Source organism: Eubalaena glacialis, chromosome 9 (genome assembly GCF_028564815.1).
Source record: "Eubalaena glacialis isolate mEubGla1 chromosome 9, mEubGla1.1.hap2.+ XY, whole genome shotgun sequence".
NCBI lineage: Eukaryota > Metazoa > Chordata > Mammalia > Artiodactyla > Balaenidae > Eubalaena > Eubalaena glacialis.
The window spans coordinates 46,125,470-46,413,827 of NC_083724.1; the positions used below are offsets into that span (position 1 = coordinate 46,125,470).

Genomic DNA, 288,358 nt, shown 5'->3' on the forward strand with positions numbered 1-288,358 from the left:
GGGTCTTCGTTTCTGTGTGAGGGCTTTCTCTAGTTGCGACGAGCGGGGGCCACTCTTCATTGCGGTGAGCGGGCCTCTCACTATTGCGGCCTCTCCTGTTGAGGAGCACAGGCTCCAGACGCGCAGGCTCAGTAGTTGTGGCTCACGGGCCTAGTTGCTCCGCGGCATGTGGGATCTTCCCAGACCAGGGCTCGAACCCGTGTCCCCTGCATTGGCAGGCAGATTCTCAACCACTGCACCACCAGGGAAGCCCTACTCTTTCTTCTTGGTGCAAAGAAATAGAGTTATTTCTGCTTTTTTTTTTTATGCAGTTAGTAACTTCTTTTTTTTTTTAATTTTATTTATTTTTGGCTGCATTGGGTTTTCGTTGCTGCGAGTGGGCTTTCTCTAATTGCGGCGAGTGCGGCGAGTGAGGGCTACTCTTTGTTGTGGTGCATGGGATCCTCATTGCAATGGCTTCTCTTGTTGTGGAGCACGGGCTGTAGGTGCGGGGGCTTCAGTAGCTGTAGCACGCAGGCTCTAGAGTGCAGACTCAGTAGTTGTGGCGCACAGGCTTAGTTGCTCTGCGGCATATGGGATCTTTCCGGACCAGGGCTTGAACCCATGTCCCCTGCATTGGCAGGCGGATTCTTAACCACTGCACCACCAGGGAAGTCCCAGAAATAGAGTTATTTATTGCTCATTTTTCTCCCCCTGGGCTGTCCAGAGAGGCTGGGAAGTATTACTGTGCAAATCCCCCAACAACCCTCAGCCCTATCCAAATAAATGAAAATGAACCAAAACCAAATCCAAGCTTCTAACAATTTTCTTTAGGAGAAGGGTGCATATATTAGAAACTATTCTTTAGTAGTCTCCCATAACTGGGACTCATCAAGATGTTCACATATAGGGAATTACCTGCTGGTCCAGTGGTTAAGACTATGTGCTTTCACTGTGAGGGCATGGGTTCAATCCCTGGTTGGGGAACTAAGACCCTGCAAGCCATGCGACACAGCAAAAAACAAAAACAAAAACAAACAAAAAAGATCTTCACATATAAAAAAAAATGTTCTCATACCCATTTTTCTCTGCTGAAAAATCAGCTGTTTCCCTCCATTTTGAAATCATTAGGTTGACTTTAAAAGTTAGTGTCTTAAAACCATGTTAGATCAGGAATAAAACATTCACAATGTTCAGGGTAAAAACGAAGATCTGATAAAGAAGAAAACATAGGAGAAAAGAATGGGAAGAGGGAGAAAGGGATCAGGGAGGGCAAACAAGTAAGAAAATCTGTTTATGTTGATGAGTGTTACCAATGGTGCCCCAGGTACGGTTTCACTTTTGATTGTCCCTCCTCCCTCTATAAACTCAAACTCCTTGCAGACTGGACAATGTTGTATTCATCTTTGTTTCCCCAGCACCCAGCAGGATGCCTGACAAACAGTCTGTGTTCAGGAAATATTTGTTGGCTTGAATTAAACCACACTAGACTACTAATGAACACCCTAAAATTTAAATTTCATTGCTAGCCACTTGGCAAAGGTATATTTGTGGCCAGGAGATTTTTTTACGCAAGCTTTCAAGTTGTGTGAGGTGCCTGTGAAAGATACAGATTCCTGGGCCCCACCCCAGAAATTCTGATACAGATGGTCTAGGTGGGGTGGGTGGGGGCTAGGGAATCTGCACTTTTAACAAATGCCTCAGGTGTTTCTGATACAGCCTGGGAACCAAAGGCAGCTTGCAAACTAGCACACCAGATACCTTAAGCCCTGGAATTGTCCTGATATTTTAGACTCTCTGCTTGGAAGCTTGATCTGAAAAGAATACATGACCATCCTAACATGTAAATTTACCAAAGAGTTTAAACTGGAAGTTGGTAATTACAGTGCACCAACACTCTTAAGAATCTTGCGTTCCAAACGTCTAGTCTTCTTGGTGGGTCTGCAGATTTCTGAGAGCTCCCAGTCTCTAGTGCTGTGACAGACCTAACAGGGGAGATGTATGGAGAAACACCAATCAAGAGGTGCTTACTTGCCTTAGGGGGGGCTTCTGAATCTGTTAACTGCTCACAAATCACTAACATTTTGAGGGAGCTGGGTCAAGGAGAATGAGATTAAATGCATTAATAGAAAAACAAACAACGACAAAATGTTAATACATATATGAGATGTTCAAGTTTTCTAACAAAGAAAAATTAAAACCACATTAAGAAATCAGGCTGAAAAAAGTGTCAGCAAATGTGAGCTCACTGGGCAGAAGTCCAGAATGGACTAAAAGGATAGGTGGTCCTAATTTGAAGTCAGTTAGGGATGAATGGCTAGCATTGTTAATTACAACACTTGTAATAAGTGAGCATCACCTCTGCCAACATACTGGGATTCACCCATAGTAACTGACCACAGCCTTAATCAAGACCGACTAGCTAGAGCAGCCCACCGAAAATAACAGAAATCACAAAGCTTTTGATCGTATTTTATGGATTTCAGTATAGCCTCTGAGGAAAGGGGATTTATTCGCTATCCTTCCCACTGTGTAGATAAACCCAGGTCCAGAGGGGTCACCTAACACCCAGTAACTCCCAGGTAGTAAACTGCTGGTTGTTAGGTTAAACCTCCTGTGTCCTCCCCGCACCACACTGACTCAACAATAACAGTACAATTAAATACATCTGTGATGATGATGAAAATCCCATTTGACCCTTCCTCTACTCTTTGATCCAGGTAAGGTCGGAATCACCTCCTTTCTACACGGGAGGTAACTGAGGCCAAAAGGTATTGTGACAAATCTGTAGGGCTGTAAAAAGCAGCGTGCGGAGGTGGAGCCCAGATCTGACTCCACAAGTCAGAAGCTCAGACAAGGCTTTGGCGGAGGGCCTGCAAGTCCAGGATGACAGCTAGCTCTGCGGAGGAGCGCTTACAGGTATGGTGGGCTGCCAGCCGGCGGGGCAAAGCGTCTCAGGCGGTTTACCAGATCTGAGCGAAGGGCCCTGGGTGCTTTAGGTGGGGCCAGGCCACAAGATATCTAACTAGGATCTGGCATAGCTGGGATTTACGAAATACCTGCGCTCAAGTCCTGTGGTCTCCACGCGGGTCTGATTAACATATCTGAGGGTTCGGCTACCGTAGGACACTTACTTAAGGGCACGCCCCACAGCCCGGTTGCCGGAGCTGGAATGGGGCCAGCACGGAGGTGGTATCCGAGCGGAAACCTAACGGGGCGGGGGATTCTGCTTAGGGCGGTGGGGACACGTCCCGGGAGAGGAGGCAGCTCTGTGGTTCCGCTCCGGGTCGGTGGCGGAAGAGACCGGACGTGGCGTGAGTCGGCTGCGGATAGGAGAGAAGGCTCGGTCCGGAGCGGAGGGCCACATCTGGGCGGCGGAGATCTAGGGGACGGGACGTCGGCTCGGCTCTCGGTGGCGGCGGGAGAAGTGCCCAGGCCGCTCTGGGCGCCTCTGCGCGCCGCGCCCCGGACTCCCGGAGCGATGAGAGTGCAGGTCAAGGTAAACGCCGGTGTCCCAACCACCTTCCCCCGCCTCCCCCGCCTCCGCTCCACCCTCTACCTCCAGCCACCAGGACTCGCCGCCTCGAAGCCTTAAGTCCCAAGCGCGATGGGAAGTTCTGGGGAGCTTGGGGAGTTAGGGAGAGGAGTGGAGGCCCTGGTCATGCCTTGGTCTCTTGTAAGGCTGCCAAACCTCAAACTGCCTGTCACTTAACCTATTTTTTGGACTGGCACACGTGGTGTGTGAATAAGTACCATTTATGGTGCACATTTTATTTCTTGCATTTCGGCATAGTCTGGTTGTTGGTACTTTCTTTGGAGCCAGATCACCTGAATTAGCCTCCTTGCTCCACCACTAGCTACCATCTTGAGCAAGTTACTGAACCTCTGTGCTTTGGCTTCCTCATCTGGAAAATGGGATAATAGTTATAATTTGAACATTAAATGAGATGCTATATATGCAGTGCACTTAGAATAATGCGTAACATATTTAGCAGATTGCAAAAGTTTGGTCGTTATTATTTCATCCAGGCAATAATCCTATGAGATCTAAGTATCACCACCCACCCACTCCCACCCCACCGGTTAACAGGAAAGGAAAATGAAGCTGAGGGAGAAGAACGGAGTTAGGATTGGAACCCAGGCAAGTGCTTTAAAACACTAAGAATATGGATATCGTACACAGGATTTTGAGCATTTGTTCCTAGGGAGAGGGTGGTTCATTATTAACTACCAATGTGGGAACTGAGTTCTTCAGTTTCTTTTTCCCTGTGTACAAATTTTGGTGTTTCATTTTTCATTTGCTTTGGATTCTTCCATAACTGATAAAGCATTAGATACTCTGGCCTGACTGACACCTGGGTTTGGTGAGAATCTGGCTGTTTCTTAGGTATCCCTCACCACCACCACCACGGGGTCGGGGGGTTGAAAATCATTTGAGATGGAACCCAGCAGGAACCTACTTTTGGGGACCAAAATTGGGGATTAGTACCCTCAGAAAGTATTAAACTTGCTTTAATAGACAAGGGTGTGAATAACATGTTGAGTTGATTGTACCCCAGAGGAGAGGGAAAGACCCAGGCAGAATATTGGTGATTTGCCACAAATTTTGGTCTTATCTTGCCCATTTACAATTCTCTATCATAGCTAAGTTTTTTTGGCAGGACTTCTATGACAAAACTCAAGCATTTGGTAAATATTGGACCTGAAATATGTCTTGCCTCTTTTTCTTTCGCCCTGGGTTTTTTATCATGGGTTTTCCGTATAGGCTGGAAAGCCCAACCATTTTCAGAATGATTCCCTTCACACTTCTGATAGAATCATCCAGTATTGGAACCGAAAGTGGCCATCCTACCTGTAACTGTTATTTCTTTGTGTCACATCAGAAATCTACACAGCAACTATTTTCCTGTTTAAAAAAAACATGGTTAGGTAAGGTATTGTGATGTGGGTCTCAGTTGTGATTTTTCTCTTCTTTACTTCTTAGTTTGACTGAAGTTGTATATACACATAGTTCAGAGACAAATAATTCCATAAGATTCATTACTAAAAACAGCAGAACCTCTATCATTTTCTTCTTTTCAGAAAGAGCAGTCATGTTCATCTCTTTTAGCTGGCTGGTACTTCCCTGTGTCTCTAAATAATGCTTATATTGCTCCCTCTTGATTTTTCAGGTTTAGTCATCATGTACTGACTTTCCAGCGTGGAATATGAGTATTTAGCTTTCTTTTGCGTTCCTTCACCTGCCACTCACATGCATCCTTCCTGTTCCTTCCATCTGTCTTCAGAATGTAGCTAACTCATAATTTTTATTTAGGTCAATATTTAGTTCAGTCAACATTACTATGCCTTCCTATCCACTATTAAGAACCGGATTATGTACTACATGATTACTTTCCCTTCCTTACTATTGTTTTCCCCTAGAGCTGTCTTTCTGTGTGTGTTTGCAGAATTTTCTATGGAGTTTTCACTAATTTAACCACAGGTTCTTTGCCAGTTGTCTAAATCTTCTCTCAAGATCTTCCAGTGCAACAGCTATTTCAGTCAATTTTATCTTGTTGAATACTGCTCTTTGACCTGCTTTGCCTGTCCAGAATGGTAGCCCTTGATGTTGGATACACAGCTGTTACTTCTCTTTTTACCATCATTTTGGAGATTCCCTTTGCCTCTCTCTTATGCTGGATCCTGTTTCTTGTATCCCATGTATTCTTCTTTCTTGATTATTTCCCATTGATTTGGTGGAGCACATTTTCCAGTAGGTCTCTGAGAAAGTGTACATGTAAGGTAAACTGAATCAACATATTCTTTAAAAAAAATTTTTTTTTATTTTATATTGGAGTATAGCCGATTAACAATGTTGTGATAGTTTCAGGTGCACAGCAAAGCGACTCAGCCATACATATACATGTATCCATTCCCCCCCAAACTCCGCTCCCATCCAGGCTGCCACATAACATTGAGCAGAGTTACCTGTGCTATATGTCATGAGAATGAATCAATGTATTCTTATGACATATTATCCTTCCAGATTTTTTTTCCTTAAAAATGTTCCACTAACAATACAAAAATAAGTTCTTTTGGTAAATAATTAAAACACTACAAATAGAAATTCAAACAGAAAGTTCCCTTTCTATCCTTTGTCCTCATTGCCCTTCAGTCCAGAGGTACTCAAACCATTGGGTTTGTAGCATATTATTTAGGTATATTATTATATACGTATGTATTTATTGTTTTGATTTGTGCATTTGCTTTTACATAAAGGGAATTATACTGTTTATTGATATGCAACCTGATTCCTTTAAAAATAGTTCTTGGACATCTTTCCATGTCAATACATATTGATCCTTTCTTGGCTCATATGTTCAGATGAGCTGGATCAATCAAGATCAAGCATATAGCATTTTCTGAGCAATCATTCTTCTAGATTCACTCAGCCAACAAATATTTACTGAGTGTCAACTGTATGCTAAGTCCTGTTCCCAGGACCTGGGAATATACAGTTAACAAAACTTTTATTTTTGAGGTAAAGAGGGATAGTGAGATGGTTCTAGATGATGGAATTGAGCTCAGCTGCAGCTTTAGTTAGCTTGTTTTTCCTCTCCTGGAGTACAAACATCATTCAATCAAGTCTGTCTGTCTGTCTGTCTCTTCCTCTGTATAAAATCGTGACCATTACAAATTGAACTCCATAACTTGTGTACCACCAGAGCAACAGAATCATATCCCTGAGATATAGAAATAGATTTTATGAATAAACAAATGTGATATATACATACAATGGAATATTATTCAGCCTTAAAAAGGAAGGAAATCCTGTTACATGCAACATCATGGATAAACCTTGAGGACATTATGCAAAATGAAATGGCTGGTCATGAAAAGACAGATATTGAATGGTTCTATTTATATGAGGTGTCTAAAGTAGTTCAATGCACAGAAAGGAAAAGTAGAATGTTGGTTGCTAGAGCCTGAGCAGACATGGAAATGAGAAGTTGTTTAATGGGTATAAAGTTCCATTTTTGCAAGATGAAAAAGTTCTGGAGATGATTGCACAAAAATATAAATATAGTTAGTAATACTAAAATGCACACTATAAAATGGCTAAGATAGTAAATTGTACATGATGTGTATTTTACCACAATTTAAAAAAAGTAAGAAAATTTTGACACAAATTCCACAGTGGGATATGTCCTATACTTTGAATTCATGATTGAACCTGCTTTCAGCTGGGTTCAGCTTTTGCCTGAAATCATGGCTTTTCCAGGGCTTGGGGAGTGGGTAACAATGCACTGCCCTGGAAACTCTTCTGATGGACTTGGCACCAGAACCTTTAGCATGTCCCCTTGTTGGGGACAGCCCAATGCTGCTTTTCCTTTTTCCACGAGTGTTGGCATTTCCATATCTCTGGGGAAAAGGTTCCTAAGTTGTTTATAGCACAGATAAACTTTGAGACTATTTCAGAGTTACACAATTGGGAGCAGTGAGAAGTGGTCATTTTGTTTGCCTTAGAGGTTTCATTCTTTCTCAGGCTTTGTAAGCATGTGCCTCTGCAAGAACCTCTTGGTCTGTTTTGATTGGAAAAGACGACTTTTACTCCATGGCACAGACAGGTGCCTTCCCTAGCCCTGGTTTTCCTGCATTTTCCCAGCTGGCATTTGCTTTCCAGCCCTGGCCTGATGTGCAATGATCCTCTGCCATTTGCTGGCTCTGGATCTTGAAGCACTCCAAGATCGGATAAGGGTCAGATATCCCGGGATTGCAAATATGCTATGAGTTTTGATTGGAGAGATCAGCCTGGTGAATTGGGTTGTTCTTTATTCTTCCACCTCTCCCAACTATATGTGGGCATCATATAGAATTTCTTTCCAGGCAGACTCAAAGCCCAGTGGGGTGAATGACTATGAGCAACCAAAGTTCTCTCCTCACTTAGCCTATTGTGCACTCAGAGCTTCTTGTAAATAGTCATTTTTGACATGAGCAAACCACCTGGCCCAGGGGAAGAACCATTCCTGTTTATTAGGAACTTGTGCTTTCTGTAGCAGGGCTACTGGTAACCTTGGAGAAAACACACTCTTGGGAGTCTTTCCCTGTCCTGAGAGTTTAACATTCTCTTTATCTTCCTTGGGCTATGGGCCAGAAGGACCGCTCAGGTTGCCCACACAAACCAGAGAGATTTAAGTCCAGGAAAAATTTGCTTGTGATTAGAAGGTCATAGAGCCTGAAAATCATATGCCATTTTGGAATGTCTAGCAAGTTCTTTCCTTTCTCACTAATTTCCCTCAGTTGCTGCCGAAAAAGGAACAGGATATGGTAATTGTAGACTCTCTAGAAATATCAGCAGGGAGGCCAGAAGAGTAATGAAAGAAACCAAGAGTCAGAAAAAGTAGTTTTACTGCTGATTGCAAACTCTCCTGGCCTCGGGCAAGTTAGGTTGGTTTCCTTATCTATAAAGCAAATGGCACTATTTGCCGGCCACTTCTTTCTAAGGGCTCTAAATGTGCTTTGAGTTAGAAATTCCTTTGACAATCTGATAAAAGCAACAGATAATCGACTCAAAAACTCAAAGTAGAGTGGAAACCTGACCTGCTGGGCACTCAGGCTTACTGGTCAGTGTAAGCTCTGTCTAAAAATGGCTGCCCACCCTTGGCCTTAGCAGATTGTTGCAAAGTTGGAATGCAAGCCTAGTATTGCCAGATTCTGGTTATTTATTTATTTATTTATTTTTAAATTAAAAAAAATTTTTTTTTAACTTTCCTTGTTGAGGAAAATGCAGATGTATAGATTCTTTCTTGAATGTGAAACCCCTGGGTTTTTACATTTTACTAGTTGCTTCAAAGATTTTTGAAAACACTTTTATGGACTGAACAAAACACATTTGTGGCCTGCTTTCTGCCTGTGGGCAGAAGTATATCTGTATTTCGTTTTCTACTATGGTTAAACCCAAATTATTTATGGGTTTATTTTTGGGCTTTTCTCTCTTTCTTTCTGTCTGTGCCACTCCCCCCTTAAAATTTTTTTAGCGGGTTTACTGAGATATATTCTCATATCATATAATTTACCCGCTTAAAGTATACAATTTCATGACTTTATTATCTTTACAGATTTGTGCATCCATCACCACAGTCAATTTTAGAACTTACTCATCATCCCTCACACTCCTTAGCTCTTAATCCCTAATCCCTCCCTCTCCACTAGCCCTAGGCAACCACTGATGTACTTTCTGCCTCTATAGATTTGCCTATTCTGGGCATTTTATGTAAATAGACTCATACAATATGTATGCCTTTGTGACTGATTTCTTTCACTTAGCATAACATTTTCAAGTACTGGTATGTGTTATAGCATGTATCAGTACTTCATTCCTTTGTATTGCTGAATAATATTCCATTGTGTGGGTACCTCACATCTTATTTGTCCGTTCATCAGTTGATGGATATTTTTGTTGTTTTTGCTTCTTTGTCTGTACTGCTATGAACATTTGTGTACAGGTTTTTGTGTGGACATATGTTTTCATTTCTCTTGGGTAGACACCTAGAAATGGACTTGCTGGATCATATGGTAATTCTATGTTTAGCCTTTTGAGGGACCTCCAGACTGTTTTCCACAGCAGCTGCACCATTTTACATTCCCACCAGCAATCTACGAGAGTTCCAATTTCTCCCCATTCTAGCCAATACTTTGTATTGTCTGAACTTTTGATTATAGCCATCCTAGTAGGTGTGAAGAGGTATCTCATTGTGGTTTAGATTTGCATCTAAATGATTAATGACTAATGATGTTGAGAATCTTTTCCTGTGTTCACTGGTCATTTGTATACCTTCTTTGGAGAAGAGTGTATTCAGACCCTTTGTGTGGCACTTATTTTTGATCCAGCTCTTGAGATTTTCTTATGAGAAATGCCCATCTTCATATCCACACAAAAGTTGTTATACAGTTTCTAGGGATTCCTGACCCTCTTGATATCTCTCTATGGGTCTGAGGATACCCACAGAGGATGTGGTATAAAGTGGAGATTTTTCTGGGCACTTCATATCCTTGATCTCACTCATTATTATCTATTAAGGACCTCATGGGATTTGTATGAGGATCAGATGTTCAGGAATGTGATTTGTAAACCCTAAAACACTATTCAGCTTCAAGGATTAATACAGGTGCAAATTCTGGGGGTAAATGATGGTGAAATGAAGTTGTTAAGGGCATGAACTTGAATCTGACTGCCTATGTTTGAATCCTAGTGTTATTTTTATGAGCTATTGTGTTCTTGGAAAAATTACTCAACCTCTCTGACTCCGAGTCCTCATTTGTAAAACGGAGATAATAACTGCACCTACTTCCCACATGCTCTTGGGCAGAGTTAGTATAAACAATGTGCTTTGCGTTGGGCAGGTGGGTGCATAGAAAGTGCTGAATGAATTCTTAAGTTGCTACTGTGGACTAAATGTTTGTGCCCCCCAAAGTTCATATGTTGAAGTTCCAATCTACAATGTGATGCTATTTGGAGGTGAAACCTTTGGGAGGTAATTAGGTCTTGAGAGAGGAGCCTTCATGAATGGGATTAGTGTCCTTATAAGAAGAAACACAGAGAGATGAGTGCTGTCTGCTATGTGGAGATACAGTAGGAAGGTGGCCTTTGTAAACCAGGAAGAGGGTTCTCACCAGAACTCAACCATGAGGGCACCCTGATCTTGGACTTCCAGCCTCTAGAACGTTGAGAAATAAATGTTTGTGGTGTAAGCCACCCAGCCAATGGTATTCTGTTACAGTAACCCAACTGACTAAGCTACCCACTATTTATATTATCTTATAGAACAGAACAGGTTATTAGCTTATAGTGGAGCAGGTTGGTCTTTGCATGTGAAAACAGCTTTCATCTTTCTGGAAAAAATAGTTTTCCTCTACTGATCTTTTAAAGAGCCAAGAGTTTTTTTGTAAAATGAATCTGTAATCTTAGGAAAGAGAATTTTCCTCCCAGAAGGATTTAAGTCCAGAGGGTACTTTACAGATCCTTAGCCTGGATCAGTTAATCCTGTCTAACCTTTGTTACCACTGTTAGTGTCTGCTTTAAAGTGATTTAAAACAAACAAACAAAAAACAAACCCGCCAATCTTTGTCCTTATCTGGCCTAGAGAAACTCAGGTTCCAAGTAGGCAGTTTTGCTCTGTGATCAGGTCAAGTGAGTAGATATTGTTGGATTAAAACAAAGAGGGTCCAAAGTCTTAAGATTTAAACGCTTTATAGTATTAGCTAGAGTCTTTAGGGCAGTCTTTTTTTTTTTTTTTTTTTTTGGCTACGCCACACGGCTTGTAGGATCTTAGTTCCCCAACCAGGGATTGAACCCAGACCCTATCGGCAGTGAGAGCGTGGAGTCTTAACCACTGGACCGCCAGGGAATTCCCTAAGACAGCCTTAAGAAAGGCAAACTAGGAGGGAGTCAGTGAATTGACATAAGTCTTTACAGATTGGATCTTTGTTCTTGGATGAAATAAAGAGGCAAGCCTCTCCGGCTCATGTTTTGGTTTCTTGAGCTGCTTACAGATGCTACCTTTTTTTTTTTTGGCCACACTGCATGGCCTGTGGGATCTTAGTTCCCTCACCAGGGATCGAACCTACGTCTCCTGCATTGGAAGTGTGGAGTCTTAACCACTGGACCGCTAGGGAAGTCCCTTACAGCCACTACCTTTGAAAGAGAAACCACATTTTGAGAAACAACTCTTTCAGTGGAGACATTTCAGATGGAAAGTGCATCTTGCTGGCTGGTGTTTGGGTTCAGCAAATACTGAGTGTGAAAAGCAGGGTGATAGATGAAGGAATAGGAGCCATTTACCCAGAGGAGGACCTCTGAAGCCCTTCTCTGTGGGGTCTCCTTGATGTCAGAGTCTTTCATTTCAGTTCAAATGAAGGGAAGAGCTCTGTAAGGTTCAGGCCAGGAGAGAGTTTCTGAGAATTATTGGAATCCCAATATTTTGTCAGTTTTATTCTCTGACCCACAGATAATGATTTGTGTGTCTGGGTGTGGCGTGTGGATTTTGTTAAAGAAATTTTTTTCATGACATTGTTAAAATAGCAAGGAAGACCAGTCAAGAAAAAATGACTGCAATGTGGGTTTTGCAGGAGGGAAGAGAGATCAGGCTCAACTCCAAATACGAGGAAAGTGGAGATTTATTGCCAAGGAGCAGGATGGGGTCAGTGGATGGAAAAGGGTCAAGAGGAAACATCAAGGCTAGGGGGATTCTTGCTAAACCAACTCAACAGGATTCTTGCTGAAGGTGGGCCAGAGTAGAGTGATCAGATAGCAAGCATGGGAGATTTTTGCTAAATTAACTCAGCAGGATTCTTGATAAAAATGGACTAAGTGGGCCAAGGACAGAGCCCAAGTTTGGGTCCTAGTTAGAAAGAGGACTCAAGTCAGAAAGAGCCTGACTCAAGTTTGGTCAGGGGAGAGAGTCTTCCTCAGTTTGCAGCTGGAGGTGACTAAGGTAGAACATTCTTCTTTATAATACAATCAATCACAAAATAGGTGAGCATTTGAGCAACACATTCTTTAAAGAAAAAAGCTGCTTTTCTTTTGTTTAATCACTCTTTTAGAATTGCCTTTTTAGGTCATTTCATGGTCTCTTCCTTATGGATAGAGTATATTTCTTCTCTTTTTAAAATAGCAGAAGAAATTAAATGCAGAAGAAATGTCTTAATAATCAAAACCCAGTGAAAATGAAAACCTGTTGTGTCGTTTGGCTTCTCAATGACTTAGAGAAAGGCATTGTGCAGTAGCTATGTTCCCTTTTCCTTCCTGAATTGCATCAAAAGTACAGTCAGTTTCTAAACAACAACACTGGAACTTTGAAAATCAAGTATAACAGCCAGAAACAGAAGTTGGGAAATTTTTTCCTAGCAAATGAGATTTCATATCTGCCAACAACTGTTACAGAATTCTTGGTACCCCACTGACAGACTTCTGATTCTCAACTTACTGGACTACCCTCATTCCATTAAAACATCTTTTTCCTCCTTGAATTTTAGGGGAATTGTTTGTTCTGGATGTGATTTTTTTTTTTTTTTTTTTGAGACAAAGAAAAAAAACCAACCTGATCTGTACCCTACCCTAAATCTCTCAGCTTAAATTAAGATAAAAATCTTTACGATTTCTATCTTTTAAATTAAGTTGAACATCTCAAAGATATTTTTTTAAAAATTAAGTTAAAAAATCCTAAAGATGAAGGTTAAAATCTTATATTAAGATACAAGATTTAGGGGAGGGAATATTCTTAGTTGATAACCGGCAGAAAACTCTTGGAAAAGAATTTATCAAAATTGCATCCTGTGGAAACAAGTGTGTGATATCCTCAAAGATGATCCTTGATTTAATATATTTAGGGAAACAATGGATAGTTTATCTGTTCTGGAGAGTCATAATACTTCCATGTGCTTGTATGAGCAGAAAACATTTTCTTCTTTCTTATCTGTTGTACTGGTGGCTTTTATACCATTTGCAAAATTCCCTATTAAGAAAAAGTTACTGGGGCCTGGCTTACATGTTCCATGAATGATAAGAGTACAGGCTTAGAGTAAAAGAACTAAGAGTGGCAGTTTAACAATTATAACATTATAGCAAATCTGTTTTGTTTGTTTTTTGCTATGTAGCAATTAGGCACACAGTTGTAAAATGTTTACCTAAAGTAATTATAATTAATTTTTTTAATGGAAGTGGAGTACCTAAGTGTAGCTAAAGGAATGCTCATGAAAATTTACAGCTGCACAACTGGACGGCTGGAAATTATTTTAACAACCCCTGGGGTGAATTAGCCAGGAAGAACAGTATTTCTCCAGTTTGCTGATAGAGATTTCTTACAGACTAGAGAAGAAAACACACTTACCTTGCTCTTGCTCCCCGCTTCCTTTCCTTTCTCTATACATTGCCCTGACTGCCCATTAATCTCCAATTACATTTACTCTTATTTTTTACTGTAAATTCCTATTCCCTCAGTTTAGTTGTCTGCAGACCCTCATAACCTGGGGCACACATTTTTTGGTTAGTATATGAGGGACATTCCTGGAATATTGTGTGGCAGTTTCTCCATAGGGTGATCAGTGGGATACTATTGGTGTTCCCTGTCTATCTTTTAAGTTTGGTGGATCCTCTACGGAGAGAGCATTTCATGTGCTTTGTGGATCATAGAATACATACTGTACTGTACTGATGTTGTACTGTAGAGAGCTGGTAATAGAAAGGGGCACTGTGACTGCACGTGTATCTCCTGCCTTCCTTTCTCTCTGGTTAAGATGAGCAAAGGAGAATGCTGAGATTTGCAGCCATCAGAGCTAAATGGTCTATGACTTTATATAGAACATTGATTATAGGGTCTGGGGCAAAATTACCAAGAAGGGAAAGTTTGCCACTCCACTCCTTGCGTCTGTCAGAAGAGGAAGCATTTTCTTCAAGGCTGAGCCTTCCTCCTTGGCTATTCATACCATTTTTTCCCCCTGCTCCCCACCCCCAAAGTCTCAAGTCATCTTTACTCTCTCTTGCATCTTCACTCTCTTTTATCTACATACAAGGTTGAAACTTTCTTAACATAAGATAAACTTTCTTTCAACTTTGCCTGTTGAACATAGTGTAAAAGAATGCTGGTGCTGGTATTTGATAGAAACTGCTCCTCCTCTGTAGAGGTGATAATCACTGTATTTATCTCACAGTTGTGAATATTACTTTAGCTAGCGCGTAAAGCATTTAGCCCAGCCCTTGGCATATATGAAAGTCTACGTTAACGTTGGCTTTTGCTTTACTTTGTTGATCTAGTGGCTGTTTTTATTTCTTTCTCCCAAGGATATCTTACACTAGCTCTCTTCTCTGTTTTACAACCTATTTCCTGACTCTCTCTCAATCTATTTGTTTGTCATGGACAAAAATTGTCCTCCTTACTTTGTTTTCAATATTAAACACTTCTCAGTTTTTCTTTGAAACTACCTATTTTTGTAATAATGCAAACATTTTTATTAAAGAGAAAAACTTTCTCCCTTCTTATCTTCAGGTATCATGTTACCATCCTGATTAGTAACTCTCTGTTTTTATTCCCTGAACTCTTCTACGCGCTGTGCTTAGATGCTCCCAGAGGTTCCTGGCTCTTTTACCTTCTCTGTTCTCTGCTCCCCAGTGACTTTGTGGCTTTTGCCATACCTTAACATCGTTGTCCTCTGAATCCTCCCCCAGGCCTAAATCTCTGCATTTCTAACCACCACCGAATTTCATCAACCACCTTTCAAAACCTTTGTCATCTTTCAAGGACTTTCCTAAGTTTTGTGTCCTCCATGAAGACTCCCCAAATACTGGCAGACAGAAGGTATTTCTACTTCCAAGGAGTCCCACAGCTTGCTCTTGTGCCATACTTGGTATCTATTAGTAAACATAGTTTCTTCTCTTTTGGTGTTGGTCTTTGGGACACAATTTTATTTATTTATTTTTATTACAATCATATGATATGCCCATCAAAGTATTTTGAATGAATGAATGAATGAAGCTATTATTCTTGGCGGTATCAAATTTTTTTTTTTTTTTAAAGTAGAGGGAAGGATTATTTATTTATTTAATTATTTATTTTTGGCTGTGTTGGGTCTTCGTTTCGTGGGAGGGCTTTCTCTAGTTGCGGCAAGCGGGGGCCACTCTTCATCGCGGTGCGCGGGCCTTTCACTATCGCGGCCTCTCTTGTTGCAGGGCACAGGCTCCAGACGCGCAGGCTCAGTAGTTGTGGCTCACGGGCCTAGTTGCTTCGCGGCACGTGGGATCTTCCCAGACCAGGGCTCAAACCCGTGTCCCCTGCATTGGCAGGCGGATTCTCAACCACTGTGCCACCAGGGAAGCCCGATATCAATGTTTTAAAGGAAGAATGGGTAAACTGATAGACTATATGCTGCCTATGGGTTCTGGAGGGCTGATAACCACACTCATCATGCTTCAATGATATCTTTGGGAGGAGGGATGTGGTAGGTACTAAAGTCAGCTGTTAAATTAAAAATGAATGCAGTCAGAATTATCCTTCAAAAGTCCCTTACATTGCTTAGAAAGAGAAGTACGTGAAGATTTGGTCTCTGATTGCTTTTTCTCTATGTTGGAACTTTCTTCAGTTGAGCACCAGATTAAATAGGGGATGTTGAAATACTACAGCGCAATCATTGAGATGAGATAGGCAGACTTAAGACATGCATGTGGGACCCGAGACCAACCAGGAAACAGTAGGTCCTGTCTCTCACTCACACTCAACCCTAGTGCCTATGAGGTCACTTTGGGGCAGTGGTCTTTCATGTGTGGTATCCCCGGGGACTCCTTGGGATCTTTGAGACCCTTTCAAAGGTCCTCAAAATCAAAATTATTACTTTTTAAAAAATATTTATTTATTTTTGGCTGTGCTGGGTCTTAGTTGCGGCACGCAGGATCTTTGTTGCAGCATGCAGACTTCTTAGTTGTGTCACGCAGACTCAGTTGCAGCATGTGGACTCTTAGTTGCGGCATGCATGCGGGATCTAGTTCCCCGACCAGGGATCAAACCCAGGCCCCCTGCCTTGGGAGTGCGGAGACTTACCCACTGGACCACCAGCAAAGTCCCAAAATTATTATTATTGGGTTTTTTTGGCTGCATTGGGTCCTCGTTGCTGTGCGTGGGCTTTCTCTGGTTGCGGCGAGCGGGGACTACTCTTCGTTGCCGTGCGAGGGCTTCTCATTGCAGTGGCTTCTCTTGTTGAGGAGCACAGCCTCTAGAAACGCAGGCTCAGTAGTTGTGGCTCGCGGGCTCTAGAGCGCAGGCTCATAGCTGTGGCTCACGGGCTTAGTTGCTCCGCGGCATGTGGGATCTTCCTGGACCAGGGATCGAACCTGTGTCCCCTGCACTGGCAGGTGGATTCTTAACAACTGTGCCACCAGGGAAGTCCCCCAAAATTATTTTTATAATGGTACATTATTTCCCTGTTTTACTCATTCTATCATGAGCATACAGTGGAGTTTTCCTGAGGTTACATGACAAATCCATAATATCTAAAAAGGCTATTAAAATACGATTTCCTTTTTCCAACTCCACGTCTATGTGAGGCCAATTCTTTTTATATACTTCAACCAAAAACACTTTGTAACAGATTGAATGCAGAAGCAGATATGAGAATCCAGCTGTCTTAAGCCAGACAAAAATACAATGCTCTTCTCATAAACCGTTTAAAAATATTTTTCATGAAAAATATGTTTTTTATTTTAACATGTAATAGGTTTACCATAATTATTTTAAAATTATCTAATGGGTAAATACTTTAAAAAGTCCCAGTTCTAATTTTGAATATGTAAATATTGGTAGCTATACTCTATAAGTGAAAGCTTTCTGGAGGTCCTTGGTAAATTTAATGACTGTGAAGGAGTCCTAAACCCCAAAAGTTTGAGAACTGCTGCTCTTGGGTATACTATACTCCTGAATGTGGAATGGCATTGATATTGCCCATACTTCAACCTTTTATATCTTCTTCTCACCTTTCTTCTTCTAGTCCTCTTTCATTCTTTTTTATTTTCCACTTTTTAAAAATTGAAGTATAGTTAGTTTACAATGCTGTATTAGTTTCAAGTGTACAGCAAAGTGATTCAGCTATATATATATATATACACACACACACACACACACACACACACACACATATACATATATGCATGTATTCTTTTTCAGATTCTTTTCCATTATAGATTATTACAAGATATTGAGTACAGTTCCCTGTGCTATATAGTAGGTCCTTGTTATTTACCTATTTTATATATAGTAGTGTGTGTCTGTTAATCCCAAACTCCTAATTTATCCCTACCCACCTCTCCCCACCCCCCCGCTATCCCCTTTGGTAACCGTAAGTTTGTTTTCTATGCCTTTTAGTCTATTTATATTTTGTAAAAAAATTCATTTGTATCTTTTTTAGATTCTCCATATAAGTGATATCATATAATATTTGTCTTTGTCTGACTGACTTCACTCAATATGATAAGCCCTCTCTCAGTCTTTTAGCAAAGATTTTGAATTTGTCCAAGTTAAATATGTGGTATGTGTCTGCATGGAATTTCAAGAAGCATTGTTCTTTCTGCTGTGTTACACTTAGAAAATGAAACAAGTAATCTTCATTGTATAAATAAACCTTACTGTGGATGACATAAATGAAATTGCCTTTAACCTGTAATTCCTAATAAAGGCTTTATTGTCTCAGGGGATGGTGGGTTTTCTAAAAGTCAGTTATTTGAGTATAGCTCCACTAATAGTGAAGCTTCACTCCAAGAAATTGTTTTTTAGACTATGTAGTTCACTTGGATGTAGTCCTAGTAAAGTTTTGGATAATTTAACAAGATATTTGTAGCATAAATGAAGACCATCTGTGTACTTGGATAACATATTTGTGGATATTTTGCTGGGTGGAAATTGGAAATTGAGTATATCTAACTTGGAAACCTTAATAGATTAGAGTGGTTATACAACAAATAGGCCCAGCATTCAGTTAAACTCTGTATTTCACTTTCCACGGGCAGTTGTAAAGAACACCCATAAGGGAAACCTCCCATTTCCTTTTCCCTTCTTATCAAAATGATTTCACATGATCTGAAATTATAAGCATCTTGTTTGCAAGTTTAATTCCCTAGGATACTGAATAAGGCTGAAGCATGTGTGACAAACAGAGGAAAGGATGTCTTCTCATTGCCATTTGAAATTGTGATTTTGGACTAACATAAAGAGGGCTTCCACCAATCTGGGGAGTTGAGGGATGGGGTATGACATTTTAGTTTGAACTTTTATGATATGCTCTACTAGGTAGGTCACTGTTGAGTTCTTCTAATTCCCCATTAGACTCTGTGGAGAATTCATAAATGTTTTACTCATGTACTCATGAGTTTATATAATCTAAACAGTCATTCTGAAGTTCTAAATGCTTTTGCTCAACAAGGCAGTATATGAAAATTTCATATAAATTTCTCACCTAAACAGGAGGAGTGGCATTTTAGGGAATTGTGAGTTATTTAGTTGACATTCTATTAAAGATGTTACAAAAGAAAAAAAAAAAGAAAAAAGAAAAAAGAAATCATTACCAGCAAATAGTGCTTACCTCTAACTACCCAAAGAGAAGGAAACATGTAAGGTTATTTTGTGTTCTTTATGAAGTACTCCTAAATGCTGCCTTCTGGAAAGATTATTTACTGGAAAACCAGTGAGGTCAACTTGTGGCAGTGTTGGCGAGCCAGATCCTTGGGTTTGGGTTATTTTAGGTTTGGATGCCCTTTGCCTGAGACTCTTAATCTTGAATCAAGTGAGTCCCCCAAGGTATCCCTCAGATTGTGGACAAAACCCTGTAGGAGACCCTGAGCTGAGTCTTTGAAGTATACAGGCTGGCTTTGCACTGATGAATTTCCCCAGCCAACAGATCGTGCGCTGTGGAAATCCATCTGCCTGGCACTCAGTTTGAAGAGGTCCTTGCTCCAAGGGAGGGACTGTATAGAGAAAATAAAAAATGTCAGTCTGGAGTCTGAAAATATTTTCTCTATTTGATCCATCCTGGTGCTTCCCTGCATGCTATAGATTCCATGATAAATAAACTAATGCTTATCTTGAAGTAGATTACAATAATGTTAAGAAAAAACAACTGAATAGGTGCAGTTAAGCATTGTGAGTGCTGCGATGTATATAAGATAGAGTGGGGGCTATAAAAAGGAAGTAGTTTCACCTGGAAAAGTATTTTTTAAATGTTAGATTTTTTTAAGTATGAAAAAGTTTTAAAAAAGAAAATAAATTACTTGTTAGCTCTGTGCCCTTCAACCCCCAATCACACAGTCCCCTGTTAAAAAAAAATCCATGAACATTTAGAAGGATTTTTTTTTTTTTTTTTTTAATCAAGGAATGCCTGTAAGACTATTCCTTCTCAGAGATTCCCCTGAGAAAGACTCTGTTATCTGGAAACCCTAAAAAGCCCTAGTGTAGAAATACTTTCAGTGACATCAGGAATTAATTCATGTATAGCTACCATTAGAGGATTAGTCTTTGGACATTTCTTTGCTATTCCCCCGTCCTGGGCTTGTATGTAAAATCTGATTATATTTTAGGGTAAGGCAAACTGTTTGTGCCCACACAGCCTGAGACCAACACTATTTCCCTTCTTTATCCTCTGCCTTTCCCTTCCCCAGATAACAACCACAGTTAAAACACAACTCTCCTGCCCCAGTATATAAAAAACACCCAGTCTATAAAGACTGACATGATAATTGCAGAAATGACATATTCTCTGCCGTCAACGACAATGTGCTGCTCCAAGTGGCAAACACATGTTGAGTGTTTGGCCTCAATAGATTTGGGCTATTGAATCAGAGCTAACAAACATATGGTTCCTAATAGTTCTCTGTTGAACTGAACACGGGGGGACCTCTTCCATATGTGCTGAAGAGTATATTGCAAAGGCTACTATTATGAGGTAGAGGGAAAAAGTAAAGTTCTAAATTGAGAATTGTTTGAAACACTTGCAAATTAAGCCTGCTTTTCTTTTCCTGTAGTTTTGAGATAAGATATGGGAGTTGCAGGAGGAAAGTTTCCATGTTCTTGTTATGGCACAGGTTTCCTGTTTACACCCTTGGAGAGAAAATTGTATACATGGATTCTTGAAGTTCTATTTTAAGTGTGTTCATTTTGTTGCTCATTCAACAATCATTGGGTTGGGCCCTGGGGCAACAGAAATGACTGGCATGGGGCCTGTAGGAGCTGGAGTCTAGTGGGGGAAAATGAACCCATAAAAGTCATTCGTTTGTAATATGAGAGGTTCTAGGAGGGAGATTTGGAGGTCAGGAAGTATTTTTCTACGAAAAAAATACATCAAAGTTAAGTTCCCATGCTACCAACCAAAAAGCTAATTTTTACCTTTGATATTACCAATAATAATAACTAAGCTTTACTGAGCCCGAGTAAGTCCCAGGGAGAAATCTAAGCCTTAATTCCTTTCAGTAGCCCAATGAGGTATTACTGTTATTATTATCTCCTTTTTAATAGATGGGAAAACAGGCCTGAAGAAAGTAATTTGCCCACATAGTTCTACTAGACTCAGCTGTCTAGCCTTTTAAAAGAAGGGAGTGGTTGAGCATAGCTTGCTTAATTTGTATACATAGGCTCCTAAATTAGGGACCCTTTTTGGAGCTGTTTTTTAAAAATTAATTAATTAATTATGGCTGCGCCGGGTCTTAGTTGTGGCATGCGGACTCTTAGTTGCAGCACGCATGCAGGATCTGGTTCCCTAACCAGGGATTGAACCTGGGCCCCCTGCATTGCGAGTGTGGAGTCTTACCCACTGGACCACCGTGGAAGTCCCTGGAGCCACTTTTAATAGGTAAATGTTACACATGAAGTTTAGTGATATCAATTTGTTATCCGTTTCCTTCTTTTTATTCTAAGTTCCTTCAGAGTAAGAACTTTGTCTTATTTGCCATAGAATTCCCAGCATGCCATATGGAGGCCTATTTTAAAATATTTGTTGAATGAATTCAGATATTTTGAAATTCAGCCAATGGTAAGCCATGCTTATACAATGTGTATCAAATTGTCACCCTAAATAAAGAGGTAAACTGAGGCAAGCTTGAATGATCAGAAATTGAGTTTATTCAGGAATAGCAGAGGAATTGCAATTTGGGAAATGCATGCTGTAGCAAGCTACAGGCGAGTCTGTTGAGGGTTTGGGGCAGGGAGTGCAAAGAGGGGGACGTCCAGCCAGTGTCTAAGCAGTAAATTCATTGTCTTGAGGATGGAGAGAGATTCTTGGCATATGGTTATTGGTCAGGAAATAAGTCTCGTCTTCTGTGAATCAGGCATTTATGGGAAATCAGTTTCTCAGTTAAGTTCCCTTCTGAGGGCACATGTGTGATATTCTCCATTCCATATCCTCCAGATTAGTTTTAGATTGAACTCTTTTACAGAATCTTGCTGAGGTTACATCTCTCCTCTGACACTCTTTCCAGCTTCCTGTCAAATCTTAGCCAAAGTGGGACTTTATAAGTGAGAATTCTGAAGTTTGAGAGCTTAATATTCACTCTGTAGGGTTATGGTACAAGATTTAAAAGTGACTTTTGGCAGAATTAAGAGAATGCTTCCACTATATCTTTACTTCCTTGGTAGAGTTTGTGCATTTAGGGATCTTTCACTTAAAATGAAATTGTGGACCAATTAACTTTGTGAATATTTTTGTGTTCACATTGGCTTATTGGTGTCTATGTTGTCTGTAATAGAAGCCAATAAATGCTTAGGGGTTTGGGGCTGGTCTTGGCATTTTAATTAGGGTCTATTATATTTAAGTGTATCTTGCCTACCTGGACTACTGTTGTTATACTGTGTTCTCATTTAATGAGACTATGAAAATAATGACATTTTTCTATTCAGTCCCAGAAATCCTGGATTGAAGGAGTGTTCGACAAGAGAGAATGTAACAAAATCATACCCAGCTCAAAAGACCCTCACAGGTACAATTTTTAATTACATTTTTCTTTTTAAAGCAACAGTACTTGGAGGACTGTTTACTGAAATTTAGAGATATGACTTGTTTACCCTGATGGAGCCACTGTTAATATTGTGGTAGATTTCACTCTGCTGTTTTATCTTTGATGCTCCTGTTCCTCTTCCTGGAAGGATAGATACCAGGGAAATATCTAGTGCTACATCCATTCCACCGGGTTTGGATAACAAATTTACAACTTTTGAGTATTGAATATTCAAAATAGTGTGACTTCCTTATCCCCAAGTGTCTGTGAATATAGTAACTGGGATATTTCAGGACTCCATGCTCAGATTATGCAAACAGTTAATTTTTTCCTCCTGCAGGCTTTTTGCTTGAGCAGATAATGGGCAGCAGAATGGAATGATTTGAGTTTGATTATTCTGAGTTCTTGACAACCCTTTGGAAGTTCTACTTGCAGAACAAAGTTCAAAACAGCAGCCAGTGAAAGATAGAGGAAGAGAGGTCTATGGAAAATTCCCCAGGGTAATCAGGTCCATGAAATTAAGATTGGGTAGCATTGCCCTGGGGGAAAAGAATTAAAAGGAAAGGAAAATAGGAGAGCAGTATTTTAATTAGGGGGACCACTCTATTTTTAGATTCTGCTGAGCATTTGGCCTTACATTCATTTGAAGTTTAGAAATCACAGCTGTATGCTCATGAAAGGTAGCATGGTGAGGCCACTGAAATTCTAGTTCTTTGGGGATGATGACTAAAATAGTGTTCTTTGCCTTTGTTAAATATTTACTAGTCCCACCCTCTTTGAGTTACCTGTGGCTTGTAAGCCCCGTGATTGGAAATCCTCATTTTACCTGCTTATAAAATGTTTACAGAATAAAAAGGCAGGGTAACCTTGTTTTTTCCCTTCATCTTTTATGAGATTTTGTAATATGATAGTGGCTGCAGTAGAAGGCACATTGAGCTCAATGGCTTCCACTGCTCTGTAAATGGAAAATCATCTTCACAGTCACCTTGAACCTCATGAAAAGTGGTAAACTATAGGTCATTAGCCCACAGACTCAAGAAGCGTATCAGTGATCATAATTCCATGAATGGTCGAAGATATACTACTTTTTAATGGGAAAAAATCAGTCTCTCTTATTTTGTGATTGTAAAAAATGGATGGATGACTATGGCTATTCCTTCCATGCCAGCCTTTTTCTTAGATCCTAGTAAGATTCTCAAAACTGTGGCTTTCTTGCAGTTTTCTTCCTTATGGTGCACAGCAAAAGAGTGGTAGTTCACTATTTTAAATTAAGATAAAGGTTTGTCTTTTACTGATTCTTTTTGTAGCTCCTAATAAGAAACAAATCTGATAGACTTGATTACAACGTCTTTTTCTTTCTCATTTGAAACTTGCTGAAGTGAAGCTTCTGAGAAAAAAGATTTCTAAAATGCTGGGGACAGGAAGAAGTGAAAGGCCTGAATATTCATCTCTGAATAATTTAGAATGATTGATTCTATGAACACTACCTTTTCTTCCATTATTTTACCTAGATTTCTTTTCTAGTTAAAACTTATTCACACTTAAAATATGATCATTGATGATCATAATGCTAACTCCCAAATCCAGAAGGCTTTTTTGAATCATAAAAAAGATATTAATAAAGATAATTATTATAATCATACCAACTGTTCCTCAGTTTGATAGTGTTTTAGGGTTTTAAAATTGTGTACGTATGTTTTCTTACTTAATTCTCAAGAATTCTGTGTTATCTTCATAGTGTAATAATAATAGCCACCATTATTATATATCCTGCAATGTACCAGATACTATAAGACAGTTTACATATATTATCACCCTTAATCCTTTTAATAACTGTATGGGTCAGATATTATTTTCAGATGTGAAAACTGGGGCTTAGAGGAATTGTTAAATCATTGAGATTTAAATCCAGGTATTTTGGTTCCAAACTCAGTATTCTGTTAATTAGATCATAGTTGCTGCAGTGTAATTATATATGGTAAATGACATATGGGAATATTTGGGAGATGATGTATGAGTACTCAGTAAACCCTGATTTCCAGATTATGGAAGATTAACAGATATTTACTGTATAAGCATTAAATATGTTTTCAAATATATTAATAAACTAACTGGTTTTATTTCTTTAATTTAGATGTTCTGCAGGATGCCAGGTTTGTCAGAATTTAATCAGGTAAGACAGATAAACAGTTCTATGTTTATATATTTCTCTAAAGTTGCATCTATATTTTGCATTAATTAACAATCCTTCCTTTTGATGTGCATCTTACATTTCACATGAGGATTTTTCTTAATCTCCTTCAGTATTAAGATTATTTTTTAATTTAATTTAATTTATTTCTTATACAGCAGGTTCTTATTAGTTATCTCTTTTATACATATTAGTGAATACATGTCAATCCCAATCTCCCAATTCATCCCACCACCACCACACCCCCCCCCACCCACTTTCCCCCCTTGGTGTCCATACGTTTGTTCTCTACATCTGTGTCTCTATTTCTGCCCTGCAAACCGGTTCATCTGCACCATTTTTCTAGGTTTCACATATATGCGTTAACATATGATATTTGTTTTTCTCTTTCTGACTTATTTCACTCTGTATGACAGACTCTAGATCCATCCACGTCTCTACAAATGACCCAATTTCATTCCTTTTTATGGCTGAGTAATATTCCATTGTATATATGTACCACATCTTCTTTTTTTTTTTTTAATTTTATTTATTTATTTATTTATTTTTGGCTGTGTTGGGTCTTCGTTTCTGTGTGAGGGCTTTCTCTAATTGCGGACAGCGGGGGCCACTCTTCATCGCGGTGCACGGGCCTCTCACTATCGCAGCCTCTCTTGTTGCGGAGCATGGGCTCCAGATGCGCAGACTCATGGCCCAGCGTAGCTGTGGCTCATGGGCCCAGTTGCTCTGCGGCATGTGGGATCTTCCCAGACCAGGGCTCGAACCCGTGTCCCCTGCATTGGCAGGCAGAGTCTCAACCACTGCACCACCAGGGGAGCCCTACATCTTCTTTATCCATTCATCTGTCGATTGGCATTTAGGTTGCTTCCATGACCTGGCTATTGTAAAAAGAGCTGCAATGAACATTGGGGTGCATGTGTCTTTTTAAATTATGGTTTTCTCTGGGTATTTGCCCAGTAGTGAGATTGCTGGGTCATATGGTAATTCTATTTTTAGTTTTTTAAGGAACCTCCATACTGTTCTCCATAGTGGCTGTATCAATTTACATTCCCACCAACAGTGCAAGAGGGTTCCCTTTTCTCCACACCCTCTCCAGCATTTGTTGTTTCTAGATTTTCTGATGATGCCCATTCTAACTGGTGTGAGGTGATACCTCATTATAGTTTAGATTTGCATTTCTCTAATAATTAGTGATGTTGAGCAGCTTTTCAGGTGCTTCTTGGCCATCTGTATGTCTTCTTTGGAGGAATGTCTATTTAGGTTTTCTGTCCATTTTTTGATTGGGTTGTTTGTTTTTTGAATATTGAGCTGCATGTTTATATATTTTGGAGATTAATCCTTTGTCCATTGATTCATTTGCAAGTATTTTCTCCCATTCTGAGGGTTGTCTTTTCATCTTGTTTGTAGTTTCCTTTGCTTTGCAAAAGCTTTTAAGTTTCATTAGGTCCCATTTGTTTATTTTTGTTTTTATTTCCATTACTCTAGGAGGTGGATCAAAAAAAATCTTGCTGTGATTTATGTCAAAGAGTGTTCTTCCTGTGTTTTCCTCTAAGAGTTTTATACTGTCCAGTCTTACATTTCAGTCTCTAATCCATTTTGAGTTTATTTTTGTATATGGTGTTAGAGAGTGTTCTAATTTCATTCTTTTACATGTAGCTGTCCAGTTTTCTGAGCACCATTTATTGAAGAGACTGTGTTTTCTCCATTGTATATCCTTGCCTCCTCTCTCATAGATTAGTTGACCATAGGTGCATGGGTTTACCTCTGGGCTTTCTATGCTATTCCATTGATCTATACTGTCTTGATTACTATAGCTTTGTAGTATAGTCTGAAGTCAGGGAGTCTGATTCCTCCAACTCCATTTTTTTCCCTCAAGACTGCATTGGCTATTTGGGGTCTTTTGTGTCTCCATACAAATTTTAAGATTTTTTGTTCTAGTTCTGTAAAAAATGCCATTGGTAATTTGATAAGGATTGCACTGAATCTGTAGATTGCTTTGGGTAGTATAGTCATTTTCACAATGTTGATTCTTCCAATCCAAGAACATGGTATGTCTCTCCATCTGTTTGTATCATCTTTAATTTCTTTCATCAGTGTCTTATAGTTTTCTGCATACAGGTCTTTTGTCTCCTTAGGTAGGTTTATTCCTACGTTTTTTATTCTTTTTGTTGCAGTGGTAAATGGGAGTGTTTCCTTAATTTCTCTTTCAGATTTTTCATCATTAGTGTATAGGAATGCAAGAGATTCCTGTGCATTAATTTTGTATCCTGCAACTTTACCAAATTCATTGATTAGCTCTAGTAGTTTTCTGGTGGCATCTTTAGGATTCTCTATGTATAGTATCATGTCCTCTGCAAACAGTGACAGTTTTTCTTCTTCTTTTCCAATTTGTATTCCTTTTATTTCTTTTTCTTCTCTGCTTGCTGTGGCTAGGACTTCCAAAACTATGTTGAATAAGAGTGGCGAGAGTGAACATCCTTGTCTTGTTCCTGATCTTAGAGGAAATGGTTTCAGTTTTCCACCACTGAGGATGATGTTTGCTGTGGGTTTGTCATATATGGCCTTTATTACGTTGAGGGAGGTTCCCTCTATGTCCACTTTCTGGAGAGCTTTTATCATAAATTGGTATTGAATTTTGTCAAAAGCTTTTTCTGCATCTATTGAGATGATCATATGGTTTTTATTCTTCAATTTGTTAATACAGTGTATCACGTTGATTGATTTGAGTATACTGAAGAATCCTTGCATCCCTGGGATAAATCCCACTTGATCATGATGTATAATCCTTTTAATGTGTTGTTGGATTCTGTTTGCTGGTATTTTGTTGAGGATTTTTGCATCTATATTCATCAGTGATATTGGTCTGTAATTTTCTTTTTTTGTAGTATCTTTTTCTGGTTTTGGCATCAGGGTGATGGTGGGCTCATAAAATGCGTTTTGGAGTGTTCCTTCCTCTGCAGTTTTTTGGAAGAGTTTGAGAAGGATAGGTGTTAGCTCTTCTCTAAATATTTGATAGAATTCACCTGTGAAGCCATCTGGTCCTGGGCTTTTGTTTGTTGGAAGACTTTTAATCACAGTTTCAATTTCATTACTTGTGATTGGTCTGTTCATATTTTCTATTTCTTCCTGGTTCAGTCTTGGAAGGTTATACCTTTCTAAGAATTTGTCCATTTCTTCCAGGTTGTCCATTTTATTGGCATAGAGTTGCTTGTGGTAGTCTCTTAGGATGCTTTGTATTACTGTGGTGTCTGTTGTAACTTTTCCTTTTTCATATCTAATTTTATTGATTTGAGTCCTCTCCCTCTTTTTCTTGATGAGTTTGGCTAATGGTTTATCAATTTTGTTTATCTTCTCAAAGAACCAGCTTTTAGTTTTATTGATCATTGCTACTGTTTTCTTTGTTTCTATTTCATTTATTTCTGCTCTGATCTTTATCATTTCCTTCCTTCTACTAAGTTTGGGTTTTGTTTGTTCTTCTTTCTCTAGGTTTTTTCGGTGTAAGTTTAGATTGTTTATTTGAGATTTTTCTTGTTTCTTGAGGTAGGCTTGTATAGCTATAAACTTCCCTCTTAGAACTGCTTTTGCTGCATCCCATAGGTTTTGGATCATCGTGTTTTCGTTGTAATTTGTCTCTAGGTATTTTTTGATTTCCTCTTTGATTTCTTCAGTGATCTCTTGGTTATTTAGTAACATATTGTTTAGCCTCCATGTGTTAGTGTTTTTTATGTTTTTTTCCCTGGAATTGATTTCTAATCTCATAGTGTTGTGGTCAGAAAAGATGCTTTTTATGAGTTCACTTTTTATTAAATTTACTGAGGCTTGATTTGTGACCCAAGATGTGATCTATCCTGGAGGATGTTCCATGTGCATTTGAAAAGAAAGTGTAATCTGCTGTTTTTGGATGAAATGTCCTATAAATATCAATTAAATCTATCTGGTCTATTGTGTCATGTAAAGCTTGTGTTTCCTTATTAATTTTCTGTTTGGATGATCTGTCCATTGGTGTAAGTGAGGCGTTAAAGTTCCCCACTATTATTGTGTTACTGTCGATTTCCTCTTTTAGCGCTGTTAGCAGTTGCCTTATGTATTGAGGTGTCCTGTGTTGGGTGCATATATATTTATAATTGTTATATCTTCTTCCTGGATTAATCCCTTGATCATTATGCAGTGTCCTTCCTTGTCTCTTGTAACATTCTTTATTTTAAAGTCTATTTTATCTGATATGAGTACTGCTACTCCAGCTTTCTTTTGATTTCCATTTGCATGGAATACCTTATTCCATCCCCTCACTTTCAGTCTGTATGTGTCCCTAGGTCTGAAGTGGGTCTCTTGTAGACAGCATACATATGGGTTTTGTTTTTGTATCCATTCAGTGAGCCTGTATCTTTTGGTTGGAGCTTTTAATCCATTCACGTTTAAGGTACTTATTGATATGTGTGTTCCTATTCCCATTTTCTTAATTGTTATGGGTTTGTTTTTGTAGGTCCTTTTCTTCTCTTGTGTTTCCCACTTAGAGAAGTTCCTTTAGCATTTGTTGTAAAGCTGGTTTGGTGGTGCTGAATTCTCTTAGCTTTTGCTTGTCTGTAAAGCTTTTGATTTCTCCGTCAAATCTGAATGAGATCCTTGCCGGGTAGAGTTATCTTGGTTGTAGCTTCTTCCCTTTCATCACTTTAAATATATCATGCCACTTCCTTCTGGCTTGTAGAGTTTTTGCTGAGAAATCAGCTGTTAACCTTGTGGGAGTTCCCTTGTATGTTATTTGTCGTTTTTCCCTTGTTGCTTTCAATAATTTTTCTTTGTCTTTAATTTTTGATTACTTTGATTACTTTAATTTGATTACTATGTGTCTCGGCGTGTTTCTCCTTGGGTTTATCCTTTATGGGACTCTCTGCGCTTCCTGGACTTGGGTGGCTATTTCCTTTCCCATGTTAGGGAAGTTTTTGACTATAATCTCTTCAGATATTTTCTTGGGTCCTTTTTCTCTCTCTTCTCCTCCTGGGACCCCTAATGTGAATGTTGTTCCAGAGGTCTCTTAGGCTGTCTTCATTTCTTTTCATTCTTTTTTCTTTATTCTGTTCCGCGGCAGTGAATTCCACCATTCTGTCTTCCAGGTCACTTATCTGTTCTTCTGCCTCAGTTATTCTGCTATTGATTCCTTCTAGTGTATTTTTCATTTCAGTTTTTGTATTGTTCATCTCTGTTTGTTTGTTTTTTAATTCTTCTAGGTCTTTGTTAAACATTTCTTGTATCTTCTTGATCTTTGCCTCCATTCTTTTTCCAAGGTCCTGGATCATGTTCACTATCATTATTCTGAATTCTTTTTCTGGAAGGTTGCCTATCTCCACTTCATTTAGTTGTTTTTCTGGGGTTTTATCTTGTTTCTTCATCTGGTACATAGCCCTCTGCCTTTTCATCTTGTCTATCTCTATGTGAATGTGGTTTTTGTTCCACAGGCTGCAGGACTGTAGTTCTTATTGCTTCTGCTGTCTGCCTTCTGGTGGATGAGGCTATCTAAGAGGCTTGTGCAAGTTTCCTGATGGGAGGGACTGGTGGTGGGTAGAGCTGGATGTTGCTCTGGTGGGCAGAGTTCAGTAAAACTTTAATCTGCTTGTCTGCTCATGGGTGGGGCTGGGTTCCCTCCCTGTTGGTAAACAATCAAACAGGCCTGAGGTGACCCAACACTGGAGCCTACCTGGCTCTTTGCGGGGGCTAATGGCAGACTCTGGGAGGGCTCACGCCAAGGAGTACTTCCCAGAACTTCTGCTGGCAGTGTCCTTCTCCTCACGGTGAGCCACAACCACCCCCCGCCTCTGCAGGAGACCCTCCAACACTAGCAGGTAGGTCTGGTTCTGTCTCCTATGGGGTCACTGCTCCTTCCCCTGGGTCCTGATGCGCACACTACTTTGTGTGTGCCCTCCAAGAGTGGAGTCTCTGTTTCCCCCAGTCCTGTCGAAGTCCTGCAGTCAAATCCCGCTAGCCTTGAAAGTCTGATTCTCTAGGAATTCCTTCTTACGTTGCCAGACCCCAAGTTTGGGAAGCCTGACGTGGGGCTCCGAACCTTCACTCCAGTGGGTGGACTTCTGTGGTATAAGTGTTCTCCAGTTTGTGAGTCACCCACCCAGCAGTTACGGGATTTGATTTTATTGTGACTGCACCCCTCCTACCATCTCATTGTGGCTTCTCCTTTGTCTTTGGATGTGTGGTATCTTTTTTGGTGAGTTCCAGTGTCTTCCTGTCAATGATTGTTCACAAGATTATTTTTTAAAAATAGTTTTTGAGGTATAATTGACATAAACTGCACATATTTAAAATATACAATTTGATGTTTGTTTTTGTTTACTTTCCTGTTTTAATCATTTTTAAGAGTACAGTTCAGTAGTGTTAAGTATATCCACATTGTTGTGTTATGGATCTCCAGAACTTTTTATCTTGCAAAATTGAATCTGTATACTACATTTTGTTCATACATTCATCTATTGATGAATACATGGGTTGCTTCTACCTCTTGGCTGTTGTGAATAACACTGCTATGAACATGGGTGTGTAAGAGATTTTTAGTGTTTTCTTGAAACATCCCAAAAATGATTCTAATGTGTAGCCAAGGGAGAGAACCAGTGAGAATGTTTTTAAACTTAGAAAACAACCCAGTGTTGGAAATCAAATATAAATCTCAGTGTGAAGTTTTAAAAATTGTTAATATATGTCATCTATACATTACCCTAGGAACATGTAGGAACATTACATCTATTTTCTATTCTGAAATTGTGTGTTTTCTCTTTTGAAATTGGTATTTATCCCAAATTTAAGGTGTTACTGTGGGCGATTGATTAGAGACCATTATGGGATAGATTATGCCTGGACCATCTCAGCTGCCAACGGTAGTGAAAATGAACAATGGTCTGTTGAAAAGCACACAACGAAAAGCTCTACAGATACCTTTGGCACGATTAACTTCCAAGATGGAGAGCACACCCACCACTCTAAGGTTTGCTAATAACCTACATTATTTTGCTGTTTTTGTTTTTTTTTTTTAATATCTTTATTGGAGTATAATTGCTTTACAATGGTGTGTTAGTTTCTGCTTTATAACAAAGTAAATCAACTATACATATACATATATCCCCATATCTCTACCCTCTTGCGTCTCCCTCCCACCCTCCCTATCCCACCCCTCTAGATGGTCACAAAGTACCGAGCTGATCTCCCTGTGCTATGCAGCTGCCTCCCACTAGCTATCTATTTTACATTTGGTAGTGTATATATGTCCACGCCACTCTCTCACTTCGTCTCAGCTTATCCTTCCCCCTCCCTGTGTCCTCAAGTCCATTCTCTACATCCACGTCTTTATTCCTGTCCGGCCCACAGGTTCTTCAGAACTATTTTTTTTTTTTTTTTAGATTCCATATATATGTGTTAGCATACGGTATTTGTTTTTCTTTTTCTGACTTACTTCACTCTGTATGACAGACTCTAGGTCCATCCACCTCACTACAAATAATTCAGTTTTGTTTCTTTTTATGGCAGAGTAATATTCCACTGTATATAAGTGTCACATCTTCTTTATCCATTCATCTGTCAATGGACACTTAGGTTGCTTCCCTGTCCTGGCTATTGTAAATAGAGCTGCAATGAACATTGTGGTACATGACTCTTTATGAATTATGGTTTTCTCAGGGTATATGCCCAGTAGTGGGATTGCTGGGTCGTATGGTAGTTCTATTTTTAGTTTTTTAAGGAACCTCCATACTGTTCTCCATAGTGGCTCTATCAATTTACATTCCCACCAACAGTGCAAGAGAGTTCGCTTTTCTCCACACCCTCTCCAGGATTTATTGTTTGTAGATTTTTTGATGATGGTCATTCTAACTGGTGTGAGGTGATACCTCATTGTAGTTTTGATTTGCATTTCTCTAATGATTAGTGATGTTGAGCATCCTTTCATATGTTTGTTGGCAATCTGTGTATCTTCTTTGGAGAAATATCTATTTAGGTCTTCTACCCATTTTTGGATTGGGTTGTTTTTTTGATATTGAGCTGCATAAGCTGCTTGTAAATTTTGGAGATTAATCCTTTGCCAGTTGCTTCATTTGCAAATATTTTCTCCCATACTGAGGGTTGTCTTTTCGTCTTGTTTATGGTTTCCTTTACTGTGCAAAAGCTTATAAGTTTCATTAGGTGCCATTTGTTTATTTTTGTTTTTATTTGCATTTCTCTGGGAGGTGGGTCAAAAGGATCTTGCTGTGATTTATGTCAAAGTGTTCTGCCAATGTTTTCCTCTAAGAGTTTTATAGTGTCTGGTGTTACATTTAGGTCTTTAATCCATTTTGAGTTTAATTTTGTATATGGTGTTAGGGAGTGTTCTAATTTCATTCTTTTACATGTAGCTGTCCAGTTTTCCCAGCACCACTTATTGAAGAGGATGTCTTTTCTCCATTGTATATTCTTGCCTCCTTTATCAAAAATAAGGTGACCATATGTGCGTGGGTTTATCTCTGGGCTTTGTATCCCATTCCATTGATTTATATTTCTGTTTTTGTGACAGTACAATACTGTCTTGATTACTGTAGCTTTGTAGTATAGTCTGAAGTCTGGGAGCCTGATTCCTCCAGCTCCATTTTCCTTTCTCAAGATTGCTTTGGCTTTTTGGGGTTTTTCTGTTTCCACACAAATTGTGAAATTTTTTGTTCTGTTTCTGTGAAAAATGCCATTGGTAGTTTGATAGGGACTGCACTGAATCTGTAGATTGCTTTGGGTAGTATAGTCATTTTCACAATGTTAATTCTTCCAAGCCAAGAACATGGGATATCTCTCCACCTGTTTGTATCATCTTTAATTTCTTTCATCAGTGTCTTATAGTTTTCTGCATACAGGTCTTTTGTCTCCTTAGGTAGGTTTATTCCTAGGTATTTTATTCTTTTTGTTGCAATGGTAAATGGGCGTGTTTCCTTAATTTCTCTTCCAGATTTTTCATCATTAGTGTATAGGAATGCAAGAGATTTCTTTGTATCCTGCTACTTTACCAAATTCATTGATTAGCTCTAGTGGTTTTCTGGTAGCTTCTTTAGGATTGTCTATTTATAGTATCATGTCATCTGCAAACAGTGACAGCTTTTCCTCTTTTCTGATTTGCATTCCTTTTCTTTCTTTTTCTTCTCTGATTGCAATGGCTAAAACTTCCAACAGTATGTTGAATAATAGTGGTGGGAGTGGACAACCTTGTCTTGTTCCTGATGTTAGAGGAAATGGTTTCAGTTTTTCATCATTGAGAACAATGTTGGCTATGGGTTTGTCATATATGGCCTCTGTTATGTTGAGGTAAGTTCCCTCTGTGCCTACTTTCTGGAGGGTTTTTATTTTAAATGGGTGTTGAATTTTGTTGAAAGCTTTTTCTGCATCTATTGAGATGATCATATGTTTTTTCTCCTTCAATCTGTTAATATGGTGTATCACATTGATTGATTTGCGTATATTGAAGAATTCTTGCCTTCCTGGGATAAATCCCCCTTGATCATGTTGTATGATCCTTTTAATGTGCTGTTGGATTCTGTTTGCTAATATTTTGTTGGGGATTTTTGCACCTTTGTTCATCAGTGATATTGGCCTGTAGTTTTCTGTCTTTGTGACATCTTTGTCTGGTTTTGGTATCAGGGTGATGGTGGCCTTGTAGAATGAGTTTGGTTGTGTTCCTCCCTCTGGTATATTTTGGAAGAGTTTGAGAAGGATAGGTGTTAGCTTTTCTCTAAATGTTTCATAGAATTCACCTGTGAAGCCATCTGGTCCTGGTCTTTTGTTTGTTGGAAGATTTTTAATCACAGTCTCAATTTCAGTGCTTGTGATTGGTCTGTTTATATTTTCTATTTCTTCCTGGTTCAGTCTTGGAAAGTTGTGCTTTTTTAAGAATTTGTCCATTTTATTGGCATATAGTTGCTTGTAGTAATGTCTCATGATCCTTTGTATTTCTGCAGTGTCCATTGTTACTTCTCCTTTTTCATTTCTAATTCTGTCGATTTGAGTCTTCTCCCTTTTTTTCTCGATGAGTCTGGCTAATGGTTTATCAATTTTGTTTTTCTTCTCAAAGAACCAGCTTTTAGTTTTATTGATCTTTGCTATCATTTACTTCATTTCTTTTTCATTTATTTCTGATGTGATCTTTATGATTCCTTTCCTTCTGCTAACTTTGGGTTGTTTTTTTTTTTTTTTCATCTTTCTCTAATTGCTTTAGGTTTAAGGTTAGGTTGTTTGAGATATTTTGTTTCTTAAGGTAGGCTTGTATTGCTATAAAGTTCCCTCTTAGAACTGCTTTTGCTGCATCCCATAGGTTTTGGGTCATCGTGTTTTCATTGTCATTTGTTTCTAGATATTTTTTGATTTCCTCTTTGATTTCTTCAGTGATCGCTTGGTTATTTACTAGTGTATTGTTTAGCCTCCATATGTTTGTGTTTCTTACAGATTTTTTCCTGTAATTGATATCTAGTCTCATAGTGCTGTGTTCGGAAAAGATACTTTATATGATTTTAATTTTCTTAAATTTACCAATGCTTGATTTGTGACCCAAGATATGATCTATCCTGGAGAATGTTCCATGAGCACTTGAGATTAAAGTGTATTCTGTTGTTTTTGGATGGAATTTCCTATAAATATCAATTAAGTCCATGTTGTTTAATGTATCTTTTAAAGCTTGTGTTTCTTTATTTATTTTCATTTTGGATGATCTGTCCTTTGGTGAAAGTGGGGTGTTAAAGTCCCCTACTGTGATTGTGTTACTGTCGATTTCCCCTTTTATGGCTGTTAGCATTCACCTACGTATTAAGGTGCTCCTATGTTGGGTGCATAGATATTTACAATTGTTATATCTTCTTCTTGGATTGATCCCTTAATCATTATGTACTGTCCTTCTTTGTCTCTTATAATAGTCTTTATTTTAAAGTCTATTTTGTCTGATGAGAGAATTTGCTACTCCAGCTTTTTTTTGATTTCCATTTGCCTGGAATATCTTTTTCCATCCTGTCACTTTCAGTCTGTATGTGTCCCTAGGTCTGAAGTAGGTCTCTTGTAGACAGCATATATACAGGTCTTGTTTTTGTATCCATTCATCCAGTCTATGTCTTTTGGTTGGAGCATTTAATCCATTTATATTTAAGGTAGTTATCGCTATGTATGTTCCTGTTACCATTTTCTAAATTGTTTTGGGTTCATTATTGTAGGTCTTTTCCTTCTCTTGTGTTTCCTGCCTAGAGAAATTCCTGTAGCATTTGTTGTAAAGCTGGTTTGGTGGTGCTGAATTCTCTTAGCTTTTGCTTGTCTGTAAAGGTTTTAATTTCTCTGTCAAATCTGAATGAGATCCTTGCTGGTTAGAGTAATCTTGGTTGTAGGTTTTTCCTTTTCATCACTTTAAATATGTCCTGCCACTCCCTTCTGGCTTGCAGAGTTTCTCCTGAAAGATCAGCTGTTAACCTTATGGGGATTCCCTTGTATGTTATTTGTTGTTTTTCCCTTGCTGTTTTTAATATTTTTGTTTGTATTTAATTTTTGATAGTTTGATTAATATGTGTCTTGGCATGTTTCCCCTTGGGTTTATCCTATATGGGACTCTCTGTGCTTCCTGGATTTGATTGACTCTTTCTTTTTCTATATTAGGGAAGTTTTCAACACTAATCTCTTCAAATATTTTCTCAGTCCCTTTCTTTTTCTCTTCTTCTGGGACCCCTATAATTTGAATGTTGGTGAGTTTAATGTTGTCCCAGAGGTCTCTGAGACTGTTCTTAATTCTTCTCATTCTTTTTTGTTTATTCTGCTCTGTGGTAGTTATTTCCACTATTTTATCTTCCAGGTCTCTTATCCGTTCTTATACCTCAGTTATTTTGCTGTTGATTCCTTCTAGAGAATTTTTAATTTCATTTATTGTGTTGTTAATCATTTTTTGTTTGCTCTCTAGTTCTTCTAGGTCCTTGTTAAACGTTTCTTTTATTTTCTCCATTCTATTTCCAAGATTTGGGATCCTCTTTACTATCATTACTCTGTATTCTTTTTCAGTTAGACTGCCTATTTCCTCTTCATTTGTTTGGTCTGGTGGGTTTTTACCTTGCTCCGTCATCTGCTGTGTGTTTCTCTGTATTCTCATTTTGCTTAACTTACTGTGTTTGGGGTCACCTTTTTACAGGCTGTAGGTTCGTAGTTCCTATTGTTTTTGGTGTCCGCCCCCAGTGGCTAAGGTTGGGTCAGTGGGTTGTGTAGGCTTCCTGGTGGAGGGCACTGGTGCCTGTGTTCTGGTGGATGAGGCTGAATCTTGTGTTTCTGGTGGGCAGGACCACGTCCAGTGGTGTGTTTTGGGGTGTCTGTGACTTTATTATGATTTTAGGCAGCGTCTCTGCTAATGGGTGGGGTTGTGTTCCTGTCTTGTTAGTTTTTTCACATAGGGTGTCCAACACTGTAGCTTGCTGGTTGTCGAGTGGAGCTAGGTCTTAGCATTGAGATGCAGATCTCTGGGAGAGCTTTCTCCTTTTGATATTATGTGGAGCTGGGAGGTCTCTGGTGGACCAATGTCCTGAACTCATCCCTCCCACCTCAGAGGCCCAGGCCTGACATCCGGCCCAAGCCCAAAGACCCTGTCAGCCACACCGCTCAGAAATAAAGGGAGAAAGAAAGAAATAAAGAAAAAAAAATAGAATAAAGTTATTAAAATAAAAAATAAAAAAAATATTTAAAATAAAAAAAGTTAAAAATAATAAAAAAATAAAGAACGAAAGAAAGAAGACAGCAACCAAACCAAGAAACAAATCCACCAATGGTAACCAGCACTAAAAACTATACTAAAGGGCTTCCCTGGTGGCGCAGTGGTTAAGAATCCACCTGCCAATGCAAGGGACATGAGTTCGAACCCTGGTCCAGGAAGATCCCACATGCCACGGAGCAACTAAGCCTGTGCACCACAACTACTGAGCCTGCGCTCTAGAGCCCGTGAGCCACAACCACTGAGCCCGCATGCCACAACTACTGCAGCCTGTGCGCCTAGAGCCCATGCTCCACAACAAGAGAAGCCACCGCAATGAGAAGTCCGCACACCGCAACAAAGAGTAGCCCCTGCTGGCCACAACTAGAGAAAGCCTGCGTGCAGCAACGAACACCCAAGGCAGCCAAAAATAAAGAAAAAAAGAAAAAAAAAACTGTACTAAAAAAGAAAAACAAAAATGGACAGACAGAACCCTAGGACAAATGGTAAAAGCAAAGCTATACAGACAAAATCACACAAAGAAGCATACACATACACACTCACAGAAAGAGAAAAAGGAAAAAAAAAATATATCTATATATATATAAAAAAAAGGAAGCAAGCAGCCAAATCAATAAACAAATCTACCATTGATAATAGACTCTAAATACTAAACTAAGATAAACATAAAACCAAAAACAAATTAGATGCAGAAAGCAAATCCCAAGTCTATAGTTGCTCCCAAAGTCCACCGCCTCAATTTTGGGATGATTTGCTGTCTATTCAGGTAGTCCACAGATGCAGGTGCATCAAGTTGATTGTGGAGATTTAATCCACTGCTCCTGAGGCTGCTGGGAGAAATTTCCCTTTCTCTTCTTTGTTTGCACAGCTCCTGGGGCTCAGCTTTGGATTTGGCCTCGCTTCTGTGTGTAGGTCTCCCGAGCGCCTCTGTTCCCGCTCAGACAGTACGGGGTTAAAGTAGCAGCTGATTCGGGCGCTCTGGCTTACTCAGGCCGGGGGGAGGGAGGGGTACGGAATGCGGGGCGAGCCTGCGGCTGCAGAGGCCAGCATGAGGTTGCACCAGCCTGAGGCGCGCCGTGCGTTCTCCTGGGGAAGTTGTCCCTGGATCACGGGACCCTGGCAGTGGCGGGCTGCACAGGCTCCCAGGAGGGGAGGTATAGATAGTGACCTGTGCTTGCACAGAGGCTTCTTGGTGGCTGCAGCAGCAGCCTCAGCGTTTCATGCCCGTCTCTGGGGTCCGTGCTGATAGCCGTGGCTCGCACCTGTCTCTGGAGCTCCTTTAAGCGGTGCTCTGAATCCCCTCTCCTCGCGCACCAGGAAACGAAGAGGCAAGAAAAAGTCTCTTGCCTCTTCGGCAGCTCCAGACTTTTTCCCGGACTCCCTCCCAGCTAGCTGTGGCGCACTAGCCCCTTCAGGCTGTGATCACGCAGCCAACCCCAGTCCTCTCGCTGGGATCCGACCGAATCCGGAGCTTCAGCTCCCAGCCCCGGCCTGCCCCGGCGGGTGAGCAGACAAGCCTCTCGGGCTGGTGAGTGCTGGTCAGCACCGATCCTCTGTGCGGGAATCTCTCCGCTTTGCCCTCCGCACCCCTGTTGCTGCACTCTCCTCCATGGCTTGGAAGCTTCCCCACCGCCACCCCCCGTCTCCGCCCGTGAAGGGGCTTCCTAGTGTGTGGAAACCTTTCCTCCTTCACAGCTCCCTTCCAGAGGTGCAGGTCCCATCCTTATTCTTTTGTCTCTGTTTTTTCTTTTTTCTTTTGCCCTACCCAGGTATGTGGGGAGTTTCTTGCCTTTTGGGAAGTCTGAGGCCTTCTGCCAGCGTTCAGTAGGTGTTCTGTAGGAGTTGTTCCACATGTAGATGTATTTCTGATGTATTTGTGGGGAGGAAGGTGCTCTCCACGTCTTACTCCTCCACCATCTTGAAGGTCTCCTATTTCGCTGATTTTTAACAGAGGCTGTAACCTCCAAATGTATCTCCAAATTGTATTTCTAAGTGTAGATGATCAGATAACCAGGTTTTATTGCAAAGGCGATCCATGTTACTCACCTGTTGACAAAAATGACCTCACTCTTCTTTTTCTTTTATGTCTGAGGGGCATGATACCTTTCCCAGGTGTGGTGTGGCCAGCTCTTTGATTGACTTCTTTCAGCCAGGTTATGCCCTCTGCAGAAGAGAATGGCTTATTGCTCATGAGGCAGTTGCCAAATGGCTTCTCTTTTCTTAAGGAATGTACAAAAGTGACTACCAAAGAACAGACTTCACCTGAATCACGGCCATAGCAATTCCCAGTAACTTAACCTGTGGCTGTTGGTGCCTGCTATGCCCTTGGGAGAGCCTTTTCTCAGGAAGAAAATGGAGAAATTTCTGTACCCCCTGAATGATAGTGCTGGGCTTTACAGGCCAGTTTTTCTCCTGTCCCTAATATAGTAATTTTACATGTGATTCACATAGTATTGACAGGTCAGCTGTCTTTCAGCTGTTTTCTATTGAGCTTGTTAACTGTACACTGCTTTATTAGAGGCAGCTTTCCTTGGGGAAAATACAGGGGGAGCCTACCTCAGGAAAGCTCAGAATCAGTTGTGTCCTGCAGTGCATCATCAGTTAAAAGGATTTGAAAAACTGTTCTTAATAGTGCAATCATAATAAGGTTTCATAATATAATTGTACAGTAATCTACATTTCTGATTACTAATCCACTTGCATCTAACTTTGTGCATTGATTTTTGTTTGTTTGTTTTAGTTGGCAAGAAAACTGTCCTCCAATCCTTTTTGGAAGCTGACTCTCATAGAACTCTTTATGTAATTTTTCACTTAATTGTTCGTCTTCTTCCTTTTGCTTTTATGTTTGTTCATAATCATCTTCACTTACTCATTTTTTTTAATCCATTCAACAGATCTTTATCAGTTGCCCATACTTTGCTATGCCCCAAAGAGAATATGTTCTGTGTACTAACATTGCTTACAGTCTAGTGAGGGAAACAGGAAATAAATATAAAATTACCCCAGACGGTGGGGATGCTAGGAAAGGGGAATACAGGGTTCTTTGAGAGAATGAAAAGGGAACTCCTCCTGTTTTTCTGGGGTGGTGTGCACGTGTCAAGGAAGCCATCTGAGAGTAGGGATGGCTAAGCTGAGATGGGAAAGATGAGTGAGGTGTTTGGTGTCTGGTGAGACAGAAGGGTAAGACGACTGTAGGTGTGAGGAATAGCTTGTGGGAAGGCCAAGGGGGAATATGGTACATTTAGGAAAACTGAAAACATGTTTAGGCAGATCTGATCACTAATACATTTTATGTTTAGCATTAGGCTCCTGTTACATCCTCTGTGCCTGAATGCATTTTATTTGATCTCTCAGAAGAAGCTACCCTTATATTTCAGCCTGGAATTGCACTTCAGGTTTAGGGTGCACAGCAGGAGAGCTTGTGAGAGCTGGTTATTCATCCCCTCTGCTGCATTTCCCTTCCTAGTTGTTATCCCTCCCACCTCCTTCCAAAGAGGTTTGGAGGTGAGTTACGATAAAGGAGGAGGAGGGGAAAGAGAGTCATTAAACCTTAGCACCGTCTTCAGTTGGCCTTTGGAGGAAAAGACTCTAGTGCTGATAATTTAGTTGATCAAGGTGTTTATCCTGAAATCTCAAGGAGAAGTATCTTCTGGGACTAAAAGGACTTATAACTGAAAGGGAGGGCTACCTGGGAGAAAGAACTGAGAGAGAGAGAGAAGGAGAACTAAACCAGAGCTGCCTCCTCTGCCCTTATTCATCATTCGGGGCAACATGAACCCTTTCACAAAGGTCAACTTGTATTTTTCCTACTCTTTGAATATGTGATAAAGCCATGGCAACTCAGTTTTCTCACTTGTAAACTGAATCCTAGTTACCCTTAGATTCTTTCTACTACATCCTGTGATGGCTGCACCATCCTCATGTCAGAAATTCTAATATTTTAATTATGAAATAAAGGGATTATGTTTTAAGAATTTCAAAGATGAAGACAATTGTTTTAAATCACTATCACATTCTGGAGGACAATGTGTAATTGCAATGGATAATTCCTATTTGCATATCTATGGCGATCTCTACCTGTGGTTATTTTTGCTATAGTTTTATAAACTCATGGTTTCTTATGGTCCTTATCCTATAAATCCGACTTATTCTTGCTGTTTGTTGGCTCACACTCATCTCAATATGATTTTACCAGTCTGTATGTGGCTGCATTGGCTGGGAAAAGAAACCCAGCCACACACTATAATCTTGGGCAAAATGCAAAATGATTCTGGAGCTGCCTGATTTCCCTCGTCTTTTCTTTTGGTTACATTGACTCTCTTATGAAAAGTATTTATTTTGGAAAAGAAGTTTTTAGAGAGATGATATATATAGGAAATGGTTAGAATGTAAAATTTAAAATAAATGAACATGCTTCTGGTTCTTAATTTAAATTATGCAAATATGTGAAATGGTCCAGTAAATTAAAAGCCATAGCATTTATGAAAAAACCTCATTTCACTTATTTCTAAAACCTTTTTAAAATGGGTTTGCTGGCGTAGTGATTTTTGCCAGTTTGAAGTATTTCTGCCTTACCTCAGACCTTCTAGAGAACATTGGTGGACTAACCCTGAAAACCAGAGGAAGCCTTCCTATCGTGACTTGTAATTCTCAGAAGGAATTTAAAGGGGGTGTGGGATCTTTTCAAAGTAAATATTTCCATTATATGAAGATGAACTTCTAAAGAGATCCTAGACATTTTCTTTCAAGTTTTGGCATTTCAGTTGCCCTGCTGTGTGCTTACTGCGACGTGGCAGGTATTTTCCACTATTTTATGTATATGTGTATGCATATCTTCCAGTATATTAGAACTTCTTATGACACAAAGTTGGATCATCTGTTACATTTAATGTTGAAAGAGTGGAAGATGGAACTGCCAAAGCTGGTGATCTCTGTCCACGGGGGCATCCAAAACTTCAAGATGCCCTCCAAACTTAAAGAGATCTTCAGCCAAGGTTTGGTCAAAGCTGCAGAGACAACGGGAGCGTGGATAATAACAGAAGGCATTAATACCGGTAAGGCACATTCCCTGTTTCAGTCTTTTTCTCTTTTTTTAATTCCTTCTTTTAATTGTGAATCAGGCAGTATAGCACCTAACCTCTGCTCTGCAGTGCTCCCAAGAGATGTGGTAGTGTGAGAAAGACTGAAAGTGTAGTGACTGGAAAAGAAACCCAAAAGAATCCTAGACCTTTCCTGGAATGTATTTTTACCATTGTTTAAAATATGCTATTTTAATATAACTTTGGGTAAACGTCTGGCAAAGAAAATAGGTTTTCATGAGCTTTGGACTGTGGTGAGGTAGTGTGTGGGCATAGACGTGAGCTAAACTCACCATGGTCAGGTTCTCAGGAATTGGAAATCAGTGACATGTGCAACAACTGCATTGAGTGTATGGGGCATGAGGAGATAATTAACTACATAACTGGCATTTCACTCACTTGTTTCTGTCAATGACTCTTTCATACTTCTTGAAATCTGACGTTCAAGAGCTTCATTTAGTAGCCCCTGAACCTCTAACCGTACTCTTTTGCATCAGTGTTTATGAACTGTATGCATGTTAGAGAATCATCTGGGGGCTTTGCAAAAATACAGATGCACAAGTTCTACCCCAGATTAATTAGAGTTTTTCAGGGTGAAGCTTCTGAAGAGTATCTAATGTGCAGCCAGGGTTGAGGATTACTGACTTCACAAACTCCTCTCTTACTAATCTGTTACTGATATGTTACAGTTCTGACACCAGTTCTCATGTGTGGGTTCTTTCCCAACACACCACAGTTCTCCAGCACCAGCTGAGTGTCTTACAATTCAGCTCAATTCTGAATTACTGTCTACCAGGAAATAGCGTCGGATTCCAAAGGTTAAGGGCTCAGTCCCGCAAGACTGTCCCCACTTCAGATGTCAGTCTCAAGTCCAGGTTGCTACCCGTGCTTCTGACTGGCTGGCTATAAATCAGAGGTTCCCACCATCCCCTCCTTGGGTTTGATGAATTTGCTAGAGCAGCTCACAGAATGCAGGAAACCAGTTTACTCACTAGATTACCAGTTTATTATAAAAGGATGTAACTCAGGAACAGGTAGATTGAAGAGATGCATAGGGCAAGGCATGTGGGAAGGGGCACGGAGCTTTCATGCCCTCCTCCCGTTTCCACGTGTTTACCTACTTGGAAGCTCTCTGCACCCTGTTTTTTTTTTTTTTTTTTTTTTTTATGGAGGCCTCATTACATGGGCACGATTGATTAAGTCATTGGCTATTGATAATTGAACTCAATCTCCAGTTCCTCTCCCCTCCCCAATGGTTGAGGGTTAGACTGGAAGTTCCTACCCTCTAATCACGTGGTTGGTTGGTTCCCTTGGCAACCAGCCCCCATCAGTAGGTCCAAAAGTTGCCTCATTAACATAACAGAAGGCACCTCTGTCACTCTCACCACTTAGGAAATTCCAAGGTTTTAAGGAGCTCTGTGTCAATAACAGACCAAATATATATTATTATAAGTCACAATATCACACCTGTGGCTTTCCATCTTCCCTTTACTTCTCCGTCTTTTGATTTGGGATATCCTAGCCAATGTTTCCTATTAAGTTCTGCCTGACCTTTAGGATCTACATTAGATGGCAACATACCCAGGGAGCATTCTCTATCTCAACTCGCTCTTGTTTCTTAATTTCTATAGCACTTATTGCCTGTAGCACTTGTAGCACGTTTATGTTTTGCCTTACAGGTTAGATTAGGATGAATCTACCTGATTGTGAGGTAGAGGCCAGGGCCTATACATATGTCTAAGAACTGAGCAACAGGTACTAATGTAATGAATAATTTCTTTTGATTAGAAAGGAATGAAGGAAGCAAGTGATTGAAAAAACAAAATAAAAATAAAACCAAGGGATTCATCTTGTCACTAATGGGTAACCTGGTAGTTCCTCTGGTACATTTCATTGAGATAATTACTGTTTCACATTCTTAGAAAAAAGCAAAGGTTGCAGAGTTCTAAGTCCAATGTGTAGTACTTATTTTATTTCCATTAAAAAAAAGAGGGTGGATGGTGAAGTTTTGTAGAGTTCAGAAAAAGGTGAACTTGGGCATGGTTTTTTTCTTTGAATTGTGTTACATGCTTTATTTTACTTATTGCTTTTTTAAGAAAAACATATTTTAGATTAGGGCCAGTTAAAGAACACAAATATAATAGTGTGAAGACTACTGAAATAGTTCATATGAACAAAAGAAATGAGAAATGAGGTATACTTGGAGCTTCCTTAAGCAATAATCAGGGTCTGACCTGATTCAGCCTCAGTTCCTTAGGTCCTGACTGCTCAAGAAGTGGTCCCTGGACCAACAACGTCAGCATCACCTAGGAGCTTGTTGGGAATGCAGATATCGGGCTCCTCAGACCGGTGGGATCAGAATCTGTATTTTGATGACATCCCCAGGTGATTCTTATGCACATTTAAATTTGAGAAGCTTTGCTTACCAGCTTCAACCTATGCTTGAGATGCTTCTCAACTGTAGTTGAACGTTATTTGGCATGACTTTTTTACATTTATTTAAATTGAATGCCAGAAGCCTTTAAGAATCTATTGTGTATAAAGCATTTGGATAGATGCTGTGGATGAAAGATGAGTAAGATATGGACCCCGGGTTTAGTGATGGGGTGGGTGACTGTAACAAACAGAGAGTAAGCAACTAACCAAAAATCGATGCTGAATGGGTCATAGTTGAGATACAAAGAAAGTGTTTGGGAGTAAAAGGAAGAGGAAGAGGACAAAAAATTCCGGTTCCAACTGAGGGAACCTGAGAAGAAAGCTTGGTGAAGGATATAGCACTTAATGTTGGCCTTGAGAGAAGGGTAGGAAAAAGCATTCTAGGCAGAGGTGGCAGTTCAGGGCAAGGTACACAGCTGGAGATTAAGGCATGTGTAGAAAGAGGTGATAAGGCTGCTAGCCGGATGTGCCATGTGGCAGAGGACAGGGACAGCAAGGGAGACTGGAGCCAGATTGGGTGCCATGTTATTTGGGCTGAGGTTTTATTCTCTATGTAGCAAGGAGCCCTCAAAGGATCTTGAACAGAAGAATGAATAGGGAATGATATTGTCAGATCTGGTTTTACAGAGAGTCTTAGCAGATAATATGTATTAAGATCACATGTGGGCTGCTGACAAACGATCACCACCACATGCTGGTAACGCATGCCAAACCTATGGATCTGAATCTCTATTGGTATTGATGTGTGTTCTGTGGTCCAGAACCCCAATTTTAGAAAATGACTGGGAAAAGTGCAAAAGATGGCTGGAGGGGAGGATTCCAGAGAGAAGGAAATGATTTAGGTGCAATGCATTAGATACATGCAATATTCAGGGCTTTGTTGTTTTTTTTTTTCCTGTGCTAATGACACATACAGAGTCAGACTGTACATAGAAAGAGTAAGTGGTGTAATGTAGTGTTTGTGATTAAAAGGCAAATTTTTTTAAAATTAATTTTTATTGGAGTAGAGTCACTTTACAATGTTGTGTTGGTTTCTTGCTGTACAGCAAAGTGAATCAGTCATATGTATACATATATCCACTCTTTTTTAGCTTTCCTTCCCATCTAGGTTGCTACAGAGCATTGAGTAGAGTTCCCTGTGCTATACAGTAGGTTCTCATCAGTTATCTATTTTACACATAGTAGTGTATGTATGTCAGTCCCAATCTCCCAATTCATCCCACCCACCACCTCCCCCCTTGGTAACCATAAGTTTGTTCTCTATGTCTGTGACTCTGTTTCTGCTAAAAGGCAGATTAAGGCAATCTCAAAAGGCTACCTATTGCATAATTCCAACTATATGACATTCTGGAAAAGGCAAAACTATAGAGCTAATAAAAAGATCAGTGGTTATCAAGGATTCGGGGAATGAGGGATGAATAGACAGAGTACAGAGGAATTTTAGGGCAGTGAAACTGTTCTGTATGATGCTGTAATGGTGCATACATGTTATTGTGCATTTGTCCAAACCCATAGAATGTACAACACCAAGAGTGAACTCTAATGTAATGTAAACTGTGGACTTTGGATGATTATGATTTGTCAGTGTAGGTTCATCAGTTGTAACAAATGTTCCCCTTTGGTAGGGGATGTTGACAGTGGGGAGGTTATAAGTGTGTAGGAAAGAGGGTATATGGGAAATCTCTGTACCTTTGGCTCAATTTTGCTGTGAATCTAAAACTGCTCTAAAAAGTAAAGTCTATTTTCGTTCCTTTTTATGGCTGAGTAATATTCCATTGTATATGTGTGCCACATCTTCTTTATCCATTCGAAATTGTGCCATTTGTAGAGACGTGGATGGATCTAGAGACTGTCATACAGAGTGAAGTAAGTCAGAAAGAGAAAAACAAATATCGTATATTAACGCATACATGTGGAACCTAGAAAAATGGTACAGATGAACCAGTTTGCAGGGCAGAAATAGACACAGAAGTAGAGAACAAACGTATAGACACCAAAGGGGGAAAGCGACGGGGGTGGGGGTGGTGGTGTGATGAATTGGGCGATTGGGATTGACATGTATACACTGATGTGTATAAAATAGATAACTAATAAGAACCAGCTGTATAAAAAAATAATAAAATAAAATTAAAAAATAAAATAAAGTCTATTGAAAAAAGAAAAGTCAGATCATGGATTGGAATCCAAACTGTACAAACTACCAGCTCTATAACCTTGGGCAAATTATTTAACTTCCTTGTGCCTCAATTTTTGCCTATAAAATAGACTAAAAAAATTCCTACTTAAAGTGTAAATGCATGTAAAACTTAAAAAAGCACCTGGTGTGTAGTTAAGAGTTCAGTAAGTGTTGGCTATTATTGTTATTATTATTAGTCCCAGAAAGGCAAACATTAATGTATTAGTTCTGGAATATATATGAATATAGAGCTGTTAAATTAATTTGCCTCAATGAAGCAAGGATCTTCAGGATGTTTTACTGGGACAGTCAAGAAGGTTAGAGAAAAAAATACTTAGAACATTCATGATGTCAGGGGTGGGTTTACAGGATGTTCTGGTCAGGCAAGAATAGGGGCAGAACTGAGGTTGTAAGCAGAAATTTCTCAAAGGAAGAGGAGAATTGTTCAGGTAGAAAGGTTAGTGATAGGAGAAGGAGGTGTCAAGAGGGAGTAGAGCAAGTCAAAGTATCAGAAATTAATTCCATTGTGCCAGCAACTTTCCCTGGTAACGGTCTTTTGCATATGCTTGTCTACTTGTCTCTTTCCGGCAGTCGCAGTGTTTTGTATGGTTTGTGAGTTAAAGTTTGACTTCTAAACTGATTGTTCATAGGTGTGTCCAAACATGTTGGGGATGCCCTGAAAGCCCATTCCTCCCAGTCCTTGAGAAAAATCTGGACAGTTGGAATCCCTCCTTGGGGTGTCATTGAGAACCGGAAAGATCTTATTGGAAGAGATGTAAGTAGACAATCCTTTCACAACAAAAGGAGATAAACATGTATCCAGTTGCCGGCTTAGCACTATATCCGGATATCTAGTAGACATCTTGAATGTAATATACCCCAAATAAACTCCTGACTTCCTGCTGCCTCCCTTACCCTATCTTAGAAAGTGACAATCTTGTCCTGCAGTTCTCAAGCCAAAACCCTGAACTTATCCTGGAATGATCTCCGTCTCATGCCTCAAACCCGATCCATCAGTAAATTATCATCTTAGCTTCACTTTAAAAATATATCTGGGGGCTTCGCTGCTAGCGCAGTGGTTAAGAATCCGCCTGCCAATGCAAGGGACACGGGTTCGAACACTGGTCCGGGAGGATCACACATGCCATGGAGCAACTAAGCCCGTGCGCCACAACTACTGAGCCTGCGCTCTAGAGCCCGCGAGCCACAACTACTGAGCCTGTGTGCCACAACTACTGAAGCCCGCGTGCCTAGAGCCCATGCTCCGCAGCAAGAAAAGCCACCACAATGAGAAGCCCGCACACCGCAACGAAGAGTAGCCCTGCTCACCGCAACTAGAGAAAGCCCGCACGCAGCAACGAAGGCCTAACACAGCCAAAAATAAAAATAAATAAAATAAATAAATTTATTTCAAAATATATGTATATCTATCCGGAATCTGACCTCTTTTTATTACCTCCACTGTTACTGAGCAGGTTTAAGCCACTGTTTTCTGTCACCTGGATGATTGTAATAGCCTTCCCTACTCTCATCCATGTCTCTTATTAAGGTCTGATCCCAACACAGTAGCCAGAATGATTCTAAAGGGACGGGCTTGTCTAAGTTTGTTTATAAGACTAATGTATATTTTTGGTAGGTATCTCAAGTATTACAAAAGGTATGAAGAAGAAAGATAACCACTGTTAATATTTTGGTGTGTGTCATTCTAGAATTTTTTTCTATGTATGCGTATGTATGTATAGTAAAAAAAAGTTTGTGTGTTAAAAAAGTAACAACAGAAACCTATTGTTGTGAATCTGTTTTTCAGCTTAACTATTTAACATAATTAATTCTCTATGTCAGTTAATATAGACAAGCTTATGGTTTGTTTTAACTTTCATTTTGGAAAATTTTGAACACATTAAAGAGTAGAGAGATCAGAATAATCATCTCCTTCGTACCCTTCTCCCGGTTTCAACAGTTATGAACTCAGAGCCAATTTTGTTTAGTTTAGTCCCTCATCCATTCTCCATCTCCTCCCTCCATCATTTTGAAGCAAATTCCAGACATCAAATAATTTCAGTGGTAAATATTTTAGTAGTTATTTCTAAAGTATATGGACAATTAAAAAATATAACCACATTGCCATATTTGTACCTAAAAAATTAACAATAATTTATGAATATCATCAAATATCCAGTCTGTGTTAAAGTTTCTGATTGTCTCAATTTTTCAGTTGTTCGATTTCATTATCCAAAAAATTTCCCTACATTGTGATGGGTTGATTTGTCTTCTGTCACTTAGTTATTTTCCTTGAGTCGCTTTTGATCTCTGGATTTTCCCTCCATCTCCTTTTTTGTTTTCTGTTTGTTTGTTTCAATTTATTTGTTGAAGAAACTGGGTCATTCCTAAAGAGTTTCCCACAGTTTGGATTTTGCAGATTTAAGCTCTTGTAGTAGCATTTAGCCTATTTCTCTGTCTTTTGTCTTTCTTGTAAATTGGTAGTTTGATCCAAAGGTATGATCAGATTCAGGTTCTTTTTGTACAGGTTTATGCCCTAGGAGGAGATGTGTCCTTCCCTTGTGACATAACATCCTCTCTGTTTTTATGATGTCATTGCCTAGATTTATTTTTTCAACAGGGTTGCAAAAATGCTAATATTTAATTATAGTGTTCTTTCTTCATTTATTAGCTTAAATACTCTATAAAGAGAAACATTTTCTCCTCAATTGCTTGGTTTACCTTGTGGTACGGTTGTATGGGAAAGGGTAGAATAAATATTTGATTCTTTTTCTTTATTTGCCAGTTTTCAAAGCATTGAGTTGGTTATCTACCATCCCCCAAGGTGAACAGTGAGTTGTTTTTTGGTTTTTTTTTTCTGATTCATGAAGTTAAACATATTTGGTATGTTTTAATCCATTATTCTAATATAGTTATTATTCTTTATCACGCTCATATTGTCCCATTGTGGCTAGTGGAGCCTTTCAAGCTGTCTCCTGAGTCCTTTTAACACAATTCTAGTCATTTATCATTGCTTCCTTGTGTTTTAGTATGAAAAAAAAATGTTCTTGGCTCGTTGTATATAATTTTTGCTCCTAGAGAAATGGCTGGTTGCTTTTAGTGGGAAATAGTATTAAGAGACCACATTCTGAGAGCCAAGGGTGCATTTTTATTTTTCGTGCCTGATAAAGTTCTGTTGTACTAAAGTACTATAATTTATTTAACTATCCCTCTGTATTGTCCATTTATGTTTTCTATTTTTAACTTTTACAAAAAATGATATTAATGTTGTGATAAGACACATATATTTTTGAAACTAGCTGAAAACGCTTACTTCCTTAGAAGTTATTCTCAAAGTAGAATGTTTGGACCAGTTGGTATGTAACTTTTAAAATGTGACTAATTGTCTTCCAGAAAGGTGGTAACAATTTACATTCCTACCAACAGGGTATGAGGGTGCCCATTTCCCTGTACCATTTCCAGCTTCGGGTATTCTGGCTTTTTTTAAACTTTGCCATTCTGATAGGTATAAAATAACACCTAATTTTTCTTATGTACGTTTCTCTGATTACTAGTGAGATTCACATCTTTCCATGTGGTTTTTATGCATTTTTAAGCATAGTTTTTATATTTTGAAAGACCTTTTGTATTATAATTCATTCTATTAACATTTTTGTTTGCCATGTGTGCTGCATTTCCCAGATTTTAATTTATATCATTTATGAACATCTTTCCATGTGTAAAAGATATGTGTTACATCTATCAATTATTTTCTTTTTGGTTTCTGGCCTCAGTGTCATGCTTAGGGATTATAAAGGTAACTTTTAAATACTAATGTTTGTAACGTTTGTAGTGCTTTTTACATCCATTATTTCTTTTTTTTTTAAATTTCTTTCTTTTTTTTTTTTTTTTTTTTTGCCTGTGTTGGGCCTTCGTTGCTGCACGCGGGCTTTCTCTAGTTGTGGCGAGTGGGGGCTACTCTTTGTTGCGGTGCACGGGCTTCTCATTGAGGTGGCTTCTCTTGTGGAGCACGGGCTCTAGGTGTGCGGGCTTCAGTAGTTGTAGCTCACGGGCTCTAGAGCACAGGCTCAATAGTTGTGGTGCACGGGCTTAGTTGCTCCGCGGCATGTGGGATCTTCCCAGACCAGGGCTTAAACCTGTGTCTCCTGCATTGGCAGGCAGATTCTTAACCACTGCGCCACCAGGGAAGCTCTCATTATTTCTTTAAAGCCTCACAGCAATAGGAATTATTATCATCACTTATACATGAGGAAAATAAGCCTGAGAAAGGAAGCAGGTGTTACCCAGAGTTAAAGTTAGAAAGTAGAAGAGCCTAGCCTTAAACTTGGGCTCTTTGACTCCAAACACAGTCGGCCTTCCCTATTTGTGGATTCCACATCTGAGGAGTCAACTGACAGTGGATCCTAAGGATTCAACCGACCGCGGATCCAGGGGATACTGAGGGCTGACTATACTGCGCCATTTTATACAAGGGACTTGAGCATCCGTGGATTGTGGTATCTGCGAGTGGTCCTGGAACTAATCCCCCACAGGTACCAAATGACTGTACTGTTCTCTCCTCTCTAAAAACAAATGAGAATTGGAGTAGCTTATAGAAGAATCAGCAAATATTAATAAAGATCTGGATATTTTTTATTGAATGAATGCATCTCCATTTACTTTTCACTTCATTTGGAATACTAGAAAAAGAAAATCAGTGTCCAAATATTATTCTGGAATAGATCTATTAAAAGGCATAGTTTCTGGATAGTGATGTAGTCTGTGTACCAATGCAGATCCCTGAACTGTTTCTTAATGATCTGAGACAAGGTAAGTACAGAAATTGAAAATAAATGTATGGAACCATTTTTAGCCATGTGACGGTGCTGTGACATCCAAGCATATGGTAAGTGTGCTTATCTTGCTGTGTGTGCGAGTGTTGTTGAACTTGTGAGTCTCATGTAGTACAAGCTGCATACTAGTCATGCGTTAGGGGACTACCTATCTGTCCATAAAAAAATAAGAAATAAGAAATCTCAAATTGATTCTTCATCACTGCAGATAGCTTGAGAAGCACTGCTCTTGGTAGCAAGTACTACTTTTTGACCTGGACAGGAGCTCGGTAGTACACAGACAGGCCTTCGGAGCCGTTGGCCCGGGAAGGATCTCAAGCTCTGACCGTCTCTTGTCCTCGCTGTCTCGCAGGTGGTGTGCCTGTACCAGACTCTGGGCAACCCCCTCAGCAAACTCACCACACTCAACTGCATGCACTCCCACTTCATCCTGTCCGATGATGGCACCGTGGGCAAGTATGGCAATGAGATGAAGCTCAGGAGGAACCTGGAAAAGTACCTCTCTCTGCAGAAAATACACAGCCGTGAGTACTGCAGGGGCTCAACCAACAGGTCCTGGCTGGGGGCCTTGCTGTGGAGCAAGGTGCTCCATTGCCATCTGTACAGGGTAGAGAGGTCCAAGCCGGCCCCTGCCTTAAGTTAACACCTGTGAACCCTCAGTGAGAAGAAAGCAGGATATGACATTGTGGGTGACAGTCAGAAGAGAGGAAGGGATCTTGCGGGACAGCAGAGGGGAGGTGTCAGAGTGGAGACTTTAGCAGAGTCTCTGGGAGTCCTTAGGCTTGGATGGATAAAGGGAGAAAGTAGAGAAAGAATTGATTTGGGAATGTGGATGGCTGAAAAGCCGTAAAGAGACTAGCCTGAGAAGAGAGGGCTATGATCCTTGATAGTCAGGGAAGATGACATTTCTATGTGGGTGGCGTGGCTTCAGTCAGGGAAGGGGTTGAAATCAGGACTTTTAGAAATAAGGACCTTTGAAGGTATGTTGTGACATGCTGGCAGTGGTGCTTTGGTAGTGCCTAAGGAGGAGGAGTGGGGGGCAAAATCAGTGAGTGTCCTTGGGTGGAGAGGTGGGAATCCTTAAAGGGAGGAAGAGGGCTGGATGCTGCCTGGAGAAATGGAGACTGCATCCAGGGCAGCAGAAGGTGGCCCCTGCCTCTTTTGGTGAGTTAAATCTTCCACAGACTACTCCTACCCTTTAAGCGGAGATGCCAGGGAATAGGAAGATTCTCAGGAGGCTCAGTCTTCTTCAACCTCTGACTTTGGGCTGAAAATGCTGAACATCCTTTGAGTTTTTGGCCCAGATTCCCTGAAGCAGCAGATGTAGTGAGGTCAGATGGATCAAAGCTCTATTTACTGCCTGTGACCTTGGGCAATGAAATTAACGTCTGTCAAATTGTTCTCTTAATACAAGACAGAAGAAACTGTCTACCTGTACCTTTTGTTGTGAGAATTAGAGGAGATAAAAAAAATATGTTAGGTGTGCTCAGAATAGTATTGGGTACATAACATGTCCTCAACAAATGTGTTTCTTTCTTTCCTTTTATTCTCCTTTGGTACAGGGGGTCGTCTGCTGGTTGGGGTCGGGGTAGAGAGAGGGACTCTGGGAATTGTTGTGAGTCATTTAGAGCTTAGTGTGAATGAAGTTTGGAGGCTCATTTAGGTCAGGAAGTGGGATAGAGGAGCAGGTATGTGGTCCTCTACAGGGTGGGGGTGGCTAGTGGGGAGGAAGACCCACAGAGGAGCGGAGAAGGAGGGCAGGTCAAAGATTGCCCTGAAGGAGAATCCCTGAAGCGAGGGCCCTGCAGGGCTCTGAAATGTCAGTTACCTAAAATGTCCTGTTGCCTCTGATGACTTGGGCTCACCACCTGTGCTCAGGGATTCTGTGCAGCGCTACGATGTGTGTCCCAGGAGAGCAAAGTCTCTGTCTTTCTTATTTCCTGCTGATTCTCCATTTGTGAAAACAGCCCTGATGAATGAAAACAGCCCCGAGCTTGCATATCGCCATATGCCATTCTACATTTCTACTTTCAAAGTCCTTAAAATTTAGGATTCATTTGGAGAGTTTTGCTGTCCATGGAGAGAGAATGTGGAGTCAATTTCAGTGGACTGGTAATATTTATTATTCTATGGAGAACTGACAGGAAAACAGCAAAAACAATAAACCACTTACACACACGCACGCACATACACACACGCATGCATGCACACACACAAGAAAGAAAGAAAGAAGGAAGGAAGGAAGGAAAGAAGAAAGGAAGAATAAAAGAGAGAAAGGAAAGACAAATGAAAACAGACCCCAACAAGCCCAAAATTCTTAGGTATCAAAACTGATCTTCACACCTCCTGTGCTCACTAGGGAGGCTTTCTGCCATATTTGTATTTGTCTTTGATGTGGTTATAAATATTTTCTTGATTTCTTTCATTTCTTTTCAACCGGGCTTCTTGGAGTCCCTGGCAAATCCTTGATGTTCACAGAAAGCACTTACCAAAAAAAAAAAAGGATGACTTCATAAAGTTGCTGTAGAAATCCCTTTGAAATGTGGCCAATGTCAGTTCCTGTTCTGTAAGCCTCTGAGGATGGAAAGCATAGGATCAGCTCTGTATGTCTTCGTAATCCAAGTCTTGGTGGAGAAGAGAGCCCTTTCCTGGGATGCCTATTCTAAGAGCCTTTCACTGGAGCTGTAATGTTGTATTCCTGCCTAAACTGGGAGCCAGGTGTAGAGGCAGCTCTCTCATGAGATTTGTCAGCAAAGAACTTCACGATTTTTTTAAAACAAATTTAATTAATAGCATCAGTAAGATCCTTTTTGTAGAAAACAATCATAAATATATTTATATTTATTTTTGTGAGGATTAGTTATTGCTTTAAAAAAGATGTATCTAACAGAAATTGAATTATTTTCCCTTCTCCTGCAGAATACCCTTACTGATTTCTTTTTCTGATGATAAAAACGTTACATACTCTCACATTCAGATAAAGAAAGAAAACATAGAAGAGAAGGAAGGGATAGCTTTCTGTAATCTTACTATAAAAAATAACCATTGTTAACTTTTTCACCTGTATGCTTTCAGAAATTTTCTATGTACACACAGAGCAACATTTAAAAATGAACACTGGGATCATATAATATCTTTTGTAGCCTTCCCTCCTCTTCCACTAAACATGGATGTATTTCCATATCAGTAAGCATAATTGAGCACATATTTAATGACTGCATAGTATTTCATTATATAGGATATGAGATTCTCTTTAAAAAGTTTTTTTTCCATCCGTTTCAATAATTCTATAATTAATGACATTTTCATCTAAATTTTCTTCTATTACTTTTATGCCTTAATAAGCCATCGTCACCATTTCATTTAGCTTTTACAGGACAATGTTGTTAAAAGAACCCTATGACTATCAATTGGTGTATCTTTTGTCTGATTTTTAGTGATAAGGAGAAAATAATAAGGAAGTGGAGATATGTGGAAAAGGAAAGAAGTATAATGTCAAAGCCATTAAATAGACTGAGTGAGATATTTGGGTGCCTGCTAAGAGGCCGACCCTTAACATTTGTGGAGTCAGGACAAAGGTTACACATGCAAACCCACATACTATTTGTTTAAATATTTAAAAGCTTTAAATCAAGCTAACCAGCAAAAATAACAAGAGAATAATGTTCAATCCTTTTACTTTTGTATATGTAGCAGGAAGGCCAGGTTTGAGGTCAGAGTCCTGGATTTTTGGGAGTACTAAGCCAGAACGTGGAGATGAAAGAGAACTAGCACCTTGGCCCCTGGCCTACAGGTCACTCTCTGCTTCTCTTCCCACCTTTGGCTCAATCTCGCGATGTCCAGGCTTCACACACGTTGTCACCTGGACACCCCAGCCTATATGTCCAAGCTCTATCCACTTCTCTCCTACTCCCCAAAGCTGCCTCTGACTTTGACAAGTATATTCCTGGGGCAGAGGTTCAAGCAGCCCCTGGAAGCAAGAATTTTGGGGTCTTGGGCAATCTAATAAGTAGGAGAGGGAGCACAGGCTTTCCTTGAACCTTGACCCTATAGACTCCTCACTGTGAGGGGAAGGACATGGCCAGAGGAGGGCGCTGTAGAACATGGGGCCCAGAGTAAAGTCCTCTGTCGCTCAGGTGTGAGCATGGTGTTGCCTGCCAATTTTCCTTCTCTTGGAAAAAAAAAAATTGATTTAAATATATCAATACACATGTGGTGTAAAAATTAAATCAAGTAAGAAATCTATAGAATAAACAGTCAACATTTCCCCAAATCCTCCCCTCTCTTCTTTACTATTAATAATTTGATATATATCCTTCCAGAGTTTTCTGGTTATTTATGTAACATGTTATAGATATGTGCATATGTATATATAAAATATATACCCATATATATGGTTTTAAAATTTTAAATAGGATTTTAAATAGGATCATACTGGGCATATCATTTCTGTAACTTTTGTTCACTTAATATCTTTTTAAAAAGAATGACTCCGTGGTCTTTCCTTCTTTTGTCTTCCTTACTTTAATAAAGTATTATGTAGTCTGATAAGAAAGCCAAATAGTGAAAAATGGAATAAATTGAAATATAAAAGTCTTTGAGGTTTACCCATCCCATCTTGTTCTTAGAAATAACCACTATTCAAAGTTGATTGAACTGGCAAAAGTTTGATCATTTTTGGAGATGAGTGATGGATACATTGGGATCCATTATATCATTCTGTTTTCTTTTAGATATGTTTGAAAATTTCCACGATAAAAAGTTAGTTTCTTGAAGACTACTACTTATTATTATTATTTTTAATTAATTTATTTATTTTTGGCTGTGTTGGGTCTTTGTTTCTGTGCGAGGGCTTTCTCTAGTTGCGGCGAGCAGGGGCCACTCTTCATCGCGGTGCGCGGGCCTCTCACTATCGCGGCCTCTCTTGTTGCGGAGCACAGGCTCCAGACGCGCAGGCTCAGTAGTTGTGGCTCACGGGCCCAGTTGCTCCGCGGCATGTGGGATCTTCCCAGACCAGGGCTTGAACCCGTGTCCCCTGCACTGGCAGGCGGATTCTCAACCGCTGCACCACCAGGGAAGCCCTATTATTATTTTTTAATTACCAAAAGCATTTAGGTAACTTTTTAACTGGGAGAAGATGCTCTCACCATATTTGAGTTACTTTTATTTAAAGTCCAAGCTTCTGGCTTGGCCTTGAACTAAGCAAGCCTGAGTCAAAGAAGAGAGAATGGCTAGTGCAAGTAACAAATACATGTGGTAATTGAAAGACTTGTGTCTGGTAATCAGAATTGCTGATGGGGTTCCTTTGTAACAATTTGATATTGTTTGTCATCTGAAATAGGCTCAAGACAAGGAGTGCCTGTGGTGGGGCTGGTGGTGGAAGGTGGTCCCAATGTCATCCTCTCAGTGTGGGAGACTGTGAAAGACAAAGATCCAGTGGTGGTGTGTGAAGGCACAGGCAGGGCTGCCGACCTCCTGGCCTTCACTCACAAACACTTTGCAGATGAAGGGTGAGTTGTTGAGTCTTCATTTCTGAAAGTATGCTCTTTATTCTTCCATTTTAGTTCTTTAATTTCTGCTTTCATGTAGGCCGGATATCCTTAGAGGACAGAGACTGGAATTCTCTGGATATCTTGGAGGACAGAGGTTGAGACTGGAATTCATTTTTCAGTGGTTTTTGTATTTATTAAGCAACACCAAAATGCCCTCCAGTGATGCAAGTTGCTATTAGCTTAGCTGAAGAATGGCCGGCCACTAACAAGGACCTTGAGCCCTGTCTGAGCTTAGGGAAAAAGCATTTCCAGGGGGAGTGAGGGAGGAGACCACTGTGGCCCCAGATCACCTTTAAATTCAATTGCCGTTAGTAAAAATAGCAGAAATTGGGGAAATCAACATCCTGACATTTTTGTCGCATATGTTGTACTTAGTTGAAGTTTTAACTCTTTCTCCTTTTTAAACAAGATGGTAGTTTTTCTCTATCCATCCCTATACACATTGTGATTCTTCCAATTTCAAAAGCGTGATATTTCTGCCAGGTAAGTAAATACAGTGCGTACAAACTGAAATGTGGACCCCACTCATTTACTTAATAAATATTCATTCACTGCTTATAATTTCTCTCTGACAACTCTTCTCTTACAGTTTCTCTCCCCTTTCAGCCCTGCTTCCACCCTGTACCCCCTTCCTCTTCTATTACACCTGTCTCTTTCGTTTTGCAGTGTCAGATTCTTTGAGAATATTATGCCCGAAATTTCTGGAGATTCACAGACCCTTGGAAATCTATCAGCTCGAGAACCCTGCCCCAAGTGCATTCTTCCCAGGAGCATGGCAGATCAGTCCATTCTCTCTTTCAATTCAGCCTTCTCCTCGTGCTGCTGCTTCGCTTTCCTTCCCGTTTATTTGTCTCTTGGCAGTACTGTCCATAGAAACCTTCTCCATCACATGGGACAGACGCAGCGATGTTGTACTTGTACTGATGTTTCTGGCTTGTCCCCTTCTCTGCACTGTGTCAAGTCACGACCATTTCTCTCTCTCCCAGGACCCTGCGTCCTCAAGTGAAGGAGGAGATCATCTGCATGATTCAGAACACTTTCAACTTTAGTCTTAAACAGTCCAAGCACCTTTTTCAAATTCTGATGGAGTGTATGGTGCACAGGGATTCTGTGAGTATGATGAGTTGATGACTCAACTGACTTAAAAAATGCTAATGTTCAACAATTGTGATATTTATTTTCACAAATTTTTTTTTTTCATTTCTTACTTGATTATATATAGCTCTACAGAACTTGACCTTTAAGTTGAGTAAACTTGACTTCTTGTTTCCTCCCGCCCTCCAACCATGCTTCATATTCCTGACCGTACCTGGGAAAAAGCACTTAGACAATATAACAGTATTAAAGAAAAGTGATTGAATTTAGTGAAAATTACATGTAAATATTTTCAGAGGGTAAAGGAACAGCTCCATGTCTTAAATAAACTCAAGTCTGCTGGCTTAGATGACTCTATCACAGTATCCACAGTATGTCCCATAGGAGATCATTGGGGATGCACTGGACAATGGAAATATGTGAATAAACTCTCAGATGGAAAATAGAGGCCACGAACTTTGGGCTATGAACATAATATAGATTCAGGAAAAGATTTTAGTGTTTTAGGGTACTTTGATCAAAATTTTTATCAGTGATTTGGATAATATGTAGCTGACAGTTACATTAAATATGCGGATATGTCATATCATAGTGATCTTTCCAGAATTTGAAGGCTGGACCAAATCATACAAGATTTTGGTAATATTAAAGCACCTTCCCTCAAAAAAACCAATTGAACAAGTTCAGTCTAGACTAAGCATGGCTAAACAGATGTGAAGAACCCTTTGGGATTTTGGTTGACCTAGTAACAACGAAAATAACAACCATGTCTACAATTAACGGTGTGCTTTCCAATATATTTCTTCACGTGAAATAGCCCCATGAGTGAGTTCAATATGGCAGTGATTGTTTATTTCAGTTTCAGAGATAACGAAGCTGAAGCCTAGAGAATTTAAGTGATTTGCCCAGAGTCATGCAGTTATGAAAGAGTAGAACTAAAACTGGTGCTCAGAGTTGAAATCTTGTGCATCGTCTACTACATTTTATATTCCCCACAATAGTCAGTAGGTTAAGAAAAGGATATATTAAAGGGATCACCCTTATATTTGTCTCCTCCTGTCATCAAGGAGAGTAACCAGGGAGCGGTGTAATAATCAAGAGGGAACTAGAGAAGGCAGCTAAGGGTTTGCATGTTACAGAAAGGTTCTCAACTCCTGCACAGTTGAGGGTTGATTTTATTCATGCACATGGTGGGGGGCTGTTAGGTAGAGGGGCTATTAGCTTGAATTGTAGAAGAATTCTATCTTTATGAGACCTTAGAGATTATTTAGTGGGTTCCTCTCATCTTGTGGGTGAGGAACCTGAGATGCAATGGTTTTAAGATATTTACCCAGGACTGACAAGTTAGTGGCATATCTGGGGCTAGAATTTGCCAATCTTGGCTCTTTTTTGTTGAACAGGTCCCTTTACTATATATTTTCATCTGTAAAGATTGAGATACATTCATTAACAGGAGAAGACCTTTTATAATCATAAATAATGTCCTTATTTGTGTTAAAAAAATCAGTCACGTGCCAGGATGCACTGGAGGCTTTGACGTTGTGAAGGCTTTCTTCACTGTCCATTGTACTTGCTCACTGGGTGCATTGTAATTGCCTCACTTATTTTATGACAAATCCTTGAGGATTCATTTCTCATTAAAAAGCAAAAGTCTCAGTTTCTAAAGCTAGGTGAACAGAAGGATCTCATTTCGTATTCTTTCAAAATGAGGCATGGTTTTCTTTACATGAGGAATTGACACTGAGTTTCTTTCCATTATAGCATGTGAATAGTAAATTAATGTAATAATGTTCTTTCATGCATGTTTCCTCTAAGATACTTGGAATTTTTCAGTTTTTTTTTAATCCCCTGAATGTGTACAATTCGCCTTTACCCTACTTAAAAGTTTTCTCTCTTATCAGTAAAAAAAAAGAATTTTTTTTAACTCTGTGTGATTTTTGACATTAATGATGAATGTTTCGCGTAATTCATTAGCTCCAGAGCAAATTTTGTGGATACTTTTGAAAGCATTTCTTTGCTAGTCCCCAAAATGTATGGCTTTCTGTTTTTCAACTGTTACAGATTACCATTTTTGATGCTGATTCTGAGGAGTCACAGGACCTTGATTTAGCAATCCTAACAGCTCTGCTAAAAGGTGAGTGTCTAAATAAGGTTACAATTGTTCCTCCTTCCCTCTTTTCACATTCTGTGGCACTTTGTGCTTTTTATGTTGATATCGTAAACAGAATATGTGATTCCTTTCTTTTACCCTAGGCACAAATTTATCAGCATCAGAACAATTAAATCTGGCAATGGCTTGGGACAGGATGGACATTGCCAAGAAACACATCCTAATTTATGGACAACATTGGAAGGTATAATGAAGATGAAGTTATTTGGAAGACCTATGTCGTGTGTTGGTTTGTTAGGGAGGGACAAAAGAGAGAATTGGAGGAGAGATAGGTTGCTTTGGGGACGGGTGTGGGGGTAGGGTAGCATCTCTGATGCTGGGTACACACCATCGCTAAGACATTTCTCTCATCTACTTTGCCTCCCTGAAAACATTTTTTCCTCTGGCTCTGCAGCCTAATTGAAGCTTCCCCAAAGGAAGTTGGGGGAAAGACAAATGGGAGGATTTTTTATTTACTTTTTGAATGGGCAGATTTTTATACTGTTATTCAAAACTTAAAGTTTATCTTATTTTTTTGCATTAAAGTGTAATGCATGCTCACAATAAGAATGAGTGAAAACAGAGAAAAGCAGGAAGAAGAAAGATTACTCATAGTGCTAATGCTAATCACCGTTAACATTTCATTTTAAAAAAATTACAGTTGTGACCAGACCATAGGTCTGTTAGTTTGGGGTTGAACTAATTTGTGCACATTGTTTAAAACATCAAGTGGTACTGAAAAGCTACCAAAAAGACAGTAGTTCCCTGCCCTGCTAATCAGTAGAGCCAAGCACTTTTGACATTTTTGGACTGTTCTGACATTTATAAATCTCCATATTTCTAAATAATAAGTCATATTGCTATTTTCTGATTAATTTTAGAGAGCTCTTAACATTTCTGTCTGTGCCGTCCCTGCTGCAATCTGGACTGGTTGTCTGCTATTCCTGGTGCTGAGCTGTCATCCTTCATCATCTTGGAGATTCCCTCCTTTGTTAGAACGCCTATTTTCTGTATCCCCTGTTTTCCTCTTTCTTGGTTTACTCCTTTATTTGATGATGTGTATCTTGCAGTAACTTCCTGAGAAAGGGAGTACGGGAGATAAAAATTTTGAGGCCTTATATGTTTGGATATATTTTAATTCAAGATGGAACTAATTTTCCTAGAAAATTTTGAATGCTTAGCTTCCAGCATCCAGCAGTACTGTTGAGAAGTAAAAATCGTTCTGTTTTCTGATCCTTTGTTTATGACCATTTCTTTCTTCTCTGGGAGTTTAAGAAAATCTTCTCTTGTTCCAGTGTTCTTAGATTTCACAATGATGTGCGTCGTTATGAGTTTTTATATCCATTACACTGGGCGCTTGCTTTCAACTTGGCAATCATGTGTTTCCTTTCTGGGGAGTTTCCTCCCCTGTTTTCTCTGCTCTCATTCAGGAATTTTATCATTTAAATGTTAGACCTATGGACTGCTCCTCTAATCCTATCTTTTCCTCTAATCTTCTATATCTTTGCTTTGGTAGATTTCCTCAAGTTTAATTTTTCACGCCTTGTATGTAGCTTTTTGTTTCTGATAGCATATTATTAATTCCTGAGAGCAAATATGTTGTCTTTTTTTTTTAATTTTTATTTGTTTATTTATTTATTTTCTTTTTGTGGACATATGTTTTTATTTCTCTACAAGTAAATTGCTGGGTCATAGGGAAGGTGTACATGTACCTTTTTTTTTTTTTTGATAGATCTTTATTGGAGTATAATTGCTTCTCAATACTGTGTTAGTTTCTGTTGCACAACAAAGCAAACCAGCCATATGCATATACATGCCCCCATATCCCCTCCCTCTTGAGCCTCCCTCCCACCCTCCCTATCCCGCCCCTCTAGGTGGTCACAAAGCACCGAGCCTATCTCCCTGTGCTACGCTGCTGCTTCCCACCAGCCAACTATTTTACATTCGGTAGTGTATATATGTCGATGCTACTCTCACTTCGCCCCAGCTTTGCCCTCCCACCCTGTGTCCTCAAGTCCATTTTCTATGTCTACCTCTTTATTCCTGCTCTGCAACTAGGTTCATCAGTACCATCGTTTTTTTTTTTTAGATTCCATATATATGCGTTAGCATACGGTATTTATTTTTCTCTTTCTGACTTACTTCACTCTGTATGACAGACCCTAGGTCTTAGCATCCTGAATATAATATCTTCTTTTGTTTTTTTGAAGCTATTAATGATAGTTCTTTTGAAGTTTTCTTCTTCCTGTTTTGTCTGATTCCTCCTAGTTGACGTTTTCTGGTCTGTTTGTCCTGGACTTTTTGTTTAAGTGTGGAGGAAGGAAAGCTCATTAGAAATTCTGAGCCTGTAGATTTGGGCTTCACAGTAGGGTGATCTGGCTGCCCCCATTTGTTGGGGAACCTGAAGTGTTAGCATATTCATATATTTTCTCTTGTGTTCATCACAATATCAGAAAGAAATCCTCCAATCTCCTGCTTAGAAGGTAAAGCCTTGTTCCTATTGTTACGGAAACCAATAGGAGAAGATGAGTGGGAAGGTCCCAATGTTAGCAATTTATGCTGCCAGAATTCTGTGGCATAGATTTTGTTTGGTTCTTGACTTTTTTCCCAGACTTCCATTTTTTGGCTTTTTGGGGACTGCTAAGTCAATTACCATTTGACCATCTGCTTTTCAACTTCTAAAATGTTTCACTCTTGACCTCCTTGTTCTTGTGGATTCATTTCTTTAAAAAAAACACAAAAAGACAAAAAAACCCTTTACTATAATTTTAGTGGGGTTTTAGGTAGGAGTAAAAGTAGATGAGTGTGTTTAATTTGCCATTATACCCAGAAGTCGGGTATAGTTTAAATGGGAACATGCCAAGTTACCAAAAAAGAAAAAGAAAAAGAAGCAGAAGGAAAAGAAGGAAGGGAAAGAAACCTTGGATTTTTATTAGAATTGCATTAAATTCAAACATTAATTTGGGAAGCATTGAGATCTTTACCACAGTCAATCTTCTCATCCAAGAACACATTTATTCAAGAGGTCTTTTATGCCTTCAGTTTACCTTTTGTTATTTCTTCACTTAGGTCCTGAACATTTCTTAGTAAGATTGTATTTTATGATTATTTTGTCTGTATAGTTTTGAGTTCAAATACATATAATTCTTTAGTTATTTCTACTTTCTTGGTTTCTGTATATCTCTTATTTATTTCTGTCCTCTGAAGCCTGGCTCGCTAGAACAAGCAATGTTAGATGCTTTGGTGATGGATCGAGTGGATTTCGTGAAGCTCTTAATAGAATATGGCATGAACCTCCATCGCTTTCTTACCATCTCCCGACTGGAAGAGCTCTATAATACAGTGAGTACTGGAACATTTCATTAGTCACCTCCTTAAGATTTATTTATTAATTAGCTTAACACTTAGCTTAAACTATATCTTGAATGTTCAAGTCTCCTTCAGTGTTCATGTACAAAGATAGCTTATAGAGAGACAGACTTTTCAACCAAAGAAGAGACTTTCTTACCAAATCCATTGTATCCTATAGTCATTTCTGTGTTTCCCATTTTAATTAATTATACAGAATAGAAGCATAAACTAATTTAAGAAAGTAGGATAGTAAGACCATAATTAAAGCCAAAGATGTGAATAAGAACAAATTGCTTTTATTGAGTAATTAGAAGCATTTCAACCTAAGGACACTTAAAATTTTGTTCCTGCAATTTTCCTATGTAAACCTTTTATTGAAACGAGACTGGCTTACTCCTTGTAAAGACACCACTTGCTTAAGCCAAGCACCCTTCTTGAGATGTCCTTCCTTGCCTTTGAATATTACCCTTTCTTTAAAGCCCTGTTCAAGTCCTATCTTCTTGATTATTCCAATTCACATACTATAGTGCCCCTATAATACAGATTATTTGCCACTCTTTTGAACATACCTATCTTCATATTGTTGGTTATTTTTAGTGTAAGTCCCACTCTCTTCTATTAGATTGTAAAAATTCTATGAAGAAAGTACTTTTATTCTTCATTGAATCCCTCAGTAGCTTGAATGAATGTAGTAAGTGTTCAATAAATATTTGTTGATAGAATATAATTGTGTGATGAAATTTATAATTGTGTGATTTATATATAATAAAGGATAGTTACAGATTAGTTAAAATTTATTTCTGCCTCTTGCCACACAAAGTTAATTAAGGCCTTACTTCCTAGATATATACATCTTGCATTGAAAAATATTTCAATCTAATCACATCTTCTCTTGGGAAATACCTTCCTTAGAATTAATTTGGCTTAAGCTTCATTACTAAAGATGTTGAAGAAAGTTTTCAGTATTCTGGATTACTTATGAATTCTGAAATAAAGGTTTTTTATTTCTCCCTAGCACATGGTAATTAAAAGGTAATTAAAATTCTTCCTTTTGTTCTTTATTACAGAAACAAGGACCAACCAATATGCTCTTGCATCATCTTGTCCGAGATGTAAAACAGGTAACCTAATGATGAAGGTGTACAAATTTCTTCTGGTATTGTCTTAGCTTTGTGGTGAAGTGTTACCAGATTTTGCTTTGTAAAATGTAGACTTGGATTTTCTAGCGAATTACCTACCTTCTTTACCTGTGACTCTGAACAATTTCATCACCAAACCACACTCATATTTTTTCTTGATATTTGTGTTTTAAAAGATTTGACCCACCAAGTAAGTGGCATTAGCTAATAATTATTTTCTCTTATAAAACATGAATTGGAGACATAGAAACTTCCAAGCAGAATTTCAGCTTAACATGATACAACAATATTGCCAATGATGATAATAATACCTGCTGAAAATAGAGAAACTTCCTGGTTCTGTTATCTTTATTGAAGGACTGGTATGTGATTCCATTGTTTTTGTTCTTGTTTTGTCTATTGGTGATAACTCTGGGGCTCTCACTTCCTTGGTGAGTCTAAGCATTGTTCTAGGGAACCAGGATGGATCCCCCTGGTCTATACCTTTGCTAATATTTTGCTCATGGTATTCTCATTGAACTTTGAGTTAAGTCAGACTTAAAATCATCTCTGATCCCCCATTAGTTACCAGAACTTTCCAACTTTAACAGACTTTTTTTTGCCTTAATTCTGAAGTCTAATATCTTGATGGAGAGAGTGTGGGCTTTCTGATTATGTTGACTTGGTGGGAGTAAAAGGACTGGAGGAAGACATTTGGTTGGCAGATTAGCAGTAAGCAAAAGTGTCCGTGCCGAAGTAAATTTACTTTGCATTGATTCATGTTGGGTCAAAATGATGTTCCTTAGATTATCTCCTTAAACTCTGATTCTATCATGGTAAACTGAAGAAAAAGGAATGAAATAGTTAGATATGTGTTTAACTAGCAGCAAAATGAGAGCATGATTTGTGTTCCTTGGAAAAAGTGAATTATGAATGTGAAAGAGAAAAATTAAATTATTTGCATTTATTTATATCTGTAACCTTATTTGTTGTTCAAAGCTTTGGGAACATTGTTCACAATCTGTTCATTTCAAAGATCTTGTTCAGCACTCTGTGCCTTTAAAAGTGTGCTATGAATGGCGGTTCGGAAGTAACACTTATGAAGAGGCACTGCGGTGGCCTTTAAGGGGTCAGAGCAGTTTTCATTTGGCCTAAGGCCCATGTGCTTGGAAACCTGCTACTCAGTCCCCTACCAGCCATGACGTTGGTCTTGGCACAGCCTTGTGTTTTGAAATCTCATTTTGCTCTGCGGCTTCATGTTCCTTATTTCTATTGGTTCTACTTCCTTTCCTATTCTTGTTTTGTGTATGATTTGGTCAACATGGTGCAAAGTGTTACAGCCATTTCAATAGAGAAGCTTAAGATTTAACTTAGTGTTACTTTTGGACCCTCCAGCATATCCTCCAGTGATTATACTTTTGTTGTAGTGGTTCTGTCATTTCCAGCTAAAAACAATCTTTTGTACTCTCTTTAAATGTATTTTATTCTAAAGTGTGTATATGCATGAGAGAGAAAAAGAGAGGAAATGAGCTCTTAAAAGCAGACATTCCATGTCTGTGAAACTAAAAACATCTTAAGGCTAAGTATTTTTTCCCATTTGAACAACCAGGTTGTATCAGTAGCTGGCCATATTAAGTGATCAGTTGTTTTTGTTCTTGTTTTAGTTATTAGTGATAACTCAGGGGCTCTTCCTTCATTTGTGAGTCTTAAGCATTGTTCTGGGGCTGAAGAGTGTGAGTCTCCCTCTTTGCAGTTGATTTGGTTATGTTCTAGTGACATGGCAAAAGAGATAGAAAAAAAGAACTGACAGTTACGTGTTACATGTTTTTGTTTCAGCATGCCCTTCTCTCAGGCTACAGAATAACGCTGATTGACATTGGACTGGTGATAGAATACCTTATTGGTAGAGCATATCGCAGCAGCTATACCAGAAAAAATTTCAGAGCCCTCTACAGCAACCTCTACAGAAAACATAAGGTAGCATAATTGAAAAGTTACCTAGTAAAATTAAGGATTCCTAGGAGTTATACTTTTAGAAAAATGGCTTGGGAAGTTTAGATGGGAAGAGCTTCCAAAATGGACATGCTATTTATCGACATTTATTGACTATCTGCTGCATGTAAATTACTGGGCTAAGTGCCGGCATGCTGGCCTGGGATGGACATAAAGATCAGGAGTTTAGAAACTTTTAGAGGAAACAGATTTATGAATAACTAGCCACAATACAAAACAGGATATAATCTGTGCCGTATTGACACAGAAGTATGTGGTGAGAAGGGTTAGAGGGAGAGATGACCGGTTCTTTCCTTATCTTTCTTTTTCTTTTGAAAATACAGAAGTGAAAAGCTTAATAGGATTATATCTATAACTCATAATAGTACATAGCCTGGAGATGACAAACTTGGAACAAGTCTCTAGGGGTTATACTGGAAGATGCATGCAGAATGTACCATGTAAAAATACATATTATACGTATTTTATTTTCCATCGTATTTTTGAAAGTCTAGGAATGTAAAATTAGAGTTGCTGGTTAGTTGATTAGCAGAGAAAACGTTGCTTGTTTCTTAAAATTGCCGGTACCGATCAGTAAACTGAAGAGCCTAGTTCTTATTAGGGGATAATGAAAGTGTTAGAAAAGGTAGTTTGGGGCATTTTTGGCTGAGAGAAGAGCGGGAACAGTTAGAGGCACAGTGCTGTGGACACCAGGGTATGGTTTTGCAGTGACAAGGAGACCTTTGTCACTGGACAAGTGCCAGAAGGTTGTGAGGGATGACACTGGAAAGATACTTTGGGATAAGATCACATGAAAAGTCTAGAATATCAAGCTACTTTTGACCTTTATTTTTAAAGAATGAGGTGAAGTGAAAACCCAACTTGGCTTTAAGGGATGAGAAAACAAAACAGAAAGAAACCCAATTCTCAAAGAGAAAATGTTCTTTATTGGCATTTCACAGGCATAGGGATACACTTGAGGTATCAATGCCTTCATGTAAACAAAATACGCCTTGCTATGAGGTTACCAGTGGCAGGTATAGGACTGACTGTGACCTTGGTGCAGCCCAGTGTGGAACATGCTAGGCAGGTTCCTCTAATGCCCTTTCTGGAAATGGGTAGGAAATTGCCCATTTCTCTAATTATTTTCTAGTGAAGGAGTACGGAGTTTATTGTGTTTCCTCGTAAATTAGATCGTAGCAGTTAACGAATACATGGTTTGGAATCGGAGAGATCTGGGACTGAATCTTAGTTTTTGCTCATTAGTAGCTGTGTAATCTTGAGTGAGAAACTTAACCTCTCTGTGTGTCAGTTTCCTTATCTTTAAAATTGGAATAATAATATAATACCCCTTTCATAAATTTATCAAAAGGATTAAATAAAATAATACCTAGAATACCCAGGAAAACCCATATTCCTGGTACATAGAGGGTATAGAGTAACTTAATACTAATAGTCATTATGATTATTACTAGTGATACTATTAATTCTATATCACAGTAATAATAATAATAATTTGAGTAGCATCTTTAAAAAGTTGGACCCCATTACTTCTACATCTAATTTATATCTGTAAAACACAAACTAAAAATAAATAAATAAAATAAAGTACAAATAAAATAAATAAATAAATATTAATAAATAAGTAAAATAAAGTTCAAAGTTCCCGATACGGTTTGTATTGGGAATTTTATGTCAGTCCCTTTAAGAATGCTCTCGTTTGTTTTTGTTTTTCATTGATGAAAGCTTCATGCTGACAAGCAATTAATTATGTTGTTATTGGGCCTAGCTACTGGAATTCCAGTAGTGATATAACACCTGGAGAAATTCCGTAACTTTCTAACTGAAGCTTAAGCTTGGAGCTGTTTGTGAATGGGAACTTTTTCTTATCAGAACTGTGAATCTTTATTGCCTATTCTGAACTTGTTTCAGGTATAGAACATCAATTGATTCTAATGGAATTTCCACATAGAAAAGGAATGCAGATATATGATAGGGAGCAAAAGAACATGTTCTCTAAGATGTTAGGAAATAAGAGTGTGCTTAGTAAGAAGGGGATCGTGAGAGGCTCTTGTTGGAGGAGTAATTAATTACTAATCTTGGATGAGAGACAGAACCATTGGATAGGACACAATATTATATTTGGTTTTATTGTTGTCTAGAAATAAAATGTTAATTGTTACCACTATAATCATCTTTTTCCCTTTTTGTTTTATTTTAAAAATAAAATAACATATTCCAGCAAGTGACCACTTTTACTCAAAGCTTTCCCCAGCCCCCTCTTCACCGAAGATGCCGCTCAGGAAATAGAAATGAATCTGCAGAAAGCACACTGCATTACCAGTTCATTAGAACTGCCCAACCTTACAAAGTCAAGGTACCAGTTACTTATTTTAGATTTGAAAAGAAAATTGTCCTTAAAGACAGAGATCTTTTCTTCCTTTAAAGTTTGAGAGTGGGGAATACAAATAGAGGGATCATTTACAAGTACTATAAACAGATGGTGCAAGTCAAAAGCATAATACAGGTGTTCTCTAACAATGATGAGCAAACGCCCAGGACAAGCAACTAAATGATTTGCCGGGGCTGGCACCTCAGGCTGCCTTCCTTTTTCCTACCTCTACCATGTCCAGATGTTGACTCAGGAAGGCAGTCCATGGGATGGTACTAAAAAATAGAATCATTAGCCCAACATTGCACCCTCCTCCTCCTTTCCCCAAGGCTAATTGGAGGTGACTGTTTCCTTCTCCTTTCTTTTCTCTGACACTGTCCTCTTGCCTCTTCTTATTTCCCTTTTGAAGCTTTCTAAAAAATAATTTTGGCCTAATGTTACAGTATGACAATGATAATGTATTTATGACTGTGTGTGTGCATGTGTGTGTGTGAGCAGTATTATGCCCCCCTCCCTTTACTACCTCAATTCCACTTTCCTCTGGGGGTGAATGCTTTTGTTTAAGAGTTTCCATATAAATGGTTCCTATGTTGGCTGAAAGAGGTTTGCTTTTTATATCTCTTAGAATGAAAAGATATTTCATAAAATTACCATTGGTCATAATCAATGAACATAAATTCCCTTCATTTATAGAAATAGAGGAAGCTTATTACTATTTTTGCTATGATCTCCTTTAATTAAAAAGAATAAGCTGGGACGAAGTGAGAGAGTGGCATGGACTCATATATACTACCAAATGTAAAATAGATAGCTAGTGGGAAACAGCCGCATAGCACACAGAGATCAGCTCGGTGCTTTGTGAACACCTAGAGGGCTGGGATAGGGAGGGTGGGAGGGAGACGCAAGACGGAGGAGATATGGGGATATATGTATATGTATAGCTGATTCACTTTGTTATAAAGCAGAAACTAACACACCATTGTAAAGCAATTATACTCCAATAAAGATGTTAAAAAAAAAAAAGAATAATTATTGAATCTTGTTATTTGCCAGGCATTATTTTGGGCACTTGGTTGAATTTGAGATGCAGGTGTGTTGGAGAAGATATAATTATGACTGAGAAATGGTCCCACCCTCCCTCCCAAAGTAATAACCACAGTGCAGTATGATGAGCATTGAGAGAGAGATACATACAAAGTGATATAGAAGACTATGGGGGTTAGAGAATGGTTTTTGAGATGAGCTGTAAAAGGTGGGTTTACCAGGTAGAGAATAGTATTTCATTATTACCTATTACCATCACTAGGGGAATATAGTCAGAATAAAGGAAAGCAAAATTAAAACCAATCTATTTGTATGAATGTTGGCAACACTAGTGCCATTTTTCTAAGAGGAAGATAATGAATCTATTTGTAAGGTGAGGTTAGAGTTTTTTTTTTAATAGTTATCGTTTATCTAATATGTTATTTTAGCCCATTTCCTTGAGAAATTGGAAATTGTTGTATAGTTAGTGGCTCTATTCCAAAGGTATAGTGTTTTAAGTTGTGTTAAGTGAACTTAAGGTATCTCAGCCTAGGGACCCTGGAATTATTAGATGCAACAAGAAATGGATTAAAAAAGGCCAAAATTTTGGTTTCTGATTTATAAAGTTCTATTATTATTTCCATCTCTTTTCGGTGATTTAAAAATATTTTTAAGATACCCGATGTGTTTTGTCAGGTAGAACATCATGCATTTGAGTATTTGGACACCCATTCCTATTTTATATTCTAACAGGAAAAGTCTGTAGCCCTTCATAAATCAAGGAAGAAGTCAAAAGAAGAACAATATATATCAGATGACCCTGACTCTACTGGCTTTATTTATCCTTATAATGACCTGCTGGTTTGGGCTGTGCTAATGAAAAGGCAGAAGATGGCCATGTTCTTCTGGCAGCACGGAGAGGAGGCCACAGTCAAGGCAGTCATTGCTTGTATACTCTACAGAGCAATGGCCCGGGAAGCCAAGGAGAGCAACATGGTGGATGATGCCTCAGAAGAGCTGAAAAAGTACTCAAAGTAGGAGTTCTCCCTTTACCTAATATGAACATCGACAGTTCTTAGAATGGTTAGACACATTTATCTCCCTCAGCTTAGAACTTGTAAGATGAGTGGACTTATAGCCGTGTGTTTCATGGACTCTCCCATAGATAAGGGTCTTGAGGTATTTTAAGGACTAAAAGGAAGAGAGGTGGCCTTCAAGTCAGGAGACTCGGGTTCCAGTTCTAGTCCAGCTCTTTACTAATTGTCAAATCACTTGACCAGATTTCGGGACTTTAGTTTCTTAACTATAAAATGTTCAATGAATGATTTTGGAAGTCCCTCCTAACTCTCAAACTCTTTGATACTAAGTTATATTAAAATTTTTTCTTTAAGTACAGCTCAGGCAGGAAAACAAATAAATATATTAGGTATTAAATTACCAGAGAGTGATGGTAGAAGATAGAAGAGTTAGAAATGTTTTGGTTTTTTGATTTACTGAAGCATTATAGTAGTAGGGAAAGAAAGCAAGCTAGAGTTAATAGAAACTAATTTGTCATTTTGATTTAAAAAATTCCAGAGAATGACAGTGTCTACTTTTTAGAGAAAACAACCTCCAAGAAGATCACCTGGGGGTGTCTCCAGGTCTAGTTTCTTACTTAAGTCATCTGTGTATTTTGTAAAATCTTTAAATTTATTTATTTATTTTTTTGGGGGCTGTGTTGGGTCTTTGTTGCTGCGCGCGGGCTTTCTCTAGTTGCGGTGAGCAGGGGCTACTCTTCGTTGTGGTGCATGGGCTCTAGGCGTGCAGGCTTCAGTAGTTGGCATGCGGGCTCAGTAGTTGTGGCGCACGGGCTTAGTTGCTCTGTGGCATGTGCGATCTTCCCGATCCAGGGCTCAAACCTGTTAGAGCCTGCATTGGCAGGCGGATTCTTAACCAATGCGCCACCAGGGAAGTCCCTAAAATCTTTAAGAAAAAAAAGGAGTGGCGGGGGGAGTTTTCACAGTTTTTCCTTAAATGCTAGTTCGGTTTATGAACAATCTTTTCTGTCAAAAAATTCTTTATTAGGTACTATCAGGGAGCCCCACACCAAGCCATACACAGCTTGTTTCGTGGTGTGGATTCGCTTCTCCCCATGGATAGCTCAGGCACTCCTGGTGGAAACCCTCTAGTTCTGTTCTTTTAAGAAAGGGAGAACAATCCATTTCCTGAGCAGCAATCCCTTTAAAACAGCTTCTGCATTTTACTGTTCCCTCTTTTGTCTTGGTCTTTTCTGAGTCTCATATCTAATCTTTTTTAACGCTTCTGGGGCTCTCACCTGCATTTATTTTTGCCACTCACCACTGTGTCATTGCAGACAGTTTGGCCAGCTTGCCCTGGATGTGTTGGAGAAGGCATTCAAACAGAATGAAAGAATGGCCATGAAACTGTTGACCTATGAACTCAAGAACTGGAGCAATTCTACCTGTTTAAAACTGGCTGTTTCTGGAGGGTTGAGGCCCTTTGTTTCACATACTTGTACCCAAATGCTACTGACAGATATGTGGATGGGGCGTCTGAAAATGAGGAAAAACTCTTGGTTGAAGGTATATTTACTTGCTTTATAGAGTTTAACGTTAGTTTAGTCTATACTCTTGAGGTCTATACTCTTGAGTTCATTTTTCCCTTGCTCCAGAAGATTACCTTCAGGAAAACCAGTTAATGTCTTTGATTCTCACAGATGAGCTGAGATCTTCACAGTGGAACCTCTGACAACTACTTTATCTCCCTCTACCAGCATAATTGTGCCAGCTCCATCCGCCACAAAGGCATACTCATGAGAAGGTGGTTAGAAGAAGTTAAAAGCATGTACAAACATAAACAAGATTTCATTATTAGTAAACACCATTGCCTCTGATAATTACAACAGAAGTAAATGAGACTTTTTAGTGAAAATTTTCTCAGCTTAAAAATACTAACTCATGATAAACTAAATAAAATTAGCAATTTCTGTTGTTGTGTTCATCTAATGTGATGTTTCAGGAAATAAATGGCTATTTTATAAAGCTGCCCTCAAACACATTTGTTCACACCACTAACTATCTCTAAATTTTTCTATTCCATTATGGTTTAGCCTCATCTTTCATCTTGAATTATCAAGAGTAATTTAGTTAATTATTAAAGGCATTTAATTTTTGACGTCAAACCTAAGCCTAAAAAGCTCTAGGTTATGGTCATGCTTAAGAGGTACATAGCTTATGAAGCAGAAAAAAAGGGGATGAAGCATGATCATTAAGAGCTACACAAGGTTATAATTTATATTTTAATTTTATTCTTCCTAGAGCTCTTAAAAGTATGATGTGTCCCAAATAGAATGACTGTTTTTAAAAACATTTTTTTGGTGGGCAAACTATAGAAAACACAAACAAATAAAAGATATGACATAAAATATATAAAAGAGCTTGTACATTTTAATTCCACTAATGAGATTGTGGAAACAAGAGAAATGTCAACCAGAAATTATTTCACATAGATTCCTCTTTAACAAAATATTGGAGAAACAACAATTGTTTCTAGAAGAAGTTCTCCTTTGATCTGTTTCGATTTCAGCCTTGGAAATGATGAAGCAGAGATGTAAATGGGTCCACCTCTAGCTACACAAGTGCTGGCAATAAATCTTTTTAAATGTTCAGAGAGTGAGATGGGGGTATAGATAGCTGGGATTTTGAGAAATAATTTTCTCCATGGCTCTGTCCTGTACATACTTTAGTTGAATAGAAATCCTTGTTACTGAGAACTTAATAACTTTTTGCTCCTCATATACTTTATTTTTATATCAACAAAGAGACTTAATTGAAGCAAGACTAAATGTTTTTGCCCCAAAACACAGTGAGTTGCCAAAGAAGACTGATTAGCTACTTAAAATCTTTGAGTTGCAGTAGACCATATTGCTCTCCATGCCTGGATCCTAATTCCTCAGTGCTTGGCTTGTGGGTTTTGGGAACACTTTTGCAAATGTAAAATGTCCTGGTCAGACTAATTCCATGTGGATAAAGACTGGAGGAAGACCTTGTAGAGTTTTATGTGGAAGGGAAAACTCATTTAAGTGCTTCTGGAGAATAGACTCTGACCTATTCCTTGGAAATGGAATATTGATTTCATTGAATACTGTTTCACAAGCCAATTGTTCTGCAGTGGTCAAGGGCAAAAGAATGTGGAGCGTTTTCAGGAAGTGGGTTAGGAATTAATTAGTGTAATATTATCATTGTGCCTGCTAACTATGGTGTTTCCAGACCTGGAAGATTGCGTGTATTTTGGGTTCTACATCCGAAAAGAAAACAAACACACAAACAAACCAATCCTATCAGACTGGGAAAAGTCCAGAGAACCTTCACAGGAAATCAAGCTTTAAAACAAAACAACAAAAGGTCATTTCAGCATAAAAAAGAATGAAGTCGACAAGGACATGACTTCAGTTTCTTTAATCATGAGTGGTATATAGTCTGGGTTAATCTTACCTTTATTCACTGAATCCCAGAATTCTAGACCTAATTTTAGCTCGAAAGAGATAATGTTCACCAAGATGATTGTCACAATATTTAGTAAATCTTCTTAACTCTTTACCCTGAAAGGCCAATACAGGTTGAACATAAAAATTCTTTCGAATAGACTATAAATAAATTCATGAATGTTAGCAATAGAATGAAAAAATCATGGATGTCTAGATTTCTATCTTTGTTGGGTTTTACTGGCAGAGAAAATATATGTGTGATGGGAGATGCATCTAACAGAAGGTGACTTGGTATGTTTTTATATTCTTGATTTTATAATATGAATAAATTTTCATGTGTTTTATATGATAGTAACTACTTAGTGGCTTTAAAGAATTAGTCAAGCAATATGCTCATTGAAAAAGAATACTTCTCACTGCCATGCCTCTGGGTATTATAACATATAACAGTGTGGTATATGTATTTTAAACTTTCAAATGCATATATGTATATGCATCGTATTTTTTAATTTTTAATTTTTTAAATAAAATGGGATTACACTGTGCATATTATTTTATAACTTGCTCTTTTTAGACTTAACAATATAACTTTCATTATATTCAGAATTGCTTTTGTCTTTTCAATGACTGCATAGTACAGTTGTCTCTCAATATCCACAAGGGATTGGTTCCAGGACCCCTCAGGATACCAAAATCCGTGGATGCTCAAATCCCTTATATAAAATGGTGTAGTATTTACATATAACTTTTGCGTCTAGATTACTTATGCTATCTAATACAATATAAATGCTATGTAAATAGGTGCCAATGTATGGGAAATTCAAATTTGCTTTTTGGAACTGTCTGGAATTTTTTTTTTTTTTTAATCCACACTTGGTTGCATCTGTGGATGCAAAACCCACGGATATGAAGGGCTGACTGTATTCCACTGTTAAGTTGTCCCACATCAGCTCTCCCTCTATAGATGGACATTTAGGTTGACACTAATTTTTTGCTATTACAATTAGCCATGCAAAGAACATCCCTATCTACACATGCTTGGATTCATGAGTATTTCTGAGGGAGACACTTCTAGAACTGGAATTCTCGAGTCGGAAAGTATGTATACAATCAGGATATCCACTGAATTGGGGATGGATCTGACATTTTATATACATCCAAATCTTAACTTTATTTGGATCATACTTGCGCCTTGTATAACCCCCACTACTTACTTTGTTTTCTTTTCTTTTAAAGATCATCATCAGTATTCTTTTCCCACCCACCATTTTGACATTGGAATTTAAAAGCAAAGCAGAGATGTCACATGTTCCCCAGTCCCAGGACTCCCAGTTTACGTGGTATAATGGTGACCAGAATGCCAGCGCTCCCAAAGAAAGTGCTTGTCTGGTTAGTGCAATATCATAATGAACTAGGTTCTCATGGCATTGACTGCACGCAAACATACACAGACACAAAGCTTATTTATTTAACAAATTATTTAACAATCTTAATCATATTATAGTAAGGTCAGGTATAGCGTGTATGATAGTTCTAATTAACCCCCATATATTATTAAGCAAAATATCCTGTTTCTGCCAAAATCAAAGACTTTATTATGTCTTGAAAGCTGCTTAACTTTTCATTTTCCTTTGTGACTAGTGGAATAAATAGACTTACTATTTCTCTAAAGCTACAATAAGGGATGCCTCATATCCTTAAAAATCTTTATTTAAAAAGATGCTGGTTTAAAATGTGCATTGATCTTCACTGTTTCATGCCATAGTTTTTTCATTTGTTATATCCAATGAGTTTGAATAGTTTTACTTGAGTTCCCAGATGTATACTCTTTCATGGGCAACTTGAGCTGCTTCTATTGCAACCCATCTTCACTGGAGAGTCTCCAATATGCTGTCTGTGCATATATTTTTTGAATTTTATGTTTCAACTTGGATCACTGCTGATAAAGTTGTCATTTACTGTGAGATGTAGTAAACATCTTTTCTGGTACTTAATACTTCAGTGAGGCATCTTTAGCTAGCATCTTGTCTGATGTGCTTTTGTACTTATGAGGTATTTGTCATAATATTAAAAACATATTTGATAAATGTTAAATGAAAAATAATTATAATTAGTTTGTATGGCTGGCATCTGCTGTGATTGGTTGAGCCTTTATTCTGATTGGTTAATGCCAGAACAGTTAACCGGATCAGTTGTTAAATATTTTTACTGTCATGCCTGTTTCGGTATATGTGTGTTCCTCTCCTCTTCCTTCACTCCCTTCCCTTCCCTTCCCCTCCCTTCCCTTCCCTTCCCTTCCCTTCCCTTCCCTTCCCTTCCCTTCCCTTCCCTTCCCTTCCCTTCCCTTCCCTTCCCTCCCCTCCCCTCCCCTCCCCTCCCCTCCCCTCCCCTCCCCTCCCCTCCCCTCCCCTCCCCTCCCCTCCCCTCCCCTCCCTTCCCTTCCCTTCCCTTCCCTTCCTACTTTTCTAAGCCTGATAGTTCCATTTGGGGTTCTCAGAGTCCAAGACGGCAGGTACATCCTAAACTCAATAGAGTGTGTGCGTTCTCCTTTGCAAAGCTGTGTTAGTCAAGTTGTAATTGTGATTGTACTGGTTAGATTATATGGTTACTAAGTTTAGACCATTTCAATTTTTTTTTTTAAGGAAAGAGAAGAAATGTAGTGCTTGCCTAACCCCATTAGAAATAGAAGGCAATCTTTATATGTGCGACATTCACATATATGTTTGCCTTTATACTACTTCAGTGGTCACATTAAGTTTAATTAGCTTGTTGAAGTAAACAATGAAGGAAACTGTTTATCATCTATCTACAAACAAATATGTAAATATGTTGGCCCTTGGTTGCAAGTAGTGCTTTGGAAGTGGATGTAACTTCACTTTTGGCTCTTAGAGGTTTCATAGAAAGATAAGCTTTCACTGAAACTGAAGGCATTGCAGATAGCTGGAGCATTCCACTAAGCAGTTCTTCTTAAAGCGGAGACTCTTAGGGAAAGAACTCCTTCCTTGAATGGCAATTAAATGTGCTCTTAACATTCAAAAAAGATAGTAAGCCCTCACAGTTCCCTGAAAAATTAAATTTTGTCTGTAATATAGTGGTTCTCTTACAGCAATTGCTCACCTGGTGGTTTGGACATGGCCACATCAGTTAATAATTCAACGAATATCTAATAGCTTCCTTCCACGAGCCAGACAAGTTCTGGGGGCATTTCATTAACTAAGGCAGATGCGGCCCCTGCTACCATGGAGCCTATAATCAGACTGACTATCCATGATACCTCACCATTATTCAATTTAAAGCATTTATTGAAAAAGTGTTTCAAATCTGGTCTGTTATGAATGGATTATAATCATAGTAACGATGTTCTTTTATCTTTGAATTTAACTAAAGCAGAAGGTTTGGATTATCTGCTTTGTGTTTAAAATTTTGTTAATCAGAGAATAAGGGGTAGAGGCAGCATTTGGTGGGACATACAAGTTTTCATAATGCTAATTAAGTATAATATACTTGATTAGTTGAGGAACACAATTGGCATTATGTATTTTGGGGGAAAGCCGAAGACAGGAGGGACATAGATGCTCTTTTAGAGTGTCTTTGTGCTTTGTCGTCATGGTAATAGTGTGATAATAAATATGATGAAAGCACTGGTAAGAGGAGAATGAAAGCCATTATTCTTTTTTAAAAATTATTTTTTATTTATTTAAAATTTTTATTCTATGATTATTTTATGTTCAGAAAGGTGGAATAGCAGAAGAAAAAAATGGAGGACAAAGACTTTGAAGTTTTCTTGTATGTATGCAGAGCTGATTATAATATGAGTAGGATTTTATTACAATTTATTTTTCTTGATTAAGGGCTTCAATAAATGCATCAAGTTTTCCTTGAGTTTCTCTAACTTTCTTGAGGTCCTCAGCCATTTGAACTTGTTTAGCAGTAATCGATTTAACTTTCTTCTCGCTATCTTCAGCAAAATCTTCTAATACCTCTTTGACATTTTTCTCTAATTGCCTGACTTCAGGGTTTCTAAGTTGCTGCATTAAAGTATTTGTGGTGACAGCAAGCATGCATTGTATTTGACAAAATAGGACAACATCATTGCATTCCTACTCAGAATCTACAAAATGCCATTGTTAGGAATGAAAGCCTCTTCAACAAAGGTTACAATGATTTAGAGCTGTTTTTAAGAAATGTCTTCTATAAACATGGTGCCAAGTATCGTTAATCAAGCTCGGATCTACTTCTGCTCCTTGGGATTCAAGGTTCTTTTGGACTGTAGTTATCTCATCACTTGCAAGATAAGCTGGGTGTTCCTCATTACATTTCAGCATCTTCTCCAGTTCATTCTTGGTTTCATTGTGAACACACTGTTCTTGGGTCTGATTCTTCCAATGTAACCACCTCTTTTCCCAATCTGGACCTTCCATATTTCAGTTGCATTTTCAGTATCCTTGAGATGAGCCTGAAGAACCTCTTCCATAAAATAAATAGCTGCATCTCACTGCTGTTTATCAGACATGAACTGGTCTTCTAAAGCATTGTGTTGAATAACCCTCAAGCTGTCCTCCGCAAAATCATTCCACTTCTGGTGTTTAATAGTTTCTTCCTTAGCAGCCTCTTTAAATTTATCAAATAAGTTATCATGCTCTTTTCCTTTTGGTTCTGTCATGAAGTGGGAAAATTCTTCCTGTAGGGTCTCCCAAGCAACCTCTATTGCTTTATTAAGAAGCTGTTTATCAATTCACTGTTTAAGCTTGATATCCACTGCACTATTAAAAGTCCCTGAATTCATGGTCTGTGTAGCTGGAAGATGGATGTTTTCAATCACATGAGTTGATACTCTTTCCCACAAAGATTGCTGAACAATTTCCTCCCAGTGTTCTGGTGTAACGTGGCTCAGACTGATAACTTCATTGAGGATTTCATTTTTAGTTTTTTCAAATAGTTTTTTCCGGTCAAGTTCTCGCAGGTGAGGATAGTTATTCTTCTGCTCAGTTTCAAGGTTAAAACGTGTTGCTTTGAAACTGTCAGCCTGTTGTTCAATTGACTCTCATACCATTTCCCAAAAGTCCAACACAACAAGGCTTCAATTTCTTGTAGTCATTTGGTGTGCCTTTAGCATGCTTGTCTTTAGGAGTTTTGAATTCCAAAAAAAATTCTTTTTTTTTTTTAACTTTATTTATTTATTTATTTATGGCTGCATTGGGTCCTCGTTGCTGTGCGCAGGCTTTCTCTAGTTGCAGTGAGCAAGGGCTACTCTTCGTTGCGGTACGTGGGCTTCTCATTGCGGTGGCTTCTCTTGTTGTGGAGCACGGACTCTACGCGCACGGGCTTCAGAAGTTCTGGCGCACCAACTCAGTAGTTGTGGCTCATGGGCTCCAGAGCGCAGGCTCAGTAGCTGAGCCGCACGGGCTTAGTTGCTCCGCAGCATGTGGGATCTTCCCAGACCAGGGCTCGAACCCGTGTCCCCTGCATTTGCAGGTGGATTCTTAACCACTGTGCCACCAGGGAAGCCCACATTTCCTGTTAAAAGATTAAAACCACACAGAAATCTATGAAGTAGGGTGATATCTCTTTTTCTTCTCTTTCATCATCCCTAAGTTCCCTCTTCTCGAAAGCAACCAGGCTGCAAGTGCTTTTTTTTTTTTTTTCCTTTCTTTTCCTTTCTTTTTTCTCTCTTTCTAACAACTCTTCTAGGTAGACACCTCTGTAGTCACATTTATGCAACCACTTCCTTGTCACACAGATACTCATTTCTCACCACCTACAACTGTTAACCCCTTTAGGCTGGCCCATAACTTTTGAGAAACTGATGGAAGATGCTTTCCCTAGAAAAATGCATGCACAACACAAATACTTGCATATAATTTCAGGAGGTTCAAGGAACTCCAGAAGCTCAGAGAGTCCGTGAGCTTCAGGTAAAACCTCTGTTATAAATGAGTGGAGAAGCTATCAAAGCCAGAATCCTCAAACTAACACTGTGCCTGACTTCCCTATAATTTGGGAAAGATGTATCACCATTATGTGTCCATTTTGTCCTCCTGTATTATGGAAATAATTTTGTTCTCTGTTATTGATTTCACAAGGATTTTATTAATATCCTTAGGTTCCAAAATTACTGATAAAGGAGATTAAAAAGAACAGGAAGAGGGACCATTTTTAAATGCTTGGAACTACTCAGTTTGAGTAGTACTAGGTTTTCTTATGAGAGACTCAGCTTGCTTTTCAGAAATACCCTGTTCTCCTTACCCTGTCAAAGATTGATACAATAAATGTAGTTTTCCTTCCATTCAAGACTAAGATTGTAATTTGTCAGGTGGGTGCCCAGTTAATTTCTAATATTTTTATTATATTTATGTATTTATGAAATATATAATATTTTAGATACTTGTAAATGTCAGTATTTTAGTTACACCTCTGACAATAAATGATTGTTTGCTCATTTTACAGAAAGACTATGATTTGGAAAGTGGCCCTGATGAGAAACCAGATGAAAATCAGCACTTTGATTTAAAGAGTGGGCCCCAAAGCCTCCCGTGGACCAGGAAAGTCTATGAGTTCTACAGTGCTCCAATTGTCAAGTTTTGGTTTTATACGGTTGGTCTCATTTCAAAAATTATATATAGTATTCAGGATGGTTAATTGCTAATGATAATGTTGATAATGATATGCCTGATTTACCAACTTGTAATAAAAATGTAAAAAGTGCAGTTAAAAAAAAAGGGAAGAATGACAAAGGAGGTAGGGAAGAAGATTGGAGGGAGGTGAGAAAAGGTGAGAGCAGATCTCTCCTACTTTGGGAGTGAAGGCACAAGCATTCTTCGTTTTTTGAGTGCATCCAGTTAACACAGCTGGGACTCAGAATCTGAAACTGTGTGGAACAATAGAATGAACAATATGGTTGTAGAATTAAGTGATGGGGGTGGATTCTTTTCCCATCTTGGGCAAAAAATCAGCAGTTGAATTGATATTTTCTTTGTAGGAATAATGTGTAATATAGACCAAAAAATTCAAGTGTTTGTTTTTTGTCTTCAGTTGCAAATGCTTCCAAATATGTAGAGGACAAGAAAAATTTTAGAAGTTGAATTGTGTAAACAAATACTAAATCTATCATGGATGGGAGAGATACAGAGAAAACAACTGTACACTAAATGTATTGAGTGCTTTTCACATTTATTTAACAGTATTTATTTTTCTAATGCTAACCTATAGTTAGTTAAATTGCTCAAGATTGTATATTTCTAAAACATTTTGAAGTGATTATAAAAGGATATTTGTCTAAATGTGTTATATTTCAAAATATTTACTTGCCCAACCACACACTTATTTCATATACTTATTCAATAAGTACGTAGCTCTGAATAACTTTTATCTGTTTTCAAAAATAAAATCTTCATTCAGATGATGAGATTTCACCATTTTTGTGAATATGGAAATACTGTATTTTCTGTATTTTGTGAATACAGAAAATCCTAGAGACTCTGATAGTAGCTTCGAGAGAATTTAACCATAGTCACATCATTGGGTAAAGAGTATTCAGCTATTTCTTTCCTTAGAAATTTCTAGCTTATGAACTCTTAGAGACAGTAGTAAAGCTAAGCAAATGGAACAACAACAACTACAAAAATAGCTAAGGATGGTGTTAGCAGTGAGCACAGGCATTTTTAGTCATGGCTATTACATTGCTAGGTTATGGTACGTGTGCTTTATTGAAGCAGTGTCTTGTTATAAATGCTATGATGAAAAAGAAATGTAAACATTTTTGGATATCTTTTTAAGAATTGGAAAGAAAAAAAAGAAGAGTCAGAAGCAATACCTCCAATATCTACAGTGTTTTAGTGCCTGGCCACCATGAAAACAATGTAAAAAATGACTGCCTGATAGTATAAATTTATTTAAATTATGTTCCTAAGGGGTCATCAAATATATTAACCCTTGAAACATAGACCTAGAGAAGTATAGAATTAATAGAATTTACTTTAACTTTTTTATATGCTTCTCTACTAAGCTTCTTAACTCATAGGCAATGCTAATACCCATTATGCCTGCCTGAAATATCACCTATTGTATAGAATATCAAATGGTATAGTCAGAAGTGATTTCAGCCATTCTCTATGTAGAACTAAGCTTAGAAGAAGACTTATCAAACCTAGGTAGAGCTCAAAAAGATATGAGAAATAGGGATCCAGGTTAAAATAATATGATTCTTGTGAGAAGGAACACACACATAGGCACTTTTCTCTCTGTTGATCTGGGATTTTTAATACGTGTTTATTAGCTAGCACTGTGCATTGTCTGTGAAGCTATTGAAAAGACTGCACCGTCTCATGCATTGTTGGTGATTGTGGAAACTGATAAAGCCCTTCTGGCAGGCAACTTAGTAATATGTGTCACAGTTTTAAATGTGTGTGTAGTTATTCTACTTCTGGGAATTGTAAGAAGATAAGAATGTTAGATAAGATCACAAAGCTATTAATCACTGTGTATCTGTGTGTACGTGTTTACCGTGTCTTAATTCTTTGAATAGACTGGAAATCTAGGTTTAATATACACAGCAGTTAAACATACATTTCTTGAATGTCTATCATGTGTCAGGCTGAGAGCTTAAGTGCTGTAGATAAAAACGTCAACAGTCTTTAACTACAAAGACTCACAATTGGACAATATGTTTCCACTAACCAGAAATTTTTTTTTTTTAAGAAAAAAACAGAATCAAATTTTATTGTATTTCTAGCACCCAGAGATAGCAATTCTTAACATCTGCTTTCAACTTTTTTCTATCCAAATATTTTCAAGTTTTTCCACAAGTGAGATTATAGTGTACGCAGCAGTTTTAAACCATTTTAACTTAACAGTTTATCACAAATGCTTAAAATTCACTAGAAGGATTATGCTTAATGTTTATAAATACGTTTCTATCTTTTATATATCTGCATCTCATGGATGTGCAGTTTATGTAAAAATTCCCTTTTGTATCTTGTCTTCTTTCTCCTTCTATTATACGAATGTATACTTTTCTGGCTCTTTAACCTCCAGCCTCTAAGCTTTTTTTATTTCTGTTCTGCCACTTCCAAATGGAAAACTGTTTCCTCCTTTATCTGCTTATCTGGAAATGGTGTTCATCCTACAAGACTCAACTGATATACCTCTTTCTCCAATCTCAAATCCAGCTTCATCCTCTGCATTCCTGTCATGCCTTTAGTAGACTTGCATCATGGAAGTTATCATAGTACGCAATGGCATCGGCCTGGGTCAGAAATCACACTCCACCAGCCTGGCAGGTGGCATTAGTGAGACGTTTCCCGGCAGGTCTAGGTTGAATGCTCTGGGCAGAGCAGCCTCTAGGTGGCATAGACTGTTTTGGGAGCTCCTCACTTAGGGAAAGCTCCGGACCGTGAAACAGCTGCCTGGCTAAGTTCTGTAATCTGTGTAGGCCCAGTGAGTCATGTGTTAGAAGACGTGAACCCAGACCGTAAGTGGTAACCAGAATATTTTAATCAGCATAAAATAAAACTCCCAGCAATAGTAAATATCACAATTTATTATATTTGAAAATAGGTACCTACTAGCACTTCTCCTTTGGCATTCTTGGGACACACGTTTTCTGTTTAAATGGAGGGGAAGGTGTGTGATTCTCTCTTGGCTTGCTGTTGGCCTGACTGTGTCCATGCCGGAATGTGCAGGGTTCTGAAAATTGTGGTCAGGAGTCAACAAGATGTGACCATGCCCATTTCCATGCATTTGAGAACAGTGATCTTCTTTCCTTCCACAAATTCCTAGAATAGAAAACTGTGGATTCTTATGCCTTCTTTGATAATTAGGTCATCAATAATCAGAGGGTGGTCCCAGTTGTATTTTCATGCTATCATGGTGAAGTTCATGTGTGTGGTTCTGTTCATTTGGGTCCGTGTCTGCTTGGCATCCTCCATTATGACTCTCACTCATGTGCAGGGAATCCATGTCCCCCTCACAGATGGTGTATTTGGCATTCCTCGTGCTGTTCACTTACACCGTGTTGGTGGAGATGCAACCCCAGCCCACCGTGCAAGAGTGGCTCGTTATCATTTACATCTTCACCAATGCCATTGAGAAAGTCAGGGAGGTGAGTTATGCCTTCTACCTTTGTCTTCTACATACCTGTGCTAGACATGTTCTGCGCTTGGGTGATGAAAATGGAGAGGTCAAGCATGAGGGTGAGTCAGGCAACGATCCTGATTTGTATGCTACAGGAAAGGTAATTAGGGGGAAAATTTCTGATCTCAACCTTTTATTGTTGCCAAATACTTTCTGTTGGTTGCTGCTCTTTGAAAGCAGTTATTTTAGAGGACATCTTAGTGCGTTTATCAGTTCTAGAGTGATGGTATCTAATTGTTTTTAGACCCTCCAACTATTTGATTTCCCAAAAGTGTTTTTTTTTTATAAAGTTGATGTTTTTTTATAGCCTAACATTACTTGCATATTATTGCTTTCATGTCACAGAGTGGCACATAAATGGCTAAAGTTGTGCAATGTGTAAAGAATTCATTTATAGTTTTCGAAAGTTCCTACTAAACATTTTTGAACATTTAAGATAAAAATCCCTCTGGGGCAAGTAGTCCAAGAAACAAAACAAAGCAAACTTTTCATTTTTAGCTTGCAATGAGTCACTTAAAACAAAATAAAAGGAATGAATATTCCTATCCAATTATAACTGCAATCACACACCGTATGACTTAGGCTGTTTTAGATATCATTGTATATGTATCTCTCTCTACCTCTGTGCATTTACATACAATGATTTTGTCCTAGAGCTAATATGACCAACCTTGTATATTATGTAGAAAACAATTCAGCAGAAAAACGTTATCCGAATTCTACTATTTTTATTATGCTTCAGGGAAAATGGCTTTTTACTGTTTTACATTTCAGTTTGTCTGATATTCTGTTGCAGGGGTAATTTCTTATAATAGTGAATTCTAATATCACATTCTGAGTAATTTGCTAACTACTCACTAAATAGCAGTAGTGGGGCCAGATTACAGGATTCTTTGGTTTCTTTGCACTAGGCTATACGTCATGAAATGGAATTGCAGCTATATTCCATTGCAATATTGAGTTTTAAATGTCTTGGTGTTTCCCTATGTTAGTTTAGGATTAATGAAAGCTAGAAAAACTTTTCTTTTTTAAAAAAAATTCTGGTTTGTTTTTAAATAGCTGGCCAGTACTAACAGTGAGATTAAACTACATTTATAGAATTGTTTAAATAATTCATTCCCCAAGGATAACTTACGTCTCCAAAATCCCCTTATGATCTAAGGTTTGGCATGATTCCAAATACTCCTTAAAAGAACAGTTGATGTATTAAAGATCATATTGATCTTGGGTTATAACCCATTCTTTAAGTTTCCCTCTTTCTTTCATCTTTTAGGTCTATATTTCAGAACCTGGGAAGTTTACTCAAAAGGTGAAGGTATGGATTAGCGAGTACTGGAATCTGATGGAAACTGTGGCTATTGGCCTGTTTTTGGTGGGTTTTGGCCTTCGGTGGGGTGACCCTCCTTTTTACACAGCGGGAAGACTAATATACTGCATCGACATCATATTCTGGTTCTCACGGCTCCTGGACTTCTTTGCTGTGAATCAACATGCTGGTCCCTATGTGACCATGATTGCAAAAATGGTGAGTACAGTCTGCTGTATAATCTGGTGTTCTTTTAACAGTTCTACTTAATTTCATGGTTCACATACATTGGTTTAACTTTTGAAATTATTTAAAGAAGCACACACTTCATCCCCACTTTCCTTATAACCATAAACTCATATTTAACAAATGTCCTTGGATAGCATATTGGGTAGTTGATTACAATACTCAGCTTACCCTTTTGGTTAGGGCCAGATGATGGGGGGTTGAATCATATTTGTCTCTGAGCACAGTAATTCCTGAGGGCCAGATTTATGTGAGGCGACCACCAATAATATTTTCTGCTGAAATAGTGATTTGTCTTTTTATCTCTCCACCCCCAGCCAACTCTTAAATAGTGATTACTGTGGGCCACACATTGTTCTAAGTACTTTGTATGTATTAACTCATTTAATCTTCAAAACAACTTTATGACATGGGTTCTATTATTATCCACATTGTGCGTTCAAGGAAATGGAGTTCAGGTAAATTTCCCAAAGGCATAAGTCGGGGAGCCAGGATTCAAATCTGGGCCACCTGGCTCTGTCTGCCATCTGAGCTCACTGTGCACTTGTATTAGCCCTGTCCAACTGGCTTTGCACAGGACCTAAGAAGGACAGTACCTCAAGATCATCTTTGCTTTTTCTTCTGGAACACTCACTGGCAGGGAAGGGGCAAGTTCTTGAGAAGGAAAGGTAGTGTTGAAACAAAGGAAGAAGACAGAAAAGGGAGAACCTCCAGGATTCCAAAGATAGATTTTTCTTATTTTATACTTTTCTCTTAGACCAGCAATATTTTCTCTGGTCTTGGTGACATTGGTATTAATTCAGTAGGTTATGCTGAGGTAATCACTGTATCTAAGTGACTTAGCACAAGTTTATTTCTCCCTGATACAAAGATTGATGTATGCTCATGGAGGCCGCCCTCTACCCAGTGACTCAGGGATCCCAAATCGTTCCATCTTGGGATATAGCTGTGTCAATATTGTGGCTTCTGAGGTTTCCTATGACAGGGAATAAGAGGGATGGAGAATATCTAACAGCTTGTAACTGCTCTGGATGGGAAGTGACTCAAATCACTGTTATTCCACAGCCCATTGGCCAGGAATAGGTCAGGTGGCTCCTGCCTCATGGAAGGGAAGCTCATGGACTATTCACGGAGTATGTCTCTGCCACAGGGAACAAGTGGGTTGAACTGATGTACATTTAGTAATTGAAATGAATTATTTAAAAGAGTCTTTAGAAAATTACAGTACATGTGCTATATATACATGTGTGTATAGTACATGTGTGTACTGTATGTGCTCCATTGTGCATTATAACAATCAGGCTTACTTTTAATACAAAGACTATGTGTTTGGGAGTTAATGAACCACTGGATTTAACAAACATCGTTTTATAGTTGCTTTTGCATCTTTAAAAAAAAATTCTTCACTTCATCAACATGTTCAGTATCTTGGAGTTCAGTACCTTGGAGCAGATTCTTGGCCTGATCAATTTCTCAGACTCTAACTTCTGAAGATAATCCTGGGAATAAGGAGCCATTTTACTAATTTGAATATCCCTATTTTTTTTTCTTTTCCTAATCTCTGATGAAAAGTTAGATATTAGCTAATCAAAAGCTATTCGTATTTCATCACATCTTAAAAAAAGAAGCACAGATCCTCTACAGTTAGCACACTTAAATTACTCCATAGACTACATTGACATGAAACATATACTGTGCAGAGAAAACAATGTTTTAGCCAAAGGAAATCCAGCTATTCATGGACTAGGCATTTTGGGCAATGACTAGACAGTCTTATTATTGGCAGGTATAATTATGATGGCTGCAGGTGTTTGATTTGTTTTAAATTTCAAATCTGTAGTAAACTTCTGGCTGTGACGTGCTTTTTTGCAGACAGCAAACATGTTCTACATTGTGATCATCATGGCCATCGTCCTGCTGAGCTTTGGAGTGGCACGCAAGGCCATCCTTTCACCAAAGGAGCCTCCATCCTGGAGCCTTGCTCGAGATATCGTGTTTGAGCCATACTGGATGATCTATGGAGAAGTCTATGCTTCAGAGATAGATGGTACGTAGAGGATTCCGCCACCATGCAGCAAGTGAACCTTTGTAGATACTCAGAGTAATAAAGAACCCTGGAAAACAACCATCTGAATCTTAAAAATGTCAAGAGTTTGTGGTATTCTGCTAAGTCAATATGCTAAATATTTGTCTAGAGTCATAGGACTATGATTCACCTTATCTCTCATTCTTTTAAATTCTTTATTTGTAGTTTGTTCAAGCCAGCCGTCCTGCCCTCCTGGTTCTTTTCTTACTCCATTCCTGCAAGCTGTCTACCTCTTCGTGCAATATATCATCATGGTGAACCTGTTGATTGCTTTCTTCAAGTAGGTTATTTTAATCAAATACAGTTATTTTGTATGAATCCAAAATGGGTGCAGGTATTTTGAAAGATTCACATGCAACCTTTGTTTTTTGTGTGTTTCATGTTTAATTACTATGGTTTTAAAATATGGGCATGGAACTACTGGCAGGAAGGCAGCAGAGTATGAGAAGAGAAAAAACAATAAATAGAGAGTGTAATAGAAGCGGACTGAAAGGAGATCATACACTGTAATTAAGCAATAATTTGGAATCATGGAGAGTAACAATTGACGAGGCTGAAAGTTGGTTAAAGAGTCCTTGATAACTTTCCTTCATTGGCTCTCAGTATATCTCATTTTCTGTTTTCTTCTATATCACTTTTCACTTCTTCTCAGTCTTCTTTTCTGGATCATCATATTCTCTTCAACCTTTTAACATTGGAATGTCCCTGGGCCCAGACCTTTTGTTTACACTTTGGTGATCTTGTTCAGTTTCCTGTATATATATACTGACAAATCCCAACTTATATCTTCAGCCTAGATCTCTTTCTTGAACTTCAGTCCTGTAGATCCAGCTCTCCTGTTCCATTACCAGTCAGATGTATAATATTGGCTTGGCCAAAAAGTTCGTTTGGGTTTTTCCATAACCTTACGGAAAAACCCAAATGAACTTTTTGGCCAACCCAATAGATTTCTGAACTTTCAAATGTCCAAATTCTTGATCTCCCCTCTTTCCCAACATACACTTATTCTGCTTGTAGTGTTTCCCAAATCTATAAGGAAGACCACATGTTTCTGTCAAAGCTTTGTCTTTCCCATTGTTCAGACCAAAAACCTTGGCATTCTTAATGCGTCTCATATTTCTAGCTCTAGACTGTCAGGAATACCTGTTGACTCCATCTTCAAATAGATCATCAGTCCAACCGCCTCTCACCACCCCACTGCTATTACCACAAAGCCTCCTAATTTATTTCTCTGCTTCTGTCTTTGGCCCCTATATTCTGTTCTCAACACAGTAGCCCTAATGACACTTAAATTTTTTAAATTACTTAATTAATTAATCAATCTATTCCCTAATGACCTTTAAAACATATGTCAGATGATGTCACTCATCTGCTCCAAACCATTCAAGGGTCCCCATTTCCTTCTGGGTAAAAGTCAAAGTTTCTACAATGACCTAGCTTCCCTGCTACTTCTCCAGTCACCCATCACACTACTGTTCCCCGAATCCATACCTCTCCAGCCACACTGGCCCCTCACAGTTTTTCAGACAACACAGGGGTGTTTGCAGTTGCTGTTCCCTCTGCCTGGAATGCTCTTCCCCCAGATATCAGTGTGGTCCATTCCCTCACCTCCTTCAAGCCTTTGCTCAAATGTCCCCTCTTTAATTAGCCCTAACCTAAGGATATTATTTAAAAGTGCAGCCCCCTCACCCAACAAAGTTTCCTATATAACACTAAGGTGGTATATAAATAAACCAAAGTTATCATTTTATTAATGATCTTTCACAAAAGATCACATTTCTAACTGGTTAAATTCATACTGGAGCCTCATTCCACATTAGAAAATTACCTGCTTTAAGTTTCCCTTAAATTAGAAAGTGAATTATAGAATCTGATTTGAACAAAACATATTACAACTCTGCTGAACATTAAGAATTAACTTTAGTGAGCAAAATATCTAATGCTTACGTTTAAAAGTCCTAAATCATACCCAACCCAATTTATTAAATGTACAATCACCAATATTTTCTTTGGCTTCTTCAAAATATTCACTCCCGTGCACTCTTCCCCTTCCGCTCATCACCTATGCACTTAAAACCCCCTATAAGCTCAACTCTAGTATTTCTCAGAAAGGCTGTTATGTTCATGATGCCCCTTTTGCCTTATATAAGCAGGTGCTCAACATTTATTGAATGAGTGTCCGCCAATCCAATGGACGCACTTTGAAAAATTCCTCCCTACGCTCAACCTATGATAAAGTGTATTTAGATAGAACTTTTTAGGTTATGCCCTGCTTTCATGCACATTAATAATGTGCATGAATATATACTATAAGAATAATGTAATTCTTATAGTATATATTTTTATCTTTCATTGCATTCTTAGAAGTTTTCCAATATCTTAAATTTGTTTAAATGATTCACTTTCCTAATTCATTGCCAGGAGAGTCTCATCATGTCTTTTATGCTACTGTATATACAGTATATGCACAAAAAGTGCTTTCTTGAATCAAAGAATCATGAACAGAAAATAAGCTAATGTCATAAGAAAGCACACACACACACACACACAAAACGAGATTTTCACATTTTTGAAAACATGCTTTCTGGAATATAGATCATATGATCACTAAATACCAGTAAATGCAAAAGTCCATATGATACAACCAATTTGCAACATATTACAGTTTTAAAGTTTACAAACTATGTGTATATGGCTTAAAATCAAATCAAAATAAAACCAAAACACTCTCAAAAGTAAAAAAAAAAAAAAAAAAAGTGTAGCCCCCTTTCCTTCGACCATCTCCTTGGCATGCCTGGTCCCCCTTACTCTTCTTTCTTTACACTACCCACTTATATATACAAATATATTTTATAATTTATCTCTATATTGTGTTTTCCCCCCGTTTATCTCTTATACTGGAATATAAGCTCCACAAGAACAAGTTTGTTTTTTTGTTTTGGGGGGTTTTTTTTTGGCCTTTTTTGCCCATGAATTTATCCCAGGCACTGAAAAGAGTGCCTGGTACATATTTGTTTAATGGATGAAAGAAATCAAGTGAAGTGATGGGAAGAAACTAGTATTTTCTGAATGCCTCTTTTATGCCAGGCACTGTACTAGGTATTTTATTCATTAATTATCTCACTGAAGAGATATAGATAAGAAAAGGGAAATCAATGCATAGAAGCTAAGGAGAGAAAGTAGAGGAGATAAAGGCTGAAGGCAAGCAAAATAAGAACACACACAAAAAAGGACTGTTGTTACGTATATATGGGGAAAACATACTTTTTTGCTTGTTACAAGATTATATGATAGCTATCATCTCCCTTTAGCCTCACCATTTTATGCCCTTGTAACATTTACTGGTGTTTAATTACTGTAGCTATTTTTTTGACATTTCAAATAAGATTAAGAGTGGGTATGAGATTTTTGTTTCTCAAAAACGGCAGGTGTCAAAAGGGAGGCTGACAAATCCTCCCACAGGCCAATCTTCTCACTGAGATGAATACACTGAGGACCACACAAGCTGAGCAACCCCAGAGCGGACTACTTGTCCAAAAGCCCCTTTCCAGATTCTGTAATTACAAAGAACCTGAAATACAGTGTGAAGATCGCCACCTGCTGGTGGGCAGGCTGTGATCACACTTGGAGTGGGAGTAACATGTAATTTTGGTGGCCCTCAAACTTGATTGTGCAGAATTACCTGGAGGACTCAATGAGACACAGATCGCTAATTGGATCGTTCCAGGATAGGGCCCAAGAATTTGCATTCCTGACCTGTTCTCAGGTGATGCAGTGCTGCTGGCTCAGTGACTGCACTTTGAGAAGTACTATTAAACTCAGTCAGTCGTCAGTGTTTCCTTCAACTATTTTATGAACTCTGAAACTTCCCTCCTCCTCTTATCCTAAGCTGGCTTTCCCCAGGATAGTTTGGGTTCCTTCTCTTTATCATAACTGCAGTTTAGGGTTACCTGCATTTTTATTTGCCAAATGTGACTGCCCTTCTCAAGTACTTCTCTGCCATCTTTCTCTAAAGAAAATAAATTACATATTAGCCTAAGCAAAATATTAAGATGGATATTCCATTGTGTCCTCCCCACCAACATCATGTTATAGACTTAAAGTTAAATAGTTAAGGGTGATATGTTGTTTGAGAATTTGTACCACTCACCACAACTTCTATCACAAGTTCTATAATATCAACATATTTACTGCACTATCTGCATATTATAATTGATATAATTAAAGGGAGAAAAATCCCAAGGCGGCCTACCAATAAGGAGTCACTTTTATTGTAAGGTTAATGTAAATAATTGATCTAGCTGCTGAATCAAAGCTCTGCTTATTGACTTATTTTAGGATGAATTGATTTTTCTTCCATCTCTTCTTCTTCATTTATATTCTTTCGTTTGAATGTTTTAACTAGGATTATTCTAGCATTTCTCACATTTGACATTAGGAGAATCTCTTCATAAGGTTGATGATATAGAGGGACATTAAAGCTGTTTACCATGAATGATGAATTATGGACTGAAAAGATCTTCTTATGTGAGAAGAGATGGTGAATCAAGAATAATGTTACTTCCAGAGGACAGTTTCTGTTCATTGCATTTAAAATGTTGGCATTTTCTTCTCTCTGACTGGAATTTCTACCTTTTGCTTATTCTGATTAGCATATTTTATTGTAGAAGGTGATTAATGTATGTTGTTTGGTGGAAGAAGAATCGTAAATGCAATGGATATTATTTTTATTGGCTAACTACCGTCCATGTCAGGCGAACCAATCATAAAAGTTGGAAAATAAAGCAATAATCTAACTGTTATGTTTCAGGATTCCATATTAAAACACTGTCCCTCTCTTACTACAACTTACAGTAACGTTTACATAGATCTGAAATCCATTTCAAATAACCTGTGGAAATACAATCGCTATCGCTACATCATGACCTACCACGAGAAGCCTTGGCTGCCCCCGCCTTTTATCCTGCTGAGTCACGTTGGTCTCTTTCTTCGCCGTCTTTGCCATCACCAAGCTCCAAATGACCAAGAAGAGGGTGATGTTGGATTAAGTAAGTTTTCATTGGTGGGACAGGAGGAAGAGAGTGCAAGAGTGGAGATCCAAGGTGAAGACACCTGGAACGTTGTCCATTAAATTCAGGGCACAGGATGGAAGGCTCTGGGAGTTAACTGACAAAAGAGTATCAGCTGAGCACCCGGGTCTAAGTAAATACATGGATCTCATTACGTGGTTGTAGTACCTTTCGCTAAAAGTAGCTGATACTTTGAAAGAAAGGAATAGGTAGGAACAGAATCTCTGCTTGAATGTGTAAAGGCTTTTTGTCACCTGGAAAACCCCGTGTTTTTACTCTGCTTAGCTGGGAAGACGTCAGAATAACTCCTAGAGAGTAGTCAGAGTGACCCATACTTATTTCCCTGTTGTTGAAGATGGAATCCAAATCGAAAGGATACAGAAGGTCTTGTGGACTAAGGGAAATAGATAAACCAGACTTTGCTTAATTTATTCACCAGAATCATGGCTCTCTGGTTCTCTAATCTACTGAATATGGAGGTGATTCTTTATAGATGTTTCATATTTTCAAGAACTTCAACTCAGGATGCAGAAATGTGGATTCTCTCTCTCTTTTTTTTTTTTGGCAAAGCTTAACTCGACATATTTTGAGATTTTCCTAGTTCATTTTGCTTATCCATACATTGACTGCATGATATGACTGTCATACTAATTCTCATAAGAGAACATTCCTTCTTGTGGTTCAGAGATCTTTCGTAGTTCCTCTAGGCCCGCTGGTACTAGGCCCATTTCTAGATAATTCCTAGATATAGAGGAAATGGATAGCATAAATTCACAATCCTTTATCTCAATCCCTAAATTCAAAATACATTTGAAAATGGAAAGTCTTTTTCTTCATAAGTTGGAAAAAGACTCATTTGGACAGAAGAGGCTAACGGGACTAATGTAAGCCATTTATCCTCTTTATCCCTTGTAGTATGGATATTCATTGATTTTTGCTGCAGAAATGATGTGTTTGATTTCAGGGTATTGCCCTAGCTACAACTAGGGATTTTACTTCATTTATGGCATATGCACTATACTACCTTTCCAAAACTAGAAAACTTCTTAATTCTGAAATGGACTGGTTCCAGGAGTTTCAGATAAGGGATTGTGGACTATTTATACATTTCAGTGGGCCCTTAGGAGGACAGATGTTATCACAAGGTTGACAGGGTGACATGCTTTTGCTCCTGCTGTAGTTGGCTCTGTGAAGTATTTTTCTTCTCTTGAGTCACTTGATTTATTTTTCTGTTCCATTTCTTTCCCCTAAGACATTCAGCCTTTATATGGAAGTCAAAGCACAACTGAAGTTAATTTAAAGGCTTATAATTATATTATAATTTCCCGGCTTCTAATGGAGTGCCATCCCAGAACAACTGTAATCTAACAGGAGAGTGTGAACCACTTGAGAGATCCTGGGATTAACTAGGATTTGGCCCCATTTTCTAGCACCATATAACAAACAACGCTTTCCTGGGCTTACCTTGATCTGAGTTTATAGGATGATTCGGGTATAAAACTCGAGGAAATATTCTGATGGACAGAGGTAAATTCACCCTGAACTCTGGGAAATTCTTGAATTTGTGTGAGATTGCCTTTGATTCTCTGTATTGAGGATCAAGACGTTTGCACATGGGGCAGCAGTGCCACCTGGTGGACAGTCACAAGAACGTGCCACATACTGCAAGCTGCACCTATCACTGGAACTGCTCTGTGGGTTGTTTGCTCACAGGAATCCACAGAAGGCTCAAATCATACAATTCTAAAGTTCCTTACTCATACAAGATTCTTTAATGCAAACACACATTTAGAGTTGAGTGGGGATGGGGATTTTTTTGGTGTCTGAAAGATGCTTCCAAGCCATAAAAATCAGAAAACATTGTACCTTTGACTTGTGAACACCTTTTATGTCTGAGCATTTTCTTTTAGTCATCTTTTATTTTTATTTTTTTTCTTAAATTATTTATTTATTTATTTATTTATTTCTGGCTGTGTGGGTCTTCGTTTCTGTGCGAGGGCCCCCTCCAGTTGCGGCAAGTGGGGGCCACTCTTCATAGCGGTGCACGGGCCTCTCACTATCGTGGCCTCTCCTGTTGCAGAGCACAGGCTCCAGACGCGCAGGCTCAGCAGTTGTGGCTCACGGGCCTAGTTGCTCTGCGGCATGTGGGATCTTCCCAGACCAGGGCTCGAACCCGTGTCCCCTGCATCGGCAGGCAGACTCTCAACCACTGCGCCACCAGGGAAGCCCTAGTCATCTTTTAAAATGAATATTTTTGTCTCTCATTTTATTGGAAAATTACAGAACATTTGCATTTCTAATAAATTCTGGAGAACTTTAATGGTTCTTTTTTTCCCCTAATTTAGGTGAAATGATTGAAGGAAGAGAATATTCCAATTTTACCCTTTTTGCAACAGCATTTTTATATTTAACAAGTATTAGAAACTTGCTCAAAAGATAATGTATTTTTCTGCTATGTCAAAGTAAGAGTCGAGGTGGTAGACCAAATGTGATTGCTGAGGTTTGATGTAGAATTGCATTAGTTTCATAACATCGTGAAATGACGTGTCTTTTAATGAATTAATTGTAATTGTCAAGGAAGAAGTGTAGCCTTGATTGGCCATTGACTGGTCATAATGTTTCTTTCTTCAATAGAAGAACTTAGTATATACAAACTCAGTGTATATATAAACTCAGTGCAACAAGGTAAAACTTTCTTATACTTACTGGATTAATTTCAACAGACTTTGACTTCTTCTAACCTTGATTTTAACCTGTAGGTTACTTATTGTCATTTTGACAGATAAACCAGTTGGTGGGGGAACTTCCATATGCATATAAATGTGGTGAATTTTTATGTGTAAAAGTATTCTAATTTAAGAAAATATTAAAGATAAAGTATCTGTTCCACGAGTCACCTTCAAATTCCCACATCTGTTTATAGGACAAAAAGGAAAGACCCAGCCTGGTGTTTCCAGTTATTTCTACATAGTGCTTCCCAATTAATATTAGGAATACAGTGTGACAAGGCAGCAAACTATTATCATGCAAGCTATGGTTTTATCCATTTTTAACACCAATGGAAGAAAAGTCACTCAGACGCTGTATCAGCTTCCTATGGAGGATGAATAATGATTCTTTTTATGCACTATACTTATTTCCATAGAACTCTACCTGAGTAAGGAGGATCTGAAAAAACTTCACAATTTTGAAGAACAGTGTGTGGAAAAATACTTCCATGAGAAGATGGAAGGTCTGAATTGTAGTTGTGAGGAACGAATCCGAGTGACGTCAGAAAGGTAAAAGTTATATATGTATTTTCACCCTGTAAACTGCTACCTAAACCTGATTCTACTAGAATGTCTGAAAAAAGTAGAAAGGTCTACTTTTAAAACCCAGAGGTTTTGATTTTCTAAAATTTTCTCTAGTATCGTATAATATTCATGCAATCAGTGCACATTTATTGAGCATCTACTATGTTCCAGGCAGTCTTCTAAGTTAGTGGAGATAAATGGTGAATAAGAGAGCAGGGGCCCTTCCTTCATAGCATTCACATTCTAGTGCGTGCATGTGGAGGGGTGGGGGTGGAGTGAAGGACAAAAAAGATATATGTAATTTAATGTCAGACAGTAAAAGAGCAATGAAGGGGAAAAAAAGTAGTATAAGGGAATAGAGATGGATCGTGGTGAAGGGTCTGCTGGAGTTGGGGGTTGGGTTGGACCGTTTTGGGAGCCTGGTGCAGGAAGGTCGCTCTGAGGCAGCTGAGGAGGAGAGACTTGAGGGAGGTGGGCTGGAGCAGCAAACGTGGATGCAGGTGAGTCCAGGAGCAGCAGGGTGCTGGTTGCACTGGGAATCATGGAGTCATAGTCTCGGGGCGCCTGACTAGCACTGGTGCAGTGGAGTTGAGGGCAGATTCACTGAAGCGTGTGGAGGGTGAATAGAAGTAGAGACAGTGATTAGAGGCAGATTTTCTAAGAAGTTTTACTCTGAAGGGAGGTAAAGAGGGGTATGGGGACATGGTGCGGTTCTTTTGTTTCATGTGGAGATAATAAAAGTAATATATTTGTTCCTGGAAACGATCTACCAGCAAGGGAGAAACTGCAGGAGCCAGAGGGAGGAGGTGATTTGCTGAGTGAAGTCCTCAGGAAGGGCAGTTAACGGTGGGGGCCAGGAGAGAATATGGAGAGTGCTCCAGAGGATGCAGCCAGGCTGCAGGGACGCAGTTCTTACGGCAGTCATCAGCTGAGGGTGTCTGTGGGTGTGTGTGATTTGGGGGGCCATTCAGAGGCTTGAGGAAAGAGGAGGTGTGTTGGAGAAAGTGGACAGACGTAGAAGCTCGTAGGTCAAAGCTGCTGTACATGTGTCACTAATCGCGGGTACACAGCACTGGATCAAAATATGGACTGCATGTGATTGTATGCATTTTAAAAGTTTAGAAATAATTGACATGTAACATTATATTAGTTTCAAGTATACAACATAATGATTCAATATTTGTATATTGTGAAATGATCACCACAGTGAGTCTCGTTAACGTCCATCACCATACAATTTTTTTTCTTGTGTTGAAGTGTTCAGGATCTACTCTCTTAGCAACGTTCAAATGTACAGTACAGTATTATTAACTAAGTCCCCGTGATTATATGCATTTTTTAAAATGCAGCATTGCTTTCTTAATTGGAAGCAAATTGGCAGAAGTTAAATGTGTTCTCTTACTTTTGAATACACACGGACCTGACTATAAAATGTTATACCTAATTATGCATATATATTTTCTGATGTCCAAATAGATAGATAGTGAATCCTTAAATATGGCTTTATTGAAAATTGAATCACATTAAGAACTTTCTAAATGGTCACCTTGGGCATATGACTTATTTCTGAACTTTTAAAATTAATACCATATTTATGTAAATACATTTTAGGTAGCTGATTGAATTTCAGATCAAATTTTAATATTGAGGAAAAAATTGAGTATCAAATAACAATTTGTGAACCCACAACATTCTATTTTACTTAAGTAATATCTTTAGGCCAAAACTCTGTGAGCTTCCTTCTTTCCCTCTCCCCTTTCCACACATTCTGCCTCCTTTGTAGCTATGCTCATTGAGTCCTGCGGGCCAGCTTGGTTCTGCTTTGTATGAAACATGTACCCAGATAGGAGTTTACAGAGCCGGCATGAAGTCCTGCTTCTAGCTATGCATACTTGGGCAAGTTTACTCTGGGCCTTGTTTTCTTCTCTGTAAAATGGGCACAAAAATAGACCTACCTTTTAGAGTTGTTGTGAGGATTCCATGGGATAATATAGATGAACTGTGTGGCAGTGTGCTAATGGATAGTAAGGGAGCAGTGAAAGTTATCTATTATTATGTAAAATTAGGCTCCAATTGTGTGAGTATAATTTCTTCTAAAATACAAATTCCCTTCCAAACCTTAAGAAAAGGGATGTAAATATATAAGATGGGTCAAGATAGGCACCTCCACCCCCCAACATTATGCACTGGAACAAGGTCACGGAGAGCCCTTTACTTTACACTATAAACTAAGGAAAAATTTTAGGTGGTCAAACAGATTTACCTTCTAGGTTGTTACCATATGGATTTGAGGAGTCAGAATTGGAACTAGGGAGACCACTCGAGAGATTGATACAGCAGACAGGTGATGCCCAAGGACTAGCCAAATTGGTGGTAGCATTGAAAGAAGGGATCCTGGTCCATTAGGTCTGCTGTAACCAAATACCATAGACTGAGTGGCTTATAAGCAGCAGAAAGTTACTGCTCACAGTTCTGGAGGCTGGAAGACTGAGATCAGGGTGGTCAGGTGAAGGCCCTCTTTGGGATACAAACTTCTCATTGTGTCCTTACCTGGTGGAAGGGGCTAAGGAGCTCTGTTGGGGTCTCTTTTATAAAAAGTAGAGCACTGATCCCATTCGTGAGGGCTCCACTGTTATGACCTAATCACCTCCCAAAGGCCCCACCTACTAATACCATCACTGTTGAGGGTTAGGATTTCAACGTGAATTTTGGGTGGGGACACAAACATTTAGGCCATAGCAAAGAGGATAAAGGCATATTTAGAGAGGACAATTCAAGAGGTGTGTTAAGGATTGGCTGTGGCAATAAGGGAGAGGTTGAAGTCCAGGATGACTCATATCTGTAGCAGGGTAATTAGGTGAAAGGTGGCACTAAAAGATAAAGAGTACAAAATGCATGGCAGGGAGGGTGTGGGGGGAAAGCAGTGAGGTTTAGATTTTGTTGAGCCCGAGATTCTGGTGGTGCGTTTATCCAGAGATGTCTGAAAGGCTTTACATATGTGAATCTGAAGCCCTAGGGCAAAATTTGAACTGGACAAAGAAATTTGGGAGTCATCTGCCTATTTTAGGAAAGTAAAATTATGACGGAGGAAGCGCTTATGCTCAGGAAGCAAGTGGAGTGAGGAGACTCAGTGGGTTGAGGGTCTCACCCTGAGAGGTGTCAACACCTGTATAATGGACTGAGGAAGGGGAACTCATGGAGAAGACTAAAAATAATTGATCAGAAGAGTATAAGGAAAACCAGGAGAAGGTAGTATCATGAGTCAAGTGAATACAGAGTAAAAACTTGAGAACCAGATATTTTAAAAAAGTAATTCAATAATAATAATTAATAATAATACTGCTAATAGTAAACTGAACACCAGTAATCGTCATATGCTATCATATTTATCTTGAATTTTTTTCTTGGGATTTGAGTAGAGAAGGATTAGATGGTAGATGGTTATGTAGCTTCTGAAAAATATTCTAGGTGCTTTCAAGGGCTCTAGCATTTGATTATGAAGCCCTAGTTTAACTTCAAAACACAGTCGATCAATTTTCCTTCTTGATAGAGCTATCTCACCAGCCCTCTTTTTACATGGTTGTCCTTGTTGAGGTCATTCTGGGGAGCTTGTAAATGAAGTATGGGAGAGAGGGAAGAATATTTTCCAGTGGTAACTGAGCAGTAGTTTGAAGAGGGAGCGAAGGGAAGTTACGAAGATATTTGCATGTTTGCCTACCTCTGAAGAAGAGATCACCTATATCTTTATAGAGTTAAGTGAATTGTAAAAGTGGAAGGAGAACATATTAAGGCTGTTTCATATCTTACTTTCTCTATTTGGAATGCCAGCTACTTTTTGTCCCTAGTAACGTAAGCCAGTGTTTTTCCTCTCTCTGTTCTATGGAGTAAGATGTTAACTAGGTATTTTTCCATATTAAGCGTGTTTGGGTATGTCATATTTGGGAAATACTACATTTAAAAAAAGTTTAAACATTTTATCATAATGGGCATTGTGACTCAGTAGAGTTATAGTTTGAGCCGGTCCTATAATCATTTTGCCATGAAACCTTACTGAGAAACCTTTGTGAACAACTCCCAGCATGAAAACTGTGGGTGCAATTCATTTACCCCTTTATGGGACTCTAGGACCCCAATAGAACTTTGCCTGGATCCCTGCTGAGTTGCTGAGAGGTGCTGGAGTGCAGTGGTTAATGCCATTGAATATGGAGCCACACTCTCTGGCTTTGAAGCCTCACCCTGTCGTTGACCATGTGACTGGCCATGTGACCTCTTTTCATGAAGGGATAGTAGTAATGCCTACCTTGTAGGGTGGTCATGTGGATTAAATAAAATAATGTAAAATGCCTGGCACATAATGAGCACTCAGTGAATATTATGATTATCATGATGATTATAATTATACTTGTTATAATTTCATTTTACAATATCTGGTCCAGAGACCCACAATGAAATAATAACCATACTGGTTTTCCCACCACCCTCAAACCTTGCACAGAGGAGACTAAAATTACGAGAATTTCTTTTACATGTCAGAATGACTAAAAGTCTAGATTAAATTAATGTAGATGGTGGCTGAGGAATATAATTAAAATATATTTCATAGGACATTGAGCTTTAGAAAAGAAGTGCCTATGAAAGCAAGAGGACCTGATTTGAGAGTGACCCGGTTATTTGTCTAAGTCTCTATTGTAGCAATGTTACCTGTTGCTGTGAATAGTTGCTGGTGTCTATTGTATCCCTTCCATGTGACTGCTGCTAATGGAACTTAATGAGTCTCCATTACTGCTGTTTGGACTGTACAGTTTTTGAATTAGTTGAAACAGTGCACTAGATGGAGAGGCTCTAATTAAGCATATTTGGAAGGGAATATACATATATTTTGTGCTCTTTTCTTCATCATCCTTGCCAATTCTAGTTTTATAGGTTCCAGAAGGTCAAGAAGACTTTACTAAGGCTCTACTGAGTTATAGAAGTTGAAGCAAGAAAGAGAGGGTTCCACCCACATAGGTGATAATCAAAATTATACAATCCTCTTTATTCTTTAACTCCTATCTACAAAGCTTCCAGGAAGAAGTGGAAGATTTCTCAATCCATGTGACTTGAGATATATTCTAGAGAGGGGATGACTAACACTATTTTGGGAAGTGCTTGCTACAGCTGAGTGCTAAGCTCTTCATGGTATAATTACTGCTTTTCCCAGCCCTCAAATAAGACTGGGGGCAATTTGTTATTTCTGCATATGGTCATGTCAGCCATGAAACTGTTGGTTTCCTCCCTTGCAATTTTTCCCTTTATTCCTGTTTATCAAAGATTTTCATTATGGGGAAATTGGAAAGTATACTCCTTCCTCCAAATAAAAGAATGAAACAGGGAGAAAAGAAAGAAAAAGAAATGTCATAAGCTAGAGTCCACTGTGAAAAATTTGGTCTTCTTCCATTTAGTCTTCCATATATTTTTAGTTAAAATTATACAGGTTTGCATTTTGTCCCCCTACCCACCTTACACATCAAAAACATTTCTCCAAATAATTAAATATTCCTTGTAAACATATTTTAATTTTTATTGTTTCTTGACTTACAAAGTTTTTATACCAAATTTAAAAGTATATAATGCAGAACACAACAGATATCCACATCCCCACCCCTGCCATCAGAAATAGACAAAGAAAATGACTATTAACAATGTAAGTATGATTTTTAATGGCTGCATAATATTCTATCTCATCTGTCTGCCTTAGCATAGTAAAATTCCTGCCTCTTTATTTGTCTTGGCTATTTGAACGTTCCAATGTTGCATCCCTGCCAACCTTGAGTCACTAAATCTCTTTTTCAAAATTTGCTAGGTTAAAAAAATGTTACAGTGTAGACGAACTCATTGTTGTCTTATTTTTATTGATAATTTCTCTGTTTACCTAATGAGATTGGATATTTTACCACATTTCATTATCTTTTGTGAATTATCTATTCATGTCCTTTGGGGTCTTTATATTTTTTTTCCTCAACAATTTGTAAAAACTTTTGACTACTTAAGGGATACAAACAACTCACTGTATTTGTTAGAATAATTTCCTGTTTATTTTTTGTTTTAAAATTTTGTGTTTTATTTTCATGTGTATGAGTTTCATTTTACGTAACCACAATATATGTATTTTGTAATTTATTTTATTGATTGTTAAGCTTAGATAACTGTATTAATTTCCTAGGGCTGCCATAATAAAGTACCAAAAACTGGGTGTCTTACAACAACAGAAATTTGTTATCTCACAGTTCTGGAGGCTAGAAGTCCGAAATTACGGTGTTGGCAGGTCCATGTTTTCTCTGATGGCTCTAGGGAAGAAATCTTTCCTCGCTTCTTCTAGTTTCTGGTGTTTGCTGACACTCCTTGGTGTTCCTTGGCTTGTAGATGCATCACTCCAGTCATAAGGTGGTCGTCTCCCTGTGTATCTTCACACTGTCTTCCCTCTATGTCCAAATTTCCCTTCTTTTATAAGGATATGAGTTGTATAGGCTTATGGCACACCTTAATGACCTTATTTTAACTTGATTACCTCTGTAAAGGCCCTACTTTCAAATAAAGTCACATTCTAGGAGTACTGGGGGTTAGGACTTCAACATACCTTTTGGGGCGGTGGGGAGGACACAAAACAAAACCTATCCCCATACAGAGGTATTTACAAAGATATATACAGATGTATTTTCTTTGTTCTTTCTAATTCTCTAAATGAAATCAATTGTTACATTTAATTTGACTCTACTTGCAATTTACTTTTGTACTTGCATAGCTGAAGGTGCCTTGTGTTGCTTTTACATGAATCAATGGCTGAACATCATAATTTTGGGTTAAAGTATTCAAAGTCATTTAAAAATTTGCCTTGGGCTTTCTCTGAATGTAGGTCTCTTAAAATGGGTTTTGTTTGAAAGTTGGGATGCCTGGTTGTACTGTAGACTTGGAATATTATTCTAAAAGATCTGTAATTTTTTTTTTTCTAATTATGTATTTGATTATTGATTCTGTTCCTATCATTCTAGTTTCTTCCTCAGGATTTCCTTTCTCTACCAAAATAGCACAGTGCTTGACAATAAGAGATATTAAAATGTTTGCCTTGTAAATTAATGAATATATTAATGAATACAAATGGGCTGATTGATGAGAGACTGAAGGGATAGCTAGCAGGAAGTTGGAAATGTGGCTCTGAAATATTGGAGAGAAATAAGGGGTAGAAATACAATTTGTAATTTTCCTTATTAAGGTGATAGTGGGAATTACAGGAGTGGGTGAGATCACCTGGGATGAGAGTATGTGTTGGATAGAGAAGAAGGCAGGAGACAGACCTAACTTTGGGAAGTGGCTTAGGCTGAGGAGCCACCTAAGGATGGAAGCAGGACAGGAAGAGAGTACGGCAAGTTCCCACTGGCTTACTGTGTTTATTGGTTTTCTCCCTCCCTTTTTCCCTTAGGGTTACAGAAATGTGCTTCCAACTGAAAGAAATGAATGAAAAGGTGTCTTTCATAAGGGACTCCTTATTGTCTTTGGACAGCCAGGTGGGACACCTGCAGGACCTCTCTGCCCTGACAGTGGATACCTTGAAAGTCCTTTCTGCTGTTGACACCTTACAAGAGGATGAGGCCCTCCTGGCCAACAGAAAACATTCTACTTGCAGAAAACTTCCCCACAGCTGGAGCAATGTCATCTGTGCAGGGGTTCTGGGCAGCCTGGAGATCTCTGGGAAGAAGAAATACCAGTGTTATAGCATGCCCCCTTCTTTGCTGCGGAGCCTGGCCAGAGGCTGGCATCCCCCACGAGTGCAGACAGAGCCCTTTCTTGAGATTACAGACAGAAAGTTTTCAAATGTAAGAGATGACCAGGAAGAGCAAGAAACAGAAAATAATATAGTTGCCTCTGGGGTGTCCCTGAACAGGCAAGCACACCCAAAGTATGGCCAATTTCTCCTGGTCCCTTCTCATCTAGAGCAAGTTCCTTATTCTGCAGAAACCAACTTGCCTCTGTCCAGACCATCTTTGGAAGCAGGCACAGATGTGCTGGCAACTGAACATGTCACCCAGAGTGAGGTCCCTGTTCATCTGACGTGGCAGACCCCGGTTGTCTCAGCTCAGGGCTCAGTGGTGGAAACCAAGGAGCAGTATGAGTCAGTTGCTCAGTTACCGGCCAGACAAGACAAGGGGGAGCAAGTGCTACCCACATTGATTTGCACACCTGCACCCATTAAAGTGACCTCCCTCCCTTCCCAAGTCAAGAGCATGCAAACTGGAGGTGGATATGTGAACTGGGCATTTTCAGAAGGCGATGAAACTGGTGTGTTTAGCACCGAGAAACAGTGGCAAACCTGCTTGGCCTCCACTTGTAACTGTGACTCCAAACAGAGTGAACAATGCCAGAGGCAGATCCGGGACAGATCCGTATCTGATAACTCTACAAGATTGGCCCAGAGGGATTGCTCAGAGGTGGGACCGTGGCTTCAGCAAAACACATCCCTTCGGATCAGTCCCCTTCGTAGAGACAGGCCCTTCATTAGGAGTCAGAGTTTGAGATTGCACAAAGAGGAGAAATTGAAGATCTGTAAGATTAAAAGTAAGAAGTAAACATTTTTACAACCAGTATTAAATTCTTGCATTGCTACCATTCTCATTCTCCCCATTCTGTCAGTCCTTTCTGTGAAACAAAATGGTTCCGCCTACCATCTTACACTTTCTCATGTAAATCATTTCCCTTACAGATCTTTCAAAATCCTCAGAGATAGGACAGTCAAAATGGATCAAAGCAAAAATGCTAACCAAGGATAGGAAATTGTCAAAGAAAAAGAAGAAAACACAAGGACTACAGGTGCCAGTAAGTGTCTTTTATGTTTTTGGCAATTGAGGTAGTATCCTAACTTAGCTTGGTTTTTCTCTATTCTAAAGTGCCACGTACACAAAATAGCATTGTCCTGGAAGGAATGAAGATGCAAATTTAAGAGTCAGCAGAGTGGATTTGCCACAATTCATTTGTCAACTCATATGTTGAAGGACATTTGTGTTATTTTCAGTTTTTGGCTCTTCCAAACAAAGCTGTTATGAACATTTGTGTACAAGTCTTTGTGTGGACATATGTTTTAATTTCTCTTTGGTAAATATTTAGGAGTGGAATGCTAGAGTCTTATACTAAGTATTTGTTTAATTTTAGAAGAAACATACATCCCCACCAGCTTATGAGTAGTAGTTTGAGAGTTCCAGTGGTCCACATCCTCACCAATCCTTAGTATGCTCAGTCTTTTTAATTTTAGCATATTAGTGGGTGTGTAGTGGTATCCCACAGTGGTTTCGTTTGCATTTCCATAGTGACTAGTGCTGCTAGGTATCTTTTCATGTGCTTATTTTCCATCTGTATATCTTTTTTGGTGACATATCCATTCAAATCTGTTGTTCATTTAAAAACTTGGGTTGTGGGACTCCCCTCGTGGCGCAGTGGTTAAGAATCCGCCTGGCAATGCAGGGGACACGGGTGCGATCCCTGGTCCGGGAAGATCCTACACGCTGCAGAGCAGCTAAGCCCGTGTGCTACAACTACTGAGCTTGCGCTCTAGAGCCCACGAGCCACAACTACTGAGCCTGCGCACCACAACTACTGAAGCCTGCGAGCCCTAGAACCCATGAGCTGCAACTACTGAAGCCCATGCGCTCTAGGGCCCACGTGCTGCAACTACTGAGTCCATGTGCTGCAACTACTGAAGCCCGTGTGCCTAGAGCCTGTGCTCTGCAACGAGAAGCCACCACAGTGAGAAGCCTGCGCACTGCAACGAAGAGTAGCCCCCGCTCACAACTAGAGAAGGCCCGTGCACAGCAACAAAGACCCAACACAGCCATAAATAAATAAATAAATAAATAAATAAATAAAATTGGGTTGTTTGTCTTGTTAGGTTGTAAGAATTCTGTTTTTGTTTTTTTTTTTTTTTTATTTCTTATTCTAGATATAAGCCAGTTGTTGGATATATGTTTTGCAAATATTTCCTCTCAGTTGGTGGCTTGCCTTTTATTTTTCATAAATGTCCTTGGAAACATGGGACACTTTTATTTTGATGAAGTCCAATATTTGATTATTTTCTTTAATGTCTATGCTTTTCATATCATATTTAAGAAATTTTGCCAAACCCAAGATCACTAAGAGTTTCTCTTACGTTTTCTTCTAGGAATTTTATATGTAGGTCTATATTTAGGTTAAGTTCTGATTATTTGTTGGTGGTATATAAAAATATAATTTTTAAAATATTGATTTTGTATCCTACAAACTTGCTAAACTTACTTATTTGTTTGAGTGGGGTTTTTTTTTTTTACTTCTTTAGAATTTTCTATATAAATGATCATGTTGTCTACAAATGAAAATACTATTACTTTTTCCTTTCCTTATATTTAGGTCTAGCACCCATTTTGAGTTAATTTTTGTACATGGTGGTAGGTAAGGATTGAGGTGCTTTCTTCCCTTCCCTCTTCCCTCCCACTTTCCTTGAATACAGATATCAAATTTTTCTACCAGTTTTTTTGATGAAAAGATTATCTTGGTCCTATTGAGTTGCCTTGACATCTTTGTCAAAAATTAAATGACCATATAGATCCACAATATGGGTGGATCTATTTCTAGTCTCTATTCTATTCAGTTTATCTATATGACTGTCTTTATGTCAATATCATATCACACTATCTCAAATACTATAACTATAATAAGTCTTGAAATCATGTGTGTGGGTCTTCCAAATTTTTTCTTCTTTTTCAAAGTTGTTTTGGCTACTCTAGTTTCTTTGCATTTCCACATAAATTTAGAATCAGATTGTCAGTTTTTCCAGAGAATCCTGCTGGGGTGAGTGGAATTGCTGTGAATCAATTTGGGGAGAATTGGTATCTTAGCAATAATGAGCTTTCTGATTCATGAGCATGATGTATCTCTTTATTTACGTCTTTAATTTCTTTCAGCAATGTTTTGTAGTTTTTAGTGAACATGGATTTTTAAAATGTATCTCTGTGTACTTAAATTTTAAATTTTATTATAAATGCAATTATTAAAAATTAACTTCTGATTATTTGTTGGTCGTATATAGAAGTATAATTTTTAAAATATTGATTTTGTATCCTACAACCTTGCTAAACTTACTTATTTGTTTGAGTTGGGTTTTTCTTTTTGTTACTTCTTTAGAATGTTCTATATAAATGATCATGTTATCTACAAATGAAAATACTATTACTTTTTCCTTTCAAATCTGGATGTATTTTATTCCTTTTTCTTGCCCAGTTACATTGGCTAGTACCTCTAGTACAATACTGAATAGAAGTGGTGAAAGCAGGTAGCCTTTCCTTGTTTCTTCTCTTTAGGTGGAAAGTATTTAGTCTTTTAGCAGTAAGTATGATGTTAGCTGTAGGGTTTTTATGTGGATGTCCTTTATCAGGTTGAAGAATTTGCCTTCTATTCTTACTTTTCTAAGAATTTTTATTATTAATGGATATTGACATTTGTCAAATGCTTTTTCTGTGTCAACCTATATGGTCAGATGGTTTTTCATTTTTATTATGTTAATATGATGAATTATATTAATTAATTTTATAATGTTAGAAGTAATGTTTAGAATATTAAATCAGCCTTGCTGGGATGAACCACAACTGGTCATGATGTATTATCTTTTTTAGATGCTGTATTCATTTTGCTAAAATCTTGATACAATTTTTTTGTATCTTTTTTCTTGAGAAATATTTATCTTTAGATCTCTCTTCTTGTAATATCTTTGTCTGGTTTTGGTATCAGGGTGATGCTGGGCTTATTGACTGAGTTGGGAAGTGTTTCCTCTTCTTCATTTTTCTGGGTGAGTTTGTATAGATATTATTTAAATCTTACTTATTTGGTAGAATCAACCAGTGAAACCATCTTTGTGGGAAAGTTTTAACTACAGATTCAATTTCTGTAATAGATATAGGGCTATTCAGGTTATGTGATTCTTCTTGAGTGTGCTTTGTGTCTTTTGAGGAACTTGTCCATTTAAGTTTTTAAATTTATTGGCATAAAGTTTTTATAATATTATCTTATTATCCTTTTATTGTCTATGAGATCTGTAGTGACATCACTTCTCTCTTTCCTAATATTTTATATTTGTGTTTTCTCTTTTTGTTTTATGATTAGTCTGGCTACAGGTTTATCTGCTTTATTGATCTTTTCACAGAACCAGCTCTTGGTTCATTGATTTTTCTTTGAATTCTATTTCATTGATTTCTGCTCCTTATTATTTCCTTTGTTCTGTTTACTTTGGGTTTAATTAGCTCCTTTTTTGTTTTTGTTTTTTTTTTGCTAGTTTGTTAAGGTAGAAGCCTTGGTCGTTGATTTGAGACTTTCTTCTTTTCTAGTATAGGCATTTAGTGCTATAAAATTCCTTCTAATCATTGTTCTAGCTATATCCTACAAATTCTGATATGTTATGTTTTCATTTGCATTCAGTAAATCTTTTTGTTTATTGTTAGGAAGCCTTAGATCTGAGTTGACAATTCTGCAGGACTTCACTTTTCATGATCTTAATGCCCTGCTTCATTTTTCTTTTCTACATGTATTTTTCCATATAATAACATGTATGCATTTTTCAAAGCACCTCAACTCTTTTCAGAATGAGAAGCAGAAGCAAAAAGATAAATATTGAATCAATTATGTAAAATCACCTTTTGGAGGAGAGACTTAGCTTTGATAAAGACTCTTCTTTCAGGGAAAATGCCACGAATTGCTGGGACCCCATAAAATATGAATTTAAATAGCGTTATTTTGGAAATAGTTAAAATGACCAGAGTTAAACTAGAAATTATAACTGAGCTCAAGTACTAATAACTTGCATTTGTTTGTTGTCTTGTAGTTTGTCAATTTATTTCATTTCTTCTCTGCCCCTGAGAAGGACATAAGGCAGCCATTATTATTGGCTATCTGTTATTTTAAGGATGAAGTGAATGGAGCTCATAGACATTACATCATTTGCCCAGTTCATATAGCTTCTAAGTGACAGAGCTAGAATTCTAACAAGTTCTTTTGGATCCAACCCTTATGTTTTTGTTGTTTTGCTCTATACCAGTAGTTCTCAAACTGTGGTCTCCCATCAGCTTTAGCACCACCTGGAAATATACTAGACATTCAAATTCTCCCTCCCCCCAAGACCTACTGAATCACAGATCCTGAGGGTGGGACCCAGTGATCTGTGGTTTAACACAGTCCTGGGTGATTCTGATGCACACTCAAGTTTAAGAACTGCTCCCCACCCTGGTTCTCAGTCATGACTGCAGATAGAAAAGTCACATGGATGCTTAGGTCCTGCCAGCATGAGTGATGGAAGTTCAAAGCTTCAAGGTGATTTTAATGTGCAGCCAATGTTAACAACCACTCCTCTTCAACATAGTACCTCTATTAATGTGATTCAAAACATATTCAGATTAATGTCACTGTGTTCCAACAAGTGTTTTTCTCTCCAGGTCATAACAGTCAACACCTGCTCTCAAAGTGACCAACTGAACCCAGAGCCAGGAGAAAATAAGATCTCAGAAGAACAGAATTGCAGCAAGAACTGGATTCCAGTGTCCAAATTTAATCAGATAAGTATGTAACAGTCTACACTCTTGAATCCCAAAAATTCTGGTAGTGTTTCCTCAGGGTATGATCTTTAGACCAGTGGCAGTCCCTGCTGTTCTTTCAAGTGGGAGATGAGAGAATGACCACACTCTCTTAGGAAAATAGCTCTTTTCTGCTTTGAGTTTTTATGAAAGGGATGCAATTTCCATTTGTTTAATGGAATAGTTGTCAGAATTTAGAAAAGAAAAATTAAAATTAATTAAAATTTAGATAGTCTCATATTCAGAGCTGTTGAATCTGGATCAGAGAGTATTCATTTAGTCTGATTTATGGGTGGGGTTGTCTAATTTTACTAATTCTTTAAAGTTCAAGTGACTTTGATATGAACACAGAATTCAGTGGATTGAGTTGTAGTTGGTTATTTACTACTGCTTACATATAGTGTTTGTTCCATTGGCAAATATCCCTTAAGCTTAATCGTAATGATGTTTGTAGAGGATAGAAGACAGATCAATGAGCTAGGAATGAAGACTGTGAGCTAGGCATAGAATGTGAAAAAAGCCTGGATATATGAGGGCAGATTATGAATTGAGAGCAATGAACTGAACATTGAACTTCTTGCATTTGATAATAAGAGAACTTTACTAATTTTTAAACAGAGGGGACTATGTGATTAAGGAGTCATAAATATTTAAAATTATTTGAAATACTAAACTTAAGGCACAAATAGATATTGTATTGAAATCTATGTTACTATGCTTCTTTAAAACTTTGTTTGCTCTGTGGTCACTGGTTTTCAACCAAGGGGTGATTCCCCCTCCCCAACCAACAATGTCTGAAGACATTGTAAGACATTTTTGGTTGTCACAACTGAAGGAGGGGCAGTTGCTCTTGGCGTCATTTTTACATAGATTATTTATGTTTTTTAAAAAAATGTAAAAGATATGGTTGATATAATATTATATTATTTTTAGGTGTACAACATAATGGTTTGATATATGTATGTGTTGAAAACGATTGCCACAATAAGTTAACATCCATCACATAGTTACAATTATTTTTTCTTGTGATGAGAACTTTTAAGATCTATTGTCTTAGCAACTTTCAAATATACAGTACAGTATTGTTAACTACAGTCACCATGCTGTACATTACCCCCCAGGTATTTATTTATTTTATAGCTGGAGTTTGTACCTTTTGACCATCTTCTCTCATCTCTCTCACCCTCCCATCCCCCAAATTATTTAAGTTCTTTCCAAAAAATTTCAAACTGAGAAAGATGGGAGTGGCAGGAGGGTTCTGGCAAAGAATCTCATTTAAAGCTGATGATCAGAAAGGAAGAGAAGATTTAGGGAGTTAGGCTGACTCCAGGCGCTTGGCTAATCAACTTGAACCACATTCTGGGTTGAGAATTTTATTTTTTAAAAACTTGTCTGAGTTAAGAATTAATTTTAAAAGAATTTTAAAAAAAATAAAATTTTGAGGGTGGGGAGGTGCCCTATCAGTTAGATCTTTCTTTTTTTTTTCTTTCTTTTTTTTTTTTAAAGAGGCATTCTCTCTCAGCTGAGATTTTAAAGCTGGTGGAAGGCAAGCTTGCCAGCCATGAGCCATCTTTTTTTTTTTTTTTTTAATTTTATTTATTTGTTTATTTATTTTTGGCTGTGTTGGGTCTTCGTTTCTGTGCGAGGGCTTTCTCTAGTTGCGGCAAGCAGCGGCCACTCTTCATCGCGGTGCGCGGGCCTCTCACTGTCGTGGCCTCTCTTGTTGCGGAGCACAGGCTCCAGACGCGCAGGCTCAGTAGTTGTGGCTCACGGGCCTAGTTGCTCCGCGGCATGTGGGATCTTCCCAGACCAGGGCTCGAACCTGTGTCCCCTGCAGTAGCAGGCAGATTCTCAACCACTGCGCCACCAGGGAAGCCCAGGTAGATCTTTCTAAAGACAAAAAGTAAAGCTCTGAGGAAATCAACTATGAAAAGGAAAGAATTAAAAAAAAAAAAAAGGGAAGCATAGTTTGTTTAATTTTAATTATAATACTGTGCTATCATTGAAATCATATTTATCATAATTTTATGATGTTACAAAAAGTATCATACATGAAATTTTTTGATTTTTTTTTCCAGTAGCTTTTTTGCATTTCCTGTATACTTTTTTTTTTTTTTCAGCATAAAACAGGAGGAAAAAAATTAAATGGTTATTTCTTACATTTAGCCAGGAACTCTTTTTTTTTTCCACATTTTTATTGGAGTATAATTGTTTTACAGTGTTGTGTTAGTTTCTGCTGTACAACAAAGTGAATCAGCTATATACATATATCCCCATATCCCCTCCCTCTTGAGCCTCTCTCCCACCCTCCCTATCCCACCCCTCTAGGTAGTCACAAAGTATCCAGTTGATCTGCCTGTGCTATTCAGCAGCTTCCCACTAGCCATCCATTTTACATTTGGTAGTGTACATATGTCAATGCTACTCTCTCACTTCATCCCAGCTTCCCCTTCCCCCGCTGTGTCCTCAAGTCTGTTCTCTACATCTGCATCTTTATTCCTGCCCTGCCACTAGGTTCATCAGTACCGTTTTTTTAGATTCCATATATATGCGTTAGTGTCAGTTTCGTTCCTTTTTACGGTGGAGTAATATTCCATTGTATATGTGTGCCACATCTTCTTCATCCATTCATCTGATGGACATTTAGGTTGCTTCCATGTCCTTAGCCAGGGACTCTTAATAAGTATTATTCTCAGAATTAATCCAGCCAAATATTTATTAAATTATTGGGCACCTGCTATGTGCCAGTGACTCTGTAAGTACCAGGTATAAAAAATAATAACAGTAATGATCCTTGTCAAGATTTTTTTAAGAAAAGGATAAAAATTAAAACTATTGGCTGGCATTCTTTTCTGTCTTTCTTTTGTTTTTGTTTTGTTTTCTTTTTTAAGTAGCCTACTGTAATGCCTGACGCAGTTGTTAAGGAAGAATTCCTAACAATTTGGACCTCAAATTTCATGTATTTTAAAATAAAGCATGGATGATAGGGTGCAGGGGAAGGTAAGTGTGCAAAATTTACTAAAGGTGTTTAATAGGAGGGCAGGTTATGGATAACTTAATTCTTTGATAGAGAAGTATAAATTATTATAAATATAAAGGTAACTATTGAAGAATAGAAATAGGGTATATAGCTTTCAACCACTTGAGTAAAGCTCAAAAAGGACAAAGGAATCGTGGTAAAACTTGCTAAAAAAGAAAGAAAACCCTATATTCCAATTTAGATGAATGCACGGTGTTCAGATCTTTTATTTGGAACTGTGATTCAAGTGTAACATGTTTTCACGTATTCTCTATTTTTTCCCTTCCTTTTAACAAGGTCTAGAATCTTACATATATCAGAAAATGAAAAGTAGAGAAACTGAACGGCATTCTATACAAGTCAGTGATTATGTAAGGCAGTCTCAAGAGGTAAAAACATTTTATTTGATATTTTAAAAGCTCAGTTTCTCACCCTTTGTCCCCACACTTTATTCTTTCCTTGTTGTTCGCCTTTATGCAATTTATCCACCCAGTAATTTATCCTGGGTATTTTTATCATGAAATAGAAAGAATTTAGGAATTTTTGAAACTGTTTTTGCATATATAAAAGTTGCCATGTGGAAGAAAAATAAGATATTTTCAATACACTTTTAAGAGGTAGAGCTAACATCAACATATAGACTCTACTGGGGGACAGATTTCAGCCTGATTTGAGAAGGAATTTTTAGCAGTTGGAGCTTTCCAAGGATGGAATGGTTTACTTCTTGAAGTAGTAAGTGCCTCACTTAGTGTGGTTAATTAAACAGGCTAAGCAAACATCTTTGCAGGTGTGTTGGAGGGGATTTGGACATTGCAGGGTAAAGGACTTTCAGTGTTTCTCTACCACTGATTTTGCAGTCTGTTTTTCTTACCATTTGCAAATATGTGCCTGTTTTATTGCCATCCACCATGAGGGAAGCGTGATCTAGTTAGACTAGCCCCCAAAATCTAATCTTGGTCTTGGTTTGAATATTACCTCTATGACCTTGGGAACTATATGAATGTATACTAACAACCTCAGATGTTCTTGTCAGAATGCAGTCTGTGAAAGTAAAATATAAGACTACTTGAAGGTAATTGGAGGCAGGGACCTGTCTGCCCTGTCAAATCCTGGCTCTGTCACTTCCTAGGTTTCAAAGCTATATACATCAATTAACCTGTGAGCTTCATTACCTGTATCTCTAAAATGGGGTTAATGCCATCCTTACGAGACTGATAGTGGATAACAAAAATAACACCAATGAAAATGCCTAGAGTAATGCTTGGAGTATAGAAATAGAATGAGGTATATTCAAGGTAACATTCTAAATAATCATCAACTGAAACAATAATCTGATGATAGGATATAATAATGTAATGGTCAATGTTTCCTGTCAACTTTGACCTTCTTTTCTTCTTTCATGTCATTAACTGATGTTGTATGTTCACTCTCATTTTTGTAAAAACTGTTATGTATTACATTTTCTCTTTGATGTCCCCATAAAAGTAATTCTTTCTGTTAAGGTCAGTCACCACATTGAGTTACTCATATATTGTGCTAACATTATGCATCTTGCTAGCTTGAGTCTTGCATGTTTAGTAAGAGAAATATTGAGCCTAGAGGAAGGGAAAAAAAGGACTATACCCTCCAAGGAGTGTGTTCTGCAAATGTATTACTGGAAGCCTGGGGTGGGAGAGAGTTGGGTGAACATGTAATGACCTTTCCCTTCTGCCCAGGATCTAAGCAAAAACTCTTTGTGGAATTCAGGGAGCACCAAGGTCAATAGGAACTCTCAGTGAGTATTTCTAAACGTCTGTCTTTAAGCATCTTTGGCTTTTATTTTTTTTAACTGGATTAGGAATAAAGGTTTAATTGGGTCAAAAAAGGAGGAAAAAAAAAAAAGTGTGTGTCCAATGACAGTATTTTTCTTGTGTTAGCAAGAATGAAAATTATTTATTCTCCTAGTTTTCCTGTTTCTGGCAACACAATCTCACCTTAGTGCCTTTAAAGAATATAATGATACATGTACTACTGTAGCAAATTAACCATGTGTCTTTTTTTTTTAATTTAATTTTATTTTTGGCTGCGTTGGGTCTTCGTTGCTGCACGCGGGCTTTCTCTAGTTGCGGCGAGCGAGGGCTACTCTTCGTTGTGGTGCATGGGCTTCTCATTGCGGTGGCTTCTCTTGTTGCGGAGCACGGGCTCTAGGCGCGTGGGCTTCAGTAGTGGTGGCTTGCAGGCTCTAGAGCGCAGGCTCAGTAGTTGTGGCGCACTGGCTTAGTTGCTCCATGGCATGTGGGATCTTCCCGGACCTGGGCTCGAACCTGTGTCCCCTGCATTGGCAGGAGGATTCTTAACCACTGCACCACCAGGAAAGTCCCTAACCATTTGTCTTTTTAGTGTCGAAAAAGCACACATGAAATAATGAGTATCATATATTTTCTGATAGATAAGAGTGAAATTTGCATTAAAAAGTAGGAATAAATTTGTCTTGACTGAAAATAAAAAGACTTAGAATGAAGACTAAATCATTTTTTTAGTTTTTTTTTTTCAAAATTTTCCTTTTAGTTTATAAGATGGATCTTTTTGGTTTCTCCTTAACATCCTAAGTGTTTGTCAAAACAGTAACAATTTGAGAAGGATTGAGACAGAGAGAAAGGAAGACAGGGCTAGAGAGAGGAGATAGAGAACTCACCTTTTTATAGACTTGAGGTTCCTCCTGGATTTTTATTTATTCAGAGAAAATTTGAAAGCCAACCAAGCAAAGATTATTCTGTTTGTAGTGTTTTATGGACTTTACCAGTTACGTCATCAAATTAACCATTCTTAGAGTTACAGGAGCAGAATTCAAAAGCATCTGTACTCTACAGAGGGCCCATTGATGCCAGGCAGGTGGAATATGGCGGTCAGTTTGCAGTCAGCTCTGTTTGAGATGGCCTTTTCTCTGGAGCTCTCAAGGCCTCTCTGTGCAAGCCTGCCTCTAGCCTTAATGTGCACATGAGTTTCTTCTCCCAAAGGTTCAGTAGTTTGTGCTCATGCAGAGTAGTGGGTTATTGCAGCATGAAATTAAACAATAATTGTAATTGTACTTGCTTCCCCAAGGACTTTAAATACTGGAGATATTCTTCGAATGTATTTATTCCGACTTGCCCATGGCCACTTGTGCACTTGAGCAGGGCATGTAACAATTTAAAGAGAGCTAATTTCAGCCTGTGAACATTTAGGGGCCATATGGGCTAATGAAACTGATTTGTTGGCTTGTCCAGAGATATTCACAGACTCATTTGTAGGCATCTGCTTTGCATAGTTCAGGAAGCCTTTAGTTTAATTGATCCAGAACAACACAAACACAGTTAAATCTTATATATGTTGTGTGATCACATAACTAATTGAAAACAAAAACCAACAACTGCTTTTCAGTTAGCTTAGGGCCTACTCAGTAAATTAATTACATGTATATCTGGTGCTCATTCTTCTATGAAAACAATTGTAGGGCTGTAAACTGTTTCTCTAAAGGTAGGGGTCAAATGTAACTGATACTCTTCCTTCAAAGTAATATATACACATGCATATACATATATACTTATAGATTATATTATTACTGTTTCACACACTTTTCCTTTCTTTGATCATTGAAAAATTTGAAGCATTATCTAAACAACTTTAATTTTTCAAACAGGTTGAGAAGTTCAAATGGAGTTAACAGTAAGTTTTTATATTTTTATTTTTTCATCTTATCAGTGGTGAGGTTTACTCTCCTGCTGTCTCAGACTTTTATAGTTCTTGAAATCCTATTTATGATTTTTGTTTACTATACAAAGTAGCAAGTTCGGTAGAAAAGTAGAAAGTTGAATGTCCTTCTCCAGATAAATCAGGAGTGATGTCTGGTTTAAAAATTTTTGTTACCTGTTTTTGACTGTGATTTTAGTTTTCTCTGTGAGTGAGGGTATAGCCACTGAGCTCATTTAGACTGTTCAACAACTCTTACTGTCATCGTTTAACACATTGCTATTTAAGAACCGTTCATAAGATTGTATGTGGATCTCCTTTCCTATATGTCTTCAGTGGGACTCCATGCCCCAAGTGGCTAAGTAGGACCAAGCCTACTTTGGTGAGACACCTCCCTGGTGAAGCCACTCTCATTAGCTACTTTCAAATTTCATCACAAACTGTACCTTTCCATCTTCCTGACCCCTTGATACAGATTGGGCACCTTCATCACTTATGTGAAACCTTCAGTGGCTTCCCATTACCTATAGGATGGGCTGCAAATCCCTTACTCTTTCTCAATGCTCTTGAGAGTCTGGCCCCAGTCCAAATTTCCAGGCTCATGAATGAGCCCTTTTATGCAATATTTCTTCCATGAAGAATGTGACCACCTACCTATTACCCTCTCTACGTGGTGTCTAGAAGGCATCTTCAAATGTGGAACAAGATGTTCCACCTCCCTTCTCTGCCATCTCAGGAAATGACAACTTTATCCTTCCCGTTGCTGAGGCCAAAGTCTTGCAATCGTACTTGACTCCCATTTTCTCACATCCCCACAGCCAACCCATCAGTAAGTCTTTCAAAATATATTGAGAAGCTGATCACTTTGCTACCCCCCACATATCACTTTTCACCTCTTCCCTGGATTACAGGATGGCCTCCAAACTGTTGCTCTATTTCCAGAGAGCAGCTGGAATAACACTTTTAAACTCAAAGTCATATTGAGTCACTCTTCTGTTCAAATGGTGTTCCAGCTCACTCTGTAAAAGCAAAGTCCAATCACCGTCTACAAGGCCCTATTGATCGGCTCCCCCTCCTTCAACTCTCCCCTCTCGTTTGCTCTCGGCACAGTCCACTCTGGCCACTCTCTCCTCCTTAACACAGCACGTATGGTCCTGCCTCAGGATGCTTGCACTTGCCATTACTTCTGCCTGGAATACTCTTCATTTATCCATATGACTCACCCCCTCTCTGCCTTCGGGTCTTTGCTCACATTTCACCTTATCAGAGAGGTGTTTCCTAACCAACCTATATAATATAGAATAGTAATCTCCCCATCTCCCACGCTTCCTAACTCTCTCAATATATATGTAATATACTATAATACTATATATTTACTTATTTACTTCCTATTTCCCTTTCCTACAATGTAGCCTTTACCTGTTTTCATTACTGCTCTTTCTCTCGAGGATAGACTAATACCTGGCACATCGTAGGTCAATAAATATATGCTGAATGAATGTGAATAAGATCTCACAGCTCCTTAAGTGGTGAAGCCAGGATTGAAACTTAGTTTTGTCAGACTCAGATGCCCATACTCTGTTTCACATTGTTTGTCTATGAAGATTCCCTAAGCCTCTATTTTACACCTCTATTATATTACTTAGCAAACTGTATTGTGATTATAGTTTACATGTATTTCATATTTGTTTTTCTCTAAGGTGGGAGCCACATCTTATTCACATCTCTCATGCCTAGCATGACCCTTAGTGGGAGCTAAGTACTTGTTTTTTTTTTTTAAATTATTGAATCGAACTTAGAAAGGAACAGTCTTTTTTGATGATCTTACCTTTTACCCAGCACCCCCAAAGGGAGGGAGCTTCTTCCCTTCCTTATCCAGCAACAAGAAGCCAGAGACATCTGTGGAATTGGGCTCATTATGCTGCTTCCTCTACAAGGTATCAAGTAGTTCCCACCATGAGACTAAAGTTCTCGACTTTAATTTTGATTTTATGAAATGGCAAAATTGTTGCAAAGGATTTCTCTTGAGCTTTGTAATTTAGGACTTGAGCAAATAGAAGAGATCCAGTTAAACTTGCAAGAGGTGTTCCCAACACACAGTCCGTCTGTAACCAAACAAATCCCTTGCTGTCACATTCTCTGCCTCCTTCTTTGTTTCTCTTATATTCCTCTTAATGTGTTTTCATCATTTTGTTGTCGTTTTAAGTCAGTGAAGTAGTGTGCTAATAACTTGGTATTAATAATGTCTTTATGTGGGTACTGCATCTTGGTAGGGAGCTCAGAGAATTGTGCTTCTGGGATGTCGTGCAACGTGATGGGCAGCCGAGTGCCTTCTGCAACACAGAGGTGTAATTGGTTCAAAGGAAATACATCTTTGAGGCTAATATTACCTGTCTTTCTTCAATTCCCTATATAAATATGTTTGGAGACATTGCATTGATGATTGGAAGCTGTCAGGATACCATGCACAATAATGTGGTTAAAGGATATTAGGCAATCTTTTTCGAAAACCGAGAAGCCATTCTGATTAACCCGTTCAATAATAACTTTGAAGGCAATATATTCATAAGCATGCATTTATCTCCAGCCAAGTAATTAAAATGCCAATCTTCTCTGTAATTTCAGAAATCTCAACCGCCTTAAAAAGCCCTCAAGAGTCTCACCATCATTATTCAGGTAGGATGCCTGTGTACATAGACATGTCAATGGAGCTAAATGTCTGTGATTCTGCATTTGGAAACAGAAACACTGGTGAATTTGTGGTGTTGATACGGCTCCAACTTGGAAAGTTGTTGTTTACTCTGATGAGAGAACATTCAGATTTCTTAACTTGGGAAAACAAGTTTTTAGGATTTAAGAGAATTTGGATTAAAAAAAAAATGTGTGTATTGGTAAGTTCCAAACTGTAAAGAGGAAAGATGACCTTGAGATCTGAAAATTCCTTACAAGCTCAAAAGCCAGAGATCTTTGTATTTTGGACTGGGGAGGAGACAGGCCTGAGGCTAGTCCTCTGAGGAAGGGTTTTGCACCCTCACTGGGCCCTCAGTGAGGGTAACCACTGAATGAATGCCAACCCCACAGGGTAAATTCAACAAAGACACCTTAAGGGATGTTATTAAACAAGATGTCAAGGGTCTTGACTCTCTTAAGCAACATCGCTTCACAGTGATTCAGTTGTCTTTCTTTCAAAGTGGGAATAATTGTACTTGCCCTTCCTGAGGAAAAATCTGCCAAAGGGCTAGTTGAGAATAAAGAGGGAAACACTTTGAAATGCAAAGCAGTATAACAACCAACTGGACTCGTGCCATTGGGTGGTCTTTTGGGCATCGTTGCTCTCAGTATTGGATTAGATAATACATGGGCAAGCTTTTTGTATAATCTGAAGCTCAGTACAAGAGTACAAGTGTATTGGTGTGATAATTTTCGTTATTATTATATCAAGGTCATGTGCTCAGGGTCCAGTAATAGGCTACCTTTTCCTGAATTCTCCTCTGTAGTGAATAGTGTTTCTGTGGATTTCAGACTCCACATTCCAGGCTCTTGTAACTGGGTCTTTCAGCTCAGCAGTAATCCGTTATTTTGACTCCAGCTGTCAACTGAAGAAAGTATCTGGTGAGGAACACTGTAACTCACATCGACTCTGATTTGTTAAGATACAGCTCTTAACAGGAAAATGCAGATCACTTGCTTCTAATTAAAACTGGTCTTCAGCTCTCTCTGGGAAAAGAAGATGAACTCTGCAAAATCAACAGTAGATGTCCCCACAGTCCGCTGTGCATTAGATTTGATCTGGAAAAGAACAACCAGAAAGACCACAGATTAAAATGCTCTTTAAAAGCAAGTTCCACATCTGAATGGATTAGTATGGTATTTGGTATTCAGGAGAGTGGAGGTAATAGCGCTACCTCAGAACATATTATATAATCTCATATAATCTATTCCTAAGACTGGGATATCCTTCCTGTTTAAGGCATAGTTTATTTTAAATACTGTATTATAGATAATATTTTTTTTAAGATTTTTTTTAAATTTATTTATTTATTTTTGGCTGTGTTGGGTCTTCGTTTCTGTGCGAGGGCTTTCTCTAGTTGCGGCGAGGGGGGGGCCACCCTTCATCGCGGTGCGCGGGCCTCTCACTGTCGCGGCCTCTCTTGTTGCGGAATACAGGCTCCAGACGCGCAGGCTCAGTAGTTGTGGCTCACGGGCCTAGTTGCTCCACGGCATGTGGGATCTTCCCAGACCAGGGCTCGAACCCATGTCCCCTGCATTGGCAGGCAGATTCTCAACCACTGCGCCACCACGGAAGCCCCAAGATTTTTTTTTTTTTTGATGTGGACCATTTTTAAAGTCTTTATTGAATTTGTTACAATATTGCTTCTGTTTTATGTTTTGGTTTTTTGGCCCCGAGGCATGTGGGGTCTTAGTTCCCCCACCAGGGATTGAACCTGCACCCCCTGCATTGAAAGGCAAAGTCTTAACCACTGGACTGCCAGGGAAGTCCCTATAGATAATATTTTTGATAAAAGAAAAAATAAAGGGTCTTTGAAATAAAATATTTTAGCATTATATGAGTATATTGATGTGGGGGAGGCTTTCTGTAACTTCAGCCCACTGATGCATACTTAAACTAGTAAATCTGCTTTTGTTTGCAGCCATTGAAAGGAACAATTTAATGAGGCTTTCTCAGACCATACCATTTACACCAATCCAACTGTTTGGTGAGTGCCATTTCTACCTTCTTGAGGTTGTGCCAGGGCAAAGGCATAACATCTGAGTGAATCATAGGAGAAACCATTTTGCATAATTTTAGCTGCAAATTTTCTTTTGCCCATGGTTGCAGTTTAGTGATATTAACTTCCTAAAATGGAAAGTCTTGTTAACTGCCCGGCTGGTATCTAGAGTCAAAATCTGATATACTATGGGGATGGGACCTATAATGAGCAGCAGTTGGGGAAAAAGCAATAACGTTGCACCTGGCATTCACTGATTTAAGGCTGGAAGTAAGTAGAAAAGAAAAGAACCAACCCACCATGCGTAATAAATACAGAAGAAAGCATTAAACGTCAATACAGTAGAAGCTAATAGACATCTAAAGAGAAATGCTTTGTATATCACTTTTTATTTGTTTGTTTTGTTTTTGTTTGTTTTGTTTCATATAAACTAATTGCTCTTAACTCAGAGAGCAAATGTAATTTTTAAAGGCTGGAATAGTAAGGAAAAACAAGCTCGCAACAGCCAAGGCTACCGGCGTTTCTCTGTCCTGCCAATTGACAAAATAACACGGGTAGCCACACTGTCCTAGATCTTGCTTCTCCTCAAACCCTTCACATGGGGACAGATGAGGTGGCTTCTGATCATCATTGCAAATGCCTTCTCCTTCCACTTGGCTCCATAGCTGGTTTTACAACTTGGTAGCTCTGTTTCAGATCCTCTAGGTAATTAGAACTCTAAAGTGGCATTTATCTGGGCACTAAGAATACATATTTCAAAACATGTTACTGAGCATTAACTAGGTATGTTCTTTGGTAAGCAATTAAATGCAAGAGTGAGCGAATAGATTCTTTTCTTGGTAAACCAGTACAGTGTTTATAAGAAAAGCCATTTGAAGCTGAGGTGTAAGGAGAAAATTAAATACAGGCTGGACAGAAGTTGTATAGAATATGTCACTTCTGTTAGGAAGCATTGCCCAATATATTAGGTGGAGTCTAGGTTGAATAAGAATAGCTCCCTGTTCAACAGCCTAAAAGTGGAAGCTGTAGCGCAGTTAAAGAACATTTGTGTGTAAAATCTTTGAAGTGGAATTGGGTTTGTCTCCGAGGGTCTACTTCACATTAGCCAGGTTAACATATCTAATCTTTACAACAACCCAATGAAGAGAATGTTATTTTCACTTCCATTTTACTGATGAGGAAAGTGAGGCTTTAAGTAACTTGTCCAAAGGCACAAAGGAAGGAGGGAAAGGCTCTGGGGTATGACTTTGGTTCTAACTTTAACTGGGTTAAAACATGCGTTCTCAGTGGGGTAATATCACCCCCAAGAGAGCAAAAACATCTTTTTATTTTTATGTGTAAAGCACATACACACACAGTACATAAACATAAACAGTACATCTTTGGTATTACAATGTCAGGGAAGGGGCAATTAGGAAAAAAAGTCTAAAACAGCTCCTAAGGGGGATGATAATAAACACAGGGTTAAATATCTCTTTAAAAGTATGCTAACACATATATATGGAATCTAAAAAAAATAAAAAAGAAAAAAAAAAAAGAAAATGGTCAGAAGAACCTAGGGGCAAGACGGGAATAAAGATGCAGACCAACTAGAGAATGGACTTGAGGATACGGGGAGGGGGAAGGGTAAGCTGGGACAAAGTGAGAGAGTGGCATGGACATATATACACTACCAAACGTAAAATAGATAGCTAGTGGGAAGCAGCCGCATAACACAGGGAGATCAGCTTGGTGCTTTGTGTCCACCTAGAGGGGTGGGATAGGGAGGGTGGGAGGGAGGGAGACGCAAGAGGGAAGAGATATGGGGACATATGTATATGTATAACTGATTCACTATGTTATAAAGCAGAAACTGACACACCATTGTAAAGCAATTATACTCTAATAAAGATGTTTAAAAAAAAAAAGTACTTGTCTTTAACAAAAGAAGCATAGCCTTGCTACTCTGATTTTATTTTTGTCTAGTTATAATTTATAATAAGAACAACTTAATATTTATGTGACATCTGATGCTTTGTTCATTCTCCCCCTCCCTCTTTACTGGACTGTAACATGGCCAGATGTCTGTACTTGCCTCTGAACAGATGAAAGTCCCATTCCCCTCTGATCCTTTGAGAAACTGAACTGATTCTGAGTTGATATTTAGGACGCCGTTCATGTCACAGACATGGATCTCATTGAACCCCTCCCCTGCACTTCTCTTTGCCGCAGGAGAAGAAGTAACCGTCTACAGGCTGGAGGAGAGTTCCCCTTTGAATCTGGATAAAAGCATGTCTTCTTGGTCCCAGCGAGGGAGATCTGCAATGATCCAGGTGTTGTCCCAAGAGGAGATGGATGGTGGCCTCCGCAAAGCCATGAGAGTCATTAGTACCTGGTCTGAGGATGATGTCCTCAAGCCGGGGCACGTTTTCATTGTGAAGTCCTTTCTTCCTGAGATTGTGCAGGCATGGCACAAAATCTTCCAGGAGAGTACTGTGCTTCATCTTTGCCTCAGGGTAAGTCAGAGACCCAGAGCCCAGATGGACAGGTCGAAGAAAGGAGATCTGGCTCTATCCTGATCAAAGGCCATTATCTTTTTTTTTTTTTTTGGTGAATACTTCCTTTATGTATAATATTCATATATCACAGATCATTGATTAGGAAATGTCAAATACCATTGATATGATTAGGGTAGACATACACACATATTGATGTATATACACACATATATATGTGTATGTTTATATACATATGTATGTATATATTCATACACATTCATCTATAAAGCCAACATTTTACCTAATGTGAAAACAGAGGCACACCCATCAAGGTCAGAACAAAGCGAGAATGCCCACCATCTCCACCACTATTCAACACATTACTGGAGGTATTAACCAACTCAATTAGACAAGAGAAAACAAAAGTATAAAAACTGGAACAGAAAAAGAATGAAAACTAACTCTGTTTGCAGATGATATGATAGTAATGCTAGAAAACCTGAAGAACTAGTGATAAAAACAACTCAAGCAATAAAAGAAATCAGCAAGGTGACAAGGTTAATAAAATTAACACACCAAAATTAATAACTTTCATATAAGCAAATAATAACTAGTAGAAGATATTTTGGAAAAGAAAACCCTGTTTACAACAGCAAGAAATTGAAAATGCTTAGAAATAAGTGGAATGTGAAATATTTAAAATCTATATGAGGAAAGATCACTCCTGAAAGATATAAAACTAAATTTGAACAAAGAGAAAGACAATCCTTAATCTTGATTAGGATGTTCCAACATCATCAAAATATAAGTTCTCTTAAAGTTAATTTATAAATTTAATATTATCCCAATAAAGATTAGCAGATACAAACTACTATATATAAAATAGATAAACAAAGTCCTTCTGTATAGCACAGGGAATTATATTCAATATCCTCTAATAAGCCATAATGGAAAAGAATATTAAAAAGAATATATATGTGTATAATTGAATCACTTTGCTATACACCTGAAACTAATACAATGTTGTAAATCAACTATACTTCAATTTTTAAAAATCCCAATAAACTCTTTTTTTTTCTGGAGCTAGACACCTACTTAGAAAGAAAGGGAAATAATAAAACATACGTACATGCATCTGCTTACTCTCGCAAAAGGAAACATAGGAAGGTTAAACCAGAAAGCAGTGAAATAGATTGCCTAAAGGGGTGTGGAAGTGGAAGGCAAGAGGGAAGAGGAGATTAAGATGGCAAAAATAGGGGAAAGAGGACACTTCTCTGAGTATGCCTTTTTAATTTTTTTAATATCTTTATTGGAGTATAATTGCTTTACAATGTTGTGTTAGTTTCTGCTGTACAACAAAGTGAATCGGCAATATATATACATATATCCCCATATCCCCTCCCTCTTGAGCCTCCCTCCCACCCTCCCTATCCCACCCCTCTAGGTCATCACAAAGCACCGAGCTGATCTCCCTGTGCTATGCTGCTGCTTCCCACTAGCAAACTATTTTATGTTCGGTAGTGTATATATGTCAATGCTACTCTCTCACTTCATCCCAGCTTCCCCTTCCCCCACTTTGTCCGTAGGTCCGTTCTCTACATCTGCCTCTTTATTCCTGCTCTGCCACTAGGTTCATCAGTACTGTTTTTTTAGATGAAGGCCATTATCTTCAACCCAAAGGATAGCCTATTCTTTTTTGGAGGTGGTGGTATATTGTTATTTTTGGCTTTAGCTTTTGGAGTGGGTAGTGGTGGAAGCTGAATAAGGCTGAAAATCACACTTGGGAGGCCTCTAGTAATTCTGTGATCATTAATTAGTAGGCATCTGATAGTAAACCAATATTTTTATCAATGTTCCCTATTTTGCAGGAAATTCAACAACAAAGAGCTGCTCAAAAACTGATCTATACCTTCAACCAAGTGAAACCACAAACCATTCCCTACACTCCAAGGTGAGGAAATATTGGCACCCTGGCCCTTCATCTTATGTAGGAATTTCTGTCAATTTCTTCTCACCCCTGTTAGTCACGAGAAATACCAGACCCCCGGGGAAGTTCCCCATGGCCTTAACTTTGGTTTCTTCCTTACATAGTTCTCGGAGACAGTAAAAAGAGAATTAGACATCCTAGGTATGTTTTGGCTTAAATCGCTGAATTTATGTGAGTGGAAAAGAGAAGATCAAGCAGAGGCCATGACTAACCTCTCAATTACGAAAGCAGGCAGATCCCGGGTGCAGTTACTAATGTCCAGAAACATTATGGTAGAAAAACACTTCTATTTTAAGCATAGTTTCTTCTGTTATCTTACAGAAATTAGGAACCTTAAAAGAGTGAACTCTTGTTACTTTCACTTGAGTGTTTCCATACACTTGTATTCATTTAGCAAGACAGATCATAGTTTGGTGCTGAGGACTCACAGTAAAGTTTTACTGTCTCATTTACAAGGAACTTCATAGAGCAAGACAAGAAAAGTTGAATCCAGTACTCTTTATAGAAGAGTTCCTGAGAAAGAAGGGAAGTGGGTAAACTTGGGGAAAACTCCCAGTCTTTGCATTCCGTTCTTTCAGTAGAAAGGCAGAGGCATGTGCATTGAGGCTGCTGGGACTAGAGTTAGGTCATCTCCCCTGGTGCTCTCTGTTCAGTAATATAAGTCCCACCTCTGCTGCCTTTCGGGGAATCAATGGCCTCTTCCCACCCTCCCTCGCCATAGGTTCCTGGAAGTTTTCTTAATCTACTGCCATTCAGCCAAGCAGTGGTTGACCATTGAGAAGTATATGACTGGGGAGTTCCGGAAGTACAACAACAACAACGGTGATGAAATTGCCCCCAGCAACACCTTGGAGGAGCTGATGTTGGCTTTCTCTCACTGGACCTATGAGTATACTCGGGGAGAGCTGCTGGTTTTAGACTTGCAAGGTGATTGATAGCTGAGGATTTGACACAACAAGCATGAGGCAAAGTTCAGGAAACATTGACCAGGGATTGCTTTCTCAGTGTCATTGTCACCTACATTTGACCCCAGCTCTTTCTTTACTCAAAGCCATAGTTAAGGTCTTTCAGTGGAGACATTCCTTGGCAGTGTGTACTTTTTTTTTTTTTTTTAAAAAACAGGAGATGGTATCTGTTTTCTGAATTTATTTATTGTTTGTGGAACTGTTCTAAGTGGGAGGAACCAGACAGGTGTCCCGAGAGATCATGCAAGAACCAAGATGGGTAATGTATGGAGTTGCTCTATCTAACTTTGAAGGGAGGTGGCACCATTTATTTCAGAGACATTGTACAGCGATGATCATGAGCACCTACTGTGCTGTTTCTCACCTAGATCAAGAGAAAAATATAGGCAGATGATTAGCTGCCCAGAATTTAAAGTTATCTAAAATGTTAATCTAAATGGGGAATGAGTTTTATACCCAATTTTCCAGTTTTATGGCTTTTCTTTGAACTTATGTTCACAATAACACTTAGGCATGCATTTATACACACAGGAAAGTTTAAATTCTGGTCATTTTTCATGATTTTGAGCTCAGTATTTTAGCAGTTTATAGTTTAGCTTGTTCTCTTTGCTGTGTACCTTGATATAAGAGTTCACAAAAGTATAAACTCAGTCTGTGAAGGGCAACTCAGTGCACTCTTATTTAATGGAAGCCTTTGATCAATGCATCTTTCTACTATCAACACCTCACATGTGACTTATAATCCTGCAGCACGAAACAGAGTATCTCTAGCAGGCTTTCCTTGCAGGGACAGAACAAAATATGTATTAAGGTCAAAGTTTAGTCCCTGGGCTCACTGACTGGGGCTTTGGTTTTAAATAAGGGATTTAGCCCAGGCACTTTCATAGAAGTTATCTCATTTAATCCCAGAAGCAGCACCTTGAGGTAGATATTATGGGGACTTTAGGCCCAGAAGGTTTAAATAACTTGCCCAAGGTTGCACAGCGGCTTAAGCGGAAGCCAAGATGCAGACTTGAGCTGGTTTGACCATCCATGTTCTTTCCTTTTCACTGTTCTGTCTTTTATTTCTCTATAAGTTTCATAGCTATAGGACATTACCATGTTCTGGTTCATTTAAAATGATAAGGCCTTTTCCTTGTCCTCTCTGACTTTCCCATCTCTCCACACCTGGGATTCTGTGCTGAAAGCCAGACTTGGAGGATGGAGACAGTCGAGATGAACAGGCAATCCTGGGACATCGTGAGCAATGTACACTAAGACTGCAAACCCATTTTGACTGAAATTTCTGCCACATGCTCAAGGATGTATATATATATACTTTTCAAACTACACATGAGTCCTTCTGTCCTTTCAGATCTATGCTGTTCACAAGGTGTGAATTATATTTCTAACCCTCAAACACAATATTTTAGGAAGCAATATAAACAAAGTTAAAACAGTCAAGATGATTCAGCTTTTAAACCAGCAAGTACAGTGTGATCCATGTAAACCCTGCACACTGATGCCCAAGGCTGCTTTTGTAGCTCATGTTGGGGAAAGGTTGATTGTTTTCATCTATACTTGAGTGTCTGTGCTTTGAGTTTTGGGTGGAGATGTTTAAAAAGTAAAAAACAAACAAAAAAACAATCAAAGAAAAACTTTAAGGAATTAATGATGACTCTTCAGTGTGTTTTTGTTTAATGATGTTTATATTTGGGGATTTTTATGTCTCTTAGTAATCCAAAGTGACATTAAACAGAACAAGCACTGCATTGATAGTCTTGGGGGAAAAAGGAATTAACTTTATTTTTTTACTGGGCAATTATGTGAATTGCAGAAATAGACCACTCCAAATAAACTATGTCAAAACATTGACCTTCAAAGGAGGGAAGAGTGGACATCATAGAATGAACATGAAGAAATTGAAATACTTATCGGAGAGTTTTGCCAATTGGTTAGCCCTGAATTTATGGAAGAACGTGAATCCTATAATAGTAATTACAAGCAGTTATATTACTACTGCTACTAGCTAACATTTACTAAATAGTTATTTTGTGTCAGTCACTCGGTTAAAGGCTTATGTGCATTAATATGTTTAATCCAAACCAGGTTGGAAAGGAAAAATGGGGGAATATAATGTATTCTTAAAATATCGTAATAGTTTTCAGTTCAGTTATGTTTTACATTTAATTGATTAGTCTTTCTAGTCTTTGGAGAGATGATGTGTGTTGTCTGGGTGGCAGGGAGTGGAGACTGAAAGACCAGTTAGCTGCAGTTAGGAGAGGCCCTGTCGTCGCGGTCCTGGGGGCTGACTCCTGGCTCCACCGTGAATTAGCTGCATGACCAGGGGGCAACCACCTTGAGTCCCACTTCCCTCATTTGTAATAATAATGGTAAATAATGTTATGCGCTTAACTCAGAGGGTTGTTAAGGGGCTGAAATGAAGCAAGTTCCCGACACAGTAAATGTTAGTTATTGTTGTTAGTATTAGTCTCTGTGTGGCTTGTTAAAATGGGAGTTAATCTTCGGTTGTGGGTAGTCTACTCTTAGCTGTGTGGTCCTGGTGATACTTGAGGGAGATCCCAGCTTTGGCCTCTGTAGAGTGAAGCCCTGATCAGCTTGCTGTGGCTCCCTATTGCTTTGAGGGAAAGAAGGAATGAGAAACACTCCGGCAGTTTATTCTTTCAGTTTCTTCTTTTCTTCTCTTTACTTTCTTCCAAGGGAGTGCCAATCATTAACCCAGGAGCTACCACATCAGGCCAGGAAGCTGAACTCTAGGGAGAGGCTTGACTAATTTCTGATCACTTGTCATTATACTGTAGTCTTCCAGTCTCCTTCCATTTAAAAATCTTACACGTGAGAGCCTGAATCGTCATCATTATATGTGAAATCCAATATTTAGTTTCCAGCAATAGTAATGAAAAACAATTGTATTTCAAATTACAGTGGTCTGTGGCATGTTTTTTTTTTTAAGCTCACTGTTTTTTTCAAAGAACTTTTGGAGCTATTAATTTTTTATTCAACAAAGCAGTTTCCAGTATAAGTCAGCATTAGCATCAGCATCAGCATGGTGCATTCTGCTGCTACAAGGAAGGTGACTTCTTTCCATTGATGTAGAAGTTCATTGATGCATCCCAAGGTGATTGGAATCAGAATGTAGGTCTCTGAGTTTCTCATAAGGGCGTGCTATGTATTGCCTGTACATGGGCATTTACTCTGTTAATGCCAGTAAAGAGATAGCACTGGAATTTTTAGATCTTAAAATGTCTTATTGTCTTTCATGTTTTCCAAATATCTACGTACGTGGGTAGGACGGGCACCTATGTTAAAGTTTGCCAATTGGGTGACTCCTGTGTAGCCGGGAGAGGCTGGGGTGGTAGTAGTGGGTGTGGTGGTGCAGCATGATTGGTTCTCTGAACTGCTTTCTTTTTTTAACTCATTGGAATGCCCCTTCTGCCATTCAAGGGTCCCAAAAGATGTTTTTAGTAGTTAAGCTTTGAGCTGTCAGATTGGGTTTAGGGATATAAAGGTTTGTAGAAACTCTTTACCCTCAGTCTTATAGGAGGTTCTATTCATTAGGAAACAGTACTTTAGGAAAGTGAGATAATCAGAACATGATTTTACCAGTGGTAAGAAAATAGAATTTTACTTCACAAGAGCTCTTGATAGAATAAAGACAATAAAAATAGCAGTTGACATGTTTCAGCTTCTTCTGGATCAGACATTTTGCTAAGCGGTTTGTATATGCTAGTTCATGTAATCCTCTCAGTAACCCTATAGGATAAGGCCCATGATTATCCACACTTTCAGGTGATACAGTTGAGACTCGGAGAGATTAAAGAAGGTGTCCAGATCACACAACTAGGGAGTGATGGGGCTGTGAGTGGGACCCAGATCCTTTGACTTCTGCCTATTTAACAGGCTACAAGACTGAAAGTAAATGGGAGCTGATGTGATTTTGATAGACTCTTTTTCCCCTATAAAACCTCCTTTTCCACAATTCTTTAGGTATTGTGCGTATTTCAGCTTAAATTTACAGTTTACTCAGACGTCAGCCTAAAGCTTTCATCACTGGGAATTGTAGGCATAAAGTCAGGTCTGAGCTTAAATGTGTGAAGGATTTGTAGCCTTTAGTCTCTCTATTGGTGGTACATGGGCTGTCTGTTTGTTGTTTATTTACTACATAGTTAAACATAGTTGTTCTGTTTATTTGCTACATGTTTGCTGTATAGTTAGGGTCTTGTTAGGCTGTTCCTTTTTATATCTGTAATGAGAAAAGCATAAAGAGCCCAGCCTCTTCATATGACTTTTTCTTTAAAAAGCAGCACATTTTGCATACTGCCCCTTGAGCCTGTGTTTCAGACTTATTTTCCCTTTCCCTACTCAAAATCAGAGTACAAAGAGATTCTAAGCCAAGGGTTCTGAAACGGGCTCTGGGTAGAATTCAGAGAATCTGTGTACTTTGATGAAAAAACAAATTAAAATTATACCTTGGGACTTCCCTGGTGGTGCAGTGGTTAGGAATCCGCTTGCCAATGCAGGGGACACGGGTCCGAGCCCAGGTCTGGGAAGATCCCACATGCCGCGGAGCAACTAAGCCCGTGAGCCACAACTACTGAGCCTGCGTGCCACAACTACTGCAGCCCACATGCCTACAGCCTGTGCTCTGCAACAAAGAGAAGCCACCGCAGTGAGAAGCCCGCACACCGCAACAAAGAGTAGCCCCCACTCGCCACAACTAGAGAAAACCTGTGCACAGCAACGAAGACCCAACGCAGCCAATAAATAAATACATTTATTTAAAAAATAATAATAAAAAAATAAAATTACACCTTTATTTCACTAACCTATAGCTGAAATTCATCATTTCCTTCAGTTATAACGGAGACGACAGATCACAGTGGTATTAGCAATACCTGTGACTGTTTGCAATAGCAATTACAGGTATTAACATAGCACATTGCAGTGTTGGCAGATATCTCAAAATACTGGTTGTATTTATTACTTGTTGGATGTTATAGTGTTATTAGACTTGTGCTAGATCCTGTTATTTAACATACTAATAAAGAAGCACGTGTATTGCAATACAATTTAAAAAATATTTTGATCACTGTATTTCAGTATCATTGGTTTCCTTTGTAATCTTATGTATTCAAACTATGCATTTAAAAACATTATTCTGAGAAGGGGGTCCCTTAGCTTCATCAGACTGCCAAAAGGGTCATGACCCAAAAAAGGTTGAAAACCCCCTACTTAAACAGGTTATTTTCCTAAGGAAGTCAGTTTCTCAGGGGAATGGTCTATAAACTATAAGGATTACATTTTCTTGTGAAAGGTTTAACATATGGTAAAACATACAGAACATAGTAAAAATCTTTCTTTTTTAAAGTAGTGGTTAGAAAATGTGTTTTTTTTTAAACAAATAGAAATATACAATAATGTTATACATTTTATATGATTTTTAAATAAATTTCCGACAAGGGTGGTCTCTTCCAAGGCAAGAGGACCAGTGCTGATTAGAGGACGATCTCAGACATTGTCAGCTTATGCCCACATGGTGCATTCACCTGTCTGACTGGCTCACCTGTGAAATGCTGCCTTTGGAAGTCAGTCTCACCACCATTCGCATTTTATAACAGATTCACTTTGGTGTTGATCCCTGTTTTGATAAATGTTAGTTTAATATGACACGTTATCCTTTTATGCATTGGTGCCGTTTTTTAAGAAGTAAAATTTATTGAAGGATCACATACATTCAGGAAATTACACACAGCATGAGCGTACATCTCAAAGAATTTCCACAACTGAACACGTGTGTGTAACCAGCACCCAGATCAAGCATGTGGGGTGTTTGTATTCTTCTGTTTATAAACGCTATATACATATATATATATGGCATTTGATATGTGTCTTTGATGGAGTGGAGGTGATACCTGCAGAACCACACAGCACCTTGCACCTTGCTGAGCGCTGATGGACTCCATCTAAGGAGACCACGGACTAGGGGGAAGGACACAAGCTTTGGCTTAGCTTCAATCCTGTTATGACCTCTTGTGGTCTGTGCAACCTCTGACAAGTTGCTTAATCTCTTTGAACATCAATGTACTCATTGGTAAAATGAGGCTGTGAGGATGCTAATACTTTTCTTTCACGATTGCCAAGAATTAGAAAAAATAAAATTAGAAAAAATAAAATTAGAATGTCTAGTATATACAAGTGGTAAATGAATGATGGATGCTATTATCAGAAACTGTGAACACATCACAAAAACACTCTTTTGTAGCCTAGAGGTTTATTACAGCATAATAGAGGGGGTTGCGGGAGACAGGGCATCAACTAAATTTTTCAAACTTGCCTGGACAATTTAGTAGAGTTAATTCACATGGTGTTGAGTTTACTACAGGGTGGGTGTCTAGTTAGTAGTAGAGTTAATTCACATGATGTTGAGTTTACTACAGGGTGGATGTAGGTATAAGAAAGAATTTTAAATTTGGTTATTATTTTCTTGAATTTCTGAGAAAATGAAATTCCCCATTTGGTAAATGAATTTTCTTTTTCTTTGGAGGTGTTGGAGAAAATTTGACAGATCCATCTGTTATAAAACCTGAAGAAAAACAGTAAGTTAATTTATCATTTAGAAAATTGCATTTAACACATTGTACATGGTTTCTTAAAAATAATTTTTAAACATTTCTATATCTTGCCTAGATCCTAGAAAGGTTTTGATGTCCCTTTTATCTATATCTGTATCTATATCTATATCCAAAAATAGCTATATCCAAATATGATACAATAAAATACAATAAGATTTAAAATACAATAAGATTTTAAAGAATGCATAGATTAGGAAATAGGGGCAAAAAGAAAATAAGGAAATAAGATTAAATCTGGAGTTGTTAGTACACAAAAATGGAAACTATGTATAAAGACGAATGCAGTGGCCAGAACTTTGTTGCAAATTTGACTCTGAGTTTTCTAGTGGCCCAGACAAAAGAGAAATATGGGTAAATTCAGCCTCCGTAGGCTTTGACATGAAAACAATTAATGTCATAGGAGAAGCACAGTTTCCTTTGTTGTCATCACAGTGGAATCATTGCATCTTATCATGGGCACTGTCTTCCATTACATGCCTATAAAACGAAAGCTGAGGGCATGGAGTGTGGTATTCAGTAACAGAAAATCTATGAGAGGACAAAACAGTGGGGCTTAAATATGGAGCCATCAGATTGTTAATTCAGGACTGAAGTGTAAATTATATAGAGGGATGAGTCATCTGCCTATCCTTTGAATTCCCATGGGCATTTTATCCCATAAGCAGGCTTTTGGGAAGATTTGGCAGTAGAGGAGGTGGTATTCTGTTAAAGGTGGAGTAAAAGGAAGAGATGGTGATGATTAAGGGAGGATCAACATGGCAGATGACAGTGGTTTTCAAACACGAGCTTTCATCATAATCACCAGGAGAGCTTGTTAAAACACAGATTGCTGCCCCCTACCCCCAGCCTTTGATTACCCTGGTTTCTGATTCAGTGGGTTTGGGATGGGTCCAAATAATGTAACAAGTTCCCAGATGATTCTAATTCTGCTGGCCTAGTGCCCACACTTTGAGAACTGCTAGCATACAAAATTCTAATTTCTTAGTTGTCCTAAGTGTCTATACTTGGCCCCTGGATTGTAAAACACACACACACACACACACACACACACACACACACATATAATTTTATAAGTGGGCAATTCATATATGATGAAATCTGAAACTTTTACTTCCCTCCTATTGGACTCATATTGTAAATATTCACTGCTTTAATGCTCTGTTCTTTTACTGAACAATTTAATCTAAATATGGTACCATTTGTAGGCGTCTATGCAAAGAGGTACATCTAAAGTGTATTAGCTACTCCTGTGAACTAAGAGAGCTAGAGAAGATAAAGGTGAGCCATGTTGCTCCTGTGAATCCAAATCCCATGATATTTGACCATGGAGCTCATGTTGTAACCCTTAGGGTACAGATAAAGGCTTTGTTATTTTTCACTTTAGCAGAGTTGAAGTGTTTTTGGCTAAAAATACATATTATTTCTTCAGCAGCCCAGTGTGCCCAAGGGTTTTTAGTAGGAACCTGTATTACAAGTACTTCCCTTATAATTTTGCAGTGAAAATTTTTTTGCATATAAAATGGATCAAGTTGATGTATACTCTATCATTTATTAAATTTTGACCTTGGTATATATATGTAATATGACCTGAATATTTCCAACTTTTAGAATTCTAAGAAGATTATATTATTCCTCTTGACAGTTGAGTATTTAATTGCATTCTATAGGCCAGTGGGTCTCAATTTCTATTAGGGTCACCTAGGGAACTTAAAAAAAAATGCTGCTCAGAATTAGCATCAAGTCAGAATCTCAGAGTATAGGACCCTAATGTCTGTATTTTTCAAAAGTTCCCCATGTGATTCTAATGGGCAGTCAGGGTTGGGAGCCTCTGTCTTATGTCAAACATTATTTTTTATGACTTGAGGATGTCATAAACTTTGGAAGCTGATAGATTGGTATCACTGTAGCCTGCCTGGTTTTGTGGGGTCACCTAACTTTGGGTGCAGCTGGTCTTCATGGTGAAGATAATAAGTATTATTTTCTCACAATGTGGTGAATTATATCTAATCAGTTCAATGAGGCTCACGTTTTGGGATGCCGTCTATTTGTTAAACTTTTGCTGCACAAAGCACGGGCCATGACAATAGCATCAGCATCACCTGGGAGATTGTTAGAAACACAGACTCTCAAGACCCTCTCTAGACTTCCTGAGTAGAATCTCAATTTTCATAAGATCTTCAGGTGTTTTGGTGTAAATTAAAGTTTGAGAAGCAAGTGCTTTCACATGTTGTTTTATTCTTAACAACAACCTTGGAAGGAAGTGTCTTCAATCCCAGTTCACAAATGAGAAAACTGAAGCTCAATGGAGATGGCAACTAGCCTATGAGGAGAAGGGAGTCAATGAAAGGGAATGATCCTCTACCAAAAGGAAAGATGTTTTGTGGTGCAAATTCTGATATTGTCTCTAATGCCTCTTGTCTCTTAACTTTCCCCAACCTTTTGCCCATGAAGACAAAGTCATCAGACCTGCTCCCCCAAATCCTTTCTGGCCACTTAACTTGGTTCCTCAGGTCACTGGCCTTCAGTGGAGGCTGCCTCAGTGTTATTGGTAGTTTGGGACTGCACCTTTTTTTTCACTTACTGCCTTGATGGTTTTGGGCATTTGACAAGTATGAAATGATAATGATGACGATGATGATGGTGAGATGTTCTTTAGTAAATCTCTGTGTACATGGCACTGATTAGCATTTCCTTGAAGGTGGAACCAAGCTACCTCCTGCTTTCCTGTGCTGTGAAAAATCTGGAAAACAGTTGTATATTTTTTCAAACGTTGTTATCTGAGACTGCAAGACTGTGGGCATGGTGTATGAATGTCCCTACAACCCTCCTTCACTCTCCCCTGCACAGGGAGTGGTCCAACGCCTGATACATACATATTATAGTCATTTTGATTCTTTTGTCTTAACTTTAACAAAGCTCATAGAGGGAAACAATTTTGCTTACAGCTTTTATCTGAGAATCAATGTTACATTTCTAAGTTGGGAACTTTCATGCTTTATTGGGGGGAAGGAAATGGCAGTGTGGAATGCAAACGAGTGAAATATTCCAACAGGGTCATGCCAGAGAGACTATAAAAGGAATTCTTCAGTTTTAATGACTAAAATAATGCCTTCATTTTTCACTTTATCAGCATCATAGAGTTCCAGTACTAAATATTGAGTGATTCTATTTATTTGCCATATTTGGTTTCACCTTATAGAAGTGGTTCCTTACCAGATGGATTGAAAGAGGAATAGTTAACAGAGGCAGCTTATGTAGCCTGGTAAATACCACCAGAGCCGTATTTTGTAAGGGCGATTGAGTGACCAGGAAAGTTAATCCTGGGTGTCTGTTCACGTTGTCTTCCCAAGAGATTTCCTCCACCTACTCGCCTCAGAGCAAAGAGGCAATCTGAGATCAAACTGACATCAGCCCTCATTCCGAGCTTGGCACATCTTCAGAGCAGCTACTGTTATTCTGCCAAAAGGAAGTGGAAATTGAGATAAATGTTTCAATACTCAGATGGAAAAGTCCATTTTTACACCACATCCCTTTTGAAAAACCGCATTCCTTAGAAGCGAAATTTATTGTTTCCTTTTGTGATAGTTTGCTTTTCTTTTTTCTTAAGACGTGGTATTTAAGAGCGGTAATTGAGTTCAGATTTTAAAATGTGCTGTTTCCCACTCTGCATGTCATTAAAATAAAATATTAGCTTTCATAAAGTTTCTTTGGAAGTGTTTCTGGTGTGCTCTATTCCTTGGTGTGTAGAGTGTCAGCCGAAGAATAATGGTTGTGAATGATCAAATAATGGATGAACGTTGATCCTAGAATCTGCTAAGGATCTATTATAATTATAGAGTGTTAAAAATGTGGCTGAGATATACTGATTTACTTCCACAAAATCATCATCTCCTAGTTGTCTTGTCTTTTCACAAAGAGCCCAGCTATAGCCGTTTGCAGGGTAGAAGTAGCTATCAAAAGAGCCATGAATACTGGGTGTCGGGTTTTGTCGGCCTTTTGTGTTTGAGGACATTGGTTATTTTCAGAAAAGTATTTGGGTTTGAAACAATGCATATCAATTTTTTCAGAAGGGGTGTTCCAATAGCAAGTTTATTTTACTTTATACTTACCTTTCGGGTATTCTAGTAGAACAGTTGGTAACGAATGTCATTCTCTCACCTCATATGCATTAAAAAGGGTCTCACTGTATTTTGTTTTAATGTGGTACATAGAAAATTCACTTTTCTATCAGATTAGCGTGGAAATGAGTTTCACAGTAGGTCTTGGAGTTGGGTACAAAGATTGAAGTGCATTTGAATTTTAAATTTGCAAACCTAACATTGTTGCTTCCCCAAAGTGCTCTGTTCTTTGTTGGCTCCTTCAAGTTTACTGGGTTACTACGGGATACTGTTCGGTATCTCAGAGAATCCTAGTTGAGCTCCTTTTTCTGAGCTGTGATCTAATTGATATTCTGATATTTCCTCTAGATCAAGAGGAATGGTGTTTGGACCAGCCAATTTAGGGGAAGATGCAATTAGAAACTTCATTGCAAAACATCGTTGCAACTCTTGCTGCCGGAAGCTCAAACTCCCGGGTATGCCCCAAACAATTCTATTTTTCTCTAAGTAAATCTCTCATTGAACAACATCCATTGTAACCTGGAATAGAGTAGAAAATCTTAATCACATTTTTATCTCATTCGCAGTCGAGGCCTGACTTTCTGACTGCAAATTTTTCAAGTCTCTAAAGGGATTAAAAGGACAGGGATTTACTTCAGGTTCTGCCAAAATGTGATAAAACAACATTGGGCCCAATACTTGTCACAGTCTCTCCAAGGGAAAAGTTCCTCCTACTTAATTGGGGCAAAATTGCACCGAGGCAGGTCTCTGTTCCCCGCCCCGCCCCCTCCCCTTTGGGTCTTGAGTGGTGCCCACAGAGTTTCTATTCTATTCTTATTTACTCATTGGACACTTGGGAGGGTGTGGCATGGAGGGAAATAACAGCTATCAATTAAAGTAGCGCTTTTCACTATAAAAACCTGCCACTTTCAACATACATTGCAAGGTATATTTTTAAAATCTGATTTGATAATATGGCACACTTTCTCTGAAACTAATAGAGTCAGCACAGAAAAATATTTCTAACATAAAAGTAAGCGGCTGGAGGTCTGTGTCCCCCAAATTGGCAGCCCCAGCTCTGCTGCATTTTCTCCTTTTATCTCAGAAGGGATGCTTTATGTCTGTCTCAGCTTGCTCACTATTTTTCTAAGGTTGCGCCACACTTGTCCTTAGAATGGAATTTCACATCTTTTAAGCTGAGTAGCCCTTCCAGCCTTATCATAAATGATCAAACCCTGAATTGGAAATCAGTAAAAGATCAACATCCATTGTAACCTGGGATGGAGTAGGTGTAAATTTACAACAAAGAAAGGCAATTTCTAATCTTGTTGGAGTTAGAGGTAGGAGTTGCTCTTGTGGGCACGAGGTAGCAAAAGACTGGGATGTGGAGCAGATTCCAGTTCCTGTGGGAAATAGCTTATTAGCCAGGGGTGGTGGCAGTGGGAACATCAGACTGGAGCAGTACAGACAGGAGGGGTCTCGATGTCATCTTGGAGCTGCCCAGGACTCCTTCTCACAAACCACCCAGAAAAACTGGGCAAAGAGATCAGTCCATAGCACATTGGCCAAGCTGCCCACTGGCCTCCTCTGGTCAGAAGGAGCCCAGGAAGGAGAGGGGGCTGGGCTGAGTGGCATCCAGGCCCCCAGGTAAGGGCCCTGTGGGAGGCAGGAGCTGACACATATCTACATCCCGTGATTGCAGGCTGGAGTCCAGCCCATTAACTCAGCATCCTCAGGCGCTGACCTCTTCCCGGGACTGATTCACTGTTTCCTGGGCAGGGCAGCTTCTCATTCTTGATCAGGGACTGTATCTGATCAGCCAGGAGAAAGGGGGCCTTGAGGCATAACTCACTGCTTCCATCCAGTTAGCTCTTCTGTATGATTAAGATTTCCTCCCTCCCTCCCTTTCTTCCTTTCTTTCTTTCCCTACCATGGTGGCTTTTGAGTAATTCAATAATTCCTCCATTTCTGGACCTAATCCTTGCTTCCTTTCAAAACCTTAGTTAACACATTTAAATGGAGATAAAAAATATCCTCATTTACTTGAACATTTTGTAATTTGAATTTTAAAAAGTTTAGCTCGGAAAACAGGATTGGGTGATTTTTCTTTTTGTTTATGTTTTACTTTTTTTTTCTTTTCTTTCTTTTTTTTTTTTTTTTTTTTTAAGAGAGGCAGTTTAGGATAGTATAAGAGCATGGGATTCACAGGTTGAGCTCACATCCCAGAAATGCTTTTTACTAGTTTTGTGACCTTGGCCCTCATTCTCATCTGTAAACTGGGGATAATAGCACCTATCTCATAAAGTTGGCGTGAGGGTTGAAGTAATGTAATAACTGTTGGTTATTATTAAACTATAATATGTATTAGTTTTATGTCCAGAGAATCCCCATTTAACATTAAAAAATAATACAAGGAATGCATGTTTAAGGTTAACAAATTTAATCGACACAGCATACAATGGTTTGCAAACATTTAAAGGTCACTCTCCTCCGTAAGTTTCTCCCCAAGGGTTACCTTTATTAATGATTTCTTTTTTTTTTTTTTTTTTAATTTATTTATTTATTTATTCATTTTTGGCTGTGTTGGGTCTTCGTTTCTGTGCGAGGGCTTTCTCCAGTTGCGGCGAGCGGGGGCCACTCTTCATCGCCGTGCGCGGGCCTCTCACTGTCGTGGCCTCTCTTGTTGCGGAGCACAGGCTACAGACGCGCACGCTCAGTAGTTGTGGCTCACGGGCCTAGCCGCTCTGCGGCACGTGGGATCTTCCCGGACCAGGGCTCGAACCCATGTCCCCTGCATTGGCAGGCAGATTCTCAACCACTGCGCTACCAGGGAAGCCCAATGATTTCTTTTGATAATTTCCCTGTGAAATTAAAGAAGGAGGCTTCAGGAAGCATAAGATCTGATAATTGGATGAAGTCTTTATAGGTGCAGCCAAACCTGAGGTACAGCTTTGTTGCAGAAAACTGACCACTGACATCCCGAGTCCACCATTTTGGCTGCACTCTCTGGCTCTGCCATCATTCAACAAGTGAAAATGCCCTGTTTCCAGTTTGGCCTCACTTAACTCTGGGCAGGTCATGTCTTACAGGGCACCATGTATTGAGTCAAGCGACCAAACCCTGCCTCCCCTGCCCCAGTGAACACGGCCTTGGGGAGTTAGAGTCACACATGTGCATGGTGGGGTGTAGTTTGGACATGGTTGAGGGTTTGAGTTTCACATATCAGTGGCCCAAGGGAGCAGAGTCCTCTCTGAGCACTTGGCCTAAAGTCCCGAAGTCCAGTCTATCTGTGTGAATGTTATGTTCTTAAGGATTCTCTATAACTGTCTTAATTGTCTTCCTTGCAGATTTAAAAAGAAATGACTATTCCCCCGGAAGGATAAATTCCGCCTTTGGACTTGAAATCAAAACTGAACCAGCTGCGGAGACTCCAGCAGAGGAAGAGGGTAATAATTCTCCAGAAGACCTCACACGACTGTAAAAAAGGGAGAAGTAAGAAGATGACAGCCCTTGCCCTCCCTTCTATGAACTCTATGGTAACATAGATTGACTGATGTAACACTGGTTATGTCAGAGCCTCTGCCAGGATGGCCTTACCCTGAGGGCCTCCTGGGACATGCCTTCTGAGCCTCATGTCTCCCCTCCCCAAGGACCTCACTGGTGTGTGATGAATGGGTTCTCCTAGATATTGACCTGTGTGCAGGGTGCTTTGCGTGTGTTCGTCATCCTCAGGTTGCACAAGAAGACAGATGACTCAGCCAGGAATGCTGCTCCTTCATACCTCATTCCTTGGTGCAGAATGCTGGGCACTAAAGAACCAGGCAGATAAATTTAATTTATTTTCTTACTATGTGTGCAGACTCTAACCTCCACTACTATTCATCACCTCACCCACATATTGTATTTATGTATATATGTACATAAAAAAGTCACTTGACTCCCTCCTCTCCTTTCCAGCAGCATAGGGCTTTGAAGAGCGACAGAAAGGAAAACAATGGAGTAAGGGTGTATTTGCACAGACTGGAGCACGCTCCTGTACAAACTAACCAGTAAAAAGTTAGCATCCTGGTGAAATCTAGATGGGTTTGAGTATTGTCAGTGAATCCTATGATAACCGGGCATTTCAGGTTTCTCTGGAAGAGAGGAAAGGGAAATCTAAAACAAACGCCCTTGCATCCGTTTTTTTTTTTTTTTTTTAAGGGAACAAGGATATATAAAACTAGAAATTATTAAGAAATGTTTTCCCTTCCCTTACGCTCAGGGACACTATTGGTTAGAGAGTTGACTAAGCCAACCTCTAAAGTATTACTCCCTTTTTCAAAACTGGGTATATAATATTACAAGCTAAATTACTTTATGTCAGGTCCTATGAGGAAAGATGGGGTTTTTGAATGAAAACATGTTTCACAGGTAATTGCCTGGTTGAAATACAGAGTTCTGGTGGCTTAACGAGTGCTTGAGTGTATATTTTAAGTATGGCCTGAGCACATGTAATCAGTTTCAGTGGCCTGAAGAAAGGGTCCCTGGAAGCCACACTGTACAGCAGTGGTCCCCACCCTTTTTGGCACGAGGGACCAGTTTCATGGAAGACAGGTTTTCTACGGACCGGTTGCGGGGGGTGGGGGATGGTGGGGTGGGGGATGGTTCAGGCACTAATGCCAGTGATGGGGAGTGGAAGATGAAGCTTTGCTCACTCGCTGCTCACTTCCTCCCGTGCGGCCGCAGACTGCTACTGGTCTGTGGCCCCGGGGGTTGGAGACCCCTGCTGTACAGCATGTTTGGGGGATCAGTCATCCCTCTTTCACACTTATCAGGGTCACCCTACCTCAGAACAAGCACAAACTGTTCACACAAGGAGGAGTTGGAGGGCTGGGAATCTCTCCCCACTCTTCCTGCATCTCCTTTCCTCATTATAAAGCATTCCAATCTACCAGCAACAGACCTCCTGGATTTGAAATTTTCAGGATATCTTTATCGTTAGCCCTTACATTAGCTGGCTGGCTTTTTAAATCAACACTCCTGCCCTCTCAGGTTATACTTCAGGGAAATGTTGCGCAGGGATAGGGGGATGGAAAGCCAAGGATTTGATTTGCCAAAGATAGCGTCTGGCTCTTGTGAGATGCGCAAGGGCTGATTTACAGCCTTTTTACTTTGGTCTTTGGGGTGGTGGGAGGTGGGAAATTTGGTTGATTTCTTGATTGGCAATGAGGATAAAATGTTAATGCTTTTTTCAGAGCTTAACTGCTTTATCCTATTCTGCAAATCAATAAGGGATCTATTTGTGCTCACTTCAGAGCCATGTTCAACTATGGAAGGAGGCAATTTGCCTATCCAAGCCAAACTAAAAACATTAATTCATTGGTCAAATATTTGTTACCTGGAATGGAACTTGAAAAAACACATTTTGATTTTAATTTTCTGTGTTATGATTTTCTCACTCTCTTTTTAAGAAAAATCACCAGAATAACATTTTAAAAAGATGAACCAGCTGCTGGGCAAAGGTCACTGTGGGATAGCTTGCATGCAAATACCAATGTGACAATCATGACTTTGATTCATGACCACAAATGAATGAATTCATTCATTTGGTTAATTTTATTCAACAGATATTTATTAAGTGCCTTCCCTGTGGTGTGTAAGTGATGAGGGAGCAATGAACATAACATTTCTTTGCCCTCAGAAAGTGTTATATCTCATGTTTCTTTCTTTTTTGGTTGTTGTTACAAGTTTGGATTTCTGGTGAGTGCTAAAAAATTTGACTTCTGGGCAAATGTTGAATCCAGAGATGTATTCCATACCCTATCTGCCAGTGGGCAGTAGGTTCAGACTGGAATAAGAGAATTAGGGCAAATAAAAAGACATGGCTGGGGCTGGTTTTAGGAACCACTGAGGAAAAATGGATTGCATAATCCTTGTATGAGTCCTTAGCCAATCTCACAGATGGAAATCTGAATCTGGGGACCAGAGAAGCAGCCAGGTTCCTGGGAGTCCTTCCTGAAGGCATCCTGTGCATGGGTATTCCCCTCCATGGGGCTGTACATTCCTGGAGTGACTTCTGCCCCATGACATCTTAAAGCTTCTAACAACTCTGGGGAGTGAGATCAGATATAGTTTGGGGTGTTTCTCAACCTGTTATTTTCTGTAGCTTTGCAAAACAAGTACTGGGTGACTAAAACTTCCCTACCAACCATTTAATCAAAAATTGAAAAAAAAAATTGTTTTTGTTACTGTTTTAGTTGAGACGGATCACTCAGGTTCTAGAAGTCATGACACAGATGCTCCTGCCATGGCTTGTTACCTTTCTCCATCAGTCACCGGCATCTAGCAGGAAGTGTGGCACATAATAAGCTTTCAACATTATTTGTTGAAAGAAATAATAAAACCCTCACATGATAATGGATTTCATTCACTAGTTAATAAATCAGATTTGCATTTTTAATCTAGAAGGGAATGATTACCAATTCCTTAAGACCCAACACAATTCTTTTGATCTCTCTCTGTTTTAATTTTCCAGGAAATAGCTTTTAACAACCTACACCTTGTCTGTTGAATTCTCAACCAGTTCTTGCCCTTATCGTTGTGGCGATAATACCAGAGTACCATCCTTCTTTCTGGTGACTATTGAAATGAGATGATAACTTCCCAGAAACTGCCTAGAAATAATCATCACTTTATTACCCTTTGAAAGAAGATTGATAGAAAAGTCATTTGAAAGATGGTTCATTACCATGCCCTAGTACGACTTCTTTACTCACATCTCTCCAAAGCATGAGAAAGGGAGGATTATTCTCTGAGGTCGGAATTTGAAGGCTGTGTGTTTGCCTCTTTGAAGTCTTGGTATTTAATTTTCTGTAGTCATTTCTTGGGCAATTTTCTAAGAAACTAGTTGAAGCTAATTTATCATAAGTTAAAGTCAAATGACAGAAAAGATTTTTTTCTCCCTTAGCAGCATTTTATTCCACAGAGGTTAGCTTCTGAAGGAAAATGAGACTTAAATAGCATTTCAGATCTCCAGCCACATGGATGGGTACACAGAATAGAAAGGGTTCTGTAAACCACACTGATTTTTTTATTTAGCATAGTTATTATTTTGTGATTTTTCTTCCTGGACCTTGATATACAGATAATGAAATGCTCTCCTAAAAATAATTAGTTAAGTTGCTTAATTTTTCAAAAAGAAACTTTCAGTCCTCAAGAGATAACAACGCTTGGTCTCTATCATTGGCCGATTTGGTTTAACTTTATATAATTCTTTTAACCTTTGTCTTAAACCCTAACTCTGCAATGAGATGAGGTAACTTGCCTTACCTTTTCAAACAAAGGCAAACAATAATGAGAGAGCATTTATAAGGTCCTTTGAGAATCTCATTTAAAAGGCTTCTTGTGAGCATGGGATCCAGTTCAATAAGTAATAAGGGGTTTTCATTTTTCATATTATGTGACCATTATTTCATGTTTACAGAGGATGCTCAGTGGACTTGTTTCAGTATAAACACAAAAGTGGTTTCTGCTGTTTCTCTCTTTCCAAGGGGAAAAAGCTCATTTCCCCCTTTTTGTTTTGAAACTTAATTAAAGTAGTTCAAAATCAGGATGTTCACCATTTTACAGTGTCTCCTACTTATTTTGTCTATTGATGGATTTAGGTTTACACAGCTAATGTCTTTTGCCACCTTCTGCCCAAAGAAAGCCTTCCAGGCTAGGTAAAGCCCAAATCTGACACCATCATTGGTGATATTTTTAGGAATGAAAAAAGAGCAGGTTTAGAATCTTGATATTTGTAAAGGTTGATGTTTTACAAAAAACTTAATTAATGCTGATTTAGATTTTGTCAGTGTAGGGCTGTTTAATAATAAGAAAATTCTGCCTATGGCTTGCCAGTGTCTTTTAGTAACTAACTTCCTTTAGAATTCTCATCTTCCCCTAGTGGTTTTCGTTTGTTTGTTTTTTGTTTTCATTTTGAACCTTTAGAAATTCCACCTGCTATATTAGTCAGAAAGTCCTTACAATTGTTAGGGTAGAAACCCTTTGGCTAATGACTGTCCATATGTGGACATAATAATTGCCTTTCACTGGAGGGATTTGGGGGAATCATCATGGGTGTCATGTGATTGCACTTTGGCTTCTAATGAATCTTTTTCTGTATATCATATTGGTTACCAGTAAGAAGTCACAGAACCTCAGGATGCTTTGGTAACCAAAAGAAATCCTTGGTGTGTGTTATGGGCTGAATCGTGTGGAAATCCTAACTCCCAGTACCTCGGAATATGATTGTATTTGGAAATAAGGTATTTACAGAGGTAATTAAGTTTAAATCAGGTCATTAGGGTGGGCCCGGATTCTATATTACTGATATCCTTATAAGAAGAAGAGATTAGGACACAGACACACTGAAAGTGATGATCACGTGAAGACCGAGAGAATGCAGCCATCTCCAAGCCAAGGAGAGAGGCCTCGGAAGAAACCAGACACACTGACATCTTGGACTCCCAGCTTCCAGAACTGGAGGAAAGAAATTTCTCTTGTTTAAGTCACCCACTCTGTGCTGCTTTGTTACGGCAGTCCCAGAAAACTGTTACAGTGTGTTGCCATGGAATTCCCTACTTGCCCCTGGAATTTTGTAGAAAGGGACTTGGGGAGCAGAGATGCTGGCAACAACAATGGAGAGGAGGAGGAGGAATGACCGTTGGTTGCATGTATCTGCTGTGGGAGAGGATAGAGAATATCACGGATGGTGGCAGGACTGGTGAATTATTTTACTGAGAGAGTAGAGAGTGATGTGTTCTGGAGATCACCTGAGTGTTACAGAGGAAAACAAACATGGGCTGGGCTTCATGACATGGGATGTTTGCCTACTGCTAAAGGGCTTTCTGGGGATTGGAAGAGAGGTATGGTGATGATGTACAGTGTAGTCCTTAGTTTTGTACAACTTCCGTATATATCCTATTTAAGAAATACTCATTGAGCTTTACCATGTGTTATGTCCTGACCCTAAGGTTAGACCTATGAGATAAGATCCATTTCTGTCTTCAAGGCTCTCCAAAACAAATAAGGAGTTCACAGTATACTGATTTGTCATTGCCCAGCAATGATAATGATTATAATGATAACTTTTTAATATTATTATTATTATAGGCAATGTGTGTTGAGCACTCATTATGTTTTAGGCATTGTGCTAAATGCCCATTACAAAGATTTGAAAAGGCTGCTTATACGTTAGGCAACTTAATTAAGTCAGCTACCCAAGGAGGAGCCAGGATTTAAAGCTCAATCAAATCAATGACATAGATGGCTAAGCAATACTAACCAGCACACTTAGAATGACAAGAGTGTGAATCCCTATGATAGTTTGAAACACAGATTTGGAAGTCAGACCTAACTTTGGAAGTCAGGCCACTGGATGAGAAAATCCAAACTGGCATTTGTGGAATGTTACCTTGTGTCCTCTCTGTACATGTCATTGTCAAGGAAATCTTTGCTGCACAGTAAGTAGCCATTTATAGAGTGTGAGTCCATGGTAGAGCCACTCCCTCTTGACATCATCAGAAGGTAAGTGCAAGATGATGAGTGGGTTCTTTTGAGTCTGGCACTGTGTCTGCCAGTGAATTTTTCTGTTCCACTTGCATTTCTGTCCTCTTTTTGTCTTCCTAAAAAATTAGATATTTGTTGGTCAATACAACAGCTAACTATGTGATAGCATCTAGTGACATTCCAGTTTATCAATTTATAGTGAAAAATAGAATCTATGCAAACTACAAAACCTTTATCAGTCTGACCATCACACTGTGTTCCTGGAGGCCTTGGAAGCTGGATTATAATCAAAGGGTTGCATGAAGTGCATGGAATCAGAACAGAGTTAGGTAAATCACATATTTAATGGTGTCAGGCTAAGACATCCTGTTTCATCCCATCTTCTCCAGAGGTATGGGCCTTCCAGTGGGAGTGGAATACCCAAAGTCTGCAATATTCCAGACTGATTCCAAAGAACTGAAAGTGACCAGCCTTGAGAAATATGGATGATAATGAGAATTTTTTTTCTCACCATCTTCCCTCCCTCCCTCTCTTCCTTGCTTCCTTCCATGCTTCCTTGCTTCCTTTCTTCTTCTCTCTTCATTTTCCTTTCTCTGACTTCCTATTTCTGTTACATCTTTTTATACTACACTAGCTGCAAATATGAACCAAGAAACGTCATTAATTTTACCTAAGTGAGGTACCTATTTTTCCAGAAAGGTAGAATTAGAAAAAAAAAAGAGAGAGAGAACTAAAAGGATAGATGAAAATAATGAGATTTAAAGAGATTGTGTTTCACTCAAAGTTAATATAACTATATTGTCCGAGGAGGGACTAGAACTCAGGCCTTCTAAGTCATCACCATTTTTCTTAATAATGACTGAATTTGAGTTAAGGCAAATAATGTTCTCTTGTTGTATTAAACTTCTTCTCTGTTTTCTTAAAAAATATTCAGATGTTTCTGTGTGTGAATAAGTTTTTAACTAGGAAATCTTTATAAGGCTGTCATCAGATGGGTCAAATAAGATTTACTTGTCTATGCTTTTCAAAGAGGATAATTCATTAGATATCTGATTTTAGAATTCTAGTTGCAAAATGATATTGCAAATTAATGACTAATGATTTTAATGTTTCACTTTGCTTATTTGTATGTATGTGTGTATATAATGTGTGTGTTTGTATAAGCAGAAAGTAGCTATTCGAATACCAGGCTTGGGCGACTGTTGAGATTTCAGTGAAAAGACTCTGTAAGACTTGGATTTCAATGAGTCTTTCAGATATTTCATTTTATTTAGGATGATTTGTGATTATTTCCTATTGTCATAAAAGGCCACTTAGGCCTGTGGCATGCCTTGAATTGTCCCAGAAGGGGCTTCATGGAATAGTAGAAAATTCTCTAAACCCTGAAACCAGGTGGACTTAGGTTTGAACTGAAGCTCTGCCACTGAATAATTTGTTACCTTGGGCAACTTGATTAACCTCTCTGAACCCAGCTTATCATATGAATATGGTACGATGATCTGATAATATACCGACTTATCTTTCTTCTTGCTATTCTCCATCCCAAGAAGGTAGGTGGATGCCCTTGCCTCAGGACCGTAATGGCTTACTGCATAAGTTGCAGGTCCCAATATGACAGCCTCTCACCAAGACATCTGGAAAATTGATGGGGGCTGGAACTTGGAGCTGATGAGGCAGAGGAAGCCTACCCTGAGAAGAGAAGAGAGACTCACTCCTGGAGTCAGGGAAGATGATGGTGTTTTGCGTAAGAGGCGTAGGGCTTGTGAAGGGCCAGTTCGTGGATATCAGGACTGACTAAGAGCTATGGCCTGCGAAGTCACAGGGAACAATACATGTCCATGCTAGTCATGGGTCAAATGGAGCCACCTGCCTGTGAATGGATCCCATGGGCCTGTGGGCCTGATGGCCAAGGTTAGAAGCCCTTCTCTGTTTTTCAAGCACCCAGTGAACTGCTTTTGTTCTTGCACGTTTTGGAATCCCGAAATATGACTGAGACTAACTCTTTTATCCTTTTGCAGAGAGCGGACCTCTCTCTAGATTTAGGAAAATAAGGTAATGTGCCATTTCTTGTACCTAAATGTTGTAGAGCAAATTCATCTCTGTAACCTAATGTCTACCAAGCAGGAGTAGTCTGAGAATTAGAGATAATGTACATGGAACACTTAGTACAGTGTCTGGCACACAATAGTCATGCTGGGAAGTTGTTAATCATTATTATTTAAGATATTCTTATTTCATCACCAAAACAGTTTCCCATCCAGGATTGGTGGAGCTGGAGATGCTTCTCTCTTTTTAAAAAATAGACTTTTTTAAATGACCAATTTTAGGTTCACAGCAAAACTGAACAAAAGGTACAGAGATTGCCCTTATACTATCTGCCCCCACACATGCATAACCTCCCCCATCTGCTTCTGTTTTCAAACAAAGGGCTAATAGTTCATGACATTGATCCTAGAATGCCAGCATTGAAATGGTTCTATATTAGGGGAGACTGGGCAATAACAGTAAATAGGCACAAAAATGTGATGACTTGACACAATAGACATTTATTTCTCACTTAACATTCCAGGACAGGCTGTGGCAAGTGGTTGAGTTCTCTGCTCCACACAGTCTTTCTGGGACCCAGGCTGACAAGTGGTTCTATCACCTTTAACAGACGGGCACCAAGGGGGAAATGACATGAAAGGGAAGAGAACACATGGGAGGTTTTATGGGTCAGCCCTAGAAGTGGCACACATCCTTTTGTTCACATCCCATCAGCTAGAACTCAATCACACAGTCCTGCCTACCTGCAAAAGAGGCTAGGAACTGCAGTGTAGCAGTGCGTCCAAGAAAAAGAGAGAAAGGGGTTTGATGGACAGCTAACAAAATGTGTCAAATTAAGGATTATTTATTCTGGTCCAATTTTTCACTTGATTGAGTGTGGCTCTGGAAGGTGGAGTGTTCTTTGGTAGGGCTTTGGAGAGTGGGTTTTTTTCTTTCTACAGAAATGTTTAATACGAAGTTCTCCTTATTTAGGACATGGAACACTTTTGACTAACACTCCATATCTTCTTGCACCAGGCATCTTCAGAATATCATCAGATATATTCCCTTTTGTTTTCCCATAATTTACTTATAATGGCAAAATCTATTGGACACAAAAAGTAAAATCTACTTGGAATGAGAGTTGGCTTTATTGAATACTGTTAGTTTAGTGACAGCTATAAAATATGTCCATTGTGACTTTCCTCTCACTGCTTGACCTCCATCCATTTCCCTTCTCACCATCCCTCTAAGCGGCATCACGTGAAATCAAAAAATTTCTTGCCCTCATTTCTAAATTGCATACAACCAGCTAGCAGGCATATAAGCAGTGAGGTAAGAGTAGAAATTTACATAAGGAGCCTATTAATATACTATACAAATGAGGGTCCTGTGGAGAATGTTAATTAATTTCCTACACTGAATGGCCATGATCACGGTAAATTTTCACCGTGGCAAGAGCTAAGATGGAGGTGGAAAACTTGGATATACATAAGAGATGGGAAATTAACTAAATTTTATGAAGAGAGTTAATTATCGTATACTTTTCCCACAAAGTAGAAGACCTTAAGCAGTGCTCTGACTTTAAAGCTTGGATTCATCAGCTTGAAAATGATTTTTAAGAGTCATCTTGGACCATTTCTTGAAGGGCAGTGGGTGGGGAATTGAAACATTTTCATGAAATATTTCACTTTATCAAATTTTAAAATTGAGGACATTTTTAGAGTACTACTGTGAACATTTATGATCTGTTCATTTCTCAGGGCCCTAGAGCCATGGCTGACAGAGCATAGGTGCACTAGACAGAACATGTGATTTTGGGGTAAATCCCCAGTGCCTGCTCCATTACTTGACTGGTTCAGTCATTGATTTATTGACTTAACTAAGACTCACTAAGTGCCTAGTGTTTGCCATGATTAGGCAGGTGGGTACTCACAGGTCCGTGAGAAGGCAGACATGTAAAACAACCTCACTGCACCAGAAGCTAAACTTGAGGCATTTGCAAAATGCTTTTGAATTCCAGTGAAAGAGGGGCTCCCTTTCTCAAGAGGGAAGGGAAGGCTTCACAGAGAATGACACAGAGTTTACCTGGTGGAGGGAACAGCAGCTGGGAGAGATGTTTGGGGAATGGTGAATAGTTGTATAGCTAGTTTCTAGGGCACATATTGGGATAAAGTAGGAGGTAGCATGAGATAAAGCTGAGAAAAATGGGTAAATTTGATAAAAGCCTTTCATGTAATTTTAGCAAATGAGTTTTATTATGCAGGCTAGGGAAGTTAGGAAATGCTTTAAACATAATCAATTCTGGGTTAATTAATTAATTCAGCAGACATTTATTAATCATCCACTGACTATAACCTGCTTGGCCTTAGAACACTGACTATGATGTAGACACTGCCCACAGGAACTTAAGAGTTCAGTGAGTGATTACAATCAGTAGAATTGGCTCTAAGGGTTTTTTGGGAAGGGCTCTAATTGCTCATACCTTCCAAATTCACTTCATATCACCAATAATATCATTATTATCTGTGATATGGCTGATGGAAGTTTTCTCAATCTGAAAGGTAAAGTTCTAGCAGGGAAATAGCACTTTGCTGACCAGATAGAGTTTGTCAAAATGCCATGGGTTCTCAGCCCTCCTCTCATTGGGGTCATCAGGCACACACTCTCTCTAGGAGCAGGAGGCATCTCCTCATGCTTGCAGTCTAAGCTTTCTTTACCAAGGCAAGACAAGACCAAGAGTTTCCCTAAAGGAGTGAAAAGAGTTGCAGTGAACTGTTCTTAATTTTAGCATCACCTTTCCTAACCATGGACATTTCAAAATGTCCTGATACCGTCTTCCAGTAGTTTTTCTTTTTCCTGCCAAAATTAACTGATTGACTATATCAAACATTTGTGGACCATGTGCCCGATCCCTGTGTCTCTGACTCCTGCCCCTGCCAAAGCAATTCCTAAATCATGGGTAAAATTTTAAGTTGTGTATCTCTGACTGATATACCTTTGACTCCAGCAAAGAAAGTATTTCATTGGGTTTTGGTGAATTAGCTGAAAACTCTGTTGCTCTCTGGGCAAGGGACGGTTCTATTGGTCACGGAGGATGACCCAGAGTTTACCTGGTGGAGGGAACACAGCCATTGCCTACCTGGGAAGGCTGCTGTGGTCCTCTGTTCTGTGAGGAAAAAGGCCAGATAAGGTCAGGCAATACCTACAACCCTTGTCCAGCTCTTCTGGCACAGAAAGCTTCCATGCCTTCTCATCTTATTTTGGGCCTCACTCAGGTGCAGTAACCTCCTGTTGGTCCAGCCAGATCAAGACATTCCCCCCAGTCTCCATCCTGAGCCTCCCAGCCTCAGCTAGGCTCTGAACTTCTGGTCCCAGAGAGCAGGATGGATTAGTGCTCAAGGCTCCCGCGCTGACTCTATCAAAGCTTTCCTCCGCACATCTCCATTATGTGAATGGCTCTGTTAACCAAACCTATTATCTTTCCCCCTTGGTTTTCAAGTTGAGAAAGGGAAAGCAACTTCTTTAATGGCCCACAGATTGATGATTAACATTTTACATGTCCCTGCTGCTAAGTAAAAGAACTGCTTTGTGGACAGTGAAAATGCCTAGGAGAAGGAAGCGGGAGTCAACTCGGTTTATTAAGTTGTGCTGCTTCATTAATCACTATCTTTTTTTATGGCAGTGCTTAAAGGCCCATCCATTGTACTTCTCGGGAATGGGGTAGATCAAAAACAAGTGCTTTTAGTGCACCTTTGACATCTGGCATAGCAGCCGGCTATCTGCGATATTGCTCTCAAGCAGTGTGGGGAACTGCATTTACTGTGACTGTGCTGGCCCTTCTGATTTAAGCTACTGCAGAGGGCAATGAATTACCTTAAAGGAGCTCCAGTGCAGAACTCCAAGTTTTATGCCGGACCCCTGCCAGCTTCCCCACTCTATGAGTATGAACAATCAGACAATTGAACTGATTTGACTTTGCCTCTCCTGGAGTTTCATTGCCTCGAACCTGGGGATGTAATGATGGCAATGCCATGCTAAATGCCGCTCTGACTAGCAGCAGTACCCCTGCCCATTCAAGTAGGGCACCCATTCTTGTTAGCTGAAAACTGCTCTGATTTGCAACAAGGGGGAAAATAGATCCTATGCAATCAGATTAACTCAACTCTGAATGTTATTTTCATTTAACACTGTGGGACCAGGCAGTGTCCCATTTTTTTTTAAATGGTAAACTCATTAAAAGGCAGGGTTCTTTTGCAAGGAGTCTTATAGCACTGGTGTGGAAGGCACCTGCCAAGTCCTAATACAGATTGCAGACACACATATTTGTATAAGCTTACATATAAAATACACATATACTCCTACTCCACAGACAGGCTCGAGCTCAACCAGTATCATCAATATACAAAAGGGCATCTGGTCCAGTCAAAATGACGTGAAATTGAGTTATTCATAATGTTTAAAACTCATGTCAGTACATACTCATTTTAGCTCTTTGTGTGAAACAGAAGACAAGTGCTAAGGTGTAGTTATTGTATACTTTCTGTGTTAGAGGACATACTCACTTTTGGGATTTATTATATGTAAAATAAATTTCCTCTAACATCCTTTGAAAATCGTGTTACTGTATTTGGAAGGACAATCCAATGCTCACTGTAAAAATATTCAAAAAATGCAGTGAAGAACCCAAAATACATGCCACACACTATCTTACCACTTAGAGAGCCCTATTATTAAAACTTTATCCAGACATCTCTCTTTGTAAGTGTACACTGATTGATTGCTTCATTCATTCATTTTGTATCTATAAGCAAATCTGTGCTGTTAAGACAGTATGTGAAGTGTGATCCCATTTATATAAAAGGAAAACACACACACACACACACACACATTTAAACAAAAATTCCCTGGAATATCAGTTCCTTATGTCCACATGCTTGCTTGGCATTGGCCGGTAGACTTGAAGTCTAGCAGACATCTCAGTTTATTTAATACCTAAGCACCTGATGTTCCCCCAAATCTACTTCTCCCACAATCTCTCCCATCTCAGTTAATGCAGTGCAAACTTTTGGTTGCTAAGGCCCCCAATTTTGGACCCATCCTTGATTGTTCTTGTTTCTTTCACTCCATATCCAATTTATTCATAAATCCTCTCAGCTTTACCTACAAAATATATTCAGAACAGGATCACATCTCACCATCTTTAGTACCATTGTTGCTCGCCTGGATCATTGCAATAACCTTCATATTGGTCCTCCTGACTCCTGCATGCAATTTGGGTGAAAATCTACATTTTAGGATTGTCATATGCTTTTATGTTTTTCAAAAATATGGTGACAGTGAGGTATTTTGGAAAGAGCATATACTTAAATCTAGATAGTCCTGGGTTTGTATTATAGTTGTGATGGTTACTAGCTGTGTGGCCTTAGAAAATTCACTCTTTCTTTCTGAGTCTCTTGGTTTCTTCATCTGTAAAGTGGGCTAATGATATCTACATCCTGGGGCTCTCATGAAGATGAAGAGAATTCACACTAAGTAACTAGCAACAGTCTGGCACACAGTGTGTGCTCTGTAACTGTTCATTTTCGTGTTTCCTCTCATTCATTCAACTAGGATAATGTCACACTCCTTCCTGTGGCATTTAAGGCCTCTACAATTGTGACCCATCTTCTTTAAGCTAGATACCTCTACCTCCTCACTAAGTATCCCATGCTTCAGCTACAGTAAATAGCCAGTCTTTCCCAATACCCACCCTCCTTACCTCCTCCAACAAACACATATTTAAGACACCCAGATGGCCTCCCTGATGCCTGTCTACATCTTCCGCATTGATAGAAGATTGACGTCATGTATGCAAATCTGACAATGTTATTAACGTCATTCTTCCACAGGAGGGTTTCCATGGCACATATAATAATGTCCAAACTTCCAAATGTGGCGTACACGTGCCCTCTACCTCTCCAGATGTAGGTCATGGTATTCTTTGCCTTATATTTCATCTTGCCTTTGCTGTGCTGCCACTTGTGCTTGGAGTCTTTTTACCCCACTTTCTCTTTGATGACTAAATCTTATTTAGCCTCTTAAAAAATGCTAATATTCCTTTATTGATGTATAACTTATATATAGTCAAATGCACAAATATTAATCATACAGACTGATAAATTTTGACAAATACATATACACATACAAACATCATCTAGATCATGATAGAGAACATTTCCGTCATCCCAGAAAGTTTTCTCATGCTTCTTTCCAGTCATTCTCCAGCCCTTACCAAGATGCTGATTTCTATAACTGTAGATTATTTTTTGCCTGGTCTTGAATTTTTTATAAGTGGAATCACCCTTTTGTGTCTGACTTGTTTTGCTTAACATGTGTTTGAGATTTATCCATGTGATTGTGTGTATAAGGATTTCATTCTTTTTATTACTAGACATGAATAGCATATGTAGTGGTATCTCATAGTTTTAATTTGTATTTCCCTGGTGCCTAATAATGTTAGATATCTTAAGAAAAAAAGGAAAAAGAAGAAATAGGATAAATTATATTAGAAACTGTCAGAGGGATTCACACATGGTAAAGATAAGCATCGTTTTGTGAAACTTATTTTCAGTTATTTGTGTGAGCATGCGTGCGCGAGTGTGTGTGTGTATTGGTAGCAGTATCATCTGTGAAGAGAGTTTGAAAAGGGTTTGAAAGCAATTGATTTAAATTTCAATTAATGGAGGCACTCACTGAGCACAGTGAAGGATGGAAAACGAATTGAGGTAGTGGGTGAGCAAACAAAATAAACATCATGACTTTCTTTGGGAAACTTTACCGGCTTCCCCAAATAAGACTGAATTAGATGCCTCATCTCTAGTTTTATTTTGCGAACGTTTTGTCGTTACCAAATGTTTTGACTCATAAGGATTGCACTTCTTTTTATTTGTGTTTTCCCTAAATATCTACTTCCATTCTTCTTCTATTTTTAAGCCCATCTTTGGTGGTGGGGGGGGGTGTTTTAAAAAACTCAGTCTGTGGTGACTCTTGATGTGGGAATTTAAACTCGTTATATTTATTGCCACAAAAAATTATTACGTTGACTGATTTCTATAATTTTATAATTTCTTTCTATGTCATTCGATATAGCTGTCTTTTGGTCCTATTTATCTTGAGCCAGAATTTGTCAGCCAGACATTCTTGTATTTCATCTTACATCTTTTTTTTTTTAACATCTTTATTGGAGTATAATTGCTTTACAATGTTGTGTTAGTTGCTGCTGTATAACAAAGTGAACCAGCTATACGTATACATATATCCCCATATCCCCTCCCTCTTGCGTCTCCCTCCCACCCTCCCTATCCCACCCCTCTAGGTGGACACAAAGCACCGAGCTGATCTCCCTGTGCTATGCGGCTGCTTCCCACTAGCTAGCTATTTTACATTTGGTAGCGTATATATGTCCATGCCACTCTCTCACTTCGTCCCAGCTTACCCTTCCCCCTCCCCGTGTCCTCAAGTCCATTCTCTACGTGTGCGTCTTTATTCCTGTCCTGCCCCTAGGTTCTTCAGAACCTTTTTTTTTTTTTTTTTTTTTTTTAGATTCCATATATATGTGTTAGCATACGGTATTTGTTTTTCTCTTTCTGACTTACTTCACTCTATATGACAGACTCTAGGTCCATCCACCTCACTACCAATAACTCAATTTCGTTTCTTTTTGTACCTGAGTAATATTCCATTGTATATATGTGCCACATCTTCTTTATCCATTCATCTGTCGATGGACACTTAGGTTGCTTCCATGTCCTGGCTATTGTAAATAGAGCTGCAGTGAACATTGTGGTACATGATTCTTTTTGAATTATGGTTTCCTCAGGGTATATGCCCAGTAATGGGATTGCTGGGTCATATGGTAGTTCTATTTTTAGTTTTTTAAGGAACCTCCATACTGTTCTCCATAGTGGCTGTATCAATTTACATTCCCACCAACAGTTCAAGAGGGTTCCCTTTTCTCCACACCCTCTCCAGCATTTACTGTTTGTAGATTTTTTGATGATGGCCATTCTGACTGGTGTGAGGTGATACCTCATTGTAGTTTTGATTTGCATTTCTCTAATGATTAGTGATGTTGAGCATTCTTTCATGTGTTTGTTGGCTATCTGTATATCTTCTTTGGAGAAATGTCTATTTAGGTCTTCTGTGCATTTTTGGATTGGGTTGTTTGTTTTTTTAATATTGAGCTGCATGAGCTGTTTATATATTTTGGAGATTAATCCTTTGCCAGTTGCTTCATTTGCAAATATTTTCTCCCATTCTGAGGGTTGTCTTTTCTTCTTGTTTATGGTTTCCTTTGCTGTACAAAAGCTTTTAAGTTTCATTAGGTCTCATTTGTTTATTTTTGTATTTATTTTCATTTCTCTAAGAGGTGGGTCAAAAAGGGTCTTGGTGTGATGTATGTCATAGAGTGTTCTGCCTATGTTTTCTTCTAAGAGTTTTATAGTGTCTGGCCTTACATTTAGGTCTTTAATCCATTTTGAGTTTATTTTTGGGTATGGTGTTAGGGAGTGTTCTAATTTCATTCTTTTACATGTAGCTGTCCAGTTTTCCCAGCACCACTTATTGAAGAGGCTGTCTTTTCTCCATTGTATATTCTTGCTTCCTTTATCAAAAATAAGGTGACCATATGTATGTGGGTTTATCTCTGGGTTTTCTATCCTGTTCCATTGATCTATATTTCTGTTTTTGTGCCAGTACCATACTGTCTTGATTACTGTAGCTTTGTAGTATAGTCTGAAGTCCAGGAGCCTGATTCCTCCAGCTCCGTTTTTCTTTCTCAAGACTGCATTGGCTATTTGGGGTCTTTTGTGTTTCCATACAAATTGTGAAAATTTTTGTTCTAGTTCTGTGAAAAATGCCATTGGTAGTTGGATCGGGATTGCATTGAATCTGTAGATTGCTTTGGGTAGTATAGTCATTTTCACAATGTTGATTCTTCCAATCCACGAACATGGTATATCTCTCCATCTGTTTGTATCATCTTTAATTTCTTTCATCAGTGTCTTATAGTTTTCTGCATACAGGTCTTTTGTCTCCTTAGGTAGCAGATGACATGATACTATACATAGAGAATCCTAAATACTCTACCAGAAAACTAGTAGAGCTAATCAATGAATTTGGTAAAGTAGCAGGATACAAAATTAATGAACAGAAATCTCTAATGCTGCATTCCTATACACTAATGATGAAAAATCTGAAAGAGAAATTAAGGAAACACTCCCATTTACCACTGCAACAAAAAGAATAAAATACCTAGGAATAAACATCTTACATCTTTTATCTAGCATTTTCACTTGTCTGGAAGACTCATTATCTCTCCTTCAATTCTGTAGGACAACTTTGCTGGCTAGAATTTTTTTGGTAGGCAGTTTTTCCTTTCAGCACTTTGAATATATCATGCCACTCCCCTTCTGGCTTGCAAAATTTCTGCTGAAAAATATTCTGATAGTCTTATGAGGGGTTCCCTTGTATATAACAAGTTGCTTTTCTCTTGCTGCTTTTGAGATTCCTTGTCTTTAATTTTTAAATTTTTAATTATAATGTGTCTCAGAGTGGGTCTCTTTGGATTCATATTATTTGGAACTCTGAGATTCCTGGATCTGGATATCTGTTTATTTTTCTGAATAAGTTTTCTACTCCTTTCTCTCTTTTCTTTCTGGGTTCCTATAATGTGTATATTGATCAAGTTTATGGTCCCATAAATCCTTTAAGCTATCTTCACTCTTTTTCATTCTTTTTTCCTCAGTGGATGAATTTCAATGTACTGTCTTTGAGTTTCCTGATTCTTTCTTCAGCTTGAACTGTTGTTGAACCCCTCTATTGAATTTTTCAGTTCAATTATTGTATTCTTCAACTCTGTGATTTCTGTTTGGTACTGGTTTTTTTTTTGGCCTTGCCACGCGGCTTGTGGGAATCCTACTTCCCTGACTAGGGATCCAATCCGGGCCCTCAGCAGTTGAAAGTGCGAAGTCCTAACCACTAGACCGCCAGGGAATTCTCTCTGTTTGGTACTTTAAAAATATTTTCTCTTCAATGAAATTCTCACTTTGTTCATGTATTGTTCTTCTGACCTCAGTGAGTGTCTTAATGACCATTATTTTGAACTCTGTATCAGGTTAGCCACTTATCTCTATTTCATTAAGGTCTGTTTCTGGAATTTTATCTTGTTATTTATATTCTTCTGTTTCTTCATTTTCTTCTGTATTTGTTTCTATGCATTAGGTAAAGCAGCCACCTCTCCCAGGCTTTTTGTTTATTTGTTTTGTTTTTATTTATTTATTTATTTTTATATAGCAGGTTCTTATTAGTTACCTATTTTATACATATTGGTGTATACATGTCAATCCCAATCTCCCAATTCATCCCACCACCACCCACCCCCTGCTTCTCCCATTGGTGTCCATATGTTTGTTCTCTACATCTGTGTCTCTATTTCTGCCCTGCAAACTGGTTCATCTGTACCATTTTTCTAGGTTCCACATATATGCGTTAATATACGATACTTGTTTTTCTCTTTCTGACTTACTTCACTCTGTATGACAGTCTCTAGGTCCATCCACATCTCTACAAATGACCCAATTTCGTTCCTTTTTATGGCTGAGTAACATTCCATTGTATATATGTACCACATCTTCTTTATCCATTCGTCTGTCGATGGGCATTTAGGTTGCTTCCATGACCTGGCTATTGTAAATAGTGTTGCAATGAACATTGGGGTGCCTGTGTCTTTTTGAATTATGATCTTCTCTGGTTATATGCACTCTCCCAGTCTTGACAGAATGATCTCATGTAGGAGATGAACCTTGTCAATCAGCCTGGCCTGAGCGCTTAGCTGTCTCTCAAAGCTTTGTGAGTGTCCAAGCCACCTTCTTTGTTCTTGGTTCCTCCCAGTACTTGAGTGTGTGCCAAGACCTGTCAGTGTCCTAAGGGGGAGGTTGGCAGTCAGCACCTACATGCAGGTTGATTGGCTGCTGGGCCCTCAGGTAGCATCTGGGAAGTATGAAGTTGAGCACATTCCAGAGAGAAACCGGGAGGTGTTCAGTTTTGCCTGTGCCCTCTGTACTTGGCTTGGGTGTATAGCTGTGTGTGGGGGGTGATTCTGCATCTGTTAAGAACTGCTTCTTTGTTTTCTACCATCCTGTGGGATTCATAAATGCAAGCCCCGTTGGCTATCAGAGGCAGAAGATCCAGGGGCCCATCCCTTGGGTGGCAGCTGCAAAAACTGGAGCACAGATGTGAGTTCAAGCTCCTTCCAGGAAGATACTGGTGATTTGTGGTGGGCTAGAGGAGAAAGTGGAGGAGGCATCCTCTGGATTCCCTGGTCTCCAGGGAGGATGACGGTCAGCCCCCGTTTTGATGTGGGTATTTTCTCATTTGCCCGATGTGTAGGTGTTGCTCAGCTAGTTTATGGATTTATCTTAGAGGGAATTGCTCCACATGTACCTGTACATTTGGTGTGTCCACGGGAGGAAGGGAGTTCAGTAGCCTCCTGTATCACCATCTTTGACCAGAACTCCAAGTGATTTTTTTTTATGAGTCTTTTCTACTTCTCTAGAGGCCAGGGAAGGGGACAGGCAGGACAGGCTGGTGTTCCAGGTGTCTTGGGCCAAGGGGCTGCTTCTGCTGCCCTGAGGCTCCTGCCCTGCCAGCTATCTAACATTTTTAGATGCCTTCCATGGAAGTTTGATTTGACTCAAAGCTAAACATTCTTTTAAATATTTTATTAGTGGTTACATTAAAGATCTTTTTAAAGAACATTCTTAAGCCTATATATCTAATCATCATATCAAAATCAAAACAATTAATTTTGATTCTGCTTTATAGGCAATGAGTTTAGTATTTTTGCTTTAAAGATGTATTCTCTACATTTTAATCATCATTTATTATTTCTAGGGTTCTGCATTGTATTATTTGAAACAAAAACTTTTTTTTTAGTGTTTAGTTTTGTAATAATAAGTGAAGTAATTATTTAAATTTATCAATTAACTTTTGTAATTAAGTTTAAAGGTTTATTAAAAGCAGTATAGTATAAAGGCTAAGAGTGTGAAATTTGGAGCCAGAATGCCTGGGTTCAAATTCTGGTGCCACCTCTTGTTGGCTGTACAGTTTTGAGCAGGAAAGTGAACTTCTCTATGTCTCATCTTCCTCACTGGAAGTGGGGAATAATAATAGTAGTAACTTCATTGATTTTCACAAAAAGATTTAAATGAACTACTATAAGCACCCAGGAGAGTGCCTAGCATATAGTAAGCACTATTAACTCTTACTATTTTCTTTTTTTGTGTTTGGCTCATCTTTCAGTGTTTTGGTAAATGTCTTAGAAAAGTCTCTTCTTCTTTATCCAGGAAAGGTATATAGATACTATTCTCTTGTAATTTTGCATATTTGAATATGATTTTTTTGCATCTTCACATAGGAACAAGAAATTGGTGGAGTGTAGGATTCTTGGATAATAAATTTTAAATTTTTTCCCTGAAAGCTGGTAAATAGCATTTTATTGTCTTCTAGCATTGATGGTTGCAAAAGTCAATGTAACTTTTGTGTCTCGAAGGTGCATTGTTTTATCTTCTTGGATTAATTAATCAATTCAGTAAATATTTATTGTGCTGATTCTAGGTATAAGATACAGTTCTTTGCTTTATTGGATTATTGTCTTCTCTCCACCCCTACCCCAATTAGGTTGTCAGCTTCATAAGGTTTGGTTCACATGTGTCCCAGTGGTCATTTTGGTCAAACACGAAGCTGAGCAGATGCTTCCTTTGTTGTCTTGGCAAGCGTCTCCAGACTGGGAAATCTGAGGGGCACATTTAATTCCAGCTGAAGGCAGGATTATGAGTTGATGATTTACTGTGAGACCGAAGCTTTACTATAGGCACCATTCAGAATGAGAAGCTTGGGGATTTGCATTCATCAGACATAAGAACCAGGAGCCAGGAGGTGAATTATAGACCAAAGCTGTTTCACCAGCTGGTGAGACCTTGCAATTCAGTTCCATTGCAGGTAGAGCTGTGCTCATTAACAAAGGGCAGTCAGGCAAGCTAGTATAGACCTTGCCAGGGCCTTTGCCTACAAGGGCACTACCTCCCCACAAGGCAAGGGGAGGCTTGGAGGAAGTACCCTCTGGTTTCTCCTAGGTTGAGTTCCATGGATCATTTCCCAATTAGGGAAGTGGCGAGCCTCAGAAAGTCTCTTGCTTCATGCTCATCACATGTGTTCAGGTGTCAGAGCTCCTGGGAGTCATGTTGCTCCTTACAGAAAAAGAATACATTATTATCAGATATTAAGATTAGTCATAAAATAATTTAATAAGCAAATTTTCTTTTAAATATTATTTCATCAGTTATTAAGTTCCAGTATAAACTTAATATTGGGTAGGGCTTTCTTGTTTTATGAGATCTAGATTAAGCACACAAGTCCATGCTCCATCTAACATCTAACTAAAGAAATCTAAGCATCTTCTGAATATTTCTGTGAGTTTCTGGGTATTTGAATCCTCAAGGTCACATAAACCATTTTGAGGTTGACTTTACTGAAAATGAGGAGTCTGTGGGTGGGGGGGTCGTGGTGGAAGTGGTGGTGCCATATTGTTCACCAAGCAGAAAACAATCTAAAACCATACATTTACCATCCCTGTTCTTAAAATCCTGCCACTGAGACTTTCTCGTGGATCCTTTGGCCCATCTGTACCTAAGTTTCATGGTCTCATTGGCTCCTTTCTTGGTGTCTTCTCCCCCTGTTTCCCCATATACTTCCTTCCTCTTGGAGAGCCTTAGGAACTTTGAATTCTTCTCCAAAACTTGTAAATCCAAAACTCTTAAGTCTCAATAGAATGGAGAGTTTTCTACTTAACAGAAATTGTCTTCCAGAGCAGGTAGTTGTGATGATAATAAATAGCATATATTTTTTCCTAGTACATCAATGTAGATGAGTGGCAACCAGTCCCAATGTTTAAAAAAGACTTATAAGGAAAACCCAGCTTGTGGATGACCAGTTCTATGAGGGCATAGTCATAGCAACACCGAGTTAAAGATACGCTTTTCAGAAAGCTTTTCAGGCAGGATTCCAGAGCCTTTGTAACTAGCCTACTTTTACCCTTTCTCCATTGATCTTTCATCATTGTTCACCATGTACTCAGTCATCTAAGGAGCCAGGCTGCTAAAATATGAGTAAAGAGCAAAACTGGAGAAAACATGTCCTAAAAGGAACAATTTTTCCATATGAGAATGTGGGAATATTATTGCCAGATCTTCTATTTTTTTTTAATAAAAGAATCTGGAGAGTCCAATTTTATATGGAATTTCCTAATTAAGTATAAGCCAAACAAAACATGTCTGAGGGTAATATTTGGAATGCAGCTGCCAGTTGCTTCATATTCTAGCCTTCTCTCTCTCTCTCTCTCTCTCTTTGTATATGCTTCTTCCACTACTAGAAATAGTCTTTATTAGGAAGAACATCTTGTCATCCTTCAGGGCTCATTTCAAATGGCACTGTTTCTCTAGGTTTCCCCATTTTACTCCCACAACTATTTCCAAGTAGATTTAATTGCACCCCCTTTACAGTTACCAGAATTCTCTCTCTAAACACCTCTTGTGATGTGTGTCACTGTCTTTGTTTGCTGGTCTGCCACCCTTGCTACACTATGAAAAACCTCAAGGACAGGGACCATGTTAGCCATCTTTTTATCCTTGGGATCTGATATAATACTTAGCACATAAGTATTAATGTTTGTTGAATGGATGAGGGAAAGAGACATGATTTTGGGATGTGGGGCCTGAGCTCAGCTCTCCTTTCTGCTTTACCTCTCAGAGTTTTCTTTTACACTTGATCGCAATGCCTTGCCTTTAGAAATTGTTATCCCTGACCTTTGGGGACAAACAGAAAAATAGCTAATACAATCTTTTTGAAAAACTAATGTAAAAAAACTAGTGTGAAAAAATTTACTGGTTGTTTTGAGCAAACATCTGGGCTCTTTCTTTGAAGAGTCTATTTTTAAAAAGTGTTCTACTGCACAGTCCATTGAGGGCGATTGGGCGGGCAGGTGAAGGTGTGAGTGAGGTAAAAGCTGGAAGTTGGATGGAACTGTCTAGATAGCATCTGGGACTCCTCTCTGGAATGGGAATTAGAAAGAGCAATCTGACTGCTACCTTGAACCTGTCCAGATAAGAGCTTTAAATTTTGCTAAGGAATACAAGAATACTTCCCACAGAATGGTGCCATTTAGCTACCTGAGAGTTGAGTCTCCACAAGTTCACATAAAATTACTTTTAAGAATTTAATTCCTAATTTCAGGGAGGAACAGTGCTTGGGAAAGGAGAATTTAGAGAGACCTCCCCTTTTTTATTATCCTGAAATAATTAGTTTTAACTTAAAAAATCAATAAAGATGAAGATTTTCTTTCAGTTGTATGATGTAGAATTAAGATATGTGCCAAAAGGTTATTTGGGGGGAGGGAATTATTTTAATAGCTAATATTTTTTATGAATTTTTCTTCCAAAAACTAGAAACACCTAGGGCTCAATGGCTTTAAGCACAAGACCCCCCTCCCCTCCAAAAAAAAAAAAAAAATCAAGTTTCTACGCATGTCATGTTTTTATCTAATCATCTGTCTGGTTGTGCACAGGGAATTTCACTGCGTAATAAACAAGAATTCCCTGACCAATGATGTGGATGTGGGATTTAAGGTTTCTGCAGACTGAAGGTCATCAGAGTTACTATTTATTTGGGGAAAGTCTTTCCCGACTTTGCTTTCCCCACTAACCTACCCCTAACACTTAATCAGCTCCATCCCACCTTAAAATGTTTTATCTTTCCAAAGCGGAAAGGGCAAATGGCATTTTACCTGAACATGTTAGAGAACTGCAGGGCTTTAGGTTTGTTTGTAAAGTGTGGCAAGGATGGGAAGTACACAGAAAGTTGTTAACAAATTCTCAATGATACTACATGGTAGCTTGGTATGGATCATAGCTCCAGTAAAACTTCCCTGCCATTTGGCAAATCACTTCTGCTGCTACTTGGAGCTATAAAGTGATTATTAATTCTATTCTCCATCCTCCTGGTTAAATATTTTTAGCTGGCTATGAGAACGTGTTGTAAATTCTCTTATTTCATGTTTAATACATAAGTGGGTCATTGGCACCTGGGAAAAGTGCATGGAAGGATGAAGGTATGTTTGGGATTGCAGCCATATTTGAATCTCAGAATTCCCACTTAATCCATTTACCTCTCAGATGCCTCTTACAGCTTTCTTCGAATGACTTTCTCTCTTCTCTGTGCCCTGTTATTTTCTGATGCTACTTTGACCCGTTTTCTTTGCATTAGGAACAAATTGTGTGACTTGTCTTCATAAATACAGATGTTCGAGGAATACCTTTATTTTCTTGAAATCAATTTAGTGTCATCATCTCATTGAATAGGTGGGAAATTACAAAATATCACTGGAATCCACACTATATAAGAGGAGGAGGTGTGTCTATTTGTGCATTCTTTTTTCTCTAATTGGGAACTGTCAGTAACAAACCTGCTTCACCATACCTGCATCATCATCATCATCATAGTGGTAGTAGTAGTAGTAGTAGTAGTAATAGTAATAGTAATAGTAATAATAATTAAAACCCCTACATTTTAAAACATAAGGGTCTGTAAAAGCCATGTTCTAAATGCACATATGACTGACATCGCTGATATATACAGGATGTCCGATTGATTCTCATGTCACTGATTTGTGTTATTGGTTGTTCTGATGAGGTTCTTCAAGTGAACAACACTTGTCTTTATGAGCAGATTACATTGTGGGGAATGTTTGAGTAACAGATAATTTTTAATGTGCAAAAAAGAAGACTGGGAGTGAGGAGTGAAAGAGATATCTATTTTATTTAAGGTGTTGATATGCCAAAATCGGTCTAGACATACACTTGCTCTGCTTAGTCTTAATGAGCAGAGCTAGCTATAATTGGGGATAAAAGATAAGAGAAGGAAGATTTTTGTCTCACCATTAAGAAATTAATAAAATAATTAACATTGTAAAAAAGAAAACAAAAAACACCAGAATGGGCTATGATGGGTGATAATGACTTCAAGAGTAGAATTAAATAGAGAATAAGTGACCACCTGTATGAACACAATGTAATTTTTTTTGTAGCTAGTGTAACAGTTGTAATAAAGTTTATCTTTTATAGTCATTTGTATTAATTTTCACCCTTTTGTATATCCACCTTTCTTGGACCTAGAGCATAGATTCCATAAGGGCAGAGTCTATATCTGTCATTCTTCACAATTGTATTCCCAGTACCTAGTGTCTGGCATATATTAGTGGAAATAAATATTTGTTGATAAATGTTTGTTGCAGTATCTGATAGGAAATCAGATTAGAGATTTTCCTGGACTCCTTTCACATTTGTGTCAAGACTGCTAAGTGTTTCCCAACCTGATTTCCCTTTCCCATGGCACACAAGTGGACTACATTTCCCATAACCTTTACTGTTATGTGGTTCTGTGGGATTCATTCCGATTCATGGAATGTGGGTAGGCCTGGCCCATCCAAACCTACTGTGTAATCCTGCAAGCTCTCTCTTGTTTCCCTCATCTCTGGCCACATGCAAAGTATCCAGTGACTAAGATGACATTTGGCCCACTGTTATGACTGCGGCAACAGGAACACATGGTCACAGCTATAATGGGTTCCATCTCTTAAAAAGTAGTACCTTCTCTAAAATTTCTTACTTGTGCAGTCATATAGCTCAAGAATGAATCAGTTCTCCAGATTCTCTTCTTTTTGACTGAGACTTTGTGATCTGATGTAACCAGACTGGGAGATTTGAGAGGGACATGGCAAGTCCAGCCTTTTTAGCCACTCAGGCTCATTCCCTTATTGCTTTTGGTTAAATCCTTGGAGAAAGGAAGGGAAAGAGCATTCTTCCAATGCCCTTTGCCAGTGGGCTACCATTTCCCCTCTCATTTCTTACGGTAAAAAGCATGTCTATATCTGGTGCCTCTGCTGGAGGATGATTTGCTCAAGGGCAAAACCAGTGAGATGACAGGGAATAGATAGTAGGGAAGCTAAAATGACAAAAGGAGAATGGACCCCAATACATAGTTGCCACATTTGTTGAATGCTTGCACTATGCCATGCCCTACTCCACGAACTTGGGAGATTTAAGATCTGTGAGGCATAGCCATCAAGAATTCTGTAGTCTCTTAGAATAATCTGTATTCACCCACTTAAGCTTAGCAAGTTCAAGTTTGGAAAACAGAGAAAACTTTTATAGTATGGTGGCTTGGTAATCTGAGGCACCTTCCTACCAAGATGGCATTAGAGGGTTTGCTTCACTTCTACCTTATCTTTATTTTGGTCAAGGAGCTGCTGTCATTGGAGTATGAGGCCAAACCCTGGCTACTCCTTTGATACCTGAAATGCCTCATGCACATGAGCCTAGTGTGATTATGGGAACATGTTACCAGTTCTTACTCTTAAATAAAGAAGAGCATCTATGAATGAAACAAAGCTTTGTGCACAAAAAGGGCTTAATTCGTAATTTTGGTAACACTATCAAAGGTTAATAATTGTCATCTTATATGGTTCAACCTAAATTTAAAAAATGGTAAATTTCATCTTGAGTTTCAATGCTGCTTAAATCTAGGTTTCTGAAAAAAGTTTAGATGATTTTATAGTAAAGAGTTCTATGACCTATTGGTGACACTTGACATGAGCCTGGGATAGGTTGTGTTGATATATTTGATGTCTCTGGTCACTTGAAGACCATCTTAGAAACCAAGGGATACAAGTGGTGCTCTAACAGAAGTATCAGTGCAGTTCTGTTTCAGGTCCACAGGGGATCTGGATGTTTTGAGCTGAGAAGTTGCTTGAAACATACGTACTGCAAGGGTTTCTACTGGTTCCAAAGACTAAAGTTGGGAGAGACTCTACAGAAAGCTTTCTGATGCTCATCCTGTCATATGGGCCAGTGGTTTTAGTTTTAAAATCTATTAAATCTTGCTTTAAACTACTTTTCTTAGAACATCTCAGCTCTAGGGACCCCAACCTGCAACAACTACCAAGCACCTGAAAAATTGCCATCACCTCTTAGAACTGCTTTTTTTAAAACATCACTGTGAGTCTGTAATTATCTTCAATCGCTTCAGACTGCAGCTTCAAATAAGACTCAGAGCATTCATATGTTGGTGAGCATTGATTTTGGTGTTGGAGCAGCTTGGTGATGATTTAAAAAAAAAATCAGATCGAGACTTAATCATTAATTATTATCTGAAAACTTTCATGTATTTCAAACCTGCTGTAACTTATTTCAACAGCAGAGGAGTTGCTTATGATTCTGCTAGCAGGGGCTTTGTTTTGTGAAAGTTCTAGGAAAGGAGGGCTATTAGCTTTATTTTACTTATTATCTTTGAGAGTGTTGCTCTCATTTTAATTGCAACTTGGTAAGCTCTTTGGCTAGAATGAAGCCTGGGTCTTTTCTCAATGAGCATTTCTAACTCAGGCCAAGTCCATGAGGACACAAGAATTTCCAGAAAAAAATTACCCAGTATTTACTAGAAAAAGGGCAACTCTGTAAGTTGGAACCCATGGAATAATGTTTTCAAAGCCAAATCTATCTTCTTCACAGCCTCGTTTCCTGTGTAAGAAAAAGAAAACGAGGCAAGACTTTTTTCTTTTCCTTCTTTTAATTTTGTTCAGCATTAAAGGAGGGAACTTCATAAACATTGATTGTCATTTACAGAAAACATTCAGAAATCATGTGTGCATTATCAGGGAATGCTAACAGTATTCAACTAATAATTTACAGGACATAAAATAAGGACAAAAACCTATTACATTCTAAAGTAATATAAAACTCTGTTTTTAATTGTTAGGGAGTGCTGTTTTAGTCTAGCATATTTATAATAAAAAAACTCAATGCTTACTTCCTAAATGACTCAGGCTGCAGTTTTACTCACGTACACAGAAATTAGGCCTTACATGTTAAACAAGGAGAGAGAGATCAGAAAATTGTAGATTTTAAAACTATATATGTCACTGGGTTTATTTGTAGTTTGCCTTTTGCCTCTATAGGCCAATAATAATACATGTAATAATGTAATTAAGCTCCAGAAAAATCAAAGACTATAGGAGGCATTATTCCTTTAAAAAAGAATAATTATTATGCTTTTTAGAGCGCATACTTTTATTTTACATACGTCTGGCAATGCACCTGGTGCGCATTGCCAGCAATGACGTGCATGCTAGTAAGAGACACAAGCTGCACATTCCAGGTGCAGCAGTGGTCGGTAGGTACAGCTAAGCCCCAAACAGCACATGGTTTCAACGCTGGAGGACGCAGCGCTGCTCTCCACTTTACACGTGTAAGCTGGAGCTAAGGTAAAAACATTAAATCTCTGAATGTTGGAAGTATATGAAAATCATTTCTCTCAACCCTAAAAGCAAGGAATTATTGTCAGGGATTTCAAAAATATTGGAAAGTCTCATTTAAATCTAAATATCTTTTTTTTTAAATTATAAATCGGTCATCATAAAATACTAGCCTTTTAAACTCGTATTTGGGATGCAGGAAAAGCATCAGGTTCATCAGACTTGCTCCTGCCTGTGTTGTTACAGCTCATGACACCTTCAATTTTCCTCCCTCTCAGTCTCTCCCCAACCCTCCCCCAGGTTCTTGACAACATTTATTTGGTAAAGGTCAGTTATGGCTTCAGCGAATGAGTGGTCTGACCTTGGGGTTATTAATACGAAATAACTGTGTACAAAAATATTTTGTTCATCAGAAAGCAGAGTTTGTTTTCCTTAAGCTATTCCATGCAGGAAGGATATGGACTAGGCCATTTGCTACGAGGAAAGAGGACTTAGGCAACATATGGTTTTAAACTTTCCTTTTTCATGTCTAGTTCAGATAGAGTTTGCAGGTCTTAGGCCAATCTTCAATACAGATTCTTTGGAGCAGATTTAATTGACAGCCCTGTCCCTTTCTCAGCTGTCTTACAAAAAGAAGTGTACACTTAACACCAATGACCAGTCAAGATGCTTAAACTGTTACAACCAGTTTCTGAGAAGTACGTAACACGCACAAAGGAAGCAAGTACATATTCGCTCTTGGTTGGTTTTTCCCCCTCTAAAAAAATTGTTACAAAGTCTTATGCTTAAACAGAGACATAGAAAAATCAGTGTATTCACTGTCTCTGGTTATTTACAGAAAAAATTACAGAGACAGCATACATTGTATTAGACCTTCCACAAGCATATATTAAAAGTAATTACATTTGAAAAAATATTTTTATTTTTCCTCTACATTTCTACAATACATACTCAGTTTTCTATAGGTGTAGTTTTCATTCCTGTGTGTGTGTGTTAATCAGATGAAGCAGACAGTACTGTGCTTGGAGATGGGATCTGGAGCTTCTCAGACATACCTAGTGTGTGTCTGCATCTGGTCGTGACCCAGGTGGGCAAATGAAGAGCATGGTTTAATAGAAGGATCATGCTGCCCAGCAGGGATGCACATTCCCTGCGCTTCCCTCAACTGGGCTTATTCAATTCCGGTAAACTTGTGCTTTATTTTTGGCCATAAGAACAATCACTGAGCTGCTCTGTCTGATCCACTGGAGGCTGTGCTTACAGTCATGCAGGAGGCAAAGATTACTATGGCCGGTTCACTTCGGAGGAATTTCAGCAGCTTGGGAAAAAAGTGCACCAAGAGACAACCCCCATCCACTGCAAAGGGGTCCATGGTCCCGCACTTCATAACAATGGAGGACTATGCTATTGTGATTATCGAATGAATTCTTTAGCTACAACCAAGGGAAAAGTAAGAACTCGTAGATAATGAAGCCACACATCTAAAGAAACACACTGAGACTCAAAAGCATAAAAATCGTGCATTGGACTTTCAGAAAAAAAGCGGCAAGAAACCTGACCACCTGGCTCTATGAAGCTGGGAGTTTGGGCAAAACGGATGGAAGCGTCTTTTATAAGCCATCATTAAATTATTTTCATTTTTACACTGTTTGCCATTTTTAAAGCTGACCTCTTACTATATATTCTAGCAGTGATGGTCAAATATGAAAACGAAATTGAGAATCAGAAGAGCAGGATCTCCTGACCCCTAACCCCCGACTGACATCATCCAGAGTTGTATCTGGCCAGACTTGCTCCAGCCAAACAGGCCCCTAGATCGGATTTTGCTTTAAACCAGGGGTTGCAAATCGTGGACCGCCTTCTGCCCAGAGACATATTTGTTTGGTCTGCACTAAGCTCTGAATCAACTGACATTTACAACTCAAGAGATTGCATAAGATTTAGAAACTTTAGCAATACTTCAGCTTTAACTGACTGTTGGATGCCCCTTTTCATTGGGGCATTTCCTTGCTAGCTTGCCACCGGTCTGCTTCACTCAGTTGCATCAACTCCCTGGCCCTTTTAGACTTTGGAATTTTTAACCTTTGCTTTAAATGAACATGTACCTCTGGTCCTGAGACACTCCCCTACCACCAACCCCAAATGGTTGTCAACTCTTGTCTAAAGACCCACGTGGTTTCCCATATCAGGTTGCTGCTTGCACTAGCAGTTGGGAACAGAAAATCAAATACCACTTCACCTAAAGCAGATGGTGGGCCTTTCCCTCTTTTTAGAGGGACTTTGTGCAAAGTTTGACTACAGATGCACACTTTAAAGTTATTGCTGTTCTCTTGAACGGTGGTTCTGTCTGGGCACAGACATCCTTGCCTGAATTTACTGTCAATCGTAGTAACCCACTGGAAACTACAGAGAAAAAAGAATCATGAAAAAGTTATTTCTTCTAATTTCCAATAGCAGTAGAATTTTTCCTTGCTTCTATAATAAATGGAAACAACATGGAACAAAACTGACATCATTTGCAGCTGACTGATGTTTTTGAAAAAAGCTGTTAAGTTGCGTCCTTGGGACACAAGAATTGCTTTTGCAGTCAAGTCTGGTACCTATGGGACTGTAGAAAGTGAGCCTGAGTTGACTATCCATGTGCGAGGTTTCCTCCAAGCAGTTGAGCTTGACTGCTGTGAAGTTATGTGTTGAACAGGCAGCTACGATAGGAAATGAACTGATGCCTCCCTGGCACCTACTGTTAATATCCAGAGTCTCTTAGATTCTATCAAAGAAGTCTACCCAAGAGACCACTATATTCTCTGTTTTCACCTACTCAGTGGTCCTTTAGTCCAGAGCCCTGAAGACACTATTAAAACAAGGGAAATCCAGAAAGGGTATGTTTGTCGAATACATCTCCACCCTCAGCTTTCAGTCTTTGGGGATAAAAGAGCTGCAGAAAAAGGAATACAAAGAGGACCTGAGTCATGGAGAGTTGGGGTAGATGTGAGATGTTAAGCCAGATGTGGAATTCCTTATTCTCCTATATTGCCTCCAAAATTTGCCTTTCTTTTTACAGACCACAGGTCACCTCCGTTGTCAGGTTCATCGAATGCTACTGAGATGGCTTGCTCAGGACTTGTATAGGAAGCTTGGGTTCTCTGGGAGATACATATTCCTATAGATGGGGCAGCTGGATCATTTGGCTCTCAGCAGATTTTAGAAAATGAGACTAAATTATTCCTACTCATGAGCAACTTTTCAGCAAGTCCAAATAGTAAAAGTAAATTCAGCTTACAACATGAAGTTACTGCTCGTTGGTCTGAAAGCCTTGTCAGAGAGGTTCTCTCACTGGCATATTTAATTTATGCCATTTACATTTTGTTGTCATTTTCCTGTTTTTTTTTTTCTCCTTCCTTCTTGGTGTACTTTTTTTTTTTTCTTTTTTTTTTTTTTTTAAAAAAAAACAAAACATCCCTGAGTGAATACAGTGCAACATCTGCATCAAGCAGTGATTGTCATTTACGAAGTTTGAAGTGAAAAGTACAGATCCTGGGTCCTTTCTTCCAGTGCACATTTTATCATGAATGTGTTGCAACCACTCATGAGTCTTCATGGGGCAGGGACAAAGATTGCGTGTGGTAAAGAAAGTTGTTCTTAACTGAAATTTCAAAATACCTCGAGATGCAGTCACAGGAGATGTTCAAAGGGCAGCTTTTAAAGGTGCTTTGTTACCACTGAAAACATGACTTGGCTCTCTTTCAAGGGACAGATTTGGCAACTGTGGCGAAAAATGGAAATCTCTTTTCTCAACTGAAGGGGGCTGAATGTGTACTGGTTTCCACTGTTTTGTTCTGGTTCAGTTGCTAGCTGTTTCCTGTCCCCTAGCTTCAAAAGGTTCATGCCGTCCCAGTGAAATGCTTGCACTAGTGGAAACGACACAAATTCAAATCCAGTACCTCCTGAGGCAAATGTGGGGAACAATCTTTTTCCTATATCACCCATGGGACAGGGGAGGAGAAGTTCTCAGCCACTTCATCAATTGAGCCAATTTAAATACTCTAAGGTAAACTGGAGGAAACAAATGGTTCCCTTTGCAACTGAGCAGGAATTACAGGCTGACAATTGGAAACACTAGGCCAACAGAACAATGAAAACAAAGTTTGACATAAGTTCAAAGCTCAAAGGGAAACACCAAGTAGACACATTAAGCATCGCCTATCACAAGCCAATCATAAAACATACATTGCATTTGGAAACGGTTTGGTTTAATTGAGTGCCTTCCATTACCCTGTTTTCCTAGCAATCAGTAAAGTAATCTTTCCATTAGAAGGAAATATGACTCTTGGAATTAATTCTTTATACAAAGAGCTAGCGGGAGTGACATTTCCACCAAAAAGAATTGAGTCCCTGTAGCAGCATAATAAGCAGTCTACAGCTGTCTTCTTAGACACTGAAGGTAATTTGGTTCAATGTAGTTAAATTAATTGAATATAACGGTAGTTGAGAAAGAGATTCATTATTTTAAAGCCTTTTTGTTTTTCCCTATTGGTTTGGAATTCATCAATCATGATGTGGGCAAAGACTCTGTTTCCTAAAAGCAAAGACTAACACTACTGTTTGATCATCAGTGAGCAGTTCTGTGGCATCATGGAGATGGCTCTCAACCATCTAACTTCAGGAGAGCATAAAAGATCAAAAAAAAAAAAAAAAATCAAAGTTTCCACTGATGGAAACTTCACCAAGCAGGTATGCATTTGTGTGTGTGTGTTGGACAAGGAGAAAAGGGCAGGTCTTCATGAGTTGATGGCCAGGCTACACTTATAGGAGATCATAATTTTCATTGTCTTATACACTAAGCTCTTCTCTAGCTCCCTTTTAAAAAATCTGATTTTGGATCAAACGAGACCAAAGGCATAAGGCCTCCAGAACACAGGCAGAACAAACTCCCTGGAATTTATGCTTTTCTGGTGATCGCTTTGATTGGTGAGCAAGTGGAGAATGAGGAAGTACTAGGAAATCCAAATTGTCTAATCCTGATCTCACCTCTTGCATTCTGTACTTTTAAAAGTTGCTAAAAAAATAATCCCCGGCTAGATGGATGATGCAATTTCAAACGGCACAGGAAATAGTTTTGGCTTTGAGGTGTATTCTGTAGAATAACCCAGATCTTTTATTCTAATCTATCAAGGTTTTGCTATATTTTTATAATACAGCATTTTGGAGTTGAAAAAATTAGAGACCCCAGACTAGAAGGACGTAGAAAGTCCTGCCTCCCCCTTTATTGCTGCTTTTTCTAACAAACTTATTAAAGAGAATGAACGTAAAGAACTACTTCTTTACTTTGTATATTCTCTTTCTTCCTCTTCTTTGAAAAAAAAAAATGGTTAGAGAGAAAAATGTTTACATGAAATGGCATTAGGACCCTGGGCTCTGACCTACTCTTTTCCTCTAATTTTATTAGCAAAAATTGCTGGTGGTCATAATCTACAGACTGTATTTCTCTGTTAAAGATACAATAAGCACCAAAATGAAGGTTCTTTCACAACTTGAAATCCAAAGAAAAGAAACTGTTTTATGTGTCCTGGTGGAAATATCTATTGTTTGGTCAAAAAAGCCCTGGACTCCACAATGTTATCTGTGGCCTAATTCTTAAAACAGGAAAATGGCTCCAAATACTTATTTTTTTTTTTTCCAATATGTACCATCTTGACAAGGCTTTGATGTCATTGATCGAAACAGTTTTTATACAGAGGTCATGCATTATATTTATTCTTTTGTAGACATTTCTGAATTGGTACCATTCTGCTATTAACTATAGATGAAAACTCTGGCTGGGAAAACAAAATCCTGATTGTCTAACATAAAGGTAACATATAACACAGAAGGTAAATAACATAATAGTGCCTGACTGAACCTCCTTTGCTAGTAGGTATGGTATTTTAAGCCACAGTGCATGTGCATGTATAAGTAATAGTCATATATAATATTCTCAGATATTATATACTCATTACATACATGCACAGTGCTTTCCAAGACAGCTACAAATTTATACATGCATCAACTATCTAAAAACATAGAAATCGTTAAGCCTATTAAGTGGAATTTTCTTAAATTATATTTGAACAATCAACAGGAAAAGTAATCATGTAAAGTACTGCTCTGTTCTCATATATATCTACAATAAAATTCTATAAACAGTTGTCTCCCCAAACATACCTGAATAAAATTAAAAAAAAGATAACACCCAGTGTCCTATATTTGTATATTTATGGTCATTTCAAAAACAAACAAACAAATAAAAGAGCCCCACTCAGGTGCATATTTACATTCTTCAAACTGTAGCGGTGAAAAATAATTGTATTAAGTGCAGGACATTCCTAATGTTGCAGTAGTGACATTTTCCTTAAGTCTTCATGAACACATTGCTTTTGTCTTAATGGTGCTGCATTCCATGACTATGAGACAGTTCGCGCGTCGCCTTCACTTGCAGACGGTGGCACAGTCAGGATTAAAGAGCTCCTTGTATAATGGAGGAAAGAGTGTATTCACTATGTCTGGATGCGATTGCTTAAATACCTGCAGCTTCTCCCCGTGCAAGTTGCAAACTGCCGTGATGGTTGGTATCTTGGCTATTAACTGCAGAGTGGAGAGACAGGGAAGGAGACAAAGGGGGAAGCTCATTAGTGCTGTCTCCTGAATCAGTGTCCTTCCTGGCCTCAGATGAAGGGAACTGGCTTTGGAAAAAGACGTTCAAAAAGAAAGAAGGCTCACTTTCAGCTTCTCCTTTAGAACAAAACAAACAAAACACCTCCCTCCCTGACTCTCTAACGAGAAAATAAAGAGAAGGAAAGAAAGCGGGACCAAGCTTCCTAATTCACTGTTCTTATATAAAGTAGGTATGGGAGGTAGTTTAGTTTAATCGTTAGGAGGGGTGCTCTCTCGGCAGGCTGACTGAGTCGGAATCCTGGTTCTAAAATAGCTAAATGGCCGTGTGGCTGTGACATCCTCTATGTCTCAGTTTTCTCATTTGTAAAATGGGCTTACTCATAGCACGTACTTCATTGCGTTGTTGTGTAAACTGAGTGAGGAAATTCGTATGAAAGTGTTAAGAATACTGTAGGCATGAAATACAATTGTTAGCTAATATTATTATCTATCATTTCCCATAGACTTTTTATGATGTGAATATCAGATTTTTTAGTTTTGGAAGGTGACAGTGTTAGGAAGGTGTAACCTAAATCATATGAGGTGTAATTCACAACGATCTGGACTGCTTTTCTGTCATGGTCACTAGCTTGCCGGTAGCTCTCTAATCCTTTCCCACCGTAATGAGTAAAATGAAACCTATACTTAATCAAGGGAGAATTTGGGAAGTCACTGGCACTCAGCTTCCTTAAGGAGGTGTTTCAAAAACTCATGGGAGAATATCCACTTATAATTGTTAGATTTTGATATATAAGTATCATGTAGAATGTAATTTTTTGAGTTTAAATACCCAGAAGACAGTGTTTTAATAATTTAAAATATCCAGTTTGTTAAATGCTATATAGGTCTTAGGTTCTGAACAATTCTAGCTTTTGACACACTTATAATTTCGGAACACTTAGAATCCATCATTTAGTGTCAAAATTGCTTAAAACCAAATGTCATTGTGATCAAATTACTGTGGGAATAAGAAATGTTCTCATATAGATAATACTTTTACAAACGATAAGCTTGATAGTTCATACAGCTGACCAAGGGTACACTTGAAAGTGATGATAAAATAAAATTAAGTAAAACCCATCTAATCACCAATTAGGCTCACTGCGCTCCCTACCCTATTCAATAATAAGAAACCATTTCAGCCTTTGAAGTAAAGGAGGAAATAGATAATTAGTTACTTTGTGGCTTTTCAAAATCAGAAATTTCCACTCTTTTATTAACTTTCCTTTCAACAACTAATGACTATATAACCACACTGTAAGCAATTTTAAAAATAGCATCAGGATTAGACTTGTTGACATATTCATTAAAGGGATCTAGAACACATAAAGAAGTCTGGGGTTCAGACTTTCTAGTTCCACTGCTATTTAATGATAGGGATAGAAATGAAAAAAAAATCATGAAATCTTTATAGAATGGATGTTAAATTTTAGACTGAGAATCAGGACTTTCTCTCCAACACTATGAGGTATTTAAACTGGTAGCAGACACTTCTACTAGACACCAGAATTTACAAAACAGTACTGTTGTTGCTTATAATCTGTGGGGGAAGACAGATGAATAAAGTGACCACACAGTCAAAAGCAGACCGAAAAACTGGTGAGTGCCATGGAGGAATGATGCTAGGACAAGTGGTAGATAAGAGAATGCTCTGACTGCTTCAAGGCAGGCACTTCTGAGAAAGGGCCATTTAAGCTGGGCTCTGAAGGGAGAGGGAGACCTAACTAAACACTGGGGCTGGGGGTACATAATATGTTCCAGGATCATCGGTGCTGTTAGAACTGAAGGAAGTTCAGCGTCGCTGGAGCCGTAGGTGAGCATGTTCAAGGATAAAGCTGGGGAGGCTGCTTGGTCAGATTATGCTAGGTCTCATAGTCTCTGCTAAGGTCTTTCGAAGGGTTTTAAGAAAAATTATCAGAATCCCATTCTGAAAGATTCCCTTTGAGTGCAGGGTGGAAAGCTGTGTCTTTTCTGTATTTTCATAGGTAAAGAGTGTACAAGTGTCCACTTTAACTAGAGTCCCTTGGGAAATTATTCAAGCTTTCTTAACCGGCTGGTTCACACAGAAGGAGACTGCAACAATTTCGGAACACTTCTTGCACATTACAATTCTCCCTGAAATAGCTACTGAACGCAGAGAGACTTTGAAAGCTTTCTATAATCATCTGCAGTTGAACTGATGATGTGTGGAGCTCCTAAAACATCCAGATGCAACTCTATAATGCTTGTCAATCTTTGGTGTGCACAGAACCATTGGAGTGCTTCCTAAAAATGCAGATTACGGGATCCACTCCTAGGGATTCTGTTTCACGAAATCTAGGTGTGGAGCTCAGATTTCATGTTTGAAACAAATATCCTGAGGATGCTGGTGCACTGGGTCCATAGAATAGACTTTGAGAAACACTGTTTAAGAGGTTTGAATCTCATAAATTTACAACTGTTTTTCAAAGTAAATTCTTTGACGAGTAAATTCTTTATCATATTAGAAATAGTCCCGGTAACTGGGTGTCAAGTTAGCTTCTTTTCAGGAGGCCGATAAAAGTTATCATATCAAGAGAGGGAAGGTTTCATTTGCTTGGTTCTATTAGTTTGGTGAGAGACAAATAATGAAATTTCCTGAGTTCCCTATGAGACACAAATACTACATAAAGAGAATTAGGCTAGTGATAAAAATATGGGCTTTCAAGCCTGACTGTCTGGGTCTGAATCCCAGACTTGCTATTTACAGCTGTGTGATCTTGGGCAAGTCATTAACCTCGCAGCTTCCTTATCTGTCATATGTCAATTATGACAGTCCCTATCTCAGAGGGTTGTTGTAAGAGTTAAATGAGTCAACACAAACTATTTATGGAGTGCCTGGCCCATCCTGGCAATATCTGTGTTAGATGTCGTGTGTCATTCCCACATAATGCTTCCCTCAAGGAGAGAAATAGTCAAGGTCATGCTTCTTCAGCCAAATAACATGGAGGGCAAGAAACCAGCTTAGCCGCTAACCAAGCACCCAAAATTGAGTCTCTGTATATTGTGGGTTAATGCATGGGGAAAATCAGCCATTTACTTGTATTGAAATGAAAAGCAACATCATATCGATTTTCATTTTCTTGTAGCAATTAAAGTAAGTTGCTCATTTAGTAAACTGTGATTCATAAAGTAGAATTCTATGTATTACAATTCTTAAAGCAGTTTTCTGCTCCTTTAGAGAATGCGTGGTTGAAAAATTAAATGTATAAGAGGATGGCCAAAATCATTCCACAGTTGTTCATTTATTGGAAATATTTAACCACGTGTTTGGTTTGGGAAAGTAAATATGGACTCCTGCTTCTTTCCTTCCCAAAACTAGGTTTAAGAAAAGTCTGGTTCAGGATCTAGTTCCCTCTTTTAGGGGATTTCAATCCTGTCCCTGTCGCTCATCTGTAGAATGGGTTGAATGGTGACAAATGCTTTTTGTTATAGAGCATTGGGACCACTTGAGCAAAGAACACCGAAAAAGACAAAGAGCTTCCCCAACCTCTGTGCTCTCAGGAGGGGCTGATTTCAAGGCATCCAATTAGCTGTGGAAATAGAAGTGCTGACAGGGGCATCCATCACTCTGGAGGCACCATGGGCCAGGAGACCATGAGGAAGCAGCGGCAGCACTTGTCAGAGCCCGGAAGGGCCTGGTGGGGGAAGCATCAGGCAGTCACTTCACTTACTGCTCATTAATATTACGTACTGCAGCTGGGGGACCCCCAAGTCAAAGGGAGCTCCGAGCAGCCTCAGCAGCAGTTAATGGCTCAACGACTTTTTAAACAGCTGGGGTGGTGATCCAGAAGCACTTGGAGATGGAGGGGGTAGTCGATTTCAAATCATCATGAAATTTCTTCATGTTTAAATAATCCCCATAGCAGGAGTAGACAGATGGTCTATAAAAAGGCATTTTCACACTCATCTCTCTCTTATGATAAACATTTCTTGTAAGAAGGAAGGTTTAGCTTATACCTACAGGGGTCTACAAGAAGAAAAAGCAGCTGTTGGAGAAGAGATAATAATCCTATGCTTCTTTCCAGAGGGTGGTTTTATGAGAAAATCCACAATTTTATAACTGGTACATTTGATGTTGGAAGAATGGAACATGCAGAGGTGAAAACTAAGGATTGTGTTCATGTGGGCTTCCAGGCCATCAAGATGCCCTCCAACCTGAAGCAGGAAGTGAACAATGGCTTGATCAATGTGGAAGAAACTTCAGAAGCACTGATAAAGACAGGACACATTAAGTGAGGTTACATGCATCCATTTCTCTTGTCCACTCACTTCTTTGTTTGTTTGTTTTTGGCTGTGCGGCATGCGGGATTTTAGTTCCCCGACCAGGGGTCGAACCCGTGCCTCCTGCAGTGGAAGCACGGAGTCCTAACCACTGGACTGCCAGGAAATTCCCCACTCACTTCTTTTTTGGGTTTTTGTTCAGCTAAACCTAGACACTTGGCCTAGATTTCTAATACTAAATTGGAGATATCTCTTCCGGTCACAGCCCTCTCGCACCATCTTTACTCCATGCTGGCATCCACGCTGTATGGCATGTTTTCTCAGGGAATCGCTGACTAAAGTGGAAGTGGACATTTGGTTTAACTGGGGTTGGAATTTGGAATCAGACGGAGAGCCAGCAAGTTACTTTCTAAATGTAGCAGAAACTATGAGTGACCTAAGGAGCTAAGAGCTACCCATATTTCAGGGAAGCAGAGAAAACTGGTGTTCAGAGAGGGAGAAGAATGAAGTAGATACATAAAGAGGGATAAACTTGTGAGATGGAGAATTCTGAAGGCTTCCTAATTCCTTGTCGTGGTGTTTCCTGAATGGGGGCTGAATTTTTTGCCTTAGATGAGATTTCTCTCCATTAGTTTATTATTTTCTTTTTGCTTTACCTGGTGTGAGTTGGTTCCTGTTATGTGTAACCCAAGAGCCCTAACTAATACATCGACTTGCAACTTGATGAGTGAGGAGAAACATCAAAACCTCTCTTCTTATTATAGACCATTAGTCCGATGGACAACCCTTGAAATTTCTGGGTGTTGGACCTGTAGTGTATGCCAGCAAACTATAAATGGCTAAAATGGATTGAAATAATCTGGTCTCTCACAGGAATCCCTCAAGGAAACCGCTAAAGGGCCAAGACCACGTGTTATTTGCCTTTCCCTTCTTTGCATCTGGCATACAGTACATACTCAATATACGTGTAGGTTGAAGTAGAAAACTATTCCATGAGAAAGCTATGTTTCTTGAGTATCGATTTGGAACTTAAAAACTTGGATGATCTATTGAACTGTTTTTTATAATTTTGACTCTTGCATTGTTTTACAGTGTATATACCATGTGAGGAAACCTGAGCAGGGCTTCTGGAGTGCCCAGTTTTACATGGGCACTGGTTACACGGGTATGTTAACTTTGTGATGATTCACTGAACTAAACACTTACGATTTAAGAACTTCAAGCATGTATGTTATACTTTAAGAAAGTACAGAAAATTTAAATATAAAACAAATTCCTAACCAAATATGAAGGGGAACGAGGAGGCTCAGACCACAAGGCCACATCATCTGAGCTAGGACCCCTTAAGTGCTGACTGGACAGACTGTGTTGTTTAAGATTAAATTGATGCATCCCTAGGCCCACGTACTAGGAATTCTAATGTGACACCTAGTGTCCTGACCGAAGAATAAGCAGGCTTCAGGCATAAACGTCCCATTATTAATCATGACATAGTCTCTTTAGATCTCACTGAGCAAGCAATGAAAATCAATGTAAATGACCCTTGGCAGTTTTCACTAATCTCTCAATCAGTGCTTGCTCCGTAGACCCTATCTATCTATGAGTCCACATGGCTGTTTTTTTTTTCTAAATCTGTATCTTAATAGCACTAGTAAAGTGAGAGTGACCAGGAGTGATTTCTTTCAGGTAATATTTCAATTATAAACGTGTAAAATAGGGCTGTGTAAGCCTTCCCTCTTCTAAGCTTTTATTTAGTAACCTGGTACTGTTACAGTAGAAGGACAAATTCCCCTTGTTGATGATGCAGTTTTGTTATTGTTATGCTAGAAACGGAAAGCCTGATGGGAATGCTGACCCCTGGACGCGGGCTTTATAAACAGTGTATGCTTCACAGCTTTGGGATTGGAATATCACCCTAAATTCAATTACCATAGTACTAATGGAATCTGCAAGACTTGTAGAAATCCGTCTATTTATTCACTTAGAGTAGCGGCAGAACATCTAGAGTCCTTAAAACTGTCGCACGGGACGGAGCACTGGAAGGCAGAAGAAGACATCAGAAGGAACCTTTGTTTTTCTCTTTTAGAGTCAAAGAATATTATACTGAAGGGAAGTTAACGACCAGCCAGGCTCACCTCCTCATTTCGGAGACAAGAAAACTGAAGCCCAGAGAACAGATGGGCTGCCTCCCCCAGTCATATGGCTTAAAAATATATATGTATACATGCATATACATATACACATACATTCTATACATATTACATGTATATGTATTTTTTTCCACGAGCTTTAGTGAAAGTGACCAGTGTTACCTCATTTCCTCGCTTCTCACATCCAGGATCCAGCTAAATCTAACTATTATTCATAGCCTGCGTATACCTTATACTTTCTTACGTCTATTTCATTGCCCCCATCACTTGGAATGTCATACTCCACCTCCCTAAACCCCTAACTTCCATCTTTTGAAATAGTCATCATTCATCAGTGATTAGCTCAAATATACCCATTTCTTGGATAAACATTTCCCTGCCGAAACAAAATTTCTTCTGTCCACAGCAACTACAACAACAGCACTTACATACTATCTGTGATGAAGCATGCGGCTTGCTTATATTTGATCTCATTTAGTCCTTAAAATAACCATATGACATTGATACTATCTTTAATCACATTTTACAAATGAGGAAACTGAGGCACAGAGAGGTTAAGTCCCTTGTCCAAGGTGACTAAGCAGCCAGTGGTTCTGATGGTTTATTATAAATATGCTCCATGTTACCATTATGGTCATGAGGAGAGGAAACTAGACTCTTTAATAGGGTTTTTTTTTTTTTTTTACCCCAAACAAACAAACAAACTGATTAACATATAGGGGTTGAGACCTAGTTAATGGATAAGAATTTCTGAATTTCAAATATTCCCTAGGTCCAGGTTTGGTCAAAAGTGTAAGGCATTGCTACTTGAACTTTAATTTCAGGAAGTGGTCATGCAGAAAGTGTATTGGAGACAGTTTTTTTAGGATGAAATCTAATGACTATGTCTGAACCCTGCACCTCACCTAAGTCTGCTCCACCTGTTCAGGGTCAAACTGGTCGGTGGCATAAACAGTCTTTGCACACTGCACAGAAGGCAGATCTACCCCACCTACTGGGGATGTAACCTGAACCGCTGGACTTGAATACAACAGTTGGGTATGTGCACATTTTTCTAGAGAGAAGTTTCATGATGTTCGCCAGATTCCCCAGAGGGGTCACTGTTTTAGAGGCGTTGTGGAGGCAGAAGAGCTCCATGACTATGAAGGAAAAGAAGAAATTTCTGATAAGATGAAAAGAATCTGTGGGAGGGTAGAATAGTTTTTCTTAGATTTAAATAAAGCTATTTATTCCTTCTGGGGAGTGTGGGTTTGATGAGAGGGTGTCCCTATATGTCAGTGGAACCATTGTCCTTAAAGTATTAAAGCAGTCAGAACTCAAGAGACTTGTCTCACCCTCTTCCCTTCCCCAGGACACGACAGTTGAATCTGAGACTTAGACAAATAGAGTGACTTATGCAAAACCACACGGCCCAGAGCTGGGATAAATGAGAATCCAGTTCTCATTCCTTTTCATGGTCCCTCCACATTAGTTCACAGAACATCCTATCAAAATGATGACTGTTACAGCAAAGGGTCCCCACAAAAACTCAATATCCACACATGATCAGTGGAAGCAATGCTTTGTCATCTGGCTCCAGTGAATTTTATGTAAGAAATAATCCTCTCTAATGCTTTCTCTGATTCCCAGCTTTGCAACATTCTCTTTCTATAAGAAAAGGATTGAATGGATGTTAACTAGACTTACTGTGGTGTTCATTTCACAATATATACGAATATTGAATCATCATGCTGTACACCTAAGGCTAATATAATGTTGTATGTTAATTATACTTAAAAAAAACTTAAAGAAAATAATTGTATACTTTTCCCACTGAGGATGGAGAAAAGAGAGTTAAGCTGACTTTACTTGGTGTTTTAATTTTTTTTCTTGCTATTAAATATCTTTCATCTTCAATTTCTCTGTCTCCTTTCTACCCCAAATACCTCAGGCCACCACCAGGATATCAGGTGGTAGAAAATGGTATAAGCATGAGAGTTGCTCTCTTGGGAAGTAATAATCACCATGTCACAGTGTGTTAGAATTTATGCAGTGGAAATATTTCATTTGAACCTACACATCTCTATAGCAGTAAGAAATTATGATCTTCATTTTAGAGATGATGAGACCACGGTTTTCTGACAAGAAGATGATCCCCTTAAGCAGAATAGCAACAACTTTTGTCTAACTCTGGATTTTATAAAGTTCTTAATTTTAGGGTGGTAAATATGGGGACCAAAGTCTTTGGGAGATCCCAAATGCAGGAAACATCCTCCCTGCCCACATTAACTAACCAGATGTATTTATGCATATATGCTATGGAGCAATTACAGAGACAGATGCGTACATCCACATTACTGTCTTTTCTGCCCAGTGTATCTGAAGTTTTGCTTATGTATGTAGAAGTTTTGCTCTTACCTGGGAGAAAACTGAGGTGTGACGAGCAGGAGATTTGTCCTTGCCCACATGATAAGTGAAAAGTTGCACAAAGAGAACTATCACTCTACAGTGTAGAAATGTTCTTCCTAGTGATGCGTTAATTTTAACAAAATGTTACCATAATGAAGCAGCAGATTTAACTCATGGAGGTTTTTTATAGCAGTACTCTGTATGTGCAAAGTAAAATCTGATAGTATCTCTAACAGAGTCTTCCCCCCTTTTTTAAAATAAAGAACTTCAAGAGCAGAGTGGGAGGGTTTTAATGATAAAAATATAAAGAGTAGGATTCCTATCATCTTTAACTAAGGATAGGCTCCATTTCCTAGTTGTTTAACCTCTAAAAAAATTCCAATTCTTAAGAAATTTAAGATACTTTAGAATCTAAAATAACACTGAATATCATTAGAAAATTCCTTTGTCCTCTTATGATCATTTTACTTTGGTAAACAACTTTTCTCAGTATTCTTCTTAAAGATCACTATTTTTAATTAAGTTGAATCACGAAATGGATAGCATGGCACATGCATTTTGCCCCTGAGATACTTCATTTTGAAAGAATCCCAGAGTAGAGTTGAAGAGATTAGAGTTGAAGGGAAATTTACAAGACATCAGTCTAATCTTTGACTCTGGGTAGGACTGTCATTTACAACATAACTGAAAGGAAACCAGGCAGTATGTATAAGAATACGACCAATGACAGGGACCTCACTCCTTCACACAGTGGTCTACCCTCTGTTCCCCAATTCTCGTCATTTTATAGTTCTTCCTCATTTTGAATAAAAATCTACCCATTCTTTTGCCTGGACCTGACTCCCACGTGACACAAAGTCTCCTCTTTCTTCACATATGATTTTTGAAGACTTGTTTCCTTGCTTCAAGCTTTTGTTCTTCAGAACAAAAGACGTGTCTTTGATTTGTCCTTTGATTTGTCTTCCTCTAACTGTGGCTCAGATCCATCAGTACCATCCTTCCCTACCAAAGTCATTGTCCTCTCAATCTATTATAATTTCCTAGTCTCCCTGTTAAAATGTGCACCTCAAAATTTATGCAACCTTTGGTAATCTTCAGAAATTGTTGCTGCTGAGAAATGTCCCTTGCTTTATGTGACTAGCCCTCTTCAGCTCACTGGGCTCTTTCAGTGACATTGGGTCTGAGGACCTACCTTTGCCAAGGTCTCATCATCCAGGTGATTCTTCTGAATCACATGTTGAAGTGCAAAATAAATTTTTTCCTGAAGCTTCTGGACCTTCCTTGGTTCTATCAGCCATGCTCGGTCTGACAAAGGAAAAGAATGGGTAAGAAGGGGACAGAATGTAAGCTTTGTTGTATTTCACCTACATGTATGTAAGTGCTGAGTATCAGAACAATTTCAAATTAGTTCTAAATTGCTTCTGAAGACATGTAATTATTTTTCTAAAACAAATATTTTATAAGCAATTCTATGATGACAGTAATGTATAATACATTGACATACAGAATCAGGGTGGAGGTAAAAACACAATGGTTCAAAGAAACTCCATGTGTCTTATTGTCTGTGACAATTTACATCTCTTACTCTTTCTCTGGACATATGCTTAGATTTTCTTTCAAAGTGCAAGTTAATGATTTGTGAAGAAATGAATTATAGAAGTGAAGAAAACCTATTGTAAAGGAGTGTTTTTGGAATTCAGAATCTCCCTTCCCTTTTATAAGCTAAGTTATAATTTATATAGCATCAACACGAATCAATTAAAAAATTTAATCCTGAGTCCTCTTTTTCTATATTGAATGTTTAAATAATAGATAGGATAATCCCTCCTTTCCTTTAGCCTTTCCCACTTTCCTTTCTTTTTTCTTTCCTCCCTCCCTCCCTCCCTCTCTTTGTTCCCTGCTTCCGTCCTTCCTTTCTTCCTAGACGCTTTGTACCATGGTGACAAAATTCAGCCCAGTGTCAACGCCTAAGGTTGAAACTTCAATGAAGAGACACCTAGAGTCTCCAAATGCTGAACAAATACTCATGGAAAAGAACTTGGACACGATCCTTCTGAACACGTTCAGGTCAGGTGAGAAACTCGATTCTGTAATCCTAGACAGGGCCAGGACAAGTCTAGCCAACAGTTAAGCAAACCCTTACGTAAGTGAGCACAAAAGCCTTCAGTGACAATTGTCAATCAGAATACATTAAGTTCCCCTGCCTCTCCCTTCCCTAAACTTTCTGGAGCTGAATAGACAGTAACTATTATGGCAAGAACTTGGGCGGAAGGGTGGGGTCTGGCATGCGATGGAGCCTACACAGGCTGGAATACTGTCTTTCCTCTCTTTTTGAATATGGCACTAGGCCAGGGTGGCAAACAAGGTATCTTGGAGTTGCAGAAGCCTCTGAGTGTGGGTCTGTGACCGGGGCTGGAAGATTCCCCACTGGGTAGAATAAGCTAAATATCATGCTTCCAAACTCCGTGGAGTTTGATGGCTTTAGCATTTCTTCCTAGAAAAAGGCTCATAGTTCAGCTGATTTCTAACTCATAAGAAGCAGGCTTGCCTTCCAACTGGGGCAGTTATCTCCATGGATTGTTTAGATTTGATATACCATGTCTTAAATATTTGCTGCTGGGAATTTACTGACTTGTCACACACGCACCTACGAGGACAGTGACTTTTGTAATGCTTCCTTTGATGAAGCAGGAACCAGAGTGAAACTACCTCCCTCATCATAGACTCAAAGGCTTAGAACTAATCTTCAACTGAACTATAATCAATGGGAGCAATCAAATGCAATGAGAAAACAGTAGGAGGAAAATTATTTGGCAAGTGGTTGCTACCAGAAATAAATATTGCTTGTCACTTCTTCCATTTATCTTTGTGCTGCCAAGTCTGGGAAACTTTCTAGGGTTAAAAAAAAAAAAGAAAAAGGAAAAAGCCTGGAGGAACAGCTTGATTTTAGACAGAGCCACAAAAGAAACTGTTAGTAATGATATGCCAATTGATAACTAATTTCCATTTTTGATAAAGTAGTTAAATAAAAAACAGAAGCAAATTTTAAAAATCCTCATAAAATTTATCCTCCTAAAAATCCTCATAAAATAAGTAAATAAAGCCTAACAGATACAACGTGTAAAGGCCGTATTATGGGTAGACATAGCTAGAGTCACATGTCAACATGTCCCATCACAGGGAAGATTAATTTCTTCCAGCCTCACTGAAAAATATGTTAGGTATAAGAAAAGATCAAGTCTCTAGAGATAAATGGGTTATAGAAGGAATGAGTCTCTTGACCATAAAAATAACCAGGAATGTGTCTTTCTTTTCATAGAGAACTGTCAATAAAACTGCTATTCCTTGACCCCAAATCTAACTGAACAGATGACTGAATGAGCAACTCTGACTTTTCATTCTGGTTGAGCCATGCATTTATTAGGATTCCATAAATTTTCAAGCCGGCATATACTTTGAAAAATAATTTCAATGGCTATAGTGCTATTTGATCTATAAATGTCATACCTTACCTTCTTTGAAAACTTTTTGCTGTTTACTGCATTTCAGAGCTAGATGAGGTGTTTATTATTATGAAGCTCAACCCTCTTACTTTACAGGTGAGGAAACTGAGGCTCTGAGGGGTCAAGTGTTTAAGGTCACACAGATACCTGGTGACAGAGCCTGTCCTAGAATGTCTACCACCACATCAGAGATTCTTCCTTTACCAGTCTTTAGTAAGAGCCATTTTTTTCCTCTGCTGTCCTTACCTCCTTTTAAAGTTTCTAATATTGCATAAAAAAAAAAAAGAGGCATTTGCCTGAAGTGAGAACGCCAACATTAATTTGGATAGAAAAACCGATGGAAGAGATATTTAAAGAGGAGAAAATATATGTTTTACTTATTTTTATTCTTTATGCTGGCTTGTTCATTCAGGTATATTTCTACTAAGTCTCACCTAACTGGACATTTTTGTCTATGTCCTTTATTCTTAAAATCAAAATAGAACTTAGTTATAACTCAGGCCACTGTTTGTCTTCATTTATATGTCAAGAAATGATTATGCTTTTCTGAATCTGGAGTCACCCTTACCACACATCCTACTCTTGCATTTGGGACAAAGCTGATATTTAAATTAACCTGAGGCTACTTTCCTTTGAATTGTCCAAAAATATCACAAGCTTGCTAAAGAAAGAAAATATAGTTCTTTTAAAGTTTCTTCAGAGCACCTTGGCTTAGGTAGATGCAATTCATGTTAAAGATAGCAAAACAGTTTCTTTTTTTAAAAAGGTAAGGACCTCAGACTTCCCTACCTGGAGATATCAGAACAGCAGATGAGAACAAAGCAATCTCTTCTTCAGTCAGCTGCAAGGAACACAAATTCTTTGCAAAGTCAAATGCTTCATTCACTAGGTCATCAGAACCTATAAAAGAAAGCAAATTAAATGAAAATACTTGAACAGAATGGGACAACAGTAAGAAAAGTCCCATAATCAAGAAATTATTCAAGGATTTGCATACTAGGCACACAGAAAAAATATTTCTAAGTACCTGACCATAACAAATGATTTAGTGGTAATTATAGAATGAGAAAATTGGGCAACATCTTGACCAGGTAATGAAAGTCAACATTACCAATGAGGGGCAGATAGAAATGGTGTGCACCCATTGTAATATCCAACCGGGAATATATAACCCCAATCTAATCTTGTTAAGTTTGAAATTAGCTCCAACTAAAAAATTTTAAATTAGTGATTTGGGGATCCTTTAGCACAGACATAGCATTCATAGAAAACCTAGAACATGTATAATGGGCCATGAGCTGTCAGTCTTAGTGGCACTTATAGGATGTCACTGGCAATGTAGGATGTCCAGGGGCCTCAAGCTAAGTGAATGGAGATGAAGTGACTTTCAATTTGGTAATTTCCTGGAAATTCGACTGAGGAGCAAACATTCATTTATGTTTACCTTCTAATGAATGACTCGCAGGTCAGTTGCTTAGCCATTGTGAATTCTGGCAAAATAATGCTTCATCCCTACACGGATCCTTGGTAAATGTTTATTTTATGAAGCTGGAAATATACCCAAGTTGCTTGCCAAGGTTTTTCCTCCTTTCTTGAAAATCTAGCCTTGGAGATGACATGGATGTGTATCAGCTGCAGGAGGGAAACACTGCCGGCCCCGATGGATTTGCCATTGGCTACCATATCAACTGACAGCACAAAAGGTGAAAGGGCAGTGGCCTTCTTTGATGTCCGTGGGCAGGATATGGAACAAATGGCACTGTCAATTGTTAAAACCTTTCCTGGCACCAGCCCATCTTTGCTAACGTTCTTATCCATGCCGTGCACTGATGACTGGATGTGAATGACACACTTCCAGAGACTGACTCTGTCCTGCCCTCCCACAAGAATGGTCTGGGGATCATTTTGGGCTGGTCGGCAGCCACGCTATCTGTGCTCCCAGAACTTCATGAATTAACGGAGAAAGTCACTACCCTGGGTGCAAAACAAATGAAAGAGCTCCTCTTTTAAGCATCTTAACTAATGATTATAAATTTGCATAAGAAACTTAAGAGGTCACCCATGCACCACCAGTGGTCTACATAATATACTTTGTGAAGCAGTAAGCTAGAAGGTAAAAGAAAAGCTGATCCTACAAAGAATGCCTAGAATGCATCCCAGTTCTTTAGAATTAGTTTTTGTTGATTTCTGAATGAAGCATGTTGGTGTCAACAGGGTCCACGTTTCTTTCCTTCCTTTTATATTTGGAGGCACAACTGTAAAATCAGAGGAGTTAGATGAAACACTGGAGGCTTCCCTAGTCCAACTCTTATTGAATAATGAGATACTAAGTCATGTTAGAGAATCAAGGCATTTCTTTTAGTGGAGAAACGGATGGTAGTTAATAAAATTGTGTCATCATCAAAGGTGAACTCACCTAAGGCCTTGAACATTTGCATTCCTCCATATTTTCCTTCAAACAGAACAGTGTTGTTTAATGGGTTGAAGGCACGGCACATTCTCACTAAAACCACTTCCAAGCAACCTATGAGAAAAAAATTTCAAACGTGTGTATATATATATATATATATATATATATATATATATATATATATATATATACGCAATATATATATAAAGAGGTTACTACTGCATATAGGTCAGGAGACTTTAAAAAACTTTAAAACACACACATAGACACATAGACACACACAGTCAGAAACACCTCAAGATTCCTTCCCAAGTAAAAAAGAACTATGTTAGAAATAAAGCTCTCTTGACGTCTATGTGAGGAATTAAAGATAAAATATACTTTAAAGGTGACTAAAATGAAGGGCAAAAACACTTTCTTCAGAAGCATACTTTCCCCCCCTATTTTTGACTGATAATGATGTTAGTTTCAACTCTTAAATTCACCGGTGATGATAAGTGGCCCAGAAAGGAGATTTGCAGCAGGCAAGTTCAGTCTGTTAACTTTTGTAGAAGTTTTGCTGTTGGGGAAACCTGTTCTCTGCTTCAGTTTTTAACACACTGCATGTATATTTCTGCATACGATGACTTCAATAGGGACACCTTCAGGATGTTTCTTGAGGGTACCATTTATGTCCTGGTATCTTTGAAACGAGGGTTTCTTGGTCAAATAAGTTTTGGCAAAAGGCTGAACATTATCCACTCCAGGGAGTTATAATCAACATTCACAGGTCAAAGGCTGTTGAAGTCCCAACATGAAGGAGTTTGTTCAACCCTGATGGACCTAACATTTCTGAGTTCTCTGTTAGCCCAATGGTGGCAGGACCTTCATCTGCAGCCATAGGCAGTTGTGGTTATTGTATTCACTGTTATATCTCCATCACCTAGAAAAGTCCCTGGCACATAGTAGGTGCTTAATAAATATTTATTAAATGAATTAGTTCACTACCTTTGTTTTTCCCTCTGAACATTTACTGACATCCTGAGCAAGTACTGCAAAGTTTCTCCACATTTTGGAGAAATGGGCTTTTGCCCCACAGTGTGTTGGAAGGTGACACCCAGGCTCAGAAGTCAGAAATTTGCATGAGAACATCATACAGATGATTTGGCTACACCCATGTTGTACCCAACTGTACCCCTGGTGCCTTTCTTAATGCTGCCATGTATATTTATGTCTGTGTTTTATTTCTTTGTTCTGCTGATGTATCTGCTTTCCCTCATATGTCACCTTAGCATAAGGGCTTACGCATAAGAAGGAATCTGCAAATATTAATTGAAGTAATGCTTTTCTGAGAAAAACAATAATAGGTACCATTTATTCACTATCTACAATATGGAAGGCACTTCCCTTGACCCCTTACATTCTTCTACATTCCATGTCTCCTACCCTTAAACCCAGGTGGACCTACATGACTGCCTTGACTAACAGGTGCAGTGGAAGTGACCCTATGGGACTTTTGAAGCTAAGTCAGAAAAATGCTACACACTTCTGCCTTGCTCTGGTGAAATGCTAACTTTTGAAACCTAGCAACCATGCTGTGAGAAAGTCCAAGCAGTCTGTGGAGGATAGGAACTGAGGCCCCCCCGAGCCCAAAGCCTTGACTGAACTCTGGGCTGTCAACCAGCACAAACTGCCAGCCATGTACATGAGCCAGTATGCAAGTGGGTCCTCCTGCCCTCAGTCAAGTTGCCTCGGTGAACACCACAAGCCATCCCTTGCTAAGCCCTGCTCAAACTGTAGCTTTGGAAGCAAAATAAATGATTATCATTCTTTGAACTAAGTTTTGGGATTGTTTTTATCCAGCAACTAATACATCAAGTTAATGTTTGAGTCAAGATTTGCACCAACTTTAATCATTTGGTAAAGAAGAAGCAGCAACTTAGAATAATTATTTTATTTGGCTCAAGTTCAAAAGGCAGCTTTTCTCCACACCTCTTTTTGTACAGTAGAAACTAACACAACATTGTAAAGCAACTATACTCCAATAAAAATTAATTAAAAAAAAATAAGCCAGCTTTGCCAGATACTGGCTATGTGGTATTGAACACAGCCCTTCACTGCCCTGAATCTTTGCTTCCTCTTCTATACGATGGAAATAATTACTGAGCACACGAGATTAAAAGAGATGTCACAGGTAAACATAAACATATATATGTATGTTATTGCATATATATAAATTATGTTATTATTATTTGCTATAGCCCAGGACCATGAAGGTTCACATGAACACCACAGTGGTTCTTATTTTCTATTTTCAAAGGGGGCCAAAAAAGACAAATATATTTTTTTCCTGTTTGGATAATGGCAGCTGCAAGTTCAATCATGTGCAAAGTTTCCTGAGTTGCTTCCTAAGTGACTGTGCGTGTGTCAGAGAGTGTGAGGGAGAGGTGGGAGGAAGGATTAGAGCAGAGTGAGTTTCTCCCGGTGTATTCTGGCTGCAGGCTAGCCTCATTAAAATGATTGGAAATGACCACAGAGGCAGAGCTCAGCTAGCCTGGATTTTTTTCCCCCCAACAGAAGGCAAGTAGTACATTTTAGAGCCAGCTCAGCAATTCAGCCACCTTGACACGCTAATTACTAGCGCTGCCTGTCAAGCTGGGTATCTCAACCTCCACAATTAATAGCTCCACTTTCAATAAGCAAAATTGTATTTGACTTCAAAGGGGAACTGAATGACTATCAGGGCATTTTTATTACTGAGAGTTTCCTTTGGGAGTTGGCTGACAGCGTGGGTGGTAAAAATGAGCTACATGTTGGATGGAGGATTTTCTAGAACTAACAGCAAGCTAAGGGTCAACCACATCCTGGTCTAAAATAGGCCCCCCATGAATCTTCTTGCTTACCTGACTTCAGAAGTAGGATTTGATCATTCTGACAGAGTTCCATGAAGCCTGTTATTCGCTTTGCAAACTCTACCACATATTGGATGGCGTGAGTGATCTGGATGGCACATTGCTGCCACAGTGCTTCCCTGGACTTCAAGAGAGAAAACACAGAATGTACATGGAGCAAAGAACAACTTGGAGACTCAGTGAAATACTCAAGGTTGCCCTAACTGGCACTTACCTGTCACTTGGGGTCCATGGTAGGAATTTACCCACCTTTAGAAGAGAGGCAATATTTTCTAAGATATTGCTTTGACCTGTTTGAACCTTGATACACCGCAATTATCAAAGTAATGAGGCTAAAATAATGGAAATATTGCAATAGTACAAAAAGATAGGCATTTATAGTTTCTTTATTATTTTGCCTCCTTCTCCTCACCTAAACAAACTCAAGCTCTTAGTCTATTTTGTAAAATCAAACTCTTACACTGAGGAATAGCAATTTCATTCACAGGCTTCCATAAAATGATTTCCACGTGTACCTGACAGACACTAAATCTGTAATATTTTTATGTTGTGTTCTTTTCCCAGAACTTATGGAGACTGCTTTTTGGTACAAAAAAAATTTCAAGGGAAAAGACATCAGATAAAGTCACTCTCTTAAGTAATATAGAACCCTGGAAATGTATTTTGATCCTTGGGTTATTTTCTTTGGAATGGGAAACATAAATCCAAGTTGTGTGTTAATTCTGTTTTTTATTGACCATAACAATATCTATGCTTTTGTCTCCTTATTCATATAAAAGTGGTAAGATTTAATTATTCCACTGGAGAAAAATCAGTATGTTGTAGTCATATATTTAGATATAGATACATTTATATATTTTATTAAAATTTCATTTACTGGTAGGTTTTGTGATTATGGATCTCAATCCTGTAGAAAATTAATGTGAGTCAAAACAACAACAAAAACAGCAACAAATTCCTTCTCTTAAAACCTTCTCTAACGGACACAAAAATAATCAAAATAATAACAGTAAAAATGTAGGGTGAGTTGTCCCTTTTTCCTTTGGTCCTTTTTAAACATGTAGGGAAAGAAAAAACATTCAGAATGCTTTGTTGCATATCTTTGTAGTGTAAGTTTGCAGCTATTATTCCTGCTATGACTTTTTCAATTGCTCCTATTCCTTGCCGGGCTGCAAGAAACCACTATGAGATGTCCTAAAATCACCTGATGTGGGCACAGTCTCCCCTGTCACTCAAATAGGGCAGTGGTTTTCAGTCGGGGTCATTTTGCCCCCCAGTGAACATTTGGCAACATCTGGAGACATTTGGGTTGTCACAACTATGGGTGAGGGGATGCTACTGGCACGTAGTGGGTAGAGACCAAGGATGATGCTAAACATCCTATAATGTGCAGGGCAATCCTTACAGCAAAGAATTGTCCAGTCTGAAATGTCAACAGTGCAGAGGCTGAAAAAGCCAGAAACAGAGAAATCACAGAAAAACTTTCCTGTAGTTTCCCAGAGTACCTTGCTTTGATACGCTTTAATTTCTTCATACGTGTGGATCTGCCACGCCAGCTGGTGTAGCTCCTCCATGGTGTATTGACATGTCTCCAGATGGGACTTAATGATGTTCTGTGCAATTCGATCTATGAGAAAGAATATCAATTTGAGGGTTTGTGAATAAAATCCCACTCTGCGGAAAGAAACCTGCTGTTAATGTGTTTCCTGTAGGAATGCCTTTTGGAGATACTCCAATTGTATGAGCATGTCTTTAACATTACTATCTATTTAAAAATCTCCAGACAAACTCTTTATTGCTTTTTTTTCAATTTTCAGTCTTTTAATCAAAATTAACTGCATTTTCCTCCTCTTTTTGGCCACAAAACTGGGGTCTTAAAGTTGTAAAGTGTTCAAATAGATATTTATTTTTAAAATAAATACAAATTACCATGTACCATGTCTCCTGATTTTTGGCCTGAAAGTCCACTCACAGTCTTGTAACACATGTCACACTGTAACAGTCAGTGTAAACTCCAAAAACTTTAAAATATTTGGAAAATCACTAGATCCCCAGTGTTTATCTATCTCAGAAAGGAGGAATTGAAATATAAATGTTTTGCTTATATTTTAAAAAGGGAGGATTAAACAATAATCTAAAAAAATAGTTTTCTATAGGGGAAAGAGAAGAGAATGGGGGCACAGGGATAGAAGCCAGACTTCTCTGATGGTATTATTTTTGTAGATTTGACTTTGGAACCATGTAGATATCTTCCATAAATAATGTGAGAGGGAGATGAAATGATATGGACTCATGAGGTGATAATTTTGAAGCTGGGTCATGAGGGCCCTTATATTCTTCTTTCAAATTTTTCATAAGATAAAATGTTTCCCTGAAAAAGTTAAAAAAGAGCAAATGGTTTTATTCATGAAAAAAGTAGAAATAAGCACAATCAATTTTGGGGGGCCATTTATTCCAAATGGGTTGTACTTAGTACTGTATCTTAAATATCGATTATTTTGGGTTTCGAGGTATGGAAGTTGAGTGATAGAACCAGACATAAGAGCTCTCCTTAACAACCTGCAGTGAGTCCCCCGAAGTTGGATAGAGCTGGCAGAAGGTCCCCTCATAATCCCCCCTCTGCTATTTGAACACGTGAAGGTGACATCTTGGAATTCTGTACTCAGGAATTCTGTAAGTGGGATGTGAGTAGAATGAAGGTGACCAAATTTTCTGCCTGGTAACTGCTCTTGGCTCATATAGAAATGGAGTTTTTCTTGTGTTTCAGGTGGTGCCATTTTAAATGCGATTTCTGTTCTTTCTAAATAGCAATATTTCATTTCTCCAGGATAATTCTCAAAGCAGTACTTCGGTACCGTTTTCTTTTTTTACCTTGCTAAGCTTCTGGTATATATGGAGGGAAATAAATTGAGTTTTAGTAATGTAGAGAATAAAAAATGTAAGCTTAAGCTTCTAATGAACCTTCGAAATAAAAAATCTCATATATCCATTGCCTGGAACATTATAAACACTAAATAAATGGTAGCCACGATTGTCATTATTAGGACATTCGACATAGTTTTTCATCAGGGAAAGGAATCTGACCACCCAGTGGAGATGAAACAGAGCTATTTAATTTTGGAATCAGTGCTACTGAAGGAAGATATTTCGATATTTATTAGAGTTGTTCAATCAGAACTATAAACTGATGGGATGTAGAAGATGCTACAAAATGCTAACTTATGATTATGGCTATGCTCTATTGGATTCAGCATTGAGCATTTCTAGACTTTCATTGCTTATCATGCTATAAAAATCCTTTCTTTAAAAAATCCTATATTCAAAAATTTATTGAACATCCTCCTATGTTGTAAAAAAGGGCAGGAAATATTCTATACATCATATTAAAATAGATTGGTATGTCATGGTTCATCATTTTTCAATTTCATTTGGGCAGTCTAATTACTTAGACTCTTAAAAAAACATATCTATTCCTCAGTAGGTATATAATGAAAACATAAGATTTTTATGGCTCTATAGTTTTCAAACCTTTATCTTCTTGGTGTAGTCTGTTTTCATTTTCAAAGATATACCGATTTGTCAGTAATTTACAGGCTTCAAGGTTTATAAGCAAAATTACAATTGCACTCAAAATTGCACTATGAAAAACTTTTTATCTGTTTGTTCCTTTACAATATCTCCTGAGAATTGCTGGCCAAGGTTTAAGAATTCCCTGGCCTTCTGCCACCAAAGTTTAGGGTTCCATGGGGTATGAGGAGTGGGCATAATAAACATGTGGGCAGATTAAGCAAAATTGAAAGTTAAATCCACATGGATGCTTTAGGACTCAGCTCAGATGGCCATTCCTGGAGAAGGTTTCCCTGTTTCCCTGTGTCCTCACATAGAAGGGCCAGCTGCCATTACACTTTAATTCCACCCCCAACTGAACCTTTATTCCAGTCAGACTCCCACTGTGCTTATTTGAATGGATGTTTCTACACCCTTCCAGATTGTGAGTTCTTCAAGAGACGGACTGCAGAACCCAGCACAGTGCCTTCATATATTCATTCACATGTTCACAAATACTTTTTGAGAAGCTATTATATACCAAGTTAAGGTACAGAGTTTAAAAACAGACATTTTCTTTTTTTAAAAGGATCTTATAATAATATCATGTCATATCATGACGTAACAAATGCCCTGAGCTATTGTGGAAGCCCAAAGAAAGTAACTAACTCAGTCTGAGGAAGGCAGAAAACTATCCACAGAGAAGATGCCTGTTGACCTGGGTCTGAGCAGGAATTTGTCACATGAAGAGAAAGATGGACCTCAGGTAGAGGGGCTGATGAAAAGGCATAGAGAGAAAATTAGCTCTGAGCTAGATAACTGCTGACATTAAACTTTACATCTTTACAATCCTTACCTTTTACAAACAATTTCCCTTTGACAGAGGAAAAAAGTGAGGTTCAGAAAGAATGAGTGACTTTAGACCCATTTTTACAGAGCTAACAAATGGTGTTGAAATCAGCTCTGTCTTTTCCAGCAAAAAGTCTGCAGTGTTTGCAATACAGAATGCATTGAAGAGATGGGGAGAAAGGGACTAGGGATAGACACTGTGACTGGAGATGCAACAGCTGCGTAAGCATGGCCATGGAGTTTGGATTTTACCTTGTAGGCGATTAAGAGCTAGTGGAAGCTGTGAAGCAGGAGAGTGACATGGTCAGTTTTTTGTTTTAAAAGGGTGATACTGGCCATGGCAAAGAAGATGAGATGGCATTAAGGAGTAAGTGAGATTAATCAGGCTGTTGTGAAAAATACAGACAAGATATGAGGAGCTTCTAGAACAGCTGAGACTGACAGAGACAGAGTGGAGGGGCTAGATTCGGGAGAATTCTGAAGGAGGATGCATAGGACCAGCAGGGTGTGTGTGTGTGTGTGTGTGTGTGAGAGAGAGAGAGAGAGAGAGAGAAAGAGAGAGAGAATTAAATATAGTAGGTACTCAGCCAATGTTGAGTTAGTAAAGATAATGTTGAAAATATCCATCCATCCATTCGTCCACTCGTTTTCCGCTTTATTTGACAAAGGATTTTAGAAAGCTAAGACTGACCCTTTGTTTGATGATCTTAAAGCCTAAGCACTCACGATGGCTTTAACATTAAACATGGGCAATTTTTTCCCATACCCTTGTGGTGAGAAGTAAAAGGCAGATCTCTTTTTGACATAAGACATATATCAATGAAAGCGAAGACACAGTAGCAGCAGTAGCAGGAGTGATCCTTCTCCACTTCCTTTCACGGGTCTGCAGTGCAAAGGTGAGCCACGTGCAAAAACCGACTTGACCCTCTCAAGGCTCAGGCTGGGGGGTCAATACACCACACAGTAAAGCTAGACTTGGTCCCTCGGGAGCAAGGCCTGACGGCTCATTCTGTCGATTAGAAAGATGCATGAACATCAGAGGAGATGGTCTGCTTGGACTGAGAGTCTGCAGTTGTGAAAAGGGGAGAAGGATTTAAAAAGAAGGGACAAAAGGGAGAGACAATGAATACAGTATGCAAAGTTCGTGCTGGGAGCCAAAGGAACTTTCAAGAGTCCTTGCCTGGAAAAATAGAAAAGGTAATAGTAAACGCTGTCATCTCTAGGGACCAACCACATGAGAAAGTCCAGACAAAAAGACTGAGGTAAAAGAGCAGGGGATATGGAATCTTTCTGGGCAATCGCACACCCTTCATCCGTTTCCCTGATTTGGATTGCAGTTGCTTCTCAGAGCCCAGTTTTGGTCGGATCCTTTAACCAGCTTGGGCTGCAGAAAGCACATGTTGAAGAAGGAGTCAGCACGCACTGTGCTGGGATAATGGGTGCAACAGAAATATGGCCCCGATGACTGAATAATGGGAAATTCTACCACCTTCAGAGGTGACGCCCATGGACTCTACACTCTCCTTTTCCTGAGACCAGGGATGAGGCTAGAGATTTCTTAAGTGGACCTGAAAATGCAGCTATATCTCCTCAGTATTTAAGATTCTGTATGTATCAGTGAGACAGAGCTTTGTCCATTTCACTAAGAGTATGCGGGCTGTTTGATAGTTAATAAAACAACATCAAGGAATGAGAAAAACAATTTTATATACTCAGTCCAGTCATTCCTTTTCAATCATGATGAGGGGAAATGTAAACACTGATGCTGGCAAGGGAAAACTGGGTGTGTAATTATAGGTTAATAGTAAGTCCATGATCCTTATTTTCTATTTGTTAATTTCATGAAAAATATCCTGCTCTCACTTTCTCTTGCATCTCTTTTTTTCCCATAAAATTGCTGTTTTACTTTTAGACTTTGACCCTTATACTATTCTTGAAGGAAGGCTTATTGGAACCCAAGACTTAAAACTAATTAATAGAATTTGTAACTTCATGAGATAGAAATGACAACATGTGATTCAAATGAAAGAATAATCCTAGAAATGTTTAAAATAATTGATATAGAGATATGTTTTTGGCATATGTTGTGGTGATGGTTTCATGAGTGTACACTTATCTCCAAACTCATTAAGTTGTAAACATTAAATACAGACAGATTTTTGTATGTCGATTATATCTCAATAAAGAGGTTTAAAAAATAATTGATATAGGCAAATATACTTTATCATTTTTGATGAAAAATACTGAAAAATATTGTTAAAATTGTTACACTTCCCTAGAAGCTTTAGGGGTAATCTTAAATCCACTTATGACAGGCAATAAGAAGAGAGAAATTAAATTTTTGAAGGGAAAACTGGAATAAAATTGATGGCAATTCTCAATAGTGTGTGCAAAAATTGTAGAACCCTGGGGCTGGAACTAACCTCCTTCCTTCATTTCCAAATGGACTGTATCTAAATAATTCCAGAAATTAGTTGGGTCTCCTGTCTCTCTCTGAAACTTTGGCTCCCTCCCCCCACTGTGATCCTCATCAATCATCACTGTGATCTGTGGAATAAATCAAAGAAGTAGGAAGGAAGTCCCTCCTTAAGGTATTTACAGGTGGTTGAGATGTGCATGATATGTGTAAATATTAATAATATTTTGTGTAAATTAATTGTGTAAAAATAATATTTTGAAGTAATATTAAAGAAATATATGAAAAATAAATTTTGTTAAGTATTAATTCATATAGAAAAGCAAAGTCTGGAAAGAAGTCATCTAAATTGCCTAGTACTATGTAGAAAAAAGGCTACATCTGCTTATTTTGGTGAAAAGTAAGTAAACTGACAAGTAAGGTGACAATTTCTTGTTTATAACTGTAATGTTATAAAATGTGGACCAGCTTGCAGCTACTAAAATAGCAAGTGACCTTCTGCAGCTCTGATTTCAACCACTCAGCGGGTTTTTTCCACCAAAGGGGCTTATTTTAGCTCTCACTAGACATTTCAGCAAATGGCGCTCTCCAAAGGCTACAGTGTCTCAGACACGGATTGCACGGGTGGTTTCATTAGAATCCCACATCCTGGGAGCGGGGAAAGTTGAGTATATCTTTAAAAACTGCTGCTTTCAGTGTTATTACCAAGAGCACCCGTGGCCCAACTGTATCAAGGCGAGAAAGCTGAGAGTCAAAGCTATATATAGCACTAGAGGGGGCTGCATCTGAAGTCCCTAATTCTTTCTCCTCCCCCTCCCTTTTTTTTTTTTTTCCTCATGAGAAAGGACGGTTTCTTCTTGGTGAACTATACCCCCTATTCATTTTCCTCCATAAGGGATTTTTTTTTTTTAAACTTGGAAGTATTCTTCTTATAATACTATATCTCAGCCTCAATCAAAATGATTAAAGAATTTTTAATTTATCACTTGCCTTAAGGATCTAGAGAACTGCTCAATTCTCTGTTTAGTTTATACTACTAGTGTGAAAGGGGAATTCTTAGGGGATTCGCTTTGAATTAATGGCAGGATATCTCTATGGACTTGCTCAAGGCAAGTTTTAAGTGCCTGCATTAGGTTTTCAGAATATCAAGATTCCTCAGAATCCACATTCTGAGGCAGTAACTCTAATATATTAGAACAATTGGTTTAAAGGTGAAACATTTAACCAAGTGTGCATTTTGTCTTTTTGACAACACACTACCAGTTTTATAAGTTTTTGGTCATTAAATAGAACAAGTCTGCTGGTTAGTGTGTAATAGATGACTGTCAGAGAGGACAATGTTACTTTCGAGAACTTTCTGATTTTTCTAATCTCTATTTAGAGATGATTATTTTGGGGGCATAAATAGAATTGTGCTACCAGCATAAAAACATCAATATTTAAGCTTAAAACAGCCATCTATTAGTGATCCACAGCCTCAATAGGGAGGTAATATTTTCAGCATTTAAGTTCTTCAAATTTTTTAAAGAAGAATTTAGGGGCATAAAGAACCCATAACTTATTTGTTGGCTCAGTTTCAATGTCCAACCACTCATTACTCTTTTACCAGTGAATTAGGAAAGCTTCTGGTCTCCTTTTCAAACAAATTCTATTGCCAATTATTACATCAGAGAATGGCATAACTGACTTTTACTTCATGTAGATCTGAACCAAAATGTTCTTAAAGTGCTTCAGAAAAATATATTAACAAAATATAAGATTGTTATTAACTATAAAAATGATGAAAAGGTGATAAAACACAACTCAATAAAATATGAACACAGAGAAAAACAGTGAAAAAAATCAGATTAATACTACAAGTAATAATATCTGGGAAAGGACTGAATGAACAGATTAATAAATAAAATGGTTAAAATTTTATCAAATTTCAGGAAGTTCAGGTGAGAGCATTTTAATAGGAAGTAAGAAAACGGAAACTAAAGCAGAAAGAAAAATTGAAAGAATCCATAGGGCATTTGTATTTAAGCAGAGTATATCCAAAGGAAAAAACATCATACACAGCAAAACAAATTAACTATCTACGAGGGTGCCTTCTTAATAATTTAATAATGGAAAGCTGTCTTGGATCACAAGTGTTTTGTTTCATTGCAACAATGCATGTCTAGTTTTGGGGAAATTACAGTTCCCTTTCTTCAAACTAGCTAAGAAAATTAAGAATATAGTATAAAAACATTACCTTTTGAAGCTAACTTTCATAGTAAAAGACCTCCTTCACAGAACAATCAGAAAAGATCATCGTACTTCAATGCCCTAGAATTGGTGAGTTTTAAGGAAAGCAGCTTGTAGGATGGAGGAAGCCAATATGAACCCATTGAGCCTTTTATTTCACGCCCTTTGGGAAGTCACTTAACATTTTAAAGTCTTAGTTTCTTTGGGTTTGATTTTCTCTCCATAGAAAGATTTGGCAGCAGTGATATTTTCTAAGGGCTGTGTAAAAGCATGGCGACTTGAGCCTAAGGAGCTAAATAGGAATTTCTCTTTCTTTTGACTCACAAGGGAGAAGTCTTGCAGAGTTACAGAAGGTGGGAGTATAGCTCACAGTCTTAAAAGTACTTGAAGTGTCTTAGAACAAACAAAAACAAGATAATCTAGAGCCCATGAAAATATTTCCCTATTCTCTTTTAAAAAGTACACCTCCACACATTACCCAAAGGACACTTAGCGGGTCACAGATGATGAAAACCTAATTACGGAAATTGCTCACGGCCATCATTAGGATTGACCTTTACTATTTGGATTTTGTTGACATATGGATTGACCGTTAATTTAAACAGAAGCAATCCCTCCCCAACCTTACCCCCTTTTGGAAATGTAGCCAACATAATTCTGACCTTTAGGAAGAACTAATTCAGGAGAAATCTGTGGAGGCAATTTTTACATTTTCAAACATTTAATCTAAATTTTTAAAAGTAATCATTGCTTAAATAATACATTTAATTGACTAATGCTTTAAAATAAGTGTTTTCTAAATAGTCTAGCACCAAATGTTCCTGGAACAAACCTGTCTGAAAACCAAATAGCAGTTCCACAATAGTCTGCATAAATAGGGCTCAGATTTAAATAATAAATTTCTTCTTCTCAGTAGTAAGGGTATATCATCATATATCCTTATCTATAGCTTACATCCTAAAATAAAATAAACAAAAAGTCTTTCCAGCTAGAAACATTTCCAACAGGTTTCCCCACATTTGTAAATATCACAGAAATAAATCCTGTACTGGTTGGCAGAGAGAGCCTGTTATGTTGGTTGTATACCATGGTAATGAAAACCAAAGTGTATCAAGCTCCATCAACCTGGCCATCAACTGACATTTCTGTGTCCCATAGCCTATGTGGCATTTTAACCCCAACCAGCTCTTCCCAAAATAGGTGTTTGAAAATGTGGCTAAAGCAGTACCTATTCACCCCAGTCAGTGGAAAAGTGATTCAGAGCTCTTTCTAAGAGTAAGTGTCAAGCTTGCAATGCGGGAAATACTAGTCAACAGTGGGGCTGTTTCAGAGATTGTCTTATAAGCATAAACATTCCCTCCTTCAATAAGTCATAGGTAGAACCTCATGAAATCTCCTTCCCTCTTCCTTACTGCAGAATATTTCATATCTACTATGGCTTTTGAAACTGAGTGCATACATCGGAATTGGTTTTCCAATAGCTTCCCAATAGCATTTTTTTTTTTTTGGTTGGTGGATTTTAGAATCTTCTTAGGAAGTTCTGAATTCTGAGTCAAAAATTAATCCCAAACTAGTATCTCCAGGGGAAGTGTACTGAGGAAGATCAGTTTTGCACAATTTCAACTCAAAATAGAAAAGGTGATTTAAAAGATTTACCTAATCCAGTGAATGCTAGCACATAAGGAAAGCTGTACTGACAGAGGTACAAGCATATAGTGGTTAATCTGCATACAGGTACTATAAATAGATATGCAGGTTTATAAGTACTTCAACTGAGCATATATGTGTGTATTGCTTATAATGTAAATCATGCTTATATATGTTTAGAGCCTTGCTGGTCACAAAGTGCTTTTGTATACATTATGCCATTTATTCCAGTTGTGGAGAATCATTGCACTGAGCATGACAGTAGAGTGACTACAACATATTACTAGGTGAGTTAAGACATCTTTTTCAGGTTGTTAAAGGATATCTAGTAAGATATGGATTTGAATGACTCTAGGGAAGAACTACAGTGTCCTCTGTCCCAGGATGCTCCAGAATAATTCATGGCCATGGGCTAGTTAATACTATAGTTGTGACCATGGTAAAGATCCCAGAAATGTGACAAATTGAATTGATTAGCCCAGTCCCCACACTTGGGCAATTCCTTTTTTTTTGAGATAGAAGACAGGATTCTGGAAATAAGCAGCCTCTTGGGATGTAGTCTATGGGAAGCAGAGAACAAGGTAGTATGAAAATTTCAGAGGAGTCAGGTAAATCCCTCTCAAGTGACCAAGGTGATCTGGGTAGGCCTGGGGCTCAGTCAAGACCATATCTTTATTGTTTTGTCCCCCTTTTTCTTTCAACAGGGGTTTGGGGAGGTGGTCAGGTTGAAGTGGGCCAGAGAGGACAGGTCGATTTGCCCTGAAGTATCCATACAGCGGCTCACTCTTTACTTTGTACATGAACTAGGGATGGTTTGAGATTGGCCACCAGCCTCTCATTGATCAGCTCCTGGTTGTCCTTGATGTTCATTTTTTTTTTTTTTTTTTTTTTTTAGGAGTGTGGATGAAGAGACGAGGCTGGTGCACACTTCTGATGTGACTGTGGTTATTAACTTTATAGTTGACAGGGTCATTCCACCCCATGGAAATTCCCAAGTGTGATCCTACTCCTTGAGACAATTGTTTCAGCATCGGTCAGGATTGCCTAGTTGCCTGTAAGTCCCCTCCCCTCCTCTCTACTACCCTACCCTTCTCCTTGGGAAGTGGCTGTAACAAAGGGAATATTTGTGCACATGGACAAAGCTCCCACCAGGAGTTGGGAGAACCATAATCCTTCAAAGTCATTGAGCCCATCTGTCTTATTTTTCAGATGAAGAGACTGAGCTCCAGAAAGCTGAACTAATTTTGAACAAGTTCACATGTCTAGTATGTGAACTAGCCATCAGGAGTCCCAATTTCAATGTCCTTTCCCTAAACTGCCTGCATAGGACCTGTGTTTGGGTGAAGGTGACAGGGGTGTCAGATGACAATGGAAGTTCACAAGATGTCTTCCCTCAAGGCAAGAAAGAAAGAACTAAGACACTGGATTTTCATGTCCCTTACTGCTTGAATGCTTTTTCTCATTAGTTTAGTCTACTTTTGTTCATTTTAATGACTTACTAGGCACTTGCTCCTAAATTGAATGCCTACCTGTATTTGATAAAGTTGCCACCAGAGGACATAGGAAATACATAGCTGGAGTTAAATTCTATTCTCTGTACCATTTCTGAATGAGTAGTTGAATATGCTTAATAGGTTTAAGCAGTTGTAAAATATTTACCTGTAAAAGCGTATGTCATTGAAGCTGCTGCCTTATGACCATAGCACCTGCTTGGGGTTCTTAATAAATAACAACTGAAACACCATCAACTTTTACAGAATTTCCCCCAATAAAACAGCACTAGAAATACCTTCTATGTGTCCACGTAGCCTTGATGAAAAAAATAGTACATTACAGGGATTAGATCACCTTTAGGCTAATCCCTTTTTGTAATCTCCTCTATTAATACTCAGCTTCTGTAATAGATGAATTTGCTAAAAAAAAGAGGTTTATTTCTATTTTTGATGTTTAAAATTCCAGGCTCCATAAATAGACCACAAAAGGAATATGAAAGTAAATCTACATTTAAGATTACACAGGAGGGATCAGTGAATTCACATTTCATTGTCTTTATCTGGAGAGAAAATTACTGAACAGCAAACTCAGATAATGTTTGTAAAAGGCAATCTATCCCCTTAGCACTGAAACTAATTTGATGGATTTTTTCCCTGTTTTTAAAAGCATGTTGTTTGGCTGTTTGAATTGTCTTGTTGCCTGGTACCTCATGGATACACTGTCAATCATCTTGGAGCTTAAATGAGCTTTCATTAAGAGTATTAGTCCTGCAGAATCCTCCAACCCATCTGAGGGCTATAGTGGGGGAGCAAAAACACGACCTTCCATTTTCTTTCTCTGCTTGTTTGCCAGTCTTCCTATAGCCAGCTTCCTTTCCCTGCCACCAACCACGGCAAAATTTTATTTGCAAAGATATAACACCTCCACCATGCCAGCTTGAAGTAAAACTCCTGCTAAACCCAGTTAAACCTGATGCCAAAATATTAATTTGCAGCTTCTCTTATTTTATGGTGTTTTCTCCTATGGGATTTTGAGAAACCCAAGCATATTATTCTGGAAATATTTCATGTTTTTCTCTTTGCTTACCCACATTTTCTTTTCGAGTCCCAAGACTATGGGAGTAAAACCTTCCTGATAAGAGCTGTGGCACAGAGTAAGCAATACCCCCCACCTTCTTCACCTGCAGGAGAGTTTGTGGTATCGTCATGCTCAGGATTTAGAATACATGGCGTTGAACTGCAGTTATTTATTTTCATGCCTGCCTCCTCGACGGTGGGGACAGGAACCGTGTTCTCCTTGCCTTGAGTGCCTGGCACACACTCCCAAACGTAAGGGTAAGCTGGGACAAAGTGAGAGAGTGGCATGGACATATATACACTACCAAACGTAAAACAGATAGCTAGTGGGAAGCAGCCGCATAGCACAGGGAGATCAGCTCGGTGCTTTGTGTCCACCTAGAGGGGTGGGATAGGGAGGGTGGGAGGGAGACGCAAGAGGGAGGGGATATGGGGGTATATGTATATGTATAGCTGATTCACTTTGTTATAAAGCAGAAACTAACACACCATTGTAAAGCAATTATACTCCAATAAAGATGTTAAAAAAAAAAAAAGAATATGTTTTTGAAAGAATGCCTGGAAGTGTAGAGTAGTAGAATGAGCTACATAAGAACTTAAGCTTTACCACTTAACTAACTCTGTGCCTGGGAAAATCACTCACTCTTTCTGACCCTTAATTTCTTCATCTGCGCAATGGGATGATTTCTTCACTTCCCACCTGAAGGCACTGGTAGGAGGCTTAAATTGGCTAATGTGCATGAAGGGATTTTCTGTTTCTGTCTATCCATACGGTATTATTATTAGGGTTCCTGAACCTAGAAGTCTGTAGTTCCTTTGGTGCACTTTTAGAAAGACAAGTTTGGTTTTTCAGGGGGAATATTCCTGACTCATAACACTCAACTAATTGACTTTTTGGGATCTGCATGCTGTTGCTAGTATTGTTTTATGGTTCTTAAACATGCATTTTTATTAAAATTTCAAAACTGTAAGACTGTATTCTGTATGGGCTAATCCAGAAACTGTTTTTTTTTAAAAAATCTGCTTTTACAATGGCCCAATCAGAATCATGGTCTGGTTGTACACTTTCATTGTTCTCTCAGAAACGAGAGGAAGCAGATCAGTACTTCTAGCAGCCAAGAGTGATGTTAAAAAATTCTCTCGTGTGATATAGCCTTCAATTCACCCAGTCAGAATGTGGCTAAAATCACATTTTCTTTTTTTCCTTTTTTTTAAAAAAGGTTTTATTTTATTTTTTGGTCGCGCAGTGTGGCTTGCGGGATCTTAGTTCCCTGACCAGGGATGGAACCTGGGCTCTGGCAGAGAAAGCACCAAGTGCTAACCAGTGACCGCCAGGGAATTCCCCACATTTTCTATTTTTGTCAGCACAGGCTTCTTTCTATGACAACTTGTCACCAGCCAGATTAGTATAGATCCTTGTTAATCAACTCAAGTCAAAATGTCAGCGTGCACCCCCTGTAAGCTCCTTTGTAGCTCCCAGTAGGACGTCAGGTAGGCAGCAAACACCAAGCAAGTCTTGTTGTGGGAATGCCATTAACTTGTGAGGGGCTCCTTTTGTTTGATGGGAAGAAATATAGTTAAAATAGTTTTTAACTATTTTAACTAATATAGTTTTGATGTTACTTTGACCTGGGTTCACATGCTTACTTTGCTTTTAACAAGTTTTGCAACTTCTGAGCCTCAATGTTTTCATCTGTAAAATGGATATACGAATAATTATATAACAGGCATAATAGGGTTGTTATAAGAGTTGAATATTGCTAGGCACCATTAGGGGCTCAATAACAGGTAATTAGGTAATGACCAAGAATGTTATTAAGTAATAATGAGATTAATACCATTATAATATCAATTATATTGATAATAATAATAATGATGAGGCTTATGCATGACAGAAGCTGTTCTAAGAATTTTCAAATATTAACTCATTTAATCCACACACACAGGTAGGGATTATTATTATCTCAGGTTTACAGCTGAGACTCAGGTTAGGTAAACTGCCTGAGGGAGAAGGAACAATGAGGTTTTGAACTCAGGTAGTCCGACTCCAGAACCAAAGTTCTTAACTGCTGTACTACACCACTGATGCCCTCCTGCCCAATTAGACTGTTATGGACTTAGTGCTTTAGTGAAATGAGTGGCAGTGTTTTGGATGGTGCAGGAAAGCATAGTGCATCACATTGTTGTGGCTCTTACAGGTACCTCCATTCGACACGCGAAGGAGTTTGTGTCCACTAGATGGCATTGCCGTTTTAACGAAATGGGAACCAAGGCAATACTTAGGCTTAGGAGCCTGCTAAATTTGAGAGCACTAGGAGGACAACCTAATTGCATCCCTAAAAGTCTGATGGGAGAAACCTCCAAAATTTAAGGCAGATCTAGAGATCTCTAAAGACTAATAGTATCTTGAAATAAGTAACAAAAATAAATGCTAGTTCATTTTGGGGTCAATGTCTGTGTAGAAAATCTGGATGCATTTGGAGTTTCTCTAGTTCATAGAGGAATAGACTCAAGGCCAGGAGGAGAATGACCTGGGTAGAGTTACTTGAACTTCATGTTTCTGGCTGTAGTTCTCTTTCTGTAATACCTCCTACTGATTCTAAATCACAAAGAAATTGTGATTTCTGCATTCTTAGAAAGTCTTTCCTTTTTGGGTATGGATCAGATCGCCCAACAATTGTTTTTGTTTCAGTATGTTTTAAACATGTGTTCCCAATCAATAGCAAACTCAGGAACTTAGATACTAAGTAGGATAAAAGCAAAAAATGGTGCCTATTTCCTTTTCCTTTTAACATGTCCTTTTGGAAAGACCTAGTGACTCCACTTAAACAGATTGTCCCCTATTGATTGACAACGCAGTTTGTGAATACTAAGCCCATAGCAAGTAGCAGGATAATGGATAAGCACAAGGACTCCAGAATCAGACAGCCTGGGATGGAAGTTGGCTCTATCATTTAGTAACCAAAGGACCCTGGGCAGGTCATGAGACACCTCTGAGCCTCTGTTTCCACATCTGTAAAATGGGAGTAATAGTTTTACTTATCATGTAAGATGCTTGTGAAAATTAACTGTGTGTGAAGTGCCTGCGACATAGTCACAGGTTAAGGAGAGCAACATAATGAATATTTTTGTTATTAGAGCTGATGTGTAGTTTTCTATGTCTCTCAGTTGTGGATGTTGTCACAGGTGCTATGTCAACCACTTCTTTACTCCCTGCCACAGGCTGAATTGCTAAGAGAGAAAAATAATGTTTCAGGTTTTATAACTGTGTCACGTCACTTCTTCCTCAACCAGATGGTAGAAGTAGCCAAGATACATATGGCGTGTCCTTCGTTATGTGTTCACATCAACTTTATTTAAAACACTCGTAGGCTTTAGGCTCCTACTCACAGTTTAGACAGAGAAGGTGATTGAACACGTGGTGGACAAGTGAGAACAGCTCAGAGTTACTGAGCGCTTGCGGAGTGCCAAACATGGCTCTGTTTTACAAGTATTGACTCATTTAATTCTTACAACAACGGTGTGATCTGTGAGCTAACATTTTTTGAGAAAAAAAAAAAAAAATAGGATGAGCAAACCAGGATTGAGAAACTTGCTTCAGCTCAAATAACAGGCGACAGATCCAGGATTTGAATTCAGGTAGCCTGGTTCTCAACCACTCTTTTCTGCCACGTCTCAGGGCAAGATGTGAGGAAGCCTCAAAGACTCCCGAGCTCCACACTGCTTCCCCTGTGCACTAAGTACTGCATGAAGCCTGCTGTAGCCACTGCCTGCTACCTCCTCCGGGCCGCTGTTAACATGCAGCTCTGTTACCCAGGAGGGTAATGTGTTAAACCTACATCCATATTTTTATGGCAATTAGTTAATACAATCAACCGATTAGACGGTTAACAGACTCCTAAGCTTAACAGGGTAAAACAAAGCTGCGACAGGTCAGAAGAGACAGTGCACTCTTGAAGACCACTCCTTAAGAAGGACATTGCAGAAGCAGGAGGGTCTGCAACCGATGCAACTGTGCCTGGGACTTGCCCTGCTCAGAGGGGCTTATTTGTTGCCCTTCCGTAACATTCCAGACTACACTCTTTTCATTGCCAGTAATTCAGACTCTATTCCCACGTAGAATTCTTGAATTCAGATTTACAAGAGCCTTAGAGGTCTTCTGGTCTACCCCTCTGCCTTTACACAGAAGGAAACTGAGGTTTGTCCCCAGTTATCTTAGATGGAGAGTTGGAGCCCTGTTCATTCAGTTACTACATACTGCTTCTATATCCCTTAGCTATTTCACTTTTAATAGCATCACTTTGAACACTTGCTGAAATTTTCTTGTTTATACCAATAACATTTTCCCTTCAGTGATGAACCCAAATTCAACAGATAGCATCTGTTCTTTACAGATAGCATCTTTCTATTTATGATTTCTTCTTTCTTCCTTTGCTTGAAATAAATTTTATGGGCCATGGGAACAGTGACAGTTATTAGACGATATTTTAAAATCAATTAGTTTTCTCACTAGAAGCCATAAATGCAAGCAATTCAACTTAAACCTAAGAAAATGATCTTACTAAACAGGACCAAGGCAATTTCAAAGTAGAATTTCCAAAAATGAGCTGGAAGGAGATTTCCACTTACCGATTTCAGTCATCGTTATCCCTGGTGCTAACTGCCCGTTGTTGAAAGAACTATAGGTAAACAAGTTGGGTACGGATGTGAGGTCATAGATGGGTTCTTGCTTTATCTGTTTGATTCCAGTCATGTCAAGTCCTGACTGATCAGGGGACGGCTGGCCGGAATCCACGCTGTAATAACCCTCGGACTTGGGCAGGTCCATGACGTGTCCGTTGGCGTACGTGCCACTGGCCTCGCTGTTCAGGCTGCTGAGGCCGTTGCTGACGCCGCTGCTGTACACCCTGGCGAGGGCCTCCGCCTCCCCGCCCTGCTGCTGCCGCTGCTCTTGCAGCCGCTGCTGGTGCTTCTGCACCTCCGCATACAGGCTGTCCCTCTGCTTCTTGGACATCCTCCCGAACTTCACAGCTGGGTGGGAGACAAAAGCAGAAAACAGCGCTTGAGGTTCTCATTCCCGTTAACCACCTCAAGTCCAAGGGCTCGTGGATGGCTGTCCCCCTCAACATAAAACGCACAACGTCCCAGTACCATAGCCCAAGAGTCCATTCGTTTGCACTCCACATTTGATAAAAGGTTATATTCATGGGTGTCTGCACTGGTTTATGTGCCTAGTGAGAACTAAATCTAAGCTAGGAAGAAATGTACAAACTTATAGATGTATTTCTCATTGACACGATGTTAGAAGGCATATTTCCTCGTTCTTTCTTCCTTGAGGGGAAAAAAAAAATTTCACAAAAACCCAAAACTACCACATAGTACCTATTCAAATGTAGACCAACACTCATTATTAGCTTCCCTCCTAAGCATTAGGATTTCTAGATTGCCAGATAGGACCCTATTATTTCACTATTTTCTAAATAGCATGTTAGGTAAGACCAAGGATGTGGAGCAGGGTGAGAAACACAATTTCAAGTAAAGCACATCATTTGCCTTCGATTGGATTTTGGGATCAAATGAAAACAATCTTTGGAAAATAGCAATTTTGTGAATACAATACCCAGCAAGTGAGACAACAGTAACCCTTCCTTTCTTATTCTACCGTCCCCAAGTTTTATACTGCCCCTCTCTTCTGGAAAAATCCTTAACCATCCTGAGGAAGAAGGAGAAAGAGGCTCTGTCAGTGGTCACAGAGTAATACAAAGATGCTTTGATCTGAATTCACTGTTTCTTATAGAGCTTAACCTCCTGAACTGTTGTGGATCGAGACATTTTTCCTCACATGCTGTCAACTCCCGTTTAAGGCTGTGAACGTCCGGAGTCGAGGGGCCACCTTACCTGAATCATCAAGCATGATGTCATTCGGCTCATGTTAATGGTAGGGACTATGGTAAACTTAGAGGTTCCCTTTTGAGATTCTGCTTTCTTTTCTTTTGTGACACTGTTCCCGTCACCGGCTGGTGGTGGGAGCTCAGAGAATGTGGGAAGAAGAAAATGGAGAGTAGAAATAGGTCCAATTTCTGGATTCAGTCAGTAGAGTTGATGAGAATAACTTCTGAGAATGACTAAATGGTGAAGTGCTTAAGAACTCTCCAGCACCAAGGGCCCACAGAAGAGATTCTTGTTGTGAAACAGCTGCCGTTTTACCTCCCAATATTCCTCCAATATTCATTTTCTCTTTCCAGTGGTTATAGAGCTACCAAAGTTTATCTGAGCATAGGCTGTTCAGAATGGAGACCACATTTCCCAACCTCCTTCACTGCCAGGTGTGTCTCTCTGATGAAGTTCTGGATAACAGGGAGTAAATGGAAGCGCTGCATGCAGGTGTGTGTCCTGAGGCTCGCCATTTTCCTCCTTTCTGCCTGCTGGATTGTGGATGTGAGGGATGTATTTAGAGCAGCCCAAACTCTTCCTATCTCCTTAATCTTTAAAAACCTCTGTTCTGGCTTTCTGACACTGCCTAAGTAGGAAAACCAAGTGGCAATTATCCACTAATTTTTCTGAATAAAGACAAGTAATCGGGTTAATCCAGACCAAACTCCCCATTCCACCTCAGTTGTCATTTTTATAGGTTTTTTTTCTTTTCTTTATTTCTTTTTTTTTCTATTTTTTTAAACATCTTTATTGGAGTATAATTGCTTTACAATGGTGTGTTAGTTTCTGTTTTATAACAAAGTGAATCAGCTATACATATATATATATATATATACCCATATCTCTTCCCTCTTGCATCTCCCTCCCTCCCACCCTCCCTATCCCACCCCTCTAGGTGGTCACAAAACACCGAGCTGATCTCTCTGTGCTATGTGGCTATGGATGAAGAAGATGTGGCACATATATAGAATGGAATATTACTCAGCTATAAAAAGAAATGAAATTGAGTTATTTGTAGTGAGGTGGATGGACCTAGAGTCTGTCACACAGAGTGAAGTAAGTCAGAAAGAGAAAAACAAATACCGTATGCTAACACATATGTATGGAATTTATAGGGTTTTGAATCATTGTGTTTAACTTTGTAGAGATGACAGGACATTAAATTCTGTTTCTCAGAGACAAATATATTTGCTTCCTAACTGCAGTGGTATTTTCAGTTTGTCCATGGACAGAATTCTGTAGTTGCTTTTAGAGAAAGCTTTCTATCTTTATCATTCCAAATAATTTACTCTATATCATTCTCTAGGGGGAAAAAACCCTTTTAGTATACGAAAAAAATAAATCATGGTAAGTTTTGATTCAGAAAAAACTTCTTTCCCACCAAGAAATGTCACATGCTTCTCCATTTGCTCACCCCCTGTCCTTTGCATTCCTGTAGATTCGGAAGAGCTCTTTGTGACAGAGATAGAGAGGTGAATGCAAAATTTATGTCTACTGCTGTAGGTTAAGATTTTTGTTTTGGCTGGAGTAGACCTACTTTCTGACTTACTTTAGTAGAATAGTTTTGCATTTATTCATTTAAAATTTATAGGGAGAAAAAATTAAGAACGAGGAACTCTTCTGACATGGAGACAAAAATGTAGTGTCTCTTTTTAAACCTTTTTCCAAACCTAAACCTTGCTTTAGATGTCTATACACTTTAGGTGAAATACACATTGTAGTAGGTTGACTGCGTTAATAACCCTGACGCTTCTTGCCTATTTGCCTGCTCTACCCCATGTAAATTTGCAGTGCCCTTTCATTTTGTGCAGGCATCCTGCTCCATCCCCTTGACTCAGGGTCATGTGATCTGCTCTGGACCAATGGGATATTGACATATGTGACACAAACAGAGGCTTAAAAAGTGCTTGTGTGATTGAGTGCCTCACCATGAAAAGGACATGCCTACACTAGTTTGCTGAAGGATAAGATATGTGAAACAGAGCAGAACCATCTCAGGCAAGGCCAACTACAATCAGGAGAGCTGTAGAACTGACCTGTAGCTGACAGCAGATATGGAAATGAGCCCAGTCAGGACCCTATACTGAACAATTTTAGGTTCAGAATTCTGCTGTTAACCATAAGACCTCACAATCAAAGCCAACAGTATCAAATAAGTATGCTGCCAAGCTCTTTGCCCTGGTAAACACCCGAAAACCCACTCAATGGTGAATAGTTATGCCTCCTCCAAAAAAATTGACTTATCAAGTCACTGAGCAATTTAAATATTTTCAAAGAAAAATCTTAAAGCTCCACAACATTTTGGAATTATCAGGCTTCATCCTAAATCAAGGACTTTGCTGATAATGACTATAATACTATTTTAGAATAAATTTTCCATTCATTTCAGAAACACTGATGAGCCAGTGTTTCAGTTTTATGCCCCTTCCAGTAATAAAAGTGGTGACATATTTGGAAAAAATTATAGTACTTGGCAAAATAAACTTACTGAACTTTCCTGATATAAAAATAATTTCTTGTCACTATTTGTAAATACATTTATTGTATTCATGGGCCTATGTTTTTAATTTAATTTAATTTATTTATTATACAGCAGGTTCTTATTACTTATCTATTTTATACATATTAGTGTATATATGTCAATCCCAATCTCCCAATTCATCCCCCCCCCCAACCCCGCTTTCCCCCCTTGGTGTCCATACGTTTGTTCTCTACATCTGTGTCTCTATTTCTACCTTGCAAACCGGTTCATCTGTACCATTTTTCTAGATTCCACATATATGCGTTAATATATGATATCTGTTTTTCTCTTTCTGACTTACTTCACTCTGTATGACAGTCTCTAGGTCCATCCACGTCTCTACAAATGACTTCATGGGCCTATTTTAACAAAGGCTATATTACTATTATATTTTCAAGTATTTGCATTCTTCTTACCACTACCCATTAATCAGAATGGCACATATTTTAAGTGTTTGACCCTCTCAAACTTGAATTATTCTGTTAATGAGATTCACTTGAGTATGGAGACAGCCTCTTGTTAAACTGCTGGCTCTCAAAGAAACCAGCACAATTTGTATACGTTGCAAGTGCTTTATAAATATTCAGTGATGATAGTATTTGCTCATGATATGCTCTTAACCCTCATTTTGATCCCACACTAGCAAAGAACCATTTTACGCAAAAGTATTGGAAATCTTTTCATATCTATTTGAATTGTGGGATTCTAAATGGAATGGAAGTTTTTGGAGTAACTATAAAACAAAGATGATGCTTCTTCAAAGATTTCTGCTTCCTACCACATGACTACTAGACACATGTTTTTGGTATCAAGAGGAACCCCGTTGTAGAACTATCATCTATGACTTTCCATAGTCCTTTTGGAAATTATTTTATCTTACTATCTTTGGCTGTGAAATTCTTTATGTTTATCTCTCACTACTTATCAAGGAAACTAGTCTTAATTTAACTTTAAAATTTCAAGGCTATGCCTTTTTATAGTGCTTTAAGATTTGTTGAAAAAAATCTGATTCAGTCTACCCAACCCTATTCATAATTTTAAAATATTCTCTCTCTTCCCCTTCACTTCTTTTCCAACAGAACTTCCTGTGATTATGGAATGTTCCCTGCACTTTCCAATATGGTAGCCACAAGGCACATGTGGCTTTGAGCACTTGAAATATAGCTAGTGTGACTGAAGAACTAAATTTTAAATTTTATTTAATTGTAATAAATCTAAACTTAAATTTAAATAGCAACCCATGGATACCATATTGGACAATGCCATTCTGGATAACAAGAAGCTAAATCTGTGACACCTGCCCTTGTAGGGCAGCTTCCATTTTTTCATAGAGGCATGTCACTTAGGAGGACACATACTTCATTATTGCAAGGTGAGTATAATGTTTTTTCTTTGGGGTGCAATATCTTCCTATTGATGCCAAAATTTTTCTGTTTTTTTTTTTTTTGGTAGTGCTAATAAAACTGACACTGAAGATTCCGGCAACTAACATTTGTGAAGGGTCCAGTTAAAAAAAGAAATAAATACAATGGTGGAGAAGATTCAGTGCACATATGCATGCCATCACTTCACACACATGTATACATGCAATATCTTCACCTTTTTATACACATAAACACATGTGTACGTATTCCAAGTGGATTTGACTTTTGATTCTTTGCCAATGTTAAATTCGAACAAATTTGTTACTGCTGAGTTTGTTGTCTACTCATATATCTCCCATGACTAATATGCCACTATAGAAGCTGAAATTCAGGAGAGAATGAAAGTCCAGTGGAGTCAACAGTTATATCAAGCCATCTACTAGCAGTCATATTGTTTTAGTGACCAGGTATGGTGAAGTAAATATTCTTGGAGCCAGGCATAACTGACAGAAAACAAATGCAAATATTAAAATGAAGATGCTACTTTATGTCTGAGGGAAGCTGGGTGGTGTGTATATAGAAGTTAGGTGTGAGGGCATCTTACCTTGGCTACTGGTACTACTGCTAAAGCACTTTGAAAATATCTGCTTCATCAGTAGAAGGTAGGTATAATAAATTAGTGGCAGGACACATACTACCTCTCATTCTTGAGCCCTTACTAGACATAGCTAATTAACCATAACCTCAGGGCTTCATAATCCTTTGATATCACATACTAGGCATTACTTATCAATAGGAGATAAAACCTGTTTAGCTTCCCAGGTATTAGTGTGACTTTAGTTTAAAGTACCCTATATATTCAAGGCTTATAACAAACTTCCTCTATATAAACAGTAAAGAAGAATTTGTTTTCCCTTAGAGAGAATCATTTTTTTTCTTCTGCTGAAGCCTCTTCTCCTCATTCCCAGCCACTATTATCACTCCTGAGCATTTCTCCTCACCATTAATTTGACACAAGCCATGCTTAGGAGGCATTTTGAAAGATGTCCCTGGAAGCCTCAAGACTGTCTCTGGACCTAAAATTAAGATGGATCATTATCCTTAATCCTCAGCATCCTTAGATACTATCTTGCTTTTTCTTGCACAGAAGTTTATGCTGTAGTAAATTTCTTCCCCCTTGAGAATAGACTGCAGCTCTATCCATAAATGATCCCCATGCCCCAACCCCCACCCCAACAATATACTTCTTTTATGTCATGAGATTCAGACAACCTCTTAGATTTTGTGGGCTGACATCACTGAATCTGCCTTGGACCATACGCCCATCCCTTGCTCATGATTCTGTTCACCAGCACAGACCCACATGATCTCTCTTTCCAAATAGATACTTCCTTTTATTGTAGGAAGAAGCAACAAAGGCAAGTACTCAATGGCTTAGTCTCTCTGTAGAATTATTAATGGAACTTTTCAGATACTGTCAATTATTATGCTGCCTCCATATTACAGAAATGAAGTGCAAAATTATCAACTCAAATTCCCACAGAATTTCACTAAAGAAATTCTGAAAACCATTTAACCTCCACCCTCCACTTTCTTCACTTTAGTTATGTGCAAGTACACAGGGCTATAAATTTACCCTAAGAGTAAATGTATGTGATTAGCAAATCTAGAAAAACAAACAAACAAAATCAGCTGATACATAGAAAAGTTTTGGAAACCTACATCTTGTAGCTTTAGAAGCTACCTATAAACTGGAAGGCTCAATGTCAGATTCTTTTTATTTTGGGGGTTAAATATATCTCATTGGTATACTTTTGTGCAAGACAAGTTTATGTGGGTTGGAAATTAGAGAAATGGTAAACAAAGATTCAAGATGCAACTATCTGGAGAATGCAAGCTAAGAAGTAAACAGTGTATATGTTTAGATACCATCTATGCAGAGCTAAATTTATCCAAATGACTAAAAGGCCCGCATTTAATTCAATAACTCATAAAATCCCTTTATACCAAGAGATAGTGCATGCCAATTATCTATATTTCTTTAAAATCTAGAAGTATTTCTTTTTTTTTTTTCTTTTTTGGTCCACACTGCCTTGAACTTCATTACAGGGAGTGTGACCAGAGACACAGAATCCTCAGTGATTCACATAAAGAGAATAAGTATCAGGGGCTTTGTCTGTGTCTCAGGCTCTAGGTAAAAGAGAATTCCATGATTCATTCAACAAACACTTAGGTGCCTGCTTTTAACCAGACCCTGAGGATACAGCGGGAACAAGACAGAAATGGCCCCAGGACACAGGGCTGCTCATAATCCAGTACAGGAGTGCTACGGCCAACGTCAGTGGGGAAAGAATTCGTTTAGATGAAAACTTAAAAATGGACACAAAGCTAGATGAAATTCTTTGTGTGAGTTTATTTGTCCCCTTTCATTAATCTAAGAAGTTCAGTTGGGGTGCCAAGCCACCCATTTGGATTGGGCGTGAAGGTGGAGTGCACACTTGAGTCTATTCTGAAAAGGACACCATCTATAGAACCCTTCTAAGACATGGAGCTCTGCTACAGCCTTTTCGATCTTCATCATGCCTCTGAACAGTCCACATCCATTAATGGAGCTTCTGGGCTTCCTACAGAAGCAAGGTCTCTTCCTTAGCATCTCCACATACCAAGCAACTTGTGCACCAGTCAGACTTACCCAGTGACCAAGTGGTCCAGGTCTGCCTGGGACTTTCCAGTTTTAGCTCAGAAAGTCTCACATCCCAGGAAGTCCCTCATTCACAGGCAAACTTGGACAAGTGGTCACCTTTAGATCTAGGACTATGTGGCTTTCACCTAACCTAGTTAGCACAGGTTGCTCCATGAGCTACGGAAAAGTCTTTCCTTTCTTCCTATGTTATAGGCAATACTATATATTTATTTGCTCTTACTTTTCCTCTTAATACACTGCCAGCATGTGGTTTTCTTTTCCTCTTATCCCTTTGTCTAGAATTCTTCCAGCAGCTTAAACAGACTCCAGCAAAGCATCCATTTGATGCATCCATAAGATTCAAGCCATTTCTGTTTAATCATGTCACTGCCTTAGAGTGACATATACCTGTTAGCCAGTATATTATTTATACTTTCTAGCTCTGAAATTGTTTTTAATGGAAAATTATTTTTCAGTTATCCAGCCTTGTAATTAAATAATTTTGAATGAAAAAAAAAGCATACATTTGAAAGCTTTTTTTTTTCTTTTACATCTTTATTGGAGTATAATTGCTTTACAATGTTGTGTTAGTTTCTGCTGTATAACAAAGTGAATCAGCTATACGTATACATATATCCCCAGATGCCCTCCCTCTTGTGCCTCCCTCCCACCCTCCCAATCCCACCCCTCTAGGTGGTCACAAAGCTCGGAGCTGATCTCTGTGTGCTATGCGGCTGCTTCCCACTAGCTCTCTATTTTGAAAGCCTTTAAGTAAGAAATAAGAAGGCGATGCCTTACCATCTCTCGACATTCCTAGGGCAAGACACTTCTGCAGTCGGCAGTGTTGGCAACGGTTTCTGTTGGTTCTGTCAATTAAACAGTTTCTCTGCCTCGGGCAGGAGTAAGAGGCATTGTTCTGCTGGCTCCTTCTAAAGAATCCCTAGAGGGAGAAAGAGAATGGGAGGGAGATAAATTTATAAGAAGCGACCATTAACAGAGATGATAGCTACATTTTCTACAGTGAGCGTCGTTAACTGAGTTCACTTTTTAAAATTCTTTGGCTACCTCTCCTTGGACTGCTTACAGATGTTTCTACTGGGGAAAATTTGGACTCTCTGCAGAGATATGAAGGTATCATTCATTCATTCATTCCATCAATGTGTACTAAAGACATCTGTGCTGTTCTATGCAAAGTAAAACAGAATAGAGTTCCTGCCCACAGAGAGCAGTGGGAAGGGAGTGGCAGAGGAGAGTGTCACGTATGACAAAACTTCATGGGGACAATAACACAGGCGTATGTCACAAGTGCTGTGGGAGTGAGGAACTCTGGGTACTGAGTAGTGTGGGTTCAATATGCGCCACTATCTTCCTAGTTTCTAAGATGCATTTTTATCCATTTGGAAATTTTTGTATTTGGCCAGAATGTATCTGGAAGGTTGTTTTTCTAACCAGTGATGTACCTTAGAGTCAACCACATCTTTGAATAAAGGAAATACGGTATAAAAACTGCTCAGTAAAAAACAGACAATAAAAGCTGAATGAATGCTCTCTGCTTGGCCTCAGGCTGTAGCGATCTAGGAGGTCTTCATGCAAGTACGTTTAGGTCCTTCTGGTACAAAATGAACTGCCTTGGACCATACATCACCCATATAAATAAACCCACAGCTGAGTCTATTATTTTTTTAATTCTTTGGATACCACCCACCTTAGTTATCTTACCAAAAATCCTACTGGGGTAAATAAACATTTTCTCCAGAGATATGAAAGTATCCTTCACCCATTCATTCACCTATTTAATTAGTTTCCCTCATCACTCCTTGTCCTTGAATTACAATACAGCAAAAGTGCCAAGTGCTACAAACAAAGCAGTGATCTACAAATAGATTTACCAAGAGAAATTTTAGGAAAAGATATCCCGTACTATCATCTCTCGGAAGGAGGAAGCCTAGAAAAAGTCCAGGATGGTCACGCAATGCCCATCTCGCTGAGAGGCCTGGAAGAGGCCACCTGACTTCTGTCAGACAGTTTCCTCAACTATCAATGGGAGGATAGTGCAGGGCTGGGACTAGTGTGAGACTGGTGAGGCAATCACCTTGGTCACACATTTAAGGGTTGCCAAAAGATGTGGTACTCAGGATAAACATTTTAACACTGATTTTACATATTAAAAATCAACATTAATGCAAACTCCCCAAAAGTTTACATAAAAACAGAATTAAAATTATCAATTTTCCTTTTGCCTCAGGCTTCCATATGGCTTGGCAAAGGCACTGTAACAGAGAGCTTGGCCAACCTTATGAAAAGCCTCAGAAAAGGAAGAGTGGCCAAGTACCTCCTTAGAGAGGAGTGCCAGTTGGTTTTGTGGTTGTCATCCTCAAGCCATTCAACAACAAGAGCTAGTTTTGCCCCCACAGATCCATGCGTATTATTTATTTAATGAACCAGTGGTGGCAAAATAAGATATCCAATTGGCCAGTTCACATGAACTCATGGAGCCCTTAAACAAGAGATCACATCTAAGCCCCCAGGGGTTGAAATTATGTACTTCATATACCGTGAAAGCTGTCAGAAGGCATAACCTCAGCTCATCGGTCTTGATTGAAGACGACTTGGAATTTACATTTTACAAAAGAATTGTGTGGTTTTTACCTGTGGATACTCTTAAGTGCCACTTAGCAAAGGAGTTGACAGAAAAGACTTCTTGAAGTCATAGCTACAGCCCTAATTTAAGGCCAATTTGACATTAATTGTGAGACATTTCTTGCTTATCTGTTGCTCATTACTGCAAATGAGGTTTCTGGCATGAAAAAGAGATTTTGTTTTAAATTTTTATTGGATGAAAAGGTATTTGAATAAGTGCACAAGCGGAAATGATGTTATTTAAAATGGGTTGTTTATGTTGATCTGAAAACAGTATTATGAAAATTCAGAGGTTGATACTAAATGTGCTGACATTGATATCTTATTCTGAGCAGAATTTCTTGAGTTTGCTATTTGGAGAAAAATGTAGCATATTTACAAATGTGGGTTTTTCCATGAAATAAAAAAAAAGTGGTGTGGTGTACAGTGTCATTTTGACTAAAGCCTCATAATATGCTTCAAAATAACAGCATAAGTTCTTTGATCCTGGATTCCTTCTTTAAATAGAAAAGATGACAGGAGGCTAAATACTCGTTCTTGGCTATTGACCTGTTGGAATATATTTGTTCAGTAGTTAAATCTTTTTGGAAATCACTGCTTAAGATGTTTAGTTCCTTAACATGACCATAGCCTCATATTTTGAAATCAGACATTTTCTAAATACAGCTTTATACAATGAAACACAAAACATTTCTACTTTGACATTGAGCTACAAAACATTTTTTCATGGGTACTGTGTAAACTAGACCAGAGCTCTTAAAATTGCATAATAAACCAACACGGTGGAAGTGATTTCACTGGAGAGGTGTCTGATTCCAAAATTATTAGTATTTAGGGGAATTCCCTGATGGTCCAGTTGTTAAGACTCTTGTGTTTCCACTGCAGGGGGCATGGGTTCAATCCCTGGTTGGGGGAATAAGATCCTGCACGCCACGTGGCATGGCCAAAAAAATAAAAAATAAGTTAAAAAAATGAAAACAAAATTATTAGTGTTTATGAAGAAAACTGTTTGTCTATCTGCCCAGAGGAAGTAATAACTTATTCTAGGAGGATAAAAAATTGCTGATTCGTAATTTTGCTTTATCGTTTCTTGTGATAAGTTGAAAAAATTGCATTAAGGTGAATAACGTGCAATTCTTAATTATAGGTCTGCAGAAGAACAGAATACAAGGCACATCTCATGATGTTCAAAGATGGATTATTGCTAATCACCTCTAAAGCCAGTCAGTATGTTGATGGGTTAGGACATTCATGCTATTCTGCCCCCTCTGCATCCCTCCCCTACTTTATTCTCATTTAGTCCTTTTTCTTTTCTTCCCTCCAGTTTCAATTCCAGGAATCATAATTTTTGAGACTATTATGAAGACACTGCCAATTTTTCACATAGCATGACTATTTGAGTTACAGTATGTTTTGTTTCATTTATATCTGAATGTCTTATAAGATTAAAGTTGGTTCTTAGAATTTTTGATTGTGCCGCATCTCCTTCAGTTTACTGACCTTAAATTAATGATTCACTTTGCTTGCATCTTTGATCAAAAATATAATTGCTTTTGCCAATAACTTTGCCAGTCTATCACTTTCCCCTCCTGGACTATGGCTGCATTTCATTTGTTCTGGTTACATACTGCCCTTTAAAATTGCAGAACTGTTTTCATTTCCCCCTTGATATTTAGTCTCTCACCCTTTCTTTCCTTCTAAGGATTAAATTTAAACATTTACTCTTAAGTTTCAAATTTCTCTTATTTCAGATTAAGTCTATGTTAACTGCTATTCCTCCAGCTTTGTGTTTTAAAAATCAACTTGCTCATAGGAATTAGTTTGTCTTTGGAAGAATTGGTTGGATTTGTTGTGGAGGAGAACACTAGACTGAGAATGAAAAACAAACAAAGAAACATGTTTTTGGCCATGTTCTCTCACTAACTAGATTAGTGACATTGGCCATATGACATAATCTTGTTTAGACCTCAGGATCTCATTGATGAAGTTGGGGCAGATGATTTTTAACTGATCAGAGATTATCTGCTCCACTTTTAACATTCCATGCTTCCAGTTTTCTTTTATTTTTCTGGAACATGAGAATAAAGGATGGTCACATGCATATTGCAACTGCTATCTCGACAGCTTTCTCAAGCAGAGAAATAAATACAGGGCCATTAGCTTATAATCTTTATTTTAACGTTTCATATTGATATAAATGTGCTGGAGTTTACTGGACACAAAACTGTTAAAACAGCAAATCAGTATTTATATCTCTGTAAATGTGAATAATTGAAGCTTTTAAATATTAATCCATTTTTAAGCACCAGCTGATGAGTTAGACAATGACAAAAATGTAAAAGGCCAAAGAACAGAAAATCAACCCACCCACCCACCAAGCAAGAATTCCTGAGTGTCAGCAGCAGGCACAAGAATCCTTTAGCAGGCCTTTCAAAAGGTGTCACCTCTTGCACTGTGAAGTACACAGATGCCTGAGGCAAACGCGGATGCTGTTGGCAGTACTGAGTTAAAGTCCCATACCTTGCAGCCTTCACACGTGATGACTCCGTAGTGGATCCCAGAGGATTTATCGCCACAAATTTTGCATGGTATCACTTCAATTTGTGCTGAAAGGGGAAAACAGACATTTTTGAGCTTACGGAGTTGTTTTCTTTTCGCCCTCCGATCTCCCTTCCCACCTCTCCCCGCCATGGCTCAGTGTTTGAAGACACTAGGATGGGGGTGGGGCTGTGAGATCACCCACTTCTATTTGAACGGCCCCCAGCTGCTTCTTCTAAGTAAAGGGCATCCATTTACCATTGTTTGTTTTGTTTTCCTCAAACTAAAAAATATAACCAGGGACCAGAAGTTTTCTAAACTTTTGCTTTCACTGTTTTCTCCTTTTTTTGAACTTGACCTTCATGTAGTGTGACTTAAAAATCCCTTGAACCTGTGGCTTTGGTTTTCTTATTTTGCACTTCAAATATTAAGTCACTGAGAATGATCACATTGCCTTATTTCAATACTATTTTACATAAGTAAATAAGGGAAACTGGAAGGGGTGGAGGTGACTTTATACATTAAGTGGTTGAATGATTACTTGTGAAAATGCCAATGATGAAGCAGTTCAATATTTATTAAGCATCTATATATCCACTAAAATAATAAAGGTTGTTGACACAAGATAAGATATACTAATGATGCTAATAATTTAATCAATAAAACAAAATGAATACATGGAGATATCAGGGGGAAAAAATGATAAAGCATATGGGTACTATTATTTCAATAGGAACTGAAATAATTTCATTGGAGATGAAGACATTTTGATTTTGAAGATTGTGTAGGAAGTACAAGGCAAAAGGCATTTCTGCAAGCAGAATGGAATGAAGGAGGCCCCGAATGATTGTGGCTTGTGATCACTGAGACAAGCAACTTGGTTCTAATGGAAACTTGGGCCATATGGTTGGATAGAGGGAATGATGTCAGATTATCAAGCTCTTGGGAGTTAGGCAGAGGAATTTTCACCTGACATCACTGGCCATAAGGAATCAAAGAAGTGAATGAAGAAATGATGAAAGTGATGGTTTGGGTACTTTAGAAAGGTGAGTTTGGCAGGTTAACCAGAAACAAATGGAAGACTAACTAAAAGGCTATTCCTAACCTGGGTGTTAGGAGCTGAAGGCGTGAATTACATCGGTGGCAGGATAAATGGAGAGGAAGAAGCAAATAGAAAGACAGCTCAGTGGAAGAGGTGAGAAGATAAAAGAAAGAAAGGATACAGAGGTGGAAATTGATGAAGAATCAAAGGTGACTTCTAGCTTCCTAGCCTTGGGTGTAAGATTAAATAGTAGGTTTGACATACATGGTTGGTTGGTAAGGTAATTCCTTTGTGGAATATGGTGGGGCATGGGATTTCCATTTTGCATGTGTGCAATTTGGTGTCATGTCTTGTAGACACCCGTGTATAGAACCTCTTGGAAAGATGATTTTAAGCCATCAGCTTTGAGGTTATGGATGAATCCATGATATAAACTTTATTTAGAATGTAGTAATTCCTACGTCACTGATAGTATTCTCAGTGTTGTTAAAATTATACACAGTAGGAAGATCTGCTATTCCTGCTCCCAATTTAAAATAATTATGCAAAATATGCTTCAAAATGCTTTATACATCAATCTGCCACTTGGATGCTTTTCTACAGTTTCTCACCCTTGAATATACAAAACAAATAAATGCAAGACATAACCCTCTTTTTCTTATTGTTTTCATTAAAAAATAATACTTAGCTTTAGGGGAGCACATTAAAATTTTTAAATTAAATATTGCACAGTAAGTTCAAATCATCTTTATAAGCAAAAAATTCAGTTATGTCCCTATTTTTCATATGAGAAAACTGAGGATCCAGGTGGTTAATGACGCCCTTGAGGTGACTCGGGAAATGATGACGGGAAATTAGCTGATTTTCCTGAGATTTCACTCAGTAACCCTTTCTCTGCTTCTCACAAAGATAAAATACAAATACAATTTTGAATTCCTATATTATTCCAATAGCATCAGTTAAAGAGATAATGATAAAAATATCAGGAGAAGAGACAAATTCAACTAAAATACTTATTAGACTAAGTGTTTCTATTTGCTTCTGATTTTATATATGAACTAGGATTTGTTTTCAGAATTTTGGGATATGAAAAAATGTGAGATTTGATGTCACTCTATTCTGTTCTGTCCCCCTGGATTCTAGTCCCTAATCTGTTAATGATTGGGCCCATGACCAAGAAAAAAATCTCTGATCTTGTTTTCTGGTTTGTAAAGCTTAGCTGACAAACTTCATAGAGGTGTGAGGATTAAATGAGATATTTTATGTGGAAGTACCCTGCAAATAGTAAAGAGCTACAAAATGTCAATCTTCATCATCACCATCAAAAACATCGTTATTTCTGATGTTTTTGGACAAAAAATATGACAAGCCACATTATTATTACTTTATTAAAAAAATCTAGTCATTAAAAAACCCAAACAAATGACACTATAAGTTATCTGTACCAGGTTTTGTCTTTTTTTCTTTTTTTTCCAGTGTAACCTTTCCAACTGTGGATTTTTTACAATGATTGCAAAATTGACTAAAAATCCCAGGTATCCATTGTACAGTTGTTAGGTTTATATGATATTAAGTCAGAGGTGCTCTTTGCATAAATTACTCCCCAGGGAGTAACTTACATATGGGGAGAATCTGCTTCAATAAGTTCTTAATTATAAAATGATCTAAGTCTAAAGGAAATGAAAATAGAGGTAATTTGCCCCCTGGGGTGTGAGAAGATGTTTTGGAAAGCCACAAAGGTTATCTTACACAACTTCAGAAATACAAATGGGATAAGGAATGATTCGATAGAGCATCTGCATATTTATACATATTTATAATTCTAGCTCAACATGTAATCCTGAAGAACCATAAACATTTTAACGGTATTTTTAAAGAGAAAGAAGTCACTTAAAAGTGTATATGTGTAAGCCTGTTGTGTGGTTATCAGTTTGGAAAATCTATGACCATTTTTACCTACTATGGCAGAATAGATCATCTGAGGTTTATTATAGGTGAAGATAAATTTAAATAATTTAAAGTACGAATCCTTTTCCTTTTCTCTCATTTAAAATAAACTGCTTCTGAGCTACAGATTCACAGTTGACACTATGTATTTTATAAAGCACATCTTCAAGGCAGGGTATTTCAGACACTAATTACGACAACACATCACATTATTGCTCCAATGTTTGCCATTTCTAAATGTCTTGCCATTACACCAGTAATCGTTTCCTGTGCGATTGTCTTTCGGTGACTGCACATCTAGTGACAAGCTATTTATCGTGGTTTCAAACTGAACATCTAGGGAGGATTTGGTGGCTTGGACCTCACCAGCTGTGAAAATGAAGGTGATAGAGGCTGAGGAGGGAGTTCAACTTCCATACTTTTGCTGGACTCATAGATTAATTCAACAATAGCCTCTGTGAGACGAATTTAGATGGGCTGCAATGCCCTGAGAGATGGCTTGAGATGTGCTCATTTATCAGGTTTTCAATTTCTTATATCGTCCTTTCACTTACATTTTTCTATTGGTAAGCCTTTGTGGAGACTGTAGTTAATTTTTATTTACCAATTAAATTTTTTTGTTTATAAAAGCAATCATATATCGTTTCTTTGGAAATGATATTCTTATAGCATCAAAGAGTGTCAGGGAACATTTAAAATAATTTGATGTTTTACTTCATATTAGAATAATTCATGAAGTACAACTAACTTAATATCCCCTGATTTGGCAGGCAGGTCCTATTCAACGATTGCAGAGTAGCAATCCAAATTTGTCTCCCTCTTTGAAGATGGCAGTTCTCACCCTGGAGTACTCCTGAAGGCCTTTCCTTGCTGAGGGGCCCTTAACACAGCATCACACAAAGCCACCATGCTTTTCATTCTCCCTGCTTCTCAAAATATACATATCTTTAGTTCTACTCCTTCAGAAGCCCCAGCTGTGACACCAGGTATCAAGGTTAAATAAACTAATCCGGGCTAATGAGTTAACTAGAAAATGAATCACTTTGATTCATCAAAATACCTTAACTGTTAAAAGCATCCGTAAGGAATGGTAGTAATAATGGACCTTTTACGTACTTTCTGGTTGGAGGAAACATTTTTTACTGTGTGAGCTCCTATGGCTCTCCTTTCCTACCATTCCAACTCTTATACCTCAACCTAGCCATTTTTATATTCTGGCCATTTTAAATCCATTGAGGACAGAGTCCAGGTCATACTTCTTTTAAAATATTTTCTATGGAGCCTGAAAGAGAATTCTTATAACTCCTTAAAGCAATAGTCCTAATTTTTTTTTCTTTCAGTACAACCAAAAGATTTGACACTCCCTTTTATGAAAGAGGCTTTAAGTAATACTGATTTTCCATATTTGGGGTGAGGAGAAGAAATCAAAATCTCAAGACTGGAGTGGATATGTGTTTTGAAAAAGGCCCCCTGGTGATTCTGATATGATAAAAGGCTCCCATTGAGAATTAAATGAATCAAATTATTAACAAGGAATTCTCCATAGCACGTAAGCCACCTGCAAAGGAAATAAGATCCTGGGATAAGGCCAGAATCTGAAAATACTAAGGAGTGACCAGTAGTTCTCTCTATATTTCCTGGCTTTTGTTTGGGGGCTATACTTGCAGCATCTTTTGTTTTCTTAAGGGAAATATGAAGCATCTACCCATAACCAGGATAACTCCCATTCCTGGACACTGGGTTTGCCTGTCAGTTCCTCCTTCCCAGAATTTTACAGTTATGCTAAAAGTGGGCAGTGCAGGAAGAACTCTTAATGTCTGAGTGAAGCACAATTTGCATATGTAAAAATTTCCAATACAGATGACTATTTTGGTTAAAAATCTTTTTGCAGATGGTCTCAGTAGCCCAAGTTGTATCTCCTACTTAGATTGTATCTCATGTATCATTTGTGGCAAATCCGAATTAAAATCCCTGTTTGTACTCTTTTCCTCTCTCATTGGCAGATTAAGTATCTACCTCTATTAGGTACAAAACTTTGTGATATCACACAGCAACAGCCCCAAAAGATGAAGCAGGTATTCCTGAAATCTGGTTCCACTGTAACTTTGATTTATCAGAAAATAGCCCCAAGATTGGGGTGGGATGAAAGTGTGGAAAAATGAGACCCTCAGGAAAAAAGTAAAAGTCTTTGAGCCTTTGCCCTTATACCATGTTATGCGGTAATTTGAAAAGATTCCAGATATTGGATCAGGTTTGTGTTCTCGTTTATCTCATCAGGGCACACAGTATCTTAATCCCAGCGTCCTGCTTAAATACCAAATATAGTGCATGAAATTCAGTGCACTCTAATTCCTACTGGAATGCCCTCACATCTATCAGTATTTGGGGTCACCCTTTCTTCTCAAGCTCTTCTCTGTAGCATTCTGGGTGGTGGTCTGTGTGAGCTTTCTGTTCTATTCAGCTGATAGACAGCTTCTGAATGATCTAAAGATACCATTTATTTTTATATCACTATAATTCCCTACACTGTATATCACTGGAAGCTACAGTAAGAAAAAAATTACTATCATATGATAATGGCAAAAAATGATTTTTTCCAAAGGCATAATTTATAGGATTATCATGAAGGGAGTTGATTTATCTTTTGCATATTAGCATTTACCCCTAAAGAGTTGCTTACTTACTCTGACTCCCCAGAAGAGTGAAACAACAGAGAATGAGACCAACAAAGACCAACAGAGAACAATGACAGAAATTAGTATTATCATTAATAGCCTCATTGATAATAAGTTAAATATCCCCCTTGGAAGCAAAGCAAATCACTTTCATAAGTCGTCGTGGTTTTAAACTCATAATTTTTGAATTAATTCCCATTAAGTACATCTTGTCCTGTCAAAGTGTTAATTATAATGAGATAATGTGTGTGTAGGACCTGACATCATTCAGGTTGAAAGCAGTTAATGTCTCCCATGACCACTCACAGTGTGGTCTGTAGACCAGTTGCATCGGCAGGACCTGTGAGCATGTTAGAAATGCAGACTATCAAGACTTGCCCAAGCCAACTGCATCAGAATTTGCTTTGTAACAAGCTCCCAGGGCAGTATTCAAATTTGATAAGAAATGTTCTATGATGTCCAGGTAATTACAGTTTTAGCTACTATGAGAATTGATGGAATTTTTAATTTCACTGGCATTACGGGAAATTAAAAACTGTACAGGATTCTGGAAAAGCAGATTCTGCTATTGTCTTTCAGGCATTTCTCTTTTGTTCAAAAGGCAGTAAGACGATTGAAGGGTTAGTTACAAAAAATTCTGGTCATTAATTGCCAAGGCAGAAGAAAGAGTATTCCCAGAAAGAGAAGCCAGAGTATTCCCAGAAACGTCTTGCGTTACTGTAATGAACATCCAGTGTACCGGTTTCCTTTGCAGATTTAACGGTTGTCAGCTGTGCCTACATCTTCTTCATGTTACAACACTGCATGGTAGTGTGTCCTCCCTCTTCTGTGGACTCCCTCTTGGGGTTCTGGATGCTAGCTCACTCTCTGGATCCTCAGTGTGAAAAAGCCTCTCTTGAGAGGCTTTTTAAAAAACAGTTTTTCTATTTTAAAAATGGAATTGCACCAAGTTTACTTCTTTTGTTAAATGTAAGAAGGTCAAACAGTGTTCGAAACAGAAATGAACTCATTTCAGCTAGCCATGGTAATTCTGGAAATGAAACATTTGGAATGCTGCCCCATCTCACGGAAGCAGATTAGTTAACATAGAGTTCAATAGTCATGATGGATACTCATCACATTCCTCTTCTCTATCATAGTGCTGTCTTGAGACCTGCTACTCAAAGTGTGGTCCCTGACCAGCAGCACTGGCATTGCTTGGGTGCTTGATAGAAATGTGGGCACTTAGGTCCTACCCTAGACCAACATAATCAGAATCTGCACTGTAAGAGAACCTCTGTGATGCATATGCAGAGTAAAATTTGAGTTCTGGAAGAGAGAAAGGAAAGACCTTCTACAATTTAATTCTCAGGGTACCTGCCCTCAAGCTCCAACTCTCTGTGAAGAGAACTTAAATAAGAAAAAAGGACAGGCATCCTCTCTGATAGCTAATTCTTCCAGTTATAAAAAGAAGAAAACAGCAGTCGTTGTGCTGCAGTGAAAAAACTTGTCTCTCTTTAGTTCCTCAATTTGTTTCTGAACCCCTTTCTCTAGTCTCCATTTAGCTGAAAACTTCAATAGGAAATTCAAGTTTATGCAACACCACCTTCACTGAAGGAGGGCAGGGATGGAGAAACTCCACGCACCAGGTCACACAGATGATTCAGAGTGACCAGGCAGAGTTAATTCTCTGGAGAAAAATTCAAAAGAGCAAAAAAGCCTCTTTTCAGAAGATGAAAAAATACAGCTTTTCTATGTTAAAAATCTAATTGCATTAAGAGAATGAAGAGACAAGTCACAGACTGAGAGAAAATATTGTAAAACACGTATCTGATAAAGGACTTGTATGCAAAATATTCAAAGAGCTCTTAAACTTCAAAAACTGGGCAAAAGATCAAAACTGACACCTCACCAAAGAAGATATACGGACAGCAAATAGGCATATGAAAAGATGCTCAGTGTCATATTATATTAGGGAATTACAAATTAAAACAACACACTTGTTAGAATGACTGAAATCTAAAAAAAACTGACAATACCAAATGCTGGCGAGGATGCAGAACAAAGGGAATTCATTGCTGGTGGGAATGCAAAATAGTACAGCCCCTTTGGAAGAGAGTTTAGCAGTTTCTTACACAGCCACATGGTGTTACCATATGACTCGGCAATTGTGCTGCTACGTATTTACCAAGTGAGTTGAAAACTTATGTCTACACAAAAACCTGCAAATGGATGTTTATGGCAAGTTTATTCATAATCACCCCAAACTGGAAACAAACAAGACATCCTTCAATAAGTGAGTGGATAAACCCACTATGGCACATCCAGACAATGGGATATTATTCAGTGCTGAAAAGAAATGGGCTATCAAGCCATGACAAGATATAGGGGAACCTTATATGTATGTTGCTAAGTGAAAGAAGACAGTCTGAACAGTCTACATACGGTATGATTCCAACTATATCACAGTCTGGAAACGGCAAAACTCTGGAGTCAGTAAAAAAAAACAACAACAGTGGTCGCCCCAGGTTTGGGGGATAAATAGGCGAAACACAGAGAATTGTTAGGGTAGTGAAACTGTGCTGTACGATGCTGTAATGATGGATACATGTCTATGCATTTGTCGAAACTCATAGAAATCCACAGAGCAGTACCACACAAAGAGTGAGCCTTAATGTAAACTACAGACTATAGTAAATAATAATGTGTCACTATTGGTTCACTAATTAATTGGTTCATTAATATATCACACCAATGCAAGCTATTAATAATAGAGGAAATTGTATGTGAGAGGGTGGGTGGATATATGGAACTCTGCTCAATTATTCTGTAAATCTAACACTGTACTAAAAATTCTATTAACTATTAGAAATAATTGAATTACTCAAAGTGCTTCTTTTGATGGAGGTAGTGAAAATCCTCTGAGACAGCCCCAGCAAAGGAAATGGAGCAAGCATTTGTTTGTTTTAGGCCACAGATATATGCAAAACCAAGTTTCTATCTCCAAAGTGAATAAAATGATTGTACAACCCCACACAGGTCTACATAACCTCGACACAGGGCAGACTGAGACAAATGCTAAAATAAACCTGGAAGAAGAAGTACATTGATTTCAACTAGGGAAAGCTGGCAAGATTTGACGGATGAGGTGGCTTTTGAGCTGGGTCTTAGAAAGTAAACAGGCTAGTTAATGGGGTTAAATGAAAAATAAATCGTAGCAGACTTCTTTTAGAGTTATCAAACGATCATGCTTTTATCTGTAGTCACATATGTCATATTGAACCATATGAATTTGCCACCCTTTTGTGCAAGGAGATAGTCAACGTTGGCGATTTCATGTGGTTCAACCCAGTTTCACTGTTCACTGTGCTCTAAGATGTGGTTCCTATATTACATTCTATTCAAGAATACTTGAAAAGGCCAATTAACAGGGACATGGTTGAGAAATATAAAAATAAAGCCACTAAATTATATATCTGAAGGTAAACCATTCAAAGGTTGAAACAGGAAGACTAATTAACACTCCCCCACCCCCATACACACCGAGAAAACCCTAAGCAACTGAAGTGTGGGGTGGAAAGGACACAGTATTATTTCTCACTCTTTCCATTGATAGACATGGTGGAGACCATTCCTGAAGTTCTGAGAACTTTTTCAGAGAACTTGAAAATAAGAAAAAAAAAAGTCTCTTCCTGCTTAGCGGTAAAGAAAGACCAAATCTCTTGAAGTGTGTTAAAAAAGAGACAAACCAAGACTACAGGGGCAAAGATGAGGACATAGTCTAAAATACAGTGATCAGAATCCAATTTCAATGCCTTCGTTCTTGAAGAGAGAAACCTTGTGAAATAAACGTGGCATCTCATCTTTGCCTGAGATACTTGGGTGGATTCTTGTCCCACATGAGGACGACGTCCATATAAGATCAGAATGTTGGCACCATATTAACATTTTTCTTCCTAATGTAATAAGAGCTTGATTTAACCGGCTCATAATGTCCTACAGTCTGCTTGGATGGTCAAAAACTGAACAGTATTGTAATTTAACCCTCTTACATATTTACAAACACTTCTGTTTTTTTTTAAACATGCCCTTAGCCATGGATGCAGCAAATAATTACATAAACAAACTTTAGAATATAGGTAAGATATTTACACCAGTTTTGTGTGTGTCAGAGAGAGAGAGAGAGAGAATGAAATGGAAAAAGAACAATCACTACCATTAGCCCCACAGACTTCCTTTGCCATCAGAGGGTTGATGTAGGGAAAAATTCATTTGAATGGGCACTCCAACACGACATGAGGGATCTTTCACTTATGGGAGAACACCTGGATACCAGTGATCATTCTATAAGAACTCAGATTTTAGGAACTCATTTTTTGGATTAACTGCAAGAGATTTGATTTTGTTTTTAACATAGACAATGCTACAATAGAAAAATATATAGTAAGTTTCTGCATTGAGAATTACATTTTTATATCATTTATGTTCTAGCAAACTTGCAACTCAGTCTCCATTGTTTCTGAATTGAATTTTGAAAAGAAATTATAGAATTGAAAAGACAATCTTAATTTTTATTTCATCTCTAGAGACAAGAACAAGTTCAGAGGTTGGAGAAAGGCACGTTTGGGTTTAGTTCATCCTTATATAGACAGCCTTTTTCAAAAAAGGAGATACTTAGAATTTAAACGAATGTATTCTCACCTGTATGCAGCACCAGAAATTATTTTAGGGGTAAAATGATAACTTGGGATGTCACTCCAGTAAGCCCTTTCTTATAATTTCACCCTATTCCAAACATCACAAAGGCCCTATATCAAGGTAGGCAAAGGCTTAGCCACCCAACAAATATAGAATTATGAGTGCCTAGCTCCCTTGAAGACTAAAGTGCCTTTCTGCTGATACTGCACACTTTCCCTAAAGAGATTACCAGCATAATCCTAAATATTATAGGACCCAAGCTATCTTATTTTTGAGCTCATCAGATCCATCATGCTGCACGTAATCCCTAACAGCTTTATTCAGTGTTTACGTAAGCTGGTGAGGGAGTTCTGTGAACAACGATGACCAAGTACTAAGAACAGATACCCTGATTTTCAAATTTCATTTTCACAAGTTTCGTTTGAACTGTTTTTCTACAAGCAGCAAATTCATAATCATTGCTTGATAGTTTATAACAACATTTGCATGGAGATGTTTATGGCTGCTCCATTCGTTAGCTGTGTTTCTTATACATTAATTTCTACCAAAGGCATTTTGATGCTACCAGGTGGTCTAAATTGGTAGGAAAAAGTGGAGTTTTTTTGAGTATTTTCTTTAGAGGCTTGAATTACTTCAAAGCAGCAGAAATATTTATTTTGGGGGAAATAATAGAGGAAAAAGACTGGTGAAAACCAGTTGCTAAGCACAGCACTAAAATTTCTACCGTAGTAACTTGAAAAAAAGCTGCAGCTTTAATCTGGAATATTCCTTTTAATTCCACTAAAATTTAAGAGGAAATTAAAATATCTGGTTCTCTTTAAAATATAAAGGCACATTTGTTCATACAGTTCATTTAAAAAATGAGGGGTGTGTGTGTGTGTGTGTGTGTGTGTATGCGCGCGCACGCGTATAAGCTCCTAAAATGAAACTGTGTTCTATGTAATTTTACAATAGAAGACAAATTCATGTTTTGTTTTGTTTTCTTAACACCAAATCAAGGGAGAAAGGAACATTTAAGTTTACCTGTCAGCCTCTGCTAATTGTAATTCAGACCCAAAGAGGATTAAGTACATAGACATTAATACGTCCAGTGTTATTAATTTCTAAACAACAATAGCAACAATATCCTGAGTAAATGTGTCAGTAGGAAGGATAAATAGTTGTTTAAAGATTCCATTGATGCCAGAACTGCAATCTGCTGGTAATGGCTTATTTCATGAATAAAGTCTTTAAATATATATATTTTGGAATCAGTGAATAATTGCCTTGAAACAATATCTCTTCTTTTCTAAAAATACAGGCACTAGGAAGCGCTAGCATTGTGGAAAAATGTACTTCCGAGTTAATATAACATTTTAGGAGTTTTAATTTGCTTAGTAACTTTTTTTGAAGAATTGTTAGGCTTATATGATTTGAAACGAACAATTATATCAATTTACATGTTAATATTTCCAACTGTTGTTCTAGTACTAACAAAAAAAATGGCAACAAATCATGCATCATATTGCTCTGAAATATTTTTAAAGTGAATGCTCAAAAATCTCTCTATGTTATGAGATAATGTGTGTTTAGGGAACTATATACTACTTTACTTACAAAAAATTTAGAAGAAAAACTCAAACATAATTCACCTGACTGTTAATAATCATTCAACCAAATAGAATTTTTTTTGAAAACAGATTTCTTACATATGGGAAAGTGCCTGCCATAATATATTGATAAACCAATTTTTTTAAAAAAATTAGAAAGGTAAAATGATCTTAACAATAGTAATGGCAATGGCTAAAATCAAAGCGACAAAATTGTGACATGGATGTTCACACTGTTAACCTCATGTTAGTGTAATGGGCAGATGACCACATGAATTCAGTCTCAAAACTTATGCGTTTGGTAATTTTCTCTAGGATATAATAATATTTATATATAAATATGTTCTCCAGTGTAAAATAAAGCCTGAGTGACTTATTTATTATATACATGCTCAAGTCAGAAAATATTTTATTGTTCCCCCACTTAGCCATCACTTTATTTTGCCAAGAGCTTATAAACACTTACTGTCTTGCCTGAAGGATAGTTCGTACAGCTAAGTGTCAGAAGAAAGAAGAAAATGCAAAACTCACCAGTGGCCTCAGCTTTGGTTTTGAGCTCATCCTCACACATTTTGACGTAGCAATTAAAAGCCTAATCGAAAAATATTGCACTTTTCATTAGAGGTCTAACGCGACTGTCCCTATGTTATCCTACAATGAAAATCCCAACAGACTGCATTAATGAGATTAAATGAAAGAGGAGTTAAAGGCATCACCTGTTCCGTTTCATTAAGTGAGGGTGAAGGGATGCCCAGGCGAGGAAGGCAGGAGGGAGAACACTGGTTTTTCTTTTTGATACAAAGGAATGCAGCACTTGCTAGATCACAATCAGCAGTTTTAAAACGTCATTTTCTCCCACCAGAAGTGTATAGACACCTACAATTTCTGCACTTCGATTCTCCTTTGTTTTCATCCCTTTGGAAACAGATCTAATAGGCATATGCCACATAACTGAAGTTATTTCTGATTATCAAAGTATAACATAAATTTCCATCAGATTAATTTGTTCCAATTGTTTTGGATCCTCCAATTGTTTGGGAGGAAGAATGGCATAAAGGTATTCCATATTCCTGTTTTCCCAAATATCGGATTGTAGTTGTCTATGCCCATGAGTATTTTACAGGCAGAGAAAATATGCACACCTTACAGCAGAGATGGCAACAAAGTCTGAGAACCAGTTTGGGGACTTCATTCTCCCAGCATGCCTCAGTACTCCCACTTGTAAAATAAGAACGATAAAGACACAGACAGAGTTTCTTTTTATTTTTTTAAATTTTATTTTTGGCTGTGCGTGGGCTTTCTCTAGTTGTGGCGAGCGGGGGCTACTCTTCATTGCGGTGCACGGGCTTCTCATTGCGGTGGCTTCTCTTGTTGTGGAGCACGGGCTCTAGGTGCACAGGCTTCAGTAGTTGCAGCATGCAGGTTCAGTAGTTGTGGCACGCGGGCCCTAGAGTGCACAGGCTTCCATAGTTGTGGTGCATGGGCTCAGTAGTTGTGGCTTGCGGGCTCTAGAGCAGAGCCTCAGTAGTTGTAGCGCACGGGCTTAGTTGCTCCGTGGCATGTGGGATCTTCCCGGACCAGGGATGGAACCCGTGTCCCCTGCATTGGCAGGAGGATTCTTAATGACTGTGCCACCAGGGAAGTCCCCAGACAGAATTTCTGATCTTCAAGCCTTGTCACGAGGAAGGATAAATATATGAGTTTGTAAAAACTGCTTTGACTTCCATAGAAAAGAGCATGATCTTTAGTTGAGAGCAATATGCTCACATGAGTGTCAGCTTTATGTAACTTTTGCTTAGAGTTACTAAATTGTTTCAGTGATGAATCTCAAACCTTTCTCTTCACCCCTCACCTCCCCCTACCACTTTCGACAGCTCTCATTTTTTTTCCCTAATCACTTGTCACAAATGGTTTCTTGATCTCCTTCCCTTCGGTTCCTCTCTTCATTTAAGTATCTCGGCTTTTTCCTGGCCCACACTGTATGAGAAGAAAGGCAAGGGGTGGAGAGGTACTTAGAGGAGGCTGGGTAAACCCCTTAAATATTATTGTCAGTATAGTAGTATATCCAGCTCCTGCTCTGGCGAGCCAGGAAATTGGTACCAGTATAGTAGAGCTGAGCCCAGTGGTTCTCAGCTCTGGATGCCCACTGGAATGATCTGGAGAATTAAAAAATATCGAGGCCTAGGGATTTCTCTTACTTCCCGTTGATTTGTTTAGAGTGGGGCCAAGGCATGTGGAGTTTTTAAACATTGCCAACATGATTCCAATGGGCAGCTGGGACTGAAGACCCCTGAAATGTTTCTCAGAATCACCAGAGCCATAGATTCCTGCCCCCCACCAACTACTGACTCAGAATCTTCTGAGGAGAGCTTGAGAAGCTAGAGTAATAAGCAGTCAGGTATTTGCTATAATTAGATAAATCTGGGGAAAACTCAAGGACAGACGCTTGGAGTTTGAATTAGAACATCTGGTTTGGGATTCTTGGGTAAGTTACTAAACTTTTTCTGTGCCTCAGGTTACATATCTCTAACATAAGATCATAACATCTGCCCACTTGAGTTGTATGAGGAGGAAATGTGAAAGTCCTTAGCACCGTGTCTGGTACATATTGGAAATTCAGCAAATATACTTGAAAATGAATCTTCTTGCCTTTGCTTATCTCCGAGACATGCACTTTGGCTGTTGACTCTGGTTATTATTTGTTCATTCAGCCAATACATATTAATTAATTAATAATTAATATTATTTGTACTAGACACTGGGAAACAAATAAGATGGAGTTCACACTCCAGTGTGTATTCAAAACCTATGGATTTAGGGTCTTCCCTGGCGGTCCAGTGGTTAAGACTCCGCGCTCCCAGTGCAGCAGGCATGGGTTTGATCCCTGGTGGGAAACTAAGATCCCACATGCCACACAGTGCGGCCAAAAAAAGAGAAAGGAAACAACAACAACAAAACAACCTTGGATTTAATCCTATTTAAATTCTTCCATTATAATTGTCATTTTCTATATAATAGCAGGAATAATACTTTTAGAAGACCTGTTGGTAATGAGGATAGGTAAGAAAGCTATTTAAAACCATTTTTTTAAGTCAGAAAGTAAACAGACTTGGGGGATACCAAATGTTTCATGTGTTACCATTTGAATGGGGAGGCTGAACTGTTCTCTGTGAACTACTTAAAGGTTAGTAAATGCTACCTTGTGTGGATCAAAATTTATAGGCACCATTCATAGGATGCTGGAAGCCAAATCCTGGGTTAGAAACTTATGCCTCCTCATGCCTCCTGAGCCTTGAAAAAAAATCCAGCTCCTGCTCTGGCGAGCCAGGAAATTGGTACCAAAGAACGCTGAAACAGACTCAATGGCACCTTGATGCACAGAGCCTGCCCATGCCCCACAAACAAAGGGCAGGATTGGAGATAGAAGCATGTGTACGACGGGGGACTCCAGCCTGAATAAGGGGTGTATGGTCAGGAAAGAAAGGAAGAATTGGTTGGAATTTACCTAGAGTTATAGTGTTATCACACCGCTCTCCTTATCAAAAACTTTCTAGCCCTCCAGGGTCCACAAGACAAACCCAATCTCCTCTTTGGTCTGGCTTTTCGCAGCCTGGGTCAGCCCTGTCTTCAGGTACTTACCCTGTGATCCAGGGCCAAATCCATCCATCGACCTTGAAAGTCTGCCCCAAATTCCTCACTTCTCTGCCTTTTCCATGACACTCCTCTCTCCTCCTCGACCCTGCTGAGGGCCTCTCTCTACTGTGCTCCAACTACCCACATCTGACCTATTCTTGAAGACCCAGCTCAACGCCCATCACCTCTGCAAAGCATCCCCTGCCCACTCCAACCATAGTGATTACCCTAGGCTCCTATGTCTCTGCCACTCATTTGGTCCTGGTGTTCTTCATTAATCCTGTTTATATGTTCACCTTTCACCTTGACTGTAAGCTCCTTAGGGATAAAACCCTCTCTTTGTGTTTCTCTCAACGTCTGGTAGAGATTCAATAAAATGTATGGAGTCCGTTAGTGGGTGAGTGTATTCCTGCTGATTGACTGTGGCACTGGGGGACCATATATAATTCTCACCGCCTACTCCCACCATTTCCTTTAACTCATGTTTCACTTTGATAGCTCATCTTTGGGGCATGTTGACTTACTTGCTTGCTGCTACTTAGCGGAGATGAGAGCAGGTTAAGAAAAAAATCTCTTACCTCTTTTTGCCCTTTATTTAATCATAATTGGTTCTTAGTGTAGGAACAAGGAGGTTGGACCAAAAAACTTATCTTGATTTCCTGTTCTCCTCTAATCTACTACCTTTCCCTTCATCCCCTATGTCAGGCATTTAATTGCCACTTTGGAGTTTTCTCCCATTGGTTTAGGTCCCTTCTTTGTCCTGTTTGGATTTCTTTTTCTCTGGTTAGGAGTATTATCACTGGAGGCAAGAGGGTGTTGATCTCTCCCCCTGGATGGCTCTCCCTTCACCCCACTCCACTGTAGGCAGCAACTATTATACACTTGTCATACCAATGTGGTACTTAGACTGTCCCTGGTATTACAAGACATTAAGCTAGTGGGACAGAAAAGTACTTTAAAAAAAAATCTCCTAAGATTCACGGGAAAAATGAGAGATGAAGCTTCTTAAACAAAAGATGTGTCATAAAAGAGAGAGAGCTTGATTTTATAAAAAACTGTCCCTCTTTAGCACTGGGGTTCTCAAATTATAGTTCCCCAGAACAGCAGCATCAGCAGAATCACCTGGGAACTTGTTAGAAATGCAAATTCTCAGACCCCACCCAAGACGTATTGACTCAGAACCTCTGATGTGGGTGTGTGGGAGTGGGGTCCAGCCATCTGTGTCCTTACGGCCCTACAGGTGGCTCTGATCACGCTCGTGTTTCAGAGTCACTGGTTTACAGCGTGGGTTTTCCAATCAGGAGGAGCTAGAGTTAAGTGGCAGCTCTGTCACATACTGGTGGTGTGCTCTGGATAAGTTATTTAATCTTCTGATGCCTCAGTTTCATCATTTGTAAAAATGGCCATAAGAACATCTCCCTGATAGAAGTATTGAAGAATTTAAAGTATGATAATTCCTGTAAAGTATTCAGCTCTGTCCTAGGCACAAAATAAGCACTCAGTGATTGTGCGCCATTACTGTATTACTTTAGTGGAGACTAGAAAGTGTTCCGTACTTTAAAAATCTCTGCTATTTTTCTTTATACGTTTCTCAAAACAACTTGGCTGCATGTTAAAAATCATTTGAGGAACTTTAAAAAAAAATCTGATTCCCAGGAGATTTACTGCAGACCAATTTAGTAGGAAATTTTGGATGTGAGACGAGACATTTTTATTTTACAGAAGACGCCAAGATAATTTTGATGTAATTTAGATAACATAATGCTGTTATATATTAAAATCAACATTGCCATGAAAAAGTGGTGTAAGATTAAATACAGGTAAGAACTAATCATCAGTAATGTCAGATGTCATATTCATTATTTCCATGATTCTGCCCCAATTCAACGGCAGAAAAGTACAGAGAAATGCTGAAGGTAGGTCCTACAGCAGGGTTCCCAACCTTGCCATTACTGACATTTGGGGCTGGATAATTCCTTTTTCTGGGAGCCATTCTGTGCACTGTAAACATCCTTGGCCTCTATCCACTAGAAGCCAGTATCACCCTATAGCTGTGACAACCAAAAAGGTTTCCAAATATTGCCAAATATCTCCTGGGGACAAAATAGCCCCCAGTTGACAACTGTAGTTGTTTTAGAGTTTCAGTGTCTGGATACAAATCTAGGCTTTACTATTTAACAGCTATCTGATTAGAGCAAGGTATTTAACCCCTCTGAGTCTCGGTTTACACTCCTGTGAAATGGAGGTAATAATAGTATCCACCTCGTGAGTTCTGTTATGCCGTTTGAAAAATAAAAGAGAAAATGCATAGAAAGCACCGAGAACAGTATCTGAAGCATGGTAAATGCTATGGACTGAATGTTCGTGTCTTCCCAAATTCATATGTTGAGATCCTATCTCTCAATATGATGGTATTAAGAGGTGGGGCCTTTGGGGGTGATTAAGTTATGAGGATGGAGCCCTCATCAGTGGGATTAGTTCCATTATAAAAAATTCCCAGAGAGCTCTTTCACTCTCTTTTCACCATGTGAGGATACTATGGGAAGTTGGCAGTCTGGAACATGGAAGAGGGAACCCAACCTGATCTTAGACTTCCAGCTTCTAGAACGTCTAGAGAAACAAATTTCTGTTGTTTATCATCCACCTGGTCAATCAGTCTATGGTACTTTGTTACAGCAGCCTGAACAGAGTAAGACAATACATATTCAGTAAGTATCAGCTATCATGTATATATATATAGTCTTATCTTGATTCCAAACCACTCGGAAAACTCTTCTACTAAAGTCTTTGCATAGAATTTGTGTATCCATTCATCAGTTTATCCTCTGAGTAATGAATCAGAATGACTAAATACTCATATACATCTTAGGGTCTACAGTGGGTGTAGAGGCAGAGGAGCAGGGTGTGTCGGAATCATCAGAACAGGGTTCTATTTCCACCCTTTTCTAGCGATGCACTTTTAGGGAGTGGCTTAATCTCTCAGCACCACTGTTTCCTCATTTTTAAAGCAGGGAAAATAATTACTATTTCATGTATTTGTTGTAAAAATTATATTAGATAACATATGGGAGAGCATATAAGCCAGTATCTTGGTATACAGAAGGCACTTAATAAACATTTAATTCCCTTAAAATCATAGCTGGTGAGAGCATAGTAGGAAGCAAGGTGGAATCCCTATCTTCATGGCTGTGGACTTTGAATGGCATCATTTTATCTAAATTGATGAGCAGTGAAAAGGGTTTCTCCAGTCATGTTAACATTTTGTTCTGTAAAAATTGCATTTGCTTCAGGTTTCTGAGGGGTACTTAGTAAAATTAAATATATATTTTAATTTTTAATTTTTTTTTTTTTGGCCTTGCTGTGGCATGCAGGATCTTCGTTCCCCAAACAGGGATCGAACCCGCACCCCCTGCAGTTGAAGCACGGAGTCTTAACCACTGGACTGCCAGGAAAGTCCCTAAATATATATTTTCATTTAGTCAAAACTATACATTCTTCAGAAGGCTGAATGAATTAATCTACTGATGGTTTTGTAAATGCATCATTTATGCTATTGCTCAACAGCAAAATTGTAAACATCCTTGGCCTCTATCCATTAGATGCCACCATCACCCCCTAATTGTGACAAAACCAAAAAGGTTTCCAGATATTGTCAAATATCCCCTGGGGGATACTTATCTTGTATAATCCACTTAAGAAACTTTAGCCATTTAATTTTGGTGCAGTATAGCGTAGTGATTACTGCCTTAATCAGTAGCTAAATTATTCTGGTAACTGAGCTTGCAAACATTTTAACTTTGGTTCAAACCCATGTTATAAAAACCATTTACATTTCCAAGCACTTTCTCCTCAGTGCTCTTACTTATTTTCCATTCAAGGGAAGGTTATATAGACAATATAACCTTGAGACTAGCAATACTCTTATTGGATGACATTAGTAATAGAACCCAAAATTCAAAGGGCAGAAATCCTGAGCCCTGGTTGCTCATTTACTAATACATTCCTAAGCTTCCTTCTAACACATCAGGTTATCATATTGATAAAATATATAAGGTAGATTTTGGGGAACAAGTAATTATATTCATTAAAAATGTGGAATATTTTTCAAAAGACTTTATATTTTTAAAGTAGTTTTAAGTTTACAACAAAATTGAGAGGAATCTAGAAATCTTCCATATACATCCTGCTCACACACATGTGTAGCCTCTCCCATTATCAACACCACTCACCAGAATGGTACATTTTTTTTTTTTTTTAACAAGGATGAACCTACATTGACACACCACAATCACCCAAAGTCCATAGTTTACATTAGGGTTCACTCTTGGTGTCGTATTTTCTATAGGTTTGCACAAATGCGTAATGACAGGTACTTATCATTATAATCTCATACAGAATATTTTCACTGCCCTAAAATCCTCTGTGCTCTGTGTATTCATCTCCCACACTTCCACTTCTCTCAGCAACCACTAATCTTTTTATTGTCTCCATTATCTTGCCTTTAATATTTTTTACATTAAGCAAACAATATCTAATTCAATAGAAATCAAAGCTATTTAAGAGTTGAGATCTGAACATTAGGAAAGGCTGAAATCCAATTCCTTCTTGAATCTTGACGTTTGTTTATTCAGCAAATACATTTGTTGAGTGCACAAACTATTCTAGTAACTTAGTTAAATACCTTCCTTTATGGAACTTCCAGTATGTAAGCTCACTACGCAGGAAGAGTAAGAGATTTCCCTGGTTCTCATTTAGCATCTGTTTGGTTACATTCAATAATGGGAGGTTCAGCACTTTGCAAGACAGCCAATTTCACTATTGCATTCTCCTCCTGATCAATCGATTATGATTTCCTCCATATCTGTGGTATGCCCACAAGCCTTGCTGAAATAAAAATAGGATGTCTGTGTTGTTCCATTGGAGTTATCAGTATATTAAACACTATCAAAAAGTGCTATGAGGTTAGTTTGTCACTGTTTATTATCTGATGTGCACAAGATGACTGCCAGTGACACAACCTTACCTCCCTGGTCCCATGACTCTAGTCTATAATTTGTTCTAAGGTCTTGCTGTTGATTGCCTATAGAGCATATATGTAAATATGCATATATATATTTATGTACATACGTATAGAGATGTATATGTGTAGTTATCTATCTAGTATAAATACTTGTCTATATATAATTTATATTTCTCTGCCTGCTTTCCAATGTGGGACATTTTATTTATTTCTAACCTTCTGGAAGCTTTCCAGTTCACCAGGAATCATCAAAGAAGAAACACATCTGTTATCTGCAATATATCATTCATCTGGAGACTTCCGCAATTACTTAAAGTGGCAAGCTTCACCTTGTACCACCTATTCAGTGGCGAACTTCAATTCTGTCTTAATGACTCTTATTCTACCTTATGGTATGAAAGTATTTCTCCTGAGTGGTGGAAGCACCAGTCTTAAAAATATGCAAAGAAATCGATACCATAAGAATGTTTCCCAAGGTATCTTAACCTGGAAGTTGACTTCCAATAAGCTCCCTCATAAGCCTGTATATGATGAAGACTACTGTTATCTGGTGCCATGGGAGACAGCAGTAATTTTGCATGGTGCTGAATATGCAACACCACATGATGAACTTTGATTGTTTTAATCCAGGACACAAGGCTATAAGCTGCTGCACCTGAGACCCATATCACTCTATACTCTTGCGTGAGCTTCACCCATGCTAGCTCAGAGTCTTCTAGCAAAACCGTTCCCACCACTCAAAAGTCTTGTCTTCCTCCATTGTGGTCATCAAGTAAAAAGAATAATTTCTTCCTTTTATAACCATCAGTGATTTTTAACCCTAAATCTCTAGGTTCTGTCATTCATTGCTATGGCTTAGATTCTATTCTTCTTTTTTCTTTCTGTACACAGGCACCAACAACATATACCAATTTACATAAGAACCAGGCAATTCTGTCAGAAAGAATTCACATATAGTCATTAATGCTAATCCAACTCAGTTTTGCTCCAAAGTCAGCAAAAGAGTTGAGTTTCTCATCTTGTATCTTCTAAGGCACATCTTTACCAAGAGACAACTTAACTACCAGAGACAGTCAATTAACTTAAAAATGTGGAAAGTCCAAAAATGGTAGCATTATCTCTGTGTGCAGTCCAAGTTTGCATTAGTAGAAAGAAATTTGTCCCTGACGTATCTTACAAGGTAGAACGTGCACGGTTCTTTTCCCTCACTCACCCTGGGGCATCTTACGGCATCTTACAGCCAACCAAAATCATGAATATTTTACGGCACAGAGTGAGAAACAAATGAAGAATGTAAAACCACATAAACAGATCATGCTGCCAAACTAAATGTGGATTTAGCATCCTTGAAGAACAAAAATCTTTCATTTCTAACTCAATATTGAAAACAGGCGTTTACTCTGATCAAAAGTTAAAAGCAGAAAATCCAGAGAAGCAATCAAAGTAAACACAACAAGCCATTCATTGTTTTCATGTTTGGAATCCTCCAGGGTCCACAGAATTAAACAGTAATAACAGCTAGCACGGATTGAGAACTTCATATGTGCCAGGCACCGCGTTAAGAGCTTTCAATACATCATTTATTGATCACAACAACTCTGAGAGGTAGGTGTTAATATTCTCGAGTAACTGGTGAAGAAACTGAGGCACAACTGGGATGAGGAATGGAACCTCGCCGTGGTGGTCTCAGTATGTGGCCACAGATGAGCGGCATCAGCATCATCTCCGACTCCCCTGTCCTTGTTAGATAGTCAAATTCTCTGGCCCGCCTCAGATCTACTGAGGTGTGGTCCAGAGACTTTAAGAGTGAACGTTATAGCAATCTGTTTTAAGAAGCCCTCCAGTTGATGCTAATGACTGCTAAAGCCTGAGAACAAAGGCTTAGATCACCCAGTTAATAATGGTGGATCCACATCTGTTTTGGCATTTAAGCCCATCCTCTAAATGACATACACATTATGTAGGCTTGTTCACAAGGGTGAGTGATATTTAGAAGCACTTCAAGAAAGCTGTACTTTTTACTGTTTATTAAGTTTTGCTTGTTTTGTCTATTTGAAGAAGTCCTGAAGGCCTATGTTTCCAGACCCGGTAGTTTCAGCACATGATCACTGCAAATCAAGATGAACTGCATATTACACAAGCCTTTCCCTCTCATTTCTAAGGAGCTGACTGACACTGGGTTATCTCCTTGCTAGGGGCAATCTGGTGCTCGCCATGGTGGACATACTGCCTATACTGTGGAAAATAGAGCATGCCACTGTTGTTGGGATTAAATTTCCTTAGAATGTTTTTTAGGGGTGAGACTTGGTCCACAGGAGGTCACTGACCAGTAGTACCATAAGTTTTTGGTTCTAAAGCCTATCTACAATCCTCTTAATCCTCATGACATTTGATTACCTGTGATAAATCTGTGTGTCTGAATGAGAAAAGAATTGTCACTTATTTTCTCTTTCTGCCTTTTCATCATGACATTAGGCTGGGTTGGCATTTCATCATTACTATTTTTACTCAGTATCATTAGTACTTTTGCTGTGCTTCATGCTGACTGTTACTTCAGGAGTGAATGAAAGATTTAAACTCCAGTCTCCCTGAAGAAAGAAAAAAGGAACAAAGAGAAATACATGTTTATGATGATCTCTCCCTTTGCTTCCTAGGATTAAAGGGTTACTGTATAAAACTTGGAGGTTTACCCTATTTTGTCAGAACAAAGGGTAAAATACTGAATGTGGATACAATTTAGCGAATGTAGTAGCATCTGCCCTTCCATTTTATTTATATTTTGTTTTTTTATCCTTAATACTTATTAGGTGTTCAAATTGCTGTCTTAAGCACTATTAAGTGGTAAATTAAAGTTACTTTCAAACTGCTTGAAAAGCATTATCAAAATATTGCTGCTATGGAGGTCAACAAAGCCCGAGGAATTTTCAGTAATAAATGTCATATCAAAGACTTAAAAGACTTCTTTTGTTACCCTATTTGAGCAATTTTTTTTCTTGGGCTGAGACAAAATCGCCAAGTAGAAATAATTGCTATTTTGTACCACCACACTTACTAATAGATAATAACTGGATGATCTGAAGGAATCAACATTGAATTATTGTCATATGGTTGAAAACTAAGAACTGTATCCCATGGGCTAAAGAAGTTTTCAGATGAGTATGGTATGAATGCTGCGGGAATATTTCAATAAATAAAGGACGGGGGCTTCCCTGGTGGCAGAGTGGTTAAGAATCCACCTGCCAATGCAGGGGACACAGGTTCGAGCCCTGGTCCAGGAAGATCCCACATGCCGCGGAGCAACTAAGCCCGTGCGCCACAACTACTGAGCCTGTGCTCTAGAGCCCGCGAGCCACAACTACTGAAGCCTGTGTGCCACAACTACTGAAGCCCACGCACCTAGAGCCTGTGCTCCGCAACAAGAGAAGCCACCGCAATGAGAAGCCCGCACACTGCAACGAAGAGTAGCCCCCGCTCTCAGCAACTAGAGAAAACCCGCATGCAGCAGCGAAGACCCAATGCAGCCAAAAATTAAATAAATGAATTTATATTATAAATAAATAAATAAATAAATAAAGGACAATAATATATATCTTTGACTCTGTGACAGAAATGCTCAGAGACTGAATAACCCAATTTGTCTATGCCCTTGCAGCTAATGGGTCCAAGAATAGTTAATGCTCGGAATCTAAAAATTATCTTTTGTTTGCTAAAGGCAGTTGATGGGTGATGTGTTGGAGTAGCAGCTGCCTTGGGTAGGTTTCAGAAAAGTGCTTATTCTGATTTTCTGAAGAGAGACTAAATGACTTTGCTGAGAAGTTTATATTGCTTAGGGTATGAAAAAGACAGAATGATTAGGATATATTAAAACAGGAAAGGATTCAAATAATATTTACTCACAAAATGAATCAATGATTAGGATATATTAAAACAGGAAAGGATTCAAATAATATTTACTCACAAAATGAATCAATGTGAAAATGAAAACAGAGCTAATCATCTGCATTGGATGTGTCCTGCCTTATTTGAGATTCTAGATCATAAGTTCAGAAAATAACAATAGGGCATTTTTTAAGAAAGGATCTTATGTAAATTATAGGAATATGAGAAAAACAAAATAACACTTTGTTCTTAAGCTCCCATTCCATGTATAGGAAAATAATACCAGCATGCTCTGCAGTTCGTATGTAAACGAATAAACTTTGCAGTGGATTGAATGTTTGTGTCTCCCTAAAATTCATATGTTGAAATCCTAACCCCTGATGTGATAGTATTAGGAGGTGGGGTCTTCAGGAGGTAATTAGGTCTTGAGAGTAGAGCCCTCCTGAGTGAGATTAGTGCCCTTATAAGAAGAGACCAGAGGGCTAGCTAGCTCTTTTTTTCTACCCCGTGAGGATACAGTGAGAAGCTGGCAGTCCACAGCCCAGAAGGGCGCCCTCACCCAATAATGCCGGTGCCTTGATCTCAAAGTCCCAGCCTCGAGAGCTGTGAGAAATAAATTTCTGTTGTTTTTAAACCACTCAGGGTATGGTATTTTGTTATAGTAGTCCAAATGGACTAAGACACTCCTCTCTCCCCTTCCATTTAGCATAATGGTTGAAACAGCAGTACTCAACGTTTTTTTATTGTAGCACACTTAAGCAAGGCAAAGACCTCGCAGTGCTCCCACCTGACCTGTTCCCACTTTCTAGTGGATTTCCAATTATCTGTGTGATTACATATTGTGATGGTTGATTTCATGTGTCAACTTCCCTGGGCTAAGAGAGGCCCAGACAGCTGGTAAAACATTGTGTCTGAGTGTGGTTTTGAGGGTGTTTCTGGAAGATTAGCATTTGATTTAGTAGACTAAGTAAATAGGATATGCTATCACCAATGTGAGCAGGAATCATCCAATCTGTTGGGAGCCTGAATAGAACAAAAGGCAAGAAAGGGCGAATACCCTCTCTCTTCTTGAGCTGGGACATTCATCTTCTCCTGCCTCTCACAGCAGAGCTCTTGGTTCTTAGGCTTTGGATTCCAGGACTTACACCACTGGCCCTCCAGTTCTCAGGCCTTTGGCCTCAGAATGGGAGTTATGCCATTGGCTGCCCTGGTTCTCAGGCATTTGGCCTTGGACTGAATTATACCACAGGCTTGCCTGGTTCTCCACCTTGCAGATGGCATGCTGTGGGACTTCTCAGACTCCATGACAGTGTGAGCCAATTTCTATAATAAATCTCCTCTTTATATATCCAACTGGTCCTGTGTCTCTGGAGAACCCTGACTAATATATATAAAGTAGCAAATTTACAATCTGATCTTAGTCTGAAATCTTATGAAAATATAGAATAATAAACTAGAGCCATCTGTAAACTACATAATAACATGTTAATTTTAGTTTCTGAATATCAACACTTTAATAACTCCTTGTAACCCACCAAGTAAGTTACTAGCGAACTCTGTCCTTAGTCTTATGTAAAAATGAAACTGTGTGGAATTGTCATTTGCCTATTTCAAGAACTGTAAAAAAGGGCATGTCATGTTTATTTCAAGGCTGGTCTGGAGGAATTGATGGCCCCCTCAGTGGACTGAGGACCACACTTTGAGAAATACCGGTTTGTGGCATGGGCTTTAGACCTGTGCTCATGCTCTAGTCCACTTAAGAGATGCGTACTTGGTCAAGATGATACACCTGTCTGCATCTAAGTTTCCCCATCTATCAAACGAGTGTGATGATTCCTCATAGGGTTGCTGAAAGAATAAAATGAAATTCTGTTGTATGGTAATTGGCCCATGCTCGGTACATAAAAAGTGGTCAGCAAATGGTGGTCATTATTAAGCATGACAACTGCCTATCCCATAGCTGAGGTTGCTGCCCCTGAGCCAGAAAAGAGCCACATACCCAGGCATGCTGTGTACCTGCATTGTCCTCATTACTAGAGTTTGAGAGTCCTCCCAGAGACCCACATACATGTTTTGGGGCTCAGTACTGAAACTCTTATGACTTGGCACATATGTCAAGAAGAGCTGTCCCACAGAGCATGCATTCTTACTTGCATAAGGGACCTCATCTCCCAAGCTAGTTCTTACTTATTCCTTATGATTCTGTGACAGGGAAAATTACACCTACCAATTAATTCAGCAATAAATTCTTATCAAATGCACACTCACTGCCCGGGCCACTGCTCATTTATACTCATAGTTATCCAGCTAACAAGTTGCCTGTTATTTCAGGAGAACATTATAAACATTGTCATTTCTATACTAATTATAAAAGCAATAATAATCATAAATAATAATACTTTATATGACACATTTTTATGTACATTACCATGCACATTTTAAAATTTTAAAATGTTCACCATTTATAAATGAAACCAATTTACATAGTGACGAATTTCTTAATAAAACAGAAGGAAAGGTATTAAATAACCAGATACAAGGAAAGGAATTGATGGCTAAACACTGGGGTTCTTCAGGAAAAAAAAAAAGGTGCTATGTAATTCAAGCATCATTAATTTTTTTTCCACTCTGCATGTCTGGTTCAGTTCAGACAAAATGGCTTAGAGACCTAACAGTCTGTTAGTAAGGTCAGTCGCAAAGGATAGACCACCACTTGGCATGTTCTGTATCCTGTCATCGTTAGTGCTTTAGAACCAAATGCTGCATCAAACCTTTCTTAAGCACCACTCCACAAATTCTATTCTCACCACAAGAACTTCCACCTGCGCTGTTTTTATTTAATATAATATGCAGTGCCAAAAGGCATCATTCATACATCTTTAAAAAATAGCCTTTGAAATAATACAAAATTCATTCATTTAGGCAGCTCTTTGAAAAATTATTGAGTGCTTAATATGTGCTGGATCCAGAAACTCGATAAATAGTTTATATAACAAGTTTTACATTTTATGATTTTTATCTGAGGAAAAAGTACAAAATCTCAACCAAAAAGCCATAGTGGAAGACATTTTAGTCTGCCTGGGGGGACAGTGGGTGAAGGTTGCTCTCCAGGGCTTGTGAAGCTTCCTCTAAGCACACAGAGGGTAGTGGTGCTGATGGAGGGCCAGGATGGGAGTTGGATGCACTGTGATGGGCTAGCTGGACCTCTGGCCTCAGCATGATGGAGAGCGGGAATAGTTGGTGCTGGGGTGGCCAGCAGACAGTTCTGCTGACCATGAGCTAAGTTCAAGATCTAGTCTTGTTTTAAGATGAGAATATGGTTCCTCCTTGTCACTGTGCCGAGACTGGAGGGTTACTTTGCTTGTTCTGCACATTTATACCAGAAGTATAGTCTTCTAGTGGCTATAGTCTAGGCTGAGAGAGAAGAAAACTAATTCATTCCCATTCACCCACCAAACTGTAACAGGTTATTAGGAGTTTGGAGGGAAAGTGCCTGCATAACTACAATTCCTTAGTTCTTTTGCTCTTAATCAGAATGTTTCTAAAGACAGGTGGGCAAATAGGATTTCTAGCAATGTCACATGGTATTAAGACCTTCTTCTACAATGAAAATTTTGGAAATCTCATAGGAAGCTTTATTGTAAGAATTGAGATACTTGGAGTTGAGTGCTACTTTCTTTTAAAGCCACAAATTTAATATGAGTGCCCTCAAGGGAAAACAAACATCTTATTCACATATGTTAGAACTTGTATATGCATAAAATATCTCTGGCATGATAAACAAGAAACTGGTAATATAATACTGTTTATCTCTACGGAGATGATTAGAGGTGAGAAGGGGACATTTAATTGAATACTTTTTGAACCATTAAAGTATTATATGTGTATTATTCAAATATTCTCTATGCAAAATTAAATTAAAAAAATAAAAGTTGTTAAAATTTTCTCAAAGAAACATTACTTTTAGTGGATATGTAATACTTCCTCATGTGGTTTGCCTTAATATATTCAATTTCATCATAAGTGTATATTTAAGTTGTTTCTAACATTCTTTTCTCTATTATAAAATGCACATCTGTTTACTTCTCTTAGATTCCTACAAAAGATGTAGCTAAGAGAAAGGGTATAATTATTTTAAAGGTTCTTCGAAACATTGACATGTTATGAGCATGCCTATCTCATTATACTCTTTCTGACACTGATTATTATTATTTTCTCAAAATAGCAAAAGCTAAGTAAAAAATGGCCTCTTGATACCTCTATGTTATAATACAATAAAATACTTAACCCACATTGGCTTCTACCTGCCACTTAACATGAATTTTTAGCCCTTATTTGTTTTGTATCTGCAGAATGAAAATTACCAAAAGCATTACTCTAAGAAAATTATAATTTTGAAGGGAAATCTGCTCAACCCTATGTAGAAATAGTCTTTAGGGTTTCCCATGATTTCGGTAAAATCTGCACTATTTTAATTCTGTACTGGATGGATGATAGAGTTATGGTCAATGCAGAAGATATTGTACATAAAATAGGATTTGTACTTCAATATAAGACTTCAGGCTCCCCTGGTGGTGCAGTGGTTAAGAATCCGCCTGCCAATGCAGGGGAGACGGGTTCGAGCCCTGGTCCGGGAAGATCCCACATGCTGCAGAGCAACTAAGCCCGTGTGCCACAACTACCGAGCCTGCGCTCTAGAGCCTGTGAGCCACAATTGCTGAGCCTGCATGCCACAACTACTGAGCCTGCATGCCACAACTGCTGAAGCCCTTGCACCTAGAGCCCGTGCTCTGCAACAAGAGAAGCCACCGCAATGAGAAGCCCACGCACCGCAATGAAGAGTAGTCCCCGCTCACCGCAACTAGAGAAAGCCCACACGCAGCAACGAAGACCCAACGCAGCCAATAAATAAATAAATAAATAAATAAATAAATTTATATTAAAAAAGATTTCAATTAATGTTTCTAGTTCTGAAATTCATCTTTGAAATCTTTTACTATCTTGATATCTGACTCTATTTCAGTAAGAAAACTGTACCAAAGCCAGCATAAGACCCTCAACTCGGTTCACTTCATGTTGTACCAAATGACAGGTCTGGGACCAGCGGTGGCTCAGAGGATGACCTGAAATGGTGACTAGAGATGACAGGCCATGTGGCCCATTAGTGATCCGAGGGATACCCACTGCCCTCAGAAGGGACTCTGTGAAGGTTTCTCATCCCAAGTTTCAGCACTGTGGCCAAAGCATCTCAGTGGTGAAATTAAGGTTTCCTTTTATTCACTTTGAATATGACCTTCACCTATAGATGAACAGACAGTTGTTCTCATAATCTGACTAAAGACAACAAGTCTGAAACTATCTCATTTCTGATCTGCCCTGTGTCTGTAATTTCCCCTTTGATCATTTACTCCTTTAAGACAATGCTATCTCTAAGGAATTACTTTTAAGAATAAAACCACCTCTAGGGGGCCACTGCTCTTCTGAATGTGAATTAGTTGTTCAGAGGTCAGAAGCTTAGCAAAGCTGTAATAACTAAAGGAGACATGGAATGGGTAAGTTTTAATGGAGAAGGGGAGAGGGATATGTCTAGAGCTGCCCTGAGTGCCGTTACTGGAGAGCAGTCTTTTTGAAGCAGTGGCAAAGTGTTGGCTATCTTAGGAGATGACATAAGACCAGGCAGGAGATGGCAGGATAAGAAGGGAAGTTAGAAATTTGCTAAAGAAAATTTTCAACCCCTCCACAATTTGTCTGGGTCTGGTCCTTGTCCTTAGTTGGTTCAAAACAGTTCTATAGCTAGCTGTTTCTAAAATAGCTTGGGTTTCTGGGGTGTTTGAAGTTTACCCCATGGTCTGGCTCAGTTGTTAGGACCCAAGATGAAGATCAGATATGATGCAGAGCCAGAGCATGGAGATAGAGCAAAAAAATAAATGGTACTGATGAACCTAGTGGCAGGGCAGGAATAAAGACATAGAGAATGGACTTGAGGACACGGTGGGGAAGGGGGAAGCTGGGGCGAAGTGAGAGTAGCATCGACATATATACACTACCGAACGTAAAATAGTTTGCTAGTGGGAAGCAGCAGCGTAGCACAGGGAGATCAGCTCGGTGCTTTGCGATGACCTAGAGGGGTAGGATAGGGAGGGTGGGAGGGAGGCTCAAGAGGGAGGGGATATGGGGATATATGTATTCACATGGCTGATTAGCTTTGTTGTACAGCAGAAACTAACACAGTACTGTGAAGCAATTATACTCCAGTAAAGATCTATTAAAAAAAATTGACAACCTTATACAAGTAGAATCATACACCATTTGTCCTTTTGTGACTGGCTTATTTCACTCAGTGTAACATTTTCAAGATCCATGCATGCTGTAGCATGTGTCAGAATTTCCTTCTTTTTTTAAAGTTGAATATATTCCACTGTATGTATATACCACACTTTGTTTATCCGTTCATCCATAGATGGACACTTGCATTGCTTCCACATTTTGGCTACTGTGAATAATGCTACAATAAACATGGGTATATTGTTTTAATTTTTAAAAATTTCATTTGTACATGGCAAAAGCAAATCCATGTTTTTGACCTTGGAGGCCATTTAATAAATAGTTGGCATTTCAATTCATGGCATTTTTGTGTCTGATAGAAAGGATGCTTAGAGTTGGGAGGGAGGCCAGCGCTTTGCTATGTACAACAAAAACAAGCCTGTTCTCACTTGGTTTTGTAGGGATATGTTGAAGAAGTGCAGCCCAGTTAGAAAGTATATGGTATTGGTATGTGGGCCTGACATGTAGTCCTCTGTGGCTTAAGGAGATTCAATCATCATCTTTTTCTCTCAACTGCAGATGGAGAGTGGGCTGTCATGGCATTCAAAGGGAGATATTTGGCAGGTTTGTCCAATGTTGGAGGAAAAGCAGATAAGAAAGATTATCTCCTAGCAGTTAGTCTTGGCAAGAATCACAGATTTTGGAGCCTTACAGGGCTTTTAGAGATCACTAACCTACCACACCTCCCCTCTAACCCAGGATCCCAATTGATTGATGGGCAATTAATAGTCCAAGAGATTGAAGTTAAGTTCTAGATCAGCACAGTCCAATAAAAATATAATGCAAACCACATGTGTGATTTAACGTTTTTCTAGTAGCCCCATTGAAAAAGTAACAAGAAACAGGTGAAAACTACTTCAATATATGTTTTCTTTAACCTAATATATCCCCAATATTATCATATGTAATCAACATAAAAATTACTAATGAGATATTTAACCTTTTTATCCATAGTAAATCTTTGAACGCCTATGTATCAATTTGGATGTCAAATTTTCAATGGTTCAAGTAAAATATAGTCCTGCCAAAACTATATCGCTGTGGTTAATGGAAAAATATTTTACACTGCTTTAATATTTAAACTTAAATTATAATGAATAAAAATTAAATATTCAGTTTCTTAGGTGCATAATTCTAGTGCTCATCAGCCACATGCAGTGGCTACTGTAATGGACAGTGCAGTTCTAGGTAATACTCCTTTTCCATTATAGAATCAGGCTTGATATTTGTAGTTCAGTAATTAACCTGGTACCTGGCATATAGGAGGTACTCAGTAAATGTGTGTTGACTGAACTGAGACAAATTTGAGTATTCTAATTTATTAGTCAAGTACATTGTGCATGCCAGTTACCCTCCTGGTATTACTCCTACTTCTTATAGACCAGTGGTTTTCAAAGTGTGGACCCATGACTGGAGCATCTGTCATCACCTGGAACTTGTTAGAAATGCAAATCTGAGGGACCCTTCGTAGATCTACTGAGTCAGAAACCCTGGGGGTGAGGCCCAGCAAACTGCGTTTTAACAAGCTCTCCAAGTGATTCTGACGCATGCTGAAGTTTGAGAACTAATGCTATGGGGTCTAAAGGAGTCCTATTTTCCTCAGCTTTTCCTTGGGTTGGGGGGGATGTAAGAGGGCAAGAGTTTCTAATTTTATAGTGCTGTCCAGTAGAACGTTCTGTGACAACGGAAATATTCTATATCTGTACCATACAATATGGGCTTGAAATGTGATTAATGCAAATAAGGAAGTAAGTTTTAAATTCTCTTTAGTTACCTTACCTTTAAATTCACACAGCCGCATGTGGTTATCTCACACGCCTCTCTTACAAACAGGCATGGGGCTCAGTAACTGTGCAGGGACTGTTGATCCGAATCTGGAGTGAGCTCAGCGTTAACCTGGAGGTAGAATCTGATCGGCGACAGTCCTGTCTTCTCCAGGGCTACTCTCTCAGAACAGAGAGGAGACGGATTCACTGAACCGCTGTGTGCTCTAAGCCCAGGATTAGGATAATTGAAACAACCTGTAGCCTACTGCCTGCTCAAGACCCAGGGACTTACTTTTCCAGGTCAGAAGTAGAACCATGAATTCTGACAAGCAGGCCATGACACACAATAATCATATTTTGCAATTAACAACTGCACAAGCTGTTCTCTTGCTTTGGCCCCTGAGTTATCATTACTGACAGTCTATTAATTTTTTAATGGTGCAGGCTATCTGGCTGTGCTTATCGTGACCTTTTTGGTTTGTTAGTTCTCTTTTCTGAAAAATGCTTTCTGGAACTGACAAATGTCTCTACTTTTGTCCTGGATCCTTTCTCTTTCCACAGTTCTTGAGCAAATTACTATGATTTCCCTGTACTTTAAAAGTACAGATGTTTTCCATAATGACACAGAGAAAAAGAAAATGACTGGGTTTCAAGGTACGAGGTGGAAAAACCTCAGTGTCATGACTCTTATTATGTAAAATGAGAATGGATAAGAAGAAAAGTGACTTGCATTTTTTGTTCAGGTCATTACACCTTACTTAAAGCAACTCAAAACCCATGTTTCCCTGGATATGAATCATCTTTGGTCATGTGATTGAAATGGGCTCTGTGGAGCTGGGATGTGGCACCTGATGAAATTTACCTGGCAAAACAGAGGGACAGCACAGCCCAGTGGTCCCCATCAGAACATGCTTTGTAATTTAGGTGCACCAAGAGTGTAAGTGTGACCTTCAAACAACCCCAGGTGCTAAACCTGATCCCCATCTGCTTACTCTTCCCATAGAGAGGAGACCTACTTTGTACGTAGTTGTAAATGCTAGGACTTATATAATGACCATGCCATTTTGATTTGTAAGCGGAACCAAAAAACAACATATTATGCACAGAGGGTATCACATAAACTGGTAAACTGGCAAAAAAAATTCTGACTTTGATGAAAGGAAAGTGGTATAAAGCTGTTGTTTTCAATATGTCTACCTGAAACCTTTCCAAACAATATTCTCTCTCTACCTCATCCATCTAACGCTTTAATTGACAGACAGTAAAGTCTGATGGGAAAATAATGGTCTCTTAAATACCTGAGAATGAAAAGCAAATTAAGTTAGCACAGTGTAAAAGGCAAGTAATTACATAATGTCAATCCCGTTTTATACTGTTTAGTCTTAAACAGCATATAAAGAAAGAGTATGTTTAGAAGAGAAAAAATAAAACTACCTCTTTAGATGACTAATGCCCTGCTTATTTTGGTGAGCAATGAATGGGCTTCAGGGCAGCTTTTTCAAACGAGAGGCTGCCTGCACCCAAGCCTTCTCTTTCTCCAGCCTGTCCTCATTTGCACCAACCCATGACAGGGTGACCATCAGTATGAGCCAAGGACTGTTTTTTGGTTCACAGGTGTGTTTCTAAATAGGAAAACAACCTGACTACATACGGAACAGAAGAGAGTCCCAGAGAACTTTGTGTTGCTGGGAGAGTGACCCAACTGGTGAAGGGTCCTCAGCCTCTGGCTGTACCCAAAGCTGGCTTTGTGGCTTTAGGCTGGTTTTTATTCTTAGTACCTGGGTTTTATCAGCTACCAAAAAGGAACAGTCTCAGAGACTGGTGTGTAGAATAACCAATGGCAATGACAGGGAAGCCTCATAAATAAAAGGGCAAGACATCCTGGTACTGAGAAGGATGAAGGGAAGCTGACAGGCTAAGTGGCACTTGGGGGATCAATGGACCAGTTTCCCTCAATCTCCAAGTCCTCCATCCCTCCCTCCCATTCTTCCTTCCTCCCTCCCTCTTTCTTGCCTTTTCTTCCTTTCTTTCCAAATGGAAATACTAGTATTTTGTGCGTATGTGTGTGTATGTGTGCATGTTTGTGTTCTTTGCAAAAACTTCACAGAATGCAGAGATGTAAAGAAGAAAGTAAAGATGCAAGTAATTCTATTTCCCAGAGAAAAAACACTGTTAAATATTTAGTGCATTTTTTATGAACTTTTTCCTGACATTTTCCCAGTTCTCTGTTTCTCTAGTATGTGGGTATAACAACATGATATTATATATATATTTGTATTAAATACACCAAATCAATATACGTACTATGTGTTGATTGTATATATAATTTCCATGATACTTTACACTCAGATATCCCTACTTTTTTTCTGTGAGAATTAATAGTTTCATATTTTGTTCACCTAAAGTAGATTTTCCCCTAGATATCTCTATTTTTGAATATTCCTTAAGGAGCAGACAAATAAGGGTCGTTGTCCTTTTGTTTGCAGCTTCTGGGCGGCTTAATTGAAATTACACTCAAAAACTTAGAAATAAGGGTTGAAACATGAGAAGAGTGTGCTGACAGCTCTGCATCCTCAGATGTGACGGGCAAATGCTATGTGATGTTCACAAATGTACAACTGGTGTAAAAGTCTCATTCATGCAAAAGGTAGAGAGTGGAAATTAGGGTCCATCAGACACAATGTTCCTTATTTCAATTTACTGTTATTACACCAAGTAAATTTTATCCTTTTAAAAACATACTAAAGCCTCACATATCCAGAATTTTATAGCTTGAGCCTTTGCAAATTCCCCTAAAGTGCTGGGTTACTCTTTTAAGCACCATGATTTTTCTACTGGAGACTCTTTGCATGGAGAACTTTCTAAAATATGTTACATAATTTTCATTTTTCTTTCTTTTCTTTTTTCTGCCGTGCCGCACGTCTTGCGGGGTCTTAGTTCCCCAACCAGGGATTGAACCTAGGCCCTTGGCAGTGAAAGCGTGGAGTCCTAGTCCTAACCACTGAACCGCCAGGGAATTCCCTTCATTTTTCTTTAAAATAGTGTTCTGAACATGATGTAACTTTCTGTGAAGACTCAGCTCCCTTTTAAGGGTCCATTGCACTGGTGTAACATTTCAAGGTCCAGGTCTTACAAGGTGCATGGAAATGTTGTATCTACACAAAAATGGCTCCAGAGGGCTGTGCTTTCTGAGCTCTTGTGTCTTCTGTTTAATAGGTCTCAGTTCCTGCATTTATGGACAATCTGTTGCTCTTTTGGCTGGATCAGTGCATTTTCCTGTAGGAACAGCATTGACTGCCCTGTCCCTTCACTCCTTCTGTGGAGGACTTGGAAATCAGATAACCAAACTTCCTGGAATTGTGTGTACAGTAGAATAAAATAGATAAATAAAAATAGGCTCAGAATTAGGCTTATCCTGGTTCTACATGGAAGAATTCTGAGCGTTAGTAATAAACTTGGTCACCTATTTTGAGTATTTGGAGGTTCTTTTTTTTTAATTAAAAAAATTGAGTCATAGTTATGGTGCCTAAAACATGCAATCAATAAATATGTATTGAATTGAATTAAGCTAAATTTCTGATGTATATCAGGGGAAATGACATTGCCAGATAGTTGAGTTATGGATGGACAAAGGGCTATACTTGGTCACTGTAAGAAGCTGGGTGGACCTTTAAAGGTACCAGAGGTAGAGAACTGCTGTGACTGTCGTCAGTTCAAGAAACAGCCTACAGACACAAGGAAAACCTTCCTCAGGTTCAGCAAGCACCTCATAGACTTGTCACTACAGCATCCCCCAGTTTCCTCTCTCTCTTCACCCCTGAATTGTGTATTTTGGAACATCCTTGATAGGCTTGCAGTGCCTCCTGTCATCCCTTGCAGGTTTTGAGACATGTTCCTGACCATTTCTATCCAGCCTTGGTCTGGTTTCTCAGATTACAAACAGGTAGTATCTGCTTTCCCCCTTGGGGCCCTCCCCTTTCACACTTTCACTAGCCCTTAAGTCACCTATCCCTAGAAAATTTGTTCAGGCAATGAGTAGTGAAAGACGAACGTTTTCTAGACACCCTTGGCTGTTTCTTACTCTCCAATTCTACAAATTCTACTGTAATGTCACAGGGATACTCCAAAGATCCTGGGGGTTGGAGGTGGCCACAGTGTGGGGACCTCCTAGGACAGGGCTTCCTAAGCTTTAATGTTCACACAAATCACGTTTTAAAATGCAGATTCTGGTTCAGTAGGTCTGGGATGGGGCTTGCAAGTCTGCATTTCTAATCAATTCTTCTACTCTAGGTACTATACTCTCTCTAGCAAGAAAATGAATCCTCGTCCTATCATTCCTAAAGTTTTGCATTCCTACTCTTTATTTTCCAGGGATGTGTGAACGCTGAAGCAGGAGATGGAAGGGTCCAGGGAAAGTGAATATATGGCTATAGTCACTTTCTGAACTATCAAAATCTGGGCCATTGTAGATAGTAATCCACTTCCTATTTTCCAAAACCAAACAGAAAACAAACCTAAAAAATGATACACTGTCAAAAGAAAAAAATCAACTATCTTCTTATATCACACACACACACACACACACACACACACACACACCCTCTCTAAGCATTAGAAATGATGAGAAACATATTTGCTTAAATACAGGAGTTAGGGTCTCTTCTACATTAATAAATGAAATGTACTTAATCTATCTACTGGAATTCTGTGATGTAAACAATTTAAGGTGAATACATTTGGCTTCCAGCTGTCAGTGAATTTAGGTAAATCCAGCTTTGAGAAAAACATGCTTTATATGAAAAACAATTTAAAATTCCATGAGAGCACCTATCTATTATCTCAACCATCACACTTTCGGGCAGTAAAATGAATAACCAGACTAGTCATCAAGAATTTATGATCTAAGTCCATTTAGTATCAGCAATCCACATTAAATTAGAATTTTAGGGCTTGGTTTTACATTATTTGCCATAAATCTGAAGTTTCTTTTTCTTTGTAACTAGAGTGTGTGTAATTTTTGTGTTCTCTTAAAACATTTTTAAAGCTAAGGGACTTCTTCATCTTAAAGAGAAAATTAATAAGAAGGGTGTGGGGACTTCCCTGGTGGTCCAGTGGTCAAGACTCCATGCTCCCAATGCAGGGGGCCCGGGTTTGATCCTTGGTCAGGGACCTAGATCCCACATGCATGACGCAACTAAGGAGCCCACCTGTCGCAACTAAGGAGCTGGCGAGTTGCCACTAAGGAGCCCGCCTGCCACAACTAAGACCCGGCACAACCAAATAAAATAAAATAAATAAATAAATATTAAAACAAAAAGAAGGGCATGATGTTTTGCCTGTTCAATAAACACTGACACACAATGGAAAGCCATTTATTCACATGCCTAGAATATCATGGTCCCAGTTGAAGTTTGGGCCATTTTTTTTATGGTAGATATTTTTTTTTTATTGGAGTATATTTGCTTTACAATATTGTGTTAGTTTACACTGTACAGCAAAGTGAATCAGCTATACGTATACATATATCCCCTTTTTTGGATTTCCTTCTCATTTAGGTCACCAAAGAGCATTGAGTAGAGTTCCCTGTGCTATACAGTAGTTAGTTAGTTCTCATTAGTTATCTATTTTACACACAGTAGCAATAGTGTATATATGTCAATCCCAATCTCCCAATTCATCCCCCCCACCTTTCCCTTTTGGTATCCGTACGTTTGTTCTCTACGTCTGTGTCTCTTATTTATGCTTTGTAAATAAGATCGTCCCAGTTGAAGATTGGGACTTTTTTTTTTAAATTAATTAATTAATTAATTAATTAATTTTATTTTTTGGCTGTGTTGGGTCTTCGTTTCTGTGCGAGGGCTCTCTCTAGTTGTGGCAAGTGGGGGCCACTCTTCATCGCGGTGTGCGGGCCTCTCACTATCGCGGCCTCTCTTGTTGCGGAGCACAGGCTCCAGTCACGCAGGCTCAGTAGTTGTGGCTCACGGGCCTAGTTGCTCCACGGCATGTGGAATCTTCCCAGACCAGGGCTCGAACCCCTGTCCCCTGCATTGGCAGGCAGATTCTTAACCACTGCGCCACCAGGGAAGCCCTGGGCCATTTTTTTTTTTTTTTTTTTTAAGATTTATAACATCATCAGTGTCTGGGTCAGAAAGGACCTTGCCTTTTATCTAGTTCAGTTTTTTTTTTTTTAATTAATTAATTAATTTATATTTATTTTTGGCTGTGTTGGGTCTTCGTTTCTGTGCGAGGGCTTTCTTTAGTTGCGGCAAGTGGGGGCCACTCTTCATCGCGGGGGCCATTTTTAAAAGGCAATATAAGGGTAGTTGAATTTTAGAAGTTCAGCCTACATTAAAGTCCATTTTACCAGAACTGGATCCAGCTAGAAATTTCAGTGCTTTCTAGTGTTTGGTGGAAGGTGTCTTCATTGTTCCCCTGTTTCACTGACATTCAGTTGGCTTTGGAATTTCCTTTAAAATACCCAAATCTCTCCAAATAGGAAGCTTTTTAAAGTGAAATTACAAATAACTCCTGAAGAGCAATACTGTACTCTCCAAAATACCCTTTGGTGTCTTGTGAGGGACAGAATACAGAGCTGGATGGGCCAGAGGTCTCACGCAACATGACAGCAAACCATGGACAGAGCTTACTGTGTGCAAGTCAGTATGATTAGCATTTACAGGTGAGGAGATAGAAGATTATGGAGGCTAAGAAAATTTCCCAGAGTCACGTAACATGTAAGTGGTAGCATCAGGACTTGAACTAAGATCTAGCTGAGGTTCAAGCATTACAACTCCTAGACTAGTAGCAAATACTGTTATACGTAACTGATAAAATAATTAATATTACATTTTAGAAGGACTCGTAATTGATCCAAAAGTAATCAGTCGTCAACAAACGTATTTGAGTGCCTACTATGTGCCAGAGAGAAACCTAGGCACTGAGGATAGAGTGGTGAATAAAAGAGATGTTTGTTCCGGTCCAGCAGGGACTCCTAGTACTAGGACTCCTTAGTACTCTTAGAACTAATACTAGTACTAGTGCTACTACTTCTACTACTATCACTGCTACCACTACTTGGAGCTTACCATGTCCCAGGCAGGATCTTAAGTGCTCTCACTTTATTGCCTCGTTGAGGCAGGTAATATTGTCATCTTCATGTTACAGATGAGGAAACCGAGGTACAGAAATATTAGGTAACTTGCCCAAGTTCACACAGGTAGTAAGTGGAGGAGGTGGAATTTGAATCTAGGCAGTCTGACACCAAACTCCATGTTCTTAGCCACCATAGAAACCCAATCGTTATAATGAATGAATGAATAGCAAGTGTGCAAAATACAGCCAAGAAGAACAGGGAGTGCATACCTGGAGACCCACTCTGGTCTGTGGGCTAGAAAATACTTGCAGAGACTGCCCGCTCAGCAGGTCCCTGAGAGAGGAGAGAGTGGGGATATGTAGGAGGGCGTGTGAGAAGCCCCTCTGATGCCCTTGTCCTATGGTTTCTTCTTTTCCTTTAAAATTTGGTTTCATAGACGTGGAGATATAGAAGGAAAGCATGGAAAAGAAAACTAATATTTACTGAGTACTAGGCATTTGCTAGATGCAGTCCATACAACAAATGATTTTTAATTCTCACAAATGTCCTGTATGATAGGTCTTGACACCATTTTAAGAACAAAGAAATTGAGGCTCACAAAGTGATTGTCCAAAGTCCCATAGCTAGTAGGTGACAAAATTAGGTTTTGAATCCAGTCCTCATCTGGGCTTTATTACTGAGTGTGGGACCCTGTTTTGAAGAGAAAATTGTAAGTCATGGGGTAAGAGGGGACCTGTGTAGTTATGTTCCAGTAATGGAAGAAACAGTAGAGAGACACAAAAACCCAGTTAAAATTAGGATCACAAATTCTTTCATCCGACTACTAAAATCCCCCACTTCCTTAATTTCAATTTCTGCCCTTCCTGTCTATTTGCAAAATTCCTAAATCCTTATATTGAATCTAACTGTGGACAAATGATTCCAAGGAATATTCTGACCTCAAACATGGATAATTTTTAAAAGGGATGTTTTTAAGATGCTCTATAATGAGATGTCCAATAAGTCCTGCCTGTACTACTCTGTGAATGTTAACACTGTATTTCATTTTAAAGAAAAATTATAGGTAGAATAATTCATTTGCCAAGCAGGCACATAAAGCCTTCATTTCATTCTGGGTTCCTTGTTTAGAAAAAAAAATCTCATCTAATGGTCAGTGCCAAATCCAAAGGAAAACAAGAAGAAATAAGAAACGTTAACAGTGAAAGCAGGCCAGAGAAATATACAACTGTTTTCCTCAGAGGATTAAAAGATATCTTGCTTTGAATCACTTTGTACCCATACAACAAGGTAATACATGTACTTTAGCTGACTAAACAAGATTCCATTGATAGCTTAAAAGCTCTGAGTGTTCTTATGTAATGAATATACTATTTCATGTACTAATGGCCCAAAAAGAATGAGAAATGTTTTTTATCTTTCCTTCAGAAGAAAAGTTAACTGAATGATGAATTAAGAGTATAATACCCTTGTTCTAAATCAAAGAATGTCCAACCATAATGAATGATGATCTATAATAATATTACATTGTTTATAATGCATTCATTAGGATTAGAGGTGAACTCACTTCCACCACTAGCTTTGGATCTTAAAAGCATTATTTTATGTGTAGATAAAAAGTGGGTATTGATTTCTTTTGAGGTAAATATCAAAATTTATTAACATGAGTTTGCCAAGGTCAATATTTTCCTTATAGAGCAATATATCTATATGTTTATTGAAGGACGGCATCAATTTTTGTACTGTTATACATATCTGGGTATCTTATAGTTGTAGAATATCAGAGTCAGGAGGAACCTTACCCCAAATCCCTCATTTTCCAGGTGAAGAAATTGATTCTCACTGAAAGGGAGGGACTTGTCCTAATTATCTCACTCACCCCACATCATGCTGGTGAAAAAGCATGCCTACTTAGATCTAGTCCCGTATTTTTGCCACTGTATCCTCCTGCTTTCCTTGAATATTTTGAAAGTTGTCTTCTAAATCCAAAGAAGCCTTATTTTCAATAAAAATTCTACAAGCAACATAGAATCCTGTAACCTAAGAGCCCTGTGTGAAAGGGGAGAAATGATATAGTTAACTAGTGACAACTTATGCAGAATTATATTAGAATAATTTTTCAAAAGAAAAGGCCCAGTGATTGAACAGAATTCTAATGTTAGCAGCAACGACACCCAAAGTTTCACATCTCTCTATATCCACACATTTGGGGAGTGTCTCCCACAATGACTCTAGTCTTGCCCATGTTACTTGCTTTGGCCAATGGGACAAGAGCAAATCTGACAGAAGCAGAGGCTTGACATGTGTTGGGACTTGCTCTCTATTGCTGATTTTTGGAACCCTAAGACCACATGTGAAGGAGCCCAGGCTAGCCTATACTGGAGGATGAGTCATGCCAGCTGAGGCCCCTTTGACCACCCATCTTCCCAAATGCCAGACATGTAAGGCTATCCAGGACCAGTCATTCCCAGCTGAACTGTCAGCTGACTTCAGAGATCAGCTAAACTGGCTCAGACAAAAACAACCACCCAGCTGACCCACGGAATGGGCAGTAAGGCTAACTGACATACTCAGTTATCTATTATGATGGAGTTAAAGCATATATGACTGAAAAGCACAGAAAGCAACAATAACACATAAAGTAGGCAAGTGGCTCATTCCAAGTTCATCCATGTAGTCTGGCAATTCTTGAATCATTCCAAAAATAAAAACCATTCAAATTCTCTCATTTTCAGAGGTGATAGAAGTTCTCATATAACAGTAACTTTTAATATAGAATTTGGTCTATCCCACTGGGAAGTGGTCAGGAGAGAGCTGATATGAGTTTTATCTGATCTGGGCATTAAAGCTCTGACCAGTGCAAACCCAAATCCTGAAACCACCCATTCAGAGCACCGTGAATCAACCGAGGCTAAACTCCTTCAATGATTTGATCTTTATTAATTTAAAAGTATCCCTATCATTTATCACACCACTGTCAGCTTAGATGAAGTTGTTGATAAGTTTACTGATGGAGAATGCGAAACCCAAAGTTAAACAATCTGCTCCTCAAGGTATAAGCAGCTAATGTTGGTACCAAGAAAATGAACACATTGGTTAGGAGCCCACTGGATGCTAGATAAGACTTTTAATACGGAGCAATAGATAAAGAAACAGAATAATGCATCTCCACTGACATAGGTAGGAGAGGGCTATGTTGTTAATTCCATGATTAAACCAAAGTTAAAAATTTTGTTTACTCTGACCAATCTCCTGAGTGATGTTAGTACATATTATTAGAGTTTCTCTCACAATCTCTGCTCTAAATTTGAGTACATCGCAAAACATAAATAAAAACATTTGCCAGATGCAGATAAAAGATTCCAAATTTGTCCATGTGGAGTGGTATAACACAGAAGCAGGAATAATTATTTCTAAAATAAAATATTAGGAAAATGCACATATATCACACAAACACACACACTCATACACATACAATTTTATTTTCCCTGAATCACTAATACAAATAAAAATAAGTGAAATATACTTCTCTACTATATAAATTATCTTGTTAGTTCTAGAATTTCATATGCCATTGGCATCTGTGTATCATTGACACTTTGGTAAATTATGGACCTCTTCGGTGCTAATATCCTCTGTGAAAAAGAGTGCTGTGTCTGTAGGGCGGGGAGGGAATGAGAATTTTTAGGGCAGTGAAAATACTCTGTATGACATTATAGTGATGAATACATGTCATTATACATTTGTCCGAACTCATAGAGTGTACAACACCAAGAGTGAACCCTAAGGTAATCTATGGACTTTGGGTGATTATGATGTGTCAATGTAGGTTCTTCCTTGGTAAAACATGTAACATTCTGGGGAGTGATGCTGGTAATGGGGGAGGCTAGGCATGTGTGTGGGAAGAGGGTGTTTGGGAAATCTCTGTACCTTCCTTTCAATTTTATTATAAACCTAAAAGTGTTCTAAAAATAGTTTTTTTTTTTAATAAAGAGTAATGTGTAGATTTTTTTTTTAAAGTCAAGTGCTCACAAACTTCCATAGAGTGATTATATGCACAAACCTAAAAGTATTAGTTGAAAGCTGAATGTGAATAGCTTCTTAAGGGGGTGGGGTTGGAAGAAGAAGGCACTAACTGAGAGTACAGTACTCATGAGGCGATTCTTCATAGTCTAATGGTTAGGACAAGCAAAGGGTAGTCTATAGCTGTCAGCTGCATTCCCTCTAACACTTAGAATTCAGAGAGAGCAAAGAGGCTTACCAACATTACTGAAAGGCAAGAGATCTTCAGTTTGATAAACCCCAAATAATTTATGATCTGGTTGAAAAAATCCTAGAGCAGACACTTGCTTATAGTCTTTATAAAAGCTCTGTATAGAATATGGTTATTCAACCTTTGGAGAATGCCATTCACTTTTGTATTTTCATATATTACTCTTTTGGTTCCTGGTATTTTTTGAAATTAGGCTAAGGAGAGTGGTTTCCAAAATCTGGAATAAAAAGACATGCTTAGGGTAGGCAGGTTTTCAGATCCATCCGAAGCTGTACTTTTGGAATCTGTTGATAGGGAGGATTCACAGCTACAATGCACTGAATAAAGCGTCTACATTTATCTGTACAAGATAATATTTATTCAGTCTTCAGGTAACACTTTGTGCATATACAGGTTGGGTGACTGCCCTTCTTACCCTAAGGGTCTCTGATTGGGCCATTGCATTAGCGCTGAGATTGAAAGGGGAATAGGAACCTAGTCCACCAGAGCCCTGGGTGTATCGTCATTTTCAACATGAAACACTTTATGTATGGCTGTTTCATATGCAACAACCTAGCTTCATATCCACTGATAGCCAGTCCCAGTGAAAGCAGCTTTCTGGCGATCTCACTTTGAAGGCAGCCCCCAGACTAATTCTGCTTCTGCTTCCCTTTTGCTTAAAGCTCCATTAGTTTGAAGGTCTGTGACAACAGTCACTGAAGAGAGAATTAGAACTGTTGCAGAGCACGTGTCTCCATTACCAAGGAACAATGACTTTAAACGGAATAAACTAATGTCTAGCTGAGTGTGTCCTTAATGGCTTCTGTCCTCTGTGATACTGAGCTGACATGAAGAAGAGTAGACTCTTGAATCAATAGACCACCTTTCCAATGCAATGAATGGCACCGTGAAAGTCCCAGGCTGCTCTCTTTAGAGCCTAGCACACTATGCTTCCCAGAGAAATAATAAGAAATCAACATTTAAGTGAGTGCTTACTATATGCCAATCATTGTACCAAGTAAGTCATTGTTTCATTTATTGTCTCATTTAATCCTCACAATAACCCTTTAAGTGGTTATATTTCCCTAAACCTATTTTGCATGAGGACACTGAGGCATAGAGAAGAGAAATATCTTGCCTAAGATCACACAGCCAGTACAACCCCAGGCAGACTGACTCCAAAGAAACTCTCCACCACTCCATCATACTGTCTATAGGGCTGCTGAAATGACACAGCAGTATTTTTTTAAAAAATAAGACAAAACTTATATAAATAGTAAGATTGCATAGAAGATGGGAATAAACTTCTGTATGATTCACTACACTGAGCCTACCAGTAATAGCTCATTTAATGCAATTAGTGGTTTATAACTCTTAGCCTGTCCAGCCAGAGTCTCAAGGTTGGAGAGAGTGTTTATGGCCATCGAGACTGGCACAAAGAGGGACAGCACAAGCTAAGTCCTCCAAAATGCCTCCTCACCATCATAAGAGTCCTCACAGATAAGTTTCAATTTAAATCAGCTCTACACAAAGACAACATTTGCAATGCCATCAAACTTGAGCAGTGCCATCAAAGTTCTCAACCCGTTTCCTAGTGAGTTTATTTTCTGGCTGGGCAAATGCTGAATTCTGCCTTACCGAAGGAAGTGACATCTTTAACTTGTAGACTGCTCACCAGAACTAACATAGAGCATATTTCGATTCGGCCATCAGAGTCTCAAAAAGCAGAGAGGTTTAGAGCTAAATAGTATTTGCTCCTTAGATGTTATACCTCAGCCATAGGCCAATGTCCTCACATCCAGGAAGGATGAAGCTGGTTTGTGGTTTGAATTGCTTGTCTTCTGTAACTGACAGATCATTAACCTGGGGGTAAATTTTGGAATTCTATTTGACTAGACAAAACAATTATTTGGCAGATAAATGATTATCTGTAGAATTAGTAAATCAAATAAAATAGATAATAAATATTTGGAAATATAAACAATTTCAGGACTCTGTACAGAAAACATGAATAGATCCACAGAGACTGTCAGGATGTTCGGGGAAGACAGTTGGGGCATGTGCAGCTTTGGGAATTGCCTGCGTGGGTGCAAGCTAGTTCTTTAGTCCATAAGCTGCTTTATTAGCCATCTACTGAGGCAACAGTAAATTTCTAAAGAGAAACATTGGCACGAGCCCTAGATGCACATCTATGGATTGGAAAGTAGGTTTGTGTCCGTTCTTGAAGTGGTAAGCCTTGCAGACTTTTGGGGAAAGAGGATGGGTAGAGAGAGCTAGAGATGCATTCTCTACCCCTCATTTGCGCACACTAGGGCCCAGCCAGGTACCACACAGCTGCTTATGCATGAATACAGCCCTTAGGACATACAAACCCAGGCAGAGAGATGAGCAAGACAGCCATATTAGTACAAGCTCTTGAGTCTTCTCTTGAAGATATAGCAGCTCTCACTTTTCTATAATTTCAAAGCAAATGTTGACACCTACTAAATGAGTGGGTCTTTCTTTTTCCCCCCCAAAGATAAACTACTCAGATCCTACAACTGTTTATACTGTATTATGTATATAAGGACCTCAGGAGATTACAAGCTCAAGTACCGTCTGAGGCTTGGGTAGGTAACATACATGGTTAAAGGGAGATGAGCACAAGACAGTAGGGTGTGGTGGGGACTATGGCGAACTAGTAAGCACACGCTCTGTCCAAAGGAGCAGCTGCTGCTCAGATCCGGCTGACTGTTGCTAGGCAGGACTATAGACACAAGGGGCAACCCAGGATTTTGTGTGATACCTTCTAATTTTTGAATGTTGGTAACTGATTCAGGTGTTTTAAAAACACTATAGGGGTGAAACAAAACAATATTGTTGGGGGTATCTGTCAAGCAGGCTGCCAATTTGTAACCTTTGTAGGGTTCTCTTCAATTTAATAATTTGTTCACATTTTTAAGTGGCACTGGCATTCCTTACCTGCCATTATTAGGGCATGGGCTCTGAGCCATTTTTCTAATATCAGTGACAACTTCCACTGGTCCATTTACCCTTTTGGCTAAGTTCTTTTTTGTACACATAACAAAAGCCAGCTGGAAACTGATTTTAGAAAACAAGTAGGGAGTAAATTAACCCAGATGGCTAACAGGCTCATAATTTTAACCCTAAATCCTGGTCGTATTAATGTCATGGCCTAACAACCTAAGCAAACCAGTCATAAACTTTCCCCATTCTACTTAAAATGTAATGCTATTTTGGGTGTTACTTCTTCGGACGTAATGCAATATTTCAACCGTGCTGGGAAGTTCAAGAGGAGATATAAATAGACACTGAATAGATGACAGAATATTTATATTGTCACCACAAATCCAAGGAATCCGATTTTTTCTTTGAACTGATTGATATGGGTGAGAATTCTTTGTTTCGCTTCATGAGTACAGACCTTAAGAACTAAAATAACAATGCTATTTTTTAAAATGTAAAATAACAATCTACACATGTATAAAGTGTATAGCAAGCGTCTTTGAGTTTTTAAAGCTTTAGAGAAATACTGGCATAAAATATATAATCAAATAGTCCATCAGAGGAATGTCCCATGTTCTAATGCCTACCAGTAGCCATGAATTCAGTATCAAATGATGTTTGTCTCTCAGGGGCATCACTTCATTCAGAGAATTTCGCTGCGAGTTACACAGACTGGCTTTGAATAGATTAATAGAGATACACTTTAAGGGAGAGTGGAATATTTAAAGAGGAGGATGTGAGCTCACATTTTATTGTTAATGCCTCTTGCTCCTTTGCATTTTGGGTTGAGGTCTGCAAACTTTTCCCTTTCAAGCAGATGGAGGTATTTCTTGTCATTCTGGTGAGGTTGTAAAGGCAATCCATTTATTGCTGGCAAACCTCACTTGCTAATAGGAACCTTCCTTTGATCTTAAGTTCCTGGGATAAGAGATAAGAAAACAAAACAAATCTGGTTTCCCTAGTAAATCACCTCTTCCCAGCTCTATCTTGAAACTAGTCTTAGTTTTATTAATCAGCTGATGGAGTGGAGCACATAGGAAATGTTTGTTTACAGCTCAAGAAAGAGTAGACCTCCTGGATCCTATTTCATTGTCCCCACCTTTGGCCACGATCCATTTTTTTTTTTTTTAATTGAAGTATAGTTGATTTATATGGCATGGTAACATTTTAAATGCCTGAGACTGCATAAGCCTTTACTCTGGATCTTTAAGAAGGAATGAGCTGAAGTTCTTAAGATGCTGGTGAATTTTCATGAGGGAAGACAGAAGCTAGTAATACATCTTTACTACCACTTAGGGACCCAGAGGAGTTATGTAGGTTCTCTGGGGTTCTGTGCTACCAAGGTCAGGGGCTTGAGCCTTTAGGGTAGAGGGAAGGAGTGAGATGTTCAGCCACCTGAACATCTGGCTCCTTTCCACAGCTTGATGGAGCAAAACTTCATTCACATCTGGAGATTCAATGGAGTATTTGATTCTAAAAGAGCCATGACCTTCCCTTACTTATCTGTGGACTTACTAAAGAAATTTTCCTCTCTACTACTTTTGCTGTTATAGAAATTCCCATTATGCAGTCAAAGTAACTGAGGCATGATTTATTTCAGTGACTTCCCCAAGGTAATGTGATATCCTTATAAATCACTGGTACCTAGAGTGTTCTTGCTACCTTCCTGAGCTGATTCTGGGAACTGTCTGGGACCAGCAGTTTCCTTGGGTCCCCAGAGGAAGATATAACCAGCTGCTTGATTTACCATCCTTGATGGATACATTTTGGTGGCTTTAATTCCTTTCTTGGAAAAATAGTATATTCCTTAAAAATTATTATAGAATTCTTTTGGAGGAGCAGTAGTAACAGGTAAGACAAGTGACATTCTCTTTCTAATCTTCCCAGAGCCACCATGAATTAGACTTCAGTGTTGGTTTTACACTGTTTTCTAGGCAATAGTTCTTGGAAAGATGATTCTGGATCCCAATCAAGGGGCAAGATCAGTGAAATAAGTCAGAAAAAGACAAATACTGTATGATCTCACTGACATATGGAATCTAAAAAAGCCGAGCTCACAGGAGCAGAGTAGAATGGTGGTTGTCAGGGGCTGGGGAGTTGGAGACATGCAGGAGATGTTGCTCAAAGGGTACAAACTTCTAGTTATAAGATGGATAAGTTCTGGGGATCTAGTGCACAGCGTGATGGCTATAGTTAATAATACTGTATTGTATACTTGAAAGTTGCTAACAGAATAGATCTTAAATAGCCTCACCATAACAACAACAAAATAGTAATTATGTGAGGTAAAGGATGTGTTAACTAACCTTATTGTAATAATTTTACAATTTATATGTGTATGAAATCATCACACTGTACACCTTAAACCTGCACAATGATATGTGTCACTTATATCTCAAAACTGGGAGGAAAAAGGAGCAAGATGACCAGAATAATTTCACTTTTCTGAATACTCATGCAAATCTTGGCAACAGGTGACACTGGCTTAGCAAATTAGCATAGAAAAAAATTCACATGTATTTCATGCATTTTTTGGAGACTCTTTTGTGTCACAGGGAAGTTTATCTTAAATTGATGATTTCCTTATCCCTTTGGTTACATTCTTGTTGAGGCTTACTACATCTGTGCCATTTCCAAATTTCACTTCTTAAATAAAAGCCTTTTAAAGTTATTCTGAAATGCCTTCCAATGTTCCTCGGGCAAATGAGTCTACCCAAAGGGACTGCCCACGGACAGAAGCGAGCCAAGGCGGACTGACACAAGTTGAAATCAAAATCTAGCATTTTCAAATTCTTACAGGTGGTGTTTTATAAAATACTCTCTTCCACTTCAGTGAATGTGACATGTTAGGAAAAGTGTTTCTCAAGTTCAGGATTGCAATTTACATTCTCAGGCAAACAAATCTACTTTTCTATCTCCCATTTATTTACCATCAACATTTTAATCTTGTGCCTTAATTCAACTCTTGTACATGGCCACATTATAGCTTTTAATAAGAAAAGAAGTGGCCCATCCCTCAGAGTTCAGTTAGCTGTGCTGTGATTTAGGGAGGAAAGCCTTTGGAAATTCAACCCTTTAACAATGCTAAAAGATGCTGGCAGCAACCTAAAACAGACAAACCAAAGGAAGAAAGAAACTAGAGAAGAAAAAAGGTAAAGTATACTCTGCCATGTGTAAATCATTATTTTAATGTTTAAATAAATAAACAGTAGTTTTGCTAGTGCTCGGCATTTTACAACTATTTCGTTTTAAGTTCCATGCTTGATTTGCTAAAAGTCAAAATTGAAAATTCCTTATAAAACTAAAGCATTATGTACTAAATGTAAATTGTTGTTTCTTAATCTAGTGAGGAAATAGTGGAATAAGCATTAGAAAAATCACAAAAAGATAACTTAATCAGCTAAAAATATTCATATTCTATATAACGTATATATTTATATATAGAAAATGAACACAGTGTATAAACTGGCTTGTTGGGAAGAGGTATTCATCTTCTCATATATATAAAATCAAGGTCAGGGATTGCTCTCTTTTCACATGCAGACAATCGCTGACTGCTGAGCTGAAGCTGGGCAGGGCAGGCAGAAGGAAAGGGAGGAGGACACGCTCAAACACAACATCAACTGGCCCGGGACCTGACTGGCGATCAGAACTTGTGCAAGTGAGTTAGGTGGCCTTCAGAGGAAGGAGAGAACCCCAATGTGATTTTAACCATAATAGTGTTCACATGGAAATAGTGTAGAAGGACTAAGGGCTTGTCCCATTTCAGCTAAGTCAATGGTATATGGCATTCATATGGTATCTTTAAGAGAATCTACTAATTTAAGTAAACTTTTAATATGCAAAATAAAATCTTTTTACTGCACTTTATGGCACAAACAATTTTAAGAATCCATTCGCAAGACACCTGTATCACCTGGTTCTCATAACTGGCTTACTTCGCGGAGTCCTTCATGCCCTGGACCTGAACATACTTCACTGAACCACATAATGCGGTGAAAGGATCATCCCCAAAGAATACGTTCAGTTTGGGTCTTCATTGTGCTCTCTGTAAACTGTTACTGTTCTCTTTCTCATGTGAGCATCTGATGGCCTATTTATAACCTACACTTTTCCTGTTTTTCCTAGAACCCCTATTTTTATCTTATGATCTTGGTGGTCACGGGAATCAAAGCTAAACATTTAGAAAGAGAATTGCTCTTGGCTGACCCCTACTGGCCTAGACTTTCAGTACAGAAAAAACAACAAGTGTATTAAAAAAAATGCCCCTGGAAGGAAGGCAGAGTATTTGGTTCCAATTTTATCTTCATCACTTGTAGATGTATTGATCTTGAACAAGCCATATACCCTCCCAGGTCCTGAATTTCCTTATCTGTATGATGGGAGAGTGGGTATGGATTAATACCTTCTCTGGCCAGGCCAGATAATATTTTGGGATTGCTAAGATTCTTTGGAGTCTGGGGAACTGTGGAGCCATCCCCAAGGAGGGTTACTAGGTTCCTTTAGTCCAGGGACCAAACTGAAGAGAAACAAATGATTGCTTGTCACTATAAATTAATTAATCAGCTACCAAGTGACAGGCACTTGATGCAGGTTCTCATTCAGTTCTCACGGCAAACCTACAGTGTTATGACTCTCATTTTACAGAGTTGGAAACTGGCGACCAGCAAGGCTAAATAACTGGAAAGTAGGAGAGCTGGAACTTAAACCAGGTTGTCTGGTTAATGAGTCTGCTCAGTTTCACTTTGTATCTAGAACGGGTATCACCCTCTAATAACTTCCCGTGAGGAAGTGTTTGCTCTTGGTTTTGAAGGTGACCTAACACTCACCTCACAGTCCAGAGCACCCAGCTTCTCTCAAACAGAAATAAACAAACTACTCTGCCTGTTGACTTGCATGTTCACGTGAAGACTCACGCCCTGTGAAGCCTGCTACTACTCCCTAAAGCAAATGTAGGATGAGGAGAAAAAAAAAAACCAGGAGGTTTCCTAAAAGCAGGCTGATGGTTGCCCTGCATCTAAGCTCCCGATTCTAATTTAAGGCAGTAATAATTTTGCAGGCAAGGGAAAAGACACCAAATCCATTTAAAAAGGAGATGGGACTCTTCTACAGAACCATTGTGACATTAGTGAAGAAACTAAATCCAGTTGATGGAGTCAATTGTACAGGAAGAAACTGAAGAACATAGAAACAAACCAGCAAAATTCAATTATTTCAGTACATAATATACACAGACCACATAGACACACATACACGTAGCCTTTCTTGTAACTTGTATGCACCAGAAACGTCTGTGGCACTAGCCTGGGAGGTGGTAAGATGTGGTTGATAAGAGCATAGATTCTGCATCTAGAGCACCTGGACATAGAAACTGACTTCTCGCATTATAGGCTATGTGACCAGAGACGATCACATTAGTGAGACTAATCACATAGCTTTAGTGTGCCTCAGTTTCCCCAGGGGTTCGTTATGAGTATTGAGTTAAGACATATAAAGCACTTGCTAGTACAAGGCATGTAGTAAGCACTAGTTAAATGTTAGCTATTATTATTATATACGAATGTTCTTATTAAAAGGCTTTTGGAACCCTACCAGTATGAAACTAAAAACAGGCTTTCAAAATAGCATTTTCTCAGCCTGTCAATTGCTTCCACTGGCAGTTTCAAAAAAATAGACACTGATTAAAATTTTCAATTTAAAATGAAGCTACACAGACAGATGGGCAGTTTTCCAAAATGAAATCCAGAGGTTTCCTTGTTAGACTTAAAAAAATGTTTGTATTATAATCATGGTGACACATACAAGGACAATTCCATTTTCTCCCTCCTACTGAGCTTTCTTTTGTCCACTATGAAATCTTGAATTCCCTGTAAGTCCCTTTCTCCTTAAGCTTGGCTAATGCTCTGGTCTGCCACTGTTGCCCTTATCCCCACTTCTGTGATGTTTCCATACTTCAGGGCGGGCCACAGACTGGCTGGCATACAACTGGGAATTCCTGCGAGGCTCGCCAAGTTAATGGTGATTAGCTGTTACAGACAGGAGCCGAGACCGGTGTAGATGATCCCAAACAATGGAGTCTAACATCCATCCACAAAAGCTTTCATCTTGAGAACATAACCTCTTGTGAGATATAACCAGAAGTCTCAAGGTAATTGCATTTTACTGGAATCAAACTTAACAAGTATTTTATAATTAAAGATCATGCTGGTTTCCTTTACTATCACCTGCAACTTAATCACATACTTGAAGCTTCCCACAAATCGTGAGGCTGTTTAATATTTATCAAACATCCACAATTACCTTTACATTTTGTTTCTCTGGAAACACACGTTTTTGGTTTCGCTTCTAGGGACCTTGAAGCAGACCATTATTTCATTAAGAATGGAGGCAGAGAAATCATATTATTATTAATAACACAAGCTTACATTTCACGGTGTCTTTTCATTTACAAAGTGCTTTCACATACATTATCTCATTTGATTCTCACAAAAGTCTGTGTCCAACTTGTCCTTCCTACTCTGTGGAATATAATATTCCCTGTACCATTCTGAAGGGAGACTGCTCCTTATCCCTCCCCTTTCTGACTTTTAATGTGTGCAATACTTCAGGCGGCACATCCCAAATTTGAAGAGAGGAAACTGTGTAACTTTTTTTCTGTGTCAACTGCCTTGCGAGCCGGGGCAGTCAGATCTTTAAAAATTGGGCCTTTTGGAACAGTTAGCCTATTCCTGGGTGAATGTCCAGACATGTACAATGGTTTTGGAAGCCTGGGACAGTGAATAAAGTTACCATTGATGGCACATTTTGCAAGCCATCTGTAAGAGCACAGACTTTGGTGTCAGGCAGATGGATTCAAATCATCCTGGCTCTACTACTTATGATACTACCCGGTGGACTTTGAAAAAGTTTCTCACCTTCTCTGGTTAAGGGAGTAGCAGTGCTAAGCAAGTGCCATGTGAATATACAACCCGTTCAAGGTAAAGGAGTGTGCCTGCTAAGAAAACAGCCCGACAAGTCCTTCAACTGCCTCTTCCAGGGGGACGTGTCCATTGAGAAATTCTAGAACTGCCACTGAGCCTCGGGATCGTTAGTAAAATGAGGGGAATAATACCTATTTTACAGGGTAATTTTAAAGAGCGAACAAGGTGATTGTTTTAGAGTAGAGGCATAAAGAAGGTGATCTTGCAGTTGTCATTAAGAGAGGCATTTCTGCACCAGTCCAGATATTTGAGGTGTCCACACCATTTTCCACAGGGTTCAATCAACTTCTACAGGGATCAGGACACACTTAGAGTAATTTGAATTTGTTTCAGTTCTTTATTTTGTATTCCTTCTGAACAAATACTCCTTTGCCCTGCAACTAGTGCCAGGCTTCAGTCCCCGATGAGCCTAGTACTAAGCGTGATTGGCACTAGTATATGCGGGGAACTCTCCCTAACATGAAAACTCCTTTCTAGAGCACTGCTCCCTATCTTTTTCTTTGTTTATAATCTCAAAAGTCACTAGAATTGGAAGATTTCTTCTTTTCTTGATAATTTCACAATCACCTCACTGTAGGCTTGGATTCTCAACTGTATGGCTACTTTGGGGCTTTTTTGTGGTGTTTCCAAGTTCCAGTTTTACATGATAAGTTTATCTATCAGTATAGACGATCCAGGAAGGCTGAAGCTTTTGCCCAATTCTGACTTTGTAAGGCTTTGTTCTTTTACAATAATCTGGTTGCACTATAATGTGGACCATGCTATATGCCTAAAGACTAAACAAACATGGATGTTCTCACCAGAGACCATGCTTTATTGTATTTCCTTTTTGGAGCTCTTTAATGCTACTTTATGCAACTGTTATTAACAGTATATTTAAATGAATAGAAAAAACGATATTAGCAGAAAATATCTATGAGATAAAAGGGAGAAGATAATTTGAGGTTAAACATTCAAGGAAACCACCTTGAAGTATTAAAATGAGATAACAATACGGCAGGATATTGGCTTTTTCTCTCATAAACTCATTCTCTACATTAAGATCATACTTTATTTATTCAACATTGTGTTTACAGAGGACTCCTAAAACTGGCTCAATGCTAGGACAGTTTGCTGATAGCAAAGCAGGAGGTGTATACCACCTGCCCCCTTCTGGGGGAGGGGGTACGTATGAAATGAGCTTGCCAGACGATCAGGGAGAAGAAACAATGGGGAGGCAGTCAATCAAAGCCATGGCTATCTAGAATGGACATCGTCTTCGTCTTGCTGGGGTGGTGCAGGTATCATAATGGCTCCTCTGTTCCTTTAAAATGCTGCTCAGATAATGGCCTGGCCTCCCACGCATTCCGAGAGGGTGCCTCTAGCTTTACTGAAACCCTATCCTGACCACAGACCTTATTTCCCCTTGCAGCTTTGATACCCTGTCCAGCCAACTTATCCTCTAGGGACGCAGTCGCTGTTTCTTTCGATGCGTGCCACAGTGGTTTTCGAAATTGCTTTGAGAGCACCTGAGGACAGATGTCCCCCTGCCCTCCCTACCCCTTCCCTCTCATCACACACAGATAGTGTCAGGGGGTTCATTAGTGAAGTTCTCTAACATTCATCTATGGAGACAAGCTGACAGTTAGCTGTGGCGCTGAAAAGCCACCAAAAGGAGTTGGAAACTCGACTGTAACCTGGAAATTTTTTGCCAAGTGCTTTGTCCTTGCTACTTTCTGAGGTGGTGTGAGTCATTAGCAAGCCCATGCTAATTGAATTTGATTTAATGTCAACACTGTCGCAGTCACATACAGTACACCAATAAAATCCCAACCCTGTTTGCTGCAATCATTAGGCCCAGTTTTTCTCACAACAAAAGCTCAACCTTTGGTTGAAGTTGTCACATGAAGCTCAGAGAATACAGTGTTTTCCTGGCCTTCCGTGGAATAAATTCAAGCGCTGAAGTCATCAGTTAGAGTGGAACCAAAATTGAACGGGAAAATCCACTTGTACAAATGACACTCGCAAGTGGCTGCCTGGCCCCTCGTCGGTGTCTGACGTGGGACCCCTTTAAAACAGTTACAGATCACGCTTGAATTCTTTACAAGATGTACCAGTTAATTAAATGTCCAAAATGGCACCACGTACTCTCTTCAAAAAAGTAAAAGACCAATAGAGTTAAGCTGTGGAAAAAGCACATTTAAAAACTTGCCAATCTTTTCAGTAATCGAAATACATGTGAAACTTTCGTTACATTTATTTCACGTTATATGTTTTATAGGTTGGGAAAGTGGGGCTTCTGACTGAATTACCAAAATAATTTAATACCAAAGAGGTGAGATCTTGGTAATCTACAACCAAAAGATTCTGAAGGGTGAAAATTACTCCTTCGAATTCAGCTACAATTTGCTAATTTTTGAATAGTCATTCAATAAGCAGTTTCCTCACATTCTAGAAGTTCTTGTCCTTTGTGCCACGTACATGAATGGGAAAATTGAGAATGTATTTTAGAAAGTGGCATTGGAACTTCTTTGAACTTAACATTGTCATGTCACACCTGGATGAGAAAACATATGAGGTAATTAAGTGAAACCTACTGAGAAAAAAGAGGATTTCAGCTGAATTTAGCTAATTAGTCCCAAGATTGGCCCCAAGTGCAGAAGGAAAAATATTCCAAGGGGTTTTTCCTTACTGGTTTTAATTTAGCTCCGGGCAAAGGCAGTGTGATTCTGTTGGTTTTGTATCTCATTGCCCTCAAGATCACCCTTTTTTCCTCCTGTGACCTGCGCTTAAAGGATGATACCATCGCCTCATCAATTGCCAATGCCACTAGTTCAATAACCGGCTATCACTGTAGGGCATCTTTCTTGATGAGCAGCAACTACACGTCTTGGCTCTCTCCAAAAATAGCCTGCATTGCAGTCCCTGGCACATCCTAGACTTCCTCAGTCATCTAGGCTCAGGAAAAAGACTTTTCATCCCTGTGCTTTCTTTAAGACACTTTTGTAGTCAACTAAAGATTGCATTTCCTGCGACTTTGGTCTTGAGACACAACTGACAATAACATTTTCTTTAATACCGGCGCTCATCACTCCCATTTTCCTTTAAAACCGGGGACAATCGCCTATATAAGTAGATGTTATCTGTGCTTCCCCATCCCGTTGAATTTAGCGGCTTGAATTTTAAAAAGAGAGAGAGAGAGAGAGAGAGAGAAAGGGAGTTTTTCATTTAGGATGGTATAGCACAATGAGAGTTCCTCCAGGGAACCTGCTTTCATTGAACCCTGGCAAAAGTCGCAAATTGATATCTCTGATGGAGATACGGTAGAACTTAGAGATCCTTCCCCAAGTAGGGAGAGAAGGATCCCCAGAGGGCTCTGTATTGTGCAACATACTGGTAGGTGGGAACCAGGTAAGAGCCACAGGTGGGAGGGAGAGGTACAGAGCTGGGGACGACTGCGAATGTTGACTGAAGGAACCATCACTTCTTAGCTCTGCTGGAGGAAGATGGCTCAGTGAGTACTTACTACACCTGTGCGACAGGGGGCTGGGCTTCAGCCTTGCCTTTCCTCCAGGAGAACAGAGGGCTACAACAATGTCTGCAACCTCCCACTGCATCAAACTACAGGAGCATGACACTGAAAGGTAGAGACCAGCACTCTCATTTAAGGAATTTTTAAGTTCAAAGTTTAAACAAAAATCACTTTTTTTTCTATTATGAACTGAAAAGGGAATTATGACAAAACACTTCTAAACTTGGGGAGATGATAGGTGCTCTACACAAACAATAATATTCGATTAAAATATCATAGGTAATTTAAGCAAAAAAAGATACAAATTTAGTTTTCTAATGCTTTTAATAATGGTGGCATTTTTTTCAAGTAAAAATGTGAGATAGTGAATAAAGAATTCTACCCTTTTTTGAAGAGAACAACTATTCCTCCACTCTAGTAATTTAAAATGTCAGTTTTTTTTTAATGGAAAGGAGCAAATGCCGTAGTAAAAAAATATTGCCCCAGTGTACTCTGCATGTGGTACTGTAACTCATCAGTTCTCACAATTATTTGCATACCACGTTATTCTAAAAGAAGTGCATAATCTGAGGGACAGATTATTAGTCATGATATAGGTGAAGTACTTTGTTTCAAATTTCATTTAGGCTATATATATTTAAAGTCTTTTATTTTGTTGAAAAGTAGTTTTTTCCAGCTCTATTGAAGTTTAATTGATGAATAAAATTGTAATATTATTTAAAGTGTACAACGTGAAGTTTGCTAAATAATTTAACTGTTTTTAGGAAACTCTAATTTTGCTGTCGATACCAACATCAACCACATGATGTCACCAGTAACTACAGTACTGTACTGACTTGCCTTGGGGAAGAACTTTAATGCATGCATTTCCCTATAGGTTAAGTTATTTTCTATTTTGTTCATGAATTTTCTTTCTATCCATCAATCTAAAAAACATTTATTATTACTGTATTATTATATTATTATTTATTATTCGTTTATACCTATAGTATGATTCCCAGCATGTACACATTTCTAAGTTTATTTTCAAAATATTAGTAAAAAATTTAAAATATTCTTTCCAAAGATCCATTTACTTATTAACCTTCACATATGTTATGGTGATATAATTCGAAGGGAGAATAAGAGTTAAGCAAAGAATATATATTGAACACTATTTATTCACACTTTGGTGAGTTACAGAAATAGGCACATTTATAACACACACACACAATACATGGGCTATGTATAGCACACTGTAGACCCAATTAATACTGCCTTCTATAAATCTGTTATGTGAAAGTTAGAAAGGATAGGATACTCTTGCCCCTCAAAATTGTACCAGTCATATTTAATGTTTATTACATATATACTCTTTTTTGGCAAAACACCAGGTTAAAGTGTTTTAAATGTTAAAATAACATTTAAAATAACATAAAATAACATTTCACCTCTCTTCATGAAGACAAAGTCAGTCTTTTCTACCTCCAGTTCTTTTCACAAATGTATTCTGAACATACAAGGTTAAAAAAATAAACATATTGTGTTGGTAAGACCAACTTTTTCCTTGAAATAGTTTATCATAATATTATGATTAATTATGCAAATATGCTGGAGGCTTTTTTATGGGCACATCAGCCAAATTCAAATACATTAATGATGACAAATACATATTCATTTCCACATTCAGCACATATAGGCCTGTATGCAGAATTCTATTAATTTAACAAATAATGGCATGTAATGACACATTAAAAAGTGATAAAGTGTGGAGCAAAGCTATTTGACAGAAGCTCATGTAGAAATTCTTTTTATTAGAAAGAACCCTAATTTCTAAGGAATTATATTTATTTTGTTGATTATTCGCTATGTCATTACCAAAAAATATTCCAGGGAAGAAAGGATTTTAGTGTATAAGATTGACATAGAAGGTGTGTCACCCCTGGGCAAGCAAAGTTCTTTGGAAGTCAATTTTATTCACTTTCAGAAAAAGATGTCACATGAATGTGGATTAGAAAATAGGATATTAAGAGGCTTGTTTTTCCGAAATGCAAGGAAAAGAAATAACCCTTCAATGATAATTTTCTGGATTTTCCTCTTACAGCAAAAGATACATATCTTCTCCCGACAGCACCTTCTCCAAGAGTTAACTCACCCTCCTTATCTCCCTCTAGCTGGGACAAGTTCATTCCCCTTCACCCACACCTCTCATTTTTCCCTGTAAATAAATGTTTATGTAAAAAAAAAAAAAAAAAGATTGACATAGTATTTATTATTAGCTAAAAAATATCAACTGAAGTTTTATATTATTGGAATGTATATGCTGCTGCCTTTTAAGGTGTGGGGAAGAGGGAGGGAGAATTAAAAAAGATAATCTTAATCAAATACTTTAATGAGATCTGAGAAAGGAATAAAAATTTCAAATGTTTCCAAATATTTGGCAGAGAAGACATATAGCCGAATTTTTGATCGAATATGCTGGAGGTTTGGCTTTATTTATATCCATCCAAAAAAAGAGAAATTTGCATTTGTATTATAGTTGTCAAAGAGCTATATTTGTGCAAAATGTAGTATATAGTTTTCTTTTTTATCTGTTCCCTGAGGTATTTAAAAATTATTTATAAACAAAAATGTCAACATTTCTTAATTTTGTACATCATTTTTGAGGACTCCAGGTTGTTTCCAGGATGAGTGGCGGCTCACAAAAACAGCACACATTTTACCATTGAGGTAAAGTATCTGTGGTGACTGGTCTCTCCATGCTACTTCAATGCAACACATCAAATTTATGAAATAATCTTATCCCCAGACACCATAAAATATAAGTAGTTATTACCTTTTTGTTTCTGTGCAATAGACACTCTCCAATTGGCCCTATTTTTAAAACTATCATCATAATAAACTTTAGCAAAATCAGCACCAAAATTTCTAATAAACCTTGACTATGACTACTCCATATACACATTCCTAACACCTTCGAATACAGTCCTTTTAACAACAAAATAAAAAAATTGATTTCATATACTTATAAAAACTAAGAAAAATAAATATGAACTTTATAAGCCAATGCTTGAAATAATGGCGAATATGTCATTGTATTCATTAATAAAACCAAGAAAAACTGGACAATAATAATAATAATTTCACTTTATTGTGGTCCATTAAATTTTTTTCCACTTGTGTGTTGTGACTGAAGTAGATTTATGTGTGCTTTATTCATACAATAACATCTCAATAGTTTATATTCATTCTAAGAATGTCTTCAGCTAACAAAAATCTTTAACATTGATACATCCAATAGAATGTCTCTAGCTGGAGGTATATCTCTGATGTGTTCTTAGAAAAGTATTTCTTTTTTTCACTATTTGGTAAAAGATGAGGGGTTTTCATAGCTGGAGAACTGCAATACTATAAATATCCAGATGAAACTGCAAATTATTTAAATATATATTTAGATTTAGAAATATGATTTTAGATATAGATTTTAGGTGTTCATGCACTCTAGGTGAAAATGCTAATTCAAATCACTCTAACATTTTAAACACAACTTTCCAGTTTATTTATTTTTGAAAAAATAAGTGATTGCTACTCTCATAGTCATATTTATTTTGCTAATTTTTACCATTATTAAGTGATGTCTCTCTAGCCCCAATATAATGACCTAAAAACAAAATCACAATAATTTTGTTGGGTTCCTATTTTCAGAAAATTTACATAAATACATGCTACAGGCCAATATGGAAACAGAATACTTTTCGCCTGAATCAAGCAGCTTTGGGCAGTGCTGTCCAGTGCTGAATTTTATTTTATTTTGTTTTATTCAGCAAAACTGCAGACTTTTAATATGTGAAAAGTGTCATATGAGTTTGGAATAGCTGGACTCTATTTGGAGTATTGAGAGCAGGAAGAAATGGAAAATACTTAATGGAAATTATGTGTTAGATTATTAAACAGGAGAATTTGTACCTTTAAATTACAGATTTATGGTTAATGAACACATAGAAAGCTTCTGCGTTGTTAAAACCCTGGGTTATAAAAATAAAATGACACTAAGCTTAAAAGCTTTATGACAAGTCATCTGACAGTTCTTGATATTTGCTCTGTAATTGGCCAAAATTGTTTTCTTTCATGACACTCCATTCCAAAGGAAGCACAGATACTTGCAATACATTTGAATAAAAGCACCCATTCACTCAAGGACAGGGATATGCTGTTTCAGAGTATTGAAAATAGGACTGCTGAGTCTTTATATTTTATGAGAGGTGTTGTTTTCTTTAAGACTGGCAGCAAACTTTCAGAAAGAGGGGGAGTTATGGTGCTGAATTAAATTGGATATGTGTCACTGCTTTGGAAAAGATGGTACACATCAAAACTATTTTCTGTAGAGACCTTCATCATCATTTCCCCCCGACATTTCTCATGTTCCTGTTCCTGAGAGCCAACATATTGGGGAAATCTACTTTTCATTCCTTGCTCTGACTTCTTCCCCTTTTAACCTCTGCTCTGACCTGCTCTGACTTCTTCCCCTTTTAACCTCTTGGTTATGAGAGCTCAGTTACTAAGAAGAAAATGTGAGGGTCCAATTCAATTTTGTTTCAGACTAATCTCTGCTTCACCTTCTTTGGAACCTACCCAGCTTTCCTGGGACTTGAGGGTCTCCTCAAATAGAGGAAATCCCTTGTCCCAAATGAGGCAGGTAAGTAACAGCTTTTGGAAAACCAAAAGTAACCCACAGACTCACCCCTTCAAGCAGAAACTTCAGGATTATTTTGGGTTCCACATAGAAAGATAATTCATATCAAGTGACAACATCAATATGGATGAATTACTGAAATACTAATGACTTCTCTGATTTCATTGGGGTTGTTAACCTTATATCTTCCCCACTTCCTCCAGTTAACTTAGGAAGCCTTGAAGACTTATAGAAGATGAAGATTTGAGGTGGGGGGGTACAAGGAATGATGGTAGAAATATAAAACTATTGATAGTATAGAGAAGATAACAAAACTAATACTACTAATAAAATAATGGAAAATGACGTAAAATGTTCTTAAAACATGACAAGAAATGCACATGCATAAGCAACAGCTGTACGAAGTAGGATTATTTTGAGATTCTAACTTAAAAAGTTCAGATTTCATAAAGGTGGGAAAAGTTGAAGAGCCATAAAAGCTTTTGATGAAAGACATTAATGAAGAGAATATTTTGGTTAATGCATTTCCCTGGTCTTGAATTTTACCATTTTCTCACTCTTCAATGTTTGAAGTGATAGGGGTTGGTAAAGGACAGAAAAGAAGGGATGCAGATTTACCCCTGGGTAGGATACTACTCCACCTTCCTCAACAGATAAGTACATAGATGGTTATGGTCTTTTTCATTAATGCTT

At 38.6% G+C, this 288,358-nt stretch overlaps 2 protein-coding genes and 1 pseudogene across 7 annotated transcripts; 1 reads left to right on the forward strand and 2 right to left on the reverse strand.

Annotated features, from left to right (window-relative positions):
• The first annotated feature begins 2,833 nt into the window (after positions 1 to 2,833).
• On the forward strand, positions 2,834 to 143,002 carry TRPM6 (transient receptor potential cation channel subfamily M member 6). Of its 6 annotated transcripts, none has more exons than XM_061200335.1 (39): positions 2,834 to 2,898; positions 22,380 to 22,459; positions 24,612 to 24,650; positions 31,476 to 31,653; positions 42,239 to 42,452; positions 47,739 to 47,863; positions 52,273 to 52,444; positions 57,262 to 57,430; positions 58,459 to 58,582; positions 60,629 to 60,701; positions 60,821 to 60,921; positions 63,924 to 64,058; positions 65,135 to 65,188; positions 67,022 to 67,162; positions 69,420 to 69,554; positions 71,346 to 71,626; positions 72,946 to 73,174; positions 76,315 to 76,467; positions 81,523 to 81,669; positions 85,046 to 85,174; positions 86,480 to 86,731; positions 88,631 to 88,805; positions 89,010 to 89,124; positions 93,699 to 93,892; positions 97,059 to 97,191; positions 104,663 to 105,795; positions 105,941 to 106,053; positions 110,685 to 110,808; positions 114,139 to 114,230; positions 115,557 to 115,615; positions 117,500 to 117,525; positions 120,175 to 120,225; positions 122,202 to 122,267; positions 124,491 to 124,774; positions 126,625 to 126,707; positions 127,465 to 127,670; positions 134,253 to 134,304; positions 138,807 to 138,913; positions 141,785 to 143,002. In XM_061200335.1, the coding sequence occupies exons 1-39, from the start codon at positions 2,866 to 2,868 to the stop codon at positions 141,916 to 141,918; spliced, it is 6,111 nt and encodes a 2,036-aa protein (XP_061056318.1). In that variant the 5' UTR covers positions 2,834 to 2,865; the 3' UTR covers positions 141,919 to 143,002. The 6 variants fall into 6 exon arrangements, with proteins under 6 accessions (XP_061056318.1, XP_061056320.1, XP_061056321.1 ...); XM_061200334.1 differs by lacking the exon at positions 2,834 to 2,898 and adding an exon at positions 3,152 to 3,478; XM_061200336.1 differs by lacking the exon at positions 2,834 to 2,898 and adding an exon at positions 3,384 to 3,472.
• Positions 78,912 to 81,515, reverse strand: LOC133098101 (dynamin-like 120 kDa protein, mitochondrial; annotated as a pseudogene).
• Positions 143,003 to 176,856: 33,854 nt separating the features above from the next.
• Positions 176,857 to 225,755, reverse strand: RORB (RAR related orphan receptor B). Its single transcript, XM_061199205.1, has 9 exons — positions 225,585 to 225,755; positions 221,223 to 221,364; positions 212,552 to 212,953; positions 196,171 to 196,292; positions 194,657 to 194,789; positions 191,781 to 191,888; positions 190,154 to 190,264; positions 187,054 to 187,166; positions 176,857 to 177,012 (listed from the first exon to the last, which is right to left on the reverse strand). Exons 1-9 carry the CDS (start codon positions 225,753 to 225,755, stop codon positions 176,857 to 176,859), a joined length of 1,458 nt encoding a protein of 485 aa, XP_061055188.1.
• Positions 225,756 to 288,358: the final 62,603 nt, after the last annotated feature.

Excerpts from the sequence above, each read along its gene's own strand:
- TRPM6 (XM_061200334.1), top strand. The coding sequence starts at position 3,152 with ATGGGGCCAGCACGGAGGTGGTATCCGAGCGGAAACCTAACGGGGCGG. Across the intron at positions 47,864-52,272 it reads AAGATCTTATTGGAAGAGAT|GTGGTGTGCCTGTACCAGAC; the intron begins GTAAGTAGACAA and ends GCTGTCTCGCAG. Across the intron at positions 65,189-67,021 it reads TTGTCCGAGATGTAAAACAG|CATGCCCTTCTCTCAGGCTA; the intron begins GTAACCTAATGA and ends TTTTTGTTTCAG.
- RORB (XM_061199205.1), bottom strand. The coding sequence starts at position 225,755 with ATGGCGGGGAGAGGTGGGAAGGGAGATCGGAGGGCGAAAAGAAAACAA. Across the intron at positions 221,365-225,584 it reads TCACGTGTGAAGGCTGCAAG|GGATTCTTTAGAAGGAGCCA; the intron begins GTATGGGACTTT and ends TTCTCCCTCTAG. Across the intron at positions 196,293-212,551 it reads GATAACGATGACTGAAATCG|ATCGAATTGCACAGAACATC; the intron begins GTAAGTGGAAAT and ends TCTTTCTCATAG.